This window comes from Lethenteron reissneri, chromosome 41 (assembly GCF_015708825.2).
Source record: "Lethenteron reissneri isolate LAM-NWPU_2019-01 chromosome 41, ASM1570882v1, whole genome shotgun sequence".
In the NCBI taxonomy this organism is placed as follows: Eukaryota; Metazoa; Chordata; class Hyperoartia; order Petromyzontiformes; family Petromyzontidae; genus Lethenteron; species Lethenteron reissneri.
The window spans coordinates 2,176,408-2,427,819 of NC_083819.1; the positions used below are offsets into that span (position 1 = coordinate 2,176,408).

General features: G+C 47.0%; 3 protein-coding genes across 3 annotated transcripts; 2 read left to right on the forward strand and 1 right to left on the reverse strand.

Moving 5' to 3' along the window:
* Positions 1–56,957: 56,957 nt before the first annotated feature.
* On the forward strand, positions 56,958–94,973 carry FRMD6 (FERM domain containing 6). The gene is given in 16 exon segments (XM_061568265.1): positions 56,958–57,162; positions 61,846–62,252; positions 68,930–69,020; positions 69,996–70,075; positions 71,222–71,298; positions 72,702–72,888; positions 73,807–73,962; positions 75,315–75,380; positions 80,376–80,447; positions 83,016–83,190; positions 84,257–84,426; positions 84,428–84,526; positions 86,330–86,483; positions 87,307–87,444; positions 88,046–88,137; positions 88,806–94,973. Coding segments are annotated over 15 exon segments (1,839 nt in total). The 5' UTR covers positions 56,958–57,162; positions 61,846–62,150; the 3' UTR covers positions 88,986–94,973.
* Positions 94,974–104,297: 9,324 nt separating this feature from the next.
* On the reverse strand, positions 104,298–193,767 carry LOC133352821 (nidogen-2-like). Its single transcript, XM_061568743.1, is given in 23 exon segments — positions 104,298–106,896; positions 110,666–110,778; positions 112,233–112,356; positions 117,501–117,658; positions 119,357–119,528; positions 122,469–122,595; positions 125,600–125,769; positions 129,534–129,767; positions 130,682–130,810; positions 132,168–132,311; positions 141,066–141,188; positions 145,300–145,431; positions 149,095–149,241; positions 150,444–150,590; positions 156,843–157,076; positions 161,629–161,829; positions 166,795–167,036; positions 170,389–170,524; positions 171,538–172,540; positions 172,542–172,692; positions 179,172–179,401; positions 185,971–186,279; positions 193,300–193,767. Coding segments are annotated over 23 exon segments (4,800 nt in total). The 5' UTR covers positions 193,546–193,767; the 3' UTR covers positions 104,298–106,768.
* A 13,065-nt stretch (positions 193,768–206,832) lies between these two features.
* Positions 206,833–219,766, forward strand: LOC133352634 (prostacyclin receptor-like). Its single transcript, XM_061568396.1, is given in 3 exon segments — positions 206,833–207,975; positions 207,977–208,170; positions 214,753–219,766. Coding segments are annotated over 3 exon segments (1,536 nt in total). The 5' UTR covers positions 206,833–207,116; the 3' UTR covers positions 215,236–219,766.
* The last annotated feature ends 31,646 nt before the right edge of the window (positions 219,767–251,412 follow it).

A 251,412-nucleotide genomic window follows, 5' to 3' on the forward strand; every position in this document is an offset into this window, starting at 1 on the left:
AGGTGCATTGGTCTATCTGGCTATTGGTCTATATAAGCGTGGCTCTTGTGTGCGTGTGTAAAACATCTAGCATGGTGATTTACTTCAAAATAATGCTATTAAAAGGGTGGGTCAAAAGGTTTTCACTTGACGTGAAGTTAAGCAAACAATAATACTGCCCTTTGCCAAACCACTGCTGGAATGAAGGCCTCCCACGCATGTGAGCAAACTTCACCATTCGACGGTTTGTAAATTATTCTGGCAACTATTTGGCGTGGCCGGGAATGGAACTCGGGTGGCCGGTCTCAGAAGGGAGTGCGCCAACTACGGTAAGAGCGGCCCCACTGGCCCGATAGGCGTTTGGTTTGCCTCCAAAAGGGGTCCTAACATCCATCTACACGTCAAGTAAAGACTCATTACTGTGTGAAAATAAAGATGCATAATTAGATTTAACTGAAGGTTGTGTGTTTCCTGCTTGGGGTCGGGTAGAAACTGGGATTCAATCTGCGGTTTCGGCCAACCATGGCTCTCGGGGGTTGTGACCCGTAAGTTCACATCAACCCGAATTCTCGAGTTGATATGGTCTTAACCTGATGCCTAAATGTCGAAATCTATAATTCCAATGATTTTTTTTCTCAATTATTTGATAGTTCCACCTACCGAAGATGAACAGAAATCGAGGCTTAACTGCCATATGACAACAATTTGCTTGGAGCAGGATGTTGTGGGGAGAGCTTTCCCCACCAGAGAAAGAGAGTGGTTAAAAGAAGAGATTATTTGAGGGATCTGGGAAGTAGTTCTATGATGTCGCCTTCAACGGTGGCAGCTCTGGAACACGGCACGATGCACCGATGTGGTGTGAGAGTCCCGAATGGCCACGTGTTCCCGTGTCATGACGCCGATGGTCACGATCGGAGTACAATTGCGAGAGAGGAAAAAAAGTTTTAAAGTGGAACTGTTTAAAAGGCCAATTTTTCTGTAATCGATTGCCCTTTTCCAAATGCATTGTGTGGGTTTGAATGGGAGTGGTGGCCAAATGCCCAAGGAATCGCATAAACATGCCTTTTAGTGATATTTATTTTTTAAACTCGAGCCGTACTTGCACCCCGCCCCCATCGCCGCTGTTTGTTATTGCTGTTCTCGAGCCTGCAGCGATGGCTGTGCTGTGGCGCGATCAACTTGAAAAGAAGAGTGATAGGTATTTGTGCCACGTGGCCTACAAATTATACACTGGGTCGATCCGAATGGAGGAAAACGGAACTTTAGGGTTTCGTTGGCATGACATCAACAGCGGAGACCACTTTGCGGTGAGGGAGGGGGGATGGTGGGTACATTCAAACTAATTCGAGCAAAAAAAAACCCGTGGAACTCTCGCACAATGAATTTGTATTGATTGTTGCAATTTAATGTCTGAATGCAAATGAAAAGCACGTGCGGCTTTATTCATCTGTGGATCCCGGGGGGGGGGGGGGGGGGGTAATGTTCCACACTGAAGATGGCTAACATTTACAAGTTAATTTAAGCGCTGTGGTTATACGGAGTACGATTTAGTTGGTGGAGCAGCAAGGTCACCCCCCCCCCCCTCCACCGTGAGATTACCAGATTAAATCCTGACCGTGGTGAACTTGGCATCGTGTGTATCTTTCACGTCGTGATGATGATGATCATATTTACAGTATTATAATCCCCCATCATCCAGCTTGAGTGTCATAATAATCAGCATTGTGATTCATTCTAATACTCATCAATAATAAAAACAAGTCAATGATTACTATCACATCATTGTCAAACGTCAATTAAAATAAATACATTTTACCCAACATCAACCAACGAAGGATCCCTCCAGGATCAGAAAAATGGCAATAACTGATTTGAGTTGCACTGCCTGGTGGACAAGAGCGGTGATTGGTTTTCGTTGGACTGGTCCCTGCCATAGAAATGTGGAATTTCAACCATGGCCTTAGTACCAGCAAAGATTAAATGAGCAGCACCCACTGCTCATTCAAACACGGGGCACAAAGATACAGATCCCCCGTATAGCCTGAGCACCCTATTGGGGTAAGTGCATGTTAGCAAGCAGCTATGAAGGTCGACACGGCACTCTCAGGGGTGGGTGATGTTTACACGCCACACACGAGGTACTCATTTGATGCTGAGTTGATCTAGGAGGGAAACGCTTCAGATAATCGGTACATATGTTTCCCGTGAGTAGGAATTGAACTCTGGTCGCACAGTGCTCGTAGCGCAAGCGCGCTAACCGCCACGCTACCACTCCCCACTCGCATTTCTGCTGTTGTGATGTACAGTCGGAAAGCATGGGTGTACATTGAAAAGTCTTGGGTCCTGCTGAAAAGCCTGAGCAGGAGCTGATGGGTTGACGCGCCGGTCTGACTGCTTAATGCATGGCAACATTGCAGGTAAGATTTATCATCACGCCGCACACACGGCACAACTATCCGCAGAGAGCCGGCTATTATTTAACACGCTGTGTCGCTCGCAGGCACAAGTCTGCGTTCGTTTTAAAATAAGCCATCGACCGCGCCGTGCAAAAAACGCACGGCGCGTGCTAGTGGCGTGCGTGCAGACCTCGGATGCACATAATAATTTAACGATGCTGTTGGTCCAATATATATAGGCATGTATAGAGTTGTGTAAACAGCCTATGTGTGTGATAGAAAACACAAAGTGCACTTTCCATTGGCCAAATTGTGATCGGTTGGTTGCCACATTTACGCAGTACGCTGTAACATAGGTTAACACTGGAGCATTGGCGCAGTTCCGAGTCCACTGTTTATGTACCCAGCGACCCAATATCAATTCCTGGCTACGGTCACATTCGTCAGTGAGTGATATCTCACTGGTCCCAGGTTTTTCTTTCACCAAGCCAAACAGGCTAGAGTAGTAAAGTATGGTAAAACAACCGCAATGGCTGGCATGACATTACAAAGGGCTTAATCCAGTCGTGAATTTTCAGTGCTGTGAATTGTGAATTGTTTGTGTTTTTTAAATCTGGAAAACTTTACCAAGAACAAGGACGTGCAAGCCAATGCGTTTTCAGTAAGCCATGTATTTTAAATTCCATGACCAAAATGGTCAAACTCGAATACAACCGAGCTTTGGTGAGCGTGTTACACAGTGGCCCATCCTTGTGCTGCCTCTGTGTCGTGAGTCGAACGTAACGTGAAGGACAAACATCGCTCAGTCAACTGTTCGCGCAAACGAACGGACAAATTGGCCCTCTGTCTGATACTGGTCTGCAGCTCATTTTAAGTCTCAAGAAGGTGTGTGTGTGTATGTGTGTGTGTATGTGCGTGTGCTGTGCAAAAGCACAGCAAGTTGGTACAGTAGGGGGCACATGTGGTGCATCAGCCAGTCATCTCGGTCATCTCGGTCAGTCGACCCGTGGCACCTGGGTCTGCCCCGTGACCTCCTGCCAGCGGGCGTTCGACACTTCACGTGGCCTCAAGGTGCACATAGCCTGGCACAAGCGTCGTGGTGACGTCACCGCCACTTAGTGGCGAATGGCGGTTGTTTTTGTTGTGTATGGGTAGCGGTGATGTATCGGTTAGCGCGCTGCGCTACGAACCTGGCGACCCGAGTTTGACTCCCGCTCACGGCCAACAACCAGTGACAATAATCCGAGCTGGTCATGGGCCTCCCCTAGGTCGACTCGGCCTCAAATTAGTACCTGATGCGGTGTGTAAACATCGCCACTGGGGAGACAAAGGCGGTCCCGCGTGGTACTGTCCACCCACCCGCTTGTGTGCCGTGCCGGCCTTCATGAGTGCTCGCTAACAGCACTTGCCCCAACAGTCTAAGGCTATGCGGGTGATCTTTATCTACGTTGTGCGTGTGTAGAGTAGTGGTGGTCACATTGTTTTGCACACTACACGGAGATCGTGAGCGTCGATGCGAAGCCACGGCTAAGATAGGCGGTGATGATCTGAAGCTTGGACCTCTCCGAGGTGTTTACAATGAGGTAGCCGGTGTGGTGCTGTACTTAAGACGTCTGCGTCGGGAAGTGAGAGGGACCCCGATGTGGTGCTGGCCACACCACCATTTCGTTTTGTGCGCCGATAAATGCTCTCGCATCACTCGCCCCAACCGTTGAAGGCTCTCCACGGGACTTTCGTCTTTGTTTGACATGAGAATTCTCTACATTTTAAATGTATTTATGATACATCGCTTATAGGGCATAGTAATAACCCCGATATCACGTCTTCCCTTTTCGCAACTACGTCGTCACTTCATTAACGCCACGACTTGATTCGCGTCGCCTCAACCCCACACTCACGTCGCTGACGGCATCGTCCGTCCGTTCTCGATATCCGTCGCCTCTCACAGCCTTCGCCTCCACCTCCACCACCACCACCCACCACCACCACCACCAGCACCACCACCACCAGCACCACCACCACCACCACCACCAGCCACCCTGTGAATCGCTTCGATTTACGTCGTTTCGATATCCGTCGCCTTTCACAGCCTTCGCCTCTATGACCAAGTGACCTCAATCTCGCCAGATCCTGACAGCTCAGCAAAGGGTAGAACCTGGAGGGTGCTTCAGGTGGGGCGACCCCTCTGGGTCAAGCGGGCGGTGCAGGCTGCCGTGCGGCGCAGTGCACACCGCGCTGCCGCAGTGTGGTCACATCATCCCCAGGGGCATCTTCCAGCGGTGGATTAACGATACGGGGGTGGCTGTACATGTGTACAACACCGCCGTACATGTGTACATCACTCCCATACATGTGTACATCACCCCCGTGCATGTGTACACCACCATCGCCTCCGTAAAGATCCACGCGGATTTGGCCGCGTTAGAAAAAATAAACCCACCACCACCTACCTGCAACGTCAAAAGTTACGCCGTGGTTTTGTTTTTATTACGAATCCCACAAAATGTACCCGACTGGGTGCGGTGCAGCGCCTGGTTTTGAGCAGACAAACATTCCACCCGACAGCTTTTTTTATTTTTTAAAAGCAACTCCCGTGCGTGCATCTGTCTTGCTGCTCACGAACGAGTCCTGGATGACTTTTGTGGGGTGCACCAATTCGTGTCGGTGCGTCACGCAAAAAAAATGTTCACCATTGACATTGTGGATATGAAACGCGCTATGGGGTTGGGGTTGGTTTTCCCATTGGTTTGCGCGCTGCAATACGAAGCCGGATACCTACGTTGTGATTCTAGGTCACAGCTAACGTGCGCCGGTGGCCAGGTGATATTTGCGCCAGTCTTGGGTGCCACCTTTCAACAGCCTACACGATTCACGATGAGTGTGGCAAAGTATCGCAACACAAAGATAAATGTCCCCCGTATAGCCTTAACAGACTGTTGGGGCAAGTGCTGTTTGCGAGCACCGAATGAGGGGCGGCATGGCACCGCGCCCGGCGGCCTTTGTCTCCCCAGTGGCGATGTTTACACATCGCACCAGGTACTCATTTGAGGCTCAGTCGACCTAGGGGAGGCCTAGGACCGGTTCTGATAATCGTCACTGGTATTGGCCGTGAGCGGGAATCGAACCCGAGTCGCCAGGTTCATAACGTAGCGCGCTAACTGCTACACTGCCACTCCCCATGAGAGATACGGAATATGGGAGACCCAGTGAGTTGTCAAAGGCTTGAAATAAACATAAAATGAATGAATAAATTAGATTCTCATCTTGACAGATGAATCATAGCAAGTTCACTTAACTAACGAATGGTGGGTTGTCTTCAAGTGCTTTTCTCATATTTATGGTATATAATTAATGCGCTCTGTTGCTTTTGGCAAACATTACTATGATTTCACCATCACTTAGTGGTTTTATATGAAATGTATATCACAGCACTCCAAGTGTGTGTGTGGTAGGGAGCGGTCGTGTAAGTGTTAGCGCACTGCACTACCACCCGGGGACTCGAGTTCGATCCCCGCTCACGGCCAGTGACGAGTATCTGAACCGGTCCTGGGCCTCCCCTAGGTTAACTCAGCCTCAAATGAATACCTGGTGCAGTGTATAATCATCGCCATTGGGGAAACAAAGGCGGCCGGGCGTGGTGCTGGCCACCCACCCCTTTCGTGTGCGTACCGGCCTTCATAGGTGCTCGCTAACAGCACTTGCCCCAGCATTCTGTTAAGGCTACACGGGAGATCTTTGTCTGTGTATTAACATATGCAATGCATTCATGCAGCAATATATTGCATTTCATTAATAATGCATTTGTTTAAATATGTAGTGATTGTCCTTTTGTAATATAACCTGAATATTTAAACCACCTGGCCATGGCTAATTATTTGTCCAGACCTACGCTCAATAAACCAGGAAACATCCACGGCACAAAATCCCCACGTTCTCGGGGGAATATGGAATTCTTTTATTTGCCGGCGAGAATGGAAAACACACAAAAAATGCATTAAACCTAAACGCTCGCCATTGCAGATGGTGAATGGATAGGTGCAGCCCTGCAATCGCTTGCCTCAGTCACTGATAATGGTCGGGCCTCCAATAGATAGAACTATAGGGAGCTCCTGGAAGAGAACGTATTTGGCCTACTCTTTCATTCTGACCAGTTTTTCCTGTTAGAGCTGGGAGTTACCCATACGTTACCGCACCGGAGGCGACCTGCCAACCGCAGGGCTGGGGGCGTCCGTGCTGACGCTGCTGCGTGAACAGCGGTGGAGGAACTTTGCCCAATTTGTTTCAACTGCGACATCGGGACCTCCATAACGTCCCCCGGCATCGCTCGACGCCACGCAAGCCCCTTTTGCGTCGTAACCTTCGACGATGCGAGATGAGCCCCGATGCATCTTGGAGAGTCAAAACGACTCGCAAACAACCACCTCGCTGTGTAAGACCCAGCGCAGAAGAATCCCTGGGGGTTTGCGCTTCCACGAATCTCACAGTCCACCCTAAACCGCATCCACCGCACAAACCGTGGCAGTAGATGCGGATACCTGACGCACAAACATTAAACACCTCTTCAGTGTGCGCCTGTGGGCACCCAGAATAAGACAACGACGCAATTCCCGAGCCACAAATACGAAGGAGAAGACAATCGCAGCGACCCACTCCACTGCTCCTGACGCAGTTGTCCGGGCATGTGAAATTGTAGTTGCATCTACATCAGCAGCCATACGAAAGAGAAAAAATGGGATTGTGAGTCCAGTGGCCTAACCGTTACACCGCGGCAGCGTACACGCCGCGGACGAATGCTTTAAAATCCGAACACAATCGTGCGCGCGCGGGTCGCGTGCAGGTAGCGCGCGCACGGAACGCACGTCTTGAGATCTTGCAGGACGCTGCCAAGATAATTTGACTCTCGGTTGCCTGTCACTGGCGTTGCGCTCGGGTCTGGAATGCACGATTTGCGAGTCAACGAGGATGCGTGTTTCTCTAACATCCTCCGTCTGCTGCTGATGCCTGGGAGGACACGATTTTTTTTCCGTTCCCGCAGTGAGCTGTGAGATCAGAGCCCCATTGCATGCGGTCGAAACCGCGTCCCGCATCTGTTTCAGGTTTACATTTTGGCTGGAAAAATCGGTGCTCTGGGGGGGGGTGTGCTGTTGACGACTAAAAGATTGCGATTGCGTAAACAATGAAATCGGCGGAGGTCCACTCGCTCGGGTTGAAACAATGTCTGCATTTCTCCAGAAGATAACTTCGCGATGATGGAAGGAGACCGAGGGTGTAGAGCGCACGCAGGTTTAAGATGAAATAACTCGAGTGAAGCAATGTAATTATTACACCGTTGTTTAGAAAAGCCGTGGCATTATGTCAAGGAAGGCTGTAAGTGTTAGTGACCGATGCTTAAATAATATTTCATCATCATGCGCCGGGGGTGTTAGCGTTATTCCGAGTGTGAATTAACGCGAATTCAGTCGGTCGTGCCTCGTGTCGTTGGCTAATTATTAGAATGAGTCTCGTACATTCGGTATTAATAATGCGGGCCAAATATGATCCCAAGGGTGTTGTATTTTATCCTTCACGAATGTTCCTCAAGTGGCCCGGATCTTCGACTGGGATGGCACATTTGGCAAAGCCTCTTTCTACCGGATTTAATTAAACCGTGATAAACCGCCACGGTGGTCTTCGGTATATGAATGCCATCTGATCCACACACACACACAAACAATGCATCAACCGCACAGCAACGCACTGCCATTCCAAACCACGTGGCCCCCCACTGAATGGGCCTGGTGGGTTTACGGAGGCAGGGACTGACTAGGACGTATATTATAAGAGGAAAATGTGTCCCGGTGCAGGGATGAGCGCGTGTGCTGCACGTGGCTCTGATTTTTAACACTGGCAAATGCTTTTTATATGTTTCAAATAATAATAATCAAAGCAATTGGGATAGGTATTTGTAAAAAAAAAGTCGACGTTGATATCTGCTCCTAGATAAATACAAATCCAAGCTCTAAGCAAGAGCTTTTGTTTTTCAGCGGAATAATTACATCAATTCTGTTCGGCTGCACCAATGAGTGCCATATGGTGCACATTATTGTGTTGCTCGTCTTTGTGATTGTTAAATGTCGCCTCCTTTTTTGCGTTCTGAAATCTCCTGAAGCGATGGCACGTTGGCGAGAAATGCTCTTTGCAGGAATGACTTGAGGCTTTTGATTTGCTCTGCTTAGTTTGGCGCAGACCTATCTGTTATTGTTCCACCGACGAGTTGGCGATGGTCGTTCTTGCAGTTGTTCTCAGCTGTCCATGCTGGTTCGCTGCTCTCTTTTAGTGGGCCTCCCATATCTGGATTGACTTAATAATAAATGGAATTCATATTGCGCCTCAATACAAGCACGTGGCCAGATGCTGTTCGTGGCAAACCTGCGTCATACAGTCAAAAAAAACACACGCGCAAAGAAATGGAGAAGAAGATTTAATGAATAAAAGTTTTATATATATAAAAAACTAAATATGAAAGAGTTGGGCAGACCGAGCATTGGCATGGTGCGGCTGTGCAATAGCGGCTGCAAGCACCGTGACCCCCAGGCTTGATGGTGATTCCGTTGCAGTGTGTGGTGGTGGTTGATAAGGCGACACGCATCCTATAGTGTTGTGCAGGCATTGCCAAAAATATTTCCGAAATCTTGAACAAACACAGGATCTAGGTTCGTTTCAACACAGTACACAAAATCCGTGATTTAATCCCATCTGTAAAGGATGTGATTCCTGCCATGCTTTACCCTGGTGTCTACAAACTGAGTTGTGGTTGTGGAAGCAGTTACATTGGGGAAACGAAACGACATATCCCGGACCGCGTTCGTGAACACAAGGCAGATCTGAAACACGGTAGGACCAATACATCAGCCGTTGCCGATCATTGTTTTAACGCTGTGGGCTCACACGAAATAGATTTTTCCAAGACGGAGGTACTCTGCAAACCTACCGGCTACCTTCAGAGATTTGTTCATGAAGCCATCCAGATATATAAACACAGACACAACTTTAACCGAGATGATGGGTACAGACTGAGCAATCCTTGGAAGGACGTTATTAACCTAGGTCTGCCTATGTCAGCTGTTATTTCATGCTATTCTCTCACTTTAACATAGCCACTTCCGTGCTCAGTTACATGCTAATTCCTCACTTTAACATCATGCTAATCTCTCACATGATCATAGCTACTTCCGTGCCCAGTTACATGCTAATTCCTCACTTTAACATCATGCTAATCTCTCACATGATCATAGCCACTTCCGTACCCAGTTACATGCTAATTTCTCACATTAACATCACTAGACCCAGCCACTTCTTTATGACCCTTGGGCTACACCCGTTTCAAACCTCCTTAAAACAGTCTGCATCAGCAGCAGACCACGATTTGCCACCTGATGACGGACGCTTGTGTTGCGCCCGAAACGTCGTGATTTATTTTATTTTATACCTACGTGACTTCACCGAAAGAACCAAAGAGTATGGTGGTGCTCTCCATGGAGCTATAGAGTGGCCAGGAGATGGTCATGCTGAGTATTATCCCTTTGTATTTGTAGTGAGTGCTCCAAGTTTCTTTCCACATTAAGCAAAACACTTAATGTATGGAATTGGTCAAACATCCCAATTTTTGGACCCTAGGTAAGGTATATAATTTGCATTCTGATTATTATTTGCATATACCATGCACAATTATCGCCCCTGGCCAGTGTGGTGGTGCATGGTCAATAGATTGGTTGAGTGGTGTTCCACTGCGTTGCGTAACCCACAGAACTTTACACCGTGCTATTTTTTGTCACGAAACATCATCTCACGGGACACACTTTTGCAGAGGTATTTTACATATATAATGAACAACCAATGTATTAATGCATGGGGTTTGGTTTGACACACACTTCACCACTCTGCTCAGTGATGATGATGATGATACTCACCGCTGATCATTAGCTGTGGACAGGAATTCGACTAATATTATAATTGATAGTGTAACTTTTTAATGCGGGTATAACTGCGTATGAAGTTGGTTATCAACGCAGATCTACCCAAATATTTTAGATTATAAATCATAATCTAGGCAGTGGAAACCTTAAATGTAAGCGATCGTAGCACTGCGCATAAACCTTGTGGACAACCCGGTTAGGGTCTCTGGTTAATCCATTAAAACCAAGTCGGTGTAACCTTTCGTTTCCCCATTTGGTCGCCTCCAAGTTCACTGTGTAGACGCTAATTGTAAACCTGTAATCGTTATCTTCATGTTCCTGTTGCATGTGAGCCCCAGATATTGACATGCGTTGCTTGCATCCCTCACTCCCAATCCCAACTTTGACGATCATCCACCCATCCGTTCTTTTAAATCTTAATTTCTGTTGACTTCGCATGTTTTCTTTCTATGTGCACATTTATTATTTTTTTTATAGATAATTGCTGACAATGAGATCATCCGTTTACGTAATTAGAGCCACAGGTTTTTCAGAGGCTCAATTCTTCATGAAAAAAAATTCTCATAGGTTAAGCATCATAGTTCATACAAAGATTAAAACTTGGCTTGATGCTTGAAATATAAACACAATTTTTCGTTTAATACATAATTATTTTAAACGGTAGAACTTCATTGCCATGCCATGTACAGGGTTTGTTTACACAGTGCATCTGTTTTCCTTCAGGAAATATTACCTAGCTCTTGCGAGTGGTTAATTTGGCCCAAGCAATGCGTGGCCGTGCCTGCTTCTCGTTGGGCCGAGATGCCACGCGGTGTTGATGCAAGGGTCGGCACGAGACTCCTCCTGGAGGACACGGCTGTCTTAACTCCAACTCCAAATCGACGCCCCCCCACCACCACCACCACATCCATCCCTTGCAAGCAGCGCATATACCCTGAGCAGTGTCATTATGACAACGACTGGACGTGGGAGTCGCGTGTGTGCTTTGGCTTTTGGGCTGATCGGACAATTATGTACGCTCATGCGAACGGATGTGTGCACCCCCCCCCCATACACACACACTGCTGCACGCTTACCCACACACAGACAAATACAAAGATCCCCCGTATAGCCTTATCAGACTGGAGCAAGCGCTCTTAGCGAACACCACAAAGACAAAGATCCCCCGTGTAGCCTTAACAGACTGTCGAGGCAAGTGCTGTTAGCGAGCACCTATAAAGGCTGACACGGCACACGAAGGGGTGGGTGGCCAGCACCACGCCCGGCCGCCTTTGTCTCCCCAGTGGCGATGTTTACACGTCGCACCAGGTACTAATTTGAGGCTGAGTCGACCTAGGGGAGGCCAAGGACCGGTTCTGATCATCGTCACTGGTGTTGGCCGTGAGCGGGTATCGAACCCGGGTGGCCAGGTTCGTAGCGCAGCGCGCTAACCGGATACAAAAGACAAAGATCACCCGTGTAGCCTTTGACAGATCGTTGGGGCAAGTGTTGTTAGCGAGCGTCTCTTATAGGGTTGGCACTGCGCACAAGGCGCTTATAGTTTGAGCAGTATTACACCCGGCCGCCTTTGTCTCCCCGCTACCAGTTTTATATCACTCGCCACTTGTGTCAAATAGTATTCTAGGCACAGGCACACAAATGCAAAGATATCCTTTGTAGTCATTTAGACTGTGAGGGGAAGCGCTTTTGGTGGACATCTAATTAACGCCAGCATGGCAGAGAAGAGGGAAATTTACGTTAGCAACAACTCCACACGCTCAACTGTGTCTCTAGCCAGTGCCGATATTCTACACACTGCACCATGTACTCATGTTAAGGCTGGGTTGTACTCGGGTAGTCCCAAGATAATTTCATGTATCGGTCATCGTTGATGTTAACCATGGCTGGAAATTGAATTTAGGCGGCTGGGTTTGTGGTGCAGTGTGCTGACTCTTATACAGAAACCACAATGCGAGAGAGAAAAAAAATGTAAAAGGGGTTTAAGTCTTAACATAAATAAATATAATAAAACGTATGTTTAGATTATTTCTTTGGCGGTTGGCCACCACTCCTTTTAAAACCCACACCACATCTTTGGGAAAGGGTGGAACAAATTATTATTTTTTTACTTTGTAAAAATAAGACAAATCTTCAAATTGTGCTATTTGGATCAATGTGCCATGACACGTGGCCCATTACGAACTGTCACAGAAGGGTAAAATAGTGAATTACTAATTAACAAAATGTGTTCACGTGAAATTTAACAAAGGAATCTACTGATTAGTTTTTATATAACATCGTTCATGCGAATTGCATCTCACAATCGCCGAGGAACCACAGGCGAGCTGGACGGCTGCCAGGCGGTGAACGGGCGCCAACGATTTGCTCCGCAGTTCTCTGTGCAGGCGGTCCCCGCGTTTGACGACACGACGCCTTTCTGGACGCCCTCGCCGTCGTAAATCGGGACCCTGCTTCCCCCGCGGACAGAAGCAACGGGAGAAACGTCACTTGCCGGCGTGCTTTTGCCTTTATCAGCCACGTCTACGAGAGGTTAGTGGGGAGAAATCCACGAGCACTTTGGCTAGAACAAAAACTCCACGCCAAGTTACATCGGAAGCCAGACTGACTCTGACTTTTCAAAAGTGTTTCGGGGTCAATGCAGGAAGATGCGTCCATTAAATGGTTCTTAAATCGATCCATGGCGGTATGATATTGGCGTCGTAAATTGGGCCATCGTGTGTTAAATGTGTTTTTATTGCACGCGTGGTAGGTAACTGAAGCGCCCAGAGAAACACCACGGACGCGAGGGTGCAACGCTGTATCCCACACAGAAGGGACATATTCTACGAGTCCACGTTTTGGTGCACTGTATGCTTTCGGCAAGCCACGGAATTACGACTCGATGCCCACGGGAAGGGAGCCTCCCCAGCATTTGTGCGGTGATCCACCATCCCTGGCCCTCCACAGTGCTGGATTTCTGTCGTGCACCCACCACCACCACCGCTGGCACGGGGGGTGGGGGGGGAATGTTGGCCCCACGTGCCTTGCCACAGACACGCACCCACAAGGATCCCCTGCATAGTTCAACACGTAGGAGGCTTTCGCGACCAATATCATCCATAATAGAGTTTTTTTGGGGGGTTAGATCGCGTAAAAATATAAATGTGTCTTTAGAACCCGCCACCACCCGACACAGGCAACTAGTAAGGGTTCATCTTCTTGGTTCTTTGGCACGTTCTGTTTACGTGACAACCCTTACTAGATTTCGATTTAAAGCTTTCATAACTACAGGGATTCATCTTCTTGGTTCTTTCGGTAAAGTCACGTAGAAGGGAAATAATAAAATAATAAAAATAAAACAATCAAATAATTCTCACGACGTTTCGGCCACAACGCAAGCAGCCGAAACGTCGTGAGAATTATTTGATTATGTTTTATTTTTATTATTTTATTATTTCCCTTCTACGTGACCTTACCGAAAGAACCAAGAAGATGAATCCCTGTAGTTATGAAAGCTTTAAATCGAAATCTAGTAAGGGTTGTCACGTAAACAGAACGTGCCAATTCGTCACTAGTACAGCACGCCGGTGTGTTGACTTGGCTCTCCGACACACCGGTTAGTGCTCTACTAGTGACGAATTGGCACGTGCTGTTTACGTGACACCCCCTGCATAGCCACATCGACTGGTTGGGATTGACTTGTGTTTGCACGAGAACGCCTCCTTTAAGCACTAACACGATACACATAAGATGCTGGCGTGGCAAGTGCCACGCCCGGCTGACTACATTTGTCGAATGAGTGGTGGTGTTTATATGTCCTGCAAAAGATGCACATTTTAAGATTGAGTTTACCTAGGGGATGCCCAGGACCGGTTCAGATACCACGGGTGTGGTGCTGGCCACCCACCCCCTCGTGTGTCGTGCCGGCCTTCATAGGTGCTGCTCGCTAACAACACTTGCCCGAAGAGTCTGTTAAGTCGTTGGGGTGGGTGCACGATGCCCTAAACATCCCAATTGTGCAATATTATACGAATAAGGTGCCAGGAGCAAGGTGTGACTGAAAAGTGCTGCATTGTCTCGGTGATTGTAGATGTTGGCAACATGCAACATCACAAGCTCGGCGAATCAACTGTGGTGAAGCCCATGCAATGCGAAATGCCCGTGGAAATGTTCACTTATGGGTACAAAACATTAAAGTTGGTGCAGTGTGCTGGCCATGCATTGTATATACGGTTATACATTAAAAAGATGGAATTCATATCGAGCCTTACTGACTGTTGGGGCAAGTTTCTGTTAGCGAGCACCTATTAAGGATGGCGCAGTGCACGAGCAGGTGAATTATTTTTAAGGTTGACCTCAGGGAACTGCAGTGCATGCTGTGATGCCCGCGCACCATTGATGTCAGACATACCGTAGCCAGGAGTCGGAACTTAATTCGCCGGGTTCGCAGAGCGGCACAGCGCGCTAACCACTGCACCACCACTCAACAATCACACACCAGTTTTTTTTTTTTCGTTTTTTTCATTTATTTGGTATAGCCCTGTGATCCATTCGGCTCTTGAATCGGGTGCAACTGCAACAACGTCTGTTTGGTGCACTGACGATCATGGTAACGTGTGGTCAAACACCCCCCCCCCCACAACCCCCCCCCCATGACCGATCATGCATAGGGAGACCTCCAAACAACAGTGGCTTGACAATATGGCCTTTAACTAATAATACTAATTATTATACACATATAATGCAAAGCGTGTGGGCGTGAATTTGCGTGCACTACAATATACACGGCATCAATTCTCAAACCGCATGGTTGAAGACTGCCGCATTGAGCGTTTGCGCATATAAATGTACACCATTAAGGTGACCCATGTGTGCTTAAAACACATGCCCATCTACCATCATTCATTGACACGGCGGGGAACTAATGAGAAACAGAGCGGTGTCGCGAAGCATAAGGAGGCTTTGTTGAGGTTTGGCTACGGCTGCGACGTCACAGATCAAGGAGCTGCACGACCTGCAAGACAATGAGTGTGGAGCGAACAGCATCGGCGAGCCGCCGATGTTGCTTCTGCGTTTCCCATGATGCAAATGCAAAAAAAAGAAATGATAGCACAACAGTGAGATTAGTTCGCACCTCCGACACGTACTGCGTCTGTGTGTGTGCGTACGCATCTTTGTGCACGTGCGTGAAGAGTGGTGGCGCAGCGGTGAGCGCACGATGCTATGAACCCCACCCACCCGAGTTCGATTCCTGCTCATGGCCGACGATAATATTTGAACCGGTCCCTGGCCCTCCCATCGGTAAACTCAGCCGTTAATCGAGAACCTGGTGTGATGTGTAATACATCAACACTGGAGAGACAAAGGCGGCCGGGCGTGGTGTTGGTCACCCTACCGGCCTTCATAGGTGCTGCTGGCTAACATCACTTGCCCCAAAAGTATGTTGAACGCTGTACGGGGGGTCTTTGTGCACATGTGGTCAATGTTACGTGTCCAGCAACCACAGTTTGACACTCAACCGTTGTGCACATCTGTGAAAATGTCCACGTCTCTTTAATTGGTTGGGCTTCCACACAGTGGATCCGTTTGAGTGCGTGGTGTGGCGTGGTGACACCTGCAACACTGAAGCGCTGTGCAGCACACTTGGTACAACATATAGCGCACAATAATCAATTGTGTCGACCTAGGACCCATTGCTAAGAGTCCTTGCCTATGAACATCTGACGCTACCGCTTCTGATGAGACGTCTAATGCCGAAACTGGTCCAACACACCTGCACAACGTTCTGCAGCTACATCACAGCTTCGGAGCCCTGTGCACATTCTGTTCCATCAAAGTGTTGTTCAAGCGCCACCTCCCCGTGGCGTGGCTCGTGGGTTCTTGCTGGGTGTTCGTGTCTTTCCTGGTGTCGGGGGTAGCCCACACCCGTGCGTGCCGCCCCGCTCCACAGACGAACTAACGATACAAGCACAGTCCCGTGTGTGGGTGCGAGCGAGCGTATGTTCTGAGTGTCAGCGGTGGCTTAGTGGTCGGTGCACTTGCGCTACCAACCCAGCAAAACCTGAGTTCGATTCCCAAATGTGTCGAACATCAGCACGCGATCGCTCCCTCGCCTCATCTTGGGCCTCCCCAAGGTCGACTCGATCTTAAAGGAGGACCTTGGTGCGGGGAAAAACGCATCGACATTGGAGAGACCAAGCCAGCCGAGCGTGGTGCTGACCGTCATAGGTGCGCGCTAACAGCAGTTGCCCCAACCAATTGTTAAAGGTCATACGGGAAATATTTGTCTTTGGTGTGGGACAAGTACCGTGGTGATGACGGGTGATGACGATGTTGGTTTTTAGCAGGATGATGAAGGACGGCTGGCATTGTGGTTTGGGGCTTGTGACTCGGAAAGTTCTGAGTTCAAATCCCGGTCAGGAGTCTGCTCACAAATCCCCTCCCCCGTGGGGTTGATATAAACGAATGCGGCTTTATGGGACGTCAGCTTGTGGTATTTGAGTCGCAGGAATGTGGAGTTTCCACCATTTTTCCTCAAGGGCTGAGCAAGCAATTTGCATTGATGCGTATTTTGTTTAAACAGGAAATTGCAATTTTAAAACTTTCTACAATATTGTTGTGCGTGGATGTGCTACTGTTACATTGGTGTGCATTAATTTTATAAATATGCACTCATGAGCACAGCAAGATGAACTATATATATAATGTAGTAGGTAGCTGGTTTTTTTGTTTCCATCAGCCTTGACGGCGCACTCCAATGGGGCCGAGTTACTTAGTCGACTGATTGTGGATGATATGTGTTTTTTTTAAGTGTTCAAAAGAGATTCAAAATAAGCATATTAATTAATTGTTTGCAGCGATAACTAGCGAACACAACCAAATTATGCACCGTATCTGTAGGGCAATTACTGAAGGCAAACCGGAGTCAAAACGTGATGACATATACGAGGTGAGCGTGCTGAGGCTCTATTTGAGTGCTTTTGGAAATTTTTATTTGATAATGAGAAGCAACACTGTGATGTGCCTGAAAGAGGAAAAATTTCTATCCGTGCGCACATTGCCTGCTGCCGTCATGCGGATTGGCAAAACGGACTGACACGAAACAATCCGCAACAAAACTAAAACGGTGTTCGTTACAAAAATGGATGGAAATTCTGGAAATTGCAGAGGGGCAGAGATAGAAAGAGGAACGCACTGATCGGTGAAACCCCAATGCCAACTGGTGGCATCGTGTACCTCGCTGAGACACCACCGCATGCGACGGTGGCCGAGTGATGAGACTGGCGAGGGAATGACAGCCCAAGGAGAGAGGAGACATCCCGACAAGCCAAACTCTGCAGAGACGGCAGTGATGGGGAGTTCGCTAAATGTGTACCGGCGAGATTCATTACGGCATTGCAAGACCACGAGGCAAGGTGACGATGTCTCGGGAGCCCTTCATCCAGCAATGGATTGAGTGTGTCTCTTGTTGATGATGAAACACGAGATTTAAATGCATTTTGATCTTACTCGGTTAAAGAAATCCGCCTGGGTACACAATTTGGAAAATATTTTTTTGGATATTTTTCATCCTTGGCCGTGACCTTTACAATTAATGGTGCCAAAATTTGAATTATCGAGACCATCTAGAAGCACGTGAGCATGTTCGTTAGACACCGGCGTCTACGTTTATCCCAGATGTGCTGCACATTGCCGGGGAGGAGCGTCCACGTGAGAGAGTCAAGGTGTACATGTAGGCAGTGCATAGTGTGTGTGTACATGTAGGCAGTGCATAGTGTGTGTGTGTACATGTAGGCAGTGCATAGTGTGTGTGTACATGTAGGCAGTGCATAGTGTGTGTGTGTGTGTACATGTAGGCAGTGCATAGTGTGTGTGTACATGTAGGCAGTGCATAGTGTGTGTGTGTAGGCAGTGCGTAGTGTGTGTGTAGGCAGTGCGTAGTGTGTGTGTGTAGGTAGCGCATAATGTGTGTGTGTAGGCAGTGCATAGTGTGTGTGTGTGTAGGTAGCGCATAGTGTGTGTGTGTAGGCAGTGCATAGTGTGTGTGTGTAGGTAGTGCATAGTGTGTGTGTGTGTGTGTACATGTAGGTAGTGCATAGTGTGTGTGTGTGTGTAGGTAGTGCATAGTGTGTGTGTAGGCAGTGCATAGTGTGTGTGTACGTGTAGGCAGTGCATAGTGTGTGTAGGTGTAGGTAGTGCATAGTGTGTGTGTGTGTAGGCAGTGCATAGTGTGTACATGTAGGCAGTGCATAATGTGTATGTACGTGTAGGCAGTGCGTAGTGTGTGTGTACATGTAGGCAGTGCGTAGTGTGTGTGTGTAGGCAGTGCATAGTGTGTGTGTGTGTGTACATGTAGGCAGTGCATAGTGTGTGTGTGTGTACATGTAGGCAGTGCATAGTGTGTGTGTACGTGTAGGCAGTGCATAGTGTGTGTGTGTAGGTAGTGCGTAGTGTGTGTGTGTAGGCAGTGCATAGTGTGTGTGTAGGTAATGCATAGTGTGTGTGTAGGTAGTGCGTAGTGTGTGTGTGTGTACGTGTAGACAGTGCATAGTGTACGTGTAGGCAGTGCATAGTGTGTGTGTACGTGTAGGCAGTGCATAGTGTGTATGTACGTGTAGGCAGTGCGTAGTGTGTGTGTACATGTAGGCAGTGCATAGTGTGTGTGTGTACGTGTAGGCAGTGCATAGTGTGTGTGTGTAGGCAGTGCATAGTGTGTGTGTGTACGTGTAGGTAGCGCATAATGTGTGTGTGTAGGCAGTGCATAGTGTGTGTGTAGGCAGTGCATAGTGTGTGTGTACGTGTAGGAAGTGCATAGTGTGTGTATGTAGGTAGTGCATAGTGTGTGTGTTGTACTTAAGCTGTCATGGTTAATGATACACGCTCGTAGTTATGACGTTGGGTTGTTTTCAAGCGGAAACCTCTATTTTTCTAGTCCCATCTTGTAAGAGTAACAAATCATCCGTGACTTAGGTGTCATGCATAGGTGTCAGAAAACAGCTGTGCCAGTGCCCTAGAAAGGATAATACCCGGCATCCGTAGTAGCTCTCATTAGCCAACACACACACGTGGTATACGCGCGTGCCTGTGTGTGTGTGTGCACGTGCCTGTGTGTGTGTGTGTACTTGCGCGTGTTTTGAGAGCTGAAACGCAGCTATTGATTTTCGTCAGCCGTAAATAAACACGGAGCTTTAATTGCGTTACTGCAGATCGCACGGTGTACAAAAGCAATCTTTGGGTCCGGTAGACTGAAATTCAATGTAGCCAATTTATTCGCACGTTTGGCAAATGTTAAAATACACAGCCGGATATCTTGTTCACATCGCCGTGCACGGTTTAGCTTCGTTTTGGTTTTCAAATCGGGAACACGTGGGCTTTCCGTGGCGAATGCGTTCTCTACCCACGTGAAGAAACGTGGGTGGGCAGACGTTTTTCGGGAGGAAAGGAGGGCTTCGGCGTGCCTCTCTCAAGGTCATTTTAAAATTAAAGTCGCATCCTCGTTGTTGCAAGGAGAAACGCGTCCACAGCGGTGGAATAGGGGCAGCACAGTGGACTTGCAACCCGGGAGACGCCGGTTCAACTCCACCTCTTTCCGCTGCGGTTGAAACGATCGCCACGTTTCTTAAATCTAACCTGGGCTCTTGTCCACCCAGAAGTTCGGATGGGGACGCCACAGTCAAGTTGAACGGCTGCAGGTCGCCTCTGATGGGGGGGAAAGTGTGGGAACTCCCACCTCTTCCGAGACGTTTGGCCAGAGTGGAAGAGTAGGCCCAAACACCCTCCTAAAGCCAGCAGTGGCATGAGCAAGCAAGTGCCGTGATGCGCCTTTATCCGTTTGCTTTTATATTTATTTTCATGTTGCTGGTCATAATTACGTTTAAAAAAATGACAGGTCTGCACACTTTCGTGATGGCAGTGCTTGATAGTTCAACCTGGATCAATCATCGTTTCGAGTCTCCTAGCAATGCAGAAGCTCTCCCCCCCCTCCCCCCCCCAGGATCATCTTAAGGTTTCCTTTCAGCCTCCTCCAGTTTGGAGAAGACCCCCCGTCATTCCTTAAGCACACCGCCACACTCCCTTCCCTGCGTTTGAATAAGGCACCGATTTATCATCCAGCATGGGGTACGTACTCTTCCGTCTTGGTGGGCTGTGTTCGATGTTTCTTTCCCTAACTCCCCCCCACCACCGCTCCCCCCCCGTTTCAACTATTTGCTCTTTTCGTTTCAACAAACGTGACGGTGATGAATTAATCGCGATGTGCAGTTGAGTATATATTTATGCTGTTGTTGAAACGAGAATCGTCCTGAAAACAAAAAAAGACAAACCGGCAGCGTTAAATCTTCCGAGCGCAGAACATCAATTGGAGATGATGCTGCCTCTGTGTAGAGTTAAGCACGCAGGACTCACATTGCAGAGGTCGCCGAAATAGACTGTGTCGCGCGTGTATTGGTTCATCGTTCGGCAAGTCGCTTATTACTTGGCGGGAAGTCTGGGTACTCGCACATCCTTCGGCACTGTCTGGTCAAACATTTGAGAGTAGAAGGCCAAGTAAAAAAAAAACTTTCTATGTTTTTATTTATTTATTTTACCAGGCAAGGCCCACTGAGCGACGTGGCTCTTTTGCAGAAATGACCTGCCCACAAATGATAGCTCCAAGGGAAGTGGCCTATCGTGCAGACATTTACAGCAGCCAAATGCTCTAAACGCGTCGTCTATAAATGTCTCTAAATGTGGAGGGCAAAACCACAGGACCCGGAGGAAAAATCCTCGTGACCACTGGGAGGAGGACACGCAAACTCAACATTCACAGGCATCAGGGTCGGGTTCGAACCCACAACCTCCTGTGTACCAGGCGAGGTAGTTAACATCTCGCCACCACGGCAACCCCCCGAAGTTCCTTTCGAGAGCTGCCTTCAATGCATGCTCATTCAGCAGCAGTGGAATGAGCAAAGAATTGCAGGACTGAAACTTTTTACGTGTTATCTTTACTAACTTGCAATGGATTTTTTTGTTTTACCAGCCATAAATATGAATGAGAAAGATGAAACGGTTTGTGCAGTGTTTAACCGCACATACTCACATGGCTGCCTTGTCAGCAAAGTAGTGTAAAATTAATGGGAGATTTAGCAAAACCTGAGGAGTGTATCTTTGGGAAAGATGAAAGGCGATGACACATACTTAAAAGTATTTATACCAGTTCGGGCCTCCGTGATAAATTATTTGATAAATGCAGACTCCGAACCCACGCAAATGGAAAACTCGCGAACAGAGAGGCAACCATTTAGACATCTTTAGAACCTCTCATTCCACGGAATAAATTATATGAATAAAATACTGTAATACATTCATATGGGCACATTCTACATGTAAAAAACACAATGTACAGCGCTTTATTTAACCACTGCTCAAGGAAGTACGTTTTCCAGGATCCGTCAGTCATCGGGGTTGTTTGACCATACTTCACCATTACGCGTCGTGCGGATTGGTGAACAGGTGCGGAGCTGGGACCGGTTCGGATATCACTCGCCACTGACGTTGGCTGTGGGCGGGAATCAAACTTATATCGCCGGGTTCATAGAGCAGTGCGCTAACCAGCGTGCCAACTCAAGATTTTTCTACATTTTATCGAAACTATCTCTTTCACAACCATTATTATTTTGCATTTCTTGGAATTATGTGCATTAAAAAATAATATTGCCAATTAATTATGTAACTCAGGAAAGCCTCACCGAGTCTCAAGACTCTTCGTAGGATGGTGTGAGCCATTTGCACGGTTGGCTGCGTACGGTGCGAAAGAAGTTTAACACAGAGTACGTACACACATTACAATGTTTGGCCAGTACCAATGATGAGTGTTTGACATACGGGAAGGGAATGGAGTGCAAACCCAGGGGGTGACACTCAACACTGCCATCTATTGGCCGCTCAGTAGCAGCACATGGCCTGATGCTCACCCATATAAAGACTAACCAGGCTCAAGTCTGCTTAGCTTCCAAGAGCCGATTTGATCGGGCACATTTCAGGATAATTAAGTCCAGGGCGAATTGTGTTCATAATTAGAAAAGCTGTACACAAACAAATAAGGGACTTCATTAAAATTGATGCTCAAAAGGTGCCCTCCCCCACACACACCTTTGTGAATAATTGCTTCATGAATAAATAAACTCCCGGAAAATGTCACCCCCTTGAAGGAGAAGGAGCGACGAAAGTATCTCGTGACCAGGTGCTTGGTGCGTTGTTACATTGCGGGATCACGAGGTGGCGGAGGCTTGAGGGAGGCCTTCTTCAAGCAGTGGATTGACCATGGCCGATACTGTTTTGAGCAATTTTACCTTCGGCTTGTTTCTAAAACTCGAGTTTTATTGTGAAATTCATTTCTAGGTGGCCAGGTGGCTCGCCCACAGAGGCCACCGCGTTGAGTTGGCACCAACGAGATCCTGGCTTTGAAGCCGGGTTCTCAAGTTGCTGGCCGAGGCAACGGTCAATAAAACCGTGGCATTTAAACGTAGTTTTGCATTTAGTTTTGTGAAATTGCAGTTGTGAAAATTTAAATATCGGTTTGTGTCTCGTGCGACGAGCGTTGCTCTCATATGCAGAGCGAGTTGGAATTGCTGCCCACTTCTGTGGGTGAACCAGAGATCACTTGAAGGAATTTCAGGGGTAGCTCTGTGACATCCCCTTCATTCAGTGGGCCGTTCTCTTAACACAAACGTTGCACCTCTCTGCGAGAGATCCGAAAAGGACATTCTATTTTTTAAGGTGATTCCGATAGCCCAATATGAATAATGTTGTGGGAAAAGTTTCAATCAACAATAATGCAACAGCCTTTTTATTTCTTCATACTTCTCAAGAATGCTGGCTTGCGCACACACCATGAACGTGCATGTCCCCTTTAAGTTTCATGGGCAGTCGTAGAAAACCGTCGTAAAACATTTTCATCCGCCGTGTTTGTACAATGTTTGGCAGGGAGCGACTCCCCGGACAGAATAAACTGACGGGCCCCTTGATGCTGGAGACGTGTTCATCCTCACCCTGATGCAAGCACCTCGGTGCTGTAGACACTACACTGAACTGTCCTGACCCTCCACAGCATTGCTCGTTTGCGTTGTGTATTTTAGGGCAATGTTAAGCTTGTTGGGTGTGGGGCGAGAAAGCCATGAATCTCGTGTTCGTGTACTGGCTGGATTAGTCATGTTTAGAGTCCATGTGTCAGAGCAGGTAATATACACCATTGGAAAGCTTCTTCTTTAGGCACAGTGGTATGTTGTTTGTCATTTGTCAAGTTTCATTTTCCAAAAGCACTCTACCCTGCTCTCACTCACCTCCTTTATTTCATCATTCATTTTGATTCTGGGCAACTAATGATTATTTCCCCACATAAATATACTCTGCTGCAATATCCAGTTGTATGCCTCCAAAAAGTATTTACTGTACTTTCCTTCGGTGAGCTTGTTCCACGTGATTTTTGTTTTGCTCATTTTTATCCTTTCGGCCTCTCTCATGTCCTTGAATCATTTCCTGTTTTACTTACGACTTGCTGTTGTGAAGAGCATGAAACAAGGGTTGAAAAGTAATGCAAAGAGGCGTGGAGAAATGCATGCTGGGGGAATTGCAAATGCGACACGGTAAGAGGGGGACGTTGGTCGGCGAAGAGACGCAAGTTGTTCTAGGAATCGTCGAACATTTAAAACGGTAAATGGGTTTGGGCATGGCCCTCACATCGAAGGGACGTAACAGACGGAGGAGGCTGGTGACAGAACGCCAGCCAAATGAGTGAACAGGCCCAAGGGGATAACCTCGTGAATAAAGATCGATAAGATCTGCTCATTGTTTAAATTGAAAACTCATTTATTTTATAAATGTTTTTTTGTGCTCAATTAAACGTTTCTGTACGTCATCACAAATACGATTTTCCGATATTAGGAAGCCATAGCAGCTATGCACATTTACATCATCTTGATTTAAAACGAAATCTTTTTTAACTGCTTTTTGTGTTTGTTGTCCTTCACCCGCACCTCCGATTAGCACGGCTGGATACGTACGGTGCGAAAGAAGTTGTATACATACAGTTCATGCGCAGGAGGGAGATTAATTGCTGCATTAAATCCAACTTAAGGGATTGTAATGATGTGGGAAGACCTTCATCCAGCAGTGAATAGAACATGAGTGAATTCCAATATTATCAACTACAATTATGAACATATATTTTTTCTTCTAAATATTCATTCCCTATGTCTTGATTTGCTGGATTTCCCCTTCGTTTACGTTTTCATCTCTTGTCATATACAAGGTTGCATGGGGAATGACCGCAACAAAAGGCGTTCACAAACGCAGCTTTCAAACGGTGGTGCTGCCGCAGAGCTGTCATGGGTTCAAGTGTGTCCGTGTGTGTGCGAGTGTCCGCGTGTGTGCGTGCATTACCATCATCAAAGCTGGAAGAGCGTGGACGAAAATGGGCATTGCGTCTACCCCGTAAATCCCATTTGGACAGAGCAGACGCTGCCCTAGACTAATCTGATGATTATTTGTCTCTTGGGAGGGAGGAATCCACACTACTCTTTTCATGTTCACAAGAGGCACTTTGCAAATGCATCCTGCTGCTGCTGCTGGAACACATTGTCTATCAGCATAAGGTGGAACCAGATCCTTTTGTGCGGGTTTATAATTTAAGATAACGGTTGAAAGCCCCCCCAGAGCCTTGCATGCTATATGATCAATGAGGCAATTAAAGCAGGTGATTGTAGATGAGCTTTGAGACAATGCGCCGTGGGGGCCACTGGAACCTCGCGAGATATTTTGTTTACGTTGGGGGTAGTGTTAGCTGCTTGCCGTTGCCACGGTGTAATGGTCAACACCCTGGGAGTTCCAGAGGTAGCTGGTCCGATTGAGTATTTTATGAGCAAGTTTATTAAATCCCTTCCGCCTTCCGTCTTGCCAGCAGCGAAAATAAATAAGCAACAGATGGTCGATTCATAGGTGGTGGGGTAAAGTGTGGGAAACTCGTACCTCTTCCAGGATGTCTGGCTATCGTGGGAGAATATGGATAAGTCAAAGTAGCCTCCTGTAGGGGGGTTCTCTACAGCTCCATCTATTGGAGGCGCTCTTCCACCAGAAGTTGCGTGGACAAGTAAGTCGCACGGCTGCACTTTCTTGAACCCTAATTTGATATCGGAGTGTTTTTCATGTTGCCGTTCGCACAACCACCATTCGCTGGAGATGTGTTTTTAAAACGATCGGACATCAGAAATGACGGGGGCTGTTGGGGGGTGGGAGGGGGCGAAATAAATTCTCCAAGCGCACAGAGCTTGTGCTTTGTCCCATCTGCAATGTGCTGGACAGCCAAGCAATGAAAAGTGAATTATTCAAATCAGATCTGGCTTGCTGGTTGCAGGCATCGCAGAGTGTGGGGAAGACATTGCAGGGTGTGGCAAGACAAGGAACTGATTTGAAAGAGATAACAAAAAAAAATGGGGAGAAAGCAGAAACACGTGGCGGTGTTTTTTAGCCGATGAGAATCTGGAAGAGCTCTGTTCCTGCAACAAAGAATGCAAATTCTTCTTGCACACATGAATGACACACACAAGACAACCATCCAGGATTGTTTAACTCAATGCTTCTGAAGTTTAACGTTTGAATTGTTTCCACAGCTGCGAAATGAATGTAAAAATATATTTATCAAATTGAATGTCTCGTCCACACTTTTGTCAGTTATGGGTGTCATTTGACCACACGGTGGTGAGCTGTTAACTGCCTCGCCTGGTATACAGGAGGTCGTGGGTTCGATCCTCGACCCTGACGATGCCTGTATATTTGAAGCTTTCATGTTCTTCCCATGATAGCGAGGATTTTTCTCCGGATTCTCCGTTTTTTTTTCGCCGCATTTAGAATCAACGTGCGTTTTCGAGTATTTGGCTGCTATAAGTTTTCACGTGATAAGCCAATTCGTTGAGCTACCATTTGTGGCCAGGTCGCTTCTGAAAAGGAGCTATTATATAGCTCAGTGGGTCTTAGCCGGGAAAATAAATGATAGTTTAGTTTAAAAATAATATACGTCGCGGAGTTGGTCAGTGCGGGTCGGTGAAGTGGGTGGGTGGGTGGACGGGTACTGGGACCGGTTCGGATATCACTCGGCAAGCTGACGTTGGCCGCGACCGGGAATCAAACTTGTCAACCACCAGCTTCATGGCGCGATGCGCAAACGACTCCACCACCACCGGTTCCACCGCTGAATTGAACAGTCTACCCATAACATGAATAAGATTTAATGCGAATGCATACACCCACACATTTTACGTAAATTCTAGCCTCGAAAGCATGAAAAAAACATCGGAATAAATTGTGGCCAACCCACGCAGACAAATACAACGTATACGAACGCAGGATTATGTAGCGGAGATCGAGCAAGCGGCTATTAACTTGTCGCCCTGCCAGTTTCACGAGAAAATCAGCTCTCTGGCAAATAATTGCCTTCTCATCGCTTGCGGCGGAGGGGCATTTAATTATGTCCGAGCTGACCCTCGGGGCGCGGATGCCCTCTGAGTGGAGAGCGCAGTATCGAACCTAGGTCACGAGTATATACGGACGGTGCACATCAAGCCACCGCAGCAACCCTTCTACTTAGTTAATTGTTATTGAACAGTGAGTGATGAATTACTCTCCCCCCCCTTCTCTTTCTCGCTTTCGGAAGCCGTTTCGTGGCCTCATTTTGTGTCTCGTCGTGACTTTGGCGTCTATCTCATTCCACTTTTAGTTGTCCTCTGTATTTGTCTGCTCGCTTGGACGTGACCTATCTTCAGGGTGGCTTCATGGAGGATGCAAGGCCCCCCCTCCGCGTGAGCTAGGCTGCTCAAATGAAAATGAGAACTGGAACGTCGGGGGTAAGAGCAGGTTCAGCACAACAAGGCCTGTGCTTCGTCAACCCGAGCGCGGCGTAACGCTCGCGCGGGGTAAACAACGCTCTGGGATTTATTTCGGCGGCCTTTTAAATGTGCTCGGACTCTATCTGGTGCAGGGACGAACTGAGGATTTCACTTCGCGGCCGAGGCTTTGTTTCAAACTTGTGCATTGTCGTCACAGTTGTGCACGTGCTAACAACCTCTGGATGTCTTTTAATGTTGCAGTGGGCTCCGATCACCCAAGTCATCCGAGAATGCGCAACCTCGTCAGATCTCGGGAGCTGAGCGATATCGAGCCTGTGGATAGTGCTTTGACGGGCGCACACGATGCATACCAGGCATTACAGGTCGCAGGGCCACGTGACAGGCAGCAGAGAAAAGTGAATCAAAGTAGTACATGATTTTACTGTGTTTCAATGTGCAGTCACGCTATTTTAATTGTAGTGTACAATTGATGCGCATATTTTAGTTGTGTAGGCAATTTTTCTTTATATTATCTCCTTGGAGTGTCTTGATGTCCCTGTATTTAGACATTTAATGAACTTAGAATCACTGTTTATTATTGAAGCTAATTAACAATTTTTTTTTATCGCAGTTTGATGATGCAGCGGTGGTGTAGTCGCTTGTGTGTGGTGGTACGAATACAACGGTCTGAGATCGATTCTCAGCCATCGCTCGCATCCGTGGCGAGTGGTATCTGAAGCAATTCCGCACCATCCCCTCACCAACTGACCGAACATTCTAGATTTGAAGCTTTCGTGACTGCAAGGGTTCATATTCTTAGGGTTTTTCGGTAAAGTCACGTAGGTAAAAAAATTAAATTAATAAAAGAAAATAAAGTAAAAATCACGACGTTTCGGAGGCAACACAAGCTTCCGTCTTCAGGTGGAACCGTCACAGCCACGACAGCTGTATCAAGTAAATGAGAGATTACAAGAGCTACCGCTCCGTATATATAATGGTTGAAGAGGGGAGGGGCCAAGTACGGCACACTTTTTATTAATATGGTAAGGTGAGGCTTAAGACTAAGAATAGACTGCATAACCGAACAGACCGCATAACCGAACATGTCATGGGGAGGCCTTCACCCAGCAGTGGATTGACACGGGGCTGTGTATTATTCGAGCAGGTTTTTGCCTAGGAATACCTCTCTCAGCTCGATTTGTAGATTCAAAGTAACCGTCAGCCGTGATCAATCCACTGCTGTAATGAAGGCCTCTCTCTCCAAACCATCACCGTCTCACACAGCCGTGCGATGTGAAACTCCACCGAGCACTTGAAGGTGAGCTGCGGTGGATATCCCTTCAGGAGTGTGTTGCTTCCCTTAAGCTGCCACTGTTGATAGTCTCAATCATTCGTAACAGCAAAGAACCCCCACTACATTTTCAATTGAGGGCAATTCTCCACATTCGGTCATGACAAGAGAACGAGGGCCTACTGCAGTAACGTTCCACAAATGCAAGAAGACATTTGGTTTTGGGGTTTTGTTGTTGTTGCATGATAATATATTTGTTTGAGGTGGCCGGGTTGCTCGGAGGTGAGTGAGCTGAGCCAGCATTGCTGTGATCCTATTTTGGAATCTGGATATCGGCTGCCAATGACTAAACTTGGGTTATCAAGCGTAGTGGGTTCGTGGTCTCAGCCCTAGTTTGTAAAGGATGAAAAGGCCCCTTGATTGAGTTGTAAGTATGAAAAATAACTTCCATAAGCTCTTCTCTGACTCATGGGGCATCCTGCTGTGAGATTTGTGAATGTCCTATTCATCCCATGGCATGTTAACAATAGTGCAATTAGAATAACATTGGTGGGGAAAAAATGAAGAAAAATACATTTATTTCATAATGTTTCAATTTTACCTCTGGAAAACATTACACCAGGGGCGGCATGCACTCGAGCGATAAGACCTCTCCAATTGAAACTTATATTTAAATTCTCTTCTGAAACTTGGTGATCTCAAGATGTAGACAGTCAAGTAGTTACATATGGAACAATGTATGCGATGTTTTTTGTCTGCTGCTTTACCATGTGTTTTTTTTCCACGAAGAGTGGTGAGAGATGCTAAGTGATGGGGAGATTAAAACTGGCCCCACTTAGCGAGATTCTAAAGCCCGAGGTAAAGCTGCTTTCGTGCAATGTAATAGGGCTTTTAGGCTCGGTTCACAAGGGCAATTTAGGTGGGGGCCAATGAACGTATGTTGCGCACGTGCAACAGCTTTGTCAATCCACTGCTGGATGAAGGCCTCCCAATGCTGTGTTGGTCATGGGGGGGTTGTTTTATGATATTTCATCAATTCTAGATTTGAAGCTTTCGTGACTGCAAGGATTCATACTCTAAGGTTTTTTTCGGTAAAGTCACGTAGGTAACATTTTTTGACATCAAATAATAAATCACGACGTTTCGGAGGCAACACAAGTCTCCGTCATCAGGTGGGACCGTCACAGCTGAATTTACTTAATACAATAAATATACTTAATACAGTAAATATACTTAATACAGTAAATATACTTAATACAGTAAATTCAGCTGTGACGTTCCCACCTGATGAAGGAAACTTGTGTTTGCCTCCGAAACGTCGTGATTTATTATTTATTATTTCTATTATTTTTATTTTATATTTATTTTTTATTTTTACCTACGTGACTTTACCGAAAAAAACCTAAGATATTTCATCACACTGGTCAGTGCAGGTTGGTGAAGGAAGACGAGGAGAGGGGGGGTACCCAGGACTGGTTCTAATATCACTCGCCACTGATGTTAGCCGTGTCAAGAAAACGAAACGCTCTGGTCGCTGGGTTCATGGCGTAATGTTCTTACCATTGCACCACCACTGCACCCAGAGGTTCTTAATTCTACGCAATGTTAAGACCTCCACGCGTTAACGCTTTTGCATCTTTTAAAGCCAGCCATTTGAGGTATGAACAACTCGTATGCATCATTAGATCTCCTTTGCCAGTACTAAAATATAATAATATGATTTTTGCCCTTTTTTCTGGCAACAAAACTGAAACCTTTTTACAAGGATTCATGTCTGCATTAACCACAATACTTGCATTTGTCTGCATTTGACTGCAAGTATTGTGGTTAATGCAGACATGAATCCTTGTAAAAAGGTTTCAGTTTTGCTGTCAGAAAATGGGGTAAAAACCCTATTATTATATGTTGGTACTGGCAAAGGAGGTCTAATAATGTAGATGCTCACCCCGAGCCCTCATTACTTTGATAGTGCATTGCCTTTGAGCTGTTCGCCTTTTGGCGTCCTCTGGTCGAGCACCAATTGGGTCGAGGCTCAAAAGAAAGCCGTCCCTTGGTGTGGACCAATCAGTTTCAAGGACAATGCATATATTATCATAGTGTGTTTTTTGTTTGCATTTGACTGCAAGTATTGTGATTAATGCAGACATGAATCCTTGTAAAAAGGTTTCAGTTTTGTTGTCAGAAAACAGTGGAAAACCTTTATTATCATAACCCATATGCACATTACAAGTTGCGAGTGCCCAAAGTTTTCCTGACTGTACGAGTTGTGAACTATATTTGTTACAAAAAGACAATGACCGCCCGCATCGCCATCTAAACTGTCGTGGCAATTCCTGTTAGCGAACACTTAAATAAGGCCGTCATGGCACAGCACAATGGGATGGTTTGGCCACTCACCAGCCAGCTTTGTCACTACAGTGGTGGTGTATACATACTATACCAGGTACTCATTTGAGTCTGAGTCGACCTGGGGGAGACCGATGACATTTTCAGATACCACTCGCCGTTAGTGTTGTCCGTGGTTGGGAAATCGACTAAGCTCTCGCCGGGTTTGAGGTTCAAACCAAGGCAAATTGTAACGCATGGTTTGTTGCTGTGGAGCTTTATGGGTACAAATACGGCTATGCAGGCGATCTCTGTCCTTGTGTAATGTGAGGATATATCCGGCTCACTGACGTATCACAACTCGTCATGATGATTGGCTCTGCCGGTCCTGGTCTAGAGCCAATGGGGGGAAGCCTAGGGGCGTGGCCCTGACGTGATGGAAAGGTGACAGCTGTAAGGAGAGGATTGGTTCTGCTGGCTTTGGCCACAGCCAATGGGGAGATGAGTCAGGGGCGTGGTTCCGGGAGCCTACGAGGGAGCCTGGAATATTCCATGGAGGCTAACCAGGATTGGTGGAAACGTACCACGTGACCCGGGTATTAAATAGGGGTGGAGACGAACGACACGTGGTCAGAACGGGAACGAACGGAGGAAGGGGCCACGCGTAGCGGGGTTCCGGGTTGCCACGTGGCAGTGCGTCTCTATCCCTCTCACGCTGCCTGTCAGAAGCGTGAAGGAAAGCTGTAATGCAAGTTGAATAAAAGACTGGATTTCAGAAGTCGCCTCAACGACCTTTATTACACTTGTATGTAAATAGATGGGGCAATGTGGTGGTCAGATGTAACATCTCGCTACCACAGTGCAGGAGGTTGTGGGTTTGATCCCGACCCTGATGCCTGTATATTTGAAGTTCGCGTATTATCTCTCTCTCTCTCTCTCTGGTGGTTGTGTGGAATTTTCTCCGGGTCCTCTGGTTTTACCCTCCACATTTAGAAACAAGCGTTTCGATTATTTGGCTGCTACTACGCATTCCCACTTATGATGATGATGATATCAGTCACTTCGATCAGCTATCACGTGCGGCCACGTCGTCTCTGAAAAATAACCAAAAGCTCAGGGGATTTTTTTATGGCCAATAAAATAGTTTCGTTTGTATTTGTTTTAGTCTATCAGCCTGTTGCCTTTCCAGGCCGAGCCCAAAGAGCCAATAGGCAGATGGACTGACACATATATGTTTTACGTGGACGCACAGAATGGATTTTTTTGTTTGTTACATGGGTGTTCAGCAAATTATAAGTTCCCTGGTGTGTGCGTCGATAGACAAAGTGGGAATGTAGGGAAGCAAAGTTGCGTCGTGGGTGGGCTCATGCGTTTTGGGGGAAGAGAAGTGCTGCCCTAGGCCAAGCCGGGTAAACAGGGGAGTGGTGGCATAAGTGTGAATGATGAGGTCCTTTACCTTAATGGAATAATGGTAATGACATAATGGAAGTGAGTGCCTATTTAGCTGTTTAGAGGGGGGGCCGGGGAAAGTTGAAAACAAGACACTGATGAGAACCTAGCACTGCGCATCTTCATACGTAATGCACATTGATCGCTTGCTCATGGATAATGTCGACGTTTTGTAATAAACAACAAAAGTTGGACAACTCCACGGAATCCGCCTCGGTGCTGACATTTACCACGTCTCCCTTGCACGATACTAACTTCTGCAAGCACCATTCCATGCTTCAAGAAATATAATAAAAGGCTCTCGCACCACTCTCGGCAGAACAATTTGTGTCCACTCTGCTCACCGTGAAGCACTTTGACCATATAAGGACAGATCCATCCTGACATCGCCTTTGCGCAAAGATTTTTGGTATTGTTGGCTGTTTTTGTACGGCATGTTTTGGTTGCTTGGCAGACGCTTGAGGCATACAGTTGCTTTATAAAAAAAAAGATATATGTTTTAACTTAATAATAAAATACGTGTAAAATATATCTGTATATATTTTGTTACGTTTGATAAGGTGCTGCTTTTTCACGTTATTAATGCACGTGATACGATCAACAGGTCAAGGTGCAGATCTGCAATTGCTCACTCGCTACACTGCTGTTGGAAGGGGCTCCACTAGAGATAGATTTAGACAGCATCTCCAGAGGGTGTTTTGGCCTACTCTTCCACGCCGGCGAAACATCTGAGATAGAGGTTAACTTACAGATGCTTAATCGTCATCTTGTCGTATTCAATATGGGTACAGGAACAGTGGCAGTATATATGCGATGCGTAATAATTTATAGCCCGTTGTCAATTCATGGAGGCCTCTTTTACGCCATGCCCTTGGTTGTTTGAACATCGTTCACCACACCTGGTTAGTGTGGGTTGGTGAAGGGGGGGGGGGATGCCCAGTACGTACTGGTTCAGCTATCTCTGAGCATTGATGTGAGCTGTGGCGGGGAATCGAACTCGGGTGACTGAACTCCTAAGGTAGTGCGCGAAACACAATGGCACCACACCAAATATGCAATCCAAGAAAAAAAAGTATTAGCATTGCTTTAGGTGAAATTCCACAATATCACGAATTATTACATACATTGCGTTGATCAGTAGTTTATATGTTGCATTTCCATCACTGCAGGTACGTGCTGGAGGATTGGATAGGGACGTTAGATTTATGTTTCATATAACATTTTTGCTACAGTGCGACAATTTAATCAGTGGCTTAACGACCGCAATTCATTGAATATAGGAAACCTATTATTGGCGTATATATAATAAGTAATGGACGACTTTACAGGAGCAATACAACGGATGTGCATAATAGCGAAATATACTTTCTGCACCCCTCCAAAAATTGCTGTGATGCAGTTTGACCAGCAGTGGGCAACACTAATCTGATAAACAAAACTCACAATGGGCCCACTTCACAGGAGAAAATCAAATGTGGAGTACAGGGGGCGGGGGGCCCGTTCTTTATGAGAAGACTTTCGGAAAACCCAAACAAGAAGCCCACTGTTGCACCCAGATGGCACGGAATCGAGAATTCGCCGTGAAATCTCCACGCTCCCACCACGCACACTTTGCACGCTGTTGAAAACGTTCCCCGGTTGTTATTTCTCTTTTTTTTCCCTGGTAAAGCGATTTTTCCTCTCTCTCTCTCCTCTGTTTGACGTTGCCCTAACGACCGCTGGTTGAACAAAAAAATATATACCGCAGTCATATGATCTCGCCGCAGTCGGCTGAGGAATCTAATTAGGGGCCCGTGTTTTAGCAAACGCAGCCAATGTGGCTTTCCTTGCTTCGCACCTCGCAAAAGGGCTTCTTGCCTGACTCATAATGAAACGGCTACATTCATTCCTGTCATGATTTGATGTTCTTAAATAATACATTGTGATCTTTGTGCCAACGGTTTTTTTTACATAGTCGAACGAACCCCACTCCCCTGCCCCAGCTTTTACGGCTTTTGAGGATGATATATTCGGCGGACGAAGGGGGGATGGGAGGGGTTTGGCTCGCACAAGTTAATTGCAAGGCGCCCGCGTGCCTCATCTCGCTGAGCGGGGCGCGTCTGGGTTCCTTTCATAAATCAGGAGCCCTGTGCACAGTTCGCGTTGAGACGAGGGAGGCCGTTTTTGTGCTAGGGGGGGGGGATGCGCTCTTCTTTCGGTGCCGTGCGCGCGTCTCTGTTTAAATGCAGGACTTCTTTTATTAAAATCGCAGATGCGCCGGGTGAGAGGTGTTGCCGCATGCGTGATTGTTGTTTGTTTATTGATCAAGCACGCACGTTGGTTGCCTCCCGAGTGTCGACACCACATGTATCCCCTCTATTTCAGACCGAACACAGGGGGAAGATGTCGCCTGCCGAGGCTGTATGTAATGAATTACCGGCGAAACGGCGTTCTCGAATTGCGAATGTTGTGGGTTTACTCTCCAGCCCCGCCGGTTAGTGCTGTACTCGTAACGAAGTGACATATTTTGTTTACGTGACAAACCTTACTCGTTGGCTGTGTCGGGTGGTGGCGGGTTTAACGACATACTTATATATGAATGCGCTCTAACCACCCCCCCCCCCCCCACAAAAAAAAGTATGGACAACATTGGTGGCGAAAGCATGCTACGCGTTAAAACGGACGATGCATTGGAATGCCAATCCACGTTGCAGGGATGACCCAGTGCTTTATCGCTTGACGGGGTGTCCCGTTCCTAATTGGGGTTGGATGGCTTCACTGATGCCACTTCATCTTCTTGGTTCTTTCGGTAAAGTCACGTAGAAGGAAAGTAATGAAGTAATAAAAATAAAACATAATAAAATAATTCTCACGACGTTTCGGCCACAACGCAAGCAGCCGTCCTCAGGTGAAGACCAGGTCTGTCGGGGAGACAGCGTCTGAATGAGAGCGTGACTTTACCGAAAGAACCAAGAAGATGAATGCCTGCAGTCACGAAAGGTTTAGATCGAAATCTGATGCCACCTCGCCTAACGTATTGCGTTGCAGAGTCTCGGTTTATCCGGCAAGCTTTGGGCGGAAGACGCTGTCACGGGGTAATGTCTAACACACTGGACTTGCGATCCAGACATCCCTGGTTTGATCGCTCGGAGTGGCGGTTGAAAGAAGTGGGAAACTTTCTCAAAATCCCCCTATCTCTGACGATAATTGGTTAGACCACAAGTGAGTAGCGTGTGATCTGGTTAGATGTGGATTCTCTGACCTATGTCTATACATCTGGCCAGTGGAGGAGTAGGCCATAATATCCTCTAGAGGGGCTCTATCGAGCTCCCTCGTGGAGGACCCTTCCACCAACGGTGGAGTGAGCAAGCAATTGCTGAGCTTGCACCTTGACCGTGTGACCTTGTGACCTTAGCCTTTGACACCAATGGCTGTGAAAAGAACAAAGGTGGCAATGTACGACAGCATCCCTGTCAACCCATACGAATTACCCGTATTAATGTAGAGGGAAATTGAGTTACGAAAACATTTCTTTGTGTTTCTCTCTTTTGATGGAACTTTGTAGGATGAACATTGAGATTTTATAAGGGCACGGCGTGACCAATAAAGTGTGAATTGGTCTTGAATAAGGTAGGCAATGATCAGGGGTTGACAGGTATGCAACAGCGTCGCCTCATCCTAGTTGATACTTTTGGTTTTTGAGTTGAAAGTAAATAAAAATGGACGAAACATTATTTATCACGTACATGGTCTCGTGGTGATGATGACGATGAAAACGACCATTCGTTTTCAATAAACAGACGGATCGTGATGCAGAAGACAATGTTGCAATTCAGACATCCGTCGGTAGGTGTCTCTAGACGAGCAATCGCAAGCAAACCCAATCACCGGAACAAATGAAATATCTGCCCACTCTCCAGCTCGGTCCATAACCCCTCTCAAATTAGACAGTTTATTTTTCGGACGGACGGAACAGAATTTTATTGATGTTTGGTGTCTTGCTCGTCATCTTAGTGATGTTGGTTTTACAGTTGTAAGAGGTATAAATATATTTTAGCAAATAAATCGGTGTTTTATTTTACTTCTGACACTGCATACTCTGCTCCTGCCATCATGAATCGTTTGCCTGCCGCCCCCCACCACTGTACTGTATACGCAACCCAGTGTAGCCAGGACATTCTGGCAGTAACTCTGTCTCACAGTTCATCTTAAAGGTTACATTCAGTTAATATATTATAGTAAAAGAATATATATATATAAATACACGTTGCCCAATTTTTATGTTGACTATTATCATTTGTATTTATGCAACAATTGTGCAGTGAACAGGGGGTCTTGATTGTACAATTTTTTGTAAAAAAAACATACACGCGTGTGCGGTAAAAGATCGAGGTATCTTAACAAGGTAAAACAAATGCATCGACTGCAAGGCCAGTGAAGGGCGATTCCATCTAATATATGTACATAATCACATGAACCTACTGCACAATTTTTTTTTATAATGCACCATATTTAAATATATATGAGGGAGGCATTAATTCAGCAGTTGATTGACCGTATCTGATGAAGTAGAAAAAAAATCCACTTAATAACACAAATGAATTCTAGGCACTCGAAGTGGAATAGGCTGAACAATTTCAATGCAGGACCGTTCTGTAAAAATGAAAAAAAAGGTCTCGAGAACGTAAGAACTTTGCCGGTTAAACACAGGGCAGATAAGGTAAACTAAATTAAAACAAGTCGAGTGTGAGCGTATTACAAACAAAATATGAAAAACAATATAATTCTAGATTTTAAGCTTTCGTGACTGCAAGGATTCATATTCTTAGGTTTTTTTCGGTAAAGTCACGTAGGTAAAAAATTTAAATTAATAAAAGTAATATAAAAAATAAAATAAAAATCACGACATTTCGGAGGCAACACAAGCTTCCGAAAAAACCTAAAAAAAACAATCTAATATATGGATGACCTGTAAAAACATTTCGGTGCGCTTTAAGACAAAATTAAGATGACTAAACTAAGCCTAATTTCATCCCCATGTCAAACCAAATGGATCAATTTGTGCCAGGCAGCTCTTCAAGGCACCTTGTTTAGTGCTTAGGGTAGGGCCACATGAGTTGAGGAATTTTTGAACAAGCGCTGAAATCCACCCTTGGCCCCAAAAGAATCAATTAAAGTGCAGCGTCTCTGTGACCTTTGGCCTCACCCATAAGGCCTCAGCTGGAGGAGCGTCCTTAACAAGATTTGGAGTGTTCCAAGGAAAAAAAACTACATAAACTTCAGTGAAAAGATTCTTATTAAAAGCATTTTTTTTTCATTTTAAAGAAATGTTGCCACAAAATGGTGACACTAATATTCTAATATAATGCACGACAAAAATTGGAATATCTTTAACATTTCTTTCGTATCTTGTTTTCTTAAAATACATTTGAATAACATGCATTAATTTAATAATTTCCCCGTATCACAATTACAATCTTAGACTCTTGTAGTCATCCATGTAATTGTGTATTGCGTAACTGAGGGCGTGCGGGTTTATAAGCACTATCGATTGTATAGCTGTAATGATTTTAAGTCTCATGGCAAGCGTATGTTGATTGAACTGCAGTTAATAAACCTATTAAGTAAACGTTGTTAATCTTGCAAGTGAAGAGAAGCATCAATGCAGTCATAAAAATGTGAAATATAAGTACAGTATAAAGTTATAGGGGGGGAGGGGAAATGATATCGCAAAATTCGTTGTAGCGTGCAAAATGATCATTGCGGCAACCCTAACTGATACTGAATTGAAGAGTTACGGTGGGTTGCTTATCGGGGCACTACTGTGCACGTGAGGCTCGGGGTGCAATCTCTGATCACCGTTGCATTCACTGAAATGTTAATAAAAAAAAATGTACCCGTAAAAACAAAGTTTTTCACTATAAATCCTTTATATGCGTGGCGGCTAGAGTCCTCTCGTCCTCTGGCTTGAGATGGCTGCCACCTATGGGTCAGATGATTGCCTGCCACCATTAAGCAATTGGTAATTAAATATAAAACATTTTTGCTATAAAGTGTAAAATTTTGGAAAAAAAAATTAACGAAAATTAATTGTCACGCACAACGAGTCTGTGTGGAAAATGTCAGCTCGATTGGATCACGGGAAGTGGGTTAAAAACGACCGAAAGATTTACACGGTCGTAAGCGCGCAAGCAAGCAAGCAAGTGAACTTAATATAAAGGATTAAAAAAAAAACTCATCTGGTTCCCCGTAGCAACTAGCAGAGTGCACAATTATTATACGTGTGATGAATCACAGGTGAGCTCACATCGGCTACATTCACCCCTCCCTGAATCACACTAATTGTGGTACTCCCATCATTAGGCCTCCTTTGCCAGTACCAAAATATTATAATAGGGTTTTTCCCCTTTTTTCTGGCAACAAAACTGAAACCTTTTTACAAGGATTCATGTCTGCATTAACCACAGTACTTGCATTCAAAATGCAAACAAAAAACAACTATGATAATCTATGCATGTCTGCATTAACCACAATACTTGCATTCAAAATGCAAACAAAAAACAACTATGATAATCTATGCATTGTCCTTGAAACTGATTGGTCCACACCAAGGGACGGCTGTCTTTAGACATGAATCCTTGAAAAAAAAGATTTCAGTTTTGTTACCAGAATAAAGGGGAAAAACCCTATTATTGTGGTACTCCCATTCGAAAAACATTGAGGAAAGTGGTGTTCAGTTATCTCCTATGAAGGAAATCATTCGACCTTTCCACGAAAGCACCGGAGCGAGACGACCAAGCATCTGCACCCAAGTATACCTCAAGGACTCTATCCTTATGACAGCTTGATAGCTACTCGCTTCACACATGCCCACTTGGTGGAAAAAAAATTGGCCTTTTTTATGTGGTTTCTCTTGCATTTATAGCATTTATGTAAAAGTGGTAATCGTCAATCCAGGACATTTTGTAGTGTAAAAAAAAACAATGAAAATTTGGGCAACAAACATTCGTTAATTGCAATATAATATTTATACTCACTGTATTTGCGAGGTATATTATTGTGTTGCATGATCGTGAGATTGTGGCTTAGGGAGGTCTTCATCCAGCAGTAGATCGATCATAGATGATGATGTAAGTTTAGTGTTACTTTATTAGGTGTGTAAGAACACATCAATTCACTGATTAATGTCGTAGCTTAAGCTCACATTACATGCATCAAATCCTGTGTAAGAAGTGATAATTAATCGTTTTATTGTGTACGAGTGAAGAACCCATTGCTTTGAAATGGAAAATATGAGACGGCTGTCATTCTCATCTCGCAATCCTTTACTCGGAGCACTAAAAACAATCTGATTTTTACGAAATAAAATGCCAAGGTGATATGTTTCGTGACGCTGGGTTTGTTTTATCTAGGATATAAACACTATTCTGGTGAAAGAATTACATTAACAGGATCACAAATTTAAAAGTGACAGCATTTTTAACTGAACCGTGTCGGTCTTCTGCATACGTTACTCCCACCTCTTCGGTCGCATTATTTATGAAACGTCTTCCAAACGTCTTCCGCAGTTTCAACTCAATGTTTATTATTTCTTGTGCAGATACTCCCCTTTGTCCAGTTACCCAACTAGTTCCGACGGCAACGGCCCGCAGCCACGACTCAAAGTTGTTGTTAGGTGCAGGAGGAGCCCAGACGGAAACCAGCCAAGAAACTCGAGGCATTTTTTTTATATTCATAGTAGCAGAATAATGTACATGATCGTTTTTCGTGATTTTGTGTGACCCATACAGACACCAGTGGTCACTACAATTCCCTGCGATGTTAAACTAAATTACAATGCCATTTGCTGAGTGGAATTGTAACGCCACATCGCCCAAAGGGGGTCCAATCGTTACACCTGTAATTTCGAATAAGGCTTAGTTTCAGCAAAAAGCCATATTGGGAGAGTTGTGAGCCCGGGCACATTTTTTTTGCTGCCGGTGGCCCAAACAAAGTGGCTGTTCTTTACCCCGTGTGTTTGCCTGCGGCTGCCTCTTGTGTGTGTGTGTGGGGGGGGGGGGGGGGTTCGAAGATTGCCCGTCCACAAGGCGTTCTGTCGCAGCTGTGGCCCATGGGGTTTTAGGGTCTCCATGACAACTGGTGCTCATTTAGTATTGCTCCCCCCCCCCCCTCCACAAGGCCAGGCCTTGCTCAGGTTGTCTGCCACAGCGGCCACACGAACGGTGGCAAGCTGTGGGCTAAGGTTTTTTTGTTGTTGCTATAATACCCCGGAGTTATTTTGAAATAAAGTCCTAATTGGTACACGTTTACGTAGTTGTTGGTGTGGTTGTGATTTCCCTTCTACTTTCCTGATTTGAAAAGCAGCTTAAACACGTCGGCTTATTCATGAGAGGTTTTTTATGGGCTTAGATCACGTAAATATAAATGCGTCGTTAATGCCAATTAGTTATTGTTCAGCACCCTGGTGTGTTGGAGAGCAAACCCACAACATGTAATACAATTGGCATGTTTTGTTTACGTGACAAACCTGACTAATTAGCTGTGTTGGGTGGTGGCAGGTTTAATAATATATTTATATTTACGCGATCTAACCCAAAAAATAAATATTGTTATAAAAATCAACTATTAGAGGCTCAGAATTGATTTAGCCATTAGATTGCTTTGTCCTGAGAGTCGGGTAGTTGCAGATATACCAATCCACCCACCACCTTCATGTTTATATTCAGGCATTCAGAATTTCTATGGCTCTATGGGTTTTGAGTTCATAGCTGCAGTCACTTTCTGCATTGGGTATCCGCATACTCCGTCGTTTGTGCAGATCCCGATGAAGCGCTGTCCACCGTTCCGATGATTGTGGTGGTTGGGGTCTCCGATCCGATGTTTTGACGTTGGGCACGTTGCTCGCAGCCCGCAAGATGTGCCATGTCGTGTTGGATGTTGACATTTTTTATTTCCTTTGCCATCGCGTCGTTTTTTGCGGTTGTTTTCTGCATAGCCCGCCGCTGTGCGTCTGGGTTTGTAGCGCGTGGTGTCCGGTCTTTGATGTCCGACGTTTTTGCCCAATTTTCGTGGGAGCTTCTTCAGGAATTGAATCGTGCACAACCCCGAAAGCACATCGAACAACGAGTATTTCCCCTCTCGAAGATTTTTTAAGAACGATGGGAAGGAAATGGCCTGAGAGATTGCAATAAACGTTTCAAAATAAACCGGGTAAGAACCCATCGAGACTAAAGATGTATTTCTTTCAAGGGAAACGTGGATTTCGAGGTCTCCACAGAACCATGCTGTGTCAATGTAAGCTAACCGGAGACACGCTGTCACACAAATCATCGTGGGAACGAATACATCGCCCAGTAACAATAAATACGTTTACATTATGAAAAATAGTTGAAAGTTCAAAACATATTTTATTAACTACATCGAGTAAAGGAACATGTTATGCGTCCTCAGTCGCCAACCCGCGCTGTCCAATGTGACGAAATATGGTTCATGACCTGCACTGCATGGGGAGGCCCTCATCCAGCAGTGGATTGACAATGGCTGATTTTTTTTACGTGTCCCTGGTATGTTTCACTTACCCTTGGCAAACATTAAACCTGGAAAACCGTCCAACCCTCAACACAAGGGCTGTGCAAGCACACTTGCACACACACACACAGGTTATCATCAACAGTGTTTGTCAGGGTGTGGAGAAGGGGTGGCTCCCACACTTTTCAAGGCTGTGGTTCTTCTACGAGCGAATGTTTGCTTTGCCGGCGGTTATTACTGAGATTACATAGGCGCATTGACCTATTATGTTATAATAATAATAATAATGCTACCATGAATTACTGTTGCGACACCATGTTTAGGAGCGACACACACCTATTGAACAACTGTTAAACTGAACTAGTCTACGACAATTGTATTAAATCTCTGCAATTACTGACTGTAGTGAGCCGAGTGTTCGTGCTGCTACTGTGTATTCAAGGCATTTGCCTTGCCTTGTCAAAGAATGAAACACGCAGATTGAAAAAAACCCACCGTTACTTTCATCAAGAAATGTGACTCGTGGCCATATTAAGAAAATCAATGTCAGGGGTATCCTGACATCCATGACACCCTTTAGAACTGCTTTTTGTGTTTTAATTTGTTGTCCTTCCCCAGCTCCTCCGATTAGCATGGTTGGCTACGTACGGTGTGAAAGAAGTTTAACAAAGTACGCGCATGCAAACCCCAACCGTGGCTGTGCCCGCTGGTGTGAAGGCGCAGCTTGCCTACGAACCGAACAAAGTGCTGCTTTCCACGTGACGTGACCGTGCAACGTTTGGAATTCTGCGAGTGCCGCTAGAGATGACGCGTGCTAGGCTCGTTCGATCGCTCGCTCGCTCGCTCGCCGCCGTTCGAACCACTTCTCTTCCCCTGTGCCCCCGAGGTCTACCCGATCCTCAAGGTGGCGACACTTGGAGATGCATAGAGACCGCGGAGACGCAAAAGACAAAGACACCCCCTCCCCACCCTCCCCACCCCGTCTACAGCCTTTAACAGACTGTTGGGGCAAGTGCTGTTAGCGAGCACCTGTGAAGGCCGACGGTGCACAAGAGGCGGTGGGTGGCCATCACCGCAACCGGTCACCTTTGTCTCCCGGGTGGCGATGTATACGCATCGCACCGGCTACTTATATGAGGTTGAGTCAACCTTGGGGAGGTCCAGAACCGGTTCAGATAATCATCACTGGCCCGTGATACAGGGTTATTTTTGGGCTGGATCACGTAAACCCGCCACCACCCGACACAGCCAATTAGTAAGTTTTGTTAACGTGACAAACCTTACTAATTGGCTGTGTCGGGTGGTGGCGGGCTTAACGACACATTTACGCGATCTAACAAAAAAAAACCTGTTATGGATAATATTGGTCGCGAAAGCCTACGTGTTCAATCATCACTGGTGTTGACTGTGAGCAGAAATCGAACTTGTGTCACTGGGTTCGTAGCGCAGCGCGCTAACCGCTACATTGCCGCTCCCCACATTGGAGATACACACACACGCACAGAGACAGAGATGCGGAGATACGTGCACAGAGATACGCGAGATGCGCACACACGCACGAACGCACAGCAAGTACACACACACACACACGCAATTTTGCAACCAGAATTCTGTACCCAGAATTCCTGGGACGCGATGGGAGACAGGTGCCAAGGGTATTCATAGCTGCTTTGTCTAAAGATGGAGAGGCGGCTGGATTGGGCTTTTTTATTTGGAGTTGGTCGCGTCACGTTGTCGGTGTGGCCGCCTGGCCCAGGAACCCGATATGCTCAGGTTCAGCTCTGTTTTGTCCACAGAGACAATCCAGAGAAATAATGAATTGCTCCCCTGGGAATGAGCCCTCTCCATAGAATTTTAATCAGGCCCTTTAAACATGCCGCGTTTGGTTAGTGTCCCATTTTGGAGGGAGAGGTTGCGGGAAAGTAGGTTAGGGTGCGAAAAAGCAGAACGGTTATAACGAGAACTTCAATGCAAAGATTTCAGTTTCTTAAAGAAGCTGCCAGGACACGAGGAGTTGAACGTTGGACATCGTGGCCAAGGACACGCGGTACGACCATTCAAGCGCGTCGGAAGGCCGCAACGAAACGGTGGAGAAGTCCAATGCAGTAGTAGCCTCAGTTCTCCCAATTTGCACAATGCATTAAATTTTCGGTTGGTTTTGTATAATTGTTTTTAAATTTGAATATTAATATTAATGGGAATGACTTGACCGCTGTTAAAAATATATAATTGGTGATGGTAAGAGAAATGTCCCTTTATCACAGCACAGAGAGTTAAAAGCCTAAAGTCTAAATATCCTTTTTTTAAGGCAGTGGTATTATTACTATTTGTGCTTGTGCACCAGTGCCAACGCAGTATCGCCACGTTATTTAACCGTTGCAGTGATTTTACTTTCCAATACAAACGCACCATTTCCCAGAAAATTTAGTGCACAAATGCCGTTCAAAGGGATGTGTACATTTTCAGCTGACATGAACGTTTCCTTTCCAGTTCCTCTTGTCCAATGAGCAATCCTTTAAGAACACTGAACCCCTGCAGTTGAGAAACGTGGAGGAGGATGAGACTGGGCCACGCAACAGAGTTGGCGTAACGTCTCTAAGGCAAAGCGTACTGTTTGCCGCCACATATCGCAATTGATTGTGAGATTTGAGAGAATCCCAGGTGTTCTCCAACAACTGGGTGTGATTTAAAAAATTGTTTATGTTTGTTACGTGCTGTTGTAGTTCATTAAAACGTTTAAACGCGAACAACAAAATATAGGTAAGATGTGCAAATAAGCATATGGAGAGCTGCATGCTTGGAACTACTGTGCATTGTCACGTGCTAAGAAGGGCTGTTGCCTGAAACGTCGCCGATTGTATACTTTTAAGGCCACTGTTATTGACGAATGTATTGCGTTTTCATGTATTTGTGCATGTGCACCACTTCCAATGCAGTGTAGCTAAACAATTCGTGATTTAACGGACGGGCAGAGCAACACGGGGACTATAAAACGTATGGAGGTTAATGTTCCCGTTCAAATTTCCGTGTTAAGAAATGTAAGCTGGCTTGTGCAGGAGATGCCACTTGAAATGATGATGGACGATGGTCAAGAATAATAAATAAGTGACGGCCATGAATGCAACTCGCCCGAGATAATTCCCAGCAAGCAGATGGAGCGATGAAATCTGTTCGTGTGCGGTTACCGGGTGGATCGTTAAGTCGCACGATCGTAAGATTTGGCAGCGGCGGCGGCGGCTTAGGGAGGACTTAATCCAGCAGTGTATTGATCATGGCTGATGATATCAGGAATATGTTGCAAATATTTCAACGGCATGGTTGATGCCATACGCGTGTCTTATTATTATTATTATTCGTTTGACTTGTGCGATTTGAAGGTTGCTCAATATAATCTGGTCGCTGCCACAGTTGAGGTTTGAAATGTCAAGCGTCAAAAGGGTGTTTCCTAACGGTGGTGCGTGCGTGTGACTTGCGTGGCATTCTGGGTCTCTCCGGGCCCTGCTCCCTTTTGGGTCATGGGATTCCAACGCCAACCTTACACCCGCAGCCCCATCGCGAAAGCCAAGCGGCCGAACATTCTTTCCATTACAAGGACATTCTAGTGTTTAAAAAGACCGGCAAGTGTGGAAGCATGAATTATCGCAGACATGCGCTGTGCATATGCACTGAGCCAGCACCTGTTAAGACGATGGGATCGGGCATGCAACAATGCAGCGACTCGTCGATTTAAATAGAATCGTATGCTCACAGTACATGCCATACATCATGTATGATAGAAATTATTTAAAAAAAATACAATTTGTGCCAAGTTACATTTTGACTAATGGAATGACTGATGGCACAACTAGTTATAACCTTTACGTATTTACCCAAGAGGCCAAATTGAGTCCAAGTACTCTCTTTTCTGCATTGTATACAATTACAATATTTTTATATTGAGAAGTTGTCAGTCAATTAATTATGCGTGTGGATGGAAACTGGAGCACTCGGAGAAAACCCACGCACTCAAAGGGGAGGAAACACTCTGTCCCATACAAAATGAAACGGATGACAGCCCACATTGGCTGTTTTCGTCTCTTCCGGCAAGCCAGAACATGGCACCTTGATGCCCGCGGGAATGGAGTTTAATAACATTCGGGTGATCCGCGAACCCTCGCCTCCACAGCACTGGATTACAGGTGTGCCGCCCTGCAATGTGGCAGCCGGTAGAAAGAAGAGACAATAAAACGTACTCTAGAACTGAATTGTGAGAAATAATCCAATTACAAGGGCTAATTGTGATGTGCCTAGTTCAAGCTAGGGAAGCAAAGCAGTGAACTATTTACTTATTTTGGGATTTTCTTTCGTCAAGAGGGTGTATCATCCGTAAGTTAACATTTAATAATTCGACAGCAGCTTGAGCTGGGTCAATAACACTCCCAGACACGTGCGCACTTCCTCTGAACCGCCACGTGTCCACCATGACGTGGGCAGTGCACCTCGTGTCGAGATCGGAGAGAGTCCCCGGGAGGTCACTCCGATTGTGTGGAATGCTTCAGTTATTTAAAACTAAAATTAACTATTTAAGTTTCCTAGGTAAGATCCACTGAGCTATATACAGGAGCTTTTTTTTTTCAGAAGCGACCTGCCCACATATGATAGCTCAACGAAGTGGTTATCACGCGGAAATTTAAAGCAGGCATATACTCTAAATGCATGATTCTAAAAGTGGAGGAAAAATCCGGACGACCCAGATAAAAATCCACACGAGCACGGGGAGGACATGCAAACTCCAAATATACAGGCGTCAGGATTGAACCCACGACCTCCTGTATACTGGGCGAGGAAGATGACATCTCACCACCGCTGCACAAGGCAGTGACGTGGTCTACAGTCATCGCGTTCACAGTGTTGTGGTATGATGATAGCTTGCTTAAGGACATAATCTTAATATTTGTTCGTCTCGGTTACTTGTGCACAGATGGCGCCCATGCATTTGACACCGTCCACCTGTTCCTGCGACTCAAACTACTGAACTCAGCCTCCTGGGTCATCCGTTGCTCGTTGATCGATCGAATGCATTTCATATTCGGAGCGGTCAACCGATCTGTAACCCACAAGGCTCGGAACAATTGACTCAAGGGCACGAACGTTTAATTTAACCGGTCGAAAAATATCAAATTGTATCCCAGTGCTGCTTTGTATATTTTTTGTGTGTCACCCTTTGTGAGTCCATGATTGGATGAAGGTCTCTTCCACACCACTTACCACGTCAGTCATTGGGGATTGTTCGTTAATGTTTTGATTTGTTCACTTTATTGTGCTTCTACCCCCACCCCTCCCCCCACAACATATATATTTTTAACATCGAAGTTTCCTTGTAGCTGTCGCAAAAATGTTTGTAAAAAAAATCTGCAAATTCTGGTCAATGGGTTGATAGTGCAAAGCACTGCGCCACCCTGCTTGTAATTTCAAGGAGAACAATGTTTGCTTTTGTCAATCCACTGCTGTAAGAAGGCCTCCTCATGCGGTGTTGGTTGCGGTCACAGGGTTGGCTACGGGCCCCGGTGCAAGGAGTGAAATGATGGGGGTCCTGCCATGTCCAATTTCTCCCCATATTCATAGCTTGCCATTGAGTCCCTGATGCAGTTGTACCGCCTTCACACTGGGATCATACTTCACCACGCTGGTCAATGTGGGTTGGTGACGGGGGGGGGGGGAGTGCAGGGCCAGTTCACATAGCACTCGCCACTGATGTGAGCTCTGGCCAGGTATCAAACTCTGGTCACTGGGTTTATAGTGCAGTGTGATGATCACTGTTTCACCGCTCCACTCATCTTGTATTAGAGATTTTTTTTTTATCGCTGGCTGGAACCCAGAACGTGAGATGCCGCCCCATGACTAATATAGACAAGTCATCAACTACTGCCCAGTAAACACGGCATGTTGGGCCAACATTGGTCTAACGTTATATGTTTACTTGGTGGAAGCTGTTTAGATTCATAAATAATGTTAAGACAGTGCAGTGTAAATTGAACACGTAGGCTTTCGTGACCAATATTATCCATAAGAGATGTTTTTAGGTTAGATCGCGTAAATATGAATGTGTCATCAAACCCGCCACCACCCGACACAGCCAATTAGTAAGGTTTGTCACGTTAACTAAGCATGTAAATTCGTTACTGTACAGCACACAGTGTTGTAGAGTAAATCCACAACACTTACAATCTGACGTTTCGCCAGTAATTACAACCAGCATCATCGCAATGCAGTGTCACATGTCGAGTCAACGTTTCCGTTAACCAGTTGGGAGTAAGATACAGTGAATGAGCGCAATCTGTTCAAAAATTTCTTGAGTTTTCACCATGCCGCTCATCTTTCACGCGAAGCCAAACTGACGTCGTAGCATTCTCTTTTTTTCTTCCCGATCAGATTTACAGCTGCGACATGCAACAGCTGCTGTGCCTCGCTGCCCGCTGAACAATCTTGACGGGCCAAAGGGGTCAAAGGGACCGTTCGAGCACGCCCCGTGTTGTGCTGCCCTCTCACAACGTGGGGAGTCGTGGGCCGCTACAGCACAGGACATCCGCTTGAGGCCAAACCACTCCTTGTGCCCGGGCTTCTCGCGAAATCGCGGTGAAACCCCCACAAGCCCTTTGGGGCGAGGGATTGGAGCCCAGTGGGGGGGGGGGGGGGTGGTGGACGTGGAGGCTCCATCCTGTTTATGTAACCCACGCAGCAGCGTTGGCAAAGCCACAGAGCCTCTGTTACCCTACGCCACCATCACCGCACGGCTTCTCTCTTTGGGGACGCTGCCTTAGATGGGAAATCGGGTGAGATTCTTCGCCCGCGTTCAGAACAGTTGTGAAAACAAAGTGGCCTGGATATAAAAAAAAAGGAAATTCCCCCGCGTTCTAATTTTGCGATGGCATTGCGCGGGGCCCATTGGCGCTCGTGTTGGGCGGGCCGATATCTCGAAATGACGGCCCCCACCGCCTTTCTTAGACATTTTTGTGGCGTTTCGAGATGACAATGAAAAGCGTCCGTCGTTCGTGCAAATTGCATCTCGCAATTTGTTGTGGAACCGCTGTGACGAGCTGGACGGGAGGTTATTGTTTGCAAAAGAATGTTAGCACAGTGCTGCACATTCTATAAGGAGGTACAGCCATGCCGGGGCGGATTAATGTCCTTGTAGGCCCTAGGCACTTCTGTTTCGTCGGCCTTCAGTGATAACTTGCAAACAGTTGCTACTGCTGCTGCCCGTGTCACTACTACCGCCGCTGTCACTCCGCTTGTGTCACGCCGCTGGACAGACGTCGTCAGTGCCTACGATATTATATTATTTAGGCAGAGGGCCTACTGCGCCTATTGGATAATACGGCCCTGCTGCCATGGATAGGACATTGAAGTTGCAATCCGGAGGTGTCTCCTCGATTGATCTCCTGGCACAGAACTTAAATTAAGGGGCAAAAATATGATTGATGGTCAAATGTGGTTATTTATTTTATTTATACCCTCATGGAAGAGACGGTTGTCTGTGTCATACTCTTCTCTCAATCCTGTAATCGGAGCACAAAAAGTCATTGCTTTTTTATGGAATTAAATGCCAAGATAACATGTATTGTGAGGGTTTTTGTATATTTTCTATTGTTTAAATAATATCGTGGCAAAACAATTCCATGAATAGAAAGCACAAACGTAAAAGTTAAAGTAATTTTAAACTAACCCGCGTCGGTCAACCCCATTCGTTACTCCCACATCCGTTGGTGGCGCTATATTTGATAAGAGTTACCCAGCGAGTTTCAATTGTTGGGGTGAAGGGAAGTCCAGCCAGTAGCCAGTCAGAAACTCACGGCAGAGATTATGATGAATAGCAAGCAGGACTTCTTCTCATGCACTCCTGTTCATGTAGCTCTTTATATATTTTAGAAGTGGAATTTTCTCGACTTTGTCCGATTCCTAAACGAATATAATTCAATTAGGAGCAAATTCACTCTTCGCCTCGGCAGTTTGTGGTGGAGACAATTGACACGATTTTGCCAGCATGAACTCAAAGTTTTTACATATTTACTGCATGTACACACAACTGCACCACACAATGCATGCAGGCTAATAGTTACAGCAACCGAGCTTGTGCATGCAGGCACACACCACTGCTTACATCATTACTGTGTCATTTTAAATAGCGGCCTTGTTGACTTATGTTCAACCCTGGGTGCTGCGGGGAATTGAGGCTCTGCGGCACGCGCACGCCTCCGAATCCCTGCAAGCGTTGCCCGGAGTTTATGCTGAGGTCTGTTTACACTTATCCCGGGTTGCACAGTTACCATGTGGGCCCACTTCAGGGCCGTTTGGCCGAGGCTCTTGCCCATTATTTTTAATTAACATTCGTGCAACAGAGTTGCCTATATAACTTGCCTAAAGGCAGAGATTTCAACTTTTTTTGGTGTGAACTTTTTATGGATTTTTTTTTTACCATTATTATCTAGGGGTTGGGAAATAAATAAATGAAATCTTATTACAATTAACAATACCCATGCTTTGTGTAAACTTTCTCGACGTTTGTCAGTTTGGATGTAGTGCAGTGACTGGGGTGTGTGTTCGTTGAACTTCTTTCGCACCGTACAGAGCCAACCGTGCTAATTGGAGTTGCGGGTGTTCATCGCTGCTGACGTGCTGGTCATGATATTTTTTTTTCTAGAAATTGAAGTATCGGGAAGACGAGGGGGGGGGGGGGTTGCTATGCAGGTCGAGAAGGGGTGGGGTTTGGGGGCAGTGGGGAGAGGAAAAGGGGACGAGTCCACTGTCCTATTTCTGGTTTGGGATGGTGTCTCTGAGTCTGGCCGGATGGTTGTGGAGAGCTTGAAATGAATGGTGACGATACATTTAGCAATTTTTAAACATCCTCTAGCCCCCCCCCTACCTTGCCTTCGCCCACCGATATCATAAACACGGCACTGTGTAAGCAACACACAGTCAAGCAAAGGAAGCTTCAGTAGAGATCCAACACAAGCATCTAATAAAATTAGTGGTCCGTAACATTCCTGTTTCGATGAATGGCCAAATGGCGTATACATCTCCAGTGGTGATGAAGATACGTCAGCTGACTTTGAGAATATTTTATTTCTGCTATATTTCAACTCCAGGCTTTCATATCTTTGCTGAGTTCATTGCTCGCGACAGTTCAATATCTATGGGCCTTTATCCAGAGTTTAGTTTTTGCTGTTGTTAACTTCTGATTCTGGAAAAATGTGGTTACTTTTTGTGTCGCGTGAAATCCCATCGAGACTGCAGGCCCTCGTACAAGGGTGACTTGGGTAAAGAGCAACAACAGACACGCACGTACACACATTTGATTATTGTTTTTCTACCTTTTTTTAAGCATATGCTTAATGTTTTCCTTGCGAGTGGTTTGTTCTTCTCTCACAAGGATACGAATTTCTCAATGGTTGTGCTATGTTGAATGCTGTTCAGTAATTTCCTTGCAACTAATTAGTTTGGATAGAGAGAAAACCTGTTCGAAGTTTCCTGTCCTTTTAACTATTCCTCCCTATTAACTATTAACCCACATTGGTTAATGCTCCACAATTTCCTCAGCAAACCACACACATTTTAAATTTTAAAATTACTTTTCCGGCCTACCACTAATAGGCATGAGCAATGCGAGGCTGTATAAATATTTTATCTCAGACATGTAGATTATTAACTTCTTTTTCCTGTAACCACAACTATTTTTTGAGAAACATAATATACATTCTTGCGCCCCACCCCCATCTCCCCTTTTTTTTTGGTGCAAATTTTTTTAGCCGCATTAGCTCTCTCTCTCTCTCTGGATACATATTAAAAGCGAGCTTTCACGAGCGTTACATTAACTCTGGCAGCGCTAGTGCATGCGTGCTTTTGGGTTACGTTGACATCGCTTCCTCCATTCGAGCCGAGGTTCATTCCCTGATACCTCCTCCACCGCTCACCGTGAAACTAGGCAGCATCTGGAAACTATTTTCGTGTCTTTGTTTTTTTGTCAAAACCATTTTCGAACGGTGAAGTGGCTCAAACCACACACCTCACTGTTGCTCGCCACAGGAAGGGCACTGGACGCGTAAAACAATGCAGACTTTTTTTTATTATTATTTGGTGGAATGGGTGGAAAGGGAAAGTTAATGAGATGAAAGTCTCAAGTGTCAAATAAATTGCGTTGTCGCTAAAATTCTCGAACTAAAGTTGAAACTCACGAGGAAGGCGTGAAGGACACTTGCCACTGCTGATGTGCTTTGATGTTCTTGATATTCCAAGTCACGAGTGGACTCGTTAGCAAAAAAACAACTATTTCCACCCTTTAATTGTCCATTTTTAGGTGTTTCTTGCGTGGTCAGTGCTGAGCCCCCCCCCCCCCGCCTCTTTGAGGAGTCTTGAAAAGTCTACTTTTGTGCCAACACCGGCAATAATTTAATTGCTTGCAGACAGCAGTCGTACACTATCATTTGCTGTTCCCTGAAATGAGCACATTTATCGAGTTACTTGTTTTTATTTTGCAGAGGCCCACAAGACCACATTGTAATTCCTCATCCAAAACTTTACTTTTATTTATTATAGATTAAAAACATCACGATTGTTGTTACCTATGTTGCATTTATTGTTGGTACTATATTTAGTTATAATTGCGTGTTGCAGCCTTTTTAAAAATACAAACTAATAATTATTATTATATGCAACATTCCTTTCGACTTGCGAAGCGGGATGCGAGATTGAATGCAGATGTCTATCACTGGACAAGGGACACACGGGGGTCTGTGGTTGGGGGAGGAGGGGGGAGAAGAGGGATGGATGATGAGACGGTGGGTGGGTGTGCGTGGGGCTGAAGGCTGCTGTTTGTGAAGTTTGTGAAGCTGTCACTGCTGGCTTTTCGTGCAAAGTTCCAGACACCCACACGCATGTTGCAGATAGGGAGGACTATTTGGAAAGGAGAACTTTGGGAGGGTCACGAAAGGGTTGGCCCTCCTCAACGCACCATCACCTTCTCTGGCACATCAATCCCACCAACAGATCCAAGGCCCTTTTGTTAGCAGCAGACAGGGTTAAGTGGCTGCAGGTCACTGGAATTTGTAGGAAATGTCTGAGTTGAGAGTCATGTTGGTATGTGCTGCAATCTAATTTTCTCGGGAGCTTAAACAGTCTGCCTGGAGGAGGCCGTGTGACTTGGTGGGCCTGTATACATCTCTAGGTGACGAGCTGGTGTCTCTGATGCATCGTTTCCACAAATCAGGCTCCACTGGCCCATGGATGACCCAGTTCTGATGCAGGAACTCCTTCAGGCACAAGTCGAGGTCCCCGTGTTCCATGAGTCCTGGAGCTCCCTAGGCTTGGCTGTTCCCCTACGCCCCACTCCCTGCCCTTAACGGGGTTGAGGTCGTCGTCATCATTATCAGCCATGGTCATTCCACTGCTGGATGAAGGCCTCCCCCAAGAAGTTGCTCCAGAGTTTGGAGTAGGGTTTGTAAATCGTTTTTTTTTGCATTTAACAAAGTTTGAATATAAACATTGATTAAATTACACGATTTATAAAGTAAAATATACCGCTGAATTTTTTAATTTCCTTGCATGCTATAATAACAAAAGCATGGTTGAATTTAGATTTAAAGCTTTCGTGACTGCAGGGATTCATCTTCTTGGTTCTTTTGGTACAGTCACGTAGAAGGGAAATAATAAAATAATAAAAATAAAATACAATTATCACTGTACTTTTTATTTTTATTATTTTATTATTTCCCTTCTACGCGACTTTACCGAAAGAACCAAGAAGACAAGCATGGTTGGGAAGGGAAGTTGAGCCGAGCACGTGCCATCATATGTGGGCGCTTTTGCTTCTGAGTTGACCCAGTGACGCCGTGGGTCTGAGGTCGGCCTGGAGCCAATTGTGGCTATCGGCTTGTGGCACGGTGTACGAACGGTGCCACAAGGACTAAGGTCCCCGGTTCACATCAGATCGGTTTCGGCACGAGAGGATTGTCATGGAAATGCGGGCTCGTGAAGTCTGGCCTCAATCGAGCACTGTTCCAGCACAGTTTCCAGTGTCTGTTGGAAATAAGGCAGAAGAGCCAAGGGGTTTGGGTCTTTACGAGAGTGGAAGAAATGAAAAAGGAAATGGATATTTCCTCCTCTTTGTGGATTATTTTTGTGAGCAACGGGGTTTATGGTCTCCAGCATAGTTACCAACGATTGCACAAAATTTATATCGCAACCTAGAGAGTTTTAATTTATTTTGCTCAATTATTTATGAAACGGAATACTATGATGTTTTTTGTTTATTGAAAAGTGCAGAAATATAATTAAATATATGAGGACAGTCTAGTATTTGGAAGAATTCATGTTTTTGTAGAATTGAGGTGAAATATTTTTTTGCTTTAAGATTAACAATTTAAATTGAAAGCTGGGTTTCGGAACACGACACTGGTGTCTTCCTATAAAAAATATTCATCATTGCTACTCCACATTTGGACCGTGCAGCTTCTCTGTCTGCGGCTCCATCAATCGGGAACTCACTACCGCCACACGTTCAAGATATTCTGCAGAATATCCAAGACTGAACTTTAAAATAGGGCTCACAATGCACGAGAATTGTGCACCTAGATAACCTCGGATTAAAATTTTTCACAATTATAACTGTACTTACTGACTACTAAATATAACATGCGTGTAGCTTGTCAATTTACTGCTGGATGAAAGGCTCCCCATGGCACGATGGTGGTTGTTTGACCGTGCTTCATCATACAGGTCAGTGTGGATTAGTGAAGGCAGCATCTGTTTATATTTCTTATGACTGATATTCGCTATAACCAGTAATCGAACACAAGTTGACGGGTATCGTAGCACAGTGCGCTAACCACTTCACGACCACTACCCACCATGTTTATATGAAACCTAATTTATGTAATAGGCATGAGGGAATTTTTAGCCCATGGGCCATATCTGGTCCATGACTTAATTTCATATGGCCACATACGGTCTACCACTTTGACACTGCCCGCAAATGATATGTATCCATCGCTAGAAGAATTTTAACCAAACTAACAGTGTTCTAGAGTAGCCTATAATCGACCAGCAACACACTTTATAATTTTAGTGCACTCGGTCACTTCGGAGGGGGTCTTGCAGTGACGGGCATGAGTGATGAGTGGTGTGTATTCTTGCGTGAAAGTCGTGTTGGGGCGCCCCAGTAAGGAAATGGTGTCTCACCCCTGTATGAAGCAAACTTAGGGTGGGGCAGCGAATATGGCTTGAGGGCAGAGTGACCGGGGTGTCAAATCTTCTCGACATCCGTCACACATTGAAGCTCCTCTTCCAATATGAAATGATACTCGATCATTTAGCATTTGTTTCGGCCTTCTTCTTTGGTAGTAGTTTTTGGCCGTTTGATATTTTATTCCAAATGCAGTTTTAAAATTAGATAATGAAAGGAAAAAGTAGAGGCAATGGGTGGTGGTTGGGCGTGAGATTGAGCCTGAAAAGTTGTTCTTTTTCACAACCTTTTTTGGGATGCGAGCCGGATAAATTCCAGCAGAGAGAAGAGCACTAACGGGTCATTGCATCGTTCATTTAACATATTTCCCTCTCAACATTTTTGATACTTTTAACCGCAACTTTCCTTGAAACATATTCTCTAGGCTGTGAACAAAACCGAGGGAAATAATCTGAAGTACTTTGACCCCTCTGTAATACGTGACAATTATAACGGTGGCGGCTGTGGTGCTGCTAATATAACAATTATTTAAAGAGAGAAGGAATGTGTTTTTGGTTTAGTTTCATGACTTGCTTTGCTCACGTTGAGATTGTATACTGCACTCTGAAACCCGTGTCCCGAGTTCGATTCCTCGCCACGGCTTGCATCATTCACGAGCGATTATATGAACCAGTGTAGGGGCCTTCACATCACCAATAAAGTGTGGTAAAGTATGGTCAAACAATCCCTTTGAATGATGTAGCAAGGGTAGGCATTTAACCAATGGTGGATTGACGAAGGGATGCACCGTATTTGTAGGCCAATTACACCACCTTTTTTTTTACAAAGGTAGACTCGTAACGAACAAGGTATCTTAAACATTTCACAATTGTTAACAATATTGTGAATGAGAATAACAATTAGAAAGCTATACAAATCAAAAAGTGAATGTTATGATAATCAAAAAAAGTTTTAAACTTCGGAAAAACGGGGCCAAAAAATTAAATGTAAATATATAGGTAAAAAATTAAGCTACAATTTTGCAGCACAAAGGGACAAATGATGAATACTAACGAATAAATAACCACAAGTGGCAAAAATTACAAGCGAGGGCGGGATAAAAAAACGAGCACATCAAACTTAAACGCCATCAAAATCAAAACGCTTCGCCACCTTGGGGATAATTCCTGAAGCCCCCCTCCTGGCTTCTGATGAGTAGTAGCAGCAGAAGCATCACAGTGTGGGCTGCTCTGTTACATCACCGGAGCCACACTCTGGGCTCAATCTCACTCACAAAGCCCGTTTATTAAAAGGGACTCCATCGGCTGAGCCTTGTCACGTTTTACTTCCCTCCTGCCCGTGCTACCTGGGTGTTTATTGGCACATAAAGACGCCGAGATAGTTCCCTTTAACCTGAGCATTTTTAAATCACTCATGTTAGCTGTAAAAAAAACACACCTTAAGTTCACGGGAACGTTATTCGCTTTATTCCCTGAGACTCGCACACGCACACACACGCGCGTCGCCAGTGTTATGCTCGGGGTTTCTTCTTCTTCCCAAGACCGTACCATGTGTTCATAAACACCGAATGCACGGGGAAGGAAAAACACACTCACACACACTCTGAGTATTAGTAACCTGTGCAGCCTTCCGTTTACACAACTAACAATTCGTACGATTCAAATTTTTTTATCATCGCCAACATGAAATAAATTCCACAGTAAAAGCTTCGGTTTTAGTTGGATACTTTCGTCGTGTTCCTGGCACGTGAACGATGAACCCCTTTGGCATGCGCGCATAACACCCCCTTCCCCCATCTGCGGTCGAGAATGGACCGTTCCAGAGACGCGGAGTGCAGCGCCAGAGCGCGTCTCCCGAGTGGCTCGGGTTCTACCACGAGGATGGCGGTGTGACAGGGGGGGTGGTGATGACGAGAAGTGTAAGGAGGCTGCCCCCCCCCCATCTCCAGTATCCTTGCAGACGAGCGGAAACGTCGTCTTCGTTCTTCGCGACCCGTGAGTGGTTTTTTTTTGTATCGCGCGCACACAAAACTCTGCCGCGTGTAACGGGGCGGTGGTGACGGCGGTGGTGGCCGCGGTTCGCTGGTTCATTGTCACGCCGTAGGAGGAAAAGTGTTGTTCGCAAGTTGTGCAGATACAAGAAGGACGGAGCGAGAGAGAGACGACTTTTGAAAGGAAAATGAAGCAAACGGAATCAAAGCGTTGGGGCGGTGGGTAGCGGTCTCGGCGCGTTTCGGCTGCGATTGTTTTTGTTTGTTACGAATGTTGCTCTTTTATTCAAATGTCACGACACGATCCGAGTGCTATGCAGCGAGCGAGACAAGAGACAGATCTCTTGTCGTGAGTGTTAATGACGCGACGAACAGCTTATTTGACCAGACGTCGGCGTAGTTTTGTGCGTGCGAACGACCGTGTCTGTCGTGGTTTGCGCGTTTCGCACTCTGTACCCGGCGGACCCGAGTTAAATTCCCGTCTCACGGCCACTGGGAAGACAAAGGCGGCCGGGAGTGGTCCTGACCATCCCACCACCCTCGTGTATCGTGCTTTAGCTTTATGGGTGCTACTCGCTAACAGCATTTGCCCGAAACGTCGGTTGAGGCTATAGATGCGGGATCTTTATCTTTTGTGTGTTCATTTCTACTTTTTCTTTTTAAAATTTGACCCCTTTGGTTTTTTAATTTGAGAACGAACATTCTGGGGGGGGGGGGGGGGGGGGGTTGGATTAAAAACTGGCTCCCCTGCCGCAGAGACTATCCCGTGTCTCACGCCGAGATATTTAGCCATCTGTGTAACTCCACGGGGCGGTTTTGTGTGCAGCCCCAAAGCCAGGATTTGCTGCTCTAACGGGCATCACATTCAATCAGCATCAACCCTTGTTTCCCGATAATCCCCGATTTTTAAGGGCACCCACAATTCGTTAATATGTTCGACGTGGCTTCAGCACAGTGTTGCTGAAATCTGTGGTTTTTTGTAGGTCTCCACTCGGGTATTAAAATGGAGAGAGTGGAAAAAAAAAGTTTCGTATTGGCTGTGGTGGTTGTGCTGAGGCTCTGTTCTCTGTGATTTGGGAAAAATTCCAGCAATTTCCTGTGAGGAGTTCCACAGCTCAGGGCCCCATCTGCTGTATTTGAATCCGTGGCGTCAACTTGCAAACGATGATAAACACGGCAGCGTTGCTCGTGGAAGAGTACTGCGATTGTATCAGCACTGTTACTGTATACGGAGGATTATCAAATGATTTATAGATATCCTAAATTACGTGCAAAATCATAATGATGTATATGTTTAAAGTCATATCTTCTTTTATTGTTATGATAATCATTTACAGTTTTCTAAATCCACTGTTGAATGACATGCCATGTCGGCCACGAGGACTGTTTGATCGTACTTCTGGGTGCCACGGTGGCGAGATGTTAACTATCTCGCCTGGTATACGGGAGGTCGTCGGTTTGATCCCGACCCTGACGCCTGTGGTCGCGTGGATTTGTCTCCTCCGGTTTTAGAAACATGGGTTTACAGTATTTGGCTGCTATAAATGTCCACGTGATAAGCCGCTTCGTTGAGCTATCATTTGTGGCCAGGTCGCTTCTGAAAAAGAGCTATATATTGCTCAGTGGGCCTCACCTGGTAAAATACAAAATGTTTATAGTTGTATAGTTTACGTCACCACGCTGGTCAGTGCAAGTTGTTCAAGGTGCTGTCGGATTTAAGAGCGCAGTGTGCCAAACACTGCTTCACTCCTCCGATGCATTGCAATCTAATTAAATAGCCTGAAACATTTAAGATGGAACTTTCAAGATGGGTCTAAGTGTTTTAATTTGTTGCCAAAACGGAGGAGGCATCTTTTGAGCATCTTGTTATGAATTAGGTCTGGTCCGGTCTCGTGTACTGTCCATGATTACAGCCGTTATTTATACGTGTGAGCAATTAGGAATAGTTTACATTGCAGTTTTTACCAACCTATCCTGTCGAGTGTTTTTCTAGCCAAGACATCTTTTTTAATTAAGCTTGTGGTTTGCAAAATTCCTTTCAAAGTTTGTTTACTATTTATAATGGTACTGCTTGCTATCTGATTGTAAGATTTTGAGATAAACAAGGGGTGTGGGACTCAAATATCCTTCCCAGAACTGTGATTATTATTTTAGCATCCCAGTTAGTTAAGGGCCGAGCACAGTTAAGCCCTGCAGCAGCCAGATCTTGATCCCATCCACTGATGTGCATTGGTTCAGGCCATTCTCTTGGGGTGTTTCCTGTGTTGGATTATCAGAAGTGAATGTCTGTGTTTTCCAAAACCTTTGGCCAACATTCCCAGAAAACAAAAGCTGAGAACACATCCCTGCAAACCATCCATTCAATTTGAGTGCCTCTACCCTCGCAATTTGACGATGCTGTAGTGTCATTGTGAGCAACGCTGGCCTTTGGAATCAAGAGGTTGACAGTTTTGTTCAATCTCCTTGGGCGCGCCGTGGCTTTTGAAACAATGGTGCACGTTTCTTCCGTCCCGCCTCCCCGCCAGTGTAAATGGGTGACACCACAGTTCATTGATTTGCCGGTCACGTGTGGCGAGGTAAATGGTGGGTTCTCGCACCTCTGCCAAGATGCCTGGCCATGGTAGAATAGTATGCCAAACACCTTCTTCAAGAGGGGCACCATTGAATTCCATCTCGTGGAGACCCTTCCTCCAGCAGTGGTGTGTGTAAGTCATTTCAGGGCTGCACCTTTTACATTAACCTTAAAAAAAATTGGCCCTGAATAAAGTACATAAAAAAATAAACAATGCTTTTTTTGTAAATCAGCATATTGCTCCACAAGCTAAAAGCGACATGAGCACTCCCATGCTAAAAAGTCCAAACAAAAGCAAAGCGCAGTAGACTGTGCTGCCAAAAAGGAGTAGGGTATGAAAACGTTACAGCAACAAAAAACAAAATCTACTTCTGTGAAATTAGATCCTGGCAACTTTCTCAACAAAGTGATATACCAGTCAGTGTGTCCGAGGCTTCTACTTAACCGCTAATTGTGTGCCGGGATTGCTTCGGTGACTTACGCAGTGATCTCAGCGATGATACGTCGCGGCGGCCAGGAAGGCGTGCAACAAGCGGCAATTGTATTGCGGAGACAGTATCCAATGTCTTTCAGCTCGGAGAATTTGTGGAATTTCCTTTTATGCTGGGGGGAGCATACAGTCGACATTGTGTCCGGACTAACCCCCCGCACCGCCCCCCCTGCATGCACTTTAGAAAAATAAATATATATGAATACTATGCTTTTGAAAGATATTTGAGGCTGATAGTTCATCTTATTAAAGGTTGGAGGTGAGATTATGGCTTTGAGTGGTTGAGCGTGGCGAGATGTTTTGAGAAGGGGCAGTAGTGTGTGTGTGTGTGTGCCGAATGAAATGGCACAGTAGGGGGCACAGGTGGTGCATCGGCTAGTCATCTCAGTCAGTCAATCCATGACACCTGGGTCTGCCCCGTGACCTGCCAACAGGCGTTCGACACTTCACGTGGCCTTAACGTGCACCCAGCCTGCCACAAGCACCATGGTGACGTCACCGCCACTTAGTGGCGAATGTCGGTTGTTATTGTTGTTGCCGAATGAAAGTTGTTTTGTAATTTTCAATCTGATTGATTTGGAAAATATAAACCCTGCAGGATACACAGATTAGTGCGGGCTATGTCTTATAAATGTTCCGCGCTATTAAACGCATTAAAGTTATATGCAAAATTACCATCTTAGTATATGAAGCTCAGTTGTATATTCCAATTGAGAGTTGGTGTTTAATAATAGCGACATTAACTACAGGCCATTTGTGACGCTGCTTCTTGATGAAAGCCTTGCCATGCTGTGTTGGTTACGGGATTTGTTTTACCATACTTTACCGTGGCTGGTCATTGCCAGTTGGTACATGTGGAATATACCCAGGACTGGTTCAGATATCACGTGGCACGTCTGTTTACCGTGGCAGGGAAATCTTACTCGGCTCACCAGGTTCATATTACGGTACGTTAATAACGACTACACCACTTCTCCATCTCATAAAATAAATAAAGTAGCAGATTTGAGTTATATTATTGTAAATATAACTCTACACGGGATAAAGTCATGCTAAATTAATGTCAGAATGTGGACATGAATATAAGTTTGCACCGCAGCCTCATGAAAACCAATTTTCTCTTTCGACTTTTTTCTGGAACTACATTAGTTGCATTTAGACCTACGGTGGTTTTTCAAGACTATTGTAGATGTTTCTCCAACCATAACAATCATCCCACCCCGGCTACATAAAATGTCCTATGAAGATATGTTTCATTGAACCAAAACTGCCATTATCACCAACATGCTGAAGGCAAAATGAAATGTCACGGGTGAATGCTCAAGATAATAATAATAACAACGTACGACTGCTGTGCAAGGATGGCTCTGAGACTACGCTAATCTTGTAGGCAAGCCGGTCCTGAGCTTAAAACATTCAAAACGCTATCTTAGCACCCACTGTCAAGAGAGAATATGATGTACTGTAATCAGCTGTGAGCTGCTTGTCAATAAATCTCAAACAAGGATTAAAATAACCCTCTAAGTATTACACAGGTTCACATTAATTGCTTAACATAAAAAAGGCTCCTAATATATATGGATAGTGTGCACAGTGCTATTTACTCGGTGAGTTCAATTCATGGCCACGGCTAACATCAGTGACCAGTGATATCTGAAACAGTCGTGAGCCATCTGCCCCTTCACCAACCCTGCGCTGACCAACGTGGTGAAGTTGGATCAAACACAACGTGACTTGGGAAGCTATTCATCCAGCAATTCATTGACAAGGGCTGTAAATCATTCATCGTATTATTATCATGGCTCTTGGCAAATGTTAATCGTATGTGTTCTGTCCGCAGATGCGATGGCGTTGTTGACGGCTTGGCGACCTCACGTTATTGGACCTTGAGGCCCCGATCACTCTGCTCACTCTGCGGCAGCAAATCTCAAACCCCGGACGGACGGACAAGCTGTGTGTGTCTGTCGTGGAGTGGTTTTTGAGAAAGGGGGGTGGTAGTGTAGGAGGAGGGTGGGGGGGGTTCAGTGAAAGGCGAGTTTAGAAATCTCAAGGGGAGGGGTTGGGAAATCTCCCTGTGACCCCCTCTCCCCAACCCCCCCCCCCCCCCCCGCACTGGGCCCCCTTGCCGAGTGTCTTCCCTGAGCCATGAGTGGCCGCTTGGGTTTCCAGAACAACCGCAGGATGCAGGAAAGGAGGAGAGTCCGAGTGTTGCTGCCCACCGGCGACGATCTCTCCATCATCATCCCCGTGAGCTCATCGCCCCACCCCACCACCGCTGCCTGTCACAGAACACCCAGTGGCACGCGTGCGCACGCATGCACACATGCACGCACGATAACGAGCCTGGGATTCAGAATAGGTGGCAGTTGTGTACAATCATCACTCGGTTATCCAGGGTAATGGGAGGGAGGAACGAAGAATGGGTGGCCCGGAGAAAACAAAACCACGCGCGATGCAAAACGAATGTAAATAATCTTCTTGGTTCTTTCGGTAAAGTCAAGTATTTAATTATGTTTTGTTTTCATTATTTTATTATTTCCCTTCTACGTGACTTTACCGAAAGAACCAAGAAGGTGAATCCCTGCAGTCACGAAAGCTTTAAATCGAAAAGAATGTAAATGAAGCGAAGATTGAGCCGGCATGGTCGTGAGCCTGTGCGTTGGAAGAGAGGGCTGTTGTGTGCAGTCACACTGCCGTGTAGGCTGTCACGGTTGTGCTGCTCAGCTCTTCGATATCTTTTCTGGTTGTTGCCGCCAGCTGTTTGGCATGGTTTTTCTGATGTCTCACTCCTCGTGCTCGGAGCTTATTCAGGATCGGCACGATGATCCTAAGCATTTGTTACCCGGTACAGCCCAAACGCCCCATTTGGAGAGTCATTATCTGAGGATTGTGGTGCAGCTAAACAAAAACACAGATAATCCATAACATATGTAAATTAGCTGACCGGTGTGTTTTTTGGATTGTGCCATGTTGCTTGGTGTTCATCTCAATATTACAAAGCTCAAAATCACGGCTACGTAAAGCTATCGAGGCATATGTAAATGAGTCTGAATATAAATAAGGGGTCATCTATTTATTGTTACCTTTTAAAGTACTCTAATCGGTTTACTTTCCGACGTGCCCGTGATCACCTGGGTACTGTGTACTGATCAACAACAAATAAGGAGAAGCTATTTATTCGGATATATTATATTTTTAATTTGTCAACCGCTGTTATTTTGCAACCGGGGTAACATGCTGCCGACAGATAATCGAGCGTTAACTCTAATTTCACGAGCTATGAGACTGAGCGATCTCCTCCATTCTCTTTTCTTGGTAATAATGATCACAGTTGACTACGTACGGTGCGAAAGAAGTTCAACGTATACGTGCATACAACACAACATTTGCATGCATTCACAGCTAAAATGGCCCATGCATGTGCACACCAATTGCTGCCAACACATACACTACATGTGTATCACAACAATTTAGTTGTTTTTTTACTTTTTTATTTTATTTGTAGTATTATTTTCACCTACGTGACTTTACCGAAAGAACCAAAGAGTATGTGTATCAAAGTCGCTGTAAAAACTTTCAGACTGATGCAACAGTACCAGATCTCGGCGAGCATGCGTAGAAGCAGACTACTCGGTCTAAGTAAGTGTGCGGCCCTGCAATTGCTACTCATTCCACTGCTTGCAGAAGGGCCTCCTATCGAGGGTATTTTGGCCTACTAATCCACACTCGCCAGACCTCTTCGAGGGAAAAAGGGGGGGGGGGGAGTACCCACACTTTACCCCACCACATGCAAGCTGCAGATCAACTAACTCACGTAGCCATTTATCCTTGCTGGGTGGAGGAACGGGGTGAATTTAAGAAACTTTCCCCATTGTTTAAACTGCCACGGCCGGGCGATTAAATCGAACTGACAATCTCCGGATTGCGAGTGCGGTGTGCCAACCGTTACTCCACGGCAGTAAGCCTACTTCACAAAGTGCTGCATCCAAAACGGAGATCTAATTGCCAGTCAGGGCTCGGCTTGGGACTGTGTGCATGGGGGGGGGGGGGGGGGGGGGGGAGACGGCGGCAGCCACCCACCACTGCCCCTTCAATACCCCGCGCCGCCGTTGCCAAACAGGTCTTGGCACGCCGAGGTCTTGCTCGCGGGAAGTGAGCTGTGTGCATTTGCACGGGTGGCTGAACACTCCGGTGAGGTCTGCTCAATGATGATCGGTGCCCTCGTCGCGGTTGCTTTCAATCACGAGCGGTATATTTTATTTGTGCACGCCAAGTTGCCATCGGAGGCTGCGGGGCTGTGCTTATGTGGCGAGCGTCTCAGAGGGCAGTGCGGCAGAATCTCCAGTCGTGCTGTGCTTGTGTGCTCCCCTGCTCATCTTCTTGGTTCTTTCGGTAAAGTCACGTAGAAGGGAAATAATAAAGTAATAAAAATAAAACATGACAAAATAATTCTCACGACGTTTCGGCCACAATGCAAGCAGCCGTCCTCGGGTGAAGAACAGATCTGTCGGAAAGACAGCGTCTTTTTTTTCTTCACCTGAGGACGGCTGCTTGCGTTGTGGCCGAAACGTCGTGAGAATTATTTTATTATGTAATTTTTTATTATTATTTTATTATTTCCCTTCTACGTGACTTTACCGAAAGAACCAAGAAGATGAATCGCTGCAGTCACGAAAGCTTTAAATCGAAAAATGCTCCCCTGCTTTCAAGCCGTACTGACCGGCGTGGTGAAGTACGGTTAAAGAACTCCCACGACCCGCACAGCTTGGGAAGGCCCTCATCTAGTAATTAATTGACTGCAGAGCTGTCCACGCACGTGGTCATTTTTACTGTTACATTCTGCAGAGATGAATCTGGTGATGCGTCTTTCAACCGTCCCAGTCGTGCAGGTCTCTGTGGACCCCATAGTTTTTGATTGAGTGATGCCCACCGCCTTATGACTTCTGTGGAGAATGTGGTTCTTAAGCATCCTCAGTTTACGAGTTCACTACCTATGGAGCTTAAAGCAGTTTGAACGCAACGTCATATTTAGATTTGTTTAATTCAGTAATGAAAGTCTAATGCCAGAAATATATTGGCATGTGTTAATAACATCTTTGTTGGGTGGTGGAGGATTAATGACAAATTTTGGCATTAAACTAACGTACCATGTGACCCAACCCAAAAACAAGTATGGATTAGCTATTGTTATTAACGCTGTATTTTAGTGAAGTAACACATTCCAGAAAAATAAATAATGTTATGACTTTCCTTAAATATAGCATCGTTAAGTCATAAAGTATACTTAATGAGGACGACAGGAAAATGTCTCGCGTCTGGGAATATAGGTGCACGTTTAATAACAATAACAATGCAATTTATAACACGCACAATATTTCAGGGACGTAAATGCCCGTAACCCTGAGTGCCAAGGGCATTTTCAGTTCCATGAGAAAAACAAACGTGATTTTGTTGGCCAGCTTTTGAAGGCAATCGTCAACGTGATTGAAATGAGGAGTGCAATCTGCTGGATGCAGAATGGATGGGGGGGCCAGAATTTTGTTAAAGTAATCGGGATTAATGGCACTAGTGTTGAGCCCTATCAGCCAGAAATATAATCAGCCACTCTGCAGGGAATGCTATTATATCTGGGGAATTTGTATAACGGATGAAACGTCCAAATTAAATATCTTTCCAAAATTACACTGTCCACTTTTTGGAATCCGATTAAATGTGCATGTAATTAAAATATATTTAATTATTACGCTATGTTGTGTTTTGTTTTAATTGGCTTCATAATATGAAGGAGAGGTTTTTTTTTCTTCCCAGCAGGAGAACCGAAATGATATACTGCTTAGCGCACTTAACCTTTTCTCATAAATTATTTGCTCAAGTGCAAAAGTGGACGGTGAAAATTAATATCCGTTCTATAAAACGTAAGCCCAGTTTTTTGCATGCCCCCCGTATTAATACGTTGGCCTCAGAAGGGGAAACCTCATGCCTTTTGTGGGTCACAGACATCCCGTATCCCCATGTCAATCAATCTTACAACAAACACTTTTCCCCTTTTGTACCACACTCTTTAATAAACATTGCACGCATCTACAGATCGATTCACACTTCGATGTGGATTTTGTCCAGCTCACAATGACTGTAGTGCATGCTGAATCCTAAACAGAAATTGTCTCTAAGGGGATGACAAGAATGGCAGCCAAGAACTGGAACTTGTCCCAGATGATTTATTACGAGGGTGACGGAGCCATAAAATCAGCTCGTGTTCAGGTGCTAGGTGGTATTGTTACATTGCAGGATTGTTAGAGATGGCCAACTGTTTGGTGAGGTTTTGATCCAGCTACGGATCAATCATAGCTGATGATGTTCCTATAATACTGTGATTTTCAATACATCACTGATACATCCCATAGCTCTTAAGGGTCACTAGTTTCATGTAAGAATTACATTAACGATGTTAAACTTTACAGAGATGTTTGACCAATGGATTAAACAGGTAGAATTGTATAATTAGCAGTCGGGTTGTGAATTGCTTATCGATTCTTCGATAATAGTTTTTAGAATACATTCTAAAAGCCCGACAAACTGATGGTGGAACCCAGTTCAAATTTAGTAACTATTGAACCGACTGGCATGTGCGAACATTCAAACCACGCGGCACGTTCCAACGAGGACCGGTCAGCAGCAGCTGTCGTGTGCTACGTCCAACAGACACAAAGACAGACACGCACGTGGCAGTACTTTTACATCTGTCATTGGACATTCGTATATGTTCAGCAAACAAATAATATCGACTTGTTTTGCGTCCGATGTATTGATAACTCTTCCAAAACCGACATCAACAACCATAATTTTGAGGCAACGATGAAATGCGGCATGGGTGCACATTGTGTGTGTGGAAGTACACGTGTCACGTCGTGAATGCATTTGGACATGCCTATCGGTTTGCATTAAAGGCCACTGGCATGTTGGGGAGTTTGGGTGTCTTGCATGCCACATTTGAAATGCATGCCTCTGGTTCATAACCTCTGTCGCGGTGAATTCTTAGAATCTTCCAATGAGCCCCCCCCCCCCCCGCATCCATATTACATTCAATATGTAATTGTTAAAGTTATTTTGATAAATTGTTAATTGATTTTGTATTATCAAAAGCTAATTATAAGGCAGTTCCAGTGGTTTACTGTGGTCCCACGTAGGCCCCGATGCAATTAATTGAATGAGCTCCAACCCTGTCCAGTATCCCCCTTTCTTTTTGAAGCCCAGTGCCTGGGCCGCCCTCTGACTCACGGGCCCCTCTGTGTGTCATTGCACCACCTGCACATTGGATAGCTGTGCCACTGGCCAGTGCATCGGAGGCCTGACTGGTATTGATTTGCTACAATAGATCGATGAGCAACATGTTTCTTGCACCGTGATTGGTTCAACGGCTTTGCGCGCTACAGCAGTGAAGTGAAATTCCACCATTCACATCCCAGGTAGCATGCTGCTTATGTAGTCTATTGTAGAAATTTAACCCCCCCCCCCCCTTCCCACTGGTTAGTGGGTGTGCGACACGTGCTTTTCATACATTCCGTTAATGTTTAGCCAGAGGGCCTGCAATTGAATTGGCAGTAGTGGGGAGTAAAAACGCCAGACCTTGGTTTTAAATTATCTTGCAGTTCTTACTCAGAGGGGGAATTGACCTGAGATCCTGAGGTTTATTGGTGGGGGCGTCGATAGTTTGTGCGATAGGAACATTTCCAGTTGTCTCTCTACTTCAGTTGTAATGAGAAACGCAATAAAAAGTGTTGCATGCTGGGAAATAATGGTGGGTCGCAATGAAAGCTGCGTTCTCTTTGCGGGAATGAATGTCACTCAGTATGGTTGTCAAGATGCAAAAAATGTGGCAGTATCCTGAGACTGAGTGAGGCTTTCTGGGTAAACAAACATTATAATATAATCCATAATAGAGGTAATAATTAACGAATAATATAACATCCAGATACACACCAACACAAATTCAGAGACATACCATGTGCCTATAGACATACACCAAAGACACACAACAAGACAAGACAGCGTTTCCCCGTATAGCCTAAATAGACTTTGGGGCTTGTGCTGTTAGTGACCACCTCTGAAAGCCGGCATGGCACATGAAGGGATGGGTAGCCAGCACAATTCTCGTCCGCCTTTGTCTCCCTAGTGACGATGTTTATACACTGCACCAGTTTCTCATTTAAGGCTGAGTCGGTGAGGCCCAGGACCATTTCAGAAAATCTCCACACACACGCACACCATATTCAGATATACACAGACATGCATATCACATAGTCGGGATGTGTGTATCTGAATGTGTACATCTGTTTGTGTAACGAGCTGTATCTAAATGGTGTGTGTTGGTGTGTATCTGGATGTTATAATACATTTTTAATCGAGATTGAAAACTCATTCCTTTAGAAACTGCTTTTTGTGTTCAGTTTGTGTTCAGTTTGTTATCCTTCCTCCGCACCTCCGATTAGCACGCTTGGCTACTCATGGTGCGAAAGAAGTTCTACATACGTACATACATACGTGTGTATACGTCTATCGTGATGTTTGTTTAATTGTGTCAGGAAGAGTGTGTTGGTACATGTGTATGTGGGGAGTGATGTTGTGTTGTGGTGATCTCGCTCCGCTGCGAACCTGGCGACTCGAACCTGGCGACCCGATCATGGTCAACACCAGTGACGATTAATTATCTCAACTGGTCCTGGGCCTCCCATAGGTCGAATCACCCTTAAATGAGTACCTGGTGCGGTGTGTATGATCGCAACTAGGGAGACAAATCGGCCGGGTGTGGTGCTGGCCACCCATCCCCTCATCTGTTTTGCTGGATTCATAGGTGCTGCACGCTAACAGCACTTGCTCCAACAGTCTGTTAAGGCTATATGGGGGATCTTTGTCTTTTGCACCAGGTAAAGACGACCTGCCGAGAGCTCTTCTCCCAGGTGTGCGACCTCCTCAAGCTGAAGGACCCCAATTTCTTTGGGCTCAGCGTTCTGACAAGTAGGTTCTCAAATCCTTTCATTCGTTCTCATGAACACGACATGCCCACAACATGAACACCACCGACTTGGTATTCGTAAGAAAGGATGACCGAGCACTTGTTATCACACGCTCTTGTGAGTCCAGTCCATCACGAATGCGCGCTCATCTCGTACAGTATTCATCTCTTTGTTTTTTTGGGAACAACACTGATTTTTAAAGTCTGTTGAAACACTGGCTCGGACTCAAGGATGGATCGCGAACATCTGCAGGTAACTGGTTCCAGGTTTTGTGGTATCCGGCCGCCCAGAGACCACAAAACTGATGGGCGCATCGCACATGTTAGCTTCATCCGTGCATGGGTGTGCATAGCCACCTCGTCACTCCACTGCTGGATGAATGCCTTTGCATCCCTTGCGGGGGCATGGGAGAGGTTATTTCACCATACTTCACTGCACTGGTCAGTGCAGCTTGGTGAGGTCGGGGAGCCGGGCTTGTGAGCATCGAAGTAAAGCACAACGCCTGCTTGGCCCGTGAGTTGGTGAACAAATTATTTGGCGATGCGTTTACCACCAGATGTACCCTGTGTGCACAGTGGCCACTTGCTTTGTGAAATGAAACGCCTCTGATGCGATTTGATGCGTTGGGGAGCGTGAGAGTGGCGTCGCATTGTCCTTGTATTTCCACGCAAAGCATTCATGTCCGAGCGGTAAAGCACCGGTTGAACACGGGTACTACTATTAATGTGCCACCACTTTCAAGTCAATTCCTTGTACGTGGAAAGGTTCGGAAGAAGCGTCATAAGGATAACGGTATTTTACACGGGTTGATTCGGGGGGGGTGCACAGATTATAGGAAGTCCAGTCAACACACGGGGCTGTCGCGTGCGTGCAATATGCTGCCCATAGCGGCCGTCGTGCAGAATGAAGACATGCTGCGTCGCGCTATCGGTTTGGGCAACTCGGCGCTTTCCGTCCACCCACCCTCTTTGTGCAGACAATGAACACATTTTCATGGACCTTGAGCAGAAGCTGACCAAGTACTGCCCCAAGGAGTGGAAGAAAGAAGCCAGCAGGGTGAGCACACACTCACCCACCCAGCGCGCTGACAGCGCCACAATGGCTGTTACTTCAAAAGGCTGGGGAAGAGAGGGAGAGAGAGAGAAAACAGAAACAGCCAGAGGAAAGAAAAAAAAACACAGTAGAAAAAGAGCATTGAGCACCCGACTGAATGAGCACCCACCCCCACCTCACCGAAGTAGGTAAATAAAAAAATAAATGAGCATTAAAAAACATCCCTGCTGCGTGACCAAAATGCAACTGGTCATTGAGTTTTAAAAGCATTACACTTGGGCCGTGATTAATTGGATGCTGATGTTCGTTGTGGAAGTGACAGCGGCTGTGTGTGTGTGTGTTCGAGTGTGCGTGGCGAGTGGTAGTGCAGTGGTTAGTGCAGTTCGTTGTGAACCCTGTGGGCTGTGTTTGATTTCCCACCCACGACCAACACCAGTGACAATTATCTGAACTGGACCTGAGCTTCTCTGAGGTTGAATCGGCCTTAAATGTGTCCCTGGTGTCGTGTGAAAACATCAGAACTGGGGAGACAAAGGCGGCTGGGTGTGGTGTTGGCTTCTCACCACCTCGTGTGCCCTGTTGGGCCTTCATAGAGGCTCTCTTACAGCACTTGCCCCAACAATCTTTTCAAGGTTACAGGGTGGATCTTTGTTTTAAATGACGACCTGGTTGAGTGTGTAAAATATCACCAATGGGGAGACAAAGGTGGCTGGGTGTGATGTTGACCACACTCCCTGCATTATGTACTGTGTATGGATGATATTGGTCGCGAAAGCCTACGTGTTAAAATCACTTGCCCTGGCAGTACGTCATGGCTATGAATATAATGAGTAATAATGTACAGACCCACTGTTGGATGAAGCCCTCCCCACACTGTCTCAGTCATGGTTTGACCATACTTCACTCTGTTCGGTGGGAGTTGAAGAGGGAGGACCCAGAACTGGTTTAGGTATTGCTTGCCTCTGATGTTGGCTGTGATTGAGAATCGAACTCAAGTTAAGCAGGTTCAGAGCTGAGTGGGCAAACCACTGTGCCACCACTCCCCCCCCATAACGGCTATTTGGAGGTCTTTGTTAGTGAGTGAGTGAGTGGTGGGTGAGGGGCTCTTGTCTTGCCCATGCTGTCTGAAACCGCCTCTCTTCTTTGCAGGGGATTGACCACTTTGGGCCGCCCTTCAACATTCACTTCCGAGTGCAATATTACGTTGAGAACGGGAAGCTGATCAGGTAACTTTGGCTTTGTGAGTCTCCATCTGTGAGGTTGTCCAGTCTATCGTCGCTAACCATAAAGGCCTCTCCAAGTCGTCGGCATCTCTCGTGGTCCTGCGATGCAACAATTCATCCCAGCTGCTGCTGCTGTTGCTGGACATCAATTTATCTCATTGCTGCATCTATTCCGTGGTCATCTTCTAGGACATGTTCCCCACTTTTTGCTTGCCAATCTGTATGCGTATTTTTAACACATACAATTGGCCATCTTTACAAAGGATTATTGTTGTCTAGAAGGGCTAAGAATCTGAAAATTGTCATTAAATGTCGTCCATGCAGTGCTTGCATTGAAACAATTTAGAGGATGTAATCGCATGGGGGTCGTTGGATTCATAGTGCAGTGCGATTATTGCTGCACCAAATTTTGAGTAAACTGATTTAAATTGCATGACACATGGACTGCATTATTTACTTGTGCTTGTGTATCATTACTCTTTGGTTCTTTCGGTAAAGTCACGTAGGTATAAAATAAATATCTACGTGACATTACCGAAAGAACCAAAGAGTATGGATTCCTGCAGTCACGAAAGCTTCAAATCAAGATTGTGTATCATTGCCACTGCTGTCCCTTGATTTAATACAACATAATCTCTAGGCGAGTTTGTGGAGAATATGAACGTATAAATATAAAAATTAAATATATAATGCCGCCTCCTCATGTTTGCACGTAGTCTTATGGGAGTGCATCTTAATTATCAGCGGCGATGTAGGTGGAGGTGTGTAATTGTGTGACATTACTATGGCGGAGGTGTTTGCACTTTCCGTTGTTGAGTGGACTTGCTAATGACTGGTACCATTGGTGTTAAGGTCGGCCTCTGTGAAGGAAGGAGGGATGCTACTAGGCAGTTGGAGGCAGTCGCTCTCCAGCATAAATAGAGGGCAGAGAAGCAACTGCTCACAACAACGAGTCGAGCGCCGGGCGGCTAAAGCGCAGAAAATTGGCGCAGTTGAGGGCACAGTTGGGGCACCTGCCAGTTATTTAATTCAGTCAACTAATGGCACTTGGGTCTGTCCCGTGACCTGCCAGCTGGCATTCGACATTTCACGTGGCTTTGCTATGTGCCAGGCACATAGCCTGGCATTAGCGCCGTGGAGACGTCATCGCCACTTGTTGACGAATGGCGGTTGTTGTTGTTATTGCTGTTGAACAGCTCTCTGCCATGTCTTCAGGTTGTGCTGTGTCTTGTTTGGAATTACGTTTGACGTTTCGCTCCAGGCGGTGGAAGCTTCTTCAGGAACTCTTTTTAGAGTAAGAAAGCTGCCAGCGTGCAGAGCTGCACGCGGACACATTGTGTACTCACGACCTGTGTGTGTGTGTCTGCGTGTTGCTTGGGTGGTTGTGCTCGGTGGTTCATGCGCAGTGACAGGGTGGCACGCTTCTACTACTACAACCACCTGAAGAGCCAGGTGCTGAGCTCGCAGTGCGCCCTACGGGAGGAGGCGTACTTCCTACTCGCGGCGCACGCCCTGCAGGCCGACCTGGGGGACTTCCGGCCTTCCAGGCACCAGGGCCGCTACTTCCATCCAGAGGCCTACTTCCCAGCATGGGTAGGTGCTTGGTGCTCCTCTGCTGGCTCGCGTCCACACACAGTCAGTTCCGCCCATTGTGAACAATACACGGTCGGTTTTTTCTGTGTGAAAATTTTCGGGCAAGGTCTACTGACAGTTGTGGTGGAGTCCTTTCATCAAGTGTTTATAGGAATTCAGATGCAACCCAAACAGCCAAGCGCTGGTCATGATGTTGCTGGATGGATCAGGCTGCGTTTTCAGGGCGGTCTGATTTACATCTAAAGCTTTGTTATTTCTGAAGTTGCTTCATTAGACCGCTTTATCCACATTAGGGATACAAAGGGGAATAAAACTGCAATTTTCAAATCGCAGAGCTAAATTATTTGGAAGACCACATTTTACTATGATGGGTCATTGGTGACTGGGCTGAGCCCATAAACTCAGCTACACTTTGAGACACGGTTTCATTGTAGGTGGCTGTAATTTGTATTTGTTGTAATGTTCTGACCCACCCCGACTGGACTTCTGTGAAAAAGAGCTTTAGAGCTCATCAAATTCCTCCAGGGTAAATAAATATTCTGATTCTGGATTTTAACCTTGGATCTCGGTGGTGCTATCTCAGCGCTTTGTTTTAAACTAACGAGCGACCTGGACTTTACTAGGAGCTGCGTTTTTGAGGCTCAACTTAAACCCAAATTTGAACCCAGGTTGTCAGCATTGCCAGTTCAGCACTGTGACACCCCCAGCCACGCAGCCACTTTGGCTGCACCACAGTAAGTGGTGCTATGACGGGATCTTGCGTGCTCATCTCGAGGTGCGGCGTAAGTGCCGTGCTGTCCCCCTGGCTGACCCTCACGGCCACGCGAGTGCCGTGTTGTCCCCTGACCCTATTGGCCCTGCGAGTGCCGTGCTGTCCCCTTGACTGACCCTCTCGGCTCCGCACCCTCCTTTTCGTAGGTCATCAAGAAGCGCGGCGGCGACTACATCGTGAGGCACGTGCCAGCCATGCACCAGGACCAGGCCGGAATGTCTGCCAACGAGAGCCAGCTCTGCTACATCCGCGAGGCGGCGAGGCTCGAGGATGTGCCCGTGCACTTCTATGCCCTCTTCAAGGTTGGTCATTGCTTGTGCCTGTGTATCTGCCTGCTTGTTTGTTTGTGTGCGTGTTAATTGTTAAGAGTGCTAGTGCAGCGGTTGACGCGCTGCGCTACGAACCCAGCGACCCCAGTTCTATTCCCGCTCATAGGCCAACACCTGGGACGATTTCTGAACCGGTCCTGGGCCTTCCCTAGGCCAATTTAGCCTCAAATTAATGCCTGGTGCGGTGTGTAAACATCGCTACTGGGGAGAAAAAGAAGGCCAGGCGTGGTTCTGGCCATCCCACCCCCTCATATGTTGTGCCGGCCTTCATAAGGTGCTAGCTAAACCACACTTGCCCCGAAAGTCTATTCAGGCTATACAGGGGAAATTTGTTTGTGTTTGTCTGGTGCTTCGTCTGTTTATTTGTCTGCCTGCCTCTATTTGCATATTTGCACTTTTTGTCTGTCTTTGCTGCGTGTGGGATTTCTGCCTAGCTGCTTGTTTGTGTATGGGTCTCCCTGTGTCTGAATGTTGGTCAATATTTTTGCCTCTGCATTTGGCCGGCTGCCTGTTGTGTGTCATCCACTTCTGTTTGTCTGTTGTGTTGTTTTTTTGTGTCCTGCCTGTCTTCTTGTCTGCCTACCCTTTAGTTGCTGTGCCTGTTTCTTCATAGCTGCTCGCTAACAGCACTTGCTCCTACAGTCTGTTAAGGCTATACGGGGGTCTTTTGTGTCTATCTGTTCGCCATCAGTAGTTGATATGTCAAGTCCCACGTATACATTTATATGCTTGCGCTTCCCGAATGTCCACAATCTTAGTTGACCTCACGTTTGAATGCGTTTTTTCGGCAATTATTTTCAAACTTGCACGACAGAAGACTAAAGCGTTGTGAATAAATATTCACTATTCTTGGTTCTTTCGGTAAAGTCATGTAGAAGTGAAAAAAATATCTATATCTTGTTTTATATGTTTATTATTTTATTATTTCACTTCTACGTGACTTTACCGAAAGAACCAAGAATATGAATCCCTGCAGTCACGAAAGCTTTAAATCAAAATTTTAATATTCACTGTTCAGATTTTCAGTGATGTTGGTGCTCCATTTTGTTTCAAGATGGATTCCATTCATGTGTTGTCGATTTTAATACAGTGACGTGATATTAATTAATACCATATGTGGTAATGTTTTGTGTAGTCTCATTCTGGAGCGATCGTTCAGCTGCTGTGGTGTGAAAACATCACCACTGGGAGACAAAGGTGGCTGGGCATGGCATTGGCCACCTACCCCTCGTGTGCACCATGCCAGCCTTCATAGGTGCCCGCTAACAGCACTTGCCCGAACAATCTGCTGAAGGCTACACTTTGTCTTTGTCTCATTCCACCAGGAGAAGAAAGACGATGAACCCACTTTGCTGTTAGGATTGACTCTTAAAGGTCTCCAGATTTACCAGGTCAGTGCCTAACACAGCAGGTTCAACCCCTACCCAAACACTCAATTCAATGGAACCCCGAAAATAATATCAACAAATCTTCAACACTGCGGTGCGGACTTGGCTGCAGTGAAAACATTGAATAAACCTGGGACTGAGCCAGAGCGGTTTTTTGTAATATTTTTTTTTTAAATCCATGGTGGTAGTTTATATAGTGCGAGGGTGTGTGGGCCCAGGGTGGTTGGATGGTCGAGAGTCTATGTAAAGTGAACCTCTATAATGTGCAATGAAAATATACGAAGTGGGGTCAGTGCAGGGGGCTAATGTATTTATCTTAGACATTCGCCTGCTCACCGGACACTGGCCTTGATTTTAGCAACAGCGGCGTGGAAAATGTGGAATTTATATTTTTCGTGGCTGTTTCTGGTTTTGATTTGGAGCGGTAAGGTCGGTTTATATAAACCCCGGATAACATTTCAAAAGAAATGTTAGCCATAAAAAATATATATACAGCACATACAGTGCGTTCACATGTTGGTCACATCCTGTTGTTTACGACCACTTTGGCAAAACGGTTGTGAGTTTTAAACCGTCTCTGGTGTTCTCACCAGTCTAGAGTTTCGTTGGGGCATGTCAGCATTCTTATGTTTACAGTTTGACTCTTTCATGTATGGACCCCCACGGACAGCTGACTGCGTTCTCAGAGGCCTTTGTTTAGTCTTTCTGGAGAGTTCTTTTAGACCAAAGGTTGCTTTGTTGCGCCCACATTAACGAGTCTATAAATATGAAATCGTCGGTGAATATATTTTTGGGACGCGAGTCGCGTGCGTGCAGCCACGACGGCATGAGCCGGTGGAATTTTCTCTCGGGCCAGGCATTCCTCGCCTGCCTTGTGGAGCAACATGATATTCATCAATAATGCTTGGCATCGGTGTAAACAGCTCTATTTTCATCTTAAGGGATGAAATACCTTGGGTCTCTCCAAGTGACAAAGCAACGTGTGCCACGTTATAAAGGATGCTGTCTCAACCAAGTGCAGTCCGTTCAGATTGATGCCAGATTAACCAATGCCGACTTGACGAATGGATTGTATTTCGTCCGTTTCTCCCAAACCTTTTGGGAAATGCTCATTGTGACCTCGTGCTGCTGCGCATTGCTCCAACTTCTATCACAGCAGCGTTTTTACGGGAGTCTTCAGTTATAACAATAATAGAAGGTCAAAAGGTAAAGATGCAGCCCTGCAATTGCTTTCTCAAGACACTGCTGACAGGGAGGGCCTCCAATAGATGGAGCTTTAGAGAACACCTATAGAGAGTATTTGGCCTACTACTCCACACTGGCTAGATATCTGCTGGTCCAACCAACTGTGGAGGACCCATTTTTACTGCTGGATGGACAAAGGCATCGGGACGCGCCGGATGATGGAATCGAACTGGCAACCTCTGGATTGCTAGTCCAGTGCTCACCATTGCAACCATGGCAGCATAATAAGAATAATGATTAAAATGTCGGTTATTTACCCAGGAGAATCTCACTGAATCTCAATGAAAGTGTATTTTTTCATTTTTCTGAGGAGCCCTGCGCATTGTGGATATTTGTCCAATGCTGTTCATGAATGTTTGCCTGTTTGGCACGTGGGAGGACAGTTGAGCACCCAGAGAAAAATCGCACACAAGGGGATATCGCTCAAAAGATCTGCACAGATTGAAGCTATAATCCATTTCTGAAATGCCACCTCGCTATGAGACGTGGCCATATGTTCCTGGACTCTGCAGAGTCAATCACGAAGATCTCTATGGAGCGGCACCTGTCACCCGAAAAACAAATGCCAGGCGAACTGATTCGAGGATTTGTCAGTTATGTCTACACATTATTTTCCCCATTTATCACACTTTGTTTACCATAGGATTAGGCTTACTAATTGTAATTCAGTCGGTTAAGGACGATTGGGCAATGAACCTGATCACCTACGTTCAGTTTTAGTTTAATTTATTAGGATTTACACTGTGAGCCATTCGGCTCTTGATTTGGGTTCAACCGCAACAAACAATAAAATTACAAGATACACCTAAAATTCATTGTACACAAATCTAAACATCACATACGTAAACAATAAAATCCTACGGAAAAAGCACAACCCGTCCATGCTGCGTACAAAAAATGCCACGGTCAACTAGACCAGTGCTTTCCCTCTGGCCCAGTCTTCACTGGCCATCGTGGTGACAACCCCCCGTGACCGACACAGCATGGGTAACCCTCCATCCACTATTTGGTTAATTAAGAGTTATAGTTTATTTTTACGATTGCTTTATAATTTGATTTTAAGTATCAGCTTCATGCTGTATATTTGTGATGAATAGAGCTCATAGCTCATCAGATATCTGTTTAACACGTAGGAGGCTTTCGTGACCAATATCATTCATAATAGAGTTTTTGTTTTTTTGGGTTAGATCGCGTAAATATATAAATGTGTCGATAAAACCCGCCACCACCCGACACAGCCAACTAGTAAGGGTTGTCACGTAAACAGAACGTGCCAATTCGTCACTAGTACAGCACACCGGTGTGTTGGAGAGCCAAGCCAGAACATTTACAATCTGAGTACGACGTTCTCCAAGATAACTAAAGATTCTGAATTAACCTAATTCAGTGAGATTTAATTGAGAGATTTAATTAGTTTCCTGCAGGCCAAACTCCCCACTCTTGGCAAGTTACATCTTACCTTTCATCATATCTGCACGTTATTGGTCCCCCATGTGCAATTATGATGTCCTGGCAGCCTGAAATACATCAGCTCTGGTCATGAGTTATTTTGCCAAATGCCCATCGCTTGTGCGGCGGTGTCACCCCTGGCGCACCCAGCGAAACAATTTGGAGGGAGGAAATTGTTTCAACGGCAGTGCAGAGTCATTAATTTCAGGAAACGATATTGATTGCCTGTCAATTAAGTTTTCATTTCTATTTAATTAAATGTTTCTAATAAGGCGTATACATCAAGAGTGATGCATTACTTATTTGCAATTTATAACATTACAGATTTCTAAAATGGTCAATGGCCTTACGATGGCTGTCAAACAAAATTGAGTTGTGGAGTCAAATGACCCCACTCCCTCTTACCCCCCCCCCCCCCCCGGGTATGCATCTGCTGTCGCCTTCATGCGAGTCTCATAGTGCTCGTTTGTAAATGCACCTAGCTTGGCACAGGTCAATCTATATGCATGGTGTTGGCCATACCACCCCTTCGTGCACCATCCTGGCCATTGTGGGTGCTCACTGACAACTTCCCCCAGCAGTCTGTTAAAGGCTACACGGGGCACATTAGTACTTGTTTTGTCCATGTGTGCATGTTTGGGGAGCGGTGGTGCATCACTCGGTCATCTCAGTCAGTTAACCCAGCGAGCCTTTGGTACAGCACGTGGTCTCAACGTGCACCTCGCCTGGCAGACGTGCTGTGGGATGATGTCACCATCATTTAGTGGTGAATGGTGGCTGCTGTTGGCTGTTGCTGTTAGTCACGTGTCACCAGGTGCTGCTGTTGCTCGAAATGATGGTGTAAAATATACAGTCCCTTTTCATCATACCTTCTGGCTAGAGATTGCACAATAATAAGTGGAACAAAAGGGTACAGCAATGAATGAATGAACTAATTAATACGCTTGTACACAAAAACCATGTCTTGACATTTTTTGTTATTAAAAACAACATATGAAACCTGTGACTTGCTTATGACAGGCAGGATTGCTAAGCGATGCGCATACAATAAACAGCACCGTGAATTAAGGAACAGAATGGGCAGCTGTGCACCATCGTGAATAAAACAAATTCTCCACCATGACCACCCTGTTGCTGCCTCGCATCGAAACGATAGACGATGATGACGATGTTTCAGGCAATGGACTTTCTTTAAAACAGCAAAGCGAGGGCGTAGATTGACCTACTTAGAATCGGGAATTGCACTTTATACTGTGGAACGCTGGGAAAAACTGGGACACTTATAATAGAATTGATGAATTCACAATTTTGAAATGGCATGAACATTGGTCTATATGAACATATGAAAATCTGAAAGAATATATATTTCATGCGACTGAAGAATTGCAATATGGAAAATCAGTTTTTAATTATTTAATTTTCCCATTTATACTTTCCTCAGGTTTGCTTGATAAGCAATGTCTACTAAATGGTAAACTGTTCATATGTGAATTCAAAGCTGCTCATTGGTCAACTTTCTCAACAGTCCCCAGTTTTCTGAGGGCCTCAGTGTAAAATGCAAACTCCAACTAAAAGGTCAGTGCAACTCAATTCCCTATCTTAGCTCTGAAGTAAGGCCATTGTCAGAAATGTCAGCCTAATGCAGTATATATTAGGGGCGCCACGGGTGGCAACATGTTAACTACCTTGCATTGTATACAGGAGGCCATGAGTTTAATCCCAACTCTGAAGCCTCTATATTTGGAGTTTGCATACTCCCCCCATGGTCGAGTGAATTTTTCTCCAGGTCCACGTGATAAGCCACTCCATTGGCCTATCATTTGTGGCCAGGTCGCGTCTGAAAAAGAGCTACATAGCTCAGTGGGCCTTACCTGGTAAAGTAATAATCGTTGAGTTGCTTTTATATTTTAGGCACGTGACTCGTAGCCGCAGCCATAGTCAGAGGTACTGTATACTGGATGGGGTGTGTCAGGGGCCGCTGCCACGGGCAGACCCGGCTGAAATTAATCCCTGAATATAAGGGAGCGTTAATGATGCATCGGATTAAAAAAAAAATTGTTCTATAGGCAGTAGATACAATCTGGAGCTCATTTGTTTTTAATTCAATTTAATAAAAAAATGCATTATGGGTGGTTAAATTTGCATTGCACATTTCCCCCCTGAACGATCGCAGATAAGGCAGTGCCTGTGTGCAGCCTTTTTACTTTGCCTATGAGATACTTTTTTTTACTTTTACATGTCAAAATGCCAAAATGCTTTGTGTGTGCGGGATTGCAATTCGCGTGTGTGTGTGTGTCTGCACAGGGACTGAGTGCCGAGAGCCAGCAGCTTTTGTACGACTTCCCGTGGTCAAATGTTGGAAAACTCATATTCATGGTAAGGAGTGACTGGTCGATGCCAGCGTGATTCATTAATTCGTTTATAGCAGCAGTGGTGGTGCTGGTCTCTTGGAAGCCCAAAGGAGATTTTATTTTTCAAGCACGAGTGAGATGACAGACAGTTGGTAGACAATAAAAATACATTGTTTTGACAAGAGATGTAGACAACAGTGATGTAGTGAAACGAGAGAAGATATGTAGACGAGATATGTGTAGATGAAAGGTGTAAAATATCTAAATGTAGTCTTAAATTTGGACATAGATGAGAGAAGAGTGAAACAGACTGCATAGATAGGAGAGATTGTTACGAGATGGATTGATAGAAGATGGTAAGAGAACGTGGACATACATGGCCTTGGTGGAGGTCGTCTAATATCTATTTGGCCTTTGAGCTGCTTGGGAGCCCTCAGCGTTAACTAAAACTAAAACAGTTTTTATTTTACCAGGTAAGGCTCACTGAGCTATATAGCTCTTTTTCAGAAGCGACCTGGCCACAAATGATAGCTCAACGAAGTGGCTTATCACGTGAAATTTATAGCAGCCGAACGAATACTCTTAAATGCACGTTTCTAAATGTGGAGGGGAAAACCGGAGGACCCGGAGAAAATTGAACGCCACCACGGGGAGAACATGCAAATTCCAAATACACAACAGGTGTCAGGGTCGGGATCGAACCCACGACCTCGTGTGTATACCAGGCAAAGTAGTTTCCATCTTGCTCTGTGCTTCCACTGGCTCATGGCTTCTGCCACAAAGTGCCATATTTTCTCCTTTAAAACCATTAGTGACCTCGAGAGTGATTGCTTGTGCCGTATATATTAATTGAGGGTTTTTCCCCCACCATCCTCCCCCCCCCCCCCCCCCCATTCAACCCAGTGGTTTCACCTTCCCGTCGCTTAATGCCTGCCCGAGTTGGGCCTGTCTCAAATTCAAGGCTCCCTTTTCTGAAATTAGTCTCAGGTCTCCAAATACCCACGCTAATTTTCATTGTGCCTTGTGTTCGTTCAATTGCAGCCACCGCTGCAATTGAACGACTGGAGCAATGCCCCCCCCCCTCCTCCCCCCTGAATCCAAGGCATCAATCACCATCGCGCGAGGAAATACTGCGCACTTCCCGAAAGCAATAACCTGCACCGCTGTGCGCACACAACAACTGCGCAAAATAGTCTCCTTTTCAAGAGAGACCTGTGCTTAAATAAAATATTGTGGAGCCAAGTGGATGAATTGGGTAACCGCGTTAGGTAACTAAATACCCACAAATTGTATAATTCGACCTGTGTTAATTTCTGCAGCATATACAGTATATATATAAAATATGCACACATGTTGGCTGAAATGTATTTTAAATTAATAAATCATAAATCCAGTTTAATAATTAAAACATAACAAGCCGGACAAAACAATACCCTCAGGTTAACACTAATCTGGCAAATCGCCCGATGATGCTGGATGTAATTACCAGCGTAAATGTAAATGTTGTGGATTCACTCTTCAAACACACCAGTGGGTTGAAGTAGTAACTAATTGGCGTTTTGTTTACTGATTGGCCCTGTGGTGGAGGGTTTCGACACATTTATACTTACGCGATCTAACCCAAAAACCTTTATTATGAAAACAATACCCTCTCCATTCTGAGCACCTTTCCTTAAAGGATATCGACTTACATTTTCACCTTAAATAAGTTGGGCTGTTCATCTTACCATTTATTATTTTCATGACACTCAGAAATTACTTTGTACGCTGCATTTGCTTGTGCATGCATAACATTTTTATCAGAGCAGAAGCCCTTGTCATTTTCATTTCCCATCGAGACAATGAGGTTACAAACAGGCTTTGGCTTGAGTGGGCGCAGATCAAGCGGGTTAAGTAATGCTATCTCTGGATGGCACTGCAAGGTACAACGGTTGTCCTAACCAGTTTTACTGCCATGGCTTACGGTCCGAGATCTAAAGCCTCACTTGACTTCCTTGCATAAGCAATTCTCCACTGCTAAGGGCTACATCCAAATCAATTAATTGTTTTATGCTTGGTATTGAGGAACCCGCGGGTGGAGTATGTCACCAACCCCGAGTTCAATTCCTGACCACGGCTCTAACATCAGTGGCAAGTTACATCCGAATCGGTCCTGTTCTCCTCGCTCCCTTCTTACACCAACCCACGTTGATCAGCGTGGTGAAGTATGGTTAGTAAAACTCCCATAACCGACATGGGGATCAGAAGGCCTTCATCCATTTGGTCGCTTGAGAGTGGCCAGAAATTATTTAAATTTCATCGAGAAATCATTTCTGAAAAACGCAAAAGTGATCTCTCTCCTACTTGGGTAAGTTTTTTTTATGTGACTGCGGAAACAAGCATGTGGTTTTATAATCACATGACCATCCCCTTACATGACGTGGCCCTCCGCTTGGTGATAGCGGTTTATTTTTACTGGCAGTGCCATTTCAGGATGTACAATGGGGATGGCGACAGCTTGGAGGGGGGGGGGAAAGCCTTCAACAGCAGTGGATGGATCATGGCTGACATTGACGATGATGATAATGACGATCGTGCTCGTGCTGGTGCGCAGGGGAAGAAGTTTGAGATGGAGCCGGACGGACTGCCCTCAGCCCGGAAGCTCGTGTTCTACACGGGCTCGCCGCTGCGCTCGCGTCACCTCCTGCTGCTTCTCAGCACCAGCCACCGCCTCTTCATGACCGTGCAGCCGCTGCTCAGACATCTCCGGCGCCTCGAGGACTCCGAGGGTGAGTCCAGAGTTTGCGTGCCCAAAACGAACGCTTCCGGTCGTCATGTATAAGTTTGGGAGGCCGGTCTGCCTATAGACTTGCTTAGCACCCCCAGTTAGCACGTTTGGCTACGTACGATGCGAAAGTTGATGAACATACATTAATACGCACTTCACAACTCTAGTAAATGGTTCGCATCGTTGTGGAGAGTATAAATAACAAAGTAATAAGCAGACATTTCGTCTCCTTCATATTTCTGTCTCTCTACATAAATCAAAGTCTTACTCAATCCGTCAGACGCACAGCCTTCTGGGAGTGCATCATTTCACCAGCATCGTATTGAGACGTACAAACTCTGGACCAGTTTTGACAACGGTGTCTCATCAGCAGAGTCAGGCTGGCTTGAAATCGATGCTCGTGAACTGCCGATCTCACAGGCAATGACCATCTGTTTATGATATGGAGCCTGAGAGTAGACCATTGGTTGGCAACAAAGATGGAACCTGTCACCCATTGTTAACTCTCCAAATATTTTTTGGACCCCACCTTGGCACCAGTAACATATTTTTCTAAATTAAAATGAATATTTCGCACCACACGTAGCCAACCGTGCTAATCGGAGGTGTGTGAGTATATTGGTTGAATATGTTTCAGCCGATATTCACCACGAACTAGAATAAACAAAATTGAAGGGCTAAAATGTGCTTGGTTCCCCTCCCTTGTTTGTCCACTACATTTTAAGCTATTCATACGCCATCTGAAAGTAATAATCTTTAGTTTATATAAAATGCATGAATTTTGGGTGCCAGTGGTGACTGATCATAGGTGCCTGGATCTCTCTTATGGAGGACCTTCCGCCAGCAGTGACATGAACGAATAACTGCAGGGCTGCACTTTTTACCTTTTTTCACCCTCCTTCACCTACACGGGCTTCCGCACCCTAACAATATATTTATATCTATACACACATATGTACACATGCACACACCGATATATACACACCAGCCGGGCACCGCTGGTGGGCGCATCAACGACGTTTCGTTTGTCCCCCATTCAATCTCCCCGCCGCCCGCTCACCGCTCAGCGCAAAAGCGATACCGCGAGTCCTACATCAGCGACGCCCTGGAGATGGAGCTGGAGCGGCTGGGATCGAGGGCCAGGAGCAGCGGCGAGAGCAGCGGCGAGAGCAGCGGCGGCGGCACCATCAGCGGCGACGGCAGCGTCGTCGCGGGCGGCATCGCGGCCGGACGGGCCTGGCGCTGGCTCCTTCAGCAGCGTTGGCAGCACCAACACGTCGGGCATCGAGTCGGACGCCAAAACGCAGCCGGGGAAGGAGCCCTGTTCGCGCTTCCTGGTGAGCGACGTTTCGATCTCTTGTTGAAAGCGAACCTTCCTTTGCCGTTTCTTAACTCTTTGCGTGAAGTCGTCGTCATTACCGCGAGGCGACACGAGGCTTTCTAGAGCGCCTCCTTGTTTAGCATGGAAGGCTACGTGCGTTGTCGTCGTCATCGTCGGGCACGAGCCGTCTCCTGTTGGATGAAGGCCTTCTCAAGCGGCGACATCCGTCATGGTGCCGTGACTCAACAATCCACTCGGCACCTGCAAACGAGCTGATCTTGTCGCTCAACTCTTGGTGGTGAACGCCCCCTTGGGTGCGTTCCCTCCTTTGGCTGCCAGTCAATTGTTCTGCCCGCTCATCGGCCATCATCCTTTCTGAAGACATATCCTGCCCAGGCCCACCTAAGACTGGAGTTTGAATGATGTCACTAACCTATGTACGTTTTCCAATCCTTCTATTCATCTTTCTGTCCCTCAATGTAATCATACGTCTCTCCACGCCCATTTGCGCACTTTTTTTGTTCCTTATGCTTTGTTGAAATATCTGTACTGCATTAATTTTACCAGTGAAACTCCAATTTGGGCCCTCAACTTCATTCTTTCTTGAGAATTAAAAGATTTATTTTCACACAACTTGTTCTGAAGTCACTTTAAATCGCCACTGTATCCATACTGTAGGTACACCGTTTGTATGCCTTGAAAACAAAGTTCATCATTTGGCAATTGAACCAAAATTAATGCTGTGTGAGCTGGAATATGTTTAAGTAAGTGAAACCCAACTTCACTATGTTTTATCGTGGAATTATTGACTCCAAAGACAAAAAACTCGCTACACTTGAAACTGCAGTTTCATCACAGGTGGCTGAAACCCGGGTTTGAACCCAGGGTCTTAGCAGTGGCTCTGTCACGTGGTATTAGTCTACTGAGCCACTGGCTACTTCACCTATGCTGTCAATATCAAGTAACTTTGACGTCCTAGAATTCCGGGGTATTGCTGTATTGCGGTTTGAAGCAAACCAATTGTAATCATTGCTGAACAGTGAAGAGGCAGTAGAATTCTACTTAAGTACTGGGGTACACCTTAATCTCGAGTCACGTGGGACATGCCTGCAATCCAAATTGCATTGACGTTGTAAATAACGCACCTGGGACTGCTTTTGGTCTTGTTTTACAAGCACGATTTGAAAAAAAAAACATAGGTGCCATCGTCGTGAACACAATTTTGTCACAGAGATAGTGGAGAGAGCAGGCAGAGAAATGGGCAGACTTGAGGATTAACGGCTTGACGAGCAGCGCCTCGCTGCTATCTGCGAGTTGCAATGCAGGAGACATTGAGCAACTCCCAGGGTGTACAAAAGGTACATGGCTGAGACAAGACATCGTCCATCCATTGTGGCGACAACTGCCAGGCACGGCCACAGTCGTCGCGAGATGCTACCAAACGCACAACTGGGAGATTAGTTTTAAGTGCATTTGAAGCTGCATAAAAGCACACCCCCCTTAGGAGCAAGATCGTGTGTGCTTATAACCAAAGTGCGCTGACGTCATAAGTTGCCTTATGCCTTCTCCCCCACCACCAGTATATAGAAGGTTGTGTTGCTTATATCAGAACTGTGCTTATATTAGGGGTGCCTATTACCTGCAGCGATATTTCAATCGACGTGGCTGCTGCACGTCCGTTGTCTTTGGCCTGCCTCGGGACCCACTGCCCGCGATCGAAGCTCATTCGCGGCTGCTAACTGTTGCCTTTTCCACTTTGTTTGTCCTGGCGATCTTGACTCCCCCCCCCGGTCCATCCCGTCCATCCGCCCCGCCTCAGCGGAGTCCCGGCTCGGAGAGGATGTCGTGCGTGTCCGCCGGGCGCAAGGGGCCCCTGCAGGCGTGCAGCTCGGTGGACAGCCACAGCAGCTCGCACACGTCCGGCGTCGGGAGTGCCGGGCAGGAGCACCCCGAGGGCGACTCTCCTCTCCACGGTGAGGGCCTCCGTTTCGTCCCCGCCACCCACCCACCCACCCGCCCACCCGCCTGCCCAACGTGTTCTTCTTAAACTGTGGTGGAGCCACTCGACTCGCGAACGGAAAGTCCGAAAGGTTCAAACTCTGCACCGACGGTCGATTTTAGTCTCACAAGGGGTTGTGTGTTTTGAATCCCAGTTCGGTGCGATTGGCGCAGCTCTGTGGCTTATGAAATGGCAGCCACTTTGTGGGAAGTGAACGGTTTGGTTGGTGTTATGTGGAGGGACTGGCGCTGGCGCTGAATGTGTAATTGTCTATCACTGGCTCGGGGTACCGCCGGTTGGGCTGACCACTGTCCAATGCTCATTGAAGTTTGGAGATCCTTTGGCTTGGCAGTTATCGTGGGGAAAGCATTCACTCAAATTTGAGGTAGTTTTCAAATTGGGAATGTGTTTCAAGAGGAGACAAGGTGCTAAATCATTAGAATGGTGTTGCGATGCTGAGTATTAGTGACTGTTTTGGACTTTTGCGTACATAGTGAGGGCTCGGTGAGGAAAAAGAGGAACAAACCTCGCAATGACATCACCTGTGTGCACAACAAATATGTCTTTTCGGCCTAAGCGATGACATCACACGCCATGGGCGCATCTCGCAGTGACTTCATTATTTGTGACGTCATTTCGCGACGTTACTCAATGCACCACGCGACATCGTCTTTGAGTGCGTCTCGGTCTGCCCCTGCTTCGCCGACTCTTGAGTGGGCATTCCACGAGGAGGTTTTGTGACCCACCTGACCTGTCGTGACCCCCTGACCTGCCCCTTTGTCCTCCCTTTCGTCCAGAAGTGGAGATGCTGGTGGACGACCCCAGCGACTTGGTGTTCCTTCAGCGAGCGGACAGCACGGATGACTCCATCTCCTCCACCTACATCTACGTGACCCAGGAGGACCTGGAGACTCCCTGTGTTAACACGCACGCCGGTAAAGACGAATGTACATGCACGCCCACAGTTTATTCCTACTGCGCTATTGGCCAAAGAATCAATTTGTAAATCGCTCACAGCTGTGCATCAGCCACCGTTGGAGAAAGAGCCAGTGGAAGCAGATGGTATAGAACTGCTTCTGAGATCTATTCAAGCGGCCTCTGTTCGGCACGCACTTAGGGGGTGCTGCACTTTCACATTTACTGCACAGACAAAGACATGTTTGCTAAATGACTCTCTTAATTATTTTTACTTCTCACAACTGAATATTAGCCTTGTTGAGAAAATGTTTTTTCTTTTATAATGATTTTTTGTACACAATTGTAACCGGGCTGAGACCATCCACTCACTTCACTCGAGAACCTTGGTTTAATCACAGCGCCCCTGAAAAGAACTGAATTTGAACCCAGTTCTCAGCAGTGGCCGGCTCAGAGCACTTGCTATTACTCTTCAGCATTGCCGCTTTATCAGCTCCACCAGTGCAAAGCATGAATTCTAGTGAAATGTCAGGTAGGTATAGGGTTTTTATTTTTTACATGGTTGGTGACCGTAAAATACATCATAATTTATTATTACTAATATATCATGTTTTATTGTAGGGCTGGTGGTAAAGATGTTGAGTTGTGGCTTATCAGAGTCTCCGGATTTACTGCAAGGCAGCCCAGGCATAACGTCCTCGCACAAAGGGCAGGTACGTTCTCTCCTCCACTGCACCGAGACCTCACGGAAATGAGGAACGTGAACACCGAGTGTGGCCTCATTTTTCAGTGGCATGGAGCGTGCACGCATGTATATTTTCACGGCAATTCCATTTCCTGCCATACATCTTCGCTTGTCATTCGATTATTTTCTGCATGACATTTCTGCATGCCTCATTTCTTGTTGGTTTGAAAAGAGCTGCACTTAACGGGTTTTTTTTTTTGAGAAGCAATCTTGCACATTTCTTGCTGAGCCGCAAGCATTCCAGCGAGCCTTACGCACACCCCAACTTCGTCACGACAGCCTTTTCAAGCCCGGGACCACACTGCTACCACTCCGGGATTTAAATGGGAAAAAACACGGGGTGGCCACACCAATCAGTTGTTGCCCGGTGAAGACATTGGGCAGTTTGCCAGCATATCCAGAAGCATATTCACCAAACTTAAGTTTTTAAACCGGAGGAGCACAAGACTTGCATTTTAGGTGAGATTTACACGGTTTGACGGACACGGATTGTATTTGGGCGAAACGTCACCTGTTTGTGCGCTTGATCGAGTCCTTACAATTGCTGTGCGCCCATTGACTGTGCACCCAATCTTCTCTCGACTGTCCGTGACGGGTGGGCGTGTGGGGGTGGTGGGCGGGGTGATCTCGGGCCAGGCTGCGCAGAAGGCCCAGAGTCCAAAGACGGGACGGTGCCCTCGCCCGGCGTTCGGAGCGAAGACGTCAAAACTGCCGGAGACTTCCTTCCCAGCGGGGCGACCCTGGCCCGCAGTCTCCGCGTCGTCTGCCGCCATGGCCTTGCTGGACGACGAGTCTCTGCCCGAGTTTGTGGTTTGACCCGTGGAGCTACTCCCCCTCCCCTCGGCCCCCTTGGTTTCGAACCGTGGCTTCCACGTCTATACATAAATATATTACGTCGTCCTCGCGCCAAGCAATGCCTTGACTATTTTCGAAGCTCGTCAAAAAACGAAGGTGGGCGACCGGCAAGCTCTCGCAAAGGGACAACCGCAGCGTCGCTGCGATTGCCGGTGAATCGCCATAAAATCTTCGCCACAAAAGATTGCCAACACCACCGCCGCATGGCCTGCTTCTATATGATGGGTGCCTTAGGAGTTGTTCTTTTTGCATATATATATATGTGAATTAGCAGATGGCGCTTATTTTTACGTAACTTGTATTATAATGTGCCCGCAATGGTTGTAGTTGGAAGGGGTTCATGAGAAAGTGGTATACATAGATGAGAGGAAGACCAAATGTGGGCAGCGTTGGCTTCAGTGCAGGCCATTTGAAAGTCAAGCCTAGCATTCATCGTCAAAGTCGTTAGTGGTCAGCATGGCCCTTGTTTTGACGCTCTTACCTCTCTTTGTTCTGCAATGTAATCCGACAAATACGGTCGCTTGTCTGGTATTCCCCCAATAGGGCGTCCCTCTTGCAGAGTTCACCGGGGTTAAGAGAGCCGCCTAATCCAGGAACCACAGGGCGGGACACCAATCCATTATGGTGCGGCGAAGGCATTGGGCAGGTGTGAAGTGTATCCAGTAGCAATGGACAGGGAATTATTTTCTAAAGCAAACAAACGCAAAAGCGTACACGTGGTGAAGAGGCATGGAGGTGTACATGGAAACGATTTGGATGCTTGTGCGCTTGACCGACCGAGTCTCTGAAATTATCTTGCGCCCGTTGACTAACCCGTGCACGTCCGGTGCTGCGTCCGTGCTCAACCCGAGCGTTGGCGAAACGTCAAATGTTGCGCGCCATGTGCATAATTTACCTCCTCCCACGCATATTTCCATGGCAGCGTCATAACGGGGCACATGCAATCAATTATGCTTCCATTCTAAAACAATGCCAAGTGTGTATTCTGTTGAGAAAATCATGACAGATTGTAGGGAAGAGGAAATAATTGCTCTTCGAGGAAGCTCTCTAAACTAATAATGAAAATGTGTTTTATTTCATCCATAGTTTGCAAAAATCTACAGAGAAAACAGCCCTTTAAAATGTGCCACTCCACTGTGTGGAGGCTTGCTCAATTTGTAAAATTAATGGCAGCGTAGACGTAACATGTGTAGACGTAACATGTGTAGACGTAACATGTGTAGACGTAACATGTGTAGACGTAACGTGTGTAGACGTACCATGTGTAGATGTAACATGTGTAGACTTAACCTGTGTAGACGTAACATATGCACCAACGCATCCCCGACAGTGTCCCATTCGTTTTTATTTTTTTTTACTTGAAAATGCCACCGATAGCCATGAGTGAGCCCTCTTCGTATTCTATATTATTATTACAAATTGCGCCACGGCTTCAGTAATTACATCAGCGGGCGTGAAACCGAATCGGTTTTTGAAAAACTGCTCCAATTATTAACCAGAGGGCGGCAGCAGCGGCGGCGGCGGCAGCAGCAGCAGCACGAAGACACCACCAGAGCATCGAATCTTTTAAGTGGGGCTCATGGGGGGTCAACAGGGGTCATGCAAGGGGCGGCAGTGGCAGTGAACGATTGTTCTTTGGGATATTGCTATCGACCCCTTTTATTAATGTTTCTGTGATGTCTCATCATTGCAAAAGTGTGTGAGTGTGTTTCGTTTTTTTCCTCCGCGTGCTATTCGGTTTGACGATGCCGTTGTGCGATGATGGTAAGCACGCTGGATTTGCAATCCGAAAGTCGCCAGTTCAATTTGCGTTCTTGAATCCCTTCACCCCTGTGCAGCCAGCGGTGTAAATCAGCACACCAGTTTAATAGATGGGCAGGTTGTGTGGGTACTCCTACCGCTTCCAAAGCATCTGGCTAGCATGGAAGAGTAGGCCAAATACCGTTAGGAATGGCTCTTTCTGTAGCTCAGTCTAGTGGGGGAGACCCTTCTGCCAGCAGTGGCATGTATTGCAAGGCTGCACCTTTTTGCTATTTGGTTTGGTTTCCCAACTTTAGCAGTATTGCAGCAGAGACTTGAGTGCAGTCTTATGTTGTAAATTTAATCGGCGGTTTTTCGTAAGTTGACCGGTTTTCTTTTACCCCGATTAAGTAGTGATCTCCCCAAAGCTTGGCGTAATGCTGTTTGTGAAGAATATTGTCGGCAAATACATTACGCCAAGGAACTTTACGAAAGGGGTAAAAAGCAACACATTGAATATCCCGCAGTACTAGATTATGGAGTGCAATTGCATGTAGGTGGGAGGGAAGGGTAGGCAGTCGGTGCACTGCGCTATGAACCAGGTGACCCGAGTTCGATTCCCACAGTCGACACCAGCGGCGTTGGTCACCGCACTGGTCGTGGGCTACCCGTTCACCGACCCGCACTGACCAACGTGGCCAAGTATGGTCAAGCAACTCATGGCAGAGAGGCATGGGGGGGACCTTCATCCAGCAGAAGGTTGACAGAAAAGTTGTAAAAAATATATATACACGTAACGTACGTGTCATGTATATATAAATTGTAAAGATGTGTTATTCATACTTGCTCATGGGTGCAAGCTTTAAAAAGGCTGCTTTTTCTTTTTTTAAAGGGCTCTCAATGTGCATATGAAGGAAGACGAGAGACAGATTGCCGCCCGTGACGCGGTGATGAGCGCGTGCGCTCCGCTTCAAAGATTTCTCGTGGAGGAGTGGTAGAATTCCAAATGCGGTGGGAATGGAAGGCGATGAACTCTGGGAGATCTCGCGTGGAATTTAAATCTTCACAGCAGCCCCATTTATGAGCGACTTGAGGCTGATGGATCAGTCGCACAGCCAGCCCCGGCTGCTTGTATGAAGCCTGGAAACGAGGGAGGTGAATTTCTTTCAGCAAAAGGCTTAAATCAGTATTATAGTAGCACACAGCGCACCGGAGCGCACCGTGACGCAGAATTCTTAGACAAGTCCCATGGACGGTTTTGCCTTGTGCGTGCAGTGCTTGTACAGTACCAATTTGTGCACACTGTCAGCCGTGCATCGCATGGCCTCTAATGTGGTACAAGGAGAGCGAAACGGTAATTGAACAGCGGTGATTTAGTGAGCGATGTTCGGAGTGTGGGAGAGCACTTCGGACACATGGTAGAAAGACCATCTCTTTTAGCTCAACTCTCACATTGAACAGATCCCTGCTGCAGATAGCTGGGGGGGGAGCAACTGGCAGCTGTCGTGAGTGTTCACACGCCCTAAAATATTTTAGATGCGGCTATAGAGACCCCACAAAGTTTTCGACGAAAACCCGATCATTTTGGGGGTCTGCGTATTTCTCCCGTCCACAAGGTGATAAATGCTGATAATGCTGATGACGGGAACTAGTAGTTGTGCAGTAGGAACTCATCTGTGCCGCAGAGGTGGGGATGAACTTGGTGCATCCTATCTGTGATCTCAGCGATAACCACCGGGGAAAAAATGTGCCAGTTGGAGGACACCCCCCTACTTGGAAAGTGTGGCTTCGTCCCTGATAGACGGTGCACTTCGAACAGGCCTGACCACGGTTTACACTTCTTGCAAGGTTGGTGTCGCTTGACTTGTGTGACGCATAGCTCAGCGGTCCATAATTTGTATGCACAATGTGACTTACATGATGAACTTGGCATTTTTACTTGTTGTTCTTGTCACTTTAATAAGTAACAAGCGGGAGTCGCAAATGGTGCTCGTCAAACTTGGTGCTCATTGTACAGGGCGAAGTGACGGTGGTGCAGCGATTGTTTCTGAGCAATAGGGTGTCCTCGAAATAGCGGGCTCATTCAGGGGGTGGGCTACCCTGGTGAATCTGTTGACCTTAACAAAAGCCAATTATTTCCACGATGCCCATTTAGGGGCTGTAATTGTATTATTGCTGTTGCTCTTTATTTTGTAGCAAGTATTTAAGAGCAAAAAAAAGGAACGGTAACAAAAAAATAACACACCACTGAAAATACTGAAAGTCACAAGTCATCTCTTGAACGCCCCATACGATCTTCTTGGTTCTTTCGGTAAAGTCACGTAGAAGGGAAATAATAAAATAATAAAAATAAAACATAATAAAATAATTCTCACGACGTTTCGGCCACAACGCAAGCAGCCGTCCTCAGGTGAAGAACAGGTCTGTCGGAAATACAGCGTCTGAATGGGTATACCATACGATGCCACGCGGTCGTTGCTGTACGGAGCTAACCCGGGACTGGCCGCTGTGTGAAGTTCACACTGGGCGTGGAGATGCAGCTGACAACGAGCCAGCATTGCGTTACACGCTGATCGCTTTCACCTCCAGGAGAACGAGTTTCAGTTGATTCCCAATAGGCCCGTTAGATTGTGGTGACGCGGTATATGTCCACTCGCATTATTTCGACGACAAAGCGAGTTAACAACGGAGCACGGGCGGTGTGCAATGAACGTTTGTGACCAGATTTGACAATTGGTTTGTACACGATCACTGCAGAGTTTGTTGAATGGTCATGCCCTGAGTTTGTTGCAAGGATCGATGGCATTCTTTACTATGGAGAGAGGCAATTGGAATACTTACATCATGGTCAAAGTATCAGATGTCATTGTCTCCTTGCTTACCAGCACAACAGTTTAAAAATGATGTTAAATGTAGTAATACCATAGAAAATTAGGTATGTAACAACGCATCGATTAACATACATTCTTACACTTAAGTTACGTGAAACATGCAAATCATGTGCTGATAATGCTACAATTAGTCTCAGTATGCCACAAACAATGCAACACAATGCAAGCGAGCCAATATTGTCAACGGCATGCGTCAAACCAATACAAGAAATGATCGATTTTTGAATCGAGTTGTGACACTAAACCATGACAATTTATGGAATTTCTGAGAAGTTAACGATTGCATGTCTAACAGTAATCACAACTCTCTATTGTATAGACCCTGGGCCGCTGGGGGGGGGGGGGCTAGTATTGTTCACGGGAGGTCACTGTAACACTGCTTTAAAACAGTGTCACTTCATCATTGCCCCGTGAATCATTGGGCAACAGCAGTGGCTAATGAACGAGAAGGGGAAGCAGGCAATTTAGTAAGCTCACAAAAAATATCCAGTTAATGATGATTAACACGAGAGACGTGTTTTTTGACGGCTAAATCACGAGAGGAAATCCCCGGCATGCTCTGCACACCAAGATGACGGCACCATTCTCACATAGATTCTGCCCACTGTTATTTGTCCACTTATTGCGGTGCCAATGCCCGAGGTGGCAAGGTTTTGTGTCCGGCATGTGGGAGACGGTGCTATCTGATGTAACAGCCACACTGGGTTTGGCCATGTCAGCAAAAACAAAAGTATAGTGTCGTGATCACCCTTTGGCTGATTTATTCATTCATCCCCTGAATTGTGGTGGGACAGCTGTTGTATGCTAAGCTGGACAATGGAGGGAGCGTTGTGTGCCGTGTTCACGACGGTGGGAATTCACCGCTTTCGTGCCGCGTCTCCCAACGACGAAATGTTTCCCGAGCGCCGTGGGGTTGTCTGCAAGTGGGTCCGATGTTTTCAGTATTACAATAGCACCTTTTTTTAATATACACGTTAAGTATTTTTTTTATACATTTTTTTGTCATATCTGAAATGTATATTTTTCTACGCGTTTATATGCGAAACTTCGTTTGAGTATTCAATGCAGTGCATCTCCACTTAAGTGCTTTGATTTGTAAGTGTATTTACAGTGCAGTATATTAATTTCCTAGCCTGCAGAGTACTGTATATATCTGCAATTACAGATTTTTGAATAAAATTTAAACCTATGATATAAAACCACTCGTGAAATGCTTTGATGATAAACCTTCTTCATTGGTCACAGGCCGAGTTTAAAATGCCGAACGTGTTTTGACCTCTGAGTGTTGCACATTGCTATAATAAAATGCTGTTTTTCACCCGGCATTAAGGCTCTCCAAGAGAGGGTGCAGAAAATGGAAGTAAAACATTCACCGACTACACTTGTTTTCTTTTTCGCAGCAGAGGGCAGTGCAGTAAAATCCATTGTTGTACAGTACTACACTTCTATTGTTCAACATCAATGCTCTCTCAACTTCACTGACCAGCGTGGTGATTTATGGTCAAATAACCCACAAGACCTGCACTGTGTGAGTCGGCCCTCATCCAGTAGTGGAAGATCCTGGAGGCGGTTCGCAGAGATGGCGTCTGTGTCATTTTTATGGCACCCAATTGGCCGAGGGGAACTTGTTGGCGTTGACGTAAGGGCTGTTAACGTTCACATGAATGCGAGTACCTCCTTCTAATGCAGTCATTCATTCAGCAGTGCATAGAGAATTCCTGTTGCTTGTTTTTTTCTTGTCGCCAGAGATAAGGATGGGCGGGCAGGCTTTGTGTTGCACAAATGTACACCAATGTGCAGGCAAGGGAGCTGGTTTGGGGGTGGGGGGGATATAGTCCTTGTATTGTATGGAATCTGTGTTCCTAGAAGACAACAAAGGTTTGCGGTGTCTGTCAGCTGGCGGGCCATGTGACTTTTAGTGAAATTCAGATTTCTCGTGTGAAAAACAGATTTCAGAGTCTGCGAGAATATTCGAAAACATGCATACCCCCCCCCCCCCATCTTTCCAATGCCCCTTCTTTGACATTAACCTCCTTTTTTATCAGCACCTGACACATTGTTTCAATACGAGTCAGTTTATGTTCAATGGGTCTTTTATTTCAAAGTGAAACCGTATGATTTTTTTTATAGCATGGACTCGTGTTGAATGAACATGTGGTGAATTCTGTAAGCTTCCAATGCAGATCATGGGAGTGTGCATGATATACTAGTAATGATGACGACTAATTCATCCAGTAATCGTTATATGAATTCATTAAAAGTTTGTAAAACATTGTGAAACTTATTGGTTCAACAGTATATAGATAATTTACTAAACACAATCGACATCGCTTTGTCAATCCACTGTGGAACGAAAATCTCCCAATATCCTGCCGGTCATCGAGCTTGTTTAACCATACTACACCACACTGATCAGTGCAGGCTTGTGAGAGTGGGGCCCAGGATTCTTTCAGATACCACTCGCCACGAATGTTAACCTTGTCCGGGAATCCGACTCGGGTTTTTCAGGTTCATAGCGAAGTTAATTAACCACGACGCCACTCATCCACTGCACAATTCCAATATTTTAGTGTTATCGATCATGGCCAATGCGCTACACTCGTGTTATTGTCGTAAGTTTGTGTAACATGTTTTTTCATAGTCCAGTGCAGTAGTTCTTAACCCGGGCTGCACGCACACCATGGGAGTGCGAGATGCCCTTATGGGGGTGGGTTACATGCCAGATGTTTTAGAAGGTAAATAATCTATAACACAAACTAAGCAGTACATCTACTTTGTTTCACTTTTTTTTTACGATTCAGAACCAAAAGGGGGGGGGGGGGTGCAAGGCTGCAGTAAAGGTTAATAACCACTCGTCCAGTTTTATTGATGCATTTGCAATCCTGTGTATCTGCTTAATGATCGTAGTTTTCATTAAGCCACTGGGTAATTGTGTAACAATGCAACGTTTGTTATTGTTGCGGAAATTATTTCATCACCTGCTTGCTGGACCTGGATCTTAGTCGCATGGTGGTAAATATAAATCTATCTTGCTCTGTGCACTCATTGCCCTCTGGTGGACAAAATTGCCCTCTATATTTCCCTCTGCTGCTCCTGCCCCAACTAGACGCTTGGTGGCAGTCTGAGCCTACCTCTGGGTCACGGTGAGACCGGGTCAGTCAAGGGGAACATTCTCACGGTTCAACCATTTGTGCGTCTCCTCTTATTCACTAATTCCCTCAATTCGCTCAGGGGGTTGTGTCGAACAGTGAAAGGGGCCACACGTTTGCGGTGGCCGTGACACGACCACGAGATGGCAGTACATTGATGATTTACTGAATCTTATCTGTACGGAACTTTGTTACATTCTGCTTTCTGTAGGTACTATAGTGTCCTCCAAGCATGCAACATGCTCATTCATGATGGAATTTGCCAAATATCTCAGTGCAGGACTCCTGAAAACGATTAATGGGATTCACCTGTGGGTTGGCCATAACCCGCCACCCCCGACACCACAACTATATCCAGAGTGTTCTACTTGCGTGACATTTTAGAGATAAAAGACATTTCCATTTGGAGCTCTGGATGCGAGTAGAGTGCCCTGATTGGCGGCATCACAGACCTACTTCTGAAGTCTGTATCCACCCCAGGGACACGGTCAACATGCGTTTCTCACACGCCAATCAACCATTTGATGTTGAATTCTCGGAGCAGGCATCGAATTTAAGTGTGCAGCTATTGGTGCACAAAACACATCGAGTGTAATGTTTGTTTTGCGCAGCTATTAGTGACTGGGCTGACACTATAAACTCGCCACACTTAAGAAACCAGGTTACTGTAATCGCGAATGGCTGCCCGGATTTTAATTCCAGGACCCAGGCGGTGCCGGCTGAGTGCTCTCACCCCTGGCCCACCCAGTCACCGTGTCGTCACTCTTCACTTTAGGTCGACGAGGGCAACAATTGCTGGATGACGACACTAACTGGGAGTTGAACACATGCCGCTGGCTACAGGCTTGATAATCACACTCTCCCCTGTTGGTCGCGGTGTAAAAAATTTTGACATCCAAAATCTCTAGGATGTTTTTTTAAATATTTGGGGTTGGACCACGTGGTGTTCGGCTTGTGTCCGACAAATCGCTCGACGCGCTCGAGGACATCGTCAGGAAATGAATTGGCCCAATTCCTGAGTTCATTTAAAAAGCACCCGGCACGTGCCAGGAAGCATCGCACAGCCCAAAAATACATCGGGAAAAGCCATCCAGCACAACCGTTGAAATCCTACACAGTTGACGTCCAGTATTTTTGTGGCATACAAACTGCTACGGAGGCCTCTCGTCCAATATATATACGTGGAACTTCTTTCGCACCATACGTAGCCAACCATGCTAATCGGAGGTGCGGGGTAAGGACAATAAATTAAACACAAAAATCGGTTCTAAATAAATGACTTTTCATTCTAGATGATTTAAAAGTGCATAGCTCCAGTGGCTTCCAAATATCAGAAGGAAGAGCGTTCCAGGTGGCCGCAAATAAAGAGAAACCTCCCAGTTCAATTCACAGGTTAACTGGTCAAGCTCCGTTGCTGGTGGCATTAATTCGTGATCGCAATGACATAGGATGTAGATTCTCAATCTCATCACCTTTGTCAAGTAAGTCGGTAAGCATCATTATCGCTCTTGCCACCAATGCTCCAAGGCTTTGCTTTCACAGCCGTCACTCGCACAATCTAGCTTTCCACACATGTCAGTGTTCCCCATTCACCAACTGTATCGGGAAATGGAGTCGAATGTCTTTGGACGTTATTCTATTGTGTACTGCCTGCTTATAGGGCTGGGAGTTTCTTCTTCCAATGACTACATTACCTAGAATGCGTCTGTGATCTCATTAGATCCTGGAAGCCAAGCCGGCTCGAACCTTGATATTGCTTAAAAGGGGGCACTTGCCCTGGCACAACTGGTTGTCATAGGTACTTGGTGGCCAGCAACGCACAGTGCGGAAAGCATCATTTGTTGTACCGTAATGGATATGATCTACACCATCACTCCACACTGACCAGCATGGCACAAGGTATGGTAAAATAACATCCACGATCTGCACAGCGTGGGGAGATCTTAATCCATGCAGCAATGAGGCCGGTTTGTGTACGTGTTTCTATCTATCAACGTGTGAGCCTCATTGTAAACACAAAAAGTACAATGCACAGGAACTTGGCACATGGTAGCGATTATGATTTTTTTTTATTTTAGCGAAAGCCATCGTAACAGCAGCTTAATTCTTAACCGCTTATTCTACCCCCCCCCCCCCCCCCAAGGTTCTGACTTCCCTCGTTCCCTTCCATTGACACCACCATCATCCACTTCCAAACGATGCATGGGCCCACGGGAAGGGTCAGGGCTCGCCACGGATGAATGCATGCACGCATGCACGCATGCAATATATCTTCCGTCTATGAAAAGTAAAAACTACCTCTCCCGCGCGTAGCTTCGCAAGGGGGCAAATCCGAAATGCAGCGTGATTGTGCTGTCAATGCCAGGATGCACAGCCACCACACACACGTGAAGTTAAAACTGAACTGCATGATGCCTTGTATAAAGGTGTCAGTTTTGTACCAGTTGAAAGGGTAAAAATTAAACCGTAAAAACAAAGTCTTTCACTATAAATCTTTTATATGCGTGGCGGCTAGAGTCCTCTCGTCCTCTGGCTTGAGATGGCTGCCACCTATGGGTCAGATGATTGCCTGCCACCATTAAGCAATTGGTAATTAAATATCTTTTTTTTTCCTAAAAAGTGTAAAATTTTGGAAAAAAAAATTCACGAAAATTAATTGTCACGCACAACGAGTCTGTGTGGAAAATGTCAGCTCGATTGGATCACGGGAAGTGGGTTAAAAAACGACCGAAAGATTTTCACGGTCGTAAGCGCGCAAGCGCACAAGCAGCAAGCAAGTGAAGTTAATACAAAGGATTTAAAAACCTATTACTATGAACTGCATCGGTTTTTTTCATGCAGGATTTGATGAAGCAATCCAATTTAGAGCATATGCTCGAATGTGTGAAACATGGCTGCGAAGCGGTCAGGAGTTGGAAATACAGCGATGCTTTTGCGTAGAGGATTGAGTGTTGTCCCGTCGTATGGATGAGAATCATCCAGGTGCTATGGTTCTCTCACGATTGGCCACAATACGCGTTTAATTGAATTGGTCAAACGTCCAAACGTAGGTCCCTCCTTGCAAAACATTAGTGAGACTTTTCTGGATGAATCAATTAGTACATTATTGTTGACACTGCCCAGCGGTAGCGTGTTTGCCGTTTCTTTTTTTTTGCAGAGGTTCGCGGCTTGAATGTGGACGTTAGAGAGCCCCTGGGATAATTGAACATGAGTGGGCCACTGGGTCTAAATTTTGTCCAAAATTGAAAAATTCTCCTGCTACGAATCATTTAGGATTACACGTAGCAACATCGCCCCCTGCTGTGAACATACCGCAGACTACACTATGGGGACCTCATTTGCCAGTAAAAATATGATAATTGGTTCTTTACCCTTCTATCTGGCAACAAAACTGACACCTTTTTACAAGGAGTCATGTTTGCATAGACCGCAATACCTGCAGTCATAAATACAAACAAAAGACATAACTCTGATAATGTGCACTGTCTCGGGTGTGGACCAATCAACTTCAAGGACAGTGCACATTATCAGAGTTATGTCTTTTGTTTGTATTTATGACTGCAGGTATTGCGGTCTATGCAAACATGACTCCTTGTAAAAAGGTGTCAGTTTTGTTGCCAGATAGAAGGGTAAAGAACCAATTATCATACCACAGACTGCCTGTGAAACATGGTTCCTTTTGTGATGACAATGGTGTAAGAATGGTGCGAATACCAAATGTCATTTACTTGATTTAGTATATTATTTGTGAACTACCATACTGCCTTTATTAACATTACAATTCATGAACGAGAAGTAAACTTAAATGTGGCATTATTTTCCTATGACCCGGTCATATAAATTTATATGAAATTGTTTAATTTGACGTTTAATTTAATTTGTTTAATAAGTATAGTGGTCCTGAATTTTTGTAGGTCATTGTTTTGTAAAGCAATAGTATTAGTTAAAATTGGATATGAAGTCGCTGAAAACGATTATGACCAGTCAGTAAAGTGGATTTGCAAGTGCAGTGAGTTGATGGTCTGATTCTAGTCACCAATGCTCAAAAACCCTCGTAAAATTATATTCGTATTTTTAAAAATAATTTGGCTTGTTCTAGGTGTGATAAATATTTTGCCTTTATTGACATATCTTCTTGGTTCTTTCGGTAAAGTCACGTAGAAGGAAAATTATCAAATAAAAATAAAACATAATAAAATTATTCTCACGACGCTGTCTTCCCGACAGACCTGTTCTTCACCTGATGACGGCTGCTTGCGTTGTGGCCGAAACGTCGTGAGAATGATTTTATTATGTTTTATTTTAATTTTTTTATTATTTCCCTTCTACGTGACTTTACCGAAAGAACCAAAAAAGATGAATCCCTGCAGTCACGAAAGCTTTAAATCGAAATTTATTGACATACTATAAAAAATAATGTTCCATTATTGTCATTAGCCATGGTCAATCCACTGCTGGATGAAGGCCTCTCCAAGCCACCGCCATCTCTCATGATCCTATAATGCAATCATGCACCAGGCACCTGCGCACGAGCTGAATTCATCACTCCGTCTCTCAGATGGACATCCTCTTGCTTTGCTGTACCTCCGTCATTATTCTTGACCATCGTTATTTCTCATGACGTTTCCTGCCCAAGCACAATTATTGTTGTTAAGAGTTTAAATTATTCCGTTACCCGGTGTAGGCTCTCTAATCCGCGCGTTCCTCTTTTCCTCAATGTATTTCCAAGCATGCGTCTGTAAATGCTTTTCTGTGGACTGTTCAGCTTTTGTTTAAAAAATTCCGCTATTGACTTCGTTTCTGAACCATACGCCACATCCGGCAATGTCCACTCATTTTTGTATTGTTTTGGCTCTACAATCTTTGCGAGATATCAAACGGCGTGACCTTCACAAGTAAATTATGTGATGTCACCTTCCGCAGACGTTCCGTTCTCCGGCAAAGGGTCACTGGGTGCTCATTGCGGAGTTGCGAATGGAAAGTTCCTTGTCTCTTGACGCGGTGCTGAGAGCACAATTGAAATATAATTGGGTGGGGGAATAAAATAATAAAGAGAAGACGAAACCCGCAGATTTGTGCGAGATCACGCAAGTAACGAGCGGTCAGTGGCTGGAGGAAATGGGAGGTCGCGGGGTTGGGGAGGGTTGGGATCACCCCCACTTGCTCCCGAAACCTTTCACGGAATTGTTATTCAATTAGTAACAATTGCACTAAAAAAATAAACCATTTTGAAGGGCAACCAGCATTGCCATTAGGCTCTGTAAACCGCGCTCTATACTGGTGGCAATTTGAACATGTCATACGCTTTGCTTGAGAGTAGCACGTGTGTTTCCACTGCCTCGGACCAAATAGCCACAAATGCGCCCAATCGCATTAGTTTGTACGAGTTACGAAGGGTCACGGCCGGTTAGTAATTTGGACGGGTGACCTCAACGGCTTGCAAGATGGCAAACGTATTGCGGTGTTGAGTGTCTGCCTCTCATATGCATGATGGGCTTTCTCCAGGCATCTCCAGTTTCCTCTCATGTAAAGCCACTCACTCTTGAGTGGATTGGCCAGATATTCCAGTGTATAGGACACTCGTGAAAAAGAGGTCTTAAGACTCAGGACTACATGATCATCGCCGTCGTCATGATCCACCCTCTGGTCCAGCGTATTGCCAGGTCAGCTGACGTACCAAACTTCTCCACGTTATTTGTCCTCCCATATGTCCTCTTCCTCCGCCACCACTCTCCAGTCCTCACCTCTGTGTTTCACGTTGTGAAGTGAACTCGGCTCGCCGGCTTCATGTTGCAGGGGGCTTACCAAGTGATTCCCGCACCTCCGATTAGCGCGGTTGGCTGCTTATGGTGCAGATAGAAGTTCACCGTACACGCGTACGCACATTGCCTATTAACAAGGTGAGTGGCCACGTGCGATAATGGCTGCTACCGTTATGAGTCGAGGACACTGACAGTCGCTCGACGCCTAAAATTAGCCGGCGGTGAATTATTCCAACAAGCTACGGGTGACGACTTCTGTATCTGATCGGCACCTACGGGGAGGCGGGGGGGGGGTTTAGCAAGGGTCCCTTGGAGGTCGTGGATCAACACCCAAACCTCGTCAGCTCAAGGGCTGACCCCAGCGGATACTGGTTCAGGGACAATGGTACGAGTGGTCATGTCTCCAGCAAGTCAGTACGTGGACGAATTGGTTCGGAAACAAAACATCCTAAAATTTACAATGTCTGCTCCTACAGCAAGTGATGGACCAGGCCAGGCCCAGTATTTTTTTGAATGTAAATCTTCGTGTGTTTTTGTTCCTCCCAAAAATGTCTATCCTCTCAGCAGAATGTTGAGTCGAAGAATCCATTCGGATATCTTGCAGAGCAGTGCGACTCTTCACGTTAGATAAAAAAACAACTCAAGAAAGGGGATATCATAGAGCTACCGCTGAGATCGACCCAAGTCGCCTCCAGGTCCACCCAGGAGCGAGCAGCGCTTCCCTGCCTACTCTGTACATGACAGTAATGTTCATCACGTGACAGTGAAACTAACATATTTAATCATCAGAGCGAAAAAAAATGTCTTATGAAGTGCGGAACCACATTTTTACGCAATGCTATTGTTTTTGTGCAGTCAATGGAGGATGGGACGGAGACCATGAACACACCGCGCTTGGTTCAATCAGAGGCGGTAGAGTGGATTCAAACCCAGGATCTCGGCGGTGACCTCTAAGCCACCCAGCCACCTCGCGCCGGCATCATTTTCAAATCCAGGCCATACAATTTTAATAACTGGCAGGGACTCCGGCTTTCCCGGGTAAACAAATGGCATTATTATTATCATCATCACTACTTTGAGTGATTCAAGCAGAGGGCTTTTTTTAAAATGTCATCGCAAACGGTTTCATTTTGCATGGAGATAGCTCGGTCAGTACTCCACCTGTGTACAGTACAGGGCTGTCCAGATGTTTTGTGACCCCCCAATTATTTAACCCCCTTACATTGTTTTACTTTGCATATTCATTTAAGCTTTGAATAAACCTGATTTTTAACAAAAAATCAATACGGTTTAGAGGATTAAATGAGGGTCACAAGACATCCGGACCGCCCTTGAGTAAGTACATCTCGTATAAATGAGTGGAGTGGTGGGCACAGTCGGTAACCTACCGCGACATGAACCCGGCGACCCGAGTTCAATTCCCGGCCCAGGGCATATCGAAACTGCTCCTGTGCCTTCCCCATTCAACAACCTAGGGTGGTGAAGTATGGTCAAACAACCCACACAATCAACGCGGCGTTGGGAGGCCCTCATATGCCAAGGGTTTGGTAGAAGGCTGTAAACTGTTATTGTTGACGCGGTGAGAGAGAGACAAGTTTGATTCTGCATGTCCTTGCACAGACGCATACAAAAACAGTACACTCTTGAATGTGGTCACATTGCATGTATTATAATTATTATTCCTACAGCACTGTGTTGTTATTATGCACATTTACTCCACAACGCGTGGCATAAGCTGCAGTGGTTTTAATTTTCAGAATGTCACATTTACCAAGTGAACAGGAGCTGCACTGCTTGGAAATACAGTATTGGTTTTGATTTGCAGGTAAAACCGTTGCATGTAGGGCGTGTGACAACATGTATATTTACTCGTTACGACTGCATAAATGACAAAATATAATTCGCATCTGCCGAGATTTTACGCTTGTAAAAGAACTAAATAATCTGAAATACGCAAGAGTTTTGTCGAGTGTCATTTTCCCTATTTTCAGCGTTCTGACATCAACAGCACAAAGTGAGCGGTTGTTTAAGTTACTGGCGCTCCCATCTCGTTTGCGAGTCTGCTGGAGACCCAAACACAAATCTGGCTACAAAATGTGTTCCGCTAAACGAGATAACACGATTTTACTTCTGCTGCATTCATAATTGATGTGTTGTGCATTCACAATGAGTGTAACGTAAAATATGACAGTCACGGGGATTAAACATAATTTCCACGTAAGCAAATTGTCTGCGGTATACGCGAAAATACAAACACAATAGCACCTTGACCTAGAAAAACAAAGAAAATTAAATGCGTTCATCTTTTGACAGCTGAGATTTCAATTGCTTCCACAAAAAAAGAAGATACTTTGATATAATTATAGAAAATTACACAGAATACAAAATGAGGTATCATATTGTTAATAAAAGTACGGCCTCTTTTTTTTTTTGAGAGCTCGATTCATACTGTGCCAAACCATTTAAAATAGCTCTGTTATAAAATTCGTCTCCAACAGTTGCAATTAGTGCTGTAATGCCTCACATTAAATTGCATGACGTGTTTTAATACGATATTTGACAAAGATTCTTTGTCGTACGAAATAAAAAGGTGGCCTTATTCTGAAAGTAATTACACTAGCAGTGCTCAACAGAAACGGCAACAGAATAACGGGGAACTGGGTGGGCTGCGTTAGAATTAACTTTAAACTATTGAAACACAAGTTTGATTGAAAAAAAAAGCACCAAAAAATATATATATATTTCTATAGGTGACGACGCTCGAGTGTTACCATGGAAACGGGTATATGAGAGTACGTGTGTGTGCGTGTGTGTGCTTTGTACATACGCGTGCGATCCCACAACCGTGCATATATACATTCCCGTTAAAATGTATTTATTTCCATTACCCCACTAAATACATTTCACCAACGTGTGGAGCCTAGGATGTTCATATCTTCCTCGCGAGGTGGTTCGTGTTTGTGTGCGGCGGTGCGTGGCTACATGACACGGCAGGCTGAATAGACGCTATACGTATTTACCAGTGGGAATAGACAAAATGTTTGTCGTGTTTGTACGTGTATATAGATATTTTTTAGAAACGTTGTCAACTTTTCTAAAGCAGTTGCCCAACAGTGCTGATGGATTTGAGCCATGCTCTGGTGTAACACCCAACCCAGGCAGCTTGCGTCAATTCCCACAATTAGCCTCGGAACAATGCTGTTCCTTTGTTGCGACAGCACAAACGTGAGCCAACAAAAGGACACGGAGACGCTCTTTCATTCGGAACACAATGCCCTGAAGATAACACTAGTGCCCTTGTGTAATGTGCCCATTTTCACAATATTCCACTCTTGCCACTTAAACGTACGTCCCTGCACAGTGCTTCTCATTGATTTAATAATGCTTCGTAAGTACAGCTTTTCTCTTATCACGCCGAGGGTATTTCATTGTGTGCTTGTTTACGCAATTAACATACGAATTTAAGTTGGATTCTAATGACATTTGTTGTGTATCCCCCTAAAAAATACCATCCGCATATAACTCTCAATAGAATTCTCTCATCTCACTTCTGGGGGTCAATGCCCCCTTTAAGAGAAATAAGATATATAAAAAGTCTGGATTTGCCATATACAGCTGACAAGCCGTTATCAAAAGTCGCAATTATACCCACGACAAGATGAGAAAACCACGCCTTCGGAAAAGAACCGCGTCCCTAACGGACCGGGCAGCGCGCTGTGTGCGCGCTCGTCCGGGCCAAGCCAACAAGAGCCCTACTCGAGCACTGAAGCTGCATTTAATTAAACGTCGCCGTGCATTTTTTTTGTGTCCAAACAAATTGGCCACCTATATCCCTTCCGGAGTGTAAGTGTACCCGTTGCGACTTTTTTTTAAGTTTCATTGCATTCGGCACCACGTTTTTAGTCTTTCATTCTAGCGGCTGCCCAATATTCACCGGCGTGGCTGCTAACTTTCTCTGGGTTCATTTTGTTTTCACGACCAGATTTAAGGCCCTGGCGAAGTCAGCCAGGAACGACTGCATGGGTAGGGTGGTGGGGGGGGGTGTGTAGGAGGGGGGCCCTCCCGCCCCCGCCGTTTAACGTGTTCGACGCTTGCGGGGTTTCTCCGTTTTGTCTTTCACGGCGGCTGCGGCGGGAATTGGAAGCTTTCTTTTTTTCCATCCAACGTCCGTGGGTCTGGCGAGGCCGCGTCCAACCTCTGGGTTACTGGCGCACCTCGGAGCAGCGCTCGGTGGCGGATGGAGTGTCGGGACAGAGGCAGGAGCGCCCCCCAGACTTGGGCACGCACAGGTGCGAGCAGCCGCCGTTGTTCACGCCGCAGTGGTTCTGACCTGCACGGGGAGACGTGGGGACATTTGGATGGTGCGCTTTATTAAATGCTCTTGTTAACGATGACATTGTGTGCATATATGCGTGTCTGTGTGTTTGTATATATATATCGTGGTATATATAGTGGGGAGCGGTAGCTTAGCGGTTAGCGCTCACGGTTAACACCAGTGACAATTATCTGAACCGGTCCTGGGCCTCCCCTCGGTCGACTCAGCCAAAAATGAGTACCTGGTGCGGTGTGTAAATTGCCACTAAAGAGAAAAATGCAGCCTGGCGTGGTGCTGGCCACCCACCCCCTCGTGTGCCTTGCTAACAGCACTTGCCCCAACAGTCGGTTAAAGGCTACATGGGGGAAATTTGTCTTTGTATATAGGTAAAGGTGCAGTCCTGCAATTGGTTGCTCACACCACTGCTGGCAGAAGGGCCTCTACTAGAGGGAGCTCCGGAGAGCCCCTCGGAAGGGAATTTTGGCCTACTTCTCCACGCTGGCGAGATGGCTTAGAAGAGGTGGTCCTACCCACAATTCACCCCACCACATGCAACCTACCGATCGACTAATTGTGATGCAAGTGTCCACTTCTACAGCCGGTTGGACAGCGGTGCGTGGGGGGTTAAGTAAAGTTGCGCCGTTATTTCGAGATAAAATCGGTAACCTCTGTGTTGCAATTCCAGTGTTCTAACTTTACACCACAGCAGCAATACTCCGTATGGACATTGAGCAAAGCTTGAAGTGAGTCTCAATATTTTGCAGGATGATCTTTTTTGGCGTAAGCATTGGCATATTTACCCAATGCTAATTTAGTGGTGTATTTATTCATGTTAATTTCGTGCGCGAGGAAGCAACCGTGACCAGAGAAATCCCACGCACGGGTAATTTAGAAAGTATTGTCCCTTGTTAATCACACTACTCTCAGGTGGCCTCCCCATGCCAGTTTCTTGACCATACTTTGCCTTGCTGGTCAGTGAGGGTCGGTGAACCGTTCGTTGGTGGCGGGGGGAGGAGGAGGCAAGCGGGCTCAGAACCGATTGAATTATCGACCTCTGCCGATGTTAGCCATGACCAGGAATTCAACTCAAGGTTATAGCATCGTGACCTCACGAGTGTGCCATCAATACCCCGTAAAACCATGGGCGGAGTTTGGGGGGGTGGGCATGGGGGGCAGGGGGCAACGCCCCAGCCAAACTGGTCACCTTCATTCATTTATTTCTCTAGTTTACAATTAAGTTTGAAAATAAATTAATTGTATGCACCCACGATTCCGAATGTGAGGGACAAAGCGAACACCTGCCACCCCCCCCCCCCCCCCCAATATAGAAGTCGAACTTTGCCTGTAACTTAAAACTATTCAGAAAGGTTAAAAAATAAATATCCTTTCTTCACTGTCCCCTATGGACTCTCGGTGTCTCCTAAAACACATTCCTGCGGAGGGAGAAGGTAGGAACGTTGGGTTGCTCGGTCAATGGCCAGGGTCAACGGCGGCGTGGTGTATTCCGCAAATATGGCCGACTGTGAGGGCGGGCACAAGCCGGCGTGAGTAGATTAAACGTTGAGTTTTATAAGGACACCACGGGGTGACCAGCCCCTCCCCTCCCCACCCAGCCCCACCCCTCCCACACCCCACCCAGCCCCACCCTCCCCACCCAGCACCTCCCCACCCTCCCCACCCAGCCCCTCCCCACCCTCCCCACCTAGCCCCTCCCCACCCTCCCCTCCCCACCCAGCCCCACCCTCCCCACCTAGCCCCTCCCCACCCTCCCCTCCCCACCCAGCCCCTCCCTCCCCACCCAGCCCCTCCTCACCCTCCCCTCTCCATCCAGCCTCACCCCTCCCATTTTTGTATGCATGTCGGACGGACACAATGATCCCCTGTGAGCTGGTGTAACCAGCAGGTTCCTACCAGTATAACAGTACTGTAATTAAATTTCGATTTAAAGCTTTCGTAACTGCAGGGATTCATCTTCTTGGTTCTTTCGATAAAGTCACGTAGAATTAGAAATAATAAAATAATACAAATAAAACATAATAAAATTATTCTCACGACGTTTCGGCCACAACGCAAGCAGCCGTCCTCAGGTGAAGACCAGGTCTGTCGGGGAGACAGCGTCTTCACCTGAGGACGGCTGTTTGCGTTGTGGCCGAAACGTCGTGAGAATTATTTTATTATGTTTAATTTTTATTATTTTATTATTTCCATTCTACGTGACTTTACCGAAAGAACCAAGAAGATGAGTACTGTAATTCCATCTCGACTCGACCCCCGATCCTCGTAGTCCCTGGACTGCAGGCGTCCCCCACACTATCCCTGGGCAAATGCTCACTGTTGAATCATTCTTTCAAGTGGCCGAGATTAGCTGCAGCTTACACCTGAAGCCGAAACAAAGCCTCGGCGTCCCCCACATGCCCCTTTGAGTCTGGCAATCACCCCCCACCCTGCCCTGCCCCGCCTTAATCCCATGAGCACACAGGCAGACAACAATCTGCTCCGACCGACCGGCCTTGATGGGTTGGGTCTACGCTGGGGCTTTCTGTCTGCATCTGAATTCATCAGCATCAGGGCGAGCAGCGGGGAACCCATTGGAGCTGTCCTGCCAACGCCTGTCCCCTGGACAACTGCCGACTCTATCTGCATAATGAATAGCTCTGGTGTGAACTCGGGCAATTGTATCGGCCGGTTCTAACACTTTGCGTATATGACGAGCAACTCCTCTCAGACAGAGAAGTGCATGCAGGATGGAGACAAGCACGAGCGATGATTTGAGGAAAATGTCATTCCTATATGGTAAAAGACAAGAGGATTGGTCCCCCCCACCCATCATCCCTCGCATGTCATGTGACATCACCACGCTGCATGCAAAATTCACAACAGCTTTGCTTTATAAGACATATACTTAAAAAAAAAATCTAAATTGTGGTCGTATTGTGTTACGCAGCAGCAGGTCAATGAGACCACTGTATGCCAGTTGTATCCTTATGAGGATACTTCTGTCCGGCACAGCCATCAATTCCGTACCACTACTGCCTTGTGCTCCGGCGGCATGTTGTGTACCAGCCCCTCTCCCCTGATCACCGCGCGGAGAATTTGGTTTCCGCTTAACGAGAGCAATAAACCAACTCTAACCACTTTGTGGAAAGCGACGGAGAGACTCAGGCCGTGCGTGCGAGCTGGAATCAAAGAGCAATCATACTGCACACACAAAAGGTGCGATCGTGACCACGAGATCACTCCTCCCCATCACGCCTTGCATGTCGCCTGACATAACCGCTGCCAAAGCAGTCGCAGATTTGTTTTTCATTCTAAACATAATTTATATCGGTAACGCTGCTGCTACTGCTGCTTTCTCCTGCCACTGTTGCTACTATACCGCTGCTACTGCTGCTACGATACTGCTGCTACCACTGCTGCTGCTTGCCGCTGCTTCTGCTGCTGCTACCGTGATACTTCTGCTACCACTGTTGCTACTACTGCTGCTTGCCGCTGCTGCTGCTACCGAGATACTGCTGCTACCACTGCTGCTACTACTGCTGCTGCTTGCCGCTGCTGCTGCTGCTACCGTGATACTGCTGCTACCACAGCTGCTACTACTGCTGCTGCTAGCCGCTGCTGCTGCTGCTACCGAGATACTGCTGCTACCACTGCTGCTACTGCTGCTGCTTGCCGCTGATGCTGCTGCTGGTGCTACCGAGATACTGCTGCTACCACTGCTGCTACTGCTGCTGCTGCTTGCTACTACTGCTGCTGCTACCGAGATACTGCTGCCACAGCTGCTGACCGGGTGGGCAGTGCGGCTGTGCGATGGTGATGCCGTAGGGGTGCGTGCGGAGCCCCGGCAGGAACTCGTCCACCTCGTCTGCCCCATCGTTCCTGAGGGCCCGCACGCCGTCCCTGGTGTGTGGAGCACACGCGGCACGCGAGCACAGGGTGAGAGAGGTCGTGGGCGCTGCGGTGGCTAGGAGATGTTAACTACCTCGCCTGGTATACAGGAGGACGTGGGTTCGATCCAGACCCTGACGCCTGCTGCTGTATATTTGGAGTTTGCGTGTTTTGCTCTCTCCACGTGGCTAGCGTGGATTTTTCACTCGACATTTAGAAGTGTCCGTTTAGAGTATTTGGCAACTTTTTTGGGGCTATTATTTGTGGCCAGGTCACTTGTGGGCTTTATCTGGTAAAACATTTTTTTTCATTTTAGTTTAGTTTTAGTGGCATTGCGGAGGTGATGGGTACATCGCAAGCAGATGGAGGCCATCATTTTCTTTGTAAATTGTTATTGCAGTAGCTGAGCACAAGCCCAAAGGAGCACAAGAGCAAGCGGCCAAGAACAAAGGGCGCGATTGAAGCTGTAATCGATGAGAACCGATAAGTTCCTTGAGTTGAGCAAGGTTATTATAAGAGTTTGACGATGAGAGGGAATTCCAAAGCCGAGGGGTGGGAGGAAGAAGCCGATAGATACATGTTTTGATCTGCTGTGTGGTTATTAGACACAGGACTGTACGAATGTTCGCAATGAATGAAAAAATCTATATAATTGTGAAGGGTAAATTTAACATTCTTGAAAAAGTCCAAAGTTCCCTTGTTCTTAAAATAAGTTTCAGATTGTCTCATTTGTGGCCTTAAGCCTGTAGGCGAAATTCCACATTCATATGTCAGGGGCCAGCATCTCCAAAGCCAACCGCTGTTGATATTCCACAACGTGGTCACTCTGTGTATTGACCCCCGAGGGGTGTTGCACAATTAGCCCTTTAGGTATGTAACTGTGCATCATCGATTCATCAATTAAAATTAATCGATTCATCAATTAAAATGAATCCCTACGTTCACAATACACGAAGCATCAAGTCGCGCATGTGAGAACCGATCATATTTCCAGTCGTGAGGTGAGGGGCCTCGTGTTAAGGCACCGCGTTCAGATCGTGACAAAGCAAGGGCGACTTCTCGACAATCACCACTACTGGCAATTAAATTGCCACGAGCAACGTTGGCGACTTGCAATGGTGGTGGCAGTAGAGTGAGGACTTTCATTGAGTCAACTAAAACAGAGTTTGTGTGTTCTTATGAACAACGATCGGTCTACAAAACACACCACCACGGGTGACCTCTGTCTGCGATCTAATTGGAAGTTTGCTATCCAAGTTTCTTTCCTCCGGGTGGCAGGGGGGGGGGGAAGTGATCATATTTGTCCGGGTGTGGGCCAGTCAAACTTCAACACGTACAATAAACCAAAAACTGCTGCTACAAATATTGCCGATGACGGTTGCCGGCAACCATCGCCCTCGCGTGCCGTCGCGGTTTTACGGTTCGAGTTGAAGGGGGCGAGGGGGGATGATGGTGAGTGGTCGTACCTCTTCCAGTCGGTGTAGTAGAAGTAGTTTGCCAGCCTGGTGAGGCTGAACGGGTAGAGCATCCCAGACGTGAGCACGCGCCTTGCTGTGCCATCCGACTGCACGCACTCCAGACGCTTGGTGCCTGGGGTCCGTCAGGGCGCAGGGCAAAAAACACCGGCAAATGCTGCTGCCTCTGCTGCTGCCTCTGCTGCTGTTTGTGAATTCACACAGTGGTGTCTTGCCAGACAGCATTGAGCGGGGGTGGGAGTTAGGGGTAAATGTAACATTGCGATATATCGAAGAACGCAGAGCTTGGACAATTCTTGGCACTGAATCAACACCGGGCTGCCCTTCCTACTTTTCTGTGATTATCTCGCACCTCCGCGCATGCATTGCAAATTGTGAATCGTTGTGAGATGCACTTTACATGATTGATGCTATATTATAATTTAATATTTTATGTTGATTCAGAAAGGCTGTCCCGGTACGGTATTCTTCCTGAGCGTGAAAATTGAGACTTTTTATCAAGTAAAAAAAAAACATCTTCTCACTTTGTTGAATCAAAGGGTGGAGTTATCCGAGTATGGTGGAGTCTATGAGCAGTAGGTGGGAGGCCAACATGAGAGCGGGGAGGGTTGCGAGGCCCTGTGAGCGGCGCTAGTGGTGGAGTGGGCATGGGCAAGGCTGACGGAGGAAGGGCCAGCCGGCTCCCCACGTGTTCCAGTTGGGCCCCCTTCCAGAAATCTGGTACCCTTTGAATGAAAACAAATCATAAACTGTATTTCGCAAATGGCTCTCTATTAGTCTATTGCCGTCAGTGGGTTCCAAAGCAGTCCGTTTAGCGACAGCACTGTGTATGAGAAGAAAAAATAATGTGCGTACGCAAATTTGTATGTAACACATGCATAGGAGTATATTTATTTATATATAAAAAATAATATTGCTAACGGAACTTAAGTTCACAATTAAGAATTTACATAATAATTATTTCAAATGTAAAACTATAATTTGCCTCATCTGCCATTTTAATTAAAAATTTTGATATGGGAAACTTATATGAAAGGATTATTGAATTTTGATGTAAGTGTTTAACATTGTTTTACGACTGATTTCAATTAACTGTTTTACATAACCCTTATTAAACTCTTGATTTATTAGTTAATGCACCAAACCGTCTATAATTACCTTTACATGTCCATGCATTTCGCAGACTTGTATTGATTTATCCTTTCAGCCTTTTTAATACAGCATGAATTCTATGCCTCAAAGCTCCGATTCACTCAGACCAAATGGATTCTGAGTATCTGCATATGATGTCAATCTCCATTACAAAATGGGTGATATTTTCTCCCTTTAGCTTTATGCCTACACCAAAGTGCTTTCGGAGAGTTGAGAAAATTTTACTTAAAATCACGTTCGGTATAACACAGCTCCTACAGAACCATACGTCTTTCTCGAGTGTTCCCGTGCGCAATATGAACTTGGCCTCTGATCCCCCACGACCGCCCCCACCTCCCCCTTCCGGGAAAATCAATGCTGGGTGAGCCACTGTAGCCACGGACCATTACTGAAAATGTCATCAAAAATTGCCAAACGGGTTAAGGGATAGTGAGGGCATCAATAGCAGGCAAGGCGGAGCGCATATGCGCGTGCACTTAATTATTCTCGCGTAGCTCACCGTGGAAAGAAGCTAATTTGGAGCAAAATGTTGCAAAAAGATTTCACCTTAGGTTAAAGGCATTCAACCCTCGTTTTTATTTTGCAAGAGTAGTGGGATTTATTCATTAACAGTAAGTGACATGTTATTTTATGTGCGTGGGAGTGCATGCTTATTAATGGCAAGTCTCGGAGCTGCAATCGCTGTGTTTACCTAAGGAGATCCATGGTTGTTATGTTCGAATACTATCGATCAGCCATTCAATCCTTTTCTTTAAACCAAGTGAGAGCTTGCAGAGACGATGTGGTTTTTCTTTTCTTTTTTACGACGCACAACACAAGCTCAGCCCCGGCACGATAGCACTCCACTGGGATGCTATTATCAAACGCAAGCAGTCTGGTAATTTGCGAGGACGAAGAAATAATGATCGCATGACATTGGTTCACCAAGGTAGGCCACTGTGTGTCAGTGTTACAGCAGAATTTGTAAAATCACCCGCGCTTAATAAATAACAGATTTTATCCTTCCATGGGATGAATGCTGCTAACGTAAGCGAAATGTGACTCTTCAGGGTCAACGTCTGGCAGTGTGAGCCCGAGCACATGGCACGCAATATCGCGGCACCGCGGTGGCGAGATGTTAACTCCCTCGCCTGGTATGCCAGGAAGTCGTGGGTTCGATCCCGACCCTGACGCCTCCTGTATACTTGGAGTTTGCGTGTCTTTCTCCTCTTGGTCCCGTGGAGTTTTATCCGGGTTCCTCCGGTTTTTCCCTCCACATTTATAAACATCCGTTGAGAGTATTTGGCTGCTATCAATTTCCACGTGATAAGCCCTTTCGTTGAGCTATCACCTGTGGCCGGGTCGCTTCTGAAAACGAGCTGTATAGCTCGGTATACCTTTCCTGCTAAAATAAAAAATAGTTTAGTTTCAATAGTTTAGGTTAATACATGCACAGCCCTTTGATCAATCCACGACAAAATGAAGGCCCTCCAATGCCGTTCGGGCTATTTGACCATACGTTGCCATGCCAGGTCAGTGTTGGGTTATGAAAGCGACAAAATATAAATGTGGGATCATAGAAGCGCAGGACAACGGCTACACCATCGTCTGCTGCCCGTGACGTAGCACAGGTCTTGCAACTGCCAATAAATAACCTGGTGTGCAAGGTGGTCACCCATGCAAGCACTGTCCAGGTTCAATGCCACTTATCTTCTGGAATTGGAACTGATCGTGGGCGCATTCCGGGTGATTTGGTCAGAAGCTGCATGACAACGGCATCAAGTAAATCCATGTGTGCGCTTTCACAAATACCGATGACATTTTAGTACCTTAGCATGTAATGATGCATCGATCGAGCTATTAAAATGTATTTTTAAGCTTGCAATACTGGGAAGCCAATATTTATGATTTACAAAAAATATATGCAAACCCTATGCTAAACTTCCATTGAGGCTAATCGACTGAAGAAAGTCGTAAAAATTATGTAAAAAAACTAGAGTGGGTGAATCTTGAATGGAATGGAATTGTGGCAATGCACAGAATTTCTGGACAAGTTGAATCACAATTGTAGCTACTCTTATGCCCATTATCCGATTTTCAGCGAGCGTTCAGTGATTGTCCGTACAGTATTTGACAATGGCAAAATCACTGGGAATAAATGTACAAATTTAGGACATCGTCACATCTGAATGCAGGAATTGTCTCTTGGTGTTTCATAAATAGACTTGCAGGGAAGTGCAAATCGGTGCCTTGTTACGTGTACATAGGTACGAAGATGCATGCATTTGTAGGTGAAAGGCAATTCATAAGTCCATGATATACGCATTGAATCATGCGTGCGAGAATCAGTATTTTTTGACTGACATATGATGTGCGAGTACGTTGTATAACCTTTGTCCAAAACACCCAGAATGTGTCCGATCTCATCAGATCTCAGAAGAAAAAGCGTAGTTGGGCTTGATCCGTGCTTGGCTGCTATGATGTGGGCAGTGGAGGATTTTGTGACGAAATCCACCGATGTTCTGAAACTATGCACCAACATCGACGAAGTCTGGTTAAATATCACCCATGACCAACGTGGCACTGGGAGGCATTCATCCAGCAGTGGATTGACACAAAGGACTGTACGAATAAATACGTTGCGTGCACTGGGAACATTGGACCCCTCCAGCCACTAGAGGCCACTGGAATTACCACAATATAAAACAAGATTATTGAGGTCAACGGGGACCCTGAATAGAGACAATTCGTTGAAACACAACAGGCGCAAATTGTCATGCTCATATGAATAACAGATTTGTTTAAAAAAAAACATCTTTGTGTTCGTGTATACGAACTTTAGATTCATTGTTCTTGCCAAGAACAGCAGCATTTGTTTATGAAGCCTGACTGCTGATTAGACCCAGAATATCTGTTTGCTTAAACAAATGCTGCTGGATTATATTGGGTTCTGATAGGCAACAGACTGATAGACTTAAAGAACGTTGACACGTGGAGACAGAGAATTATGTGCAGCTTCTACGTATATATTGATAAACAACAACGCATTTTGTAAACTATTGAGGTAGGGTCAGCAGATGGGGTTTGGGGCGCTGGTTTACGTAGCAAGAGTGTGGCTCTGACACACGGAGTACCGCTCAGTATCTGATGAGACACCCAAGGCAGATCGAGGCTGCAGGAATCGTGGCTGGAAATGGTCGATGTTGTTTCTCAAGTGCGTACAGAAAAGTTACAACAGCGCCATTCCAAACGGTTTTGGATGCAGCAGAATTAACATAAAAATTGATTCTCACGGTTATGCTGTACGCATCAAATTTCACATCTGAGAAATCCTTTTTTTACACAATACATGCAAATTATATACAAATCATATGGTAGGGCTAAATTAGTCTAAGCAACTGAACAAGAGAGAACAATTGAGACAGAAAAGACAATGAGGTAATACAAAAGGGACTTAAAATACATTTTTAAATATTATTGCATGCTAATTTATCAATGCTTGTATTTATACTTGTACTGTAGGGGTTGAGTGTATACCATGCCTGCAATGTTAATTGCACCCAATGAGAGCATTTTTACACAGTGCCGTGTAGTCTTAGACAATTTAATTAGTGGCAACATATTGTTTTCGTTATTACATTTGTTCTTTTTTTTCGAATATTTATTTGATTCCAATCATGCTGTTGTCATTGTCCCACGAACTGAAGTATTGCTTCTTCATAACTCTAGCGGAGCTGTGCGTCGTTCTGCGTAAGAGAATGGCCAGCGGAAGTTGATACCATAGAACTACTTCCGAGATACCTTCAAGACTGGCCTCATGTCCACACGACGAGTGCTGCACTTTCCCAATCGCCCTGCCATAGAGGTGTTTGTCTCACGGTAGCCGAATCAAACACAAAAACATATGTCTGAAGTCTCAGAGTTGGATGTGATCAAACTAAAGTGGCATCCCATCGTCAAAGTGATGGCTTTCACGCAGTCACTGGGGAAAGGGCTGTGTTGCTCGGCTCACCACACTGGAGGACCTCGTTTCGACACGAGTGCGGCGCTCTCATATCTGAGCCGCGTCACTGTGAAGGTCGCGGTACGATTATCGACGGGAGTCCTAATGACATTAAGTGCGGTCACCTGCATCCACCCAGCAGAGCGTGCGGGTGGCCGGGTCGAAGGTCAGGCCGTTGGGCAGCCCAATGTCGTGTCCGACCAGCACGCGGCGGCCCGTGCCGTCCATGTGTGCGCTCTCGATTTTGGGGCCCTCGCGGTTCCAATCGGTCCAGTAGAGCATCCTGGCGCCACACGGGCATTTGCACACGGGGCACAACGATGCATGGGCACGTGTTTTTACGCGTGCCGACGAGCAGGAACACTGGCATGGACGCACACACACAAACGCGTATGCAGCCACACACAAACGCGTACACACTGGTATTGCACACCGCACTATGAACTCGGTGACCTCAGTTCAATTCCAGGGCACAGATAACATCAGCGTGGTGAAGTATAGTCAATCAACCCCCATGACCGACACGGAATGGAGGAGGTCTTCATCAAGCGTTGGCTTGATAAAGGGCTGCAGATTAGATGATTACATTACGCTTTTATAGCAACACACAAGCACATGCACTATCGTGCAAGCACAGTTTGCATACACAAACATACGGTACATGCACAAAGACATGAATACACATAAAGACATACATACACTCACACGCACACACATGGATGCAAAATCACATACGGACACACGCATGCATGCCCGAAAGCGTACACCCATACACGCTCGCACAAAACATTAATTCGATATACGCACACAAATGTACACAGCTTTAGAGGGCCATGCCTATACCCACATGAATACAACCATCGTCAAATGTGCAGGCAAAGATTCTGCTAATTTGGTCGCATACACTGCTTGTAGCGACACCATGTTATAGGGCTGGCATAAGCAGGGTAACTGAAAAATATAGCTCGTAGAAAAATCTTGTAAATATTTTATTTATAGATCTATAGAGCACGGCACACATACAAGACCACAAATAACAAGACAAGGGTTACGATTTATCCTCTGTAGACTACCCTTGTGGCAAGTGCCATTATCGGAGCATCTCGTGAGGCTGGCATAGCACATGATGGCACCCAACGAACAAAGACGGTCATTGCATCGCGCGCTTTCAGATCCACTTCTGTGGCCGTCTGGAACGCTCTTCCGTTGAACATTAGGAAGCCACGGGAGCTATGCACTTTTAAAAATCTGGATTGAAAACTAATTTCGATAGATCTGCTTTTTGTGTTTAGTTTGTTGTCTTTCCCCCGCACCTCCGATTAGCACGGTTGGCTACGTACGGTGCGAAAGAAGTTCAACACACACACCCACATGTAGCCATCAGCTGACATGCTCAGCTGCCTCTGTCTTCGCAGTGTACACGTTAACACGTAGTATGTGGGAACCTCGTTTTATTTTGAGTTCACCTCGGGGGAGGGAGGCTTAGAAACCAGTACAGATACAAAATGCCATCCGTGTCGCGCAAGATTATGATCACAGTGTGCGGCTGTGCTCTGAACACCCCGGCACTACCCGGCACACGAGGAGGCGTTTGGTACCGGGCAGTGCTCGATGCCGACAGCTCACGGGCTGCACCGCGCAGTTGGGGCGCAACGCAGTCCAGCGTGACTTAAACTCTTTTTTTATTTTACCAGGTAAAGCCCACTGAGATATTTGGCACTTCTTCAGAAGCGACCTTGGCCACAAATGATAGCTCAGCGAAGTGGCTTAACACGTGGACATTTCTAGCGGACAAATACTCTAAAAACGCACGTTTAAAAATGTGGAGGGAAAAACCGGAGGAGCTGGAGAAAAACCCACTCGACCACGGGGAGGACATGCAGCAGGCGTCAGGGTCGGGATCAAACCCACGACCCCCTGTACACCAGGCGAGGTAGTTAACATCTCGCCACCGTGCCATCGTCATTGGTGCGCGACTCACCCCTGCACGGGGTCGGCGACGATGGCGCGCGGGTTCACGAGGTCGGAGGTGACGAGCGTGCGGCGCGACGAGCCGTCCAGGCGCGCCACCTCCACGCGGTCGGTCCCCGAGTCCACCCAGAAGATGTTGCGGCTTAGGTGGTCGATCGCCAGCCCCTCCGGGCTCATGAGGTCTGAACACGGGCAGCACGGTCGGCGTCGCGTCGCCATTGCAGCACGGAGCGCGCTGCTTTACTTCGTCGTAATTGGCATAATTTGAGGCCATGAATTGATTAAATACATTGTTTTTGTAATCTTCTCCCGTTTGTGCATATATGCTTGTGTCGGTAATTTCGATGTAACAAAAGCACATCGTTTGCATTTAGTAAACCTGAAGGCTTGGGAAAACTCAGAAGCCAAAAAAATCATCCTGAGGGCGTGATGGATGAAATCTGGATTAAGCGATGCGATTAATAAGACCCAGGATATTTGAGAAGGATAACTCCGAGATCAATTCCACCCTAAGAATGGCCATGGACTGGTGCAATACGGCCAGCAATCACAGCGTACGATGACAATGATGTTGATCACTGATGGAACTCTCAATAGCGTGTGATATTTATAATACCTTAGAGTCCTCTGTCAGCTCATTTACAGTTGGAGGCCTCCCAAAGCCGTGTAAGTCATGGGGGTTGTATCAACAGACCGTACTTCACCAGAATGGTCAGTGCTAGCTGGTGATGGTGTGTCCAAGGACCAGTTCAGATGTTACTCGCCACTGATGTTATCCGTGGCCACAAACTAAAATAATATCACCAGGTTCCACAGTGCAGTTCGCTCACCAATGTGCCACCCTGATAATTTCCATATAATTTTCATACATTGAAAAATTATCTGTTTTGACACGTACGACGGACACGTCCGCGTTCAGAATCTCTTTCAATTGATGAATCGATGCATCGTTGCATTCCTGATTGTAGTGTGCTGCGTGTCAGGTGGCACTGCTAGGGTGCGCCAATTGCAATCTGAATGTCATCCAGATCAAATCGTGGTCAAGGGGTGCCGCAGCAAATTATCCCGAAGGGACCGACAAAATGAGTGCAGACCACTTTGTGGTGAAGCCATCAGTGTATGTATGTATGTTCAAATCTTTCGCACAGTACGTAGACAGCCGTGCTAATTGGAGGTGCGGGGGGGAGGACAACAAACTAAACACAAAGCAGTTCTAAAGAAATGAGTTTTCAATGTAGTGGTGGTCCTATATGAGACTGTGGCTTCTGCGCTGGGAGTGTGAAATTTCCACTGCTGGCTCATGGGCAGCAATGCATAAGAGTGATGCGAGTGCGAGCACAATGCACGTTGAAGCGTTCACACACTGTGACTTTGACTTCAATTGTACGAAGTTTTTAAAAAGTATATTACTGAAATCTCTGCAATCATAAATGTCTATCACAGGATAAAATTACATTGGGAAAGAAATCGTTTTTTTCCCCCATATAATTTAGCGTTCATTTCGAAAGCGCTAAAATAACTCGCAGTGAACTGAAAAAGTATTCTTATTTTACATAATAAACATATTGTGGTTCAGTGGTGGTTAGCGCTCCGTGCGAAGCAAGCAGAGACTGAGTTCAAATCCCAGCGAAGGGTGACATCGGTTGCGAGTGATATGTCAAGCAGTTCCGGGCGACTCTTTCACCAAACCATAATGACCAGCGTGGTGAAGTATGGTCAAACGACTTCCCTTGACCGACATGGTGTGGGAAGACCTACACACGGCCGTATATTATTACCGTATTCTTATACTGTATATATAAAAACACGATTTTCCTGTAAATTATCTCACTTGATACAGCTATCGTGCTGTGACTGTTCCAACCTGAAGACGGAAGCTTGTGTTGCTTCCGAAACGTCGTAATTTTTATTTTATTTAAATTTTACTTTCATTAATTTTAATTTTTTACCTACGTGACTTTACCGAAAAAACCTAAGAATATGAATCCTTGCAAGTCACGAAAGCTTCAAATCTAGTATTATTACCGTATTACATCATATACAGATATACAGTAAAATTGAATTCCGGGTTTAAGCGTGCATATGTATACACGCTTTATTACATTATAAAAACATTTTGACCACCTCATAAAACATGCATTGTAAAGATATTGGCTTCACAATGAGTTTTTTTGCTGAATGAGAAATAAGATTAACATTTTGGCTGACGAATTTCGCAAGCTCAGCTTCTCAGATGACTCAGTATCAAGTCATGTAGACATCACATCAGAGTCAAAGTATCACCCCCGCACGAGCATGGTCAGGGCAGCACTCATCCCCATTGGCAGCCCTCAGCGAGTGGTGCAAGTTCCACATTTGTACGATGGGGACCAGCATGGCCATAGTACGAGCACTGTCGTACGACCATGTGCTAGGGTTGGCTCTGCACCAGCACATCTCACTGTGGCCCACCCACGTTCAGTCTCGCTCGCGGCGTATCACCGATGATGATGATGATGGCACCCCCCCTCCCCCCCCCTCCCCCCCCCCAACATGACAGCCCTACTGGTCCCCACATCCGAGAGGAGCTGAAACCAGTCCTGCCAAAAGTGGTCCTACATTTGTCTTAATTCTGGAAGGTTGACGACGTTGATGTTGATGATGAGTCGATGGCTAACTGAGAATGGGAACAAGCAACCTTCTATCCGTGAGTTAATTTCACTCTCGTAGCCCTGCGTGGTCAAAATAGAAATGTAGTTGGACAGCTGTGATAACTATACGTCCTGCAGTCCAGGTACACCGCCGTTTCCCCTATGGCAGAAAACTAACATTTCCAGAAAGTGCCGGCACACGAGTGTCTGGTGTTCTGGGTCACGGCGTGCCGTTGTACCCTGCCCACATTTCCGCCCCTGTTCATTTCCAACGAATGAAAGTTACATGCAATTGTCAGCTTTACCACAACGAATGAATGTGACAGTCTTGATGAAATGTTGAAAACGAACTAGATGGCGTAAACCAGTATAAATAAACAAATCGATCTTTGAATCCAACCGTGACCGTGAATCGCGACAATCCATCGAATCGTGGAAGGAGAGACTCGTGCAACGACGCTCGTCGTTCGCGCGTGTGAGCGGCGCACAAACCGGTGGCGATGATGCTCTGGGGCTCTCCGCCGCGCAGGCCGACGCGGTTGATGGTGCGTCCCACCACGTCGGTCCAGTAGACCATGCCCTCCACGCAGTCGAAGTCGATGCCCACGTTCACCGATCCCTGGGCGCGTGCGGCACACAGATCCACGGCGCGCCATCAAGCTCCTTGCCGATCTCGTCGAGGAGAGCAAACCATCGTCACGCCAACTCCGGCGGTCATCCTCGCGGCAGCGGCTTTTGGCCGGCCATCGAACAAAGATGCGCTTCTGGAACGCTCTTCCTTCCGATATTAGGAAGCCGCTGGAGCTATGCACTTTTAAATCTAGATTGAGAATTCATTATTTTACAACTGCTTCTCTAGTTTGTCGTCCTTCCCCGCAGCTCCGATAAGCACCGTGCCGGTCATGCGGCCGGCCGCGATGTGCAAACAATAAACGCGCGACACTCGCAGAGTTAGCAGCGGGATTCCTTCACCGCTCCATCCATCCCGCATGAGACCACGGTGAGATGGATGCTACGGCGGATTTAACGTCTCGTTGGAAATGCTGGGGCTGGCTGCGTACGAGCTCGGTAGAGATGAGTTCGTCGGTTCAATGATCCCCTAAGCTAACAGAATCCTAGAGAATTAGGAAAATTACGCCTTGTAACGAACTGTCAACACAACTTGCTCGTGAAGGATTCTCACCACTTTTTTTTAATGTGGCCCTTCATGACCACATTCCATTATAAACAGTATCGTCATCTGCGGCCGCTGCTCAGTGCAGACATCTTGCATGACGATGATGACGACGACGACGATGTGACCGCCTCTGCTCCTACACAGCTGCAGTTCGTCTCAACACTAGCGCTGGCACGCAAATGGCAGGACGGCAGCTGCTCCTTCGACTCTTGGAAGGGAGTAGCGGAGCACTATCCACCGCCCCCTCACTAACAATGATGACTCTTCCCAGGCCTCGTTGGCTGCTCGAGATGGGGGGTGGGGGGTGGGCTCCCTCATGGATAATTGACGACCCAACTTCAAAATCGTTTGCACAACCCTACAAGGAAGTCCCTCGTGCGGCCTCATTGTATCTCCACTTTAGATGTCTGTGTGTGTTTGTGAGGGGAGCCGCGTTGCGCTATGTGCCCCGTCGACCAGAGTTCCATTCCCGCTCGCGCCCAATAACAGTGCGGAATGTTTGAGCCGGTCCTAAGCCTCTCCGAGGTCGACTCAGCCTTAAATAAGTAAACATCAGCACGAGGGAGACAAATGCGGCTGGGCATGGTACCCAACCACTTGTGTGCCGTGTCAGCCTTCATAGGCGCTCACCAACAGCACTTGCCCCAACAGTGTGTTCAAGGCCATATGGGAGATGTTTGTCTTTATTTGGCGTGCTCACAATCAACACTTGCCCTGGCAGCCTGTGAAGGCTATATCGGGGGATCTTAGTCTTTTGTGTGCAAATTCTGTCACTCGATTGTCATCAGCTCCCATTCCCTACAGTGTTGCATCCTTGCCGGGGCTCGCTTACTTCCCTTTGAACAACGCGAGTCCTATTCGTTCACCATTTCAGAGGTGCCCCCACCCCCCCCTCCCCGTTCTCCTCTCTCTCAAGGTTATTCAAGCTGTGCATAATTGTCCACGCGGATGCTGAACTTGCACCAGTTTTGTTTGCAAGTGACCACGTGTCTGATCCGTGCGTCAGACGAACTGGCGGCGAGCACCCATTTTTAAAGATCCTCCGGTCACGACAGTTTTGCTCGTCGACGTAAAATAAAATAAAAACTCTTTTTTTCTAAAAATAATCTGCACTGCTCTCCTGTTTATCTATATTTAATCCGCTTTGATATCATCTGTCGTCGGTGCCTAAGGCGACATCGGAGAGGCTTGCTTATATTTTGCCTGCAAAAAGCCTTCTTCATAATTCTGAAACAATTAGTACAGCGAAGTTGGAATCCTGTTGTCGTGTCTGGGGTAGCGCACCGAGTTCCTGCCCCACTGCAACTGATTAGATTGCAACGTTTAGCAGTGCGCGTGATTGATGACCCAGCACTCGATGATTTACGCACCATGAATTATCACGAGCAGACAGCCACCCCCTTGTCACTCTGCTATCGCGACAATTGTTCCTCTTCCCATGGAACTTTACCCGTGGATTCCTCCACCCATGTTGAGAATTTGCTCTGCCAGACTGTCAAGTTTCTTCTCATCAACACTGCATCTCGCCACCATACTGCAGGTCGCGAGAAACCACTCACTCGGCGCGGATCAAAACCCTTCACATTCCGCTTCTTCTCTCACTGCGACACTTTGGACATCACTCCCCCTTCGTCTCGTTTGCCAGCTGTGTATGACCTTGCTCAAATCAACAAACGTATTTTCTAGTGATCTATTACAACCCTTCACATTCAAGTGCAATGCCTTGGGCATAAAGACCACCACGGCCGACGACCGATGATGCGCTGGAGACACTTCCTGGGGAACGATTGATTTTGCGCATGGCCGGATACGCGACACGTGGGAGACACTCGGCCTCGTGAAATTCGCAAAAAGCACCGGCAATTCCTGAAGAACTGCATTGTGGTCCTCTCGTCTGAGGTCAGCCTCAAAGAACATGGTGACAGAATGCAACCGACTGCTCAGACTTCTCACGATTCCAGAACTTGCCGATGTTTTTTTTACATAATGCACGAGGCCGAGTGCTCTTCGTAAAGCATCACTGTGTAGCGTGCACAACGTACGCGCCGTCCGTTCCTCTACGATGGGCGCTCTCATCGTTTGTAGACGCTATAACTTGTAGGGACCGAAATCGTATCGGTCTTGAGAAGCTGGCCAAAGGACGGGCAGTGGATGGACGAGTGTCATTGCGGTGCCAGTAGCCACGCGCCACCGTGCTGCTTGTTGCTGGCCCCTTGGCGCTTTGACACCGGTGCTGAGCAACTGTGACAACGACGACCACGAAAACCAATTGCATCCTTCTCCTTGTGCCGTAACCCACTTCCAATTGCTGCTGCTGCGATCTCATCCCCATTGCCACGACCTCTTATCCCGTGTTCCCTGCTGCGTACTCCCCCACGCGTCACGGACGACGGGGCGGACGAGCGTCGAGGAGTTCCCAAGCGGCGTGGAGCGTCCGGCTACTCACGTGGACGGACACCAGGATCCTGGCGTCGCCCGCGTTCATGCTGGTGCCGTGCAGCGGCACCGTGCCGATCTGCTGCCCCTGGGCGTAGAGCAGCTGCGTGCCGGGAGGGCCCGGGTGGACCACGGGGCGAGTTGTCGGGTCGAGCACCGGCGGAGCGCTCGTCGGGAGGCCTGCGTCGGTGTGTGCGTGTGTGTGTACGTGCGTGTGTGCGTGTGTGTGTATTTGAATGTGAGCGGGCGTGACAATGTGGGTTTGAGTGTGTGTGTGTGTTTTTTTATGGAGAGCGGTAGAGTAGTGGTTAGCACGCTGCGTTACAAACCCGGCGACCCGAGTTCGAATCCCGCTCATGGCCACCAATGCCAGTGACGATTATCTGAACCGGTTTTGGGCCTCCCCTTGGTCGACAAATGAGTACGTGGTGCAATGTGTAAACATCGCCACTGGGGAGACAAAGGCGGTTGGGCGTGGTGCTGGCCACCCACCCCCTCGTGTGCCGTGCCGGCCTTCATAGGTGCTGCTCGCTAACAGCAATTGCCCAAAGAGTCTGTGAAGGCTACACGGGGGATCTTTGTGTAGTCTTTGTGCAGATACACGTGTGTAGATCGATGTGTACGAGGGACATTTTCACTTCATAAACGTGGCGCACGCGCAGATTAAACCATCTCGCAACGTTTATAGTACCGACATCACAATTAAAAGTGGCCCTTGCCCAATTTCTTTTGAGAGCGAAGGCCTAATGAGAAAAGAATTTGCTGTCCACCATCGGACGAAACATTTCTCACGCGAAATGCGCAGTCTGACGGGAAGTCCAAGCCAGCTGCACAAGCAGTCACCTCCGTGACGTGTAAATCAGACACCAGCCAAATTAAACAACACAGCTGTCCTCGCCGATAGCACGCAGAAAAGTGTTTCTGGGCAGTGCTTGATTTAATGCACATTTCATCTCCTCGTTCCCACCCTGCCTCTCCTCACCACCACCCCCCCTACTCTCAATTTTCCCTGACCACGTTGCATTTATCATGTCTCCCGGGCCGCAAAGCACGCAGCGCGGCGTACTTGTGTGTGTGAAACTACCAGATGGTACCGATTGTTTCGTCGAGAGTAGGGAATTATGCTGCGAGCAGCCACAAAAAAAAAACATCGTACTAATATAGCCCTGCGCTTCGGAAAATATGAAAGCTTAAATTACAGCTGCGTGATATATGTATTTTTACCTATCTAATTATTTGAATTATTCTTGGGCAATTTAGTGTTAGTATTTATCTCGCTCAAATAATTATTCTTCTGCGTGAATAATACAACCTTAACACGTTGTTGTGTTTTTTTTTACAAAACCACCCCCGTTTGGGAATGTTAATACCGGGCAACCTTTTCTTATGCTGAGCGCGCAGCAACTGTGTTCAATGTTAATGACCCAATTTATTTTTGAATGATATCCATCTCGATTGCTGGTGCTGACTAAGAAGCATACACTCCACGTTCCTATGGCATGTGCCAACATATCTAGGGGTATAACCTCTTTTTAACGTTCCACCGAGCAGTGCAGCTCACAAAATGGTATCAATTTTATAATCCCTGGAATGATGATGAGCTCAGTTTTCTGAAACTGCATTGCTGATGTTTTATATATATATGCATTGTAAGAAGAAGAAAAACATCTCCGTAAAGATTTTTGGGGCCAATGTTTTTAGCAGGTGGCTATTAATCATATTAAAGTAACCATGGTAAGCTGCATGATGAGTTCGTCTAGCCAGCACCACAATTTGCCAACACTTTTATCTCGCTATTGCTGATGTCATCCTCTCAACAGACCACATTTTCTCCGACTTCTCTGGTTTCATTCCAAACATAAACATTCTCAACAGGAAACTGACGAAACATTCCAAGAGGAAAATGCAATTGACAAGCAGCACCACCATTGCAAGGTGGCCGTAGAGCAAAGGGATTCTAGAATCTATCTGTGCGGAGATGTGAGTGTTCTGCAGGTGCTCCGGTTTCCCACCGCATGCCACTTATTCATGGAAATGGTCAGACGTGCCAAAGCAGCACCGGCTTTAAAAAATAAAAATCTTGAGATTCAGGCTTTCCTGGGCAAATAAAAGGCATTGTAAATTACAGTGAAGATCTTTGTTAACCGAAAACGTTTCATTCGAGATTTCGGCAGCCACTGATGCCTTCCCGACTAAACAAAGGGGGCATTATCATTCATTATGTTCGGCGATAAAAAAAACCCGCCGTGGTTCACGTTCCATGACGATAGTACGGCACTTCATCTTTCGTGAGGTGGGGTTGGGGGGCAGCGTTGATCAGCAAGGTTTCTATGTCCACGTCGAGGTTGGCGAGCGAGCCAGTGGACGGCTTCAGGAGCAGCCTCGCGGTGAACGTCTGAAACGCTTCCCGTCGCAAATGATCAAAGCTGTCGGCGGCGTTACTGTGCGGTCCGTGGTTTGTGATTGGCGACAGCCGGGACACTGTGGGCTATTAATTCTAGATGTGAAGCTTTCGTGACTGCAATGATTCATATTCTTAGGTTTTTTCGGTAAAGTCACGTAGGTAAAACAATTAAATTTTAATTAATAAAAGTAAAATTAAAAAAAATTAAAAAATCACGACGTTTCGGAGGCAACACAAGCTTCCGTCTTCAGGTGGAACCGTCACAGCACGATAGCTGTATCAGCTTGTGTTGCCTCCGAAACGTCGTTATTTTTTATTTTATTTTTATTTAACTTTTATTATTTTTAATTTAAATTTTTTACCTACGTGACTTTACCGAAAAAAACCTAAGAATACTGTGGGCTAGTCTTAGTTGCCCGTCGGTGCACGAAGTGGCCAGTCTGTTCGTAGCACTAAAGCTCCTGTTGGTGGAGATGTTCCGTTATCGCACCACCAGCCAGTCGCGGCCGTTGGGGAAAATATATTGGTGCGGTGTGAAAACTCACGGAGGTGGGGTTGGGGATGATGGGGGAGGGGAGGGTGGAAGTGGGGAGCACGCAGTTTACAATCTTTATAATGAGCAGGTAAGGTATTGTTAGAGTTTATTTCCCAATAGCTTTTTCACCAAGTAGAGCCCACCCCCACAGGCCCCGAATAACAAACCACCACTGGAAACCACCATTAATCTATTTACGACTAAATTAACGACGTATTATTTTCGCACCTCCGATTGATATGGTTGGCTATATGTATGTCAGCATACATACATAAGTAAGAAGTTATTCATAATTGAGTTTAGGGTCAGATCGTCGTGTAAGTCAAACATGTGACGTAAACCCTCCTCCACCCGACAAAGCCAATCAATAAAGTTGTCACGTGATGTTTCTGGCAACTGCTTGATTTTTTTTGTCAAGGCGCTCTTCCTCCCCTAACCCAGCAGCTTAAATATACGCTGCCAAGCTTGGTGGTGTTCATTCAGACGCTGTCTTTCCGACAGACCTGTTCTTCACCTGAGGACGGCTGCTTGCGTTGTGGCCGAAACGTCGTGAGAATTGTATTATTTTATTATGTTTCATTTTTATTATTTTATTATCTCCCTTCTACGTGACTTTACCGAAAGAACCAAGAAGATGAACTGCTTGTTTGCGCTAGTACCGGCAAAACTGCGGACTACCCAATTGTTAAACGAGTGCAGATCACTATCCAATAACATTACAGACGTGCCAATTAAAAAAAAAAACATTGCATTTCTGACAACCGGCGAACGACGCTGGGTGTAACTTCCAGCGAAACGCCGTACCCACTTGAATGTTGTGACATTACTCTGCGACACACCGTTGCGTCGAAGCAGTAATAAATCGGCACGTTCGTTCAATCGCGCGACAACTTCATCAATCGGCTACGTCGGGTGGAGGAGGGTTTACGACACACATTTGTGCAAAGCCCAGCTCCACTGCGCGCGCCGAACGAAGCGGAAGACGACCAAGCGTCGGGCACTCACACGGGGGCTCGGATCCGGGCGGGCTGCGCGTGCCGGCCACCTCCTGCCCGTCGCGCGTCACGCACCAGCAGTTGCCCGTGCTGCCGTGGCACTGCACGGGACGGAAGGCCCCGTGCTCGTCGCACTGCGGCACGTAGCGGCCCACGATGGGCGGGCGCGGGCCGCGGGGGCTCGCGGCGCCAAGGACGCTGTCCCTCCACTGCTCGCACGGCGTGCGCTGACGGGACGGGGCCTCTGTGTGGGGACGCGTGCGGGCGACACAAAGACAAAGGTTCCCCCGTATAGCCTTTAGGAGACTGTTGGGGAAAGTGCGGTCAGCGAGTAGGCTGGGACGGTACATGTGGCGGTCGGGTGACCGCACCACGCCCGGCCACATTTGTCTGCCGAGTGGCGGTGTTTACACACCACACCAGGCACTCATTTGAGGCTTAGGCAACACACACCCACACACACGCGCGCGTGTGCACACGCTGTTACCCGCATGACTATATACATACGTACGAATGTACGTGCCAAGAGTCATAATGATTTCTTGCTCAAATGAGCATTGAGGCTATGAGACATTGGTGCTCATCTTTTATTTCCAGCCCTGAGCCAGTGATGGAAATTCCTCATTCCTATGGTGGGGGAGGGCGTATCCACAGGACAACCAGTGTTGACCTCGAGACAAATCAGTACTTATTTGATCGACCCCGGAGGGCTGATGGGTTGAGTCAACCCTCAGCCGCTCGCTCAATTACTGAGCCACCTGAACAAGTGCTTAATTTCAGCCAGAATAGTCCGGAAGACTTCCAGAATGAACCTAATTTCATGCACTTGAGCACTCGGTTTAATCATAAGCCGTTGCCCTCATTCAAATCCAGGATCTCAGCAGTGCCAGCTCAATGCTCTGTGCGCTGCACCACTCTTCGATTATATATAGCACAACTGACAGGAAAATTGTATCTCAAAACGGTGCAGAATTAGTAACGTGCGCCGTTATCTCACGGAGCCGCGGGGAAAAAACGACAGACAAGCGGGGAAAGAGGCAGGCCCGAACCGGCGCAAACAATTGCCCAAGCTCTGCAGCCCTATAACGGCGCGTTTGTTCAACTCCACGAACGACAGCTGTTGGTTTTTGCTGAATATGAATGTTGTAGACGCCCCACCTGTGGCCACGGGCGCGCAGTTGAAACCGTCACCGTCATAGCCCTGGCGGCAGCGGCAGGCAAAGGAGCCGGGGGTGTTGTGGCACGCGGCGTCGTTGTGACACACGCGTGTCACGCACTCGTCCACGTCTGAGACGAGCGCAAGGGGGTGGGGGGTGAAGGGAAGCGGGTAAGGGGGGGGGGGTAAGGAACTACGCTCATCAGCCACAACCGGTGCCAGGAGACATCGTCGCACGTGGCGCTAATTCAATCTCAGCCTGCTACGATGGTAAACAAGGAACCTCACGCGAGAATGCCGTAATGCAATTCCATTCTAAAGAGCCTCTTGATGACGAGTGAAATGGGATGCAAGCTGGCACGCGCTGCGTTATGCTCTGTGAATAAGTCAATTAAGACAATCAGACACACGCGTAGACAGAGAGAGAGAGCGCTGTGACATTAGGTGTGTGCAGAGTGAATGCAGTCGCTGCTGCTGATGCTTGGGCGATTGTACGCTGGTTGGGAAAAAGCAATATAAGCAGGGGTTACTGTATTTTCATCTCGGGTATATCCCAAAGAAGGCTGTGTGAGTAAAATATTTTATTACGTACCATCTCAGAAGCGAACATAATTCCTGCATTCGTTATTTATAATCAGTCAACACGCTGCACGTATGAAACTCGTTTTTTATTGGCTTCAGCCTCCTACCTTTGGTGAATAAAATATATGACACGTTTTTTAGGCCAATCGTCCGTGACATAAAAGCTTTGATTTCTGAGCGGCGCCAGGATCCGGCGCTCATCCCAGCCGCATGTTTCTCCGCGGAGGACCCCACGTGAAGCGTAGTCATTCGGTTTATTTCCCAACATAAACTATTCAGCGGACCGCACTGGAAGCTTGTCTCCCCTTAAAGCCTGTTGCAATGCTCACCCTGGATGGAGACCGGGATTTCCATTTCACCCGAGGGTGGGATTTTCCCGGCTGTTTCAAAACTCTTGCGCGTTCAGCATTGCACTTGGGTCGCCACCTCCGAGGTAGTACAACGGAGGTCGAGAGACGACCCCGGCAAAGGTAGAACGTCTCGAATATTCTACTTGCGTACGTATTGCTCGCTCGCTCGCTTGCTGTGCCGCAGATTGTTTGGCGCGACGTCCGAAATCGGCTTCGGAAGCTCCGAGCGCGGAAAGCGAAACGTCGGACGTCGTGCCGAGCGACACACGACGCGACCCAAATGTGAGCAGTGTCTCACAAAACCCGGGAGCGGAGAGAGCTACACGTACGTCGACTTGAGTGGCCGTACTTTATTGCGTAACTGACCCAAAAAAAAAGACCCGGACTTTTGAAGGCCCACTGGGGAATATTCACAGATTTCCCATGGAGAGGGAGGACGTCTTCGGGAAAAAAAAAAAAACCAGGACGGGTTTGGCAAACCCCTGAAAGTGAACCGAAGCGGAGCTGTCTCGAGGCAGTGACCGCGAGACGCCGCCGTGAACCGCGTGGCTCGTACCGTCGCAGCGGTGGCCGTTGCCCCAGTAGCCGGGTAGACAGATGCACGTGAACTCCTCTCCGCCCACGTGTAGGCAACGGGCCCGGTCCGGAGGTGCGCAGTTGTTTCTGCCATCCCGGCACGGATCGCTCGGGGGGGCTTGCTCTGAAGTGGTCGGGGGGGGGGGGGCAGAGAGGGTGTTGGTTGAGTTAGTAGACGAAACGCACGAACGCAATAGGCACCGCTACGCGTACAGCTTCCTGCGCTTGACCTGACTCGCTAAGCCTTGAGTCTTTATCTCTTTGTCGACGTCTGCTCTTTCCAGGATTTACTTGCTTGATGCGGTACACTTCATAAGAAATGTTAAGAACTCTACGGAACGCTTTCATGACCAAGGCAACCATTCTCTTCTCTTCTTCATTAAGAGCCCGGGTTTCACACACATGCATTGCGATTGAACACATCACGTTTCTTCTTTGATGTCAGTTACATTGCTCTACTTTCCCATATTTTATCCAATTTCCCTTCAAGGCGGCTGTCACCGAGTCCCATTTTAATGTCCCTTTTTCACTCCCGGCATCTGCTGTAACGACGCTGCCCGATCATTTAGCCAGTATTTTGTTTTACTTGCAGATTGGATGCATACATATTTCACGAAAAAGACAAGAAGACCGAGGGTATATTGCCGCCCCAAAAAGTTTGGGGAATTTCACTTTAAAAGAGCGTGCACTCATATTTACTACTCTCTACTTGAAGGTCATATATTAGCGTGGGTTATTATACCGCAGATATATATTTTCAGGCGCTATTCTGTCAGTAGCATAGAATAACAGGCTACTTTTATTTAAAAGTCTTTTCAAGCAATCGCAGAGTGAAAAAGCTGTTTCTGACTCCAGTATGTCAGAATGCCTTTGCCGTGCCTCTCTCTCCGTCTCTGAAGGGCAATCGCCTTAAACATTGCCCGAAACAGTGCCTTACAATTACTCATCAGAGTTTGTAAAACATCACCAGTGGGTGAATCGTTACGTCATATTACCACGTAAATATAAGGGTCTTCAACGTGATACTTTCCGTCAAGTTTGTGCAACTTTATATTTGAGCGCCTTGGTCTCAGCCTTATCTTCCATAACAACTCGAAACGTTTGATTAAACATGCCATTTAGGGACAATTATTTATTCACAGTGTCTCTTTCTCTCTCTCTATTGCCATCGCGAGTTTCCCTAAGAATCCATGCTACTCCTTACATAGCCCACTCTCACATCTCCACTCTAAGAGCCCTCTGCTTGGTTAATAATATAATAATGAGAGAGCAGTACTCCTTTTATGCTTGACTCCATCAACCTGTGACTTCAATTACCCATGTGAGTTGTAGGCTGCACGAAAACTCCTATTCTATGCGGCCCTACGTCTTCCTAGTTTTTCCCGTAAAATCTGTTACAAAATGTAGTATTTTTATTCTTAGTATCCACAATGCCTTGGATAACAGGAATCGTGGAGAAATGTCACCATAATATCCACTTTTTTTTTCACCACATAAAATCGCGGAAAATGTTGCAGGATCACTGTGCTTGAAAGGATTTCTACCGCGGTAACAATTCACAGGCGTCTGTCAATCCACCTATGGACAATGCCCTCCCCGCGTCGTTTCATTCACGATGGTCAAGCGGCCATATTTCATCATGCCGTGCAGTGCGGGAATTGCGTAACGCTGCTACTGGGTAGTTGGAAGCAGATACCCCCAACAACAGCGGAGGAGCGATGCTCACAACAACGAGCGGAGCGCCTAAAACGTTGGTGCAGTAGGGAGCACAGGTGGTGCATCTGCCAGTCATCTCGGTTAATCCAAATGACCTGGGTACTCCTGCCAGTGAACCTTGGATATTTCACGTGGCCTCAAGGTGCACCTAGCCTGGCATAGGCACCGTGGTGGCGTCAGGCAGGCTGCTGTTGTTGTTGTGAGTTTAGATATCACTCGTTGCTGATCTTTGCCATGGCTGGGAATCGAATTGTGTGTCCACAGCGCTCGGCACTAAACAGTGCGCCCCAACTCCAACCCCCTCCCCCAACCCCTCGCTCGCTTGTGAATGGGGAAACGTCAAAGCGCAGGTGTGTTGGTGCAAATAAAGAAAAAAAACAGCAAAGGTGCAGGGCAACAGCACAAGCCTGCCATTAAACTCCACCTGAGCGTCAGACGCCAGCCGGTGGGAATCTGGGAACGTTCCAAAGAAGGGCAAGGCAAAGGGCAAAAAAAACTATCGGAATGCTCACGACCTTGTTCAGCGAGCCTTCGTGCGGCGAGGGGGCGCGTGTGTGTGATGTTTAGCAAGCGCACCTGTGCAGGAGGGCCGTGTCCTGTGAAACGAGCCAACATCCGGCTCATTGCACTAGCTCTTGAGCTTGGTATGCAATTAAAAGTTCCTTGTGATCGTTTGGAAATGGAAATTACCTTATTAATACGGTATAAATGTACCCTTGCTGCCTCGGCACATGAAGGCGAGCCAAGAGAAAATTGTTACGAACAAAAAACTTTTTTTAATCTCTTGCCAAAAAGGGGAGAAGACACAACAATTTGGCGATGGACTTTCCGTGGTGATTATTTTCACAGGAAGCTTGCCGACTGAACGCTCCGGTCTGTCTTTTCAGACCTCGGAAGCTGCGCAAAGTCGAACCTGGTCGTCATTTGGATTGGGGAAATAGGGGGTTGTCACTTGTCCTGGTTTCCCAAGGAACGTCCTCTCTTTCAGGTCTCTAGGTCTTCCTGGGACGTTAAAAGTCTCTCTTTTGAATCAGTTGCAAACTGATACACGACGACTCAAAACGACGCTCTTAACGTGTGGTTCTCATCGCTTCCGGCATTGCGAGATTCTTCTTCTTCCCTTGACATGTCCCAATTGCTTTTGTACCTCAGAAGTGGAAAACCTTAAGCCTGCGAAGGCATCAGTAGCCCATTGCTTCTATCTTTGCATAAATGCCTCTGCCTTGATATCAGCCTGACACACAGTGAAGGTGAACCTAAGAGACAGGCGGAGAAGTTACCACATGCATATTGTATAAACACTGTATACAGCTTGCAAGCATGTGCGGTTGCTTACGTAACTGACTAGCAGTATCATTGCCCAGTAAACATGAAATATTGGGCCAACGTTAACATGTGTATTGGCTAAATGGCGTGATGTTCATTGTCTGAATCCGACGTACTGGCAAGGACATGCTGTGTTCATGATTTTGGCAATCGCCCCGACTTCCATCCGCAAGTTACTCCGCTGCAGATTGTGTGTGCATGTCTGTGTGTACCCGTGTTAGGGGGCGTGGGAGCGTGGCGGTGAGGTGTGGGAAGCTGTAAGCCCCAGGCTACTTTGGGCTCGCCTTCCCATCAACCAGAGGCGAGGAGTGGTGGTCGTGGTTACTTATGCCCCCACCGAAGATGAACATCCGTGGAGGGATGCAGGCAAGGCCAATGAGTCAGATGCCTTCTATGACCTCCTGTCACAGGTGCTGGCTAAAGTGGCCACTCGGGACAGAGTCATCTTGTTGGGTGACTTTAATGCCCGAGTTGGTCATGATGCTGGCACCTGATCTGGAGTGATTGGAAGGCATGGACCAGATCAGCTCAATAACAACGATAGGAGGCTGCTAGATTTTTGAGCAGCCCATGGGCTTGTAATTACCAACACGCTCTTCCGGCATCGGCGCATCCACACAACATCATGGATGCATGCCGGGTCCAAGCAAGAACATCTGCTGGACTACATAGTGACGGATCAGCGGATGCGAGCCCATGTCCTTGACACCAGGACCTACCGTGGAGCTGATCTGCCCTCTGACCATCGACTAGTCATCTGTAAGATGCGCCTGCCATTCTTCCACTCCGGTGGTGGGTGTACACCCAGGACCCCATTCCAATCAAAAGTGGCCTGGTCTCAGTTAGCTGATGAAAGTTGCAAGCGAGAATTTCATCATCGCTTGCAGCTGGGGTTGGCATCGTCCCCCACTCCACCTGATGTCGAGGGTAAATGGGCGAGGTTTAAGACTATGACTCATGCAGCTGCAATGGCTGCTTTGGGTACGCGGTCCAGACCTCCCCAGAAACCCTGGCTGACGGAGGAGGTGTTCAGGTTAATTGAGAAAAAGCGACAGGCCCACTCTCATCGGCTACAGCATCCCACGTCGGAGAATGAGGAGGTTTACCGCAGCCTTCGCTCGGAGGTTCGTAGAGCCGTAAGGCGCTGCAAGGATGGGTGGGGGTTGCGGGTTTCTGAGGAGATGGAGTCTGCCTCAGTGGCCCGCGATCACAAATCACTATTTAACGCCATCAAAAAAGTAACCTGCAGCGCCACACCTATTACCATCATTAGGGGAAAAACGGTGATCCAATCTCCGACCCCCAGGAACAGGTTTGCAGATTTGCTGAACATTTCTGTGAGGTCCTGGGGGAGGGAAAATCTCTCAGCCAGGAAAACATCATGGCACAAAGTGGGGATAACCCTGCTGAGGCTGCCGTGCCTCAAATATTGGAAGAGGTCACCCCCTGTGAGTGGCTGGCTGAGGTGCCATCTGTTGAGGAAGTACTGAAGGCGATCCGGAGTCTGAGACCGGAAAGGCACCGGGCAGAGATGGTCTCCGAAGCGAAATGCTGAGGGAGGGTGGCATTTGTGCACAGACTGCCCTATATGACATCATAACAACAGTCTGGACCGCTGGACGGGTACCGCAGGATTGGAAGGATGCCCTGGTGGTCCCCCTCTTTAAGAAGGGGGACCGCACAGACTGTAACAACTACAGGGGCATCTCACTCCTCAGTGTGCCGGGAAAGGTCCTGGCAAGGATTATCCAACATCGCCTTGCTAGGCACGCTGAGGAGAGGCTTGCGGAGCCCCAATGCGGTTTCAGGAAAGGGCGGTCCTGCACAGATGCCATATTTCCTGTCCGTCTGCTACAGCAGAGGTGTAGGGAATTCCAACAAGACCTACATCTCTGCTTTATTGACCTGGTCAAGGCCTATGATACCATCAATAGGCCTGGGCTCTGGGTTGTTCTTCGTGCTTTCGGAGTCCCTGACCCTCTGCTCACGATCATTAAGGACCTTCATGATGGTGAGCGGGCCCGGGTAAAACTACGTGGCCGGGAGTCGGAGCCTTTCCTTGTACACCTTGGGGTGCGACAGGGATGTTCTCTGGCTCCCACATTATTTAACATCTATTTCGACTGCGTAGTTCGTGAAGCCTTCAATAGCTGTACCGGGGGAATTTCCATTTGATACAGATATAATGGGAGGCTGATCGACGCCCGGGTGTGATCAAGGGATGGCTCCCTATTGGTCAACCACGTTATGTATGCCGATGATTTGGTAATAGCTGCTCATTCAGAAGAGGAGTTGGAGACGCTGCTGCTGAGACTGGAGCGTGCCACTAAGAGATGGGGCCTTACCATCAGCCCCACCAAAACTAAGCACCTGCCTGGGTATTTTGTACCATTGGACACTCCACCCACACAACTCCCAATCGGTGATAGGGAAGTTGTGGAGAGAGTGGAGAGTTTCCTATACCTGGGCAGTGTGCTTATGACCGGCTCCAGTTTAACAGCAGAGGTCTCACTCCGAATAAGTCGAGCGGCAATATCTTTTCATCGGTTGCGTAACGCTGTGTGGAAGTTACCTGGTCTGTCGCTCTGCACGAAGCTTCAGGTCTTCTCGGCCACGGTCATTCCCTCCCTTCTCTACGCTTGCGAAACGTGGACCCCCCTAATGGAGCATCTTCGCCGGTTGGAAACATTTAGGCTGGCCTGCCTACGATCCATCCTGGGTTTAACCAGGCTGGATTGTGTGAGGGGCTCACAAATCCTTGAAAGATCTGGGCAAAGTCCCATCGGTGAGCTCCTCCGGCAGGCAAGGCTGCGTTGGCTGGGTCATGTAACCCGCATGCCCAGCCACCGCATGCCTAAACAGCTTTTGTTCGGCCGGATCGAGGGGGCTAAACGGGCGCGGTACGGGCTAGAGAAGAGATGGAGTGATGTGGTACAGGAGGACGTGGAGCTGAGTGGACTTGCCGATGACTGGTACCAGCGGTGTCAAGATCGGCCTCAGTGGAGGAGGCTCGTGAAGGACGCTACTGGGCAGTTGGAGGCAGTCGCCCTACAACAACGGAGGGTGGAGGAGCGACGCTCACACCAACGAGCGGAGCGCCGGGTGGCTAAAGCACAGAAAGTTGGTACAGTAGGGGGCAAAGGTGGTGCATCAGCCAGTCATCTCGGTCATCTTGGTCAGTCGACCAGTGGCACCTGCTGGGTCTGCCCCGTGACCTCCTGCCAGCGGGCATTCGACACTTCACGTGGCCTCAAGGTGCACTTGGCCTGGCACAAGCGTCGTGGTGACGTCACCGCCACTTAGTGGCGAATGGCGATTGCTGTTGTTGTTATACCCGTGTTGTGCTTTGGCATTCCTTCATCTCTATACGGAGCACCGCAGCGGGTTCGATCCCAACCCTGACGCCTGAGAATGTGGAGTTTGCATGGCTCTCTCCTTGTGGCCGTGTGTATTTTTCTCTGGGTCCTCCGGTTTTTCCCTCTAACATTTCTAAACGGTCGTTTAGACTATTTGCCTGCTACACATTTCCACATGATAAGCCACTTTGTTGAGCTACCATTTGTGGTCAGGTGTTTTCTAAAAAAGATCAATATTGCTCAGTGGGCTTTACCTGGTGTAATAAAAATAATTTTAAGCAATAGTTGCATTTATCGCTGCATCGTTTGAGTCTGGCATTCTTGTTCATAGCATGTGATAATTGGATATGTTGATTGCATTTGTGTTCATTTGCATTTTGTTCCTCGTTACGTGCACCGGCCGACTGGGACATGTAATCGCCAAGAAAATCCCTTCCAATAAAGTAGAAAAATAAACAGCGAACGACGCAGTGGTGGCATCATGCTCTCAAGTCACGTGACCAATCAGAGCCCGGCTTTGTTGACAACGATCCGCAGCGCTGCGTCAAAACGCACGGTACAGTAATGCGCGACTCGTCACCGTGAGTTTGACGGCGCGGAAATTAATCCGCTTTTCCGATTGGCATCCAAGACAATCATTATAGCGCCGGGAAAGTAATCTTTCGTGATCATCGGAGAAAATGCGCTTTTAGTGAGATCCACGCCACCACTCTATCACTCTACATTTCTTACATGGATCTCAAAGGATTTCCGTATTGGAAATGCAATCACTAATGTGGCCCATTAACAATGCCATAGAGGTTTATACCATATTCCTAGATGGGAGGTGACTGGCGCCTTGGGAAAATTATACGCACGCCAAACCAATGAGCCAACGCTGCTGGAACCCTCAGTTAGAATCCATGTGTGAGTGAACCATAATTAAAACCAGCTTCTCAAGATGTTACATTCCCCCACTGCCTACGACTGACTGCAACTCTCTATAAACTGAGATAAGCGATGAGTAAAACACACCTCAGAGGATGGCGTCAATGCATGCTATGTGGGCCAATGAGGGTTGTTTGACCATATTTCACCATGCTGATCAGTGCGAATTCGTCAAGTTAAAAGCCCAGCTCCGATTCAAATGTCACTTGCCACTGATGGCAGCCATGGCTGGGAATCGCACTGAGGACACCAGGTTCATAGTGCAGTCCGTTAACTACCACCACAATTTATGTGGAACCATATTTTATCGGCATGAAATAATTGACCCCGCATCCTCTCCGCCAATCGATTGTCATCATTCAGGGTCACGAGATCCATTCAAGAAGTCGTTTCTTTTTAGTCTCCTTTTAGCCTTGTCATTCGCATTATCTCCCGTTTGTTTCCTCCCTGCTTTGCGGTTTTGTTTGCCAGGGAACCGATGCTCTTGTTGATGAAACCCGACTCAAAGAGCTTCTTAGCTCACAGGGTACTTGAAAATAAACTGGACTGGATTAATTGAACTGAATTTGCCCAACATTAACATCCGCACATCGTTTGCCTAAATCACAAATAATCGATCCTGCCACACTTGACCAATGCGCAAGACTCGATAAGAGTTAATGAATCGATGCATCATTGCGTGCCCCCCCCCCCCCCGCTCGTACGTGCGTGTCATTACTTGGCGGCGACTAGGAACAGATACAAAATTAGCACATTAATTAAACATAGTCACAAGTTTTATTTATACCGTCACTGGGTGGACATGATGGGGACTCAACGAGGAGCACTGCGCCCCTGGGAATGAATGCATAATCCGCAATGAACCTCCCCACCGAATATCCAACTTCGCCTTGAAGACAATTTGAGCTTCTCCCCCCCCCCCCCTCTCTCTCTCTCTGCCCCCCTCTGGAAACCTCACCTTTAACTGACTCTGCAAAAATCCTGTAGAACATCAGTTGGCCAAAACGTCAAGATATTCCTGGATGTAGATACATGTGTATATACACACGGTTCAGTGGTTTGAGCACTGGACTTGCAATTCAGAGGTCGCTGGAATTTGATCCCCCAGTGCAGGAGTTAAATACATGAGCACGTTTATTGAATCCCTCCAACCTCTGTCCACCCAGAAGTGTAAACGGCGACAACCACAGTGAGTTGTATGTGTGTCGAACTTCTTTTGTACCGTACGTAGACAAAATATTGAAGATAGTTGATCAGCTGCATGTGTTGGACTCAAGTGTCCAGTGTTGAAGAGTCGTCCAAATACCCTCTCAAGGGGTTTCTCTAGAGCTCACCCGAGTGGAGGCTCTTCTGCCAAAAGTGACGTGAGCAAGTATGCATGTACGCATGTATGTACGCATGTATGTATGTTGAACGTCTTGCACACTGCATGTAGCAAACCGTGCTAATTGCAGGTGCAGGGGAAGGAATGTAATCGCAGGGCTGCATCTTTAGCAACGTTTTCTACCCGTGCTTGCAGTGCGTTTCGTGTCTGTGTCTCGGTTTGTGCGTACCTATGCATGTGTAACCATCAGGACTTGGCTGGTAGCCGGCCGAACAGTGGCATCTGTACGACCCCGGCAGGTTTTCACATTGGCCGTAAGGACCGCAACGGTTCACCTGGCATTCGTCGGTATCTGTGCGGTAAAGAAGAAGAGCGAGGGGTTATGGACGTGAAACGGCGTGACGACAATTGGTTGCACAATGTGAAATCCACAATACACGTGTCGTCCGTTAAAAGAAAAAAACATCGCTGCCATGTGATTATCGTTCATCTTAAATAGCCATAATATAAGTTTTCTTTTTTTGGGTTAGATCGCGTAAATATAAATGTGTCGATAAACCCGCCACCACCCGACACAGCTGATTAGTAAGGTTTGTTACGTACAAGTACAGCACACCGGTGTGTTGCAGAGGGCATCCACAACATTTACAATCTGAGTGGAATGTGTCGCTAGTAATCACAACTCGCATCATCAGGCGGACAGCCAGATTTGTGGAGACACACTCCTGCTTCGTTCCTTAAATAAAGAAAATAGTAACAATATAGCAATTTATGTGATGTAATAATGTTCACAATTAATTTAATTGTTGAACTATCCACAGTGTAGCTGACAGCATGTGCGTTTAAATAGTTACGGATTGAGCCCAGGCCTCACAATTCGCTTGTTGGTGTCACCCGAGGTGGCTTCACTTTAATGGTTATGGAAACGTGTTTACGTGGTGAACAAGTGTATTTGATTTTTACTACACGGATGGTCCCATAAGCCAGTTGCCCTGCTATTTTACGAGGGGGGGGGTCTGTGATGCGTGAGTGCAGCAACAACAATAAACAAAAGACAAAAACACCAACATCGCAGCGAGCGAGTACAGGCACGACTAACAAACGAGGTGCTTGACGGTCACAAGCGAAACGCATGCGAATAGAAATTAACAGTGCAAATATAGTAGCAGAGGAAGAGGCATCAGAACAAGTGACGTACATGTGGTACAAGTAACCCTATATTCTAGTCTAATTGTGTCATAGCCACAGGCAAGTCGAAAAGGACAATGCAAACATGAGGGGGCAAGGGGTGCCAGCAAAAAAGTGATGCACATGTTCCAGTAAGCCCTGCGTGTTGGGTTAATCGGGAGATGAAGAGTGGGAGTGAATGGAAGGAACAGAGCTGTGAGGGTATTCCAGAAACGCGGGGCAGCGACGTGAGAAGACGTGTTACCAAGCAAAGAGTGAACGATGTGATAACCATTTAAAACGAGAGAAATTATTTGTAATTATCAAATAAGTCAGTACGAATAAAGCCAGTACGACCACAGTTAGGCTACGTTTGACTAATGGTAACAATTTGTAGACATGTGGCAGGCTAAGTTGAGTTGACCGCAGTCAGAGAACTAAAACAATAAATAAATGAAATTTTCAGCAATTTTTTTAAATTATAGATTTGAAGTTTTTTGTGACTGCAAGGATTGTTTTTTTCGGTAAAGTCACAAAATAAATTAAAATGAATACAACTAAATTAAATCACGACGTTTCGGGTGCAACACAAGCGCCCGTCTTCAGACACTACAGCAAAGCACAACGACCGATGCAACAGTGACAACGTCCAAATGGTCAGAACGTTTACGGGGAAAAACGGACATCGGGGCGATCGTCGCGCGGAGAAATGTAACGTCGTATCGCGTGAGAAATAATACGACGGCAGGCCCTCTTGAGCGAGCGCAAGCGATGGCAACTGCCAAAGTCTCCCCCATTCCCCCGCCTCTGCAACCCGAGCCTGGTTTGTCTTGTCTCAAAGCAAGTCAGCTCCCGCGAGCGCGGTGGTGACGGGTGCAGCGATTAAACTTCCTCTCCCTCTGGCTGGTGCTACCGCTGCTCGCTTGCAGTGCGTGCGCTTGTACCCAAGGCTTGGTCTCCCACGGTGCTATTTTGAACAAGTGGCAAATCAATTATTAATGTACAGCACACGGCAAAGGGACGCGCAATTCGACTCAACGAGCAGAACTTGACAAAGCGGCGTGTCGCTCTTTGTACACACGCGCGCAAAGTGCATTCATCTATTTATCGTGAATATGTATTTGACGTGCATAACTCTTTTTTTTCGTGATTACACTGCGGAGATCAGCATCAGAATCTGAATTTATACCGGGGGAATCCGATGAGCTATGAAGCTCTTCTTCACAGATGTCCAGTTGGGGCGGGTCAGAAAGTTAAAACAACAAACAATACAAACACACGATGGGAGTGCAAAGTATAGGAGAGGTAAGCCAATCAGAAGCGACCTGGCCACAAATGGCAGCTCAATGAAGTGGCTTATCACGTGGAAATTTATCGCAGCCAAATAATCTAAATAATCCGTCACTGATCAATGTGGGTTAGTAATAGGGAGTCGAGAAAGGCCAGGTATCGAACTGAGGTATTCAGGTTGATAGTTCAGTGCACGAACCACAGTGCCACCCTTCCCTTTAAGTGCCCAGACATTTTTACATGAACGCAGACAGAGACTGCAATAATGCTGTAACACTGAATATTAAATCAGGTGGACGTTTATAACTAGACCCAGCACCTTGTGACATAAAAATACAGTCGTCTTTTTTGTTGGGATGGCGGTGAGTTGACCATCAACCTTTCTATGTTCCTGTTTACGCGTGAGATGGTGGACGGCTTTCCGTGAATATCTGGCATGGAGACGGCGAATGATCGGCAGGATGGACGTCTGTGAAAAACAGCTTCATAGCTCATCGGATTCCTCCAGTCTACATCAAGATTCTGATTCGGATCGAAGCCAACAGTGGTTTTACTCTGTGTTCAATGGCTTGAGATCCAGACTAACACGGAGGCTAGCAGACGTACATGAATACCGATAGGTTCACAACGATGACCAGAGACTCGGACACCTGATAAATAACCGAAAATCTCCCGGCGATCGATTGAGCCCAACGACGGTTTCACAGTGCCCTCGACGGATTGCAGTCGGAGACCGTGGCGGCACTGCAGGCTACGCTTCGTTGTCCATCGGACGCGAGGGGGGAAGGCCACGTCGGCTTGTGCGCCGGGGGGGACAAGGCGACAACTTTCGCGTGGCGTGGCCCCCGGTCGCGCGCAACCGTTCCCGTTGCTTCTTGCCGCCCGCTGTGAAATCTCGTGGCACGATTACAGGCGAAGCCAAAGAATGCGTTCCTCGCCGCCGCCGCCGCCGTTTCACCGGGCTCTGCAGCGCAAATATAAACCCAAACGCGGCAGGCTGGCGTCGTGAATAACGATGCCCGCTTCACGCGAGAGAGCACTAGGTAACAGCGGTTCGCGTATCACATTCGTCAGTAGCAACACTTGATCCTCTCTTACACTTTAGAACTCACACGGGTCCACCCACGCTCACAAGTGACTGAGTGTGCGCGCCGTCAAGAGCCGAAGCAGTCATCGTTTTTACATTTCACCCTGCGAACACTGTTTGGCTTGAAAGTTTAATAATTTCAAATTCAGCAATTATTGTATTGGCTGTGTCGCCGGAGACCGACTCGCAATGATGGGTGACACAGAATCAATGACAAGTCATTCATCAAGGTTGATAATCTCGCCGAGCCCACAGCGCCAAGATGCATGAATAAGGACCTCATTGTGCTGATCGAGAACCACATTCGCAATCAATCAGCCCTTAATTGTAATAATTACTGGCACAGATGCTTCCTCTATTATTCATGACCAGGTAAGTAGAAGCTCAATGGGATAAAAATGTATCTCCTTTCGAAAGTGACATGGGATAAATGTAGAGCATTAGGCTTTGCAACGATGCAGAGATTCATCAATTAAAATCAATTTGTATCTTACACATACAGTATATATATGGATCCAGCTGTGCATGTGTGAGAATAGACGTATGTAAAAGCTATGCAAGATGATAGGCAAATTTTGCATTGAAGGTAACGGGGGGGAGGGGCGGGGATGAACAAAACGGTACAAATGAGACCGTGAACACGAAACAAAAAAGTAGATCGATTATCTAAATGGAACCCGCGACCCCCAAAGTGAGACAAATTCATCGAATCCGCAGGTGGTGGCTCGTGAATTATTACAAAAGCCAGCGCGATAAAAAGCGTGCGCGTGAAAGCAACATCTGCAAAATAAAATTAAAATCAAAGGCGGAACGCCGCCCCGTGCTACTCATTCAATTACCGGTAGCGCGGGCATCACGCGGCGGAGAGGGGCGATCACGTGCCGTGGAGGTGGAGGGCAGTAAGGACATCTGGGCTCACCTGCGCAACCGTGCCCCTCGGGAGTCGGCTGGTAGCCATGGGGACACTCGGGAGGCCCGCACCGGTAGGAGCCGGCGAAGTTCTCGCAGCGGCTCGACGTCCCGCACGGGTTCGCCCGGCACTCGTCCACATCTGGGAGAGGCGCCGCACAGATCGACCGTTCGAACGCCTTTTTAGATCCTTTATATTAAGTTCACTTGCTTGCTTGCGTGCTTGCTTGCTTACGACCGTGCAAATCTTTCAGTCGTTTTTTAACCCACTTCCCGTGATCCAATCGAGCTGACATTTTGCACACAGACTCGTTGTGCGTGACAATTAATTTTCGTGAAAATTTTTTCCAAAATTTTACACTGTTTAGGAATTTTTTTAAAATATTTAATTACCAATTGCTTAATGCTGGCAGACAATCATCTGACCCATAGGTGGCAGCCATCTCAAGCCAGAGGACGAGAGGACTCTAGCCGCCACGCATATAAAGGATTTAGAGTGAAAAACTTTGTTTTTACGGGTTAATTTTTAAATCCTTTATATTAAGTTCACTTGCTTGCTTGCTTGCGTGCTTACGACCGTGCAAATCTTTCGGTCGTTTTTTAACCCACTTCCCGTGATCCAATCGAGCTGACATTTTGCACACAGACTCGTTGTGCGTGACAATTTATTTTCGTGAAATTTTTTTCCAAAATTTTACACTTTATAGGAAAAAATAAATAATATTTAATTACCAATTGCTTAATGGTGGCAGGCAATCATCTGACCCATAGGTGGAAGCCATCTCAAGCCAGAGGACGAGAGGACTCTAGCCGCCACGCATATAAAGGATTTATAGTGAAAAACTTTGTTTTTACGGGTTAATTTTTTTAGCGGTCGCATTCGTCAAGTTTGCTCTGCCCGACCCCACCCCCACCAACCCCCATCGCCCGTCGTTGACGAGGCAAGGCTTTTGGTTTCCCCTGCAGGGTAAGAGGGATACATGTGGAGCCCATGCAATGATGTTCTTAGGTTTTTTCGGTAAAGTCACGTAGGTAAAAAATTAAAATTAATAAAAGTGAAATAAAAATAAAATAAAAATCACGAAAAGTAAAATAAAAATAAAATAAAAATCACGACGTTTCGGAGGCAACACAAGCTTCCGTCTTCAGGTGGAACCGTCACAGCACGATAGCTGTATCAAGTCAGCAACCCATGCAATGAGTTGCTGGCACCACCGCCGGTAGAAGAGGCCGTCAATCGAGGGTCCATCTAGAGGGACATTGGCCTCTTCTACCAAGCTGGCCAGATGTCTTGGAACATGTGGGAGTATCCCACGCTTTTCCCCAGCATGCACGATCTGACGACAGACTCGCTGTGGTTGTACCCGTGTGTACTGCTGGGGGGGTGGGGGGGACATGCTTAACTATTCAGTAGTCACAAGACAAAGGCAAACATCCCCCGTACAGCCTTAGCACACGGCAACATGTACAGTGCTCATTTGAGGTTGAGTCGACCTAGGGGAGGACGAGGACCAGTTCAGATAATCGTCAATGGTGTTGGCCTTGAGCGGGAATCGAACTCGGGTCACTGGGTTCGTGGCGCAGCACGCTACACTACCGCTTCCCATTTAAATTCAGTTGCATCGTATGTACACACCCACCCACATCTTCTTAAGTGCAACTCACGAAGATGTAGTCTGTGTGGGTTATTTTAACAAGAACATTTTAACAGGAGCCAGTGTACCTTGCTTTGCAGCTAAGTAGGTTTGACTCTCCATGGAACATAGAGGGGTGGCCATCAAGGAACAGGCATATGATTGCCGGAGAGTGCCGATAGTGAAGTAGAAACACTCTATCCTCTGATCTGCAGACCGGGCTTTAAGACATCCCCAAGCCCTTTGTGGCAATATTCATCAAACAGCTTGTATCCATCGTGTCGAGCGGTTATGGCATATGGACCCGGCGACCGGAGTTTTATTCCTGGCCACAGCTACCATCAGTGCCTTGAAAACATCTGCACCGGTCCAGAGCAAGGCCCCCTTTCACGAACCCTCGCTGACCAGCGTGGTGAAGTATGGTAAAAACAAACCCCAAGACACAGCATGGGGAGGGTCTTTGTGCAGCAGTGGCTTTCCATACGGCTGTAAACAACGATTTCTATTCAGTGCTGCTGTGTGCGTTTATGAGCGACTTCAAAAGCATTGCTAATACACGGGCTATTGGGACGAAGATTAGAGTTTTAATTAAAACTCGCTCTTCTCTGGACCAGATTGAATGTGATAACATCGTAATAATAATAATAATTAGATAGCATAAGAGAGCTGAACTTCAAAAGACAATCCGTTTGTGATCCCATATCAGTGTTCTAGCGACGTGATTTAATGAATGCTTTTCATTTGGTGCCATTCGACCATTAGTCATTGGTGGAGGCGTCTGCCGTGTTTATCGAAGGGTATCCTGAGACCGCTGTCTCTTAGGTGGAGAGGAGGCGTGTTGACCCAGACGGGGATAAGCACCAAAGCCTGAATCATGTGCCACAAGCGAGCCGGGCAAGACATCTCATGCGGTTACAATCACCTCGTGCTGTGTGCCAAGCGGAACTGCAGACCTCCCTAATCGCAAGCGTCACTTTACTGCAAAACGGCCACAATTTACATATACGTTTTTTTTTATTTTATGATCAAATGCCTGCTGAAGGCTGATTGATGGACGGGCAGGCAAATAGGCAGGCGAATGGACGATTGATGGACAAGGAGAACAGATGGATCGGTGTACATGCAGACAGATGAGTGGGCGCCAGTTGGTGGGAGAGGAGAAAAAAAGGCATGGACTGGTTAGAGCGATTCCTTTGCTTTGCTGAGAAGCCGTACTGACAGCGGAGTGTGCAAGGGGATGGTCACACTCTCATCACAGCAGTGATGGCGTCCCCATTAAAATCTGAAAAAAACAAAAATCGTGATTTTTCGATGATACCAATTTTACGCTTGAACTCTGCCAAAAACGGAGCACCATGAATCAAATCACCGCGTCGCTAATGCGTTTTTTGTTTACACCTTTCTTTTTTAATCGTACCGCTTTCTCTTGTTGTTGCCTTTCCACCAAAACACCGACTGCATCCCGAGAACTGAGAAGCGTCGAATGTATTTTTAGATTAATGTTCTCGCTTTAAATGTCACTGAGGAGGACTCGTTGCACTTGAACTATTGACTCGCACTTGGCGCATCGCGGAGCTGCTCGACCGTTGCTTTCGCTCGCCCGCGATCCATCTCGTCGCGTTGCCTGCGGTTCGCCGTTGAAATGCCGTCTCCGAGTTTAACCGCTTTGGCCTTGGAGGAGGCAACGGGTTAATGGCTTAGCTGTGCACGCCGGTCGTAAATTACGGCAAAAGAAATTGTCAGCGGTAAAGGTTAAAAGGTAAAGGTGCAGCCCTGCAATTTATGGCTCACACCACTGCTGGTGGCGGGGGCCTCCTGCACAGAGGCAGCTCCAGGGAAGTTATTTGGCCGACTCTTCTATGCTGGCCAGACGGCTTGGAAGCGATGGGAGTACCCACACTTTACCCCACCGTAACCGACCTGCCTACCCATCGACTATGAGTGTCCCCATTTACACTGCGGGGTGGAGAGAAGTTGGGAGGGGGGGGGTCGGTGGGGGGTTGGGGGGGGGATCGTGCCTGGAGAACGAAGTGACGATCCCAGGATCGCTAACTCCACGGCAACATCCGTTAAAAAAAAGAAAAGAAAAATCAATTCCGTACAAAAAATAAAATTGGAACAAAAAAGTGAGGCGAGCGAGCGAACGAGCGAGATGGGAGCAGGCCACTCACCGTAACAGTACCGGCCGTCGCCATCGAAGCCTGGCAGGCACTCGCATCGGTACTCGGCGGGGCCGGTGCCGGGGAGGCAGCGAGCGTTCTCTCCGCAGCTGTGCGTCCGCTCCGCGCAGGGATCCCTCGGCGGAGCAGGGGGCCGCTCTGTCAGGTCACGTGACAATGGTAAGGGTTCGCATTGACGGGTCACTTGAATTGCCTGAGCAACTCAAAACGCCTCGCGTCTCAACCACTCCGATGCAGCCTTAGCCGGAGGGGGGGGGGGGGACCCAAAGTGGCAGATTTCGCTGCGCAGCGCCAGGCGTGATGCAGCGCCGGACGGCACGTCGGCATTAGTCTGCAGTGATGGGGGCGATGTTGCTGTGTGGTTTTGTTTCCCAATGACGTAATTTACGGGTAATTTGCTCTTTTTATCGTATGACGTCACGTGAACTTTAATGTCCGCCGTGAAGCAGACAGCAGGTGCTTGTGGTTTCATAAACCTGCGGTATTAACAGGGCGGCCGCTGGGCTCCGAACCACAAACCTCTGCAACGAGCAGCAAATGCGCGATAAGCTCGGCCTTGTCACCACACCACGTGATTGTATTCACAACAATTACAATCACAGCAGTCACAAAGTTTAGGCTCTGATTACATTGGAAAGCTTCGCTGAGGCACAGGACCTGTTTACCAGCAGAGTCAGCTTGGTCGATTCGCTCAATGTATTTTTGTTATTGTTGTCATGAAACTGTTTTTGATTTATTGAAAAAAAATGTCTTCCAGTTGTAACTCGAAAATCTTTTAGTGCAGGTAGGGGCAATACGCCACAATATATGGAAGGAAAAAATCCACTTTTCAACTGCAAGATTTTTGTTGTTTTATTTTTGTATCTTCAAGAAGACACGACCTGATCTGAAGAGTGAGCAGAAACATTTAAGGGAGAAAATTAACAGCTTGGCAAAACCACTCCGCTCACTGCCTTCTACACGCTGCAAAGCGATTGCTGTTGATCAAATGTCAGAGAGTGCAACACGGGGCATGTTTTCTTTTGTCAAGGCAAAGAGAGAAAGAGTGGGGATTGCAATCAATTCATCGCCCTTACACAGCGACAAATCGGACGGCAACTTCGAACACGGCCATGTCGTAGCGAGAGACGGTGCCAAAGGTGCCACCAGAACAAAGGTGAGTTAATTTCCACATGGGAAGAAACTACGATGCCACAAAAAAAACCAAAGCATACAGAGGGGCAATAACATTCACAGAGGTCCACAGGGTTAGGTCAACAGCCCGCTCTGCTGTACGCACGTTGAACTTCTTTTGCACCGTACGGGGCCAACGGTGCTAATCGTCAAGCTGCCTCGCTCACCGTAACAGTACCGGCCGTCGCCTTCGAAGCCTGGCAGGCACTCGCATCGGTACTCGTTGGGGCTGGCACCGGGGAGGCAGCGAGCGTTCTCCCCGCAGCCGTGCGTCCGCTCCGCGCAGGGATCCCTCGGCGGGGCAGGGGGCCGCTCTGTCAATAACAACAACAACAACAGTTGTAGCAATTTCATAGATAGAAGATGCGATGGAACCTCTCGAAACCAGAGTAATGCAGCTATGCACTTTAAATCGAGATTGAAAACTAATTTCTTTCGGACGGATTTTTGTGTTTCCTTCAAGTTTCAAGTTTCATTTATTAGGTATAGCCCTGTGAGCCATTCGGCTCTTGAATCGAGTGCAACCGCAACAAACAAAAAAAACATAAACAAGAAAACATCTTAAAGTGACTATGTGCAAACAGAAAATCCAAAAAAAGACAGCAAAATATTGCAGAAAAAGCACACCTCCGTTGGCTACGTACTGTGCAAAAGAAGTTCAACGTACATACATGCGAATGACCAAGGCCACCTTCCAAGGTCACGGGTTCACCGGATTCCACACGTCAGTTGCGCGTATTAAGCGGCGGTCGGGATTTGCGTCTTGCACTTCCCAGTGTCGATACGTGCGTCGGGAAATCGCACGTGAGAGTAATGCTCAAACGTCCGAAAAAAAAGTTGGCCTAACGACCCACCTGCTGCACTGCTCTCAAGTATGCCAATAATCTCTGCTTGATCCGCCGAGCCAGCCTCGAATGTTCTGCTCGACAAGCTTGTGGTGTGGCGCTACCCTCGGCTTGCTGACGGAGACTCGGCAGAAATGCCCAAAGGCAATCGGAATTGAAATTCATTAATATTCTCGTCCTCGTAATATTTGTGTTTTTGACATCTTCCCAGCTATTCATTATAAAGTGCATCGTAGACACTTGGATCCACACCAACTCAAAATAGCTGATGTGGGGGCTCGTGGGGGAAAGCACGAGCAATGTATTTTAGAGATAATATTGTTGCAATTGTAAAAAAAAATCCAGAGCTGCGTCGCATGAATTGATTTGCTAAATTATACGAGTCAACCTTTGTTTAAAATGAAAATGCGTTAAAAGTATTTCAGTTAATCTTTTTTTTTTGCTCGTTTTCTCCCAAATCTTGTGAAGCTTTGGTTACTTTTGTTGGTGCACCACTGAAAAATGTTTACATGGATTATAAAACAACAATGTGAACGCTGTTACTGCAATAAGCGTTTTCACAATCCCAACGGCGGTAATAATAAACAGCCCATCCTAATCAACTGCTGGATGAAAGCCTCACCGTACCAGGTCCGTCTTGGGGAGGTTATTTGACCATATTTCATCACGATGGTCAAAGTGGGTTTGTGAGGGGGGAAAAGCCCAGGGTTGCTTCAGATAGCACTCGACTCTAACATTAGCCATGGCTGGGAATTGAACTCGGGTGGTCAGCTTCGTTGCGCAGCATCAGCTGCTGTGCCGCAGCTCCACGTGATCTCTTGGACCCTTGAAATTAATTTACAAATACCCGTGAAACACTTCCCGTCGCAATAGGGGCGGGGGGGGGGCTGTATCCGTTCCCTTATTAGGAAAATCTGTTTATGTTGAATTAGCCTCATGGGAATTCTGGTATGAAAGCTTGAACGGGTCTGTCCAGTGTCTCAATGAGTTATATAAATTCCACGGAGAGAGAGAGTGACTTTAATGCACATCACCTACCCACAGCGCTGCCTCTTTGCTGCTCAACGTACTATTTTATTTTTTAGTATATTGCCTTTTTGACTCCATTACTCTGAGAACTGCATCAACCCAACCCTGTAATAAGTACAGATAAACAGTCAAATGTGGCATTTTTAAATCCCACAAGTATGCTGACACTATCAACGGGTGCATTATTTTGCAAGGAGGAAGGCCTGCATTCAATATCCCACTCTCAGCTCTCATTTAAAAAAAAAGAATGTTAAAACCATTTCACTTGCAGGCACTACTGGTGATATGCCCATCATAATTATGCTACACAGCATACAAAAATACCCATGCTGGCTTCTGAAAAGCGCCACACGGTAACCTCCAGCGGAGAGCGAATTGCCCGGCCAGATTTTTACGAGCACCAATAGTGGCACCCACTTAGTGAACTTTGAGGCACACTCTCCAGCAGACGTCACGCAAAGGTCGTTTAAACCAACTGATATATTCCACTTTTGTGATTTAGACTACTGCTGTCATCACCGATGAGTCTATTTTAGCAGAGGCATAGAGAAAAGAATGCACTACAGGCACAGTTGGGCTCTCACTGAGCAAGCAATAGCTCACTTTAAGATCATCACGCCTTGAATAAGCACTGTGAGAGACCTTTAAGAAACGAGTCTTTGACTGTTCCCTGTCAGCTGAGCCACAGCTCCCCATTGCCAACATAAAACGACCGAACGCCTGCAGGCAGCGGGGACGTCTTGTGTGTGTTTCCGGCGCGCGTGCCTTGTGAGTGGCGGGAGAGCGAGCCAAGGGAATTTAATTGTGGGCACGTGGGGGTGGGGTACGTAACTTCACTCAAGGGCCACCTTTAAGAACGCTTCAGTAGGGGGGTAATCGGTGCCACAGCGCAGTCCAAACAAACCCGGAGATGGGTGTTCCCCATGGCGTGGCTCAGAGATCTGAGCACAGAGGACGCTTGCAAAGTTAGAAAGCTGCTGACGCCCTCCTAACAGCCAGCCGTCGCCTCCGTTGCAAAGCCACAAAGTTAGCTCGCCTAACAAACAAACCGCTTCCTGTTCTGGGGAGAAACTTGGGAGGAGTCCTCCCAAAAATGCATCTGTTGTCTGTTTACTCATCAGCTGAGAAGCATAAATATTCCTCGAGGTGCAGTCTCCAAGATTAAAGCCACTTTTGTGGCGTGCATGCTTGTCAGCCGCTCACTTAATTGTGCTCTGTTGAATATTACACGCCGGCCGCCCGATGTTTGCAAAAACAAAATCAAAGAAGAGAAACCAAACACAAGTTGAAAAAAAAAACAGCTTGGTCTGAAGTGTGAGCGAATGGAGTTTTCTTTAAGTGAAAAAATAAATTACACTGTGCCAAACAAAACCCTGGCTAATGTGGATGCAGCTTCCAAAACTGTAGATTAAAAAATAAATAAACTAAATGCTCTATTTATGAAGTGTTTTAATGAACACGCTCTAACTGAACGCTCTTCTGCCTTTTTCATTCATCACAGACTCGCTGATAAATTACGTGTGTACGCGACGAGCATTTGTTCTTTAACAGCATTATTTTTTGCTACGCTGCCTTGAGTAAAAAAAAATCAAGCATGTGCTTTCATGCCTTCGCGTGTTTAACTCGTGCACATCCAGCGGTGGGCAAGGTTCCCGCTGTGACGGTGATTCAACAAAAAAAAACCCGGCTTTGCACCCGTCTGTCCCTAGGAGGCGGCGGGGTCATTACAAGGTCGGTGCTAACCGCGTATTTTTACGAGCGCTCGACCACGTGCAGACGGGCGGGTAGGTGTTGGCAGATTCGTGCTAATGCAGACATCAGAGAGCGGGCGATCGCAGCACAACCACGTTCGACCACGTGGCCAGCTGGGACCGCTGAGCGCAGCATCAAAGCGGTCATCCTTGTAATTATTATTATTATTTTTGCATTACAGCCGCAAAATGTCTGAAATAATGGCCGTGCAATTTCGCTTGGTCAATTAATTTCTTCCGCCGCCGTTGCCTGGGTTGTGCAGAGTTGTCGCAGTCATGAGCGGCTGCCTTGCGGTGGGAGCGGAAGCAATGGGACATAAAAATAGGACACGTATAATAAAGATGAGGTTATTAAGCAGTAGATGTCTACTTATAATTTTCTACATCATTCACGACAGATGAATAGGGAATATAATGATGATGGGGATGATAAAAAATATATACTACGACAAACAGTAGCACTTAATGGTCATATCAATTTATCCTCATTGATGAAAATGTTCGTTTAATCTCCATTTTAAATGTATAGTTTTGTTTTCCAGAGGTTCATACTGTCCAGTTTCTCACTGTATGGGGTTTGCGTATAAATGAAATATTGTTCATGCACGGTAAGAATGAATGAGGTTGTACTATTCTACATAACACACGTTAACCTTTTAATAAGATATTATTATTTATAAACTGCCGCTTGCTTTAAGCGGCTCCAAAATATACTACCTCTATGATCTCGCATGAATAATATTTCGTGCCTCAGATATATGTTCCAGTAAAATACAAATTCTTATTAAATCCAAGGTAATCAGCGGCTTAGAAGAGTTACATGACAAAAATATAATTAACTGATAAATAGACTAGAAGACGAATAGGTAGGTTGGAAATCATCAGTCGACGTACACAGGGCAAGTACAACATTGGTCCGTGATAATTTGATTTTCTTTGTAGTTCGGCATGCCGGGAAAACGAGTCCATTGTACCATTAATTGCAAGCGACTTGAAAAGTCGACAATTCTTACATAATTGCAATTTCTCAAAACGTAAACCCCTATCATTGCCCTATCGTCAGCCGGGTTATACGCAGGAGCACAGAACCACAGCGATAACAAAAAAAATGCCTGCTTTGTGGGAGAAAAAAAAAGCAGATAAATTAGCGAGGTTGCACTATGGCCAATGAAAAATGTTGACCGTGAAGCGCTGTTGGCAGTTATTTTTCCTATGCAATTTATTTGATTCACCACAGAAGTACGTCATGCTAATGAGTATATATATACAGTATATACAAAAAAATACAAAAATCCCCCGTATAGCCTTAAAAGAAAGTGTTGGGCCAAGTGCTGTTAGCAAGCACCTATGAACCCCAGCACTGCACACGAGTGAGTGGGTGTCCAGCACCACTCCCAGCCGCCTTTGTCTCCCAAGTGGCGATGTTTACACACCGTAGCAGGTACTCATTTGAGGCTCAGTCGACTTAGGGGAGGCCCAAGAGCGGTTCAAATAATCGTTACTGGTGTTGGCCGTGAGCGGGAATTGAACTTGGGTCGCCGGGTTCGTAGCACAGCACGCTAACCGCGACACGAACGCTCCCCCTATATACATATAGATGTACGTACTTGCGTGCATGATTCTCCTAACCAGTGGTGGTGCTGGTCGATTGGGGACCCTGAGAATGCATTATTTTTGGAGGCCTCCTCCCCCTTTCGATTTATCAACTCACAGTGACAGAAGAGAGACGGACAAAAGAGAGATGGTGTTACACGAGAGGAGAGACACCAACAGGATAGGAATGAAAGAGATTAATTAGCTTTGTTAACTTTAATTAGCTTCTGTATACGTATCAGGTGTGATTTCAAGCTGCTATTTCGTCCCCGAACACAAGCTTATGAACAACCCACGTCAGTTAAAATAAACTGGTGCTTGTATGATTTTTCTGAGTTTATCAATTGAGTTCGGGTAGGTCTTTCCCAGAAATTAATATTCTCATGTAGGGAATCCAGGCCAACCTTCCCCCCCCCCAAAAAAAAGGACATTTGAATTGGTAGCCAACTCGAATTGTCTGCAAGCGTGAAAACATCTCCGCGATGGTCTGCAGGGGGAGGGGTTGGAGGTGGAAGGGGAGTACGAGGTGGGGGTCAACTCGTGTACACACCTCCTCTTCTGTGGTTATAAAACGAGGGTATTTGACATGTATTTGGTAAATGAAAGGATTGTCCACGGTCAATTGTGTTTGAGTGTGCAGGCAGTGCAACTGCACCGGGATTCCATGGGCCGAACGGGCCCAGGCTCTGGGCTACAACGAGGGAGGGAAGTGCGATTGAGCGCTGGCATTGGGACAACGTTGCGGGATGTTAACTCCCTCGCCCGGTGTACAGGAGGTCGTGAGTTCGATCTCGACTCTGACGCCTGTGTATATTGGGAGTTTGCATGTTCTTATTTGCATGTTCTCTCTCTCCCCCCGTGGTCACGAGGATTTTTCGCTGGGTTCTCCGGTTTTTACCTCCACGTTCAGAATCAACCAGCATTTCGAGTAAAATGGCTGCTATACATTTCCACGTGATAAGCCACTTCGCTGAGCTATCACTTGTGGCCAGGTTCTAGATTTGAAACTTTCGTGACTGCAAGGATTCATATTCTTAGGTTTTTCGGTAAAGTCACGTAGGTAAAAAATCTAAATTAATAAAAGTTAAATAAAATAAAAATCACGACGTTTCGGAGGCAACACAAGCTTCCGTCTTCAGGTAGAACCGTCACATTTTTTTACCTACGTGACTTTACCGAAAAACCTAAGAATATGTGGCCAGGTTACTCCTGAAAAAGAGCTACATAGCTCAGTGCGCCTTACCTGGTAGAATAAAAAAACCTAGCTCGTTAGTTAAGCCCCATTTCATTCACTGCGCCAGTGCCACACCGAGCCGCTGCCACTGCTCTCCTCCGTGGTGCCACTCGCCTGGTTGGGCGCTCCTCCTGCCCGTGATGGAGTAGCGCAGCACGCTCTCGCTGGGGTTGTACAGCGCAAACACGCGCTCCATGACGAAGGCCGGGGGGGCCGCGTCGCCGGAGCGAGCGCACGCCGGCGCCACGGCGTCGTACGTCAGGTTCTGGGTCAGGTCCAGCACCAGCGAGGTCTGCTCGCCGTTGGCGGTCACCGTCAGCTGCTGCTGCGACCGCACGGACATCGAGCCTGCAAAGACAAAGATTCCCAGCGTAGCCTTTAATATACTGTGAGGGCACACGAGGGGGGTGGGTGGCCAACACCACCCCCAGCCCTGGGAGGGAGGACCAGGGCTCGTTCAAATAATCGTCACTGGTGTGGGCCATGAGCGGGAACCAAACTCGGGTTGCCGGGTTCATAGCGCGGCGCGCTACCGCTCCCCACACGCGCGCACGCACACACGCATGAGTCTCTTCTGTCATGTTCGCTCGCTCGTGATCAGTGTACCGCTCTACTGCGTGGGTTTCACCGGTTGCGCTGTACAGCCCGTCTCTGTGTTTGTTCCCTGTTTGTGCGGCGTGCTGCTCGGCACGATTTTGCGACAGTTTGCTACTCTTGCTGGGAGCTGCTTCAGTTCCTTCCACATTTCCATTTCAACCAACGATTGCATGCACACATCCATAAATTACACAAGCACCGTCAACTTCTGTTGCTTATTACCGTGGGTGTAATGGCCGTAATTATACGTGCCTTCTGCTTCACAATGGACTTTCAAGATCTCGTGACGTCATTTGCAAGAGTAGGACATTGCGTGTGCCGGTGTCAGCGTCCAAATTATCCCAAAATTACACCGCAATTTTACTCAATTGGGATTATACACGGGAATAATCACCCCCTACTCGCAGTCTAAAGCCACCCAGGTCAATCTTGCAAATGAGACTCATCCTGATCTCTGGAGTTGCCACCTGGTTGAAGAAAATAAATGTGAAACTTGATATTTGAAGCATCTAGTGGGCTACACATTTCCCAACGTAAAGATATTCATTTAGAATTTAGATGGTGAAAGGCCATATCCGTAGTGTTGGACACGGCCAGGGATTGAACCTGAGTGGCTGGTTTCGTATCAGAGTACACATACCAACACAGCAAAGGCAGAGATCTCCCATGTGGTCCTTGTAGACTGTTGAGTCCCGTTTTGTTCGCAATCGCCTATTAAGGGAGTGGTGCAGGCCAGCACCACACTTCCTAGCACTGACGTCTACACAACGCAGCGGCTACTCTCTTTAAGGCTAGCCAATCTGGGAGAAGTCCATCAATGGCTCAGACACCACTTGCCACTGACGTCAGCTGTGGCCGGGGATTTAACGCGCCGGTTGCTGCCTCAGAGCGCAGTGCGCTAAACACTTCCCAACTGCACCCCGCACGCGCATATGATGTTAACTTAAGTACCGTTAACGAAGAGCAGTTAGTTTGAAACTATAGAGGAGAGAAAACCATTAAGTGAGACCTTACTCTCATGGGCTGCTCACTCATCTTCCCTTCCCTGGTGCGGTGATGCCTATGATGATTGAAATTTATTTGGTTTATTTAATTCAATTATGCTGCCTTGCCTACATTGACCTTCATTAATGTGTCTGTTTTTCATTCTTTGGCGACCCACGTAAGCAGACCTTGGATATAAACACAAATGGTATTGTAATTGAATGTTATCAGAATATACAAAGACAGAAACTCCTCCCCCCCCCCATAGCTTTACCAAAATGAAGGGGCAAGTGCTGTTAGCGAGCACCTATGAAGGCCGGCATGGCACACGAGGAGGTGGGTGGACAATAACACACCCGGCCGCCTCTGTCGTCCCAGTGGCGATATTTACACACCGCACCAGGTACTCATTTGAGGCTGAGTCAACCTAGGGGAGGCCCAGTACCGGTTCAGATAAACACCGGTGTTGGCCGTGAGCGGGAATCGAACTCGGGTCGCCGGGTTCGTAGCGCAGCACGCGAACCGCTACGGAACTGCTCCCAGCATACACACAAACACTATCAGACGCGCGCACACACACACACAGTTACATTATTATCAGAAGCACACACGCAGAGACACGCACACTCACTATCAGACGCACTATCTAAATTCAAAAAGTGCAGCACTTCAACATGATATCTTCGTTTGGTGCAATTTATGCGGAAGATTTGCACAATTTTGTTTAGAAACCCCTCGCCACTTCCGATTGTTATCACTGAGCGGCGAAAAGAAGGCCTCCCTACCATTACCATCTTTACTGTTTGTATTTGCAAGACGTTGTTTGTTTTTATTCCCCACATTCTAACAAATCGTTAGGTGTGTTGCCGATTGTAACAACTTTAATAATAATAGGTGTAGACATGTTTACCTGGGCAGTCGGCACTTATCGCACACTCGCTTGATAGCGGCGGAGTTTAATTTAAAATTGCTTTTAATTTTGTTCGTGTTCTTATATGTTTATGTATTTCTTTCCAGAGCTGGGTATCTTGTCATGAAACCGAACACAAAACGCACGCTGCTCTATCACTACCTGTGGTTAGTTTCTCCCTGCGTGCACTGAATCGCGTTGTTTGTGGTGTAGTTTGTTTGGATGTGTGTGTGTATACACTGTATATCATAAACGTTAGACACTCCATGCCCCGAGTATACTAGAAGACATACATCACACACGTGTTTGTCTCTGGTCAGGCTTACTGCTATGGAGCCTCCGAGTCTTCGCAGCGTATAAATTACGTGAATGCAACAGGGACACTACTGCCACAGTTTGATGGCGAGACAAAATCTACCTGGGGTTTTCCAATTCCATGTGATGAGTGTAAGCGGTTTCATTGATCAATATGAATTCGGGGGCTATATTTAATGCACCAGTGCTGGGCTGCAGCCAGACGAGCTCCCTGGGGAAGCCGCATGGATTTCGTGAGTTGAAAAACCCGAGACAGAGTACATTGCCACAACAGACTGGAGCCACAAGCAAGCACCATAACTGAAATAGTTTCCAACTCGCTGTCAGACTAGAGTAGGCAACGTCCACAGCCGTAGCGATAGGTATACTGGATGTGGTGTGCCGGGGTGCAGACATAATTTCAGGGTCAATGACCACGGACAGACCCGGTTGAAATTAAATTCGGTATAGTTCAATAAACAACAACAAAACACAACCGTGCTAATTCAGTTGGTAAAGCTCAGGGTTGTGATTCCAAGTCCAATTTTCCACGTATGAAGATTTTTTTTTACGTAACTGAGCAAATTTATTCCGCTAATATTCAGCTCTAAAGGCTGTTCTAAGATAAATACACTCGAAGACGTAAATTCGTCTATAGCATGCGTGCGTTAGGGCTGACATGGTGACGGTTTGAAATGAAGGCTTCATTGTTGCTTTATTTTTAATTAAGCCAGTGACGTAAATTGTTGAGGGGGCATAATATGAAAATCCAATGTTCGGCTGACAAGCGCTAATTATCACGTCAAGGTGGCGTCAACGTCCCATGGTGACGAGCGCAGACTTGTGACCGTGCCCCGCTTGCCACGGATACGCTCAGACAACACCGCACGGCAGCACTGCATCTGGAGCCATCGCCTTGACCCAGGGCGAGTTGGAATACAACACAGGGTCCAGTAACCAATGCCTTGGCCCCATGTACAGAATCAAACTCTTTGGGGGTACATCTTCTTGGTTCTTTCGGTGAAGAAGAATTTCTTCACCTGAGGACGGCTGCTCGCGTTGTGGCCGAAACGTCGTGAGAGTTATTTTATTACATTTTATTTTTATTATTCTATTATTTCCCTTCTCTGTGACCTTTACCGAAAGAACCAAGAAGATGAATCCCTGCAGTCACGAAAGCTTTAAATCGAAATTCTTTGGGGGGTATTGCCACAGCTGTTATGAATACTCCAATATTGTACTCCTATTATTATTATTTTCTTCATCAAAAATAAACACTCCAACTACACATTTGAGAGACCGATGTAACATCTGTTGCTGATATTCATGCTGCTCCAGTTCATGTTGCAATTTAAAAAAAAGAAGGGGACAGAGATTGCCTCGGATTGTGTATCGTCTGACTCTGCCACTTGTACAGACCATCCTTACGGAGCTTGCAGTTTTATATATAACTCAGCTCTGTTGTTGTTAACGTCACACCTTTCAGATGCCACTCCCTCGTGCGTAACGCAACTATGAATGTACGTAACGACACATTTATATTTACGACATCTAACCCAAAAACCTCTTGTGGATAATATTGGTCGCGAAAGCCGACGTGTTCAGCTAACTCTGCAATAGTTTGTTTAACAAGCCTGCCTCTGCTGATGAGACGCAGAAGGTCAAAAACGACCCAGAGTTTGTTTGTGTAACCAAACACCGCTTTGAAAATTATTCGTGTGGAAAGCCAATAAGCTGACGGACTAGAACAACATTTTGTTTGGAGACAGAATGGAGTTCTGCTTCTTCTTGTTTCGTATATCTTATGCAGATTAACTAATACAGGATTGAGTCGTACTGTGATTTAACCATCGCATTGCTTTGTCTGCGAGTTGATGAATGACAAATACCCCCACATTTATATTTTAGGAAGTGCGCAGGGTCCATAGTTTAGAGTTCTTAGTGGCATTCGCACACGGGAGAGTAATTGATTTTCCACTTGCTGCTTATGCATATATACCAACTGACCGACCGATCGTATCTTTTCTCAGATACAATCGAACGCTATCTGTTGTGGGCGGGTGGTGGCGGTAAGAACCCAGGATGCAGGCAGGGTGGGCGGGCTGGCGGGCTTACCGGCGTGGGTCTGGTGGTACGTCTCGGTGTAGGAGTCGGAGTCGACGCGAGCGAGCGGCTCCACGTGGGGGAGGCTTCCCGACAGCTCCACGCTGGCGGCCAGGTACCCGCGCGGGTCCAGCCCCGAGAAGCGCTGCGTCACGTGCAGACGCTCGCCGCCCGGCGAGAAGGTGACGGTGGCGCGCTGCACGAGGCGCCCGCCTGCACGCACGGGCCGCGAGCACAACGTGATTGACAAGCACAACGTAAATTTCGATTTAAAGCTTTCGTGACCGCAGGGATTTCGGTAAAGTCACGTAGAATGGAAATAATAAAATAATAAAAATAAAACGTAATAAAATAATTCTCACGACGTTTCAGCCACAACGCAAGCAGCCGTCCTCAGGTGTATTATTTTATTATTTCCATTCTACGTGACTTTACCGAAAGAACCAAGAAGAAGCACAACATAATTGACAAGTACAATGCGTGTACAATGACAATTCACAAATTCAATTACAAGCACAATGCAGGCTACAATTACAACACAAGCACAATGTGGTTTATGATCACAGTAGAGTTACAATGGGGTTTACAGTTGCTGCACAATTACAATGCGGGTTACGACTACAACACCAGTGCAATGCAATGTATGATTGCAACACAATTCCACATGCAGTTGACGATTACAATGCAATTAAATGCAATGCGGAGTTGCGTCGTCCAAATCCAGGCGCAATCTCAATATGCCGAGCTCACGTCTCATCCCAACGCTGCTGCAAGAGTCACGCAGCTACGTGACCTCTGCCGCCCCGACTCTGTACCCTCATCTCCTCCCCCCTCCCTTCCCTCCCAAGCCAGCAGGATGTGATCAACATTAATGTTTACATACGAACAAGGTCTAACGTGTGCTTGGGCAAGCTTACACTAATTTTCGACCGTGTTTTTTTTTTCTTTAAACAAACAACACGGCCCTTGAAGTTGACCTTGCCACAGAACACTTTCGTTATTCCACGCTGAGGTCATGATATCGTTTCCCAGGACGACACTTGCGCACGCTTCTGAAAGGGAGTTGGGTTAGCCCCACTAAGGCTGCCATGAATCCAGGACCAGCCCATGGAAAACCCCGGCACGAGATTACCTGATCGTACGCCACTTGTCAAGATACGCGTTTCAATACTCCTCTCCTAGGTGGTCATGTACATAAGATATAACAATACGTTCACGTTAATGTACATGCCGCCTGTTAACGGACAAAATACGTATTCTAAACCATCTTCATCTTTAAAACAAACGCTTTGTTCCGCCTTGTGATGATTTGGCCGCGCAAACTGCACTCTGTACTTGGTAAAGTGACATGCTGTCACTGAGCAGAAAAGAACAATTTTGAAATTTTGGTAAATTATGGTAATTCTCATTAATTTGGACACAGCCCACTGGCACACAATGACCTAACTCTTGCAAATAATGGGATGGATCTATTACACCGCGCAAATATCGGCGAGTCACAGGCATCTTTGATAATGTGCCCTCGGCGGATTATCACGGGGCTCAGGCTGGATCGGGATTGGTAAACCCTGAATCCACGTGAAATGGCAGAGACGCAGAGGCCACCCAGCCACCGTATTAATTACGCCGTGGAACATTTTGCATTGGATGGGTGAGTGGACCATAGCCCTCCCGATTCTGAAAAATGTATCACGTCTCCTGCAGTGTGCGGAGACAGGCAGACTAAGCATTAAGGTAATGCCAAACGTTCCACTCCAGACAGAGGGTCTCATTCTTTTGAGACGCATTTAACATTTATTCTTGTTACATAATCGACGAACTAGAATGCTTACAATAAGGTCCTACAATGACAAATGCCAGCCTGGGCTTGGCTGATTGGCTGAGGAGGTTAAGCAGGAGACAGCGAGACACACGTCTAGACAGGAGACAGCGAGACACACGTCTAGACAGGAGACAGTGAGACACACGTCTAGACAGGGGACAGCTCAACACACGTCTAGACAGGGGACAGCTCAACACGTCTAGACAGGAGACAGCGAGACACACGTCTAGACAGGAGACAGCGAGACACACGTCTAGACAGGAGACAGTGAGACACACGTCTAGACAGGGGACAGTGAAACACATGTCTAGACAGGGGACAGTGAGACACACGTCTAGACAGGAGACAGTGAGACACACGTCTAGACAGGGGACAGTGAGACACATGTCTAGACAGGGGACAGTGAGACACACGTCTAGACAGGAGACAGTGAGACACACGTCTAGACAGGAGACAGCGAGACACACGTCTAGACAGGGGACAGTGAGACACATGTCTAGACAGGGGACAGTGAGACACACGTCTAGACAGGAGACAGTGAGACACACGTCTAGACAGGAGACAGTGAGACACACGTCTAGACAGGAGACAGCGAGACACACGTCTAGACAGGGGACAGTGAGACACACGTCTAGACAGGGGACAGTGAGACACATGTCTAGACAGGGGACAGTGAGACACACGTCTAGACAGTGAGACACACGTCTAGACAGGGGACAGTGAGACACACGTCTAGACAGGGGACAGTGAGACACATGTCTAGACAGGAGACAGTGAGACACACGTCTAGACAGGAGACAGCGAGACACACGTCTAGACAGGAGACAGCGAGACACACGTCTAGACAGTGAGACACACGTCTAGACAGGGGACAGTGAGACACACGTCTAGACAGGGGACAGTGAGACACACGTCTAGACAGGGGACAGTGAGACACGTCTAGACAGGGGACAGCGAGACACACGTCTAGACAGGAGACAGTGAGACACACGTCTAGACAGGAGACAGTGAGACACACGTCTAGACAGCGGACAGTGAGACACACGTCTAGACAGGAGACAGTGAGACACACGTCTAGACAGGAGACAGTGAGACACATGTCTAGACAGGGGACAGTGAGACACATGTCTAGACAGGGGACAGTGAGACACATGTCTAGACAGGGGACAGCGAGACACACGTCTAGACAGGGGACAGTGAGACACATGTCTAGACAGGGGACAGCGAGACACACGTCTAGACAGGAGACAGCGAGACACACGTCTAGACAGGGGACAGTGAGACACACGTCTAGACAGGGGACAGCGAGACACACGTCTAGACAGGAGACAGCGAGACACACGTCTAGACAGGAGACAGTGAGACACATGTCTAGACAGGAGACAGTGAGACACACGTCTAGACAGGGGACAGCGAGACACACGTCTAGACAGGGGACAGCGAGACACACGTCTAGACAGGAGACAGTGAGACACATGTCTAGACAGGAGACAGTGAGACACACGTCTAGACAGGGGACAGTGAGACACGTCTAGACAGGAGACAGTGAGACACACGTCTAGACAGGAGACAGTGAGACACACGTCTAGACAGGGGACAGCGAGACACGTCTAGACAGGGGACAGCGAGACACGTCTAGACAGGAGACAGCGAGACACACGTCTAGACAGGAGACAGTGAGACACACGTCTAGACAGGGGACAGCGAGACACACGTCTAGACAGGGGACAGCGAGACACACGTCTAGACATGAGACAGTGAGACACATGTCTAGACAGGAGACAGTGAGACACACGTCTAGACAGGGGACAGTGAGACACGTCTAGACAGGAGACAGTGAGACACACGTCTAGACAGGAGACAGTGAGACACACGTCTAGACAGGGGACAGCGAGACACGTCTAGACAGGGGACAGCGAGACACGTCTAGACAGGAGACAGCGAGACACGTCTAGACATGGGACAGTGAGACACGTCTAGACAGGAGATAGTGAGACACGTCTAGACATGGGACAGCGAGACACGTCTAGACAGGAGACAGTGAGACACGTCTAGACAGGAGACAGCGAGACACACGTCTAGACAGGAGACGAGCAGGCGACATGATTCACACCCAGTCCTCTCTAAGCCCCAGTGACTCGAATAATCAAGAATTGTGGTCAAGATTCGATTCACGATTCGATTTTGGGTGCCGTTTTACCGACTTATTTGTATTGTTAGTTGTTTATTTTTTGCTGCATCTGCTTCATTTGCTCACTCGTTTATCCAGTCTAAAGGTAAAATCATGCTTTGATTAATGAATCAATGATTTTTAATCTACTTTTTTCCAACTCACCCGTATTGCTTCTTCACTTCCCCTATCTCGTTTTTTTTTCTTCCTCCACGAGCGAAAAAAAGCACCGAATGAACGTGTACGCTTGCGCCCTTTGTAAATAATCGAATGTCACACCTCACGATGAGAATGCCACAGGCGTAACGAGCGCAACTACAAATCGACGCGGCGCCAGCGCCTGAGAAGGTGATGGTGCTGCTGGCCCTTTCTATGCCTCCAGTCCTCGTGAGTTGACACGAGATGTGGCGAGGCTGGAGAAACGCCGACTAAACAACGGGAGCAATAGGGATAGGGGCAAGACGCTGGCACGTTTGGCTACGTACGGTGAAAAGGAAGTTCAACACACGTAGAGATGATGTCAAATGAGAGACGTAGAGACCAATATGGAATTAGGTGAGAGAACAGAGATACAGACAAGATAGGGATGAGAGATGTATTCATTTGTATATTTAAATGAGCTCGTTACGTTTATTAAGGATTTCAATTATCGCTGACATTTTATTTCCCCTCTCTCTCTCACACGACCTTCGGGACACCCTGAGCCGTCTTGCCTCCACCCCCCCGTGCCTCGGCTTCCTTTGCTTGAGGCCTGGCACCACCACCAACCACCACCGAGCGCACGATAACCGCACACACGATATCCGCACGATAACCACACGATAACTGCATGATTACCGTACACGATATCTGCATGGTAACCACACGATAACCGCACGATATCCACACGATATCCGCACAATAACCGCACACACGATATCTGCACGATAACCGCATGATAACTGCACGATAACTGCATGATAACCACACGATAACCGCACACACGATAACCACACGATAACGACACGATAACCACACGATAACCGCACACACGATATCTGCACGATAACCACACGATATCCACACAATAACCACACGATATCCACATGATAACCACACGATAACCACACAATAACGCACACACGATCACCGCACAATAACCGCACACACGATAACCGCACGATAACCGCACACACGATATCCGTACCGGCAACGCCGAAGCCGCGCTGTCCGCCCGGCCCGGGCGAGTAGAGCCAGGCGAGGGGCGAGGCGAGCGAGGGCAGCAGCTGCAGAGCCCAGCCCAGAGCCGGCGGCACGCGGCTCACGGCCGCGTAGACGCGCCCGTCCGCCGACACCACGTAGGCGTGCAGGTCGGCCTCGGCCAGCTCGGACTCCACGCCGCGGAGACTCACGCGGCCACGGACTTTGCCGTTGACCCGCTGGGGGTGGCCTGCGGGAGCAAGCAGGGGGAAATTTGATACGGATGCTTTCAAGTGTGTGGGGGGGGGGGGGTGGGTTGGGGTGGTTGTGGCAGCCACGGGGATGGACCCCTTTCGACCCTCGAGGTGTCGCTTTGCGACGTTCGAAGTGCACCGTTGTTCTACTTGTGCTTTGTTCCGCGCAGCTCCGATGAGCACCGCTGGCTACGTACGGCGTGAAAGAAGTTCAACGTGCGTACACGCAGCGTGCATCCGGAGTGGCGCATCGCGCAACGATGCCTCCTCCTACGTATTTGTTCATCGGGCATTGAGTCCCACGGTGAATACAGTCGAGTTTTTAATTTTCCATTTGTGGATCATCATCGAGTATCCGCATCTGATGCAACGGTGTGTGCGGATGTGGTACAGGGTTGCCCGTAAGCTTCACGGAAATGCTGTTCTGTTGCACTGCAACTCGTTGCGAGATCAGAATCTAAATCTGAATATTGATACTGGGAGGAATCCAAAGAAACTGTATAGCTCTTTTTCTACAGTTTCAGTTTTCAGTTTCATGTATTAGGTATAGCCCTGTGAGCCATGAGGCTCTTGCAACCGTAACAAACAAATAATGAACAAAGAACATCTTAAATTGACGTTTCGCAACAGAAACATCCAGGAAAAAACAGTAAAAATGTCCATTACGGCGCGGTAAGAACGTTGACACCAACAAACAACAGAAAAACACGACAGGGGTACAAAGTACAAGAAATGCAAAGAAATCACCCAAAAACATACACATTCAATTGAACCATCCCCATCCTCCCAGGCAAAGCCCACTGAGGTGTATGAGGGACGAAGGGGGGCTGAGCATCTAACCCCCCCTCCATCCCAGCCTGCTAAATTATTATGGGCGAAGTGTCAAAAAATATTGGCACAATTTGTTTTGTATAATTAAGAGATGGACATTGAAGCCTTTCCTCATATACACAGGGGGGGGGGGGTGAGAGCCGGAGCAGAATGCACGATAGACAAAGCAGATCGTATCGTTACTCATTACGCTTAGCCGTTAACATTCGTTTAAAGTTTGTTTAACATTGACTGTCGCGTCTGTTCCCCCCCCCCCACCACTCTCGAGTCTTTGTATGCAAGGTCACGCGACAGGGTCGCATCGCTCTGATAAACCCTGAAGGTAATTCGGTAATTAAAGTCACGGCATCACCGCCAAAATTACAATTATTTTGTTTAAACCAGAACAGAAATAGCAAAGCTAAATAACACCGGAGTGTTTGCCACATTGGTGGCTACCCAGATGTGAACTCAGGCGTTCAACAACGGCGGCTCAGCGCTCCGATGCCCCCCGAGGCTTCCAGCCACCTCAATGTTGGTCAGCCAAACTTTGATGCCACTGAAGCACGCTGGCCTCGCTGGGCACGTCAGCTGAGCCCCGTCCACGGTTAGACTGGCAAAGCGTCGCTCGCAGAGTGCTCAAGTTGCTGCAGGCACACGGCCGATTATGAATGAATGTGTTTAGGATGAGTTTGAGACAAGCAATAGGTCTGTGCAGTTTACCCTTAAGTCAAGCTATCAGCCATGTGATGAAGGTAAATGCACATGTCGTATCCACAGGAGGCAAGCGAACCGAACGAATTCATACACAAAGCCAATAGTCCACACGTGGGATGCCAATTTATTGATCGAAATAGAGATTTGGTTGTAAGCGTGGTAGAGATATTGTGGTCAGTGAATGTAAAACAATAACATGACAAATAATGTACAGCCCTGCGTCAGTCGACTGCTGGACGAGGGCTTTTGGGTCATGGATGTTGTTTTTTTTTATTTCAGCAAGATGGTGAGTGTACTTCAGCAAGATGGTGAGTGTACTTCAGCAAGATGGTGAGTGTACTTCAGCAAGATGGTGAGTGTACTTCAGCAAGATGGTGAGTGTACTTCAGCAAGATGGTGAGTGTACTTCAGCAAGATGGTGAGTGCAGCAAGATGGTGAGTGTACTTCAGCAAGATGGTGAGTGTACTTCAGCAAGATGGTGAGTGTACTTCAGCAAGATGGTGAGTGTACTTCAGCAAGATGGTGAGTGTACTTCAGCAAGATGGTGAGTGTACTTCAGCAAGATGGTGAGTGTACTTCAGCAAGATGGTGAGTGTACTTCAGCAAGATGGTGAGTGCAGGTTGGTGAAGAGGGGGGTGGGTGTCCAGGACTGATTCCGATGTCAATGTTGTTAGCCGTGAATCAACTAATTGTTAACTATTTTATTTTATTTTACCAGGTAAGGCCCACTGAACTACATAGTTCTTTTTCAGAAGCGTCCTGGTTATCACAAATGATAGCTCAACAAAGCGTCTTTCACGTGGGAATGTGTAGCAGCCAAATATTCTAAACGCGTGTTTGTAAATGTGGAAGGGAAAAACCGGAGGACCTGGAGAAAAATCCACGTGACCATGGGAGGACCATCCAAACTCCAAATACACAACAGGCGTCAGGGTCGGGATGGAAGCCACGACCTCCTGTATACCAGGCGAGGGAGTTCACATCTCGCCGTGCAGCATGTTGACCGCCGAGTCGCAGCTCCGCCCCCCCCCCCCCCCCCCATTGAACAGATATGAATATTTTAGAATGCAGTCTCTTGATTACGAATAGTTTGCAATGCAATGTCTTACATCACATGATGCACAAAGCAAAGGGCATTGACAGAACACACATTTATTTTCATCGTGTTTTGCGTTTTTCACAACAACGAATTTTCAGATCAATTGCCACTACATTTCTATATATCAACATGCTTTAGGGTCATGAATGATTCAAAATGTGAATTATTTACCCAAATAAATAAATAACATGTTGAATAATTGAACAAATTTGATCGATACAGAAATTCGATCTCATCGAATAGAATCCCTTGTTATTTAAAGATGAAAGAAAACGTGGGTGGGACACAAGGTGAAGGCGCAGCCCTGCAAGTGCTCGCTCGCTTCACTACTGGCAGAAGGCCCTTCCACTAGGAGCTCTGGAGAGCGCTGTAGATCGAATTTGGCCTACTCTTCCACATCGGCCAGACATCTCGGAAGAGGTGGAAGTAACTCACACTTTACCCCACGAGCTGACGAACGACTAAATATTGTCCCCTCACCCCCCCCCCCCCCCCCCCACTTGTGAATCTGGGTTAGGCGGAGGTGGGGGTCGAATTTGAGAAAGGCGCACTACTATTGCGACCGCCGCGTCGGGAGATCGAACCCAACTGGTGACCTCTTGACTGCAGGTCCGAGTGTGCTGACCGTCACACCATGGCAGAGCATTGCCGTTGGATGGGACATTATAACCGGTAGATACAAGCTGACGATCACATTGGCTTCGTGTGGCATGGCTCACCCGTCCTGGAAGCAGTCTTTGCCGTTGCCCAGATGTCCCGACCGGCAGTGGCAGCAGAATCCAGTCGCGTGCTCCGTGCATTCGGCCAGGGGGGAGCATTCCGCACGGCCCGTGTCGCAGCCCTGACGAGGGGGGACTGCACACACACACGCAGAGATATCGTCATCACCACCACTACTACCACCGCTAACTACTACCCACCACCCCATGAACAGCAACACTTTCACGAATACCACTATCATCACAACACCATCACCACCACCGCCATCATCATCACCACAGTCCCACCATCATTTTCACACCACTCCACCACCACTACTAACCACCACCACCACCGCCACAACTCTCATCACCGCCATAACACTATTAGTATTAAAATAATTCTCACATGTATTTCCATAAGCACGTGGAATATAATTTCGTTTTTGCGGAGCGTGTCATGTGGAATAACGACGGCGAGTGATGTGAGACGTTGCAGAATGTAAATATTGCTGTAGAAAGTGCCAACTCAGGTGGTGAGTTGAGGTGTTGACATTCCATACATTTCTTTCAAATTTACCGCTCACTGAACTAAACAACTTTACGTAATGGCACTGGTGAATAACTGCTACATGCCCACGATAAAAGTGATGTTACTCTAATTCCATTTGAATTCCATTACTATTGATGAATTGAAAAACGTTTGTTTGTTTTGCCTGCCATTCTGGTGATAGCTCGAGAAGCTATCGGATGAGAAAATAACCTGAAATCACGAAAATAAATCGACTTTCCACATCGTTCGAGGGCGAGCGACTTGACCTGCAAAAGCGGGCAGCAACGTTTAAGCAAGCAACGGCACGGCGAGCACCGCCTCTCTGCCATCTGCAAGTCTCAAAGCAACAATTATGGAGCAAATACCAGAGAGTGCACAGACGTGCATGTATGGACGAGGCGAAGGGGAGAGAGAGAGAGAGAGAGTGGGGATCGCAAGCCATTCGTCTTCCATCCATTGTGGTGAAAGGATGCCAGCACCGGGCATTGCCGCCAAAGCTGCCTGCGCGGTGTGTATTTACTAACATTCTCTCATGAGCATGAATAAAGGTAGCGTATACGTTTATACCCATTTGCATATCATTTTCATTCGTTGAGTGTGTGCAAGGTCCTGCTCACCGTAGTGGTTGTGGCGCGGCACCTGCGCGACATCGCCTCTGCCTGACTCTGGGTAACTCTGGGGATCATGGTAAGGTTGTGGTTGTGACTCTGGGTAAGGTTGTGGTTGTGACTCAGGGTAAGGTTGTGGTTGGGACTCAGGGTAAGGTTGTGGTTGGTACTCAGGGTAAGGTTGTGGTTGGGGGTCATGGTAAGGCTGTGGTTGGGACTCAGGGTAAGGCTGTGGTTGGGGGTCAGGGTAAGGCTGTGGTTGGGGGTCAGGGTAAGGCTGTGGTTGGGGGTCATGGTAAGGATGTGGTTGGGGGTCATGGTAAGGTTGTGGTTGGTACTCAGGGTAAGGCTGTGGTTGGGGGTCAGGGTAAGGCTGTGGTTGGGACTCAGGGTAAGGCTGTGGTTGCTGGTCAGGGTAAGGATGTGGTTGGGGGTCATGGTAAGAATGTGGTTGGGGGTCATGGTAAGGTTGTGGTTGGGGGTCATGGTAAGGTTGTGGTTGGGGGTCATGGTAAGGTTGTGGTTGGGACTCAGGGTAAGGCTGTGGTTGGGACTCAGGGTAAGGTTGTGGTTGGTACTCAGGGTAAGGCTGTGGTTGCTGGTCAGGGTAAGGATGTGGTTGGGGGTCATGGTAAGGCTGCTGGACGTGATATTGCCGCTCATCGACGTTCTGCTGCGGATCTCCCTCTCGACGGCCGTGCTCCCCGGGCTGCTCGTGCCACTGCCGCTCGGGATGCCGCTCCGGCTGCCCGTACGGCTCTCGGTGACCGTCGTGAGTCTGCCGCCCGTCGGGAAGCTGCTGCGTCCGCTCGTCGGCGCCGTGAGGGTCGGGGTAGTGCTGGGTGATGCGGTGGTCGGGTGCCGGGTACGGGTATGTTTCCGGGTAAGGTGGAGGTTGGGCGCGGGGTGCGGGCTGGGTGGGCGCCGCGGGCCTCGGGTGCTCATCCAGGTCATCGAGGTCGGTTTCGTCGGTGTACACCGGGTAGAAGTCGTCATTCCCGTTGGCAGGCTCTTTGCAGGTCCCACTTGGGCAAAGGAGCAAGATTGTATTGGTGTTGCAGTTGCCACACTTCTTCTGTCCTCTTCGCCGGTTCAATGTCCCCTAATCCAGAGGCGCTGCCTATGTGGAAAACCCAAACGCCCTGAGTTCCAGAGTTCCCCGTCCTGAAAAATAGCAATGTAAATACACGCACGCGTTGAAATTGCAATCTAAAATATACAGCCCTTTAACACTCCACTGTTAGATGAAAGCCTCACCAAGCCGTGTGTACAGAACTAAGATAGAAGATTTGGGATAACAAACTTTTTTTAAAATAAAAATTACGTTCCATTGTAATGATGAATGAAATATTGTGGATAATGAATATATATATAAATAACACTACATATTGTATAGCCCTTTGTTAATCCACGGGTGGATAAAAGGCCGCCCTGTGCTGCTGCGCTAAGACAGTAGTTTGGCCATTCTTCACCGCGCTGGTTCAGTGTGGGTTGGTGAATGGGTTGACCCAAAACCGGCTCGCATGCACTCGGCACTGAAGATAGTCGTTGTCGGGAATCGAACTCGTGAACCACCGCGACACCGCTTACCTTCCAAACGTTGAAATATGCCTACATTATTCGATATTGCTGAGACATTTACATGCATACATACAGCACACACACATACATTCACAACCAAATTCTCCCTGCTCCACATAAAGGGAAGTTCTATCGATTGTGTTGCCCGGAATATGCCTCTTGTGTATAATTAAAACACAATAAGACTGCAGCAATAGGTTCATGGATTTTTTTTTTCTTTTGCAATCAATTTATTAAAATAAAATGTACCTTATACAAGAAAAACAGTTCCCATCACCGCTTGCATAGGCGTACCGTGCAAGGGCACGACGTGCATTACAGTTGCAGAAAAACGAAACTTCAAGGGGTAAAACCGTCAATGTGTCCACCGCCCCCACTCTGCCAAAGTTTTTAAACGAACTGGGTCCCAGAGCGATTGAATCAATGTGTAAAAGCAAACCACAGGATGCTTTTCTTTCCCACCTCTTCTATAAAACAATAACAGCAGCAGCAGCGACAACAACGGGACCCCCAAACTTTGGTGAGGTACCTTTGAAGAGCATGGGCCCTGAAAACAAAATCACGGCGAGAGATCCGTGGGCCAATAAACCAGCAGGTTTCCTCCTGCCGGGGAGGGGGGCCCTTTCTACCTCTCCGTGGCCTAACAAAAGCTACCCCCCCCCCCGTGTGCTTATTAGTTGCAAACCCCAGCAGCGAGGGCCGTGACGAGGCGGGGGCACGGTGGATCTTTAATAATTATCGCTCGTCATGCTCGGCACACGTGGACATCTAAATGCACGTTCTGTCGCACAATCTGCCGTAGAATTATGGTCGGTGGTCGTGTCGCAAAGTGGTTTTGGTTGGAGGGCCGCGCTGTGCGTTTGATTCCAGTGCCGAGCGAGTGAGAGTTACCCTCCCACCTAACGGGCACTTGAAACAAGAGTGGTGAAGTATGGTCCAGTGACCCCCCCCCCCCCCCCCACACACACACACAATCCCCTCCTCTCGCTACCACGACCGACGCGGCAAGGGGGAGGCCGTCATCCAGCAATGGTTTTGACAAAGTGCTCTGAATTACTATCATTATTTTCAAAACAATAAATGGGGTGAAACGGAGGAGGAACCACCTCGGTGACCTACGGCAGGGGAATTTAAAACGAGCGAAGGCGGCTTCCCAAACACACACGCGTCGCGTTGCAGCAACTTGCGTCACGTGCATAATTATTAATACGCTTTGCCCCGCGAATCATTAAAATATACAGTGGCTCTATCAATGTAGCTTAAACGCACCCGGTGCACTTTCGTGCGAACAAACCAAAAAAAAATTAAATCCCCCCAGGTGCGACTTAAAAGGTTAAAATAAAAAAAACAACAATATCCAGGTTCAGCACTTCCATTGCTTGCTTTGCGCTACCACTGGTGTAAGGACTTCCACTCGAGGGCCTGTCTCGGGAACCGTTCTCGAGCGTATCTTGGCCTACTCCTCCACGCCGCTGGCCAGACGTCTTGGAGGAGGCGAGCGTACTGCGCCCGCATATTATTTTGAACCCTGCCACGTGCGAACGGCCGATCAGCTCGCCGTGGTGAATCCACGTGTGCGGACTGCTGGATTGAACGGTTGCTTGGGGGGGGGGGGGGGGGTTAAGAAACTGGGGCCATCGAAGAGGAAACTTCTGGATTTGCAAGCCCAGTGTGCGAGCCATTACGCGTGCAAAGATGCGATGCTAATTCAGCCACTCCTCACCTGCTTGCTAAAGGTTGGGGAGAGGCGAAATGACGCACCGACGATTAAATGCATTTTTAAACAGACCTGACAATTATTAGAGATATTGGGCAAACACGTTCTGCCTATGCAAGGCCGATTCTCAGCACTTTTTAAAAGTAACGACATTAAGGAGCACAAGAACGTGCACAATCTGTGCTCGTCAGCCGAGCGCTCGTCACTCGGATAGGGGCAGAGGGATCATCATCATTATTATTATGATTTCTTCTCCACGGAGTTGCCATCCTCAGCGGCAACATTTGGATTCTCTCGCATTTGTGCTCATCACCTTCAGCTGCTTCGGGGTGGCGGTGGTTGGGGTGGTGGTTGGTTGTGGGGGGTGAGGGGTGGGGGTACGGGACGGTGGGGGAGGGGGCCGGCATGACGGGGGGCCCCCCCATGGTATCCGACCGGAGGATGATCGCTCACAAACGGGCCTCATGTTACGCTCCTCAATGGCTCACTGTCTCTGCTGGACAACGACAAGCGGCGTGGCGCGGGCGTAACTCGCGGCTCCCATCTAATTGAAAACACTCCCCGACCCCGCCCCCCCCTCCCCCGCCTCCACCAGCAATGAATGGGCCACATTCTGCCAGGAGCCCCCAGAGATGAACAAGAGAACAAGCATTTTCTTCTCAACGTTTTTGGAATTTTGGACGTGACCCGCTCTTCTCTCTCTCTCGCATGGGGTGATTGTAGCCCCGACGTCGTGCTTAGGCAGAAAGCCGCGTTGCCACGAGGGGACTCATTGCGTAGATTTTCGATTCTCTCTCTCTCGTTGTATTGCAATGTTGTTCTTTCAGAGCAACAACTACAACAACTAGAACTTCACATCCAGGTAGTGAAGCCAGATCACTGCGTCGGCAGCAGCGGAGTGCGTCGCTGTGACGTTTCCTTCGTAATTGCGGCTCGGGTTTATTGCAATTACCGCGGGGAGACGGCACCTTTTCGTCCTATTCTTAGGTGTTTTCGGTAAAGTCACGTAGGTAAAACATCAAAATTAATAAAAATAATCAAATAAAATAAGGATCACGACGTTTCGGAGGCAACACAAGTCTCCGTCATGTTGCCTCCGAAACGTCGTGATCTTTATTTTATTATTTTTTATTAATTTTGATGTTTTACCTACGTGACTTTACCGAAAACACCTAAGAATATGATTCCCTTGCAGTCACGAAAGCTTCAAGTTTAGGACCTTTTCGTCCGTTTAACACGCGGTGGGCTTTCACTACCAATATCATCCATAGTGCAGGTTGTTTTGGGTTAGGTCGCGTACATTTGGGACAAAAATAAACCTCCAAAAAAGTCGATCTTTGTTCATTTACGCGATCTAACCCAACAAAAACTGTCTCATGGAAGTTTTCATCCGTCGAATCAGACCAGTGCAAGTCCCCCTCGCCTGCGAGCAAACACGTGTTTTGCTTCAAGCGAGGATTAGCAAAGTGAGGCACCATTCAAATCCTTTCTCTTTGTCTCTCGCGCTCCAACAAACCTCGCGCAGATGACGAGCGAGACTCAGGGCTCTCTCTCTCCCCCGGGAGTCGGTGCGTGCCCTGGCAGGCACTCTTACCGGCAGTCCCACACAGACCACCCTCTCCACGCTCACCAGCACGGAGCAGTCGGTGAAGAACCTCTACCAGTGAGTGGCGCGCGAGCACGTCGCTCTTTCTCTCAAAAAGATGCTGGAGGGTGACACTGACGGCTGCTCTGTGGAGCTTCCAGTGTTCAGAGGCCTGCTTAAGGCGCGGCTCCGGCTGGAGCACGCGTACCACACACATGTCGGTGATGTGCACGTCTTCTTCGAACGCTGGGGAGCCAGAAAGGCCACTCTCTGTATCAGCGTGGACGGCACCCTCGTGTTCACCTTCTGAAGCGCTCGCTCGTCACCGTGGCGTGCGCGATGACCACCACCACCACCACGTGACTTTTCTTTCGTGTTGTGTGCGATGCTTTCAGCGCCACAGCGCGTGAATTTGTAGCGTTTATTTTCATTTGTTTGCTGGTGGCTTTGTGCATTTCATATCGAAATCGCTTCCAGTGCTTTTGCTGCTGGCGGCAATAAAAATTGTTTAAAGTCAAAGTCTCTCTCCCGCTCTCTCTCTCTCCGTGTTTAGTTTTTAAGTCCCGAGTTCCGTTTGTTGAACGGGGCGAGAAGTCCCACCTGACCCCCCACCAATGATGCCAGTCCCGATTGGTTTGGGGGGTCGTGATTCAATACAAAGATCGACTACTTTTTTTATTTTGGGGGGGGGGGTCTTTTCTTTGTTTACAGTCCAAATTTGTATCGATCCTCCAATTTTTTTTGTATCATTTCAGCTTTGTGCGCTACAGTAGCCTCCGTGTGACACGGGCACCAACGTTAGCGTCTCATACCCTCCAGAGGGGCTCTCTCCAGAGCTCACTCGAGGGGAGGCCCCGCCACCAGCGGTGGTCTGAATAAGAAATTGCAGCGCTGCGCCTTCACCGTTCAACCTTTAGCAATTAAAATGTCTCTCGCGGTAATTTACGACCGAAGTGCCAAGCTGCGCCGTTAAATGATAAAAGTTAAAGGGTCGCGCTATTCACTTTTATCATTTGCGTTTATTTTTCATGATTACACCACGCCTACCATGCAGCACGTCGTGAATTGATTCTAATCGACGATTGGATGCACGCCTCCTGCACAGGCAGCTTTGTCAACAGCTCGGCAGGGCGCTGCCGTCATCGGGAGGATAATGCCAGCGCCGACTCAACAACCGTATTCACGGCAAAGGCGGCTTTCTCTTGGATTTACTCGGGCAGTTTCATGCGGAAACGTGCTTATACCTCCTTAGCCCGCTTTAGCACTCAGAACACAGGCGGTGTTTTTTGTGAACAGCGCGTCTAAGAAGGCAGAATGAGAAGGGATGTCTCGTAATGTAAGGGCGTCGCAGCGGCGGCGCAGTAGTAAGCGCACTTCTCCACGAATCCTGTGGCTTGAATTCGATTCTAGGCCACGGCTAGCATGGGTGGTGACTGATTTTTGTCCCCGTCCTGGGCTCGCTCAATCTCGTTCATCAACCGTCGCTGGCCAACGCTGCGGAGTGGAGCTAAAACAACCACCACGGAACGGCGTGTAGGGAGGCCTTCATTCGGCAGTGGAGTGACAGAGAGCCACAAGAGCATCATTATTCGCGAGCTCACACAACGCGTGCGTCAGTCAGCTTCACTGCCCCCCCGTAGTAAATCGACTGCCGGATGAAAGCCTCTCCAAACCGTCGCCAACCGTCGCAGCATGGGGAGGCAACTCCTGAAATCGTGGAATGACAAGAGGAAGCACATTATTTGGGTTTTTTTATACACCAGGGTGATAGTGGCCATGGATACAGAAGTTTGAAGAAGAAGAAAAATAACTAATTCTATTTGTGTGATGATAGATATAGAGCTACTTGCGCCCGATGAAGATGAATGCACAATTACATATAGCGACAATTACGCGTACAGACAATTACATCTCGAGACAATGAGTTGATGATAAGGAGGTGCATTCTGTACGGGGCTGTTCAATTTGATGCAGCAGCAGATTTATCTGCAATGCTATTTACACATTCCTCACAGCAGATGTTGCCAAAATAGCTAAGTAATGAACAGATTCACATGAGAGTGTAATTACACTGAACTGGAAAGATGGTGGTGGTGGTGGTGGTAGTGAAGATCGCATGAAACAAATAATAATGTTTGAAAAGCAAATTAGGCAGAAAGAAAAAAAGTGTGATATTTAAACACCTACAACGATAGCGATTGTTTGCGTTAAACTTGCTAATTGTGTACAAAACAAGTGTTGTGCCTGCATGCATGATCAAAGATTAACACAGTTATATTTATAACGCAACCATTTCACACGACTGCACGATGATAACGATGATGGTTAACTTGCCGCTGATGATAACAACGACGACTGGATTTAAGATGATGATGTTGAGAATGACGAACCTTTAATTATGATGCTGCTGATGATGACGACGATTGACTTGTTGATGATGACGATTGCTGACAACGATGACGATGGCGATGATAACGGTGCAGAGACTGGGACGAGTGATTTTTGACAATTCTGATAAAGACTGACTCACCGATGACGGTGCTGATGTTGACAATCACGACGGTAACTGACAATTGATTGTGACGTGTTGTCATCTTTTTTTCTCTCTGCTATTTTGTCAATTTGGTGACAGAAGTTCACGCTTGCAAACGCGTTAATGGGACTTCTTGCCCCGTTCAAAAAACGGAACTCGGGACTTTAAAACTAAACAGGGAGAGCGAGAGAGAGAGAGAGCGAGAGACGTGATCGCGTGCCACTCACTGGTAGAGGTTCTTCACTGACTGCTCCGTGCTGGTGAGCGAGTAGGCGCGACCTTCCGCTGCTCCGTCGCTCGCTCCGCCGCTGAAGCCGACGCGAGCCGGCAACTCCAGGTTGGCGTAGAAGGAGGCGCGTGGCCGCGTCCCGAAGAAGCGCAGGCCGTCCTCCGGGTAGAGGAATAGAGCGTACGTGTCCGCATGGTCCCACGCAACGACTGCCTGGAACGTGTTGGCCTGCAAGGGTAAACAACAGCAGCATTAAATTTCGATTTAAAGCTTTCGTGACTGCAGGGATTCATCTTCTTGGTTCTTTCGGTAAAGTCACGTAGAATGGAAATAATAAAACAATAAAATAAAATTTCGATTTAAAGCTTTCGTGACTGCAGGGATTCATCTTCTTGGTTCTTTCGGTAAAGTCACGTAGAAGGGAAGTAATAAAATAATAAAAATATGGACGGCTGCTTGCGTTGTGGCCGAAACGTCGTGAGAATTGTTTTATTATGTTTTATTTTTATTATTTTATTACTTCCCTTCTACGTGACTTTACCGAAAGAACCAAGAAGAAAATAAAATAAAATAAAACATAATAAAATAATTATCACGACGTTTCGGCCACAACGCAAGTAGTCGTCCTCAGGTGAAGACCAGGTCTGTCGGGGAGACAGCGTCTGAATGAAACAGCACCATGCTTGGAGCGTATATTTATATATAAGACCCCCCTGCCCACCCCATATAGCCATAACGGACTGTTGGGGCAAGTGATATTAGCAAGCAGCACGGCACACGAGGGGGTGGGTGGCCAGCACCACGCCTGGCCGCCTTTGTCTCCTCAGTGGCGATGTTTACACGCCGCACACACCAGGTACTAATTTGAGGCTGAGTCGATCGAGGAGAGGCCCAGGACCGGTTCAGAAAATCCTCACTGGTGTTGTCATCAAAAACAATTATTATCACTATTAACATCATCATCCCAATTGCCATCATCACTGTCATCGCCCATAATCGATCATAATATCCATCACTTTATTTACTCAGGCTTTTCGCTAATTGTCACAAAATGCGGTTGCCATTATGAAAGGGAGGAATCCACGTGAAGTCATTTCAGAAGTGGAGCAGGGGGCTGTGCCGGACAGGCGGCAGGGGACAGGGAAACAGCAGGGAACGAGTCGAGTTCTTTGGTGCAAACTCGGTGGAATTTGGAACTCGGGCGATGAGACCCAATTTAATAAAGCAGTGCGGCTGACGAGCACCCTCAGCGTGCAGAACGAATGGATTTCACCGCCGCGTTTTAGAAACCGACAGAAATTGAACTTAATATATTAAACCTAGAATAAAAGCCGTAAAAAAGTCCGTGCAGATGCCGTTCACTACGCCGGGAGACACGAGGGGCTAATGCCCACCAGCTGGGAAAATGGACTGAATATTGAGAAATTCACTGCACCCATTAATTTTCTTTGCCTACCAATTAAATGAAAATTACAATTCTCCACCATATACTTTTTTGCATGAAGTTCGCAGCTGTAGTTTTACGTAACACGTACATGTAAAGTATTGCAATATCCAGTGCCTAAATCCTGATCATTTATGGGGGGGGGGGGGGGGGGGGGGTGAATGTTATACAGAGAAACACTTAAACCCTTTAAGATTAAGGTTATCCATTTTCATAGTTTTCCCAATCGCAGTTTATTCAAATTGTACCATCGGCGTCAAGTCAAATTTCCATTCGTAACTCTGAGAGCGAGCAGTGCACCACCTGGTGCGAGAGAACACCCCCGAGTGATCATGTTGCAGAGCTCCTCCTGAAATCCCTTTGTCGGGGTCTCTTGATCCACCTTTGATACGCCCTGGAAAGGGTGCTGGATACAAATCTAAATAGTTTTTTTTCATTCTTAAAGCTGTAATTTTTGCTCAAATTAGTGAAAACCCACATTTAGTGTGTGTTTTTTTTGGGCACAGTCATTTGAGACTGGGTAGAGACCATGAATTAGCTACACTTGAGTTCCCAGTTTAATAATGTCTCTGCACGTACAAAATGTAAGTATTTCTGTCCACTTATTTATAGCGTAACTTATATTCTCCACAACTGCGCTTCCGATTACGATTGTTTTTGTTGTTTGTTTGTGTTACAATCCAATAACGGGCGACTGAATCCCAGAATTCGATGCCCGGGATCTCAGCTGCGCTGGCTCAACGCTCTAACCCCGAGGCCACGAGGCCACCCTTCTGACGGAACATTTTAAACAGATGCCCCGTAGTACTGGGACGGCAGTGTGTGTGTGGTTGTGTGGCAGTGTGTGTGTGTGTGTGGTTGTGTGGCAGTGTGGGGAGCGGTAGTGTAGCGGTTAGCGCGCTGCGCTATGAACCTGGCGACCCGGGTTCGATTCCCGCTCACGGCTAACACCAGTGACGATTATCTGAACCGGTCCTGGGCCTCCCCTAGGTCGACTCAGCCTTAAAATGAGTACCTGGTGCGGTGTGTAAACATGGCCACTAGGGAGACAAAGGCGGTCGGGCGTGGTGCTGGCCACCCACCCCCTCGTGTACCGTTCCGGCCTTCATAGGTGCTCGCTAACAGCACTTGCCCCTACAGTCTGTTCAGGCTATACGGGGGATCTTTGTCTTTGTCTTTGTGTGGTTGTGTGGCAGTGTGGTTGTGTGGCAGTGTGGTTGTGTGGCAGTGTGTGTGTGTGTGGGGGGGTTTTGCACACACACGCATTACTCCAATCGCCATTCGGTCCCAGAAGATGAATAGCTGGATGCAACATATATAGTGTGAAGCATGACAGCCAATCCAGGTTCGGCGCTTAACAGGGCACTGGAGGAATTTTTTTTTTCCACTGAAACCATAACGCTCTTGCACACGTGTGAATTACGAGTCTGTGTGTGCGAGTGTTAAACTCACCCATCCGTCTGCACCGGCGCAGTAAATTGTGTTCACATGTACTGTGAACACAATTTGGATCACTCTTGATACAAAATAACCTAAATCTAATAATGTGAGCCCATTGCCGTGTTGGTGTGTCTTTAAGCATCGTTGAGAGGGGCGTGATATGCGTTACTTCAAGCAGGATAAATATGCACGATCGCACAAAATCACTTTCCTCGAAAGCTACACTTGATAAACATCAAAGTCATGCGGAACAACATACGCAGTCGGTATTCGTTCCAGAATAGCAATTCTGTGCAACCGATTTAAATATATAAAGTGAAAAGCAACATGCCGGTGCATGTGCAGCAGAAGGTTTTCACAAAATTCAATCGGCACGTACAGGGCCGGATTAAGATTGTGTAGGCCCCTGGGCTAGAGGTAGTGTGAGGCCCCCGGTAATATTTTCAAAAGGAAAAACAAAGTTAAAGAAAAATGTAACGTACTTTTTTTACAAGGCTAACAGCAAATACAATTCAGCATTCACAAATGAAATAACTTTTTCTAGATTTGAAGCTTTCGTGACTGCAAGGATTCATACTCTTAGGTTTTTTCGGTAAAGTCACGTAGGTAAGAAAATTAAAATAAAATTAATAAAAGTAATAAAATATTTATTATTTATTCTTTTCTATTATTACTTTTATAAATTGTTATTTTATTTATTTAAAATAAAAATTAATAAAAGTAATAATAAAAGTAATAATAGAAGCATTTTATTATATTATTTTATTTCTATTATCACTTTAATTAATTTTAATTTTATTTTTTTTACCTACGTGACATTACCGAAGAAACCTAATAGTATGAAATAACTTTTCACTTAATCTCTGAAAGGCCTCCAGCTGTCGGAGGCCCCTGGGCTGCAGCCCCGAAAGCCCCGTGCCTTAATCCGGCAGTGGGCACGTACTACCTGCCCGCGACGTGCGGCTCGTAAAAAAAGACGTGGACTCTGACAATGAACGTTAAACAAAAGCCGAAAAGTGCTCGGGAGAAGCACGGGGATATGCGTGCTGGGAATTGCACGGAGCGAGAGAGAAAGGCAAACGCATGGATCGACGAACGAATGCGAATGGGAGAGACATCGTATTGACTGTTGAGGACACATCACCGGAACGGACGGAGAAAGATTGGTGACGGAATGGCGGTGAAGGGGAGAGAACGGACCGCCGAGAGAGGATGATCACCGCTGAGGTGGAGCGATGAGATGAGCCATTGTGCAGGAGTGGCATCGTGGGTTCAAGAGCGATGGTGAGGGTGGAGGGAGGACTTAATCATGGTCACGGTTGTTGTTGACGATGAGCAACAAAGCAATATGTGGTTTCATAACGTCTCGCACACACACACGCACATGTACACGCCAACATACATGTAAACAACGCAATATTACCATGTGCCATACATATTGACAATCGTGGCTGACCGATGTCAGTTCTAATGCTCCACAAGAGCTATACAATCTGAAATTTGGCACGACTACAGCCGATCTCATGCTTAAAATTAAACAGGCAAAATTCACATCCTTGAGGTTTTTTTTTTGGTTTGTTTCACTCGTGGGGGTGGGCTCAGCCTAAAATTCCACGTCGCTTTACGCCTCGCGATAAAAAGCTGATCCCCCCATCATCGGCGAACCGAGCAATTTTCCCTCCCGTGGCGAATGACGCCGAAGCCGACGGAAAGCTGTGCACGGCCGGGCCGCCTCCACTTAGGCTCTTCTCTGCGCGGCGATCCCGGCGAGAAGGGATGGCCGGTGTTCGTGACTCCCGCTTGAAACTGCCCCGGAGCGACGCACACAGACGCGAGGGTGTGCACGCTCCTTGCCCGGAAGGTGCGAAAGTGTGGACAGAGATGCTGCCGACGTACTCGCCGGCGTCTTTGTCTCGTCCGTCTGGCGATACGTTGGGAGCAACAAGCGGCCACGCTTTGCATGTTGAATTGCAGATTTGTGGTGGGGGGGGGGGGGGATTATAGTGGCGGGCACGCTTGGCGAGGGCAAAATTGCTCGCCGATGATCGCGGTCCTGCGGAATTGCCGCTTTAAAATTCTTCTTGTGGCCCTTTATTCATTTAAGAGGATTTCGTTTACTTTGCCTGACCCCACCCCCCCTATCCCTACTCGCCTCCCCCCCCCCCCCCTCAGCAACTTTTTCTACATATACTTTTATTATCAACCAACTCCGTAGGAAATCCTTTTTATGAAAGGAAACATTCTTGATCTATCCCCGAATATAAACCACTATTGGTTTTGAAACACATTTGTTCACGGTCAGAGGCAATTTAATGCTCGTACGAGCCTGGACAACGAAACGTTGACGTCCTGAGCGCTGAAACTCAGCCATATATGGATATTTCAAAATCGCTCTCGGATCTAACCACGCGCAAGCCCCCCCCCCCCCCCCCGTTACTCGATCCCTTATATATTTATTTGTTTCTATTCCTTAAATTTTTTTTTTTGCTGTCGTTGTTGCAGACGTGTATCGGCCCTGACACATGTAAACAGATACGCGCTCCCCTCTTGGGCACTGGGCTGCTGCTGCTGCTTAGCAAACAGCACGCAATGCGGCGACGAGGCAAGAAATACCTCTTTGCATGGCCATCTCTCGCGCGCGCGCACGCACGAAGCCGCACGCCAAATGCTGCTGATGATAGACCGCGGGGAGCAGAGCTAATGACTCGTGCAGGGGACACGAGCATAAGCGGTTCAACTCCTTGCCGCCACGCTCGACACGCACACAAAAAAAGGAACCCTTCAAATTCAATCTCCTACACCTGCGCGGTCACGTCGGCACGTGTGAAGCAACGCAGGTGGAGCGTACCGAATGTGCCGCGCACTCCTCTCTCTTTTCCACGGGGATACTACGTGCGCATCGCTGCGAGAGTGCGTGCACTGTACGCGCGTGTATATTTTTTGCGAAAGTAATTTAAAATATCGTTTTATTGTGGCCTGCCGTAACATTTTCCTGTGGGGTTTAATTATACAAGAGCAAAGGCTTGTGTCACGCTTGCTGTGAAAGACATTTAGCCCTTAAGTTAGGTAATTCTCTGTTAAAAGGTTCCTAATGGTTGCTGTTAATACACAACAATGTGTCCCCCAACTCCCTCCCTTCTTAATTTTGCCAGATGTTCTTTGAAAAACGTCTGAATTTTGGCAATGAGCATCAAGCCTTGTTGTTTTTTTTACTGAATAGAAAAAACTGTTGCAAGCAACGGTGTAGGGTTTTCGCAGTTATGCTGTACAGCCCACCGAAGTATTTTTTGGGTTGTACCGCCTGTTGTTTGGCACGATGTCGGACGCTTCGATTCACAATGCTGGGAGCTTATTCAGCTTTCTAAAGACCGCTTAACCCTTTCCCATTCCGATGACGTACACGAGTACGTACGTGTACGTCTTCAGTCTTTATTCCGATTGCATTCCGATGACGTGTGTACACATGCGGCATCAGAATTAAAATGAAATCAAATCATTTTATCGACACGTCTTCAGGTCGCTAGACGAAGCGAGGCTCCCACAAGGCCATGCGGGAGGGCGTGTGGCACAGTTTGGCACCAGCTGTCATAGAGCGTGGTCGTGTCGCTACAGTTCTCTGTGGCAAGGACAATGACTTTAAAAACATTGGCGCTACGTCTCTCTGAATAAAATTAACGCTGAACCGCTTGTGTGTTCCGAGGTGGAGCGGTGAACGGGACACCGACCCTGCAACTCGCAGACGTCTCGGAACAAGAAAGGGTTAAGAATCTCCCAGCGCGCGAAGCAAAACGTCAGACGTCGTGCTGAACGACACACGGTACGACCCAGAGAAGGAAGACACGTCGGACATCCATGGCAAGCCAATTATCGTTAGCTTTCAAACGTTCAAGGTGTGCGTGCGTGCGTGGCTGACCTTGTGCGAATCGGGCTCCTGGTAGGATCCCACCTGGTCCCACGTGACCACGACAATCTCACCGGGCGAGAACCCCACGAGCGCCGGGAAGGCGGAGCGGACCATCTCCCCGGCCCTCCAGAGGGCCTGGGTGGACGCGGCCGACACGCTCTCGTGCCGGAAGAGCACCCGGCCGCGCTGGGACTCCGCCGACGTGGCCAGGTCGGCCAGGAAAGGGGCGATGGCTGGAAAGTTGGTGGGGAAGCCCTCGTCCACGTACTGCGCCTGGCTCGGCAGCGGCAGAGGCGAGAGCACTCCGTTCGTACCCACCTGTCGGGTGAGAGCAGAAGCGTTGTTATTTTTATTGTTTTAAATCTCAGTTGTGCAGCACAGGCCCAAAACGGCAAGCATCGAGCAATACAGAGCACTTTTAAAGTTGTAACGAATGAGTAGTTCGTACATTTCTTGAGTCGAGCAAGGATATGGAAGAGCTCGGTGGGAGGAAATCCCCGGGTCGTGCAGTGCTTGGGAAGAAGCAGAAAGAGAAGTGTTGTGGCCTGCTTGGTGGTGATGGTAGTGGTTGAAGACAGCGTGGGAAATATGTGTGTATGTTGAACTTCTTTCGCACCGTACGTAACCAATCGTGCTAATCGGAGATGCAAAAGAAGTTGAACAAACGAAACACAAAACGCAGTTGAAAAAATATGCAATCTAGATTTAAAAGTTCATAGCTTCGGTGGCTTCCTAACATCGGAAGGAAGAGCGTTCCAGACGGCCGCAGAAAGGCGCCTGAAAGCGCGCGATGCGGTGACCGTCTTTGTTCGATGGTTAGCAAAAGGCCGCTGCTGTGATGATGACTGGAATGAAGGTTTTTGGGTTAGACAAACCTTACTAATTGGCTGCGTCGGGTAATGGCGGGTGTGACGACATTATTAATCTGTCGTTAGGGGCCATCCATTGAGTAGGTACGCAAAAATCTGTCAAAACTTGACCCCTCCCTGTACGCACGCGGACTTTTTACACCCCTACCCCCCCCCCCACCTGCGTACATACAGCTTGACGCACCAACCCCCTCCCCCCCCCGAATTCTATCGAACGGCCGATATTTAATCCACGCAGAAACGATCAAGGATGAATTATGTGAACGTGTTTAAGCAAACAGATAGTCCACCGCCGGACTCTCTGACTCAGTTGAAGGCCGACGTAGACAAATTATTATCGAGGCTTGACACCCCCTCCCCCCGTTTCCTATGCGTACAATGTCAGCAGACCCCCCATAGGCAAGCGGTACACATTTGGGTTAACCCCCCCCCACCCTCCCCCCTCCATGCGTACGTACTTAATGGATGGCCCCTTCATAATAATTACGCAATCTAACCCACAAACCTCTATTATGGATAATATTGGTCGTGAGAGTGTTACACAGGATTTACTGGAGTTTGCGTGATCGTTTACGCTCCTTGACGAGGTCACCAGCGGAGGCGTTGGGATGGACGAGGTGAGCGAGTCTGTCTGGCCGAGACCGAGTTGCTGAACGCGCAGCAGCAGCAGCAGCGAGAAGCTCGATGGGCCAAGGCCACGTGGAGCAGTGACCACCGCAGCAGCAAAAGACGGGCTCCGAGGCCGGAAGAGTGGCGGGGTAGCCCACGTAACGTACGACCCGCTTGAGTCCCTCGCCACCCCCCCCCCCCCCCGCGGAGTCGCGAGCGACGCGAGACCTTTGGTGGGCGGTGGATTGCCAATCAGCAAGGGTGTGTGCGCGAGCGCGCAACTTTTAATTAGAGGGTAATGATGATGCCAGCCGCATTAGTCATTTGAGCTCAGATCTGAGGTTATTCTCAAGGGCACGGTGTGACGGACACATTATCCGGAATGAATATGCGGGGGAAACTTACGGCCGTGGGTTATTTGTTCGAGTTTGAAAGCGCGCGCAGCGGTTGTGAAGAAAAAATATGAAGAGCGTGGACTTCTGGAACAGGGGAAAATGTGTTGTGGTTGAGCAGGATGGACTTTGAGCCATGAAATTACACGGCGAGTGTTTCTTGAACAAAGGAGAGAAAGGGTGAACAAAAAACCATCCGCCCATATTTTCTGAGGCATTCAAAAAAACATTTGCGAGCCATTGAGTGCAACAGGGTTCAAAGAAAAAGATGGGAAGGCAATGACAGAAAAACGTAAAATGTAAAAATTATGCAAAGAAAAATGCATATACATGCGATACGCACACACACTTAGATGTTGTGCTTTTTTACATATTTCTCCTGGATGCACAACTGAGATGTATCATCCCGGTTACAGTGAGGTCCTTGTGATGGTGTAGGGGTCACATGCCAAAGCATACACATTACCACACCGCGCACATTTGCCCTGACGCCTTATCTCTGCTGCAGCACTCGGGGTTATGGATTTCTTCAAAACCGTGGAATGTTGACACATTATTCCTTTAACTTCACCCCCACACACACCGCCGAGCCTCCACCAAACTCCACATCTCATACCCTTCCTCACACACACGCACACGTGCACTCACGCACGTACACACGCGCGCACGCACACACACGTACACGCGTGTCCGTCGTTGTCCTCAGCACCCATTGTGCCTGACACTGCACGGCAAGACCACCCCCCACCCCCCCGGACGATGCTGCCTGCGGCTGATTGCCGGCGCGTTACTCTGGCACACGACGTTTGCATTTGATAGCGGCCGCGTTCGTGGTAGTTTGCGCTCGCGACAAAACAATCCGCCGTCGGTGTTCAAATGAGGCCCTCTTTTCTTCGTGACGTGCGCTTACGCGGGGTGGGGTTGGGGGGGAAGGGACAAAAAACCGCGGAGCGGGTTGCCGTGCGCGCATCTCGCGAAAGGCGCAGCGAGCGAGAGTTGTGTTGAAGCCCCGGGGTGAGAGAAAAAAACAACCACAGTCCGTCCGCCTGTGTTCCTTCTCGGGGGTTGGCCTGTGAGGGTGTCACTCGTACAGCACGTGGCCTTTGGAAAATGAAAAAAAAATGACTGACAATTCCCCTCCCCACCCCCCCACAATCCTCACCACCACCCCGGAGTAACCCTGCAGTGCAGATGGCCCAGCCCAGCCAGCAATCAGGCACAACAGTGAAGGTTTTGCCTGTCAGAAACATGCACTATTTATGCATACAAACGACCGCTCACTTTCTGTTTGATTGTTACAAAGCGATATAAATACTCGACGCGTGTTGCGTCGCAGTAATTCTGCTTTGCCGCTGCATTGTACAAGGGAGCATATGGCAGGTCAAGTCTGGTATTCAGATTTGTAATTCGCAACGCCTCTGTATTCCTTTAGATCCGCGCTGCGGAGTTTGATTTCCTTCAGGTCTTATTGATGAATTGAGGTCTCGTTTGGACAGTAGAAGAGCGTGTGAGGATAATCTCGGTATCCCTGCGTTATGTTCGTTGGAGGACAGCCAACAATGGCTACATTCGATCATTGTATTGTTCCTGTTTGTGTGATTGCTTCTTTTATAAACCCAGGGACGCCGCCTCATGTCAAAGTCAAGGCCCTTTTCATGAGGGTGCTGCTTTACGTCCTCGGCCAGTTCTTTAGTATATTGGGGATTGTGTCCTCCTCGTGTTATGCATTGAGCTCATACAAATAATGTAGCAATGGCGAAGCTTTAATGGGTTAATATTAAACCAACAGATTGATTTCGTTTCTAGCACAACGATATTTGACACAATATAGAATTACTGTGCCTGTGAACAAATCGCCCTGAATGCAACCGACGTGGTCAGATCTCGGAAGCTAAGCAAGTTTGAGCCTGGACAGTACTAGATGGGTGACCACAGTGTAGAACAGGTCTATGTTGTGGCCACACAGCAGGCAATGGAGCAGCAGCAACATCATCAGTTGCCTCATGCTCCCCTGCTCTCACATCGATGCTCCCCACCTTCACCAGCCAGCATTTACCAGCGTGGTGAAGTATGGTCAAATAACTGCCATGACAATGGGCTCGATATGTACAATAATTACTATGAGATGTTGGCTATCAACAACAAGGCAACTCCTATGACTAATTGGGAATGGGACGCAAGCGTAGGATTGATCACCCTGTCGCTGGCCGCCTTTGGGGAGGGTGTATGGTGTGAAAGGCCGAAACACCCTAGGAACCAAAGGTTCACTACTGACGATGCGCTCCCCAAATTTCACCAGGCTCACTGTTCATGAACTCTTGGAAGTGCTTGCACAAAGGATAGTAACATCTCATCCTGTGTTCTTGGAATCTGAATCTGGGGAAGAGGCAAGGTGGGAGGTGGTGATTCATGCATGTACGATGCAAGGAACCAGGCTGAGTTTGTGTCCCGCTGATGGCTTACATCAGTGGTGAGCGATATCTGAACCCGCACCCACCACACCCCCAACGCCCACCCGCATCGTTCAACCCACACCGAGCGAAGTGATGAAGTGCAGTCAAACAACCCCCTATGACCGATATAGAACAGTGGATTGACAAATCGTTTTGAAGTTAGTACATTGACACCAGATGTAATAACAAAATATATCTTCTGCTCACATTGTTATCGTGTATTCTTATCTATTTTAAAATATGCATATATCCGCGTGAGTAATTGAATTAAACTCACGATTCTAGATTAAGCTCAGGGTTAACAGGAGCGAGAGGTGCCGGGGTGACTCAGAGGTCACAGAGCGTTGAGCCGGTGCTGCTGAGATCCTGGGTTCAGAATATTGTATTGATACTGGGGGGGGGGGAATCCGATGAGCTATGAAGCTCTTTTTCACAGATGTCCAGTAGGGGGCGGGTGAGAACGTTACACCAAACAAAACAATACAAAAACACGATAGCGATTCAAATCCAGGCAGCTGCCTGTGATTCAATCGGGTTCTCAGATGACTATTGACGCTTCTTCATCCAGGGAATTCTCACTGAATCTCATGACTCTTTTTCAGGAGGTTTTCTGTCAATGTTTCGCAGTAATGGCAGCGGGGGGGGGGGGGGTGTGGGCGATGATTTCCCTGAATATTCCTATGGAGTAAAAATTACAATAACAACAAACCCCATCACACGAGGTGTGGTTCTGCACCTAATCTCGCCAATTTCCAGCACTGACAATGTAAACGTTGGGCTCAATTGTCAGTCTCGCACATGTGCAGGATGGGTGCGAAAATGCTGCTGTGTGGGATGTAAATGTCCTAGCTCTGTAATAACCACTTCCGTGGGTCATTTTGTAGCACAAAGAGCTTCATCACTCTGCGACGGATATGGACCGATGCATATTTCGTCCTGTGACACCGATAGCACGATGGGGATAAAAGTGGCAGAGAGAGAGAGAGAGATGCAACAAAAAAAAACATGCCGAAAAACATATACAAGCAAGGTCGAGCAGAAGCAGAAGGAGAAGGGAGGTGTCGGCTTCGAGAGTATTGGCTGTGTGTGAAACGTCCCAGACACCCTCTATTGCCCCGACTGTGCGCTGGACACTCGCATGCGTAACGAGTGCCAGATGCCCGCGCTCCCCCGCATCAGCTCGGAGGCTTGTTCCTCCTAATAAGGAGGCGGATAAGATCAGCAATGCGCACGCAATGCGTTCTCAAGGGAACTTCAAACGGTGAAACCAACGCATTTTGCGATAGGTCGACAGACCGTTTTATTGAGGCTCTTAACAACCGCCCGCATTTACGTTCAATTAAAACAAAGATATGTGTGCGTGTGTGTGTAGTCCCACGCAGTTTTGAGTTGGGGCCAAGATGTTATCCAAGTTTGGAAGTTTGCTGGTTCATCCGCACGCGTTATGACTTGAAGCACGGCACGTGCCGTGCCCGCTGGAATCGGGACCTGGTGCGTGCGCAGCGCATTCAAAGCGAGCGATCCTCAAGCCCGCGGAGGAGCAGCGAGGCTTCTCCACATTCATCATCGCAGCGTTCGCTGCGCGTGAATCTGCAGCCATCCATCCCTCCCTCCTTCCCTCCCTCCCTTCCTACCCCCCGCCAATCGACTGTTGGATGATCGCGTCGACCATGCTTCACACGCTGGTCGGTGCCAGTTGGTATATCCGGGAATTACAACTTAAGCGATCGGGTTTTTCCGTTCGTGCGCGTTACGTAAAGAATAGCGATGAAATCACCAATCAAAAAGGCCAAGCAAGAAAATGACATTGGCTTTAATTTACATAAAGAAACGATGTTCTACAGTTATCGCAGTGCGTATGATGGGTTGGGGGAGGAGCGATAGGGCAGTGAATCGCACGCTGCACCATGAATCCTGATCCTGGGTTCGATTCCCAGACCAGCATGCTAAAACATGGTCAAACAACCCCCCAGGTTCGACGCACGGCATGCTGGGGCAGTCGTTCATCACCAATGTCTGTAAGTTAGCACTGTATCGTTGTTAACGATTCCTTAGGCAGCTGCAGCCTGACATGGAACGATAACCCCTCTTCTTGTGTGTTGCTGTGTGACCTCTTAGAATCCAACAGCCAAAACTTATAATTGCGCGAGCGTGCGCGCGCAATTTTGATTGGGTTTTTTTTCTTCCTCCAATATTTATGCCATGCCTTGCACCGTGAGTGAGCGATAGGCATGGCGAAGGCTACTACTCTGTGGGTTGGTTTACACACACGCACACACTCAGCGCAGCAGCTCGGTGCTATACAGAGTGGTAATTGGTAAACGTGCCCAGTACGAGCAAGCGGAAGGGCACGCATCTCGCCAGTGAGTTCGCCACACAGGTCTTGGCCGCCCAATGAAGAGCGCTGCGCTCCGCTGCATCCGTGCGCACGAGCGCGGCTCGTGGAGCGATGGTGGTGGAGGAGGAGGCGTCTCGCCTGACCTCGCAGTGCTGCTGCTGCTGCTGTTGGTCTGTGTATTGTGCGTTGGCGAACAAGCGTCAACAAGTTGCTCGCTCGTCACTAATAGCGCGGTCGGTATCCGTGGCTTGTGTGAAGTGCCGGCGAAGAGCTTCGACCGTGTTACCGGCTTGCGCCATAATTGCCAACTCGACAGAGAGTCAAGCCCGGCGCTGCGTTCTTATCCATCGTTAAAAAAAAAATAGATATATATCTAAAAAAAATATTCTCAGAAGGTCGATAGCACAATAACGAAACAAAAGTCAACACAACCACCAGCAACCACGACGACACTCATCAAAATGTGAACATCGACCTGTGCCAGATAAGCGCAATCTGTTGCTGCGGCGCAGGGCTGACAGTGTTTCTCGCGAACGCGTTCATTGATTCCCGTGCGCCGCGTGCGCTGTGGCGTCGCGCCGCGCGCTCCCTACACGAAGACTGCGTAATGCGCATCAGCAGCAGCGGGCTCCGGGCTCGCTGCCGCTGTTCGCGCACCCTCCTCGCGTAATACTCACGTAGAGCTCGCTGTAGGGCGTCGAGTAGAGGAACAGGGGTTGAGCGAACCGCAGCGGTCCGAAGCTTGCGTCGTCTCCGCTCGGGAGCACCTGGTCCCCCGACCTCTCTCCGTGCTGCAGCAGCTCATCCCGGCTGAGCCCGCGTGCGCAGCCGAGGAGGGCAGCGGCCAGGCACAGGAGGGCAGCGGGCAGGGCTGCACATCCCGCACGGGATCTTGCCCTGGCTCCAGCCCTGGACATTCCCATTGGAAAATTGGTGGAAACACCAACACCAACCCCCACCCCACGAACCCTCGAAATGTAGCTGACCCGCAAGCACGCGTGGAGGAGGAGGTTCCGCGTGCGTTTAACGGTGCCGACGCCGGCTCTTGGAACTTGTAGCGAGCGCGAGTGAATTTGGTGTTGGAGGGCGGCGCTCTGATGGGATAGGAGGGGCTTTGCTTTGACTGGGAGAGGCTTGTGGTGCCTTGTGATGGGGGTTGGTGGTGGTGGTGGTGGCGGGGAGGATTTTGGAGGTGACAGTTATTTATTTATTTAGCTTTTATTGGTCCTGGGCGGAGTCTCTGGCCGGTACCCCCCCACCCACCGCCCCCCCCCCCCAGGAAAGGCGCCCCCCCCCCCCCCCCGCTGCTGCGCGAGTCGCGTGGCACCGCCGCGGTTTTAATCGCGGCCACGCGGGGACGCTGCAGCTCCACGTGGCTGGGTGACGACGCGCTCGCTCCTCTCGTTGCGTCTCTTTTTTATTTTTTACGATCAGTGGAAACAAGAAGATGCTCGGTGTATTCGGCACTTTGCTTCGTTCATCATTTCGTAATTTTTTTTTACTTAGCTTTATGTAAAACCCCCACCTCTCGCTGACTCTCTCGCGGACTCTCTCGCTGATTCTCTCGCTGACTCTCTCGCTTACTCTCTCGCTCTCTCTCGTTCTCTCTCGTTCTCTGTCGCAAGGCACCGACATCAGTGCCGGATTATCCTCGTAGCTAAAGTAGCTACACACGCTACGTGCCCTGCGCTTTCAAAGGGCCCGCGCTAAAATGCTTTCAAGCTATCAATTCCGGTTCAGTGATTCTGTACTTGCTCTATTGCTATAGTACTATAGCGCCTTCAACTTTTTATGAACGACTGGGTGTTAAAGGTTAGCGGTTTGTGGTATTTTCTGGCTGTATAGCAAATGAAAAAATACAATTACTTTACGATGCAAGTAAAAAAGAAATTGTGTTTTAATATTTGTGTTTTTTTTATTTATGGCCCCTTTATAACATATGCTACAGACCTCGCACTAGCTTCATCCGGCACTGACCTACATGCAATATGTGAGTAACCGTTCCACGATAACACTTCTGTTCGAGGTGATTCCCTTTCATTGACATTTACCCAGGAAAGCCTCGGTGAGTCTCGATGGTAATTTTCAGGAGGGTCCATGCATTTGGGACTGTTTTGGCAATTCCATTCAAGAGTGGATGCGTGTGTGGCTGATGCGGGAGAGAAGAGATGAATATAGGCATTGTCACCACCAGCCAGGATCAATCCGCTGTTGGATGGGTGTTCTACCAAGCAGTCGAGATCCATCACCGTCCTGAATTGTAACCAATCCATCTCTCGCCTGCCGATAGCACTCCCTACCATGCGCACAAGGAGATAACGCTCGTAAATCTGCACGGACACATTCACGAATCCATTGTTGTACAATGACAGCGCGTCGCAGCCACCTCGCAGCTCAAATCTACAGCACCTGCCATTCACAGGCAGTCAGTCTCCCATCCAAGTACTAACCAGGTTCAACTGTGCTCAGCTATTGAGATCTGACAAGTCCTGGCACATTCAGAGCCATTCGCTTGTAGGACATTTGCAATTCCCCGAAACGTTTTCACTGTTAATTAATGTATATAGATACACACACACACATTTTTTTTCCATCGAAATTTAACCAGAACGTGACGTTATTCATACATTGTTTTTTTTGTCTGTACAAAATGAAAATTTGTATTGACGAGAGCAGAACAAGATGTCAGAGGTGTTTTCACTCTGCACAACGTCAAATGTGATATCGAGTTGAGTTCACTCAGGGGTCAGGACTAAGCGGGCACAGCAGAAATCCTGGATTCGGATCAACCTTTCAGCCGGCGACTGTGGTGAGATGTTAACTCCCTCACCTGGTATGCAGGAAGTCGTGGGTTCGAATCCTGACCCTGACGCCTGCTGCTGCTGCTGTCTATTTGGAGTTTGTTGGTCGCGTGGATCTTCCTCCGGAGTATCCCTCCACATTTAGAAACGTGCGTTTAAAGTATTTGGCTGTAATACATTTGCACGTGATAAGCCACTTTGTTGAGCGATCATTTGTGGCCAGGTCGCTTCTGAAAAAGAGCTACATAGTGCAATGGGCCTTAGCTGCTTAAATAAAATAAAAACTGTTTATAGTTCATAGAATACACCCCGTTCTCAAGTGTAGCGAGTTAATGGTTGCACGCTGGTCACCAATGTCTGCAACCCCCCCCCCCCAAAAAACGTTATTTTAATTGCGGCTCACGACTTAGTTCAGATTATTCCTGCTCTGTTCAACAAAACGTACCCGACAAACATTATTTGCAGAGTGTATATAATATATATATTCATAGCGTGAACAGAGGTATCCTGTATAATTGATTTTAGAAGGAGAGTACATTGGTATGCGGCGGACACTTACTGTGCAGGGCAAAACAAAATAAAAGTCTTCTCCAAAAAGTGAGCCCCCAAATACCTTTTGTCTCGTCCCGGCCCTGGCCATTCGTCTCATACAGGGTTGTGTGCACTGCTGGCTGCGAAAGTTACGAAATGTACATCTCCATCTTCCGATGGCGCGATGTCGATAGTACAATTTGAATAAGATTGTGGTGGGGGGGGGGATGAGAGGCGGCGCGCGCGGCAGGAGGGAGGGGGGGTCTGAAATTGCGATGGGCAGCTAAGTGTGATTGAGCAAGACTCTGGGCTGGAGGTGCCAAATTGAGAGCCTTAGGGAAGTTGGAACACCAATCATCAGCCCGTTACATCGGATTAAGTGCGTGCTTAAAGGCGCAATAAAAAAAATAGCTCTCGCAGGTCTTCCGATGTGGTTCTGGGTGTACTGCGTGCTGTTGTTGTTCCTTGGCACGGTGTTTGTCGTTTCTCTCCACGTCCTGGGAGCTTCTGCACTTCCTTGAGTTCAGTTCGCGAAGAAGTTATCATCAGTACGTGGAGAGGAATTGTACAACCACAATCACTTCCACGGTAGTGATTGCGTGTTATCCTGTAGCACCTTCCTCTGACGTGTTTGCAGGTCTGTCCAACGCAAGTTTGAAGCTTAATTAATTTGAAGAAAGAAAAACGTAAAAAAAACATGTGGGTCATGCTCTAGTGATTGCTATTACGAGAGAGATGCCATGCAGCGAGTTCTTTATTGATGTATTTACGTCTCCAATGTTAAGCTGTGGATCAGGTGGCTTTTCTATTTTCAATAAGCCATACCAATCATGCGATGAAATCTAAAGCTGGCAGCTCATACGAAAGTATTCGTTTTTAAAGTACCCTCAACATATAAAGACATTTTGGCGCCATACTAAATGTATTTTCTAAGTATGTACGCAACAAAGTAGTGTACGTGTAAGGGTTACTGACAATCATCATCACTCTCATCACTAATAGCGTGTAGTTTAAATCAGGGATTCATTTCTCAATTAATATTTTCTGAGTCGCTGGTAGACTGGAGTAGGCACTTGACTAATAGTAGCCACAGCCACAGCGAGATGTCTTATACTTGTACATAGCTATGTTGAACTTCTTCTGCACCGTACGTAGCTAACCGAGCTAATCAGACGTACTTGATGTGGTGCCCAGCGTGCAGGAATATGTTTCCCATCAGAATACACCCGGCTGAAATTAATTCGAGTTTTATAATCGCCTAATATCCATAACATACAAACAATTAAGACTATACTGGCCTCATGAAAACATTGAGACAAGAAGCCAAACAAAACAGGCCGTGCCGCAGTAGCGCCTAAATATGGTGTTATTGGGAGAATGTTTATTTTTGTTCACAAAAAAGAATGGAATTTTACGTAAAACGACAGACCCTGCAAGGGAAACGGTGGGTTGGGCGGGGGCAATATTCGTGGCCACACAAGATCGAGCATAATTTGGTCGCCGCTTGGTCTACGGGTACCTATCGTGAATTATTTACATTTATTGTTAAAAATGTTGTCATTCCCCCCCCCCCTCCCACTCCGATGCGAATGGTTTCTATGGGCGTAGTGACACGAGGCGGTGAAACTCTTCCTGTTGGGGAACGACTCACAGAGGCGGATATTACAGATCAACCTCTGAGATCCATTCAAGTGACCTCTGGCCCACACAGCAGAGAGCGGCGCTTTCCCACCCACCCTCGCGTGACTGTCGCATGGCAGTGAATCCGATGTTTTAATTTCAGAACTGGAATGTATCCAAATTAAGCACATACCCCCAAATCTAATGGTGTCTTTGTGTGTGTGTGTGTGCAGTCATTGGTGACCGGGCTGAAACCATCAACTCACCACGCTTGAAATGTGCTTTTAATCACATGCCTGCATTCAACCCCAGCGGTGCCAAGCTCAGCGCACAGACTGTCCACGTCTTAATGTACGGCAAGGCATGGCTTGGGATCAAGCCCCTCGAGACAGCCCCGTTCACCAAGGCTCCATTAACAAATAGCCGCAGCAGCCTTAACTGCGCTGAAGCTCATCGACATGACGGGAGGGAGCATCGCTGGCTTTAATTGAACCACGCAACACGGATGGTTGCGATGCACGTGGAGAATCGTGTCCTGGCCGAGAGCCCAGGACGCATACCCTCAACGCGATGTCCGTAATGGTGTGGGTAGCCTCCTCATTAGGTGTCTTCTCCGCTGGCTTTGGGGACGTTAGCCTTGGCTCGTTGTCTGATTGGCATTGGCACGCACGCTCGATACCTGCCAACAACATTCCGCGGCTGAATTTGCACTCGAACGTATCAAATGGCAACGCCGTGCTTACGATTTATAGCCTATTTATGCAATGAGATAACTTGAAATATTTACGCAATAAAAACTCCATTACGGTTCTCCAGGACACGTATACATTTTAATTACTAGTCCTGCCTTACGCGTGTTCAGACAATGTACACTTATTACTATTTTGAATGTTTTGACTGCGTGTGGTACGGGAGCAGATGTGTGGGACGAGAAGAGTGACCGCACCATTCCAGGACGGAGAGTCACCCTGCCAACAGAATCAAAATATGTATTCATACTGGAGGAATCCGATGAGCAGTAAAGCTTTCCGCCCCCCCCCTCCCTCCCAACAAATGTCCAGCAGAGATTCGGCCAGCTGTGCCACTTTATGCAAGCAACGCCGTACGAGCGTACTGACCCCACCAACGAAATATAAAAAACGCACGCGCGATTGACTTCGTCACGTGGCGTCGTATTCACCGCGAGGTTTAAGGAGTTTCTTTTCTTCCTCCGGATTTATGGACGGGGAGGCTTCAACGGCCAAGAGCCCGTCTCTCGCTCTCTCTTTCTCTCTTTCTCTGGCTACGTTTATTGATTTTATTTGTCTGAGCGCAAGGAGTTGCAGAGAAGAGGAGAGGGTTCAAAGGATTAAGTCTCAACAGCGCGAGACTGCCATGGCGAGTAGTTGATGTACGCGGAAAGATCGCGGCCAACTTTTTGCATCGGCAACTGTGGTCTCACCGTTGGGTGCAATTTGTCTGCACCGACGCTGACAACATCTTTATGGTTCGCAGGAAATAAAAAAAAATTGAAGACAGGACTCGAACCGAAAGTGTGTGTTTGGTCATCTCTCCACGAGCCGCGTTCCATTATTTTGTCCAAACACTGGGTAATTGCACACAACGTGATTTTGTCTCAATCGAGGACGCATTAAACTGTTTGATGTTCGAAATTGGAATTCGGCGGGCCGCTATTTGATCGCCTCCTCTTTTGTTTGGAGTGGCGATGAACAATCAGACAATGCAAGTAATGGCAGGCTTTGTGGGGTTGGAGAGGTGCTAGCTTGGGCACCGTGGAGAGAGGGCAAGTGCCTCTCACTTGTTTACGCTCTAATTAACTTGGGACACACGATGGCCTCCGCGTGGTCAAAGGCACCCGTGCTACAGCTCTGGTAATTTCATGCGGTGTGAACCACGACAAAAAGGGGAGCATGAACAATCACCACGCGAAATACGGTCATCCTCGCAGCAGCGGCATTTTGGCTAACCATCTCAACAAAAGAAGATCACCGCGTCGCGCGCTTTCAGATGCGGCCGTCTGGAACGCTCTTCCTTCCGACATTGGGAAGCCGCTGCAGCTATGCGCTTTTAAATATAGATTGAAAATAATTTTTATAGAACTGCTGTTTTACTTTCCCCGCCCTTTCGATAAGCGTGGTTGGCTACGTACGGTGCAAGAGAACTTCAACATACATACAAAACACGTCCCATTGCTTCACTATGAAGGCAAAGTGAATTGTCGGGAATTTGGATGTCCATCATCAGGAATTGAGCCCAGAGTTTCTTGGCATTCTCCTTCTACCAAATTCCTCCCTCACTGCCTAACCATCCCAGACCCGTACTTCAACAGCTTCATCAATGCCTCCGTTTCATGCTGCTCTGCTTCCTTATCTCTCAATACCACAGCGGTCACTCCCATCCTGAAAATATCCACACTATACCCCAACATCCTGCAAATGCCCATCCTATGCCAAATCTCCCTTTCTTTGGAAAAGTCAAACAACAGCGTATCTTATACCATCTTCCCAAATTCCTCTCCCTCCATGGTCTCCACAACTCAGTTGTCTGGTTTCTGTCAAAGCCATTCGTTTGAAACTGTTCTGCTACACGCGGGTAAACTATCTTCTCCAAACTATGGAACGCAGTGACTCCGAGTACACTTCGACCCCTCTGCTGCTCTTGACATCACAGACCACTCCATCATCCTTGAGTGTCTCCAGAACTACGCTGGCATCTCAGGCGCACTTCTCTCCTGGTTCAGCCATTAGCTCTCGTAACATTTCATTTCTCTCGTACTTTCCGATTCACAGACTGTATTCCTCCAAGGGAGAAACCCCCCCCCCCCCCTCCACACGATGGTGTCCCACAAGACCCTTTTGTCTCGCTCCGGTCCATTTGCCACGCTGTTTTGGCACCATTTGGTGTGCGCGTCACATGCACGTGTGATTGCGAAGCGGCACAACAAACATCTGTCCACGCCGTCGAGGGCTGCGCTACACGGCAGCGAAAACGTAGAATGGAAGGGTTGATTGACCTCGATGTCGCGGCAAGCAAGTGGTTGAGTGATTTGGACAGTGACTCGTGATGGTAAGCGCAGAGGGAAGACAAAACTCCATCCTCAGCCTCTCTGCTCTTCTCATTATACGCCCTACGCCTTGGCAAAGCCATCTCCAGTTGTGACGTCGACCATGATTTCGATGCTGATAACACCCACCGCTGCATTGGCTTCATGAAACCAACCTCGATGTGGCCTCACATTGGATTGGTTCTAACTTCCACCAGATGAATGTTGCCGGTTCTCCGTATCAGCAAAACACGTCCACCCTTGGCAAACCCTGCAGTTTGCGTGTGCACCTCTCAAATGTGTTACGATGACAAAGGGCGTGTGAAACCTTGGGAGTTGTCATTTATCCGGAGCTCTAATTCTCTTCCCACATGTCTCAACTTATGAGGTCGCACTTACTGCACGCAAAGTGCTTGCCACAAATGAACCACAATACCTCGCTCATCTCGTCAAGGAACATAAACCATCACAGAAACTCTGGTCATCCCCACAGAGGCTTTTGGGTTGGCAGTCGAACAAAGAGGGTCACAGCGTCACACGCTTTCAGATGCGCTTCTGTGGCCATCTGGGACGCTCTTCCTTCTAATATTAGGAAGCCACTGGGGCTGCGCGCTTTAAATCATCTGGATTGAAAACTCATTTCGTGAGAACAGTTTTTTTTTGTGTTCAATTTGCTGTCCTTCTCTCGCACCTCCGATTAGCACGGCTGGCTACGTACCGTGCAAACGGAATTCAACATACACATCTCAACTCTGGAGGAGCTCCTACGTCCATCTGCACAACATCTCCCGCATCCAACGTTGTTTCCTCTCCATCTTACCACTAAGATCTTCCCCCATGCCATCGTCACAACCCGACTCGCCGAGCGCAACTCCCCAAACCCCTCATCTCCCCACATGCCGCACCTCCAAACTAACAGATGGTTTCAAGTACCGTCCGCCAAAATTCTCACCAGCATCCATAAACGAGACCGCATCAATTCAATACTCCAATCCCTCCACCGGCTCCCAATCCAATCCTGGATCAATTTCAAAATCGCACTCACAGTCTTCAAGAATCTCCATCAATTCTCCCCCCCCCCCCACCCACCAGCTGCCTACATCTCCCCTGTCATCACCCTCCACTTCCCGCCACGTGTTCTCTGCTGCAGCAAGCTCGGCTTACCTGTCGAAGCCTCCAGTCGACCTTTGCTCAGCGGGAGCCTGCTCACTATCTTCTGCTGAAAGCTTTTCTGAAGCTACCTTCCCGCAGCTACCCGTGCTGTCGACTTTCTGCCACCCTCTTTAAGCCCCGGCCTCGTGATCTTTCCCTGCTCTCCTCTGCCCGTGATCGACTGCCTCTCTCGATAAAAAAAACACAGATGCCACACATCGTTCTGCACAGCATCTTGAGATGCAGTCGCGTTTATTGTACGAATTGACTTCGTTATTGTATTCCGCTGCCGAGCAGCGTTTCTTACACCTGTACACATGCTGCATGTAAACGTACGAGCACGTATTGTGTTGTTGAACGGAGCGAGCCTCGGGGTCTGTATATTGTCTGGCGCTGTAGCCACTCTGCCGGCTACATGTGGAAAACAAGAGGCTCCGAGGGCATTTCACAAAATTCAATTTCAAACGGGAACATCTGTTCGAGAGCCATTTCAATTACCGTTATGAGGTGGCTGGGTGATTCAGAGGCTAGAGCAATGAGCTCGCAGCGTTGTGTACCTGGGTTCACATTTAGGCAGTGGCTTGTGATTAAACTTGATTTTCAAGTGGAGTTCGTATGATGTTCTCAAGGCGCGTATCAATAATTGCTCTGAGAATTAAATATGGGCTTGACCGTCATGCGAAGGGCATTATTGTAATAAGCAGCGCAGGTGGGAAGATACTGCCCTCTACTGTGTGTGGATCAGAATTCGCTTTGAGTGACCTTAGAGGTAGCTCTGTCACATCTGCTTGCGTGGGCCATTCGCCAACACAGGGGGTTTGCCCTGCTCTACAAGAGTTTCACATCTCTATTTTGTCTCACGCCGTGACACCTCTTGCACAATTTGGATGCCACTGAAGTGAACATGTACCAATACGAGCTCGCGATCCACTGCTGGATGAGGCTCGCAGTGTTTATTTGACCAGTGTGTGCGACGCTGTTGAGTTAAGGGCGAGGAACGAGGCACGGGAGCGTAGAAGTACGGTACAACGGTGATTTTTTTTTTCTTCCCGACTGCCCTTTGCTGGCCACCACGAAACAGAGCCCCACAGCCGCCCATAACAACCATCCGTGCACTTGGCGGACACCCAACTAAGGCAGAGCGTTAGGGGCCGTCCATAAATGGACGTCACGCGATTTTGGACGATTTTGACCCCCCCCCCCCCGCTTCGTCACACGGCGTCAGAAAAAGTCAGACCCCCCATCAAATATGACGTCACAACGCTCTGCCCCCCCCCCCCCAAAAAAACATGCTTCAAATCGCTTTAAACTATTGTCATTGTAGTGCGTATTTAATGTGGCGCTGCACTCTGATGTAAGATTTTTTTTGTTATTAAAAAGTCTATTTAATTAAGTAGAACGTGTCTATATGTATTAAAAGTTGCGCATTTTTACGTGATGTCACATTCCCAACCCCCCCCCCCCTCGTCACACATCGTCACAAATGTCTGACCCCACCCCCCCCCCCCCCTAGGTGCACGACGTCATTTATGGACGGCCCCTTATCCGGGCTCAACCCTGCCTTAGCTACCTAGATCTACACGTGTGACTCGGCTCCAACACGCGCTTTTGCTATTTACGCAATCTAAAAATAACGCGCGATCAGTCAACTTTTGAAAAATTAGGTTGTTATCGACCTGCAAGTGTGTGGGGGGGGGGGAGGCGATGACCGTATTGAGCACGCGGATCAATGGTCAAGGTGAAGGAAGGTGGGGGGCAGGCGGGGGTGGGGACAATACCGATTCAGATTCTAAATTTGAAGCTTTCGTGACTGCAAGGATTCATACTCTTAGTTCATACTCTTTGTTCTTTCGGTGAAATTAAAATTAATTTTAATTTCATTTTTTACCTACGTGACTTTACGGAAAGAATTAAGAGTACCGATTCGGATGTCACTCGCCACCGATGTGAGGCGTGGCCAAGAATCCAACTCACGTGGTCAAGTACGTAGAGCACGATGCTGCGTGGAAACGTCATGAGGATGCTGATGACCGTCTATGTGTGTCTACGTGTGTCTACGTGTGTCTGTGTGTGTGTGTGTACGTGTGTGTGTACGTGAACCCGGCGACACGGGTTCGATTCCCGCTCATGGCCAACACCAGTGACGATTATCTAAACCGGTCCCGGACCTCCCCTAGGTCGACTCAGCCTCAAATGAGTACCTGGTGCGGTGTGTAAACATCGCCACTGGGGAGACAAAGGCGGTCCGGCGTGGTGCTGGCCACCCACCTCGTCGTGTATCGTTCCGGCCTTCATAGATGCTCGCTAACAGCACTTGCCCCTACAGTCTGTTAAGGCTATACGGGGGGTCTTTGTCTTTATGTACGCTGAACGTAGCCAACCGCGCTAATTGGAGGCTGCAGTGGAAGGACAACAACGCGAAACACGCAAAAAGCAGTTCTCAAGAATTGAGTTTTGAATTTAGATTTAAAAGTGCCATAGCTCCATTGACTTCCTAATATCGGAAGGAAAAGGGTCGAGCTAATGCACGGGCGTGTCCCAGAGCTTGTACAGCGTGGGGAAGATGGATTTACACTCTCCCTAAACTCTCTCTATATATACATACAACTCGTATTGGTTTTTTTTCTGTGAGCATTATTCAACAATGCGTGTAACTAATGAGTATTTCAAACCACCGAATCGCATGGGGAGCCATGCGGAGCCTGTAGGATCGACGCAAATGACGAATTGGCCGTGGCTCGCCACTCCAAATATGTTGACTCGAATGCAGCCTGCGTCGTCTGTGAAGCCGGGCACAGTCCGTGTATTCAAATGTGGCACAGCAAGAACCAAGGCACCTCCGATGAGCAACGGTTGGCTACGTACGGCGCAGCATATGACCCTCCTGAAAAGGGGCATTGAGACTCATTGGATCCTCTCGAGGGTAAACTGCGTCATATGTAATAACCGACATCGCTACGCAGTACGTGTGTGTAAGCGCGTATCGTGCAATTGCTCAATATGCCAAAAATAACTTCTCAAGGCAAGGGGGATCATTCCTGCAAAGCAGGAATATCGAGGTTCAGTGAAGCCACACATTGCGTGTTCCTCCATCTGAGCCGACCCGTTTGTATATTGTACGTGACGATCCATTTATAGATATCCCTGTTCCATTTATAGATGCCCCTGTGCTCTTAATTTATTCTCAACGGCTGATTGAATATTGTGAAGGCGGTGGCTACTTATCTCACACGGGAGAGTTGTTAAAATATTTAATGAACGTACTGTTGAGATTGGCCAGAGACACGTTGAGGCTTTGAAATACACAGTTGTATCTACAGGTATCTATGTATCTATAAATAAATCATCGTCTGCTCAATGCCAGCCTTCAAATGCAAGTCATTATCAGTTGTGCAATCGATATAGAGGAAACCCACATTGTGTGCGTTTTACATTACGAGGTCGCACTTATTGCACGCAAAGTGCTTGCCACGAATGAACCATGCTGCCTTTCTGATCTCGCCAGGGAGCATAAGGCATCAGAGGAACTCCGGTCATCCTCGCAGCGGATTTTGGCTGACCATCGAACAAAGACGGCCACTGCATCGCGTGTTTTTCTTTCACGCGCTTCTGCGACCGTCTGGAACGCTCTTCCTTCCGATATTAGGAAGACACTGAACGCCATGTACTTTTAAAGCACCCATGAAGAACTAATTCCTTTAGAACTGCTTTTTGTATTGGTTACGTACGGTGCGAAAGAAGTTGAAGATGCATAATACATACGGTATGTGATGCGATGACAGTTTATTTTTAAATCCACATGTAGACAGGCGATGGTGGCTGAGTGGGGTAGATTCTGTTGTTGTTTGGGCTAGAGAGGGCTCAACCAGAACTCGCTGTGCACCCCTGGCGGTTATTCCACTGTTGCGCGATTCGATCAGCTATTGATGTTTTACATTGTGGCGAATTTCACCATCACTATCATCATCACCACTGCACATTTCGTCGTCTACAGTTTCTCTGTAACTTGTAGTGCCAATATGCTCAAGTAGTGGCCACATCGTTCTCTGTGAGGTCTTCCTCTCTTTCCAGTTCCTTCCATATTTGCGAACAACACGCGTTTAATTGCCAGCTGTTGTCCATCCTACATATGCGTGGCGAATGTAGCCGCCTCTAACGGCGGACAGGGGTCCACATGTACCCATTATACAGAGCAAATATCAAGAGAAAAATAAAGTCCATTATTTTCTTTGCCGGCCACGGCTACCATCAGTGGCCCAGTGATACGTGAACAGGTCCGAGGCGTCCCCTCCAACCAACAACCCACAGCGCCCAGCGTGGTGAAGTATGGTCGAAACAACCCCACCAACTACCGACCCGGCGTGTAGGGGAATAAACATCCATCCAGCTGTGGACATGTTGACACAAGTTGTCGATTTCCATCCTAAAACAAGTCTACATAAACAAAAACACAATCCTTGCAACGATCAGCTTACACACCTTCACACCAGCAAACACAACAGCGCATATTCGCTCGCTTCTATATTTATCGTAAACCCGCGTGGCAACGATACGTCACTGTGTAATAATGACTTAAATTATTGCGTTTTCTGCGCCGTGCGCCGTTGCCGATGTTCATTGCGAAATTGCCCCATAGGCACACAGGTGACGATGCTATTTTAATGACAGGCACACGTGCGTGCGTGTGTGGGGGTGAACTCGGCGGAGAAGTGCCAAGTTGTCTTAGAAACACGACTCACACGGACAACATACAGACAGACACAGCGAAAGCACTGACGGAGGTTACTTATGACGCCCGGGGGCAATGAACAACATCTCAAAATCCAGTTGTTCTTCTTTACTTTGGGCGGCGGCTTCTTTCCAACTTCTCTTCCCCCCCCCCCGTCTTCCTCTCTCGCCGTACCCTACTCCCTCCTTTGGTCCTGCCTTGCTCTCGAGTATCCGCGTCACATTGAGCAAAGCGTGGGTGTGTGGGTGTGTTAATGGGAGGAGTAGGTGGCTGGGAGGGGGGGGGGGCCTTAGGGTGTATAGGCAGTGAGCTGCACAACGACGGACACTTTTATTTGACAAGCACGTTACTTTTGTTGGTCGTTCTAACTCGCACTGACGACGCCGGGCAACGTGGGGGGAGGCACATCGAGTCCTGGACGCTGGAACTTCTTCCACGGGTTTCTAAATTGCACGCGCGAGAAACACAAACACAACGCGCGCTCAGAAGACACTTGAAACAAACACACATCGCACGCTCAGAGACACGCGCCTTTTCTCGGCGCGGCGCTTGTGATAGACGGACAGACCGACAAGACAGAGCGAGCCACAAGAAGAATGCCCGCACAGCGCAACAACAATGCACACGCCCGGCACGGCTGAGCGGCGCACGCAGCAGCGGTGCCTCCTCCATGGCCCTGTCCGCGGAGATGAACGGCATCACCGCCACAAGCACCACCACCACCACCACCAGCACCGCACCACCACCACCATCACCACGGCGGCGACATCGAACGCGAGCTCGTGCGACGCGGTCCCAGATGCGGCAGCCGCTCTCCCCGCCGCCCTCATGTTCGCCGTCGGCGTGCTGGGAAACGCGCTGGCGGTCACCATCCTGGCGTGCTCGCGCCGCGACAGCAAGCAGACCGTCTTCTTCGCGCTCGTGTGCGCGCTCACGGTCACGGACCTGCTGAGCACCTGCCTCTCCAGCCCGCTCGTGTTGGCCGCGTACGGCGCGCAGAAGACCATCGAGCAGCTGGGCGGCAACCCGCTCTGCGTCTACTTCACCTTCTGCATGCTCTTCTTCGGCTTCGCCACCATGGGCATCCTGTGCACCATGGCCGTGGAGCGCTGGCTGTCCATCGCGCACCCGTACGTGTACCAGAGGCGCGTGAGTCAGACGTGGGCGCGAGTCGCCCTCGCGATTGTGCTCGTGGTGAGCGCGGCGCTGCTCCGCGCTGCCGCTGGCCGCCGGGGTGGTGCGCGCGCGCATGTACCGGCCGTGCACCTGGTGCTACGTGGACGCGAGGCTCGAGCGCGCCTACGGCTTCGTCTACGCCGCGGCCACGTCGCTGCTCATCGGCGCCGTGGTGGCGTGCAACGTGGGCGCCGGGGTCGCGCTCTTTCGCATGAGGAGGAGGCTAACGCTGCGGGACGCGGTGCCCAACTCCCGGCGCGTCTCGGCGAGAGTTTCGGCGCCGCTTGCCGCTCTTCCACCGCCGCTTGCTCCTCCTCCTCTGCCGTCGTCGTCGTCGTCCCAGCCGGGTCGAGACAGTCCCCTCGCTTCGCTCCGCAGGAAGATCTCCGTGCAGAGGTTGCAGCGCATCCATAGGCCGCGTGGAGTGGAGGTGGACAACCTGGTGCTGCTGGTGTTCATGACCATCATCTTTCTCGTGTGCTCGCTGCCTCTAACCGTACGTATACGAATGGCACTGGAGATGACCGATCTTTGTTGAGCTAAGAACAACAACAAAAACATTATTGGTCCCTAACGCATTCCTGTTTTGCAGGATTGGTCCCTAACGCATTGAGAAGTTTTTGTTTGGCATGTTGGACTAATTGCACGACAAGTGTTTACACATACGTACTGCGTAGCGATATTGGTTATTTGAAATAACAATTCAGTTTACCATTCAGAGTATCCAATGAGTCTCAAGGCCCATTTTCAGGAGGGTCCTATGTTTGTGTGCTGAACTTCTTTCGTACCGCACGTAGCCAACTGCTCATCCGATGTGCGGGGGAAGGACAACAGACTAAACACAAAATCTGTTTAAATAAGTAAGTTTTCAATCGAGATTATAAAGTGCATTGCTCCAGTGGCTTCCTAATATCGGAAGGAATCTTTGGCCAATTTTGGATGTTGGGGACAATTTCACGGAGAGTGTTAAATATACTTTGTAACAACTTTGTTTTCGAGTAAGCAACGCACTTTGTTTCGAGTAAGCAACGCACTTTGTTTACCAGTGAAAGTGTTCATGAGTCCTGCATTGGGGACGTTGGGCGTATTTGAGAAGTTAGGACAATGTCATCGGATCGTGGATAACGCATTCACAACTCCATCACTACATGCACGATACAGGGCTACATGAAAGCTCGTCTCAAGTAGGATGTGCAATAGGCGACGTAGTGGGCAATGGCCCTTTAAATGTGCATGAAGAAGGGGCATTACCCGAAACATCGTTTATCATATTTTTTTCTTTATAGGCCGATGTTATTGACACATTTTGGGAGTTCTTTTTAAATGAATAATTGTGCTTTTAGCCCCACTGCCAACGCAGCGTCACCAAATTATTTCTCCAAAAGTAGGGACCATTAATGTTTCAACTTTCTGACCGCATTTCGCTTGGGGCCTTTTGCGGTGTGAATTTCGCGTTTTTCACAACGGGAACCAATCAATCTTTTACATCTAACGAAGTTCCAGTTGCTCGAAAAGTTCAACTCACCGTGCATTCGTTGAACGTGGTCGGGGGAGGTTTTTTTCTTTCCTTTCTTTCTCTCGAGGACAAAGCGATGCTGCTACCCGGGGCACGCCGAGGTGGAGTGAGGGGCGCAGTTGGCTTGGCTCTCCAACACACCGGTGGTGCTGGAGAGCCACTGCGCCGCTGTGATAGTGACGAATTGGCACGTTCTGTTTACGTGACAACCCTTACTAGATTTGAAGCTTTCGTGACTGCAAGGATTCCTACTCTTAGTTTTTTAGGTAAAGTCACGTAGGTAAAAAAAATAAATTGGCTGTGACGGTCCCACCTGATGACGGAGACTTGTGTTGCCTCCGAAACGTCGTGATTTTTTTTCATTAATTTTAATTTCATTTTTTACCTACGTGACTTTACCGAAAAAACTAAGAGTATGAACCCTTACTAGTTGGCTGTGTCGGATGGTGGCGGGTTTTAACGACATATGTATATATTTACGTCATCTAACCCAAAAAACAAACATCTATTGGGGCGCAGTGGTTAGCTAATTGGCGCTAATACGCGGGTCAATTGGAGCCACTCGTTCAGCAAGCAGCACCGACCAGCGTTGTAAAGTATGGGCAAATAAGCCCGATGACTGACACACGTATCGTTTCCTTGGGACCATACATAATCCCATCACGTAAAGTCATCTCAATATACAGTAACTCAAATAGTGGTATTGTGCACATGCCTATCTTGCAAATATTGGCATCAGTTCAACTACGCAAAGAGTGGGCATTTGCGACAAAGAGCACAGTTCTGCATTTCACGATGCTGGAATGGTCATCACGCTGGATTTGAAATCCACAGGCAATCGGTTCGATTGCCCGGCATGGCAAGATGAAACAATGCACACACCCCTCCCCCCATCCACCCAGTAGTATAAATGTATCGGCAAATCACGTGTGGTGGGGTAAAATGTGGGTACACCTACCTCTTACAAGATATTTAGCCAGCGTGGCAACATTGGCGCAAATATTATGAATAAAATATCATCTCGAAGGTCTCTCTACAACTCCTTAGAGGACATCCTTCCAGTGGCGTGATCACCGTAATTTGAGCGTTGCAACTTTACCTATTATATCCCAGAGGAGTGGTGGTGCAGTGGTTATCGAACTGGCCTAATGGCCTAGCCAAGTAAGTACGATGCCCGACTGAGTGGAGGATGATTTCTGAGCTGGTCCTGAGCTCCGCTCCATTCTCCTTCACCAACTCCGCCCTGACCAGTGCGGTGAAGTATAGTCAAGCAACCTCCCGTGAGACAACAGTAGTGGATCGACAAAAGGCTGAAAATATACTATTACTATTACATTGCACAGTCTGGGTTAGAGTCCAGAAAAATTATGGTCACATCGGAAGAGAAAAAAAACGTGCCTAGCTATTTGAACTTGTTGATTGCAAGGTTTAAAAAAAAAGAAAAACACGCGTTTTACTATTTTTAGATCTACAACATTTTTGCGTAGTTCATAATAATAAGCTACATGTACGATAGTTTTCGATTATATAACAACGCACAGATAGCAATAGATACATGCAATGAAACGATTCACTTAATGAAGTCTTAGTATTATTGTTTAATAATAATAGCGAGCTGGATGACTGAAATGTGAGTACTTAGGTGTCAGGGTATTAAAGCCATCACGTGAATATCAATTGGGTTTAGGCAATTACAATCTAATTCCATAACCTGTTGACCAACCATTATGATATACAACGATGATTGCCACCGATGTAAACGCATTCTAATGTTTTAGTAGGGCTCGAAAGCTCAAAGGTGGCATACAGTGACGCGCATGCTTATTTAATATGAATAATTTACATCCTTTAATACATCCACTACTGGATGAAGACCTCCGCATGGCACAGCGTTTTCTGACCTATACTTCACCACGCTGGTCAGTGGGTGCGGGCGTGGGAGACTGCACATGGTTCGGACATCCTCCTCCTTCGTCTGTGATAATCACGGTGGCCTGGAATCAAACTCGGGTGGCTGGTCTCACAGTGCTGTGCAATGGACCACTACTGATTCCTTCCTGGAAAAAAACACGAGTTTCTGAACATGCATGCCCGAAAAATAATCACGTGGAGGTGTACCGATTTCACTCATAGTCCAGGGGCAGCCCGATGTCATCAACTATCTGAAGTCTTAACACACAATCCAAATATTTGGTTGATCCGAGCAAATCTAACCTAGCAATTCTCATTCCGTGGCGAGTGGTCGTAAAGCAAATTCTGTTTAAAGCGCGTTGACGCAATTGCACACTGTTTACAGTTCCCGCTCTCGTCGTGTGTCTGCACGGCATTTGTCAATTGTCAGCGACATTTATGTATGCCACTGCACGGTACAGACTGCAGGCATGCGGCGTCGAACTTTCCGCCGGCTTTCTGGCAAGTGCATACTTGAGTTTATCAGCACCTGCGGCTGTGCCTCCTTTTAGTTTTGGCCGCAAACACGAGCGTAGCCCTGGCTACCGCTCCTCTGCCCTTATGTCTGGGACACATTTCAGATTTCGAGACGTCAACGACTGCGGTGGCCGAATTCCAGCGAACTCCTACCGAACCGCCCTGTGGCTTTTTGCCGCCTGTTGCTGGAGTCTAACCGCGGGTCTTATGTACCGACCGGCCAAAGAATGAGGTTTTGGAACTGGAGGAATGATGTTTAGAAGATGGAGGAATGGGATAAGGAGTTGGAGGAAAATTATTAAATGAACACTTTGCAGATTCGGAAGAGTTGGGTGTTTCGTGCAGTCAGCTTGTGTTCAAATAGATTCATTTCTTGGAAATGTTAACTGAGAATGTTTTTGATAATTGCTCTGTGCAATTAATTGCGTACTACTGTATGTGATATCTGTTATACATGTTATTTGCTTCTGTTGTGTTTGGTTTTCTATTATCGGAATTTGTTTATGACGCGTTAAACTTATTTTGCCCATTGTGTTATTTTTTTCCTCTTGTATTTAAACTTTTTAAACGGGGCCTCCCTCCATTGTGCAATGCAGACGGCCGTTAGACCCCCCCCCCCCCCCGTACCAGCTGTGCGTGTAAATATCATTACAGATTTTACTTTTTGACCATCACAAACTCTATGTAAGTTTGCCTTAGAAGATATGAAAACTGGGGCTTTTCCAAAAAGATACGGGACGGATAATGCTTTTGGTGTGTCTTTCGTGTCATTTATTTACCCAGCAGAGTATTGCAGACGTCTTCTTGGTTCTTTCGGTAAATTCACGTAGAAGGAAAATAATACAATTTTAACATAATCAAATAATTCTCACGACGTTTCGGCCACAACGCAAGCAGCCGAAACGTCGTGAGAATTATTTTATTATGTTTTATTTTTATTCTTTTATTATTTCCCTTCTACGTGACTTTACCGAAAGAACCAAGAAGATGAATCCCTGCAGTCACGAAAGCTTTAAATCGAAATTTATTGCAGACGTCTCTGGATAAAGCTATCATATTCATTGCACTGGCTATAATCATCACTTGATCTCGGACTTGGACTACATCACGCCCGGAAGGGTGATGCCGGCAATTATACCCCATTAGCGGCCATGCATGATCAACATCAAGATTGTTATTATTATCAGCCATTATAATGACAGCCTTTTGTTCAGATACCGGCACTCGTTGGCTAAAGTATAATAGGAAAAAAGTGTTGCGTAGCTTTTGTTTTCTCCAAAATAAACCAAACTTTTATACGAGTTTGTCGCGACTCACGTCGAGTTCAATTGATTTGTTTGTTCTTTGAATTCAATAGATTTCCACCTTGGCCAACACGAGCTCCATTACCGTTGACCGGTACACTTTGTTAAGAGCTACCGGTAACTTTTGTCTCTAAAGGCAATTGAGTTCGATTCACAACCGTGGCTAACATTAGTGGCGTCGCCATCTGCTCTCCCCTTCACCAACTTGCACTGTGCAGTCGTTGACGTCGTGGTGTCGCGATGTTTTCCCGCGGTGGTGTGGATTTTTCTCGGGGTCCTCAGGTGTTTCCCTCCGCTACTTAGATGACGTGGCTGCTCTAGAGTTCCACACGATGAGCCGACTTCGTTGAGCTATCATTTGTGGCCAGGTCGCTTCTGCAAAAAGAGCTAGATAGATCAGTGGGCATTAGCTGGTAAATTAGAAAAAATATAAAAAATAGTTTAGTATATTTCGATTTAAAGCTTTCGTGACTGCAGGGATTCATCTTCTTGGTTCTTTCGGTAAAGACACGTAGAATGGAAATAATAAAATAATAAAAATAAAACATAAAATAATAATAATGTTTTATTATTTCCATTCTACGTGACTTTACCGAAAAAACCAAGAAGACAGTTTAGTATCGTTTTTGTTTAGTAAGTATGGTTGAACAACCTCCATGACCAAACGAGCGTAGGAAAGTTTTGATTCCGCAGGGATTGACGCTATTATTATGTTTTAACTTAGGACCTTAACACGAGCTTTGAGACTATGAGGCTGTTGTGGTTGGCGTGGCTCTAACGATATTTGTTCTCATGGATTCCCACTCTCAGGTAGGATGAATAATGCTTAACATATGGTCACAGCTTATGAGTCTCCCTCTAACACGTGTTTATAACCGTGTCTTTGTATGTTTGTTTTACTTCTACAACAATTTGGCAGATAAATTCACACCATTTTTATGTCCAGCCACAGGACCTATTTTCGCGTGCGTTGGCATGAGTGTAATGGGATTTAATAGGCCATTTAATTGTGCATATCTCATCATTTGTTTGATGGGTTCTACGGATTTGCTGGCCGTTTGTGTGAAATGTGTTTTCGCTTATTTAAAAAAAAGTACACATATTTAGATTTCACAGTTCCCAAAGCAATGTATTTAATGAAATGCAGATCTCGTTTTATTTTATTCGTGTTTTCGTGATAATCTAGGATTTAACGACCGTAGCATAAACTCATAGAACCTAACCATTACACGTTATATGCAAAACAATTATAGTGAGATGTGAGAGAATCCAAAATGCAGTGGATGAATAAAACACTAATAAATGCACAGTGCCTTTTGTCAATGGATGAAGGCCCTCCTACACTCTGTTTATCATCAGGGTTTTTGGGTCATACTTGCCACGTTGGTCAAATAAGGTTTGTGAAGGGACTGGCCAGAACAAATTCAGATACTTACTCAGGAAGCCAGCAGCTACACCCTCATTCGTATAAATATGAAGCTACTTAGGTGGGACAGCGCCTGCATGGTACCTCTACGCTCCCACGTCTATGCTCCCCGCCTTCAGCAGCCAGCATCAACCAGCGTGTGAAGTTCGGCCAAAGAACCCCCACGACTCACGCGGCCGTGGGGAGGCCATCACACAGCAGTGGAACAACAAAGGGCTACACACACGTGCAGAGTAATGTCAAGCAATGCGGTATTTCTGGCTTACTAAGAAGGCCTTGCGGCAGGGTTGTTCTCAAACGTTACCAGAAGCGACCATGTCACAAGCAGCAGCAGGCATTCGTGAACCCCATCGAGATGCTGTTCTCTCTCTTCCCCCCCTCCTCCCTTGCCTCCTCCGCATGAAGGTCTCTACTCTAATCAATGCCATCTGGCCCACGAACACTGAATTCAAGCGCGACCTTGCCGGTCTACGCTTCGCCTCCTTCAACCCCATCCTCGACCCGTGGATCTTCATCATCGTGCGTCGCTCCGTGCTCGAGCGACTCCTCTCGGTGCCCGCGCGTCTCCGCGCCGCGCTTCTCCCCCACCGTGCCGGCGGCGACTCGCGCGGCTCCGGTTTGCTGCGCCACCTGGGCAAGGGCAAGGGCGGCGGTGGTGGCGGTGGATCTTCCGAGTCCGCCTCGCTCTCCTCCTTCCAGCTCGCGCAGCTCATCCGCTCTGCCGACGCGTCGCCCATGATGGTGGGACGGCTGGCCGAGATGCTCGGCCGTGGCGGCGAGCCCGGTGCTCCGGACTCCGTGCGCAGTTCCCTGGACCTGGAGTTGCCGGACGGGAAGTTCAGCGAACTGTTGTCGTTGTCTCGGAGTCGACGAGAGGCAGAGACGTGACGGGTAACGACGGCAAAAGATTTACAACAACAACAAGTGTAATCACTTGCTCCCGCCACTGTCGGAGGAAGTGTCTCCACTGGAGGGAGCTGAAGAGAGCCCCTGTGGAGGGTATTTGGGCCTTTGCAAGACGTGAGATCACTCGCACTATATTCCACCAAACGCGGCGTTGCTGTTCGACTGTGGTGAACTCGTTTAGACGGACAGAGGTGGAGCCACAGATCGAACTCGACTGGTGACCTCTGAAATACAGGCCCAAGTAATGCCAGTGCTTGAAGTCTCACTGAAGACAGGAGTAGGCCTCTCCCTGGCAGCCTCGGCCACAGTGAGAGATACTCTGGTGACTGGTGTGGCGTCGCTGACCCGGACAGATCCAGCTGAAATTAGGCCCTGGGTAATGCTACCTGATACAGTGCACTGCCCTTATTTATAGATATATTTCACCGTGTGAACCTTTTGCAATCAAGAGAATGTATTCGGCACGAGCAGGACGTGTTTTAATCTGTTTGGAGTGGTGAACACTGAAATATGTAAATATGTAAACTGATTTGAACTAAGAACACATTTACCAAAAAAAATGCACTTTAATGCTTGCATGCACGTACCTACACACGTACCTACACACGTACCTACACACGTACCTACACACGCACCTACACACGCACGTACACACGCACGTACATGTAGGGCTATGAGTGTCCTTCGCAGCGAGCGTGATTATTCCACGGACTTTGCGTCAGGACACTCCCCACACCATTAGCGCCATTACCACTGTCACGGACATTGTCACCACTTGACGGCGTTGTCATCAATCATCGTTCGAGCTGGCTCGTAGAAAATGAACGTGAATATGGAGCCTGCAGTTAGTCTCGCGACTTAGCGAGCGGAGTTTGTTGCGTGCACATCAATGAACGCGCAGTGACAGACGATGCCATCAGTGCCCGCAGATGTTTGGCGCGTGTGCATCGACACGCGTTATTGCGCTCACATTGGCGCCCGTGTTCTGCGCTAAATCGCGCACACGATATGAATTGCTCGACGCCCATATGGATTCGGAGACAATGCCGGCAATATTGATGTGTTCTTGGCTCCAGAGTGACTGCTGTTCGGCTGGCTTGTGTACACATGTGGCGATAAGGGTTTCCATAGCGCATCGCTATCCGTCCACGTCTGGTGCCAAAGCAACTGCAGACACTCCAACGAGAGACAGGCGTTGCGTTTGTGGCATGCGTGTGCCTTTCCAGGAGACCAGACGCTGTCATGTCACCGACGCTGTGGTATACTGCTCCACGTGTGTGGCCAATACTGTAGTTTACACTTTGAAGCCACCACTAATCCCTAAGGTGTTCCCGAGCCTGTTATGATTAACGTGCAGCCACTTTTATTGAGTTACTTTATTTTATTTTCTCCAAAAGGAAGACTAACAAAGTTTTGATTTTGTGTCATTACAAGTTATGCCCCCGCCCCCTCGCCCTTAAGCCTGCACACACAGATCAGTAGTCACGGTGTTCCGAGCTGGGATGCCGCTTGCGTGATCTTGCCGGACCGGATTTGTCGTTAGGCGATGTGGCACTTGGCTGGCCACGGCCGGGCTGTTGGGGTAAAGCGAGTGGCCGATCACTTTTCGAGCGAAATTCAGAACGCCCCTGCCGCAACCCCCATTCCTCTTGCAGCAGCGGAGGTCTGCAGAATGTTTACACGTTTCGTGCGGCGGTCGGGCCAGGGGGCTGTGTTCTCTCGGTGGTCTATTGAAGAAGAGATACCCGGGGATGGTCAAACATTTCACTTGCAGCGGCCAGTTGCCTCAAAAGCAACAGTTATTTGAGGAAAGCGACGGTTTGTCACCCATGGGGCTGCAGGCGGGTGTGAATGGTCTGTCGCGTGTTCAAATGCATCCAATTTATTCTTACTGCCGCATGCAGCAGCGGTATCCATTTCCTGGCAAGTAAATTGTTTTGCTCATTTTCAAAAGACAGACCTACACACTGTGACCCTGATAAACTCGAATGTATGTAATTGCGCATCCGCGGAGGCGGCCTGTACAATTACAAGTTCGAAACTTCCACAGTGAATCGTTCCTCCGAGGGCTACCCACAGTCTGCGTAAATGGCTCAACCTTCTGCGACGTCACCAGAATAAATGCCTTGAGGACATTGGCGACAACGCAAAATGCATGCGAGTGAATTGATTGGCGTGGTTGCACCGCGCCCTCTATTGTGCTTGTCAAGATAACGTGCCAAATGCGATGACTTACAGAAACTGATAAAAGTGTTGTCAGTAGTTCTGGCGTGCAGCCGTGGCCAACACCGCAGATTTCTTCACGGAGTTGATACGCTATTCAAATGCCACCAGATAAGGTGAACATTTCTCTCTACGTGGAGTGACACATTAATATTCTAATTTGCTTCCCCATACATAACCAATGAAGGAAATATGATTTCCCCACATCAATTGATATTCTGTACTAGCTTCATTATCACCATCATCAGGGGTGCCAGGGTGGCAAGATGGGAACTACCTCGCCTGGTACGCAGGAGGATCGTGGGTTCGATCCCGACCCTGACGCCTGCTGCTCTATATTTGGAATTTGGATGTCTCTCTCTCTCTCCCCGTGGTCGCGTGGATTTTTCTCTGGATCCGTCGGTTTTCCCCTCCACATTTAGAAACGTGCGTTTTAGAGATTTTGGCTGCTATAAATTGCCCCGTGATAAGCCACTTCGTTGAGCTATCATTTGTGGCCAGGCCGCTTCTAGAAAAAGAGCTACATAGTTCAGTGGGCCTCACCTGGTAAAATAAAAAAAGAGATTAAGTTTAGTTTATCATCATCAACATCATCAGCCATTGTCTATCCACTGCTGGATGATGACCTCACGCCGTCCCCATCCCTGTCAATCCTACGATGTCAAAATCAATGTCACTCCCGAAAATGTATCTTATTGCATCCACTCCGTGGCGGTCGTCTGCTCGGTGTGTGTGCGCTTTAACTTGAATCGCCACCATCGTCCACGGCACATTGTCCCCTCGGGCGATGCACCCTGCGAAAGCCCGATTACTTTCCTCAACCGTTCACGCGATTCTTCAATTGGGATAATATTCATTGCACGCGTCTACCCCTTGGATAAAACATGCGAATGTTCACCACACGTGATCCTCGGAGCCCAGGGTTGCCCATCCATGAAATAAGATGTTGTGTGAGTTGCAGGGTAATGAGTAAGCAATGGCACCATCTCTTAAAACGAGCGATGTCTACTGCAGTGAGAGCTGTAGTAAGAATTACATCTAGAAAGGTGAAATAGGAAATAATAATTTGTGGCCCTTTGTCAATTCCCTGCCGGATGAGCACTTTGCACACGCCGCGGTGGCCACGGGGGTTATTTGACCATACTTCACTATGCTGGTCAATGCGAGCAGGTGAATGGGGTGGCTCAGGACTGGTTCAGATGTCAATTCGCCACTGATGTTAGCCGTGGTCGGTAATCGAACTTAGTTTGCTGGACTCATAGCACAGTGCGCTAACCAGTGCTAAACTGATTCACCGGTTTTATACTTGCTCAACCGTCCACTCCCGATGGTTGGGCAAGTATAAGATCGGTGAACTTCATCAATATTTAGCACACTGCAGCACTTCTGAAATGTGTCGCTGGAGAATGTAGTATTTCGTGACTGTGACCATGGTGATGATGATGATATGAGCCGTGACAATTGTACAACGTGTTATTATATTAGTCAGACGCTGGGGTCGAATATCCACTGAGCAGTGTGCGTGACAATCTTACTCGAGAATCTACCCGATGTACGCAATATATGAAGGAGTGCCTACTCTTTGTTTCAAAAGTAGTAGCTCACGGGTGCTAAACTTGTGTGTAAACATTGTGAAATTTACTGTGACATTCATGACTCTGGGCCACACCTGACATCGTGACAATTTTCCCCACTGAAGCTGGATAAATTGGTTGTGAGTCTTTCCATTAACAGTTGTACTGTGCTACGAATAATTAAGGAATGCATTTGTTTACTACATTTTAATTACGTTTACGTGGAATTGACACCTAAAATATTTCATGAATTCGTAATTACTTAATACTTACTGAAATATTTGCTATTAAATATTTACAATTTAAAAACAAACAAAACTCCAGATTGTATGGTAGAAGGCTGGGGTTCGCTAGATCTGTTAGGTTGAAGAGGTTTTCTGATGGGCTTGAACATTGTATTATTGGTGAAATAATAAAAAACTTACATTCATGAGAGAGCCGAGAAGAACACGTGGCATCCACGGGAACAGGCTCACCACATTCCCTACAATAGATAAGTACGCAGCGTTTGAATTGCGAGTCAGCATACGAACGCCATCTCCTACAAAGGTTTTTTTTGTTATTCTACAATTATTATTTATTTTGGGTAGCCTTCCGATGTGCCCAAAATTATTGGACCGTCTCAAGTCCGGCTTTGACACATTTCACCGTATCAAAAAGTGACGTATCCCTTGTAATGCTCATTACAAAATGTATAATCCCGTTTTTTTTTTAAAGGGGTGACAGTACAACCAACGCTTGCCTGCAGTTTGGGACTACGCGACATTGCCACATCCCAGACGAGAACGGCTTCGCCATTTCAAACTACCACTGAACAAATACGTGTTTCGAAACGCTTTCCTTGTGTGTGTTTAAAACAAACTTTAACAGGACCTCACCATCTGCTCAAAAAATAAACATCGATAGTGTTAGTCGAGTTTTACAGGCAGCACGTGTTGCGTATGAGTGCGTCAACGTTTGAACCAGTGTTTTTTTTTAGAATGTTAAATATTTATGACTTGAAAAACAATAATTTATTACGCATGTTCACGCTTATACGTTTCCTGATATTGTACTTTCATGCTTGGCACCTGTGGAACTATGTTTTGCAATGAATGCAATAAAAGAGCATGCTTTCATGTTTCACATGCGGGCACGTGAAATGTCGTGTTCAAAGGTATCATTCTTAAATGCAAATACTGTGCACTCGTGAACCTACGACATCACACGCGTGTTACCTGAACTGAAAAGCAGCTGTCCTTGTTCTCATGATCCATGCCTACGATTGCTTTATTTACTTTCCACTGGAGATAATTACTAAATTAGTCTCTGAATGCTGAAACGTGAGTCTACGTAAGGCAGCTTACAACGCACGGGACCCACAAAGATACTGCAAGAAATGATCTAGGCAACGGGATACAGTTTTCGGATGCACTGCATTGTTTAACCAAATTGCGGGATATCACATTACACGGGGTGTGTGCGTGCGTGCTGTATGTGCCCTAAAGAATAACACGTTTCAACTGATAACGCGCGCACAGCGTTCGCTCGATCTCGTGGGGAGAGAACGAATGGGAGTCGCAGACGAACGGGGAAGACATCAGCTCGGTGAGCCACTGGCAACAATCGCCCAAGCTGTGTGTTCGTTGGACAATTATTGCTTGCTTAATTGTCCGATAACGTAAGGAACGCAAGTTCGTCTTGTGGGGGGGGGGGGGGGAGGAAAAATGTGGCAATGACCTACTTCCAAGATCTCCTTAACCACGCTAGAGACGCTGCAACGTACAAATGCATCCGGCAAAGATACATTCATTATCATAGAACGGGAGTAAAACCAATATTTTTCATTCTCTGTACAAGAATACCCCCGCCACCCACCAAAACGGCGAACCATATTTAATATGATGGGTTTTTGTTGTGTGCAGTCAGTAGTAACCAGGCCGCGACCATTAATTTGCCACACAAGAGGGCCCAGTTTTGAGATGACGGGTGGCTACCAAGATTCGACTCCAAGATATCAGCGGTGCCGGTTAAGTGTATCTGACCTCTGAGCCACCTGGCCACGTGTGCATTCATCTTGAGTGCGCCTTCCATCCATCACCCCCAGGTGGTGCGTGTGTGGTCATCGTGATGAATAATGCAGAGAGCACAAAACATTGTCTCCATTGATGCTCGCGCCCGTTCACTGGTCACAACGAAAGGTGGCTTGCGTCATGACGTGTTCATAAGCTTCGCAGTGCAGTGGTGGCACACGCACAAATGTAGAATCCAGCAATGTGGAGGTGGGGTTCGTGATTCACGCCGAGATACCGTTTCTGATATGCAGTACAGCAGGTAGGTTCCGGACCTATTGCCGATGTTGATGTCGAGTTTGATACCCCTCGTTTTCGTGTCTTCTCTAGGCACGCTTTGTGTTTATTTGTTTTCTTCTTAATCCACACGCGAAAGTGCTTCAAGAGGAAGTCGTCAAATATCACAAGCAGGACCCTCTTGCAAAATAGTCTTGAGGCTTCTTGCTAAAATAGCAATCGTTTTACTTTCTGAAGAAATATGCACACACGAACGTGTAAATCATGTTCAAAGACACGAAACCTAAACAGTTTGAAAGGAATCATATCATTAAGTCAGGAAACGACGTAACTTACACGGCCAATTACTTGAAACGAAGGGAATCTGTACATCATCGCCTTCTTCACCCCAGAATGTAAACAGCGGACACGTCACTGAGGGTCCACGCTTCCCACAGCAGTGCACTTATACGGTGTTGACGGTGCTGGCGGGAATCTCTCGTGCGTAGTTTTACCAAGAAGGCGACATTGATGTGCTCAATGTCCCTGTAGCTCTGGTAAAGTGGCCCAGAGGTGGCTTAGCATTAAACACATGACTCAGTTTCCTGGATTCACTCGTAATCATTTCCAAGGTGGCACAGACGTCAGAGCAAGTCGGTGGGCTGCTGGGAAGATTCCCGTGGAACGCATCGAGGCAGATGTTTGGACTTAAAGCGCGTTTTCAACTCTCAACGTGTGGCGATGTCATCATCTCAGCCCAGCCACCGATGAATGCGCACACACGCACGCACACACGAACAAAAAATACATCCCAATAAATGTGTTTCATTTTTACCATCTTGCTGTGAAAATCACTCTCAGTGGCGGAGTGGATGGAAGAACCAAGAATATAAAGGTTCGTTTGTCGGGATCAACTCCGTGGTGTCCACTCCCTTCGGCCGCTCTGACACATGAAGGGTTGCTCTGCTCTGCAAGCGATCCGAATGGACTTCACCACGTGACATGGCGCCGATACTACAATTGCAACAAAATTGGTGAGCAGCATGAAAGGTAAATACAAAATAACGCAGTTTAGTTGGATTGAGAGGTGGCCAGGAGAAGGTAGTACATACAGCAATTTGTTATTGAACCCATCTTCACACAGCGTTGAGTGTAACTCCCTCGTAGGTACGGTGTGTTTTCTTCACGTACACTCGCCAAACAATATGAATTTTAATCGGTGAACATCACAAAGCAGAACTCTCCCACCACCCTGAAAAAGAGCCCTGAGACTCCGTGAGACTTTCCTGGGTAAGTAAAGGACATTATTATTCCGTCTTAAAGAAAACGTGAGTCTGAACGCTTCTTTAGGGGTCTTGAGTCCGGAGGTCTTACATTAGGATTCTTACTTTGTTCCAATTTCATTTAGAGTTGTTCAATTATAATTGGCCTTGATACACAGCACCCGAGGCAACCGTGCATGCTCTTGGCCTTCCCCCGGCTCAGTAGCACCGAATGCAGTAGTGCATGTCATTAGCAAGTTAAGACTGATAACAACAACCGCCATTCGCCACTAAGTGGCGGTGACGTCCCCACGACGGCTGTGCCAGGCTAGGTGCATCTTGAGACCACGTGAAGTGTCGAACGCCCGCTGGCAAGAGGTCACGGGGCAGACCCAGGTGCCACGGGTCGACTGACTCAGACGACTGGCTGATGCACCACCTGTGCCCCCTACTGTGCCAACTTGCTGTGCTTTAGCTACCCGGTGCTCCACTCATTGTTGTGAGCATCGCTCCTCCACCCTCCGTTGTTGTTGGAGGGCGACTGCCTCCAACTGCCCAGTAGCGGCCTTCACGAGCCTCCTCCACAGAGGCCGCTGGTACCAGTCATCGGCAAGTCCACTCAGCTCCACTTCCTCTTGTACCACATCACTCCATCCCTTCTCTAGCCCGTGCCGCGCCCGTTTAGCCCCCTCGATCCGGCCGAACAAAAGCTGTTTAGGCATGCGGTGGCTGAGCATGCGGGCTGATGGTCATGGTGACACCACCACCCCCGCCACCACCCGCTTGTGGGTCATGTTGCCCTTCAGCATGAACACAAACATTGTACACTGCTCTTTGTCGATCCACCACCGGTGGATGACGAGGGCCTCTGTACGCTGCTCAAGTCGTGGAAGTTATTTGACCATACTTCACCACGCCGGTCATCGCCGGTTGGTTTCAGGCCGGGAGGCGTGGAAGACTTGGGAGCACAACAATGGAATGCGTGCACGATCTCCTGCTGGTTCCACCTTGCTGAGTGTACCAATCGCTGATGCAAATCAGATGAACGTAGCCATTGGCTCTCACATAACACACGGGGTACCAAATAATATAAAATAGCCGAGGCAATTACATAGTTTATTTCTGGGACACAATTTTTTCCAGGGGTGTACTCAACTCCGCGACTGGGGTACCAATCAATCCGACATCAGTGCCACTCCGTGAAGTCGAAACGCAGCGAGGACGATTGCGCTGAAACCCCGAACGCTCGCGGTACGCTCCGTAGTGGTGCATCTTAGTACACAGCTCGTCGAGATGAGTCGATTGCCGCATCGCCGACCATCAAAAGACTAAAAGTGACTGCGTCACGGACATGATGCGAGAGCCGGGGTGTCATCGCGACCCGGGGTTACTGCTATAAGGTTCATTTGCTGCCCTGTATAAGCTCGGGCTAATGGTGTGGGTGGTGATTATCCTATTTTTTTCAAAGCGCGTGGGTGGGATAGCCCGTTCGGTATAGGCTTCAACTCTTTTCGGGCAATAATACAGGAGGTGTGAAGATGTGCAAACACCAAATAGACACCTCGTACAAAAGCGTCGAGGCTGGCACGTAAAAAGGGTCTCATAGATAGCGCGTTCGGTAATGTGTGTGTGGGGGGGGGGGGGCATCTCGCTAGCAAAGGATAACGACGACGACAAACACGTGCACTGTGACCCGACGTGAAGCCACGTGGGGACCCGGCATCACAAAGCAACAGCGTGGAGCAAGTGCGCGTCATTGTGTAACAAAGACAAAGACCCTCCGCCCCACCCGGATAGCCTTTACAGAATGTTGGGGCAAGTGCTGTTAGCGAGTCGCACCTACGAAGGCCGGCACGGGACGCGAGGGGGTGGGTGGCCAGACACCACGCCCGACCGCCTTTGTCTCCCCAGTGGCGATGTTTACAATACCGCAGCAGGTACTCGTTTGAGGCTGAGTCGACCTAGGGGGGGGGGAGGCGCCTCAGATAATCGTCACCGGTGTTGGCCGTGAGCGGAAATCGAACTCGGGTCGCCGTGTTCGTAGCGCAGCGTGGCGCTAACCGCTGCGCCACCGCTCCTCGTGTCGTGTGGAGGCGAATGCACACGGACAAGTAAACCGAGATTTCAAAACCGGCCATGGTGCTTTTGGGGCTGCTTTGCGATTTTTCACTCCTTCCCCCCCGCCCCCACCTCCGTACACGGGAATGTGAACTTATTTCCTCAACCCATGAGCGTACAAAGATTATTACTATTATTAACAGTTATTAAACTGATAACCATTTTTTTTTATTTAATCAGGTAAGGCCCACTGAGATACTTAGCTTTTTTTTTCTTCTAAAAGCGACCAAACCCAAAATGATAGCTCAACGGATTGGCCGACAATGTGGAATGTTTTAAAATTCATTGATTGCAGCCAAGGTACTCTAAACGCGTGCCAATAAACGTGCGGTGAAAAACCCGGAGGCCAAACAAAATCCACGCGGCACGAGGAGAGATTGAGAGAAACGCGAACTCCAAACGTACAGCAGGCGTCGGGATCGAACCAACGAACCTCCTGTAATCCAGGCGAGGGAATTAACATCCCATAGCCAGATTTGAAGCTTTCGTGACTGCAAGGATTCATATTCTTAGGTTTTTTCGGTAAAGTCACGTAGGTAAAACATTAAAATTAATAAAATTAATAAAAGTAAAATAAAATAAAAATCACGACGTTTCGGAGGCAACACAAGTCTCCGTCATCAGGTGGGACCGTCACAGCCAGATTTGCTGCATCAAGTGAGGCAATGATTCAAGATGTAATTACATCTTGTGTTGCCTCCGAAACGTCGTGATTTTTATTTTATTTTACTTTTATTAATTTTATTAATTTTATTAATTTTAATGTTTTACCTACGTGACTTTACCGAAAAAACCTAAGAATATGAATCCCATAGCCACCGTGGCGACACGTGTCACATGCTGGGGTGCTCCAGTCCACGTGGCGCTTGCCGGTTTCCGCTGCCTGTCACTTCTCTTCACATTTGTGTACGAAAAGTACGGCATTTGTTCACAACTCATGCAGGGCGATCGAATTTCCATACATAATTGAAGACTTCCGTCTGTCTATCCACACGTGTATACATACAGTGCTGTATATATACACACCTTTTCTTCTTGGTTCTTTAGGTAAAGTCACGTAGAAGGGAAATAATAAAATAATAAGAATAAAACATAATAAAATACAATTCTCACGACGTTTCGGCCACAACGCAAGCAGCCGTCTTCAGGTGAAGAACAGGTCTGTCGGAAAGACAGCGTCTGAATGAACACCACCAGGCTTAGCAGCGTATATTTAAGCTGGGTTAGGGGAGGAAGGGCGCCTTGACTTTACCTAAAGAACCAAGAAGATGAATCCCTGCAGTCACGAAAGCTTTAAATCGAAATGCATATATACACTATTTCATCAGGCAAGACCCACCGACCTATATATTTATTTTATTGATAAGCCACAAATGATAGCTCAACGAAGCCTTCGCGTGGAAATGTATCACAGCCAAACACATTTAATGTATATATTTATTCTGTCAGACTATGGGGGCTTCGAGAAAGTATTTTTTAAAGTGCGTCCACAGGATAGATTTGTCTAAGCAGGCAAACTCTGGATTGGCTTTGATCTTCTGTGTCTCATCAGCAGTGTCAGGTTCCACATGTGAGAAGGCCAAGGCAAACTGGAGCGAGCTGGCTTGCTCATGAGCGGATTTTATTGTCAGGGGCCTGCTGGCGGTCGTCTGATTTTCATCGGCAGTCAATCAAGAGCCAAGGACATCAACATTCCATTTTGAAAGGTCTGATGTTGGCGATAACGGCTTCAACCCGGGCAAAAATATGCCCAAGTAAATGCTTCTGGTTATAACAAAAGTCTGGAAGGCCAAAGAGTTGATGGAATAAAAACGTACTGTCTCTCTCTATGGATGGATCAAGATCTGTATCCATTACACACACACACACACGCTGTACAGTATTTAAAATGTAACCGATAATCATCAAGGACAGCGGATGGTAAATGTGTATCCTGTGCAGTATTTCCTACAAATGACATAACCACTTCGGGGCACTGACACAAAGTGTGTGTCGGGTGGTGGAGGAGGGGGCGGATTTAACTACACAAAGTGTTCCTTTCTATTCTGAAATCACTCTACCTGCCAGGTGCGTCACTCCACATTTCTCCTTTATTGATTGTCATACAACGTCGTTGCTCACGTACGTACCGATTTTGGCTGAACAATTTGGGGAAAATATCTAATTGCGTTTTTTCTGACATTTCAATATTCACTGTGTAATAGATTTAAAACATGTGATGGAGCATTACCACAAGATACCATCAGAATATGAACTGCTCTATATTATCTAATGCAAGAATGAGAACTTAAAATATATGAATTGCTTCCAACATGTATTTATTAAAATGTTTTAATTGAAATAGAACAATCAAACATAGAACAATTGTTAAGTAAAATAAAAAACAGTTCTAATAATAAAATAAACAATTCTAATAAAAAAGAAATAGGGCTTTTCAAATCGCAAAAAATCGAAGTCTTTGCGATTTGCTGATCGCATTTTTTCTAATTGCGATTTCGATTTGAAATCGATTAATCGTTCAGCCCGATGCAATGCTGGCACCAATTCTCAGCGATGCTGTTGCTTGTGGGAGAAAGACCCGGGAGCCTTCAGTACACAATGCTCAATCCTGAGATATGGTGGTGGTCCAGATGTCTTGTGACCCACCCTCACAAGATTTTCTGGACTTCCGGTGGACAGTTTTGACTAATTCCTCGTTATACAGCAAATCGATATACGGACATTTCTGTTCACGGACAACTTTGCGCGAAAGCATTTTTTCCGATGTCCGCATTAGCTATACGTAACAACAACCTGTCTCTATTTTAAATCACAGTTCTCATGATTACTGTTGTTACATTGATTTTATAGCGTTATTTTGGTGATTTCGAAAACATATGGGTAATCTAAATTGTATTATGGTTGGTATTGTTTGACTTGCATCACACTGGGATTTTTGCACACAGCGGTTTTTGTTTTCTGGAAGATTTGCTGGTTTATCCAGGATGTTTCTGTTGTGCGTCGTCGCTTTAAGATGTTCTCTGTTCATATTTTGTTTGTTGAGGTTGCATCCGACTTAAGAGCCGCATGGCTCACAGGGCCATACCAAATAAATAAAACTTGAAAATGAAAACTTAAAACCTTTCTTCCCTGATTTTCTTTAATGGTTATATTTGCACAACTGCTTTTTGTGTTTAGTCTGCTGTCCTTCCCCCACGCACCTCCGATTAGCACGGTTGGCTACGTACGGTGCGAAAGAAGTTCAACGTACATATTGTACGTTCATAAATTCCACAAACCTATGCACTGAATATGATTTCTACCTGCCTTGGATTCCCACGATTTTGCCAGGATCGTGTTGTTTGTGGAGGCTGCTGCTGTGGCTTACCTGCGAAATCTGAAATCCTCCGGGACATAAAAATGTCCTTGTATTTTTTGTCACTTTATGTCATATGGCTCCACTTATGACAACGCAGTTGCATGATAGTCGGGGCTAAATTATGCACTCGATAATTTCGCCTGAAGTCGGGATTAATTACAGGCATCGGGCACTACATTTACTTACGTTATTTTGGAGCATTATATGGATGTAGCGTGTCAAAATAAATCTTGGAGCGGCGTTCCGGACTACTCCGGCTGATATTAAGCACCGCATATAGCTTTCCCATCTTGCCGGCGTTGTGAGATACTTTTCTTATGATGGCACGTCCAGTTTTTTTTGTACCTAAGAGGTGTCTACCCTAGCACTAAAGTTTGTCAGAATACTAATAATATTTAGACTGGAGGACTGAGATTAGATATGACGCTCTTTTTCACAGATGCCCAGGAGTCACCGATGTCCAATATGTAGGTCATCAACGTGGCAAATTGTGCACTTCTAACACTGTGGCAGTGCCCATACATTGGTGAAACAATCCCGGGGCTGGTGGAAACAGGAAGACTCGACTGGATGCACCTGGCATTGTCGCCGTTACATAAGACATTATGCAACGACGTGGATTATTTAGTTGCTGCCTCTGTCGGATGGATGCTACTTCATCAGAGTACAGGCAGCGAGTTCACAACCGTTGCAAGAGTAACATACAGCGCCGGCTGCAAATATAACCACAGCGTTGCGGGCATTAAAATACGTTTTCCTCCTGAAATGGAATATCATCATCCATAATTTATCCTTTGCTGGATGACGGCCTACCCACCCACGACGTCGCGATCATAACGTGGTCTAATTATTCCGCAGTCCAACCCACTCCTGCAAAGGAGCCAATGTAATCGCTCCATCTCTGGGATAGTCATCCACTTGGGTGTTTTAGCTTTATAAAAAAAACACGTATCGATTTACTACTATAAATAAGAACGTCAAATATTTACCTGCAAAAGCCCTCCCGAATCTCATGATTTCAGACGTGTCAACCCATACGGTTCACTCGTATTCTCGTGCAGGGAAATTGAGTTTTCAGGTCAATAGGGCGTCCAGCCGTTTCAATGTTTTTTAGACTCTTTGTGTTTCTCTCTTGTGATGGGACTTTGTAGGATGAACGTTGAGATTTATAAGGGCACGGGGTGACCAACAAGATCTGAATTGGTCTGTAATAGGGTAGGGCACTGATACGGCGTTGACAGTGATGCGATTTTTTTTGTCAGCATGCTACTGTAATGGGGTGTTTGGCCATCTACAATAATGGGTGAGTTTTGCATGAGTCAACAAGTAGAGTAGCCAGAGAAAACCCCTCTCCTCGTATAAGGTAACAGTGCTTAAACCTCAACACATAGATTCAACCCACAACGGGAGGAAGGGTTGCAGTGGAAGGCACAACACCGGTTCAGGTATCACTCACCACTGATGTTAGCCAAGATTTCTACAATAGACTTTCATTAAATCCTTCGCGAGAACTTGGTTTATTGCATCAATTTCCACCGAGGCAAATGCCATGTCATAGTTTACAATGAATTGCCAATGGGTTGTAAATTCATATTATCAGTATATTTCTATTTAAACATTAAATGCTATCATGAATGTGTTGTACAGAAACGTATCCAAAATGTCAACGAGGACTGAACCCATTCCTGTACTTCTCATACCCTTGCCAATCCTCGCCACATCTCAAGCACGCAACCTCATGCCTCTACACACCCCACAGTGGAGAGATCTTATCTCAATCTCTCTTGCCTGGTACGCACGAGGTCATGGTTTGCATAGCAACCCTGACGATGCCTGCATGTTTGGAGTATGCTTGTTCTCTCTCCATTGCCCCGTGGTGGTCGTGTGGATTTATTTTGTTCAGGTTTCTCCGGTTGTACCCTCCACATTTAGAAACACGCGTTGAGATTATTTTGGTTAATCCTATAAACCCCTCACAGAAGATGCTCGAGACACTTTGATGAGCTGTCGCGCGATGCCAGGTCGCCTCTGAACAAAAAAAAAAAACAGCCAATAACTCGGTGGGCTTTACCTGGTAAATTAAATAGAAAATATTGTAAATAGAAGCAAACACCTGATATGCACTGGCAGTTGCCTAGCCAAGCAGCAACCAGGCTGAGGCCTAGCTGCAGAGGCCGGCACCACCCAGGGTGGTTTGATGAACGCATTTATGAGCTTGGTTTTAGGATAAGGTCCCCTTGCAGGCCATCATAAAAATACACACATATATATATATCCGCAGATAAAATATAGACGTACGTGCAAATTGTATGTACAGGGTGATCCTTTTATGGACTCGCCTCTGATCTGTCATCACCTTCATGTCCTTGTCAACAGCTGATACGCATGTTGTGAAAGCGTTGGCTTCATTTCTCTTTTTTGTGTATTGAGGCAATGTGCTGGCCCGATACACGGCGTTGCGACGCGCGTATCGTTGGCTTCATTTCATACAGAGGAGAGAGTTAAGGGATTGACAATCTGTATTGAGATTTGTGGGACAAACGCGCAGAGGCTTTGATATAAAATGTAGCTTTCTTTGTGACGTCTCCCACTTATTAGAGTGGGGTATATATACACACGCGGGTAACCCAGTATATTATATGGTGCATTTACAAAACGTGTTATAAACGTATAGGTAAGAGCAGACGGAAATTACTGCACTGTCCCTTCAACCAATTTATGGCAGCCTCTTTTCTATACGATTTTCCGTGCATATTCATGTGGGGGGCTTGTTTTTTTCGATTCCAAATTCCGGGAAACGTACATGATTCGTCGGTGTGTGGATGTTTTGTGTGTGTGTGTAATCTGTGTGTGTGTGTTTTTTTCGTGGTTATGCATTTCCTGGACTGATGGTCTCTGCTAAGAGAACTCCTCAGAGGACCCCCCCCCCCTCACTGACCCCCCCCCCCCCCTTTGCACAGTGCACGCCCTCGTGGCTTTTTAACACGCATGGATGACTCACTCCACTTCCTCCCGCGTTACGACCCAATTCACGTACAGCGAACTCCCCATTGCCTCACTGCTGCGACTGGATGCCCCCCCCCCCTCCTTAGCCTTGCGCGTCTGCAGTAACTTCACGGCGCGTGCGTGCGCGCGTGCCCGTGTCTGCGTGGGGAGGCGGTGGCGCAGTGGTTAGCGCGCTTCGACGCGAAACACAGCGACCCGAATTTGATTCCCTCTCACGGCTCACGGCCAACACCAAGTGACGATTATTTGAATCTATCCTGGGCTTCCCCTAGGTCGACTCAGCCTCACATGAATACCTGGTGCGGAGGGAGATAAAGGCGGCCGAGCGTAGTGCTGGCCACTCACTCCCTCGTGTGCTGTGCCGGCCTTCATGGGTGCTCGTTAACAGTACTTGCCCCAAACGCCTGTTAAGGCTACACGGGAGATCTTTGCTTTGTCTGTGTGTTACAAAACTATGGACAAAAATGAACAAAAAATTTGCAACACTGTCGGTTAGGATAATAATAGTACTTCCTATTACTGGTAGGAACCTCCTGGTTACACCAGCCCACAGGGGATTATTGTGTCCGTCCGTCGTGCAGGGAGGGGCTGGGTGGGTGGGGAGGGTGAGGAGGGGCTGGGAGGGGCTGGGTGGGGAGGGGCTGGGAGGGGCTTGTGCCCGCCCTCACAGTCGGGCATATTTGCGGAATACACCACGCCGCCGTTGACCCTGGCCATTGACCGAGCAACCCAACGTTCCTACCAGCTCCCTCCGCAGGACAATGTGTTAGTCAATGAACGCAATACTCTTGATGAGGCTGGCCCAGGCACGCTCAGGGCCAATTCCATGTTTGTGTTTTTGGCTTTTAATGTTAAATGACACCAGATTACCCAAGACAATAACACGAGCCGCGGTGGCAAAATGTTAACTCGCTTGCCTAGTATATGCAAGAATTCGTGGGTTTGATCCCGACTCTGACGCCTCCGGTTTTTGCCTCCACATTTAGAAACATGCGGTTAGAGTATAGTTTTGTGTACAAACACTCAGATGTCTATAGCAATAAAACAAATTATATGGTCATACTAAAAAGGCAGTGGTACTCAAGCCCAAATCACAAAAACGGTCAACAAACACTGCCACAAATATAAATTGGAAATAATGGGTAACGTTTTGGGAAATTTCCCCTTCTTCACGGCACATAGAGAGGCCACAGAACTACTGTACAGTACAGAGAATATATTTCTGACATCTCCTGGCCACCCACCACGCAGCCAAACGTCTTACATTCCTGGATATTGCCCAGGGTAGTACAGCCCTGGTTGTGCTTTTGGATGTTTGGTCAATTTCATCCAAGAGAGTTTGCTTTCATGTGGGAAGAAGCCAGAATGCACGGGGAGAACTCAGGCGAAGGAGGAGATCGCACTCAAAGTTCCACACAGATTGAAACCCACTGCTATTACTGTAAACTCCTTCATAATAAAGGTTTTTGGGTTAGATCGCGCAAATATAAATGTGTCATTCACCCACCACCACCCGACACGGCCAATTCGTAAGGTTTGTTACGTGAGCAAAACGTGTCAAACAGCTATTCAGCACATCGGTGTGATGGCGAGAAAACCCACAAGATTTACAGTTAAGGATGACTTTTCGCTGGTGAGTACAACCAGCTACATCAGGCGATTTGTCAGAAATGTGAAGAAGTCTTCCTGCTTCCGGTATTAGAGATAGCAAGAAGATGTCATTGTGCAAAAACTAAGACAACTTGTATGATGAACATTTGTCGCGAAAGACTACGTGGTTAATTAATTGTAAACTCTCTGGCTACCTTGCAGCCTCCGATTAGCACGGTTGATTACGTACGGTGCAAAACAAGTTCAACATACATACATATCCTTGACTGTACTATACTGTCGTTCCCAGACAATAACTCCACACAAGTACGGCTCAGGCTCCAACCTGTTGAGCTTCCAATTCCTGTCAAAAATGGGCACCATTGGCAGAGTTACATCAAGGAATTGGCTGTGTTGATTGGTGGCAGGTTTAACGACACATTTATATATTTAAGCAATCTTTCCCAAAAAAAAACCAACCTGCATTATGGAACATATTGGTCGCAAAAGCCTACGTGTTAAACTTAAATAATGGAAGCATGAATCGTCAAACGTATACTTTTGAGAGGGGGTGACCCACCACGCACAGTCGACTTTTGAGACGGGTTCTATCACCGAGTCGTACATGTGTCAGTACCAGGAGTCGAACTGTGTTCAAAGAGGTCCCGCCGGGGCTTTCAGCCTCGGCGGGAGTGAATCATATCGCTGGTTGGCATGTGGGCAAGCGGCCACTGGTGGCTTGGCCCGTTTCCCGTGTGAATAATCTGTGTGGTGTACGCAGAATGGAGCATGACAGGAAAGGGTTAACCATAGCATGTTTTGGCATTTAGCGCCCGTGCAAACTACCGCAAGTATTGGGGGTCAAAGTGGCTTTACACTACGAAATGTAAGATAAACAAATTTATACATTTTAACACGCACAAGTTGTTTCACAGAGGGTGTCACAAGTCCAGCCTGTGGTGATTCGGTAAATTGTTGTGACTGAGGGACAGGATTAATTCCAATAATACATCTACTTTTTGTTTCTGTTTCTGTGCTTGTTTTGTTTCCCCCGTATACTTGTACACGAATACATTATTGTTTAGTCCACCCCATGAGCCTAGCTGTAACAACATACGCGTGTTTACATCGCTGGCTTGAATCAGACACACAATAATGTTGATTCTTAACGCAGGCAATGTGACGATGCCTCTGTATCGTGAGACGCAGGCAGCGGATTGACAACGACACGAGGTCTGCTTTTTGGTTTGCACACCGCGACTGAGGCCACCCGAGGTCGATTCCTGCACACGGCAACCATCAGTGGCTTATCCTGGTCCCCCTCCCTCCGTCCTGCACCCCCATCGAGACTGACCACAGGATGAGGAAGAATGCTCCACCCTCCTGCCCAGCCCTCCGCCCCCATGACCGACGTGGACAAAGGACTGCACGGTATTATTTATCATACATTTTTAATCCTGGAGTTGTGCCGGAGAGTGCATAATTAAATTGCGTCCAAAAAATAATAATCCACATTGTTGTTAAATTAATAGAAAGTTTACTTTGAAGGCTCTTTTTTTTATAACATATCATTAAATATTTCAATTTTGAGTAAGATTACTAAATCAGGCTCTTAAATTACAAATCGCGTCATATTAGCCAAAATAAAGTGTCCTATGTTGGGGTTTCATCTGCCTGCAGCACACCTTTCGATGCTTCGAAGCTGCTCATCTAATATGCATGGTGTTGTAAATCACTACATGCCATCATTTGTATTTTAACAGGGAATGTGAATTATTTACGACACGCTATATATTGTAGGATACAGGGCGAATTTGTATATTGAATACACGTTAGGGCTACTTTCTCTAGTCAAATTCAATGAATGCTTAATCACTGAAAGATATCACAACCCTTTTGTCAGTCCACCGCTGGATCAAGTCCTCCCAATGCCATGTCGGTGGGCATGCTTGTTTGTTTAACAACGAGCGGAGCGCCGGGTGGCCTCAGCACAGCAAGTTGGTACAGTAGGGGGCAAAGGTGGTGCATTGGCCAGTCATCTCGGTCATCTCGGTCAGTCGACCCGTGGCACCTGCTGGGTCTGCCCCGTGACCTCCTGCCAGCGGGCGTTCGACACTTCACGTGGCAGCCTCAAGGTGCACTTGGCCTGGCACAAGCGTCGTGGTGACGTCACCGCCACTTAGTGGCGAACGGCGGTTGTTGTTGTTGTTGTTGTTGTTTAACCATACTTCACCATCCCTGTTCGGGAAAAGTTGGTGGAGTGAGAAGAGGGGGCTGGGGGGGAGGCACTGGTTCAGATGTTACTCGCCAATGATTTCAGCCACGACGGCCACAATCCAATTTTCGGAGAACGTCTTACGATGTTGCTGTGTATTCTTGGTTCTTTCGGTGAAGTCACGTAGAAGGGAAATAATAAAAGAATAAAAATAAAACATAATAAAATAATTCTCACGACGTGTCGGCTACAACGCGAGCAGCCGTCCTCACCTGAGAATTATTTTATTATGTTTAATTTTTATTATTTTATTATTTCACTTCTACGTGACTTTACCGAAAGAACCAAGAAGATGAATCCCTGCAGTCACGAAAGCTTTAAATCGAAATGTTGCTGTGAATAAATTTGCTTGAATGAATGTCTCCTTGCTCGTCTCTCCACTTTGTATTTTTCTGCTTTCTTCTTGCGTTCTATGTTGTTCCGTATTTTTGTGAATAGCTTTTGTTTCTAAATATATTTTTATCAATGCCTTTGTTTATGAGCTTCGATGACTACGTCAATTTCCACTGAGTTAATTGATTCTTCAGTCTACAATGGAATCGACAATGGGCTGTAAATAATGTTTTAAAATATAAACTGTGATCGTGAATGTGTGATACGGAGATTCTAGATTTGAAGCTTTCGTGACTGCAAGGATTCATACCCTTAGGTTTTTTTCGCTAAAGTCACATAGGTAAAAATAAATAATAATGATAATAAAATAATAGAAATAATAATAGAAATAAAATTATAAATCACGACGTTTCGGAGGCAACACAAGTCTCCGTCACCAGGTGGGACCGTCACAGCTAGATTTACTGTATCAAGTGAGGCAAAATTCCAAGAAACAAGCCCTTAAATACAAGTTGAAGGGGGGAGGAGGGGGGAGGGGGTTATCTGAATGTGGCAGCCAATGAATGGAACGTGTTGGGGGGTGGGCGGGGCTCAAAGAGAACAATAGGTGCACATGTTTTACCTGGAGTGTGATACGGAGACTTTACAAAATTGTCAACTTGTAAAAGTGGAACATATATCAAAATCTCATATACATTGTACACATGCTCATGACCACTGGAGGACTTTTTCTGCTCCCTATCGGCTGCAGAATTGCCTCCACGGAAGGTGAATTAGTTGCTTCATTCATGATAGGGAAGGTATATATTTTTTTAGTGTTTAGCAGGAGACGTACACACATTGCAACGTTTTGTATAGCCCTAACCATTGAGTTATACCAGTCAAATTTTGCCCTGAAATGTTTGTGAGCCTAAGTGTAATATTTACCCTGTTGGATTTTCCTACTTAAGCATGGACGTTTTTTGTTCGCCTTCTAGATATTCCAAAAGACCATTAGAATTGATATTGCTTAGTTAAAATCCTCTTTTATTGTACTTATTTCATGAGACGAATACGCAGGGAGCAAGTGGTTATCTCACCGTGCTATGGACACAGTGATCCGAGATCGCTTCTCGACCACAGTAAACAACATCACCAGTGACCAGTCATTTCTTAACCGATCATGGGCTCCGCTTCACCAACCTGCATTGACCATCATAGTGAAATGTAGTCAAACAAATACGACCTCAACGGCATTGGCGAGGCCTTCATCCAAGAGGGGCTTGAAAAGGGATTGACGCTTCCTATTACCGCATTATAATTGTCATTTGTATTCCTGTATTCGTACACAAAACATACACGAAATAACATAGAACAAAAGCAAAAAAAACACACGTGCCCATTAGTTGCCGTTGTTGTGATGCTCGTGTCGTAGCGATGTGTGTGCCGGGCATGTTGTGCTCACGCAGCGCGTGTCTGCACATTTTTAAACCACATACCGAACGTAACTTACAGTGGGACGCACCGAAAGAACTCCTTAAAATGCACAGACTCCAGCGTGAAATATTAATGCGATTTGCTGGTGCAACGTCACTTAAACTGGACAAACGTACGATCCAGTTTGTAAACAGCGTTTATAATCCACGTGTGATATACACGTAGCCGTGTTGTCCCAGGTAGGACATGGACGGGGCTTCCTCGTGTAATCTGGACGGTCATCTTTAAAATATGAATACTGTACATATCTTCTTGGTTCTTTCGGTAAAGTCACGTAGAAGGGAAATAATAAAATAATACAAATAAAACATGATAAAATAATTCTCACGACGTTTCGGCCACAACGCAAGCAGCCGTCCTCAGGTGAAGAGCATGTCTGTCGTGACTTTACCGAAAGAACCAAGAAGATGAATCCCTGCAGTCACGAAAGCTTTAAATCGAAAAATACTGTACATACTTTGACATGTGTTGTGTATCTCCACGTATTTAGCTTCAGTTCATCTGCCTACTCGCATTCCAGGCCTATATTCGCCAGCTGCATTGGTTTAAGCGCACAAATCTGGACCGGATTCAACCTCATGGGGATCACCAACAGAGTTACGTGTCTGCAACAAATATCGCCGGTTATCCCGAATGTCATTGAAAAGACCCGAGGTAGAGCAATGTGCAGCGGTTATGGCACAACACTGTGAATCCAGCTACCCGACTCTCATTCTGTGCTACGGATAACTCAAGTTGCGAGTAATATCCGAGCCAATCATTGTCCTTCTCTCCCGTCACCTCATTCCCCAACCCACAATGACCAGCGTGGTGAAGTATGGCCAAACGATGCCTCTGACTGACACAGCTTCGGGGACTCTTCATCAAGCAGTGGCTTGACAAAGGGTTGTAAATATATATATTTGGTAAGAGCGTGCCTCTAAGCCATGTTGGATTCCAGTATTAAAAACAACGATTGAGTATAAACTCAGCAAGCCCTGTCATGGAGTGTTCTGGGAAATACATTTATATATTTTATATAAAAAAAATCCTTTATTACGTACAGTACTTCTTTCCTTTAATGAACCAATTATTTTTTACAAAAGCGTAAAAGTATGAAAATTGTGGAGAAGTGCGTTCTTATAATTAAACTCAGAGACAGGAAGATCAACACATGGATTTAGAGAACAAAATTCGGAGACATCATATCGACTTGAATAAAGGAAATGGACTTGAGCAGGACATGTCCCGAGGAGGAACCATGATGGCTGATGGCCTCGACTAATGATGAAGTGGTCAGCCAAAGGATGGAACGTGCCCAAGAGCGTGCCCAAGAGCACGTCCAAAGCGGAGATGGAGCGATGAGGTCAGGTAATGCAGAAGAAGGAGATGGATCGTTTGCATTGCAAGACCGCAAGGAATGGCAATCGGCATGGGAAGGTTTTCCTCCATCTGTGGATAGATCGTGACTCATGATGACGATGATTATCCAGAATATTACAATACAATGAATAATGAGGTTTATATATATATACCACAATGGGAACAATACTTGGCTGCGACGAGGAAGTAAAGATTGTCAGCCAGCTGATTATGCCCCTGAAGATGCCGTCACGCAGAATAAGTTAACATCTCGAATGAGAGAGGCGACATTATGGTAGATAGCTAAAGTAGCGTATTCTGTGTTGCAATTTAAATGTCAGATTTTATAATTTTAATTAGGCTTTTGCCTGTGCAACGACCTTTGGTGAATATCAACCGTAAGTTAACTGTCAAAGTAGTTGAAAATGCAGGTTTCATAGTAATAAATAATCAATGCACCGAACACATTGGCAATGGCTTTTCATTGTAACTCTCGGAAAAAATTTTTACGACCTGGGTTTGGATTTTAGGACCCACCAACAGGCCAACTTCACGCCTCCCCGTGCTTCTCCTTCATGTCGGCATTGGTTTGGTTGGCCAATTCCATTCATGGGTGTTTGGCTTCGTGATGAAGGAAACTATAGCACTCAGAGAAAACACTACACATTTGATTTCGATTTAAAGCTTTCGTGACTGCAGGGATTCATCTTCTTGGTTCTTTCGGTAAAGTCACGTAGAAGGGAAGTAATAAAATAATAAAAATAAAACATAATAAAATAATTCTCACGACGTTTCGGCCACAACGTGACTTTACCGAAAGAACCAAGAAGACTAAACATTTTCACGAATGTAAAATAACCCATTGTTGTATTGTCATTTTCCAGGCAACCTCACAGCTCACACCTGTGTACGTATGTATGTTGAGATTCTTTCGCACCGTACGTATTCAACCGTGCGAATCGGAGGTGCGGGGGAAGGACACCAACTAAACACAAAAAGCAGTTGTGCAAATATAACCATAAAAAAATAATCAGGGAAGAAAGGTTTCAAGTTTTCATTTTCAAGTTTCATTTATTAGGTATAGCCCTGTGAGCCATGCGGCTCTTAAGTCGGGTGCAACCTCAACAAACAAAATATGAACAGAGAACATCTTAAAGCGACGACGCACAACAGAAACATCCTGGAATAAACCAGCAAATCTTCAATAAAAAAACAGCTCTTAAAGAAATTGCCTTTCAAATTCGCGCTTATTTGGTCATTCTTCTATCCAAGTACTGCACTGGCCAGGGCTCAACGCCGGCGAGGTTCAGTGACCTGTATCCAGTAAAGAGTTGCTCATAAGCGATAAATAGCTGAGAGACGTGGCTGCGTGTGTACGGACAGCTGAGCTGACGACGCGGTGGGAACTTGAAAACGACTGTGGGAAAAACAAAACAGAAATGACAGCGACAAGTCGATAAACTACACCTGGCATGGCTACGAAGGACGCGGCTGACGTTGGTTATGGGGACGCGACGGCTGGGCCACAATTCCGCCACCCCTAGCGTGTGCGATGAGTGAGAGAGACTGCTCGAGACAGGAAGTGGAGGAGGGGGGGGGGCTCTTGGCTTGGAAACGGACGATTCTACCGTTGAGATGAATAATGCCTTGTATTAAAATAAATATCGTCGCCATCAGTGACTAGTCTCTGGCACGTGTACAGCCTCTAGTTTTGCTCACCCCCCCCCCCCCTCCTGCACGCTTGCAGGAAGAGAGACGAAGCTTACATGCAAGTATATAATAAGTAGTTGTGTGTAACAGATACAGCTGTGCTGGCAGCTGTGGGCAAAATAAATGACTGACAGCAGCTGTTGCGCAAACATTCGAATATGTTTAAAGGGGAAATTAAATGAGCGTGCTTTTTTTGTGGCAAATGAATATATGTTTGGGACTTTCCCAAAAAAAAAATTTAATGTTTGTGGGTGTCTAGGCCTGTGCGTAGAGTGTTGACACAGCGGTTTATGCACTACACAGTGAACCCGGCCACCTGAGTTCGATTCCCAGCTACGGCCAATCAATGTCAGTTCTGAGTGATATCTGAGTCAGTCCTGGAACCCAGCTCCTCCCTCATGACCAACCCTCATTGACCAGCGTTGGTGGAGATTCGGCCAGACAATCGTCGCGACTGACAAGGCGTGATCGAAGCGTTGACAAAGTGGATGTAAGTTCGCATTGACTCATGAATTCAGTAAAAAAATTAAATCACAAACGTGCAGTTGCACCAACTCATGATATGCTGATTATATTGTAACTTACATTAATGACTTATTTTTTTTTTAAAACCTACATGTATAGAATGCGTTTGTCTTTGCAAGAAGTCTACCCAAGTTAAATGATGGGTAAAGAAAGTACAGTAGAAAGGTAATATATTCACATTCCTGCGTAGGTTTGGAGCAAAGTGTGACGTCCGATATTTATGTATTCAAAGCGGTGTCTGCGAATCTGAAATCTATTTACTCGACGGGATATAACGCAACGCTGCCGGTCACGGATGAACCCTGTTTAAACTTTGACGAGTGCGTAATCTGTCATTCATTCGTGGGGAACCAACCCCGTATTTCCCTTCTCATTCTCTCTCAGCTCTTTCTGTCAAAACATTGCGGAAGAGGAAACATTCCCATGGCGGTAAGCCAATGTTAATGTGCACTTTGTTGAGCGAGAACACAGCCACCTGTGTTGATCGGTGCCACGCTGTGAGGTTCATAGAGGTAAGGTGATGTTTTGTGCGGTTACTGGAGCGGCCAGTGTCTCGTCTCCTGCACACCTTAACAAGCTCGGCTCGAGGACATGAATTATTAAAGTACACCAGCTGCTGCTGGCTGCTAAGGGTGGGCCACTGCCAAGCTGTCAGCCCAGCGATTCACGGAGCCATAATGTATTCACAGAGCCGTGTTCGTGACAGTTTACATATTGGTACAGTGCCCGGATGAGTTTCGGATTTTAACATTTTGAAGAAAAAAAAATCCGAAATTTTGTTTTCCTACTTTCGGATCGCTCACACAATTTAGGCGGTGTCACTTGCTTTCATGGTGGCATCACTTTTGGCAGGACATCCATCGTTCAAGTCATGTCACTTTCTGTGAACTTAAATCTGAACACAATTCTTAACAATTCATCTAATCGCATTAGGTGAACTGCTCCTTGCCGAGTTATTATTTTTACAGCCCTTTATGATACCACGACTGGATGAAGGCCTCTGCACATCATTTCGTCATGGGGGTTGTTTGATCATACTTCACCACACTGGTCAGTGGGAACCACCTAGGCCTTGCCAGCTGATGTAAGCCATGGCAAATGAACAAACTCTGGTGGCCAGGTTTGGAGCTCAGTGCGCGAGCCACTGCACCACCACTCCACCCCATATCGAGTCATGTCAAGCAAATCTATCATCATTACCGCTATAATAAAAATATTATCATTACGTTTTCATCGTTTAGCGATGAACTTGTTTTGAGGATAAACCCGCCTTCTGTGGTGATGGATTTGGGCTGTCTGGCCACTGATTCACACGGACTTGACGGGGAGACATTTCACAATGTCACTGCGGCTAAATTGGAATTTGAGTCATGATCAGTCATCTGATTGACAGAATGTGGAACTGTAGCGTTTAATAACTTACAGCGTATTTTCAAGTGGAGAAATACAATACTGGCCAGTTTGTGGCGTAGGTTTGCCTCGATTCTCGGTAGTCATTAGCATGAAATGATTAATCCAGAAGAGAGAAAAAAAACACTAAAAATGTTGATTCTCATTTACAGATTGTCTTGATAATGATATTTTAATATCGCCACTGAACCACATGCGGCTGCTTTAGATATCCCTTGACCCACAACCCCCGTGGCGTTGCGTGACCTTCATTGAAGGATGCGTACAAAAAAACTCAGGGGAGGCACGATCACAGCCAACGTTATAAAACTTTCAACAAAAGTTCAAAACGCCGAGCGGAATGAGTGATGACGCGATTTCGTCTATCGCGCATTCTGCCCGAGCTCTCGCCCTGCTGTGTGCGCTAGCGACACCTGTGGTGCCCATCATTTAATTTTTGCTAATTTGTGCATTTTGTGCAACTATCGCTGACGGTCTGTAAATCATCGCATGAAGCTTGGTAATGCAAAGAAGAATACTGTGGCAGATCGATCGGTTGGTTAGTTGGTGTGTGTGTGAACAGTCGATACAATCGTGGGGAGTGGTGGTGAAGCAGATAGCGCGCCGCGCTACGGACCCAGCGTCCCAGGTTCGATTCCCGCTCACGGCCAACATCAGTGACGATAATCTGAAACGGTCCTGGTTTAGTTGTATTTGTTTTCGTTTGGGTGATTTGTTTACCTTTCTTGTGCTTTGCACGACTATCGTGTTTATGTAACAGTTTGTTGTTATAAAGTTCTCCAGTATAAATAAATATTCTGATATCTGACCATAACTTCACCACGCTGGTCAGTTGGTGAAGGCCTGAAGCGTCTGTGTGGTGAGCATAGAAGTACAGAACAACAATGGCTTTCGCTGAGGTTATGCTCCCCGCCACATTGCCCTGCAGCTGCCTCTGACAAACTGCCATGCGTGGTCGCCACTCATCCGTGCACTGTCCCAGGCCAAATGTTGTTTTTAAACATCTGCTCAGCTTTCTGAGATGCGACGAAATCGCGTGCATTCCAGGTGATTTTGTCATATTCCACGAACCCACAGGTGTGTAGTGTAATAGCGCCGGCTGGTGGACAGCACCGGCAGCTGTGGTGGACAGACAGCGCTCACGCCGGTGAGCGTGTGCACGGGTGTGTTGGCAGAGCGGAGGAACTGGGGCAAGGGTCACGGAGGCCCCCATTTGGAGGCCCCTGGAACCTGCTAGTGGGTTCGAGAAGGCAGGCGCGGTCAGGGCGGGGCCAGGCCGCGCTGGGAGCATAAAAGGAGCCGAGAGCGGGGGGCTTGAGGCTGCCGGTGCTGGGAGTGGAGGTCGTCTCGTCGTCGCTGCCATCTTCGCTAGATATTGCGTTGCAGGAAGTTGTTGGCTATCTCAGTGTTAGACGGCCAGTGTTGTGTACAGGCGAGGCTGAGCTACTGTGGAGAGTGTGTGGACGAGACTGTAAATGTTGATAATAAAGAAGGTGCCTCCTACAAACCTTGTATCCGAATCACTGACACTACACATGCACCACATTCACCACAGTACACCTCTTACATTAACCCCCCTGTCATCATCTACACATGCCCAACCGTCAACCTTAACCCCCGTTCTGCCACACTGCACACAAGCCGCAACTTTCACTTCCCGTAACACCCCCGCACCTTGACTACTGCTTGAAAATGGGGGTATTCGATGTGTAGGCTATTTAAGGCCTAACATTATTACTGTTCTTCCATCAAGATATTTGTGTCCATTCTTCTTGCCTGAACTCGACAAATAATTCGAGGTTCACCAATCAGCCTGGTCATCATCAGCCATGATCTCTCCACTGCTGGATGAAGATTTGTCGCCATCTCTTGATGGTCGCGCGATGCAACAGTCCACCTGGCTCACGCGCACGAGCAGATCTCAACGCATCATCTCTGCAGTGGACTACCTCTTGGGCTGCCACTCGTTCGCTAGTCTTGCCCACCAGCCACTATCCCCTCCGGGGACATGTTCTGCCCAAGCCCACTGTCTGTTTCTGAACAGTTATGTAGAGATATGGATATTGCCGTGTATAATGGTTAGCACACTGGACCTGTTAGCACACTGGTTGTTCGCAAGTTTCTTGAATCTCTCCGCCTCTGTCCACACAGCAGTGTAAACAATGGGTAGACCACAGTCAATTGTGCAGTAAAGTGGCCAAACACTCAAAAAGGGCAGTTTCCAAACCCTCTATGGGTCCCGCAGGCCACTGTCAACGCTCAACATATTTCCGAGGAACACCATTCGCCAATAACTTCGTTTTAAACATTAAAATTACTCCAACTCCTTCCATCTGCTGCACCAGTTCTGTGGAGCACCTCCAATGGTGTTGCGGACAGCAGTGGTCCACGTTGGGAAATATTGCACCTGATGGTGGCTCTCTTGGGCTCCCTCAAATAGGGGACCTTCCACCAGCAGTGTCATGAAAAAGCAGTTGTGGGACTGCACCTTTGCCTATGTGGACGTGTCACGTTTAAAAGTAAGGGATATGATTTTGGGCGAAGCTAAACGGAAGGAGGAAGTTCCAAGCAGTGGCCGAGAGGGAACACCCTGCCCATTGAGTGACAGCAAGAACGAAGAGAAAGGACGCGGTGGTCTCTATTGTACATCCACCTCACCTGAACAAACGGCGAGGAGAGGCTCGCAGCACCCACGCAATTGCACAATCAGGCGGTCAGGTGTCTGACCTTCAAAGAAAAGCTGTGAAACTCCAACTGTTGAATTTGCTCATGCAATGTTGCAGTGAATGGCGGGCCACAACACAATCGCGCAGACCTCCCAAACGGTTCCCACTTTAGTGAGGGTGACGAGTTTACATTTCCCACTATTAAATTACGGTTGCCTGCAGCTGATTTAGCGTTAACCTAATGCAGCCTTCACCATCGCTGGAACATACAGATGTGTTGTAAATTGCCCCACACAGCCATCTGGAATTGTGTAAACAGCCCCCAACGAGTGGATGTAAAGTGGAGATTAGAGAGGTGCCGGATAAAATCTCGCATGTTTGGAAGATTGGGTTTTGTCCTGCAAAACTTGGCCTGCTGTCATAATTTCCACACACTGGGCAGCTGGGTGGGCGAGTTTAACGCAACACTGGGGCCATGGGAAAACAAGATAAAGGTGCAAGCCTGCAATTATTCACACTTTTGCTGGTAGAAGGCCCTCCGCTAAGATGGAGTTGTAGAGATGCCACATCTAGAGGCTTTTTTGGCCTATTCTTCCAAGCTGGCCCAGGAGTCATGCAAGAGGTGTGAGTACTCCTACTTGAGCCCACCACGTGCGAATTGCAGATCCACGAGCTTGCGGTGGTACCTTGGGTGAACAGAGGTCAGAGGAGGACATTTTAACGAATCCTTTGGCCCATATTTTCAACTGCCGTTGCCGGGAGCCGGGGATTTTTGCAAATCAAGTCCGGTGTGCTCGCCACACGATGGAAGTGTCACCATAGCCCATGGACCATAAGGGGAAACTTGAAGATCAGCATTTGTAGGCAAGGCTTTAAGGGAAATGTGATTAATGCAGAATGGATGATTTAGCGCTCAGCTGTGGGGGGGGGGGGGGGGGCAAATATATCTCAAGTGAAAAACGTATGAGCTTGCAAGTTTTGATTTCAACATCCACATTTCTGAGTTGGGCGGCTCACACAAAAGCTTTCCGATTGAGCCAACGTTTGTTTTAATGATTGTAGTCCTTCAAAACAGGAAAGCGCACCCACTCCCAACGCTCTAACCTTTGACCAGAGGAAGAAACGTGTCCTTCATTTATTGTACCTGAATTGAAATATGTGAAAATTCAACATGTTATCCTGTTTGCAGAAATTCCGAAAAAGGAGTAAATCCTTACGTGCTTAAAAGAGTACTGTACACGCAAATGGGAGATCCATTTAAAATACAAAACATCAGCAAAAAAGAGGGCACAATCAGAGTGTGTGACGCTGAGTATGGGTTTTTTCTTAAAGAAAGCCCTGCATTTTCAACAGTAAACAATGAAAGATTACCCTGTTCCTTTTTTTTTACTTTGATCTGATGGGTCTGGTCTCGTGTAATAAATCACTGTTATCGGTTTTGGCGCCATCCGTGGTCATTTTCTATCCACTGCTGCTTGAAAGCCTTACAATTTCTAATACCATAACCTTCTGTCCTCTGAAATCAATTTCCATGGACATGTGGCCTGATTTATTTTGAGTTTTCAGCAATAATTCCAGGTCTTCATTCCTTAAAGTATTTTCTTACTAGTTGCTTGCTATAGCCACTTGTAGTCATTCATTTTCGTGCTTAAACATAATTTGTCACTCGCCCCATCCGTGGGCATGCTTTATAAAATTGGCTTCGCAACAGCATGAATGTGTTGTGCTTGTACCAAGGAACTTTTTAAATCTTTTATATTAAGTTCGCGTGCTTGCGTGCTTGCTTGCTTGCTTAGGACCGTGCAAATCTTTCGGTCGTTTTTTAACCCACTTCCCGTGATCCAATCGAGCTGACATTTTCCACACAGACTCGTTGTGCCAGACAATTAATGTTCGTGAAAAAAAATTCCCAAAATTTTACACTTTTTAGGCAAAAAAAAATATTTTACATATATTCAAAAGAACTCATTCTTGGCTTTGGCTGAACGTCGCAGTATAAGAGCCCAGAGCGTAACCCCTCCACAGGCCGTGGCGGAGTAGCGCAGTTGGTAGCGCCCTCGCTTCCCATGCCAAAGGTCGTGGGATCGATCCCCGCGTCCTCCACAGGCGAGTATATTTTTAAATCCTTTATATTAAGTTCGCTGCCACGCATATAAAGGATTTATAGTGAAAAACTTTGTTTTTACGGGTTATACTTATTACACTTCCACCTCTACAGTATCCGGCATTTTTTGTGTGATTCCTCACATTTCTACTCAACCTATTTGTCCCCCCTCTGGACGCAACGGCTCTACCAATATCGAGACGCCCTTTTTTCCACGGATTCTTTTTTTTTAAATGGAACTATTGGCATGGGTTGCGGATAATTGGCTCGATAAGCCTGCAGAAATTATACGAAATAATGGCATATCTGTAAACACGTCACACTCGTAGCGTTGCACTCTGTGGCACATTGTTTAGACTTGCCTAATGCGGACAATCACGCCTGTTTATTCAATTAAGTGCACCCAGACGGAATGTGATAACGAGCGTTAGTTACTCATTGTTAATGCCCATTCAGGATGTGATGTTTCAGTTTGATATAACAAAAGAGGGAGTCATGATAGAAAACAAAATTATACATATATATACAAACCATTTTTTGTACGCAATTTTGTATTCAGGACGTTGTACAGATGATCGTTTTGGTCGTGTGCACGTGGTCAGAAGAATTGTTTTTATGACCAATGGGAAAATTCACATTGTCTAATCTCTCACAATTATGAAAATTAAGAAAACATTCTTAAACAAATTTTTGTTACAAGAGAACTTGCTTATCAGTGACATCAAATAAATGTCATTGTGTCATTGTGAAATGTTTAATTTACCATTTATAAGATAACAAGTTGACTTAAAGCTTTCGTGACTGCATGAATTCATATTCTTGGGTCTTTCGGTAAAGTCACGTAGATAGGTGACTTTATCGAAAGACCCAAGAATAAGATAACAAGTGTTATAAAACGTGTTGGTACACAAAATAATACCACTTCTCAGAACCCCAATGTACCAGCAACATTTTGGAAAGGAATAGCAGTGAACATGTGTTGCCAGGATGATTAGGTTTCACGCCAAGACTCCAATTCGACCACGGAAGATAATATATATATACGTTTATAACATTAAGGGATTGCTTTGAGACTACACCGTGCCAGTTATGCTTGTTGGAATGCGCACGGTGATTTTCCCCCCCCCCCCCGAGTATATTATATATACACGTCTAAATATGCCGCAGATAGTAAGACCATCACTTATTCGTATAACAATAAAGCTAACTTTATTTTTTTTAAACACCATAATTACTGTATATAAAGCATAATGCTGCATTTCAATAAATCATCAGCCATGATCAAACCGCTGATGGATGAAGGCCTTTCCAAACCATCGCCATTCCTCACGGCCCTGCGATGTGGCAATTCATCTCGCACGTACACACAAGCTGATTTCATCATTCCATCTCTGCGGTGGATATCCTCTTGAGCACATTCCTTCTCTGTATGATACAATACAGTACCACACAATACCATACTGTGTATGGTATCGCTGCTGCTGCTGCGATTTGCGCTGTGATCTCCGCGGAACGGGGCCAGAGAATACGTAAAACTTTTGGGGCCTGCAGCGCATTTGCCTCTCAGGAGTCCAGCTCCAACAGTGGAGTTCATTGATCGTGCCCATTCCCCCGCGGTGGCTTTTATCAACTTATATTCTGCCTTGTTCTGGCTGCTCTGCTGCCCGCTAGTCGCTATGTGGTGAGTCCACGCGTCAAGATACTAGATTGCCAAAGCAAGTCGTTTACTCTGAACTCCACCATGGTAAAAGGGTCCTCAGGAGGACAGAAGAATAGGTTCAAGGACGTCCTTAAAGCCTCATTTGACACAGACATCAATTCGTGAGAGTCGCGAGCTCAAGATCGCACTAGCTGCAGGAGAAGCATTCGGGTTGGCATTGTGCATTTTGAGTCACACTGGCAAGCATATCAGGAAGCCAAACAGTTAATGCTACCCCCATCCCCTCCCTTTGATGCTGCTAATCCTGCATAATGCACGGGCATAATATGACTTTGAAACCCCCCGCCCACCTCCTACGCATTTCCCATAAATATGCTAAATTCCTCTTGATATGCAAATTCTTTTGTCAAGGACGCTCTTCTTCCCCCCTCCAACCCAGCTTAAATATACGCTCCAAGCTTGGTGGTGTTTCATTCTTCACCTGAGGACGGCTGCTTGCGTTGTGGCCGAAACGTCGTGAGAATTATTTTATTATGTTTTTTTATTATTATTTTATTACTTCCCTTCTACGTGACTTTACTGAAAGAACCAAGAAGATGAATCCCTGCAGTCACGAAAGCTTTAAATCGAAATTTAGTTCAGGAAAACTCTGCATGACTCATTTTTCCCTTTTCCTTGAGCATGTCCTCCCATTTTTTTTATATTTGTATGCGTCTTGATTTTATGGGTAGGACTACCTTTGTTAAATGTATACTGTAAAGTGTTGCGATGCCCTCTTCAGTGGGGGCGAGTTTTTACTCAGTAGCAAATAAGACGCTGAACTCAGCCCAGTAGCAAGTCAACTCGCTCTGTCATTGGATTTACAACGGATGTGCCACGCAAGACCCATAATTGTGACTTGTACCTTAACTCAAATGTCATTTTGCTTGATTCCAGAAGAGATCCTCGTTGGGCTATTATCCATCATGAACACTGTTCGTGGCATATCTGCACTGTATGAAGCCGACTCTTTTTAACGCCACTGGGGAAAAAATAACATTTAAAAAAAGCTTTGATGGACATTAAATTGCTTGTTGATTGTCCCTCAAACAGGAATCGGCCTTGGTACATTTGGTACCAAGAAATGCTCTTCAACTCATACCCGAGGTCAACTGCAGACACATTTGCAAGTGCGAGTTGCAACTACGATTTGACAACTGCGAATTTGCGAGTGTAATTTATGCTGTGTAATTTTTAACTCATGCTTTTATTCTTTCTCTCCGTATTATTCTTTTGCGGTTGCTCGTGTTCATGATTTGTTTGATGTGTCTTACCGAGGTAACTACCTCTCAAAACTTTCACCGTTGACAACCAACTTCGACCCGGACACCTGTGCAAAAAAAGCTTCAAAGGTCAACGGATTCTTCCGGCTTCAATCGATTGTCTGTGTCTCTTCCTTTTGTTTACGCCACGCTTGATGATAGTACGCGGCTTCTCATTCATTGTCTTGGCCACACATGGTAAGAACTGCAGCTGTTCCACTTTGTAAAGCTGAGGATTATTATTTTTTTGCACCGTGTTGGTCATCATGTCTCGAATACCAAAATTTGATTTTTTGCGACGGTGTTCATTTTTGTTGTTGCAAATGTAGATAAATATATATATATATTTTACTGTGGTGGCAAAAAAAGACTCCAGCTCAGCAGTGAAGATAAGGGCTAAAAGGTCGCGGTGAAACCACTGAAGCTAAAACAACGCACACTCACACATGATAATGAAATAATCTATTTATTCTGTACCAGTTGACACCCGTTAGAGTGTTATGAAAATACAACATATGATATAATTAGATACAGATTGTGAACATAATCATGAATCTTCCATTGACAAGACAGTCAGTAGTAATACATGACATTGTACCTTTTTAAGAGGAACACATTTTTTTAGATTGTAACCTTGTGATTCCATCTGTCATTTTAAGAGGGACTGTGGAAGCAATGCATTTGCCCTTGTGCATTTTTGTAGACCCACATAATACATGTGTACACGGATATATATGTCTGTGCAAGCTTGGTACAATGATATTACATCGTGATAGCAAAGCAGTCAATGCAGTATCTTCATATATTTTTTAAACATAGCAGCTGGTGTAATCTCGCACACACGATACAATGTTAATTCCAACGTGGAAGGAGAGCCTCCACAGTTTGAGATATTTGGTCGGAACATGGATCGCACAGAGCCAAACATTCCCCGTGTGGCCTTCATATGCTGTTGGGGCAAGTGCTGTTTGCGAGCGCCTGTGAAGGTTTGTACGTATGTACTGTATGTTGAACTTTTTTCGCACCGTACGTAGCCAACCGTGCAAAATCGGAGGTGCACAAACACGTGGAGTGGTCAGCACCACGTCACGCCACCGCATTGTTACTCACTTAAGGCCAAGTTGATCTAGGGGAGGCCCAGAACCGGTTCTGATACCACTCGCCACAGGTGAGTCACCTGGGTGCGCAGGGCTCGTCACACAGGAGAACAGCCAACTCGTCAGCCGATCGTACACCTCCGCACGCACACGCCAATGTACAATTGTTGGTGTTCGTGATGTAAGGTCACGTGTCGAGCGCATGGCCATTCCCTCCCAAGCTGCACTGTTCAGATAAACGATTGGGCGGTCGTGAATTGTGGTTGCAACCCAGCCAAGATCGGCCACACGCGGGGCTGACACTGTTAACGTTCAGACGGAAGATTTTTCCGGACAAAGTGGTTGCACTTATTTTGTGTCGTGTAAAATGAAATGCCCGGGTTGATGCCTTCATTTGGAATGCCTGTTGTGGTGGTGTGGGAGGGTGTGAGTCCTGTAAGTCGGACATGAGGAGCATGGTGGTCTCTGACGAGTAGAATTCCACACCTCTTGACTCTGTAACACTTTAAAAATGGTAATTGTTCCCAATTTATGTAATGTTTCACAAACTACTATGTTTAATCATGTACTTGGTTCTTTCGGTAAAGTCACGTAGAAGGGAAATAGTAAAATAATAAAAATAAAACATAATAAAATACAATCCTCACGACGTTTCGGCCACAACGCAAGCATCCGTCCTCAGGTGAAGAACAGGGCTGTCGGAAAGACAGCGTTTGAGTGAACACCACCACGCTTGGCAGCGTATATTTAAGCTGGGTTAGAGAAGGAAAGCGCCTTGACAAAATAATTTACATATCAATAGAGGAATTTAGCATATTTATGGAAAATGCAGATATGGGATTAGTCACTACTTGTGGAATGTG